This window comes from Pecten maximus, chromosome 18, assembly GCF_902652985.1.
Source record: "Pecten maximus chromosome 18, xPecMax1.1, whole genome shotgun sequence".
NCBI lineage: Eukaryota > Metazoa > Mollusca > Bivalvia > Pectinida > Pectinidae > Pecten > Pecten maximus.
The window spans coordinates 3,974,440-4,262,797 of NC_047032.1; the positions used below are offsets into that span (position 1 = coordinate 3,974,440).

General features: G+C 37.4%; 5 protein-coding genes and 8 long non-coding RNA genes across 19 annotated transcripts in view; 8 read left to right on the forward strand and 5 right to left on the reverse strand.

Annotated features, from left to right (window-relative positions):
• Nucleotides 1-33,146: 33,146 nt before the first annotated feature.
• LOC117316959 lies at nucleotides 33,147-45,655 on the forward strand. The gene is made up of 6 exons (XM_033871737.1): nucleotides 33,147-33,161; nucleotides 35,172-35,496; nucleotides 39,035-39,085; nucleotides 41,635-41,655; nucleotides 43,392-45,145; nucleotides 45,485-45,655. The coding sequence occupies exons 1-6, from the start codon at nucleotides 33,147-33,149 to the stop codon at nucleotides 45,653-45,655; spliced, it is 2,337 nt and encodes a 778-aa protein (XP_033727628.1).
• A 1,773-nt stretch (nucleotides 45,656-47,428) lies between these two features.
• On the reverse strand, nucleotides 47,429-48,511 carry LOC117316766. The gene is made up of 2 exons (XR_004529998.1): nucleotides 47,849-48,511; nucleotides 47,429-47,611 (listed from the first exon to the last, which is right to left on the reverse strand). It is a non-coding gene; the product is annotated as an uncharacterized LOC117316766 (long non-coding RNA).
• Nucleotides 48,512-50,775: 2,264 nt separating this feature from the next.
• Nucleotides 50,776-170,552, reverse strand: LOC117316171 (vacuolar protein sorting-associated protein 13B-like). Of its 2 annotated transcripts, XM_033870680.1 has the most exons (51): nucleotides 170,436-170,552; nucleotides 166,047-167,053; nucleotides 165,418-165,605; nucleotides 164,850-165,056; nucleotides 164,123-164,354; nucleotides 161,630-161,815; nucleotides 158,752-158,933; nucleotides 158,407-158,589; nucleotides 156,474-156,598; nucleotides 152,576-152,751; nucleotides 151,537-151,665; nucleotides 148,855-149,013; nucleotides 147,554-147,736; nucleotides 146,426-146,613; nucleotides 143,331-143,553; nucleotides 142,444-142,661; nucleotides 141,392-141,758; nucleotides 138,320-138,443; nucleotides 136,323-137,101; nucleotides 136,037-136,145; nucleotides 134,958-135,066; nucleotides 128,555-129,194; nucleotides 127,827-127,964; nucleotides 126,477-126,659; nucleotides 123,935-124,081; nucleotides 122,721-122,983; nucleotides 120,583-120,730; nucleotides 117,176-117,351; nucleotides 116,278-116,465; nucleotides 114,621-114,799; nucleotides 111,262-111,398; nucleotides 110,901-111,011; nucleotides 107,401-107,502; nucleotides 106,810-106,899; nucleotides 91,009-91,086; nucleotides 90,601-90,753; nucleotides 88,020-88,265; nucleotides 82,319-82,399; nucleotides 80,948-80,980; nucleotides 74,921-75,096; nucleotides 72,651-72,812; nucleotides 70,547-70,814; nucleotides 69,407-69,580; nucleotides 69,146-69,283; nucleotides 67,452-67,884; nucleotides 65,721-67,196; nucleotides 64,138-64,308; nucleotides 56,680-56,865; nucleotides 55,280-55,385; nucleotides 52,429-52,672; nucleotides 50,776-52,164 (listed from the first exon to the last, which is right to left on the reverse strand). In XM_033870680.1, exons 2-51 carry the CDS (start codon nucleotides 166,966-166,968, stop codon nucleotides 51,925-51,927), a joined length of 11,856 nt encoding a protein of 3,951 aa, XP_033726571.1. In that variant the 5' UTR covers nucleotides 166,969-167,053; nucleotides 170,436-170,552; the 3' UTR covers nucleotides 50,776-51,924. The 2 variants fall into 2 exon arrangements, with proteins under 2 accessions (XP_033726571.1, XP_033726572.1); XM_033870681.1 differs by lacking the exon at nucleotides 80,948-80,980.
• Nucleotides 170,553-179,179: 8,627 nt separating this feature from the next.
• Nucleotides 179,180-185,356, reverse strand: LOC117316843. Its single transcript, XR_004530015.1, has 3 exons — nucleotides 185,013-185,356; nucleotides 181,434-181,504; nucleotides 179,180-179,623 (listed from the first exon to the last, which is right to left on the reverse strand). It is a non-coding gene; the product is annotated as an uncharacterized LOC117316843 (long non-coding RNA).
• Nucleotides 185,357-195,240: 9,884 nt separating this feature from the next.
• Nucleotides 195,241-199,801, reverse strand: LOC117316897. 4 transcript variants are annotated; one of them, XR_004530031.1, is made up of 5 exons: nucleotides 199,673-199,687; nucleotides 197,181-197,213; nucleotides 196,397-196,774; nucleotides 195,637-195,698; nucleotides 195,241-195,395 (listed from the first exon to the last, which is right to left on the reverse strand). It is a non-coding gene; the product is annotated as an uncharacterized LOC117316897 (long non-coding RNA). The 4 variants fall into 4 exon arrangements; XR_004530030.1 differs by having other exon boundaries at nucleotides 196,397-197,213; nucleotides 199,673-199,801; XR_004530032.1 differs by lacking the exon at nucleotides 197,181-197,213.
• A 6,997-nt stretch (nucleotides 199,802-206,798) lies between these two features.
• On the forward strand, nucleotides 206,799-207,957 carry LOC117316796. The gene is made up of 2 exons (XR_004530002.1): nucleotides 206,799-207,604; nucleotides 207,875-207,957. It is a non-coding gene; the product is annotated as an uncharacterized LOC117316796 (long non-coding RNA).
• Nucleotides 207,958-216,163: 8,206 nt separating this feature from the next.
• On the reverse strand, nucleotides 216,164-223,684 carry LOC117316797 (neuropeptide-like protein 28). Of its 2 annotated transcripts, none has more exons than XM_033871570.1 (3): nucleotides 223,373-223,684; nucleotides 217,837-217,941; nucleotides 216,164-216,251 (listed from the first exon to the last, which is right to left on the reverse strand). In XM_033871570.1, exons 1-2 carry the CDS (start codon nucleotides 223,590-223,592, stop codon nucleotides 217,883-217,885), a joined length of 279 nt encoding a protein of 92 aa, XP_033727461.1. In that variant the 5' UTR covers nucleotides 223,593-223,684; the 3' UTR covers nucleotides 216,164-216,251; nucleotides 217,837-217,882. The 2 variants fall into 2 exon arrangements, with proteins under 2 accessions (XP_033727461.1, XP_033727460.1); XM_033871569.1 differs by lacking the exons at nucleotides 216,164-216,251; nucleotides 217,837-217,941 and adding exons at nucleotides 220,198-220,285; nucleotides 221,893-221,997 and having other exon boundaries at nucleotides 223,373-223,683.
• A 1,998-nt stretch (nucleotides 223,685-225,682) lies between these two features.
• On the forward strand, nucleotides 225,683-227,067 carry LOC117317164. Its single transcript, XR_004530122.1, has 3 exons — nucleotides 225,683-225,995; nucleotides 226,617-226,714; nucleotides 226,985-227,067. It is a non-coding gene; the product is annotated as an uncharacterized LOC117317164 (long non-coding RNA).
• Nucleotides 227,068-238,630: 11,563 nt separating this feature from the next.
• LOC117317103 lies at nucleotides 238,631-241,236 on the forward strand. The gene is made up of 3 exons (XR_004530097.1): nucleotides 238,631-238,897; nucleotides 240,927-241,006; nucleotides 241,130-241,236. It is a non-coding gene; the product is annotated as an uncharacterized LOC117317103 (long non-coding RNA).
• An 8,476-nt stretch (nucleotides 241,237-249,712) lies between these two features.
• LOC117317162 (neuropeptide-like protein 31) lies at nucleotides 249,713-250,868 on the forward strand. Its single transcript, XM_033871961.1, has 3 exons — nucleotides 249,713-250,081; nucleotides 250,392-250,505; nucleotides 250,776-250,868. Exons 1-2 carry the CDS (start codon nucleotides 249,793-249,795, stop codon nucleotides 250,448-250,450), a joined length of 348 nt encoding a protein of 115 aa, XP_033727852.1. The 5' UTR covers nucleotides 249,713-249,792; the 3' UTR covers nucleotides 250,451-250,505; nucleotides 250,776-250,868.
• Nucleotides 250,869-260,171: 9,303 nt separating this feature from the next.
• On the forward strand, nucleotides 260,172-261,525 carry LOC117317145. Its single transcript, XR_004530110.1, has 3 exons — nucleotides 260,172-260,545; nucleotides 260,861-260,941; nucleotides 261,449-261,525. It is a non-coding gene; the product is annotated as an uncharacterized LOC117317145 (long non-coding RNA).
• A 4,507-nt stretch (nucleotides 261,526-266,032) lies between these two features.
• On the forward strand, nucleotides 266,033-271,485 carry LOC117317135 (neuropeptide-like protein 30). 2 transcript variants are annotated; one of them, XR_004530105.1, is made up of 4 exons: nucleotides 266,033-266,565; nucleotides 268,141-268,204; nucleotides 269,239-270,490; nucleotides 271,143-271,485. XR_004530105.1 is itself a non-coding variant. In XM_033871932.1 (2 exons), the coding sequence occupies exons 1-2, from the start codon at nucleotides 266,376-266,378 to the stop codon at nucleotides 268,194-268,196; spliced, it is 246 nt and encodes an 81-aa protein (XP_033727823.1). In that variant the 5' UTR covers nucleotides 266,060-266,375; the 3' UTR covers nucleotides 268,197-268,205. The 2 variants fall into 2 exon arrangements, 1 of the variants encoding a protein (XP_033727823.1); XM_033871932.1 differs by lacking the exons at nucleotides 269,239-270,490; nucleotides 271,143-271,485 and having other exon boundaries at nucleotides 266,060-266,565; nucleotides 268,141-268,205.
• Nucleotides 271,486-287,222: 15,737 nt separating this feature from the next.
• LOC117316917 overlaps nucleotides 287,223-288,358 on the forward strand; it is a 3,410-nt gene continuing 2,274 nt past the window's right edge. Inside the window, exon 1 of the long non-coding RNA XR_004530047.1 lies at nucleotides 287,223-287,526. This is a non-coding gene — a long non-coding RNA (uncharacterized LOC117316917). The remainder of the gene's footprint in view (nucleotides 287,527-288,358) is intronic.

The following is a 288,358-nucleotide window of genomic DNA, read 5'->3' on the forward strand; positions in this document are numbered from 1 at the left end:
CCCGGCCTTGACTGTCTGTACAAGTTGGTATATTTAGAAGAGTGTGAAATACGTAAACAAGTCATTTACAGAGCACCACATGCGGTACCGAGGACCACCCGTCTAAACTGTTCTCTATTGATACCTATTGTGAGATGGGATATTCAGTGAAACATATAGAACACAAGAGGTTCGGGAGGGGTGGGGCATTGGTGTCGGTAGCTATATACCTTGTACATACAGACCTATCGTCGGGGGTGGGGGAGTATGATTTGAATTGTTGTCGGTAGCTGTATAGGTTGTACATACAGACCTATCGGTGGGGGTCGGGGGTGGGGGGAGTATGATTTGAATTGTTGTCGGTAGCTGTATAAATTGTGTACATACAGATCTATAGGTGGAGATGGGGGTGGGGGAGTATGCTTTGAATTGTTGTCGGTAGCTGTATAAATTGTACATAAAGACCTATAGGTGGGGGTCGGGGGTGGGGGAGTATGCTTTGAATGTCATGTAATTGTTCCTATTGTCGTCGTTAAAAACCTGAGTACGTATGGCCATAGATATAGACATCAGCAATCTACATTTACAGAAATACATTTATGTTGACAGTCTTACTACTGACATATTTTCCACAAACAGCACAATACATTTTCTCAATCTCGTTTGCTGTATAGAATCCCCAGATTCCACTTCCATCAGATAAAATTATATTAACATACGTATCTAAGCCTGATACAAATTTCAACGTTGATTTATCACTGAAAATAAAGCTCTCTTCTGCAATTTTCTTTCGGGTTTTAAAGCATACATGCTAATTTAACACAAGTCCTAAATTGTTCAAATTGTACACTACCTCTGTTTTGCCGTTATTATAAAACCACATTTCAACTTATCATATTCGCCTCCAATTTCTAGATACATTTTTTGTTTTATCAACATCAGCGGTTAAGCTCCATATATTACTGTAGGGAGATGTGCCAACTGCGCCCACTTAATTGAAAGTGTCACCAAAACGTTTACGAATTCCAGTGTATTTTGTTGTTGTTTTTTTTTCAAATAAGCACACGGCCATTTTCCATACCAAGTAGAAAAAACGTATTCGCCTGATATAGTTTTTTCAAGAAAGGCATGCTGCCCAAAATATTTCAAGAAAAAAAATAACAAAAATACCGATAATCTATAGTGCCTGTCTTAACGAGTACAGATGTACCGAGATACATGTATGAATTAATTATCCCCGAATGGCTTAAAGGAAGCACTGTAACAAAATCGAAACAATGCTACGGCATTCCTTCTTTATTCAACCTATTTATTCAATTTTTATTCAATTGAGTTTTGAGACCATTTATTTATCTTAATTGTTTTTCTTGTTTACATTCCACCATGATTGTGGATGTGAGGCCGGCGTTCCCCTGAAACATGTACGAAGTATACCACACAAGTATACAGTGTTAAAACCTAATGATACTTGTCTAGACAGGGCTGGTTATATCAGTGTCCTGGGGGAGAAATCGAATACAGTTATTTAGCCGTGAAATGACAAAGGCGGTGGGAAATATATATCCGGCCACATCCGGCCACATCCGGAAACATGCCGTCGTATTATAATCCTAGATTCTTATTTTGAAGACCTGAAATTGAACCGAGAATGTAAAAAACTCGGTGGAGAAACAGATAATGTGGTATAATTGGGAATTTATTTGACTCGGTGGTAAAACGGAGAATCTGATATAATCGGGATAATACTTCTAACTAAAGCATACGGCGTGATATTATCGGGAATGATCGTAACTTAGCGATGACGCAGAAAACGTGATATTATCGGGAATTGTACCTAACTCGGGGACGAGGCAGAGAACGTGATATTATCGGGAATGTATCTAACCCGGGAATGAGGCAGAGAACGTGATATTATCCGGAATGTACCTAACTCGGGGACGAGACAGAGAACGTGATATAATCGGGAATGTACCTAACTCGGGGACGAGACAGAGAACGTCATATTTTCAGGAATGTTGCTGAATGTAATGATCAGGAAAAAAAGTTATCATCAGGAAAAAAGTCAGGGTCATAACGACGCCTCGAGTCCAGGATCATAACGACGCCTCGAGTCAGGATCATAACGACGCCTCCAGTTTGGGATCATAACGACGCCTCGAGTTTAAGATCATAAGGATGGCCCGAATAAAAAAGCCAAACAAAACAAAGAAACTAACGTCAAAAGTATTAAGTATCTTCCATATCTTTTACTCCTCTGTCAATTCCTCCCTTCCATATCTTTTACCTTTTTGTCAACTCCTTCCTTCCGTATCTTTTACCCTTCTGTCAACTCTTCCCTTCCATATCTTTTACCCTTCTGTCAACTCCTCCCTTCCATATCTTTTACCCTTCTGTCAACTCTTCCCTTCCATATCTTTTACCCTTCTGTCAACTCCTCCCTTCCATATCTTTTACCCCTCTGTCAACTCTTCCCTTCCATATCTTTTACCCCTCTGTCAACTCTTCCCTTCCATATCTTTTACCCTCTGTCAACTCTTCCCTTCCATATCTTTTACCCTTCTGTCAACTCTTCCCTTCCATATCTTTTACCCCTCTGTCAACTCTTCCCTTCCATATCTTTTATCCTCTGTCAACTCTTCCCTTCCATATCTTTTACCCTTCTGTCAACTCTTCCCTTCCGTATCTTTTACCCCTCTTTCAACTCTTCCCTTCCATATCTTTTACCCCTCTGTCAACTCTTCCCTTCCATATCTTTTACCCTCTATCAACTCTTCCTTCCATATCTTTTATCCCTCTGTCAACTCTTCCCTTCCATATATTTTACCCCTCTGTCAACTCTTCCCTTCCATATATTTTACCCTCTGTCAACTCTTCACTTTCATATCTTTTACACCTCTGCCATATATTCCCCTTCCATATCCTTTGCCTCTCTTTCAACTCTCAACCTTCATATCCTTTACAATTCTCTCAATCACCCCTCCATATCCTGTTTCGCTTTGCCATATTTCCCCTACATTTCTTTTGTCAACTCTCCCCCGCCAAACATTTTAACCCTCTGTTAACTCTCCCCTTACATATCCTTTATCTCCGTCAACTCTCCCCCTCCATATCTTTTACACTTCTGTCAACTATCCGCCTACACATCCTTTACTCTTCTGTCAATTCTCCCTCTACATATTCTTTACCCTCTGTCAACTCTGCTCCATATCCGTTACCTGTCTGTTGCAATCACTTCCATAGAATCTACCTCTGTCATCTCCTTCCCTTGATCCTTTATCACACGCACCCCTCCATAGCCCCTACCCTTTGTCACAGACACCCCCCCCCCCCCCCCCCATAGTCCCTACCGATATGTCTCACACATCAATCCATAGCCCCTACCCTAGTTTAATCACTCTCTTTCATAGCACCTATGCCTATATCACCCTGTTAATCATTCACCTTCAATAGACCCTTCCCCTGTGTTACACACTCTTCTCCATAGCCTCTACCTCTTTGTCACACAGTCCTTTCCAGAACCTCTGCCTAATGTCACACATTCCCCACCATAGCCCCTACCCGTATATCGTACACACTCCCCTGCATAGCCTCAACCTCTATGTCACACACTTCATATCCATAGTTTGGTTTGTTTTTGTTTAACGTCCTATTACCAGCCAGGGTCATTTAAGGACGAAGAGGAATGCCGAAGCACCCGGAGAAAAACCACCTGCCAACGGTCAGTACCTTGCAACTGCCCCCCGTAAGTTTCGAACTAGCAACCCACCGGTGGAGGGCTAGTGTTAAAGTGTCGGTACACCTTAACCACCCGGCCACCGCAGTCCCTCCCATCCATAGCCCATCTCCTATGTCACATATTCCTCTTCATAGCCCCTTTCCCTATGTCACACACCCTTTCATAGCCCGTATCCCTATGTCACACACCCTTTCATAGCCCGTATCCCTTTGTCACACACCCTTTTAAAGCCCCTTTCCCTATGTCACACACCCTTTTAAAGCCCCTTTCCCTATGTCACACACCCTTTTATAGCCCGTATCTCTGTCACACACCCTTTTATAGCCCGTATCTCTATGTCACACACCCTTTCATAGCCCCTTTCCCTATGTCACACACCCTTTCATAGCCCGTATCCCTATGTCACACACCCTTTCATAGCCCCTTTCCCTATGTCACACACCCTTTCATAGCCCGTATCCCTATGTCACACACCCTTTCATAGCCCGTATCCCTATGTCACACACCCTTTCATAGCCCGTATCCCTATGTCACACACCCTTTCATAGCCCGTATCCCTATGTCACACACCCTTTCATAGCCCGTATCCCTATGTCACACACCCTTTCATAGCCCGTATCCCTATGTCACACACCCTTTTATAGCCCGTATCCCTATGTCACACACCCTTTCATAGCCCGTATCCCTATGTCACACACCCTTTCATAGCCCGTATCCCTATGTCACACACCCTTTCATAGCCCGTATCCCTATGTCACACACCCTTTCATAGCCCGTATCCCTATGTCACACACCCTTTCATAGCCCGTATCCCTATGTCACACACCCTTTATAGCCCGTATCCCTATGTCACACACCCTTTCATAGCCCGTATCCCTATGTCACACACCCTTTCATAGCCCGTATCCCTATGTCACACACCCTTTCATAGCCCGTATCCCTATGTCACACACCCTTTCATAGCCCGTATCCCTATGTCACACACCCTTTCATAGCCCGTATCCCTATGTCACACACCCTTTCATAGCCCGTATCCCTATGTCACACACCCTTTCATAGCCCGTATCCCTATGTCACACACCCTTTCATAGCCCGTATCCCTATGTCACACACCCTTTCATAGCCCGTATCCCTATGTCACACACCCTTTCATAGCCCGTATCCCTATGTCACACACCCTTTCATAGCCCGTATCCCTATGTCACACACCCTTTCATAGCCCGTATCCCTATGTCACACACCCTTTCATAGCCCGTATCCCTATGTCACACACCCTTTCATAGCCCGTATCCCTATGTCACACACCCTTTCATAGCCCGTATCCCTATGTCACACACCCTTTCATAGCCCGTATCCCTATGTCACACACCCTTTATAGCCCGTATCTCTATGTCACACACCTTTTTATAGCCCGTATCTCTATGTCACACACCCTTTCATAGCCTGTATCCCTATGTCACACACCCTTTCATAACCCGTATCCCTATGTCACACACCCTTTTATAGCCCGTATCCCTATGTCACACACCCTTTCATAGCCCGTATCCCTATGTCACACACCCTTTCATAGCCCCTTTCCCTATGTCACACACCCTTTTATAGCCCGTGTCCCTATGTCACACACCCTTTTATAGCCCGTATCCCTATGTCACACACCCTTTTATAGCCCGTATCCCTATGTCACACACCCTTTCATAGCCCCTTTCCCTATGTCACACACCCTTTCATAGCCCGTATCCCTATGTCACACACCCTTTCATAGCATGTGTCCCTATATCATACACCCTTTCATAGCCCCTTTCCCTATGTCACACACCCTTTCATAGCCCGAATCCCTTTGTCACACACCCTTTCATAGCCCCTTTCCCTATGTCACACACCCTTTCATAGCCCGTGTCCCTATGTCACACACCCTTTCATAGCATGTGTCCCTATATCATACACCCTTTCATAGCCCCTTTCCCTATGTCACACACCCTTTCATAGCCCGTATCCCTATGTCACACACCCTTTTATAGCCCGTATCCCTATGTCACACACCCTTTTATAGCCCGCATCCCTATGTCACACACCCTTTTATAGCCCGTATCCCTATGTCACACACCCTTTCATAGCCCGTGTCCCTATGTCACACACCCTTTCATAGCCTGTATCCCTATGTCACACACCCTTTCATAGCCTGTATCCCTATGTCACACACCCTTTCATAGCCCGTGTCCCTATGTCACACACCCTTTAATAGCCCGTATCCCTATGTCACAAACCCTTTCATAGCCCGTATCCCTATGTCACACACCCTTTCATAGCCCCTTTCCCTATGTCACACACCCTTTTATAGCCTGTATCCCTATGTCACACACCCTTTCATAGCCCGTGTCCCTATGTCACACACCCTTTCATAGCCCCTTTCCCTATGTCACACACCCTTTTCATAGCCCCTTTCCCTATGTCACACACCCTTTCATAGCCCCTTTCCCTATGTCACACACCCTTTCATAGCCCGTGTCCCTATGTCACACACCCTTTCATAGCCCGTATCCCTATGTCACACACCCTTTCATAGCCCCTTTCCCTATGTCACACACCCTTTCATAGCCCGTGTCCCTATGTCACACACCCTTTCATAGCCCGTGTCCCTATGTCACACACCCTTTCATAGCCCGTGTCCCTATGTCACACACCCTTTCATAGCCCGTATCCCTATGTCACACACCCTTTCATAGCCCGAATCCCTATGTCACACACCCTTTCATAGCCCCGAATCCCTATGTCACACACCCTTTCATAGCCCGTATCCCTATGTCACACACCCTTTCATAGCCCCTTTCCCTATGTCACACACCCTTTCATAGCCCCTTTCCCTATGTCACACACCCTTTCATAGCCCGTATCCCTATGTCACACACCCTTTCATAGCCCGTATCCCTATGTCACACACCCTTTCATAGCCGTATCCCTATGTCACACACCCTTTCATAGCCCGTATCCCTATGTCACACACCCTTTCATAGCCCTTATCCCTATGTCACACACCCTTTATAGCCCGTATCCCTATGTCACACACCCTTTCATAGCCCGTATCCCTATGTCACACACCCTTTCATAGCCCGTATCCCTATGTCACACACCCTTTCATAGCCCGTATCCCTATGTCACACACCCTTTTATAGCCCGTATCCCTATGTCACACACCCTTTCATAGCCCGTATCCCTATGTCACACACCCTTTCATAGCCCGTTCCCTATGTCACACACCCTTTCATAGCCCGTATCCCTATGTCACACACCCTTTCATAGCCCGTATCCCTATGTCACACACCCTTTATAGCCCGTATCCCTATGTCACACACCCTTTCATAGCCCGTATCCCTATGTCACACACCCTTTTATAGCCCGTATATCTGTCACACACCCTTTCATAGCCCGTATCCCTATGTCACACACCCTTTCATAGCCCGTATCCCTATGTCACACACCCTTTTCATAGCCCGTATCCCTATGTCACACACCCTTTTCATAGCCCCTTTCCCTACGTAACACACCCTTTCATAGCCCCTTTCTCTATGTAACACACCCTTTCAAAGCCCGAATCCCGAAGTTGCGCTCTCCCCCATAGCCCCTACCCCCATGTCAAATGTTTCCCTTCTATAACCGCTTTCCATACAGTACAGCCTTGCGCAAAATGTGGTGTGTAATCAGTGGATTTTATCAAAAGACCAAATTAAATGCTTGATCGATTGAATTACTCACAGTTGGTCGATACTACTGCTATCTAATTGTGTAACTTTGAATGACAACACAACTTGTACAAAGAAAACATGTCTCCATGATATCAGTGTCTACAGCACTAACACAATGACGTGTTGGATGAGATACCTATGCCTAACTGTGTATAAAGAGATCGCTATTGGTCTTCTAACAAAAAAGAACTGTTGACTAGATCTAACTATTTGTATGTGCATAATGACATTTTGAAGTTCTCCTGTGTCAAAAGATTGATCAGCTACGAAATTAATATGTTTTAGGAAGGAAATGCACAGTTTATCAGTATTATGATTAGAATTATAACATGCTTTTGAAAAGAATATTCATAACTCACATTTTTTCAGTATTGTGATTGGAATCAAAGGCAAGCTTTTGTCTAGAATATTTATAACTAAACCCCCACGGGTATCACTTATGAAGTATGTATCACCACTGCACTCAACTTCATTGAGGGGTACATGCTAACATCTGTGTGAGTCTATTGGTAAAGGGGTTGGATGTATATATCTGTGTAAGCCCATTGGCAAAGGGGTTGGTGATATATATCTGTGTGAGTCCATTGGTAAAGAGGTTGGTGGTATATATCTGTTTAAGTCCATTGGTAAAGGGGTTGGTGGTATATATCTGTGTGACTCCATTGGTAAAGGCGTTGATGGTATATATCTGTGTAAGCCCATTGGTAAAAGTGTTAATGGTATATATCTGTGTGACTCCATTGGTAAAGGGGGTTGTTGGTATATATCTTTGTAAGTCCATTGGTAAAGGGGTTGGTGGTATATATCTCTGTAAGTCCATTGGTAAAGGGGTTGGTGGTTTATATCCGTGTAAGTCCATTGGTAAAGGGGTTGATGATATATATCTCTGTTAGTCCATTGGTAAAGGGGTTGGTGGTATATATCTGGGTGAGCCCCCGCTCAGTTTGCTATCATTTGTCATCACCTCCATAGCTTCCTTACCATCTATTACCACTTCGTTACTCTGAACCTCTTTTAACTCTTCCCTTCCATGTCCTCTGTCATCCTCCCATTCATATCAGTTGCCCCTCTTTCAACTACCCCCCTCAATACCCTTTGCAATTCTCTATACCACCCCCCCCCCCCCCTCGATATCATTTATCCCTCTTTCATCTATCCCCCTCGAAACCCTTTGCCATTCTCTCAACCCTCTCCTCCATATCCTTTGCCCTCTTTCAGCTACCCCCTCCATATCCTGTTTCCCTTTGTCATCCCTACCCCTATATATCCTTTGCCCCTGTTTCAACTCTCCCCCTCAATATCCTTTGCACTTCCCTCAACTTCCCCTCCATATCCTTTGCCCTCCTTCAAATAACCTTCTCCATATCCTTTGCAATTCTCTTAACCCCCTCCATATCCTGTTTCCCTTTGCCATCTCTCCCCTTACCACTCAGTCAACTACCCCCCGCCAAATCCTTTTCCCCTTTGTCAACTCTCCACCTACATATCCTTTACCCCTCTTTCAACTCTCCCTCTACATACCCTTTACTCCTCTGTCAACTCTTCATCTCCATATCCCGTACCCCTCTTTCAACTCTCTCCCTACATAACCTTTACCCCTCTGTCAACTTTACCTTCATATCCTTTATCAATTGGCCAATTCTCCCCTCTATATCCCTTTCCACTCATTCCTCTCTACCCTCTGTCGTCCCCTCCCTCTCCGAAAAACTTTCTCACCATCCCTGCCATAGAGCCTACTTCTGTCACTCCCTCCTCTCTAAAGCCCCTATCCCTATGCAATACATTCCCTTTCATACCCTCTACTATTATGTCATATACCCACTCTCTTCAATTATTCCTACCCCAATGTCACGACACACTCCTCCATATCCCCTACCCTTATGCCACGACACACCCCTCCATATCCCCTACCCTTATGTCACGACTCCCCTCTATTCTTCATACCCCAATGCCATACACTCCCCTCTATCATTCCTACCCCAATGTCATACACTCCCCTCTATTACTCCTTCCCCTATGTCACACTGTCCTCCATAGCCCCTATCCCTATGTCATGACACTCCTCTCCATAGCCCCTACCCTTATGTCACACTCCCCTCCATACCCCTACCCCTATGTCACGACACTCCCCTCAATACCCCTCTACCCCTTCTCACGACACTCCCCTCCAAAGCCCATACCCTTATGTCACACTCCCCTCAAAATAGCCCCTACCCCTATGTCACACTCCCCTCCATAGCCCCTACCCTTATGTCACATTCCCCTCCATAGCCCCTACCCCTATGTCACACTCCCCTCTATTATCCCTACCGCAATGCCATACACTCCCCTCCATACCCCCTACCCCAATGCCAGCCATACACTCCCATTCATACCCCTACCCTAATGTTACACAGTCCCCTCCATATCCCCTACCAATGATACGACACTCCTCTCTATACCCCTACCACAATGTCACACACTCCCCTCCATACCCCCTACCCCAATGTCACACAATCCCCTCCATACCCCCTACCCCAATGTTTCACACTCCCATTTATAGCCCCTACCCCAATGTCACACTTCCCCCTCCATAGCCCCTAACCCTATGTAACACACTTCACCCTCCATAGCCCCTAACCCTATGTTATACACTCTCCTCCCTATCCCTTACGCCTATGTCACACTTCCCCATCCATAGCCCTACCCCAATGTAACACAATCCCCTCCATACCCCCTACCCCAATGTTTCACACTCCCATTTATAGCCCCTACCCCAATGTCACACTTCCCCCTCAATAGCCCCTACCCCTATGTTACACACTCCCATTTATAGTCCCTACCCCTATGTCACACACTCCCCTCCCTACCCCTTACGCCTATGTCACACTTCCCCCTCCATAGCCCCTAACCCTATGTTACACACTCCCATTTATAGTCCCTACCCCTATGTCACACACTCCCCTCCCTACCCCTTACGCCTATGTCACACTTCCCCCTCCATAGCCCCTACCCCTATGTTACACACTCCCATTTATAGTCCCTACGCCTATGTCACACACACCCCTCCATAGTCCCTATCCCTATGTCACACACCCCCTCCATACCCCTTACCCCTTTGTCACGACACTCCCCTCCATAGTCCCTACCCCTATGTCACACACTCCCCTCCATACCCCCTACCTATATTTCACATACACCCCTTCTATAACCCCTTCATATCCTTGGCTGCCTTCCTCAATATGTGGCGTGTAATCAGTGGATTTCAACAAAAGACCAATTTAAATGCTTTGTCAGTTAAATTACCCACAGTTGGTTGATTCTGCTGCTATTTAATTGTGTACCTTTGAATGGCTATATAACTTGTGTAAAGAAAACCCTATCATATTACTAGTTTGCTGTCAGTCGAGCTTGTTTGATTGCAGTATTTTGTTACATGTCATGGCAGTTTGGCTTCTAAAATACAGATATACAGATAGACATTATTCATTACTTGAGATTCCCCAGTGGGTGTTTAAATGACGTGCCAGAAAGGTTTGTTACATGACTAAATAACGATAAGTTTATTTAGGAATGTAGTAGAACAAGGACACCTTGGATCACAACTATTTCTGTATAGAGAGATCGCCATTGGAACTATTTCTAAATTGAATTGTTGATTGAATTCAAATACTGCTGTGTATAATGAAATCAGAGTTTTAAAAATAGTATTGTCTACATCTTAACTTCCCCTCCATTACCCTAGCTATTCCTATTTCAACCCTTCCTCCCTGTAAAGCCTTAAATATTTCTATCTCAACCGCTCCCCCTCCTTAGCGCCTAGCTATTCCTGTCTCAAGCTCTCCTTCTCCCTAACCCTTAACCCTCTCTCCACTACTCTCCCTCCGTAACCCTAGCTATTCCTATTTCAATCCTTTCCCTCTATAGCCCCTACCTATTCCTATCTCAACCCACCGAACCCCACCCCTCTATAGCCTTTAGCTTTTCTCCCTCGATAGCACTTACTCCTCTATGTTTTCCTCTCTCGATAGCCCTTAGTCCTCCAGGGTTGACTCCCTCGATAGCCCTTAGTCCACCAGGGTTGACTCCCTCGATAGCCCTTAGTCCTCCAGGGTTTGACTCCCTCGATAGCCCTTAGTCCTCCAGGGTTAACTCCCTCGACAGCCCTTAGTCATCCAGGGTTCACTCCCTCAATAGCCCTTACTCCACCAGGGTTGACTTCCTCGATAGCCCTTACTCCGCCAGGGTTAACTCCCTCGATAGCCCTTACTCCACCAGGGTTGACTCCCTCGATAGCCCTTAATCCTCTGTGGTTTACTCCCTCGATAGCCCTTACTCATCCAGGGTCGACTTCCTCGATAGCCCTTACTCCCCCAGGGTTGACTCCCTCGATAGCCCTTACTCCTCCAGGGTTGACTTCCTCGATAGCTCATACTCCCCCAGGGTTGACTCCCTCGATAGCCCTTACTCCTCCAGGGTTGACTCCCTCGATAGCCCTTACTCCTCCAGGGTTGACTTCCTCGATAGCCCTTACTCCTCCAGGGTTGACTTCCTCGATAGCCCTAGTCCTCCAGGGTTGACTCCCTCGATAGCCCTTACTCCTCCAGGGTTGACTCCCTCGATAGCCCTTAGTCCTCCAGGGTTGACTCCCTGGATAGCCCTTAGTCCTCCAGGGTTTACTTCCATGATAGCCCTTAGTCCTCCAGGGTTGACTCCCTCGATAACCCTTACTCCTCCAGGGTTTTCTCCCTCGATAGTCCATACTCCCCCAAGGAGTAACACAGATATACCAACAGATATATTACCAATGGACTCACACAGAGATATACCACCAACCCCTTTACCAATGGACTCACACAGATATATACCACCAACCCATTTACCAATGGACTCGCACAGATATACAACCAACCCCTTTACCAATGGATGCACACAGATTTATACCACCAACCCCTTTACCAATGGACTCACACAGATCATGTACTCCTTATTGAAGTTGGATGCAGTGGTGATACATACTTCATAAGTGATACCCGTGGGAGTTTACAGTTGGGAGCAAACTAAACTTGGTACCAAGTGCACTTCGTAGTGCACACGTAGTGAACAACGTAATGCACTAGACTAAACATCGTAGTGCACTTGAGTTCACTACGATGTTAACTCCAGTGCACTACAATCTTAACGCCAGTGCAATACGATGTTAACTCCAGTGCACTACAATGTTAACCCAAGTGCACTATGATGTGCACTTCAGTTCTTGGGGAAATGTTGTTATGAGCTATATGATTTGATGTGTTGTATATTTTGTGTGCAAGTCAAGTTTTGAAGGTATAGCTACCCATATTATATGTATGCTACACATACACGTGTATGTAGCACAATTAAACCTTCTGACTCAGTACTAATTTTAGACTTGCTGACAGAGAGATTTCTTATTTAGACTCAAATATAATATATTCTGTCAAAATGTCAGTCTTAAGGTTTAAAGGCCAGAGGAATTCAATCCATGCCAGATGCAGGGAATGTGTATTTTTAATACTATGCTAAAACAATATGAAATATTTAAGTTCCATCTTCAGACATTCTAGTGGTTTGATTTATATTTATTTCATATATGTATATATGTGCGAGTCCATTGGTTAAGGGGTTGGTGGTATATCTGTGCGAGTCCATTGGTAAAGTGGTTGGTAATACTGTATACCTGGTATTTTTCGCCCCAGCTTATTTTCGCCCTTGAGCAACACAAAAGATATTCGCCCCGTTTTAATTTCGCCCTAAACTACTTTTAAGAAATGTATTTTCCTAGTTCACAATAGGAAAATTCCGTTCGGAATTCTTTATACAATTGCAATCGGAACACTCAGGATTTATCCAGTTCCCTAATTTTCTTTTCTTTGCATATCCCGGAGAGGTGTGAAACGTATTCAGGTGTGAAATATACCAGGTTTACCTGTGTTCAGATTTACTTTTAGCCTATATTGATTCAAATAGTATTAGGTATGCATGGTCGATTTTAAGCAAACACGATGAGTGGTAAGTTCACCGTGCCGTGACTAATTAGAAGTCTACTGACCAGTGTTTTCTTTTGTTCATTTGTCATCGATTGAAGCCACAAGCGACGGTGAACTCATAAAATCAGTCTTCACAATGGCAAGAAATTATTATTATTATTATTGGATTTTTAAAGTTACTTAGTATTTATAGCTTTAAAAAAAAAAAAATCAAATATACTCAACCTAGAACGCTGTCTTAGCCCATATTCTCGATTAACTCCACATGTATCGCAAATTTATTAGGCCTTAATTAATATCTAGATTTTATTTCACATGCATAGATGGGAATAAAATAATAGCTTATTAAATAAACTTAGTGTAAATATATAACACATGTTGCTTGTAAGTGTATAGGATAAAACACCCTCGAAAAGTACGAGGCTATGTTTTGGATCCGACTACAAGTAGCCTATGTACGATAACTTGTAAATCCTGCAATTGAGCTTGAAATTTTCGCCATCATCTTAAATTCGCCCTATCATCAAAGGGCGAAAATGGCGAAAATTAAACGGGGGCGAAAATTACCAGGTATACAGTATAACAGCCCATTTGTGGGGCTTCCATAACTTCGTATCTCTCTATAATCACCTCACTACTCATACACTCTGTCAACCCATTCCTTCCATAGCTTCGTAACCCTCTATAATCACCACACTACTAATCCACTCTGTCAACCCATTTCTTACATAGCCCTTTGCCCACTGTCAATTCTCCTTTCCATATCTCTTTCCCTTCTTTAAACTCTCTCCTTCTTTATCCTTTTCCCCTCTTTCATCTCTCCATATCCCTAACCTCTCTGTTATCTCTCCCCTCAATATCTCTAACCTCTCTGTCAACTCTCCTCCTCCATATCCCTAACCTCTCTGTCAACTCTCCCCCTCCACATCTGTTACCCCTCTGTCAAATCTCCCTCTCCATATTTTATACCATCTGTTAATCACACTTCATGTCGCTAACCTCTCTGTCAACTCACCTCCATATACCGAATCCCTCTGTCAACTTTCCTCCTCCACATCCGTTACCCCTCTGTCAACTCTTCTCAATACTCCATTCGTCAATACCCTCTCCATATCCTTTACCCCTCTGTCAATTCCCTTAATATCCTTTTTCCATCTGTCAATCTCCTCTCCATATCCTTTTCCCCATCTGTCTATCCCCTCCATAACCTTTTCCCATCTGTCTATCCCCCTCTATATCCTTTTCCCATCTGTCTATCCCCCTCCATATCCTTTTCCCATCTATCAATCCACCTCCATATCCTTTTTGCTATCTGACAATCCCCCTCCATATCCTTGATACCTTGGTCAATAACCCCCTTCCATATCCTTTAAATCTGTGTCAACTTTCCGCCTCATTATACTTTACAACTCTGTAAATCTTCCTCCTCATAATTTCCTTTACCCTTTACCAACTCCCCCCTCCAGAGCTCTACCCCTATGTCACACATATCCCTCAATGGACCCTACCCAACCTCAACAAAGCCCCTTCATATCTCCTAACCCTATATCACAAACACTCCACTGTTGCACCTACCACTAGGTTAATCACACACTCCCCACCGAAGCCACTACCTTTATGTCACACACTCCCCTAAATACCCCTACCCTATATCACACACTCCAAACCATAGCCATCACCCATATCACACACATATCCCTCCAAAGCCCCTATCCGTATGTCACACACTTCCCCCGAAACCACTACCCCTATCCTACACCAAACCCTCTATAGCTCCTACCCCTATGTCAAATTCCACTTTATAGCCCCTGACTAAATTTCACATACACCACTTCTATAACCCCTTTCTATACAGTACTGCCTTGTACAATATGTGGTGTGTAATCAGTGGATTTTATCAACAGACCAATTCAAATGCTTTGTCAGTTGAATCACGTGTATCCTGCTATCCAATTGTGTTACTCTGAATGACAATACGACTTGTACAAAGAAACCCCTATCATATTACTTATTAGCTGTCAGTCGACCTTATGTGATTGTAGTATTGTATTAATGTTATGTTGGTTTGGGTTTTAAAATATATCACCTCAATCTTGAAGTGGCTTGTTAGAGAGATATATCACGTGAGCTATTTAGCAATAACTATTGGTTGTTTTAGGATCTTACGTCACAGGAAAGTCCACTATATCTCCATAACACCAGTGTTTATATCACTAAAACAACGACGTATCGGACGAGATACCTATGTCTACTTGTGTATAAAGAGATCTCCTTAGGACCTGTGTCTTAAAAAGAACTGTTGACTAAATCTAACCATCTGTATGTGCGTATTGACATTTTGAAGTTCTCCCGTGTCCAAAGAATTCTGATCTTCGAAGTTTCCATATTTTAGGTAGGTATTAAACAGTTCAGTATTATGATCGGAATTAAGAGCATGCTTGTGACCGGAATATATAAAACTACCCCCCAAAGGGGTATTACTAATGTAGTATGTATCATCACTGCACCCGACTTCATTAAGGGGTACATGATAATCACTTAAATAACTGTGTCCGTCCCTTCATCTGTAAGAACAATGAAGGGGTCAATGTTATATCTGTGTAAGCCCATTGACGTCATTTGTTTTCACCCCTTTACCTCCATAGCTGACTTTCCCTCTATTACCACATCATTACTCATACCCTCTGTCAACTCATCCATTCCATATCTTTTACCCCTATGTCATATCCCCTCTCCATATTTTTTGCCCCTCTTTTAACTCTCTCCCTCCATATCTTTTACGCTACGTCAACTCTCCTCCTCCTCCAAATCCTTTACCCGTCTCTCAACTCTCCGTCTCCAAATCTTTTACCCTTCTTTTAACTCTCCCACTCCAAATCCTTTACCCCTCTCTTAACTCTCCATCTCCAAATCCTTCACCCCTTTAAACTCTCCCCCTCCATGTCCTTTACCCCTCTGTCAACTTCTCCCCCTATATCCCTTTCCCGCCTCTTAACTCCCGCCTACATGTACTTCATAATTCTGTCTATGTCCATACCCTTTACCATTCAGTCATGCCCTCTCTGTCCATAATCTCTACTCCTCTGTCACCATCAATTCCATAAAACCTGCCATTGCCAGCCCCTCCCCTCCATAGCCCCTACCTCTATGTCATACACTCCTCTCAAGAGCCACTAATCCTATGGAACACACCCCTCTTCATAGCCCCTACCCCTATGTCACACACTCCCTTCCATAGCCCCTACCCCTATGTCACACACTCCCTTCCATAGCCCCTACCCCTATGTTATACACGTCCCTTCATAGCTCTAACCCCTAAGTAACGCACTTCCTTCCATAGACCCTTCCCATATGCCACATACTCATTTCTATAGCCCCTACCCCTATGTCAAATGCTTCCCTTCTATAACCCCTTTCATTACAGTACTGCCTTGCGCAATATGTAGTGTGTAATCAGTGGATTTCATCAAAAGACAAATTTAAATGCTTTACCAATTAAATTACTCACAGTTGGTTGATTCTACTGCTATCTAATTCTGCATCTCTGAATGCCAACATGACTTGTATAAAGAAACCCCTATCATAGTACTTATATCAGCTGTCAGTCGAGCTTGTGTGATTGTAGCATTGTGTTCTATGTCATGGTGGTTTAGGTTTAAAAATATATTACCTTAATTTTGAAGTGGCTTGTCAAAGAGATTTGCCACGTGAGCAATTTGGAAATAACTATTGGTTATTTCAGGATCGTACGTCACTAAAAAGTCAGCATGTCTCCATAATATCATAGTATACAGCACTAACACAATGACGTGTTGGATGAGATACCTTAGCCTACATGTGTATAAAGAGATCCCAATTGATCTGATATCTCAAAAAAAAAAACTAAAAAAAAGTGGACTAGACCTAACTATCTATATGTGCATATCGACATTTTGAAGTTTAACTCTGTCAAAATATTTTTTATCTGCAAAGTTAACATGTTTTAGAAATAAATTAACATTTTATCAGTATTGTGATTGGAATTAAAGGCATGCTTTTGTCTAGAATATTTATAACTAAACTCCCACGGGTATCACTTATGAAGTATGTATCACCACTGCACTTCATTGAGGAGTACATGCTAATATCTGTGTGAGTCCATTGGTAAAGGGATTGGAGGTATATATCTGGGTACGTCCATTGGTAAATGGGTTGGTGGTATATATATCTGTGTGAGTCCATTGGTAAAGGGATTGGAGGTATATATCTGGGTACGTCCATTGGTAAATGGGTTGGTGGTATATATATCTGTGTGAGTCCATTGGTAAAGGGATTGGAGGTATATATCTGGGTACGTCCATTGGTAAAGAGGTTGGTGGTATATTTATCTGTTAGCCCCCGCTCAGTTTGCTATCATTTGTCAACACCTCCATAGCTTCCTTACCCTCTATTACCACTTCATTACTCATACTCCCTTTCAACTCTTCCCCTTCATTTCATTTACCATCAGTCAAGTATCCCTCCATATCCTTAGCACGTATCTCAACTCCCCCTCAATATCCTGTTTCCCTTTGTCATATCTCCCTCTACATATCCTGTACCCCTCTTTCAACTCTTCATCTACATATCCCTTTCCCCTCTATCAACTCTCCCTCTACATATCCTGTATCCCTCTGTCAACTCTCCGCCTTCATATCCCTTACCCCTCTTTCAACTCTTCCCCTTCATATCCGTAACCCCTCTGTCAACTCTCCCTCTACATATCCCTTACCCCTCTGTCAACTTTCCCTTTATATCCTTTATACATCTGCCTATTCTCCCCTCCTTATTCCTTTCCCCTCTTTCCTCTCTACCCTCTGTCGTCCCCTCCCTCTCCGAAAAACTTACCCCTTTCTCACAATCCCTGCCATAGAGCCTACTTGTCACTCCCTCCTCTCTAAAGCCTCTATCCCTATGCCATATACTCCCTTTCATATCCCCATCCCTATGTCACACACCCACTCCCCTCAATTATTCCTACCCCAATGTCACGACACACCCCTCTATACCCCCTACCTCAATGTCACGACACACCCCTCTATACCCCTATCCCTATGTCACACACCCTCTTCCCTGTAATATTCCTACCTGATGTCACACACTCTCCTCCACACCCCTAACCGCAATGTCACACTCTCTTCCATACCCCCACCCTTATGTCATGAACTCCCCTCTATTCTTCCTACCTCTATGTCACACACTCCCCTACATACCCCTACCCCAATGTCACGACACACCCCTCTATACCTCCTACCCCAATGTCACGACACACCCCTCAATATTCCTATCCCTATGTCACACACTCACTCCCCTGTATTATCCCTACCTGATGTCACGACACTCCCCTCTATTCTTCCTACCTCTATGTCACACACTCCCCTACATACCCCTACCCCAATGTCACGGCACTCCTCTCCGTAGCCCTTACACTTATTTCACACACTCTCCTTCATTCCCCCTACCCCAATGTCACACTCTCCTCCAGACCCCCTACCCTTATGTCACGAACTTCCGTCTATTCTTCCTACCCCTATGTCACGACACTCCCCTCCCTAGTCCCTACCCTTATGTCACCAACTCTCCTCTATTATCCCTATTCTATGTCACACTCCCCTCCATATCCCTACCCCAATGTCATACACTCCCCTCCATTACCCCTACCTCTATGGCACACTCCCCTCTATGGCACACTCCCCTCTATGGCACACTCCCCTCCATAGCCCCTACCCCTATGTTGCCACTCCCCTCCATACCCTACCCCTGTCACATTCCCCTCCATACCCCCTACCCCTATGTCACATTCCTATCCATAACCCTACCCAATATCACACTCCCCTCCATATCCCCTACCCCTTTTGTTGCACACTCCCCTCCATACCTCCTACCCCTTTGTCATATTCCCCTCCATACCCCTACCCCTGTCATATTCCTATTCATAGACCTACCGCAATGTCATACATTCCCCTCCATAACCCTACCCCTATGTCACGACACTCCCCTTCAAATCCCCTACTCCGATGTCGCACACACCTCTCTATACCTCCTACCCCAATGCCATACACACCCCTCTATACCCCATATCCTTATGTCACACACCCATTCCCCTGTATCATTCCTACCTAAAGTTACACACTCTCATCCGTACCCCCGACTTCAATATCACACACCCTCCTCCATACCCCTACTCCACTGCCCTGCATGTACTTGCTGCCCCTATTGCATGATCATAAGAGGCGACTAAATTTGGGATCTTATCTTTTCTCTTTCTTAATACCTTTCTTCTTCCTAATGTCTCAATTGAACCTGTCTCACTTTTGACCTTTAGTTGAGCGAGCGCCCCTGTGAGGAAGGCTTTAGGTTCTGTCCCCTGGCCGAGACATACCAGAGTCTTTAAAAATGGTAGTTGCTGCTCCTGCTTAGCGATCAGCATACAAGGAGTAGGACGACTGGTTCGCCCGTTGTCAGTATAATGTGACCGGATAGGGTGTGCTGCTGAATGTCTTCGGCAGTATGCTTCAGTGAGGTAGCACTATAAATCGGCAAAAGTTCCGGCCTAACACAAGGAGACTTAACACGAACATACTACAGCCTCCCTAAACACACATACGCACTCACCACACGCATGCATGTCGCACGCACGGAAGGCCGTCCTTAAATGACCTGAGCTATTAAAAGGACGTTAAAAAAAATAAACCAAGCCAAACCATACCCGAACGTCACACTCTTCCATACCCCCTTCCCCAATGTCACCCACTCTCCTCTGTTATTCCTACCCCAATTTCACGACACTCCCCTCCATACCAACTACCCCTTCATCACGCTCCCCTCCATAGCCCCTATCCCAATGTCCCAACACTCCCCTCCATAGCCCCTACCAATATCACTCTCCCTTCCATAGCCCCTACCCCCATGTCACGACACTCCCCTCCATAGCCCCTACCCCTATGTCACGACACTCCCCTCCATAGCCCCTACCAATATCACTCTCCCTTCCATAGCCCCTACCCCAATGTCACGACACTCTCCTCCATAGCCCCTACCCCATGTCACGACACTCCCCTCCATAGCCCCTATCCCAATGTCCCAACACTCCCCTCCATAGCCCCTACCAATATCAATCTCCCTTCCATAGCCCCTACCCCCATGTCACGACACTCCCCTCCATAGCCCCTACCCCTATGTCACGACACTCCCCTCCATAGCCCCTATCCCAATGTCCCAACACTCCCCTCCATAGCCCCTACCAATATCACTCTCCCTTCCATAGCCCCTACCCCCATGTCACGACACTCCCCTCCATAGCCCATACCCCAATGTAATACACTCCCTTCCACATCCCATACCCCAATGTAATACACTCCCCTCCATATCCCATACCCCAATGTAATACATTCCCCTCCACACCCCTACCATTATTTCACATACACCCCTTCTATAACCCCTACATATCCTTGGTTGGCCTCCCCAATATGTAGCGTATTATCAGTGGATTTAATCAATAGACCAATTTAAATGCTTTGTCAATTGAAAACTCACAGTTGGTTGATTATGCTGCTATTTCATTGTGTACCGATGAATGACAATATAACTTGTATAAAGAAAACCCTATCATATTACTAATTAGCTGTCTGTCGGGCTTGTGTGATTGCAGTATTTTGGTACATGTCATGGCAGTTTGGCTTCTAAAATACAGAGACATTATTCATAACTTGAGAATCCCCAGTGGGTATTTAAATGACGTGCCAGAAAGGTTTGTTATATGACTAATTAACAATAAGTTTATTTGGGAATGTAATAGAACAAGGACACCTTGGATCACAACTATTTGTGTATAGAGAGATCGTCATTGGACCTATCCCTAAATGGAATTGTTGATTGATTTCAAATACCTGCTGTGTATAATGACTTCAGAGTTCTAAAAATAGTAATTGTCTACATCTTAACTGCATGTGCATGATGTCATTTTGGAGTTCTGTTTTATTGAACGTATACGATTAGTCCTCAAATACCCGAGTAGAAAGAATTTGTATTCAAGGGGATCACACATATACTTTTAACTATTATGTAATTCCTGATTTATTAGTACATTGACTTGAATGAAGACTATGGTTGTGACAGAAATATCTTAAACTATTGAGGAATCTTATAACCCGGATAGCAATACTGTATAGGCATAATCACTCCATGTCCTCCTTGGTAAATACCTCACTCCCTACCCATAGCCCCTACCCTTATCTCAACCCTCTCCCTCTGTAACACTTAGCTATTCATCTCTCAATCCCTCTCTTTCTCAACCCCTACCCTCACAACCATACTCCCTCCATAGTCGCTAGTTATTCTTATCTCAACACCGCTCCATTGCCTCTAGCTATTTCTATCTCAGCTCCTCCCCTCAATTTGCCCCAAGCTATTCCTATCTCAACCCCTCCCCCTCCATAGCGCTTAGCCTCTCCCATCTCAACGCCCTCTCTATAGTCTCTAGCTGTTACCTATTCCTGTACCAACCCTTCCCCTCATTAGTCCCAGCTATTCCAAAAATAAGTGTCCGTAAAGAAAACTCAGTCTGACATGAAAAAAATTGATTATTCTTGTGGAGTTATCATTGTTATTTCAACCTGTTATCTGTGATTTATTACTTAGAATACAATAAATAGAATTAAACATGACTTTTTCGATACCGGACCCAATATTGGCCCCTCGACCCCAATATTGACCCTGAGATCGGGGGGAAAGGTATACATGTATTATTCTCTATATTCATTGTTTAACCAGAGATGTAAATAACAGTTATTAACGTCTCTGATGCCATTCTTTTCCCTCCATTCAGATCCTAGTATGGCACATTAAATCTAGTCATAATATCTGAAAGAAACCAGTGATATTATTATTAAATAACATGTTAAAACAGTCATATATCTCCTATTGCATTTATTAAAAAATAAACATTAAAAGAAGTTGTATTAACAAGGCGGAATTGTACTGTGCATTTACATGTGACACGTCGTTTTCGTAACACCACAGACTTAGCTATAAAGTATGTAGTAGCATCGGACCATTTAGTTCACTCACAGACATGTATGGAACTGGGCAACGTTCACAGTTCTATAACTGCTGGGTTTTATGACATAAATATTTATAATCAAATCAAAAGGGGCCTATACAGGTTTACATGAAGGAATGCTCAGTTATAATTTTAACATAATATAAGTATCTATCACATGTACATATACATGTGATACTGGTTGGATATGAGATATTGATTCTTTCTTTGATATATTATTCATTAGCATGTATCTAGAAGGGCATTAAAGGTTTCATAAGGAATGTACATGTTTATACATTTATAGAAGATATTTCCGTATGTGAACATGTACATGGACATGATTTTCATGTGCTAGATTAGGGGAAAAAATCTAAAGGTGCCTTTGTTGGTATATATGAAGAAAAGCCCAGTTTTAACATAACTGTGTGTTAATTCTAGGATAAGTGGAGTAATTTTAGATCTACCAATATGAAACTAGAATAAATAAAGGTGTGTTTTTCAGCTGCGGTATAATTTTCATCATACATGTATATATAGGTTTCATAAGGAAAACAGACTCCTTCATAGAAATATGTTTCCATGTGTATATATATAGGCATGTACATGAATTTCATGTACTAGACTGGAGAAAAAAACAAGATTCAAAATGGGCCTATGCAAGTCTATGAAAAAATGCTCAGTTTTAACACAAAATCACTGTGTTGAATTTATCATTATTAAACTGGATTAAAGATGATTTTTAATTTCTATGAGGCTGTATAATTTTCATCATCATATACATTGTATACATATAAGTGTTTAAATTAGTTCATAAGGAAAACAGATTCCTGTATAGAAATATTATTTTCCATGTGTGTATATACCCCGGTATATACATAATTCCCATGCACTAGATCGAAAAAAAATTCAAAAGGGACCTTGGCAAGTCTATGAAAGAATGCTTACTTTTAATATAAGATCAGTATATTATTTCATTGTATATAAATATATGATTTTCATGTACTAGATTGGAGAAAAAAAAAAAAAAAAAAAAACTCAAAAGGGACCTATGCAAGTCTATGAAAGAATGCTCAGTTTTAATATAAAATCAGTATGTTGACTGATTATTAAACTGGTCTATCTAATGAAATTGCTGTTTTAAATGCACAAAAGGTAAATTATGAAAGGCTTTAAGTTAAATATAAGTATACAAATGGTTTCGAAATGATATTAAAATTCAACATATTCATAATATTATTTCTTGTATAATATTTTTGTTGGCAAATCAAAGATTAATTACAAAGTCAATATTACCAAGGTAAATATGTATGGAAATAGCATGTAAAATCATATATACACTATATGTAAATATTAAGGATAAGTATGATTTTGCGTTGACATATGAAGTTACACAAAGAACTGTACATGTTTTGGTGAATTATTCCGGACTTGTATGTCCGATAACTTTATTGTATTAGGTAGTTGTAAGAACTTCCGGTTTCCGGTAAAGCATGAGGACCGAGACCACAATTAGCTTCGCTATATGTTTCATTGTAACATTAAAATTCATAGTAAATTCCCAATATCTCATATGCAACTTTCCATCTCACCTGGCCAAGACCAACATGTGAGAAGCAAAATATAAAAGTTTCAACATAGCATGTTGGGCATTTTCTGGAGATAGCTGTCAAAATGTGTCACCAACGTGGATTATATACATCCGGGTCAGGGGTAGAGGTCAAATCAGGACTTTTCACACAGGACCCTGGCGCACAAAATACATGATCAATATTAATATTTTACATCACAAAACATAGATTGACATCTCTACTATAGATTTACATTAAATTCATAGACAAAAATCAAGTTCAAACAGGCATTTGATTTATTTCCATGAAATACATACATTTCTGAGGGGACTTTATTCGTGGGGCCTGAACCCGGAAGTACTTAATTGTGGTCTTAGTCCATGAGGATGTGTGAAAGCGTGCGTAAGTTTCAACTGTACTGACTTTTTGTTTTTCTAGATTATCAAATGTTATCTTCTTTTCTTTTCTTTCTTGTCTTCTCTTTCTCTCGGACTATTTTCCTCCTCACCCTTTCTATCACCCTTCTTGATAAATTCTCGTGTCAACATTATTGTCAAACTTAAAGTCGTGTTGGAAGTTAAAGGGGTTGGTATACTTTACATATAATATCCAATTATGGATTCTATTAGAATAGTATCGGCAAACTGCCAGGGTTTAAATGACAAAGGTAAGCGGAAAGACGTTTTTTCATATTTAAAGCGCCATAAGGGAAATATTTACTGTGTTCAGGACACCCTTTTTACCGTAGAAATGGAAAATATTATTAGGGCAGAATGGGGATATAGCTGTTACTTTAGTTCATATAGATCTAACGCTAGGGGGGTAGCGATTTTATTAAGTAACACTTTTGAAGGTAAAGTTCTGAATGAAAAAAAGGATGAAGAAGGGAATTTCATAGCGTTAGACATGTTGATAAGTGATAAAAAAGTGACTTTGATAAAATTGTATGGTCTTAACTCGGACACCCCTAGTTTTTACCAGCTAGTAATAGATGTGATAAATGAATATAGTAATGACTTTTGTATTATTTGTGGAGATTTTAATTTAGTGCTGAACCCTGACCTTGATTATGATAGAAGTTATAAACAGATAAATAATCCTAAGGCACGAGATAAAGTAATTGATATAATAGAAGAATTCAGTTTAGTAGATATTTTTAGAGAACAACATCCAGATTGTTTGAGATATACATGGAGAAGAAATAATCCCATTAAGCAGGCACGTTTAAATTTTTTTCTTGTATCAGAAAATATGTTAAGTAATATAAAAAAAATCTAGTATTGAAACTGGATACAGATCTGATCATTCCGTACCTAAAATTACATTAAAATTTACTGACTTTAAGAGAGGAAGAGGTCTTTGGAAATTTAATAATTCTTTATTACATGATGAGGACTATCTCAAAACTATAAATAAGCTTCTTTTGGAAATTAAAAAGCAGTATGCCCTATTGATATATAACCCACACTTCCTTAATGATATATCAGATGATGATATTCAGTTTCAAATCAATGATCAACTTTTTTTAGAAACTATACTTTTTGAAATAAGAGGTAAAACTATTTCATATGCATCATATAAGAAAAAATTACAAAACATGCAAGAAAATACTCTTATAGAATCTATTAACAGTTTAGAAAATATGGATAAGGTTAATTTGGCTCATGTAGATGAAAAAAAGGGAATTCGAAAAAATAAGACAAGTTAAAATGAGAGGTAGTATTATAAGGTCAAAGGCTAAATGGGTTGTAGAGGGAGAGAAGCAGACAAAATATTTTTTAAATCTGAAAAATAGACATTTTACTTCAAAAATTATCCCGATGATAGAAAAAGAAAATGGTGATGTCATAAGAAAACAGGAAGATATTTTAAATGAAGTTGAATTATTTTATAAACAATTGTACGCTAGTAATAGTAACATTGAAGATGTAGATTTAAATCAATTTTTATCGAACTGTGATGTTCCAAAATTAAGTGATGTGGAATCTTTATCGTTAGAAGGAAATATAACTTATACTGAAGACTCACACACTTTAAAGAATATGAAAAACGATAAAAGTCCAGGGTCGGACGGATTTACAGTGGAATTTTTTAAGTGTTTTTGGAAGCAATTAGGTAAATTTGTTTTAAGATCTATTAATTATGCTTTTTTAAATGGAAACTTATCTATAACACAAAAGCAGGGAATTATTACATGTATACCTAAAGGTGATAAACCAAGGCATTTTCTTAAAAATTGGAGACCAGTTTGTCTTTTAAATATTGTATACAAAATTGCATCAGGCTCAATTGCATCTAGATTAAAAACTATTTTAGATAAATTAATTAACTCTGACCAGACAGGTTTTATTTCAGGCAGATTTTTAGGGGGAAATATTCGATTAATTTACGATATTATGCAATATACAGAGGATAACGATATTGATGGGATGCTTCTAATTGTGGATTTTGAAAAGGCGTTTGATTCTGTGAGCTGGGAGTTTATTGATAAGGTATTTAAATATTTTAACTTTGGTAAAGATATTAGAAGCTGGATAAAAACATTACATAATAACTCTATGTCTGCAATTAATCAAGGTGGTAATCTATCGTCTTTTTTTGAAATTAAGAGAGGTTGTCGGCAAGGTGATCCGATAGCTCCTTATATTTTTATTTTGTGTTCAGAAATACTAGCAATTAGACTTAGAAATAATAATCTTATTAGGGGTATAAATATAGATAAGTGTCCACTACTTCTCTCACAATATGCAGATGACACTTCTCTTATATTAGATGGAAGAAAAGAATCATTAAAAGAATCAATAAAAGAATTAAATTTATTTGCAAAAATTTCTGGTCTCAAAATAAATAAAAGCAAAACACAAGTAATATGGATAGGCAATAAAAAGTACAGTGATGATGTTTTTTTACCCAGAATGGAACCTACAATGGGGAAGTCGAAAATTTACGATACTAGGTATAGAATTCCATGTAGATTTACATCAAATCCCTAAATTAAATTATGATAAAAGGCTAGTGAAACTTAAGTCTATAATTAAAAATTGGAGTAGAAGAGTATTAACACCTTTAGGAAGAATTCAAATAATTAAATCTTTATTAATTTCCCAATTTAATCATCTGTTTATCTCCTTACCAAATCCGGATAACAATTTTATTAAAATATTAAACTCAGAAATCTTTAATTTTCTATGGAAAAGTAAAGTTGATAAAACAAAAAGGGAGATAATCATTAAAAAATACCAAGAAGGGGGTCTTAAAAGGATTCATGTTAAGGCTTTCATCGAAGCCTTGAAACTTACCTGGATACGTAGGTTGTTCACATCAGAGGGTAAATGGCAAGTGTTATTCGAAAAATATGCTAATAAAAAAATGTTATTTAATTGTGGTTCAGAATATTTATCAATTATTCATGACAAATGTAAAAACCTTTTTTGGAAAGATGTTTTCCAGTCATGGAGAAAATTAACAGATAAAGAAGTTTCTATAGGAGAGAAAAAAAATATACTGAAAATGCCTATCTGGTATAATAAATGTTTTAAAATAGGTAACAAGTGTGTTTTCTATAAGAATTGGTATGAAAATGGTGTTATTATTATAAATGACTTATTAAAAGATAACTCTAATACTTTTTGTAATTTTGTAGAATTTTCACAAAAATTTGATGTAAACACTAACTTTCTCACATATCAAGGTATTGTTAACACTATCAAAAACTATATGTCCAATGATGACACTTTAAATACTTTGATCAGTTATCCATATATAACCCTAAATTTAGAAGTATTCATGAAGCATAGGAGAGGAACTCAAGATTTTTACAATTTGTTGTGCCATAATAGTACCAAATCCACAGGGAAAACCAAATGGAATGAATTGTTTGATTTTGATGAGGACACATGGAAAATGATATATATGATACCTTTTACTGTCACTAAAAATTCTAAATTACAATGGTTACAATACCGAATAAACCAACACATTCTAACAACAAACTCTTATCTATTTAAAGTTGCTCTTACAGATAGTGCTATTTGTGTTCAATGTAAGTCTGAGACAAAGACAATTATTCATACACTTTGGGAATGTGAGAAAGTTCAAGAATTTTTACAAGATTTTGAGTTCCTTCTTGATGCATTGTTTATCCCATTTGGTTATATAAGGAAACCTTCATTTCTGGTTTATTTAGTCAAAATAGTATCTATAGTATCTATAGATAATACCATAATTTTAATTATAAAACATTATATTTACCAAGTGAGATGTTTACAGACATCATTGTCAATAACAGCACTCAAGAATGTTATCAAAGATACATATAATACTCAGAAATATATTGCGGTTAGTAAAGGTGAATTATTTTTATGAAAATTTGATATTGAATGGAAAAAATGGGATAATTTAATTAATAATTCTTAAGCCCTATTGTCAGTTTTTGACAGAATAAAACAACATAGCTTTAGGTATTTTTGAAAACTTTACTTTTAAATGCATATATTGTTTACTCCCTTAAACTTGTTGGCACAACTTTAGAATTCCTATTTCCCATTCCCAATCTCAACCCCCCCCCCACCTCTCCCCCCCCCCCCACATAATCTCTCTCTCTCTCTCTCTCTCTCTCTCTCTCTCTCTCTCTCATCTCAAACTTCTAGGACCCTCTCTCTATCCCTTCCAAGCAATGCTCATATATGTGCTTTAATTTAATTAAAACTAGGTCAATTCGACAATCAATTCTGAAATTAGTTATGAATAAAGACTCAAAATATTTATAATTATGAAGATACATAAAAAAATGAAGGTAAAAGTTTATATGAAAATACCTTTAACCGTGATCACTCCCTATAAGGCACAGGGACCTATGGCCCAGAATAGCTGATTCCAGGCCTAGGGTTATAGGCCCAAGTTTATCTATAGTTATTTAAGTGTAATCTGTGGATCTGTTCATAAGTTTATATTTCTTGGTAAAGCCTGTGGATTAAGGTTAATCCTATTGCGATCAAACATACATGTACTCATGTACATTTTCCATTTTCTTGTACGAAATGAAATAGATACAACTAAAACTTTGTTTGTTGATTACAATGTTTTTTTCAAAACTACCTTGTCTCCTTTTGTGCTTGGCCTCCTTTACATTCATTTATAAGTAATTCCCCGAAATAGCATGTTTACTGTAGTTCTGTGTGCTGTAACTCTTTAGCCATTTAAACCAATGTAATTACAAATGTGGTAATAAAGTTAACATATAAAATACACATGTATTAAACTTACTCAATCATGAAATTTCTAAACACGTATGACAACAAACACAAGTCTACCAAAATTTATACAAATTCACCCATTTTTAAGGGTATTGCACGGACTCGGATATAAAATTCCGTTGTATGAATTGGACACGTCTGGGTATGGGTTGACAGGCACGTGTTTAGATAGGGTTTGAAATAATGTAATCTACTTATAAACAACAAAAACAAAAATCCAACTAGATTTGATCAAGATCAAAACACGGGATTTCCAACTAGAAAATGATCGCAGACGTGCTCTCATTCTGACGAACGCTTTTGTACGTTTCTCTTTGCTTTCCTTTTTTAACCAATCTTAAAAATAGCGTTTTCTTTCACATACGAAGAAAATAAACCGTTTAAAAGAATTTGAATTTTTCGATTTTGTATCATTTGACCTCCGTGAATCGTGTATCTCATACCTTGTATCGTGTTTACTGTACTGTGAATCGTGCATCTCGTACCTTGTATCATGTTTACTGTACTGTGAATCGTGTATCCCGTACCTTATATCTTGTTTACTGTACTGTGAATCGTGTATCTCGTACCTTGTTTCGTGTTTACTGTATTGTGAATCCCGTTCCATGTATCATGTTTCCCGTATTGTATAATGTATCCAGTAACATGTATCGTGTATCCCATACCGTGTATCATGTAGTGTGTATACCGTACATTGTACCTTGTATCGTGTTTACTGCACCGTAAATCGTGTATCTCGTACCTTGTATCGTGATCATGTTTGTCATACCGTGTATCGTGTTTACTGAACCGTATATCGTGTATCCCTTATAACGTATCGTGTATCCCGTAACGTGTATTGTGTATACTGTACCATGTATCTCGTACCAAGTACCGTGTATCTCGTATCAAGTATCGTGTATCTCGTACCAAGTACCGTGTATCTCGTATCAAGTATCGTGTATCTCGTACCAAGTACCGTGTATCTCGTATCAAGTATCGTGTATCTCGTACCAAGTATCGTGTATACCGTTCCGTGTTTCGTGTGTACTGTACCGTATATAGTGTAGCCCACTCCGTGTATCGTGTTTACTGTATCGTATGTCGTGTATCGAGCATTTTCTTCTATAGAAGATCAAAATAAACAGATTTTAAAAGAATTTGAAATTTTCGATTTTTGGTCATTTGACCTCAGTGACCTTGAAGTGAAGAAAGATCAAGGTCAATGAAAAGCAATCAAGTTTGTAGCCCTTTGTACAAGCTATTACTGTGCCAAATATCAAATCTGTATGTGTAAAGATATAGGAGTAAACAGAAATTAAGTGCATTTTTGGGACAAATTTGAATTTTGGCGGGAAAACCAACATTTTTCAAAGTGCCATTTCTACGTCATTTTTTTTCGCACGACCATAAAACTTGCACCGTTCGTCTTGATTAATCATGCCCTTAACTTAACTTCTTTTGAATTTTAAATTTTTGACCTTGATTTGACCTCGTGTTTAGACCCTGACTTTGACATATTTTCTGATAATATGTAACAGAGAAAAGTAAGTCCCGACCATGACCTACAAGATGCACTGATCGTTCAAGGAAATAAACGATCGGACAAAGATCCTGATTCAAAAGATTTTTTTAAATTTTATTTTTTGGATAATTTGACCTTGAATGAAGTTTAATGTCAATGAAAAGTAACTTCTTTTGCAGCCACTGTTACATGCTATAATTGTGCCAAATATAAAGTCTGTACGTGTATAAATAAAGGAGCTGACTTAATTAATGGCATTTTTGCCCGATTTTTGAATTTTGGTGGGAATAATTTCGAAATTTTCAAAGTGCCATATCTCCATCATCTTTCATCCGATGTTCAAAAGATTTTCACATTCCGTCTCAGTGCTTCAAACTCTTTTGTTTTAGGTGAAAAAAACACTTAGATGGAGATTTCTTCCCAACATTTTCTTTATCCAATTACGAGGTCATGACCTTGACATATTTTCTGATAAGATGGCATGGCGAAAAGTTAGCTCTGTCCCTGATCTATCTGGCACACTGAACCTGAAGTTCAGTGAACGCAGTAGAACGATCCGTTATGAAGTTATGGTCGTTCAAAAAATGTCCAAAAAGTTATATTTATAGATCTGTGACCTTGACCGTTGAACGTATGAACATACAATTGTACCATGAGCATCAGCTTGATATTGTCTATCATGTACTAAGATATTAACGTTCCATCTGCATTCGTTTTTGAGAGATTTTGGTCACAAAAAAAAAGTGTTAAGAATAATAATAATAATAAAAAGAAAAAAACATAACAAAAACAATAGGGATTTCCATCCGAAATTTTTTTGCTATGGGGTATCGTCCGGCGTCTGTCGTCCGCCGTCTGTCGTCCGCCGTCCGTCGTCTGTTAGCTTTTTTTAACCGAGAGTGTTGAAATTCACATTGAATGGTTAGATAGAAGGTCCTGACTGGATATTTGTATAAATTTGTTAAGTGAAAATAAAATTCAAGATGGCTGCCATGATCGCCATCTTCGAAATTATGTTTTTCCTTATAACTCCAATATTATTTCTTGGTAGTAAGAAGACTTTCCAGGAATGTTTTAGTGACATTTCTGAACAAGAAGTGGTGTTTCAAAAATTCATTGAATTTACAAGATGGCCACCACATCAATTATCACCTGATGAGCTATGGAAAAGTACCTTTTTTGTGAACAAGATATCTAATGACTGGTACATCGTTTAGAGTTGATTTTCAATAACAAGGTCAAGAAAGTGATGATAAAGAGACGATGAGTGGTTGATTTTTGATTAATTTAATTGTAAGGCTTGTACCTGTCTGTATACACTGTATATATCTTCAGTGTGAACATTGCTGCTAGGAGTCCCAAATGGGTGAACTGGCAGCTGACTAGCTTGGCTGCTAGCAGCACCCACTGTATATATCTTCAGTGTGAACGTTGCTGCTAGGGGTCCCAAATGGGGGAACTGGCAGCTTACTAGTTGGCTGCTAGCAGCATTATAGGGGGAGTTGCCTCACTGCTGTATATATTACTCAGTTCTGTAGAACATTTCTTTGTTTAAGATAACTAGGCTTTTGGATTGTCTATTATCTGATACCAGTTAGTTTTGATGAGAAAACCTGTTAGCTCAATATCTGCATGAAAGGATAGTATTGCTGGTTTAGGGTCACACAGGAAAACAATAAAAATAATTAGATAAAGGGCAGCAGAGGTCTGGGAATGGAGCCCTCTCTCCGGAGCTTCCCAGTTACCCAGTGTCTAGCTTTAAATCACTGATAACTAGCTGTTTTCTATGATTAATTTAGGGCAACAAAAATAGACATCAAGGATGAGAAAGGCATGCCGATAACAAATATTGCAAAATTAGGTCACTGTGACCTACTTTTTCAATAATTACATTAGGGCAATAGAAATGGATATCTAGGATATGAAAGGCATGCCGATAGCAAACATTGCAAAATTAGGTAACTGTGACCTACTGTTTCAGTAAATATGATAGGGCAGTAGAAATGGACATCTAAGATGAGAAAGTAATGCCGATAGCAAATATTGCGAAATTAGGTCGCTGTGACCTAATTTTTTCAGTAATTATATTTGGGCAATAGAAATGGACACTTAGGATGAGAGAGGCAAGTTGATAACAAATATTGCAAAATTAGCCAAGAGACTGCAAGACCTAATACTGTATATGCCAATAGTATGTTGGAATAAAGGAAAACAAAATTTGATAACATGAATAAACTTAGCCTACTCTAGCTGATGTTTGAATAAATTGGTGTTCAGCTTAGTATCTGCAGAAATGACCTAGATCAACTATCAATGCCGAAGATTCAGGTGAGCGATGCAGACCCATTGTGCCTCTTGTATATGTAACACTTTTAAGGTGCTGAATAAACATATTACAGTTATGTTCTAGGATCTTTTTAAGTAAAATGACCATTAAGGCCCATCGACTCTTCTTACTTATATTTTGCTTTGACATGATGAAGCAAAAATGAAGCTGTTAAGCTGACTTGTTCACAATCAAACAAGGAGTCCGCTGCCTTAAGGTCAAGGTCACTGGGTCAGAGGCCAAGGTCACATTTTGAATCTTTATACTGTTGGACATTTTGTTATGGGTTTCCTTTGGTCCTTTGTTGTGATCATTTTATATTGAGTCTGATCCAGAAAAAAAAATGCTCGCCAGGCAGCCATCTTTATTTTCACTGGCTGAAGTTTGTTATCGCTTGATATGTTGCAAGGATTTTTTAAAACCTTTTTTGCTAGGTTCCCTTTTGTGTTCAGTTTAAACAAGGAGTCAGCTGAATTAAGGTCAATGTCATGGTGTCAAAGGTTAAGGTCATATTTTGTATAATTTTCCTAATGAACACTTTGTTAAGGTATTAATGAAGTAAAGTTGTTCATAATGAAACAAGAAGCCAACTGACGAAATGTTAAGGTCATGGTGTAGAGGTCAAGGTCACTGGATCAGAGGCCACGGTCACTATGTTATCACCGATGAACATGTTGTTATGAGATTATGAATCAAAGTGGGTTTGAATCTAAACAAGGAGTCCTCTTACCAAATGTCAGGTGACTGGATCGTAAGACAAGGTCCACTTTTGTATTTTTTCATTACTGAACATTTTGTTAAGACCTTATGAAGCAAATATGGTGGGAATTAAATAAGTAATCAACTATTGAAAGATCAAGGTCACTGGGTCAGAAGTAAAGGGCATTTGGTTAAAAAGGTCAAGGACTAAGTAGATCTCTGATTCTTAGAGGGAGATATATATAGGATTAATATAAAATCAAATTGAATTAAACATATGTGGTTCCCCTTGTCTCAACCTTCATATGTAGGTTTCCCTTGTCTCAAACTCCATATGTAGGTCCTCCTTGTCTCAACCTTCCTATGTAGGTCCCCCTTGTCTCAAACTTCCTATATGTAGGTTCCCCTTGTCTCAAACAACATATGCAGGTTCCCTTAGTCTCAAACTTCATACAGGGGTATGTAGGTTCCCCTTGTCTCAAACTTCCTATGTAGGTTCCCCTTTTCTCAACCTTCATATGTAGGTTGCCCTTGTCTCAAACTTCCTTTGCAGGTTCCCCTTGTCTCAAACTTTAAATGTAGGTCCTCCTTGTCTCAAACTTTGTTGTCGCTATTTCTAAGAAATTACTGAAGGGATCCTTCTCAAATATCATATGTAGATTCCCCTTGGTCCTTTGTTATGTATTTTGCATTTTGGGACCAATCGGATAACAACATTGCCGACAGGAAGCCATCTTGGATTTTGACAATTGAGGTTTATTATCGATATTTCTCAGAAAGAACTGAAGGGATCTTTTTCAATTTTCATATGTAGGTTCTCCTTGGTCCGTCATATTGCATTTTTTGGACCAGTCTGAAAACATTGTCAACAGACAACCATTATAACCAAATCTCAAATTTCATATATATGGAAGTTTCCCTTGTTTAAAAAGCACTGGAAGGATATTTCTCAATTTATACAGATTAGTAAGAGGAAGGAAAAAAGAGAAAAGATTAATCTGACATGAAACCTATGAAGATCATTCAATGGTCACACTTGGTGGGCGCCAAGATCCCTCTGGGATCTCTTGTTGATTCATCTTGAATGTTTCTCTCAGATTTAATTTCTCCTTGTTATCAGATCAATCACCCGGAAAGGAGAGAAAAAGCATGCATACAACAAATAAAGATCCCTCTTGGATCTTTTGTTGTTAAACAAATATTCTAAAAAATTTGGTAAGAAAATGTTTTTTAAAGCTGTTAAAAGTTTATTTTGCATGAACCATTAATGAGAGTTTTTTTATTACATTGATTATGTTCATGCTATTTTTCAGGTTTGTAAGAAAATGGCTGCATCCTCATCAGACAATAGGGAAAAGGCCACAGAGATCCATAATGAACTGGTTGATCATTTGGATCAATATCTTGAGCCACAAAATTTCATACGACTGAAAAGGCGTTTTAGGAATTGTCCTCTTACTCCTGCAGACTTAAATGGCATTCAGGATGTTAATGACCTATTTGAACGTCTTACCAACTATACGAAAATAGATTTGGGAAGCTACGAAACAATTATATCAAAATTGAAGGTTATTAATCGTGAACAGGCTAGATATGTGGAGACACAACAAAGACGAATTCAAGAAATCCTGAATGAAGGTAAGAATGTTGTACCTTTGTATCATACATACTGATCTTATTCGGATTGAAGAAATTTTCAAAAATACCTCAAAATCGTAAACAAATTTAATCATGGCATACATAAAACACGAGAAATTACTGAGGATTAAAGTAATTTAATATCGCAGATTTAAACATTTTCAAACCACACCTAGTCAAAGGTCACATGCAATGACAACCACAGTTCCTCATGCACCAGGTCAACCATACTTTCCTGTCCTCAAATGTCCTTGCTCATGTTCGGGTCACCATGCCACACCTGTCAATTTACAAACACCGTCTTCAACTCAATTTCAATTTCTCCTTAGGAATACAGGAGTATTAAATGTTTTGTATCTTTTCACTGATGAACATTTTGTTATGAATCATTGTTCAGGAATTTCAGTCAAAATTAAACAAGGTCAAGAAAAATTCTGTATCGTTTCACTATGAAAAATTGTGACATTATGAAGCAATGCTGGTTGGATTTTAACAAGAAGTCCACTTATCACAGGTCAAGGTCACTAGGTCAATGCCAAATTTTTTATGTTTCACTAATTAACATTTCGTCAAGAAAGGTTGAAGCAATTTTAGTTAAAATTAAACACAGAGTCAACTGACCAAAGGTCAAGGTCACATGGTTAAAGGTCAAGGAATATTTTTGTATGTCTAAGTTATATTTTGCATATCATCATATCAAACACTTTGCTGTGACATTATGAAGAAAAGTTAGTGAGATCGTAATAAGAAGTTCACTGTCTACTGAAGTCGAAAGTCTACTATATACACCAATTACACCCTGACACCACTAGGGATCAATGACCAAGGGTAAATGTTGTATCCTACTGGATACACCAACTATACACCCTGACACCACTAGGGATCAATGACCAAGGGTAAATGTTGTATCCTACTGGATACACCAACTATATACCCTGACACCACTAGGGATTAATGACCAAGGGTAAATGTTGTATCCTACTGGATACACCAACTATATACCCTGAAACCACTAGGGATCAATGACCAAGGGTAAATGTTGTATCCTACTGGATACACCAACTATACACCCTGACACCACTAGGGATCAATGACCAAGGGTAAATGTTGTATCCTACTGGATACACCAACTATATACCCTGACACCACTAGGGATCAATGACCAAGGGTCAATGTTGTATCCTACTGGATACACCAACTATACACCCTGACACCACTAGAGATCAATGACCGAGGGTCAATGTTGTATCCTACTGGATACACCAACTATATTATACCCTGACACCACTAGAGATAAATGACCAAGGGTCAATGTTGTATCCTACTGGATACACCAACTATATACCCTGACACAACTAAGGATTAATGACCAAGAGTCAATGTTGTATCCTACCAACATAGTGTTCATTCAATTTTGAAACTGATCAGGAAAACAAACGGGCAGTCATCTTGAATTTTAACAATTGAAGTTTGTTATCAATATTTCTTAAAAAGTTCTTTTTCGATGCCATGGTGCTTGGTCTGTCATCTGTAGGTCAAGTCAGCTGTCTGGCATCAACATTTCCTTTAAACAACGTCTTTTCAAAAACTGTAAAGAACAAATAATGTTAGGCCTGTAGCATGCTTGTGTGATAGCCTACAATGTTTGTTCAAATGAATGACCTTGACCTACATTCAAGGTTACAGGAGTTAAATGGGTAAGAATCTTTAAACAATGATTTCTTGATATCCAAGAGACTCCCCAGACCTGATATTGGGCCAAAATGCCGAAATGAAGGCTTATAAAATTAACTAAAATGATTATTAAACTTTCTCAGACAATTTGATGAAGTGATAATCAGTATTAAGGGAAAGAAGAAAAACTAGAGAAAATTTAAACATCAATATTTCATAGAACAAATAACGATCATTCATTGGCGGGAACCAAGCTTCTTCTGATATAAGAAAATACTTATTATTTCATGTCTGTTTGTAATAGTTTGGTATCTAATGGTATCACAGCTGATCCATGTCTGGTTGTAACAGTTTGGTACCCAATGGTATCACAGCTGATTGATGTCTGGTTGTAATAGTTTGGTATCTAATGGTATCACAGCTGATTAGTGTCTGGTTGTATTAGTTTGGTACCTAATGGCCATGGTATCACAGCTGATTGATGTCTGGTTGTAACAATTTGGTACCCATATTGGTATCACAGCTGATTGATGTCTGGTTGTAACAGTTTGGAACCCATTGGTATCACAGCTGATTGATGTCTGGTTGTAACAGTTTGGTACCCAATGGTATCACAGCTGATTGATGTCTGGTTGTAACAATTTGGTACCCATATTGGTATCACAGCTGATTGATGTCTGGTTGTAACAGTTTGGAACCCATTGGTATCACAGCTGATTGATGTCTGGTTGTAACAGTTTGGTACCCAATGGTATCACAGCTGATTGATGTCTGGTTGTAACAGTTTGGTACCCAATGGTACCACAGCTGATTGATGTCTGGTTGTAACAGTTTGGTACCCAATGGTATCACAGCTGATTGATGTCTGGTTGTAACAGTTTGGTACCCAATGGTATCACAGCTGATTGATGCCTGGTTGTAACAGTTTGGTACCCATTGGTATCACAGCTGATTGATGTCTGGTTGTATTAGTTTGGTACCTAATGGCCATGGTATCACAGCTGATTGATGTCTGGTTGTAACAATTTGGTACCCATATTGGTATCACAGCTGATTGATGTCTGGTTGTAACAGTTTGGAACCCATTGGTATCACAGCTGATTGATGTCTGGGTGTATTAGTTTGGTACCCAATGGTATCACAGCTGATCTATGTCTGGTTGTAACAGTTTGGTACCCAATGGTATCACAGCTGATCTATGTCTGGGTGTATTAGTTTGGTACCTAATGGTATTACAGATGATTGATGTCTGGTTGTAACAGTTTGGTACCCAATGGTATCACAGCTGATTGATATCTGGTTGTAACAGTTTGGTACCCAATGGTATCACAGCTGATCCATGTCTGGTTGTAACAGCTTGGTACCCAATGGTATCACAGCTGATTGATGTCTGGTTGTAACAGTTTGGTACCTAATGGTATCACAGCTGATTGATGTCTGGTTGTAACAGCTTGGTACCCAATGGTATCACAGCTGATTGATGTCTGGTTGTAACAGTTTGGTACCTAATGGTATCACAGCTGATTGATGTTTGGTTGTAACAGTTTGGTACCTAATGGTATCACAGCTGATTGATATCTGGTTGTAACAGTTTGGTACCTAATGGTATCACAGCTGATTGATGTCTGGTTGTAACAGTTTGGTACCCAATGGTATCACAGCTGATTGATGTCTAGTTGTACCAGTTTGGTACCCAATGGTATCACAGCTGATTGATGTCTGGTTGTAACAGTTTGGTACCCAATGGTATCACAGCAGATTGATGTCTGGTTGTAATAGTTTGGTACCCAATGGTATCACAGCTGATCCATGTCTGATTGTTTGAGTATTTCTCTAGTATATAACACCATCTAATTACTTACAGGACCACCGGCAGCAAAAAGACAGAGAACGGAAAGAGAGGGAGACCTGAATGGTAGGTAGTCAGGAGGATAAACCTGTAGCCTGATGTTTTTGTATTTTGATATGAAGTTGTAAAAAAAGTGTGGGAATTATAAACAGAATGAATTGATGTAAGATTGTGTGTATGACATCTATATAGATATACACAAGACAGTAAGACCTGTATCAGGTTGTGTATGACATCTATATAGATATACACAAGGCAGTCAGACCTGTGTCAGATTGTGTATCACATCTATATAAATATACACAAAACAGTAAAACCTGTATAAGGTTATGTATTAGACATCTAAATCCATATAAACAAGACAGTGAGACCTGGGTCAGATTGTGTATGACATCTATATAGATATACACAAGACAGTAAGACCTGTGTCAGATTGTGTACATAAGACATCTATATAGATATACACAAGACAGTGAGACATATGTCAGATTGTGTGTACGGCATCTATATAAATATACACAAGACAGTGAGACCTGTGTCAGATTGTGTATAAGACATCTATATAGATATACACAAGACAGTGAGACATATGTCAGATTGTGTATAAGACATCAATATAGATACATGTATACACAAGACAGTGAGATCTGTGTCAGATTGTGTATAAGACATCTATATAGATATACACAAGACAGTGAGACCTGTGTCAGATTGTGTATAAGATATCTATAGAGATATACACAAGACAGTGAGACATATGTCAGATTGTGTATAAGACATCAATATATATATACACAAGACAGCGAGACCTGTGTCAGATTGTGTATAAGACATCTATATAGGTATACACAAGACAGTGAGACATATGTCAGATTGTGTATAAGACATCAATATAGATATACACAAGACAGTGAGATCTGTTTCAGATTGTGTGTATGACATCTATATAGATATACACAAGACAGTCAGATCTTTGTCATATAGAATATGACATCTATATAGATATAAACAAGACAGTTAGACATATGTTTCCGACTGTGTATGATGTCTATATATATAACACAAAACAGCGAGACCTGTGCAATATTGTGTATATATCAAAGACATCTATATAGTTATACAGTGGACTTTGTCTTAACCTGACTCTCTCCTGTCTGATCTCTGTCTAAACCAGTCAGATGATTTAGTCCTGAAAAATTCCTTATCTATCAGTAGTAGTTTAACTCGGTCCAATCCAGACCCTGTCTATTCTGTAATCCAGACATATTTCGAAGATGCTGTTCTTTCACTACACTTAGTAAATCTACTCTGTGTAAACCTGTGTCAGCTTTGTTCTGGTCCACTGTGCATCGGTGGCTTTTAGGGCGCCTGGCGGTGTTAATACAGTGTCAATATAGATAAATTATCATTTATAATTAACCCTGCATTGTCACTGTGAAGGTAGACACGATCAGCCAAACACTTTAACTCTTTTCACGTATAATACAGAATGCTGCCTTGTTAATCAAACCATATATCAATGTATGTAATTGTGTCTAATATGATTACAATCTGTTTAAATATCCAAGCGAGACATCCCCTCTAGGGCATCACAATTGCGGAATACCTGGATGAGGTATCTAAATATTAGCCACACGAGTGAAATATATTTGGTATTACTGAAAACACTGTTAGATATTCTGTTTATTACATTTTTTATCAACGAAAAACCTACCCCGTATGCTAACTAGGCCTACAGCGATAATTTGTAAACAAAAAATGTAGTTCCCCCTGTCCAGGTGCTGAGATATATGTCGGGCTTTCTGATTGATCAATTATTTTGGTATTTTCTAATCATTAATTTGATTGGTCAAATCAGCAAAAGTGACATTTTTCACTAGCGATAAATATGATATTTTTCAATAGTGAAAAATATCATTATAGCCATCAGTATCATTATTTTATAGAATGAATAATTTTTGATATTTCACTGGTAAAAATGTAATAAATACAACTCTTCTTGACAGTGCCCAACCAGTTTATCGTGGTACAGACACAGATTAGGATGTCAAAATGAAAAATGAAAATGACATGAACTGGACTACAGAGACACACACGTGTGACAATTATTGATATATAAAAACAATATTTTAAATCACTGTTATCTACCTCATTTGGATGAATTAAAAAAAGGATGACAGAGGATTCGAAAGACAAAGACCTTTTCAAGCAAATGCCATAGATAAAAACTGTTAATTGTCAATGTTGTCTCAGTTGACAATATAATTATGTGTGACAAATTAATTTTATAGTCGTGTTAAATTCAAAATCTTAAACAATATTGTACAGATACTATCGGATAAAACCACCATAAAATGTGATTTGTGTGCATACGTTAAATATATACCTGTATATGACACAATTAAATATTATAATTTTATTGTTCATGAAATGAAATAAAAGCAGACTCTCTACAATGCCCAACTGTACAAACCGGCAAATTATAGAATCTCAATGGAGTCTAGTTTAGACAAAGTGTGCTGTACATAAGAAAGTGAGATCTGTGTACATGTCATATTATGTAAACTATTGTTTAGTTTGACATATCTAATTGTATGAATCTTTATATTTTACAGAAAAGTTTGCAGCTATGATAGGTGAGTTTGCAGGACTAGGTCAAACATAAAGGTATTTGCTTGATGGAAGTAAAATGCAGCAAACCGTCCATACTGACAAGAATTCATCAGGAACAGCACGAGAAGCTATTGAAAATTGAAATATTAATGTTTGTGTGTTAAAGAGCACACAAAAATTGATTCTGAATAATCGTTCATTTAATCATCCATCAAAGGTCAAGGCCACATGTTATCTGATACGTCACATAGTCATTGTGGCTGGCTGATGGAAACAGGTTGTCTTATTGTCATGGCCAGCATCTGTTGTCTGTCAACTTTTCAGTTCACCTGAGATAAAATCTGAAGTGACCTATTCTAATCGCCTTTTGTCCATCATTGTCCATCCATAAACGAACATTTTCAACTTCTGTCAGAACCTCCGTACCAACTTAAATAAAAATTTTCAGAAATTTCCATTGCCAAAATCAACCAACATGGTAATTATATGGCCTGAGGGACAGGGCAAAAAAGAAAAAGGCATCCAGTGGACTGAAATTTCAAAAATATTCTTCTCAAGACAGAAATAAGGAAGAATCAAAACTACTCTATATGGATGGAAGGGTCTAAGATAGTTTACCAGAATTGTTTATTTCATGACCCTTCCTTGGGAGGAAGTAAATAAACAAAATAATTTATGAAAAAAATGTTTGAATTCTTACCTGTAGGTAAAGTATCTTAACTAAAATAGGATTCTCCCTTTAAGCACTAAATATTTACAGAGAACTGTGACATTTTTCATTCTTATTTTAAAATCATCACTTTTTTTTTCAAAATTGACATTTTTTTCTCCGAAAAGTCTAGATATTGAGAAAATTAGCATGATATTAGATATATGATATAGATTAGCAGATATTAATATTTTGTATCGAAGTGAAAGGTGACACAAAGATCATTCATGTCAATTTTCATGACAATCCTGGCTGTGTCCACTTTAAATTTGGTAGAATTATCATTAAGGGATGGCAGGTTGATGGTATGCACTTATTGGCCCTGACTGATTCCCAAGGTCTTATGAGTACGGACAATATGAGTCATATTTACTTAAATGTACTAGAACTCGGGTGTCCACTCAGGCCATTGGGCCTCTTATTCTTTAAATGACTATTTCAGACCCTAACCCCCACCATTACCACTCCACCTCTCTACAGGTATATCAGATGGTGAACAATTCAAACAGACATTTACTTGTGGTTCATTATCTGTCCATTAAATCCTTGTTGTCGCTATTTCCTGAGAAATAGGGGACGGATCTTTTGTAAACTTTTCATGGAGGTTCTTGAACGTGTTCAACCAAACAACAAACAGGCAGCCATATTTAATTCTTAGATTTTGACAGTTTGAAGTTAAACACTATTTGTTGAGAAATATTGGAAGGCTACTAAAACAGTAATTCCCAACTTTATGTAGGTCCCATATAGATCCTATTTGTTTCCCATTTAATATTGAAACCTTTTGGGGAAACAAAATGACTGACAGCATATATTTTGACATTTAAAATTTGTTCTTGCTAAGAGAAATACCGAACTTAAAATGAGGAAAGAAGAAAAAGTAAAGAAATGATCAGTCTTACACAGAACCAACAAAATCATTATTTGGTTGGCACAGAAAAACCTGGAGTGATGTAAAAAAAAAATTTCCTGTGCTCCCAGGTACTCATGAATTAATGGCTTTGTCATGCTGATGTTTGTTCTTATAAGTTTAATCTTCTTTCCTTGCAGATACAACAAAGTCTACAATTCAGACAGAAAAAGAAAACAACCAGTTTTTTCCTACCAAAAGTCTCCAAGATGCCCGTCAAAAACTTCTGGAGAACAAGATCGTTATAATCCAGGGAAACTCGGGGGACGGGAAATCATCTACTGCACTAGAACTTCTCCGTTTGCTGTGCTGTAATGAAGAGGAGGGGCAACATAAACGATGTCGACAACCAATACAACTACACGAGATAAAATACTTAGATTCAGTTGCACCAAAGTCACAATTAGTTATGTATTTTGATAACATCTTTGGAAACAAGGTTGTGTGTCAGGAAGATGTGAAAGAATGGGAGAAACGAGAAAAAGAAATTATTGCAAAACTTTGTGGAAATGAATCTGAGGCCAATTATCTGGTCATTACAATTCGTAGTGGAATTATTAATTCTTTAAGTGGCCTGGGAAAATTATTTACCAAAGAAAACATTGTTGACCTTAGCCAGTACAAAGAAGAAAAAGAAAAACTTGCATTGTTAAGGTTGTATCAACCAAAAACTGAATTTGGTAAATGGACAGATGATGAGGAGAAACAGATTGTGGCCTCGGCCCCAGACATTGGGTTTCCACAGTGTTGTAGATTATTTAGGGACACACCTGGTTTACAAACAGAAAGAGTCAAATTCTTTGAAAGACCTTTGCATTATTTTAAATCCTCTTTATCTAAATTAGAAGACGGGAAATTTTATGGTCTACTGTATCTGTTCCTCAATGGTGGCTCAGTTCCAGAACATGATTTAGACCCTTCCATTGAAAATATTGAGGAAAATGAGAAAATGAAAGCAGCATTTGCTTTTGATGTAGTAAAAGTTAACCAAACACCTGAGCTTATTCACAAAATAGAGAAAAAGAAAGCTGAGTTTGTAAAGGAGTCATTAGAATGCCTTTTGGGTTGGCTGGTGAGAAAAGAATCTACACCGTGGGAAAAATGTCCCTCTTACGAATTCAACCATGACTCCATTGAGGAAACAGTGGCACTTCTGTATGGAGAGAAAACTCCCATTGGCTACATACAGAATTGTCCCAAAAAGTTCCTCAGTTATGTAACTACAACAAAAAACACCCCAAACAGAATAGTTATATCATCTGATAATCAAACCAATGCCATGTATAAACGTATAGTGAAAGAGATAGAATCTGTTGATCCTAAAAGTTACCGGTATTTGAGGGAGTATGAATATTTAGTTACATTAGATGTATGGACAGATACCCTGTTTTTACATGGATTTATCAGATGGCTAAGTGGTCAGAATGACGACAAAAGCTTACACCAACTGATAAAATCAGCCTTGTTAAATGGAGCTTGCTCTGCTGGTTTAGAATATCGTGTCTCGTGTCTCCTTTCTGTGGGTGTCACACCTGACAATGATACACCGTTTATTGTAGTGAAGGGTGGGAGTGTACGACTACTGACGGAAATACTAAAGTATGACGTCATTCCTACAGCGAGGGCAGGCGAGTCACGATCATCATATTATGGTAAAGATAGCAATGTCCTACACGAGGCGTGTGTGTTAGAGAGAGAAGAGATGGTGACAATGTTGTGTGACACCTATCCACACTTGGTACATGAGACTGCTGACTGTAGACAAAGCACGCTCCATCTTGTGGCACTGACAGGAAACGTTAGTATATTTCAGACAGTGGAGAGAACGATACTTAAATCACTGTGTAGAGTTGAGGATGTACAACATAAGTGTGAGACAGAAGATGGTCGTGTGGTACATAGGAGTTGTGTGTGTGGACAGTACATGTCACAGTTAGTGGACAGGGACGGTTTTACAGTATTACATGATAGTTGTATGAGGGGACACAGGGAGCTTAGTTTATACCTGTGTCAGTGTTACCCAACACTAACTACAGCTGTAACTAACGACGGGTATACAGCATTACATTGTAGTTGTATGAGGGGAGACAGGGAGCTTAGTTTAGAGCTGTGTCAGTGTTACCCAGCACTGACTAAAGCTGTAGATAACGACGGGTATAATTGTCTACATCACATAGCCATGGTGACAACAGATGTAGACATGTTCACCGCTTGTGAACGTCGCGTAAAACAGAACGTAGAGAAAACAGGAGGTAAGTATGACATCACGACCCTACTTACTAATGACGGGAAATCTGTTTTAGACCTGGCAAAGAAACGGACAGAGTGGGAGAGAAAGTTGAGGAAGTATGAGTTAGATAACAACCCATTGTATGCTCATCTTGTCGAAGAGTTTACTAAGTAAATGTATTAAATATTCACACTTCTATACACTAACTTGTGTAACATAATGACAAAATAAACAGCAACGAACAGAGCACTGTGGAAACCTTTTGTGGGATCATCTTGTCAAGTTTATTTGTAAATAAAAGTACTTAGAAATATGCACACATACTTCTTTACCTTCTGTACATTAACTTGTATAAGATGATGTATGATTAAACAAAGATTAAGTTGAAGAAACAATTTATTTTCATCATTGTTCACAAAAACGAACAAAAGTCGCCAGTTTTAGAAATTTTCTTCAGCGATAGGGGGTGTCCTAGGTAGGTCCGAGTGAAAGGAAGGTGGTGATACTAATAACCGCCTGGTAGAGCCAGACTGGAGGGTAGGGTAGGGCCCAACACAGACTGGAGGGTAGGGTAGGGCCCAACACAGACTGGAGGGTAGGGTAGGGCCCAACACAGACTGGAGGGTAGGGTAGGGCCCAACACAGACTGGAGGGTATTCCAGGTCATATTATAATGTAAATATTAACTCGTATGAATAATGTTGAATATTTACTATTTAGAAATTGAAACTGTTTTAGTAACAAATATTTTTGTGACCAACCACATCATTAGAATTACAAGACTGTAAATAGTTTAATAGTTCACACAACTAAAGACATTATTAAATTAACCATAATCACGTCATTTTCAGGTATTTTATAGACTGCTATGTCTTGTTCTTTTATGTAGAGTTTTAAATTTTTTTATTTCATTCATTTATTTTTAATTGTTATTATTATTTTTATTTTTAAAGACATCATTAAATTACATGTAATCATAATCACGTCATTTTCAGGTGTTTTATGTAGAGGTGTTTTTTTTTAAATATTAAAAATGTTTTATGTAAAAAAAAAATTCTTTTTTAAATATTATGTATTTTATTTATTTATTTAATTATTATTATTTTTTTTTTTTGCCAATTAATATATATAGATGAAATGTTGATTTCAGTTATGAGAGAGATTTCAGTTGAAATGTATTTTTCCTAATCTTAAAATTGTTTTATCAACTATTTGTATTGATATTTCAAATTAATACATATTAAGGAAGATGTTTGGTTTTCTTAACAAAAAAATATTCGAATGAAATCTCAAAACTTTTATAAACTAAGAAAAGAAAAAATCCTGAAGTTTGTTTCTTGTACATTCCTAGTATTTTAGTTATTTTTGTTTGTTTTGGTTTCTATATTTAACATACATTCTATGTTTAGAAAACCTGTTCCAACAAAAATTGTTTTACAATATCAATATTGGTACCTTTTACTGGCTTATCTGTATTTTTGTCCTTCCATTGAAATGTTTTAAATTAATGTAAAATGAGTTTGAGTTTTAAAGATAAGTTTCTAAGAAATACCTTAGAATTATTTGGTGAGGAATTTTTATTGGCATTTCAAAGTGATACAAAATTGATTTTTGTTCGATTTTTAGAAAGAAAAAAAAAATGTACAAATGCGATCTCAAAATTAACATATTTGATTTAGAATATTCAACAGGAAGCGAACACAAGTTGTACCAACTTAGGTATGTCTCTATCTGTCAACAATTATACACTGGTATCATTTGTACAGTTTGCAACGTATATGATAGAATATTTATAAATAAAACAACATTAATATGGTCTGGTGGGGAAACATTAATTATCCGTCCCAGCCGTCAGATGTTAACATTTTTCATGTGCAATAGTACATACGTTGTGTAAATTACATTTTGTAAGTCAGATTGCAAATGCATGTATATTTTAATTTTATATTTTATTCTATCTGGTGAAATCTCATGTAATACAATATGAAGTGTATTGTTGTTGTTATAATTGCTGATACAATTGTTTTAAACTCCTGGTAATTTGTTTATTTTTGTTTGTGTGGTATCAATATTTAAGATATTTGTTAAAAAATAACAACCATAATTATTTTATAACATCAATATTGGTACCTGGTACTGGTTTTACTAGAAATCACTGTGACACCAGGATCAGACCAATGAGACCGAGTTATAACATCAATATTGGTACCTGGTACCGGTGTTACTAGAAATCACTGTGATACCAGGAACAGAGCAATGAGACTGAGTTATAACATCAATATTGGTACCTGGTACTGGTTTTACTAGAAATCACTGTGACACCAGGATCAGACCAATGAGACTGAGTTATAACATCAATATTGGTACCTGGTACCGGTGTTACTAGAAATCACTGTGATACCAGGAACAATGAAAGCAATGAGACTGATTTCGTATTTACAGGAGTGTGTTGATTGACAGAAAACTTTGATACATATTTATATGCAAGTCTAGTTTGTTGTATATTATGTAATAATATATGTTTGTTGCCTTTTGTTTGTATGAATAGATTCTAGACCTGACTGAAGAGAAAGTGATTGTATAGAATGAAGTTTTGTGTTACTATTGTTTGTATAAATAGTTGTTAGACTAGATATAACTGAAGGGAATGAAAGTGATTGTATGTGTTTCAAAATTCATGTGATCAGCTCACAACGTAAAAGAAATGACACCGCCTTTAGTAACGTCGCTTTTGATTGGCTGTTATAGTGGCGTATTAATTTTTAGAGAAAAGAGGCTATCAATAAAAGTGGATTTCAAAGGGATTGTTTGAGACGAAGTTGACCTATTGTGATAGCCTTTTGTCCATTGTCGTGCGTCGTGTGGTGGGCGTCATAAACAATTTACATTTTCAACTTCTTCTCAATTACCCACAGGCCCAGACACCTGATATTTAATCTGTTGTCACAGGGGTAAAATATACTAAAATCATTGAACGACTTCTTCTTGATAACCAAAGGGCCCAGTGAATTGATATTGGTCCTGTAGCATGCTGGGGTGAAGGGCTACCAAGTGTGTTCAGATGGATGACCTTGACCTTCATTCAAGGTCACAGGGGTGAAATAGGCTATAATCTTCAACTGACTTCTTCTCAATAACCAAGGGGCCAGGGACTTGATATTGGGGCCTGTAGCATGCTGGGCTGAAGGGCTACCAAGGTTGTTCCAATAACATTGATCTTCATTCAAGGTCACATGGGTCAAATAGGCTATAATCTTCAAATGACTTCTTCTCAATGACCAAGTTGCCTGTGGACTTTTTATTAGGCTTGTAGCATGTCGGGGTGAAGGGCTCCCAGTTTTGTTCAAATGAATGACCTTGACCTACAGTCATGGTCACAGGGGTGAAATTTTGGAATACCCAAGAGTCTCTGAGACCTGATATTAGGCCAATAGTATGCTGGAAAGAAGGACTAGAAAAATTATTGATATGAATAAACCTAGCCTTCTCTGATATTTGAATAAAGAGGTAATCAGCATAGTATCCGTAGAAATGACCTCAATCTAATTCAAAGTTGCTGTAGAGCTAGGTGAGCGATACAGGTCCATTGAGCCTCTTGTTTTTAAGGTGAAAGGGGTCAAATGTAAAAAAAATCTTCCGATAATTCAGTGTCACTCGTGTTCATGATATTGGACCTGGAGCATGTTAGAGTGGAGGGCTACAAATGTTGTTAAAATGTTAACCTTGACTTTCTTTGAAGGTCACATAGGTTAAAGGTTGAGAAAAATGATACATTTATAGTCACATTCTTTTATATGTAGTAAGTAAAACTTCAAACTGAAGTTGGGGGTCTCCAGGGGTCAAGTTGATGAAAGTGTGGACTTAGAATACTTCTTCATATTGTATTTCAACATGCAATGTGTTGTGATATTCAGAGATCTCTGTATGTAAATAAAACTGTGATATTAATGTCCAGTTATATAAGTTACTGGCGTGTTTACTTCCTCCTGTATAATATTTGTTGACTGTGTATATGAGAGAACAAATAAATTGTATTTGAGAGTAAAAATAAAGAATTCAAACTGAAATACTGTTCTCCTTGTCAATAAAATTCTTTAACAACTTCTTCAGAACCAATTGGACGGAGTATAATGTCACCCTGTTGATGTTTAGGTCACCTGGGACAAAGTCTCAAGTGACCTATTCTAATCCCCTTTTGTCCGTCGTCGTGCGTCCGTAAACAATTTACATTTTCGATTTCTTCTCCAAAAGTCCTTAACCAAATTCCATGAAATTTGGCAGGAAGCTTCCATGGGCAAAGGTCAACCAAAATTGTAAATTATATGGTCCCCAACCCCCAGGGGCAGGGCTAAAAAGGGTAAAATAGTTGGAAGAGTCTTTAGGTGCTTTACTAAAATTGTGAATTCCATGACCCTGGGGTCTCAAGTTTGCCCCTGGAAATGGGGTAAACTTTACTATAGTTTATATAGGGCAATCACATTTTTGACTATAATATGTTTGATTTCTATTGGAATTAATTCTAATTTGGTTAACATTATCAGCTTGGGATGGCAGTTTGAGATATCCACATGTTGGCTCTGACTGACCCCTAGGGGCTGATGGGCGGGGCTAAAAAGGGCCAAATTGACTGAAATTTCAAAAATCTTCTTTCCCAACTGAAATAAGATAGAATCAAATACTGTTTATAGATGGAAGGGTCTTAAGGTGCTTTACTAAAATTATGAATTTCATAACCCTGGGGTCATACATTTACCCCTGAGGAGGGGGTAAAATTTACTATAGTTCATATATAAGGAAATCACATTTTTGACAGATTTGTTTGATTTCGTTTGGAATTAATTCTAACTTGGTTCACATCTGCAGCATGGGATGAAAGCTTGATAATTGCCCATGTTTGCCTTTACTGACCCCTAGGGGCTTATGGGCGGGGCCAAAAATGGTCATTTAAATTAACTGAAATATTTCAAATCTCAGGTGACCGTTAAGGCCCCTGGGCCTGTTGTATTAATTATCAGGGCGACTGGAAAAGTGATTGCTACGAGCCCTAATTAGACCCTCTATTGCCTGTCATTATATATGTTGTACAAACATTAATCTATCTTGTATGTAGGTCACCTAGTGGAGTGAGCTTATGTCGTGATGTGAAGTCTGTCATCATAGCTTTTCCCTTTAAGCGACTTCTCAATGACCAAAAGGCACTGTTAATATTGTGCTGGTGGTATGGTGGGCTACCATAGTTGCTCAAATGAATGTATTAGTGTAAGAGTTTTATGTTCGATAAGACAAACACTGTATTATATTGTAATAATTTAAGTTTAATCACCATTCGGTATAATGTTACCTCCCAGATAATTAATGGTAACACAATTACTCTGATATTACTGTTATACATGTATATCCAACATAAAGTATACAAATTTATAACAAAAATTCCCCATTAAAATAAACGTTAATACCTATTTCAAACATCATCATCTATAAAAAAAAAATGATAAAAAATAAAGTACTTCAGGAAGGAAAAGCTGGATTTAAATGTCCTTACTCAGCAAATCCAAAATGGCTTCATTTCCTATTTCAAGGTGACATCCCTATGAGGTGATTAAGTATCACACCACAGAAACAACAGTCCAATTCTCTGACATGATCACAGTGATGGTCTGCCCGATACCCTGACATGATCAAAGTGATGGTCGGCCTGATACCCTGACATGGTCAAAGTGATGGTCGGCCCGATACCTTGACATGGTCATCGCAATGGTCCGCCCGATACCCTGACATGATCACGGTGATAGCTGGTCCAATATCCTCACATGGTCATCGCAATGGTCCGCCCGATACCCTGACATGATCACAGTGATGGTCGGCCCAATACCCTGACATGATCACAGTGAAGTATGTAGCAGTATCAAATCCAAGGCCCTTCTTCAGCAGGCCAGGTTAATAAAATACAGTAATGACCTCAAGGGAAGTCTATAACAGTATTATACAGTCATCGAATCCCATGCCCTTCTTCATAAGGCCAGGTTAATAAAATACAGTAATGACCTCAAGGGAAGTCTATAACAGTATCATACAGTCATCAAATCCCAGGCCCATCTTCAGCTGTCCAGGTTAATAAATTACAGTAATGACCTCAAGAGAAGTCTATAACAGTATCATACAGTCATCAAATCCCTGGCCCTTCTTTAGCAGGCCAGGTTAATAAATTACAGTAATGACCTCAAGAGAAGTCTATTACAGTATCATACAGTCATCAAATCCCAGGCCCATCTTCAGCTGTCCAGTTTAATAAAATACAGTAATGACCTCAAGAGAAGTCTATAACAGTATCATACAGTCATCATATTCTTGGCCCTTCTTCACCAGGCAGGTAAATCACAGGCCCTGATTTCTCCTCTTCACCAGACCAACAGTAAATGACCTCAGGAAATGTTTATACTTGACTATATATCGAATCCCACGCCCTTATTTCTCTTCTTGGCTAGGTTGAATGTGCTGATGAAAGCCTCTCTTTGACATTCCTCCAGAAGGAAGTTGAATTGTGGGACAACTTGATCTGCTGGAGACACAGACATATCTGACTGACTCTCGACTCCTGACGGTGATCGAGGGGGTGATATTTGTACATAGTCTGCAGCGCCATCTATAAAATCTTCCACTCGATCCTTGTTTTCATTCTCAAACTGAAACAGACAAACGGAAACAAATATCTTAATTTGCTGCTAGTGACATCGCAGAAATTATCACTCTTGTTCATTTAATATCTGACTCAATCTGAAATGTCAAAATGTATCAAATATTAGATCTACAGTATCTCAAATTTACCATTGTATCCTTCATAGTGTATCTTAGCAATTCCGATATTGGCTTAGATTAGTAAGACACGTGTATAAACAGTTATCATACACTTGAGTAGAATTATAATTCAACTTGTGATTTCTTATTACCTCCCCTGTTCTCTGATGTGAGTGATCTTTCCAGAGCAGAGTCAAGAGGTTTGGATTTCCAGACTTAACCTCCAATTCAGCCAATGAAAATGCTTGTTGTTGACAATCCTCTTCACAGTTCATGACAAATAGCAGCTCATTGGTTATCAGAAGTTCAACTCTAACCTCTGACCCAGAGACATCAAGAAAGGTAGCAGACATAGAGGTCAAAAGGTCATTACTGGGCACAGTTTGCAGCAATTTTCTGTTGAAATTGGAAAGATCAATTTTTAAAACAAAAAACTTTGAAAACGGTTTTTACAGAAATGACGAATTATCAAAACAGATAAGTTCAAATGTTATGAATATATAGAATAGACAACCAGCCAGGTCTAAAAATATGAACATATTGTGTCCAGTCACTCACAGTCAGTCATTGGGAGTGAGGCTGTACCCAACCAGTCACCCACAGTCAGTCATTGGGAGTGGGGCTGTACCCAACCAGTCACCCACAGTCAGTCATTGGGAGTGGGGCTGTACCCAACCAGTCACCCACAGTCGGCCATTGGGAGTGAGGCTGTACCCAACCAGTCACCCACAGTCAGCCATTGGGAGTGAGGATGTACCCAACCAGTCACCCACAGTCAGTCATTGGGAGTGAGGCTGTACCCAACCAATCACTTACAGTCAGTCATTGGGAGTGAGGCTGTACCCAACCAGTCACCCACAGTCAGCCATTTGGAGTGAGGATGTACCCAACCAGTCACCCACAGTCAGTCATTGGGAATGAGGCTATACCCAACCAGTCACCCACGGTCCGCCATTGGGAGTGAGGCTGTACCCAACCAGTCACCCACAGTCAGTCATTGGGAGTGAGGCTGTACCCAACCAGTCACCCAGTCAGCCAGTCATTGGGAGTGAGGCTGTACCCAACCAGTCACCCACAGTCAGTCATTGGGAATGGGGCTGTACCCAACCAGTCACCCACAGTCAGTCATTGGGAGTGAGGCTGTACCCAACCAGTCGCCCACAGTCAGCCATTGGGAGTGGGGCTGTACCCAACCCATCACCCACAGTCAGTCATTGGGAGTGAGGCTGTACCCAACCAGTCGCCCACAGTCAGCCATTGGGAGTGGGGCTGTACCCAACCCATCACCCACAGTCAGTCATTGGGAGTGAGGCTGTACCCAGCCAGTCACCCACAGTCAGCCATTGGGAGTGGGGCTGTACCCAAGCAGTCACCCACAGTCAGTCATTGGGAGTGGGGCTGTACCCAACCAGTCACCCACAGTCAGTCAATGGGAGTTGGGCTGTACCCAGCCAGTCACCCACAGTCAGCCATTGGGAGTGGGGCTGTACCCAACCAGTCACCCACAGTCAGCCATTGGGAGTGGGGCTGTACCCAACCAGTCAGTGAGTCACCCACAGTCAGTCATTGGGAGTGGAGCTGTACCCAACCAGTCACCCACAGTCAGTCATTGGGAGTGAGATTGTACCCAACCAGTCACCAACAGTCAGCCATTGGGAGTGGGGCTGTACCCAACCATTCACCCACAGTCAGTGATTGGGAGTGAGGCTGTATCCAACCAGTCACCCACAGTCAGTGATTGGGAGTGAGGCTGTACCCAACTAGTCACCAACAGTCTGTCATTGGGAGTGGGGCTGTACCCAACCAGTCACCCACAGTCAGTGATTGGGAGTGAGGCTGTACCCAACCAGTCACCCACAGTCAGTGATTGGGAGTGAGGCTGTACCCAACTAGTCACCAACAGTCTGTCATTGGGAGTGAGGCTGTACCGAACCAGTCACCCACAGCCAGTCATTGGGAGTGAGGCAGACCAAACTAGTCACCGACAGTCAGTCATTGGGAGTGGGGCTGTACCCAACCAGTCACCCACAGTCAGTCATTGGGAGTGAGTCTGTACCCAACTAGTCACCAACAGTCTGTCATTGGGAGTGAGGCTGTACCCAACCAGTCACCCACAGTCCGCCATTGGGAGTGAGGCAGACCAAACTAGTCACCGACAGTCAGTCATTGGGATTGGGGCTGTACCCAACCAGTCACCCACAGTCAGTCATTGGGAGTGAGGCTGTACCCAACCAGTCACCCACAGTCAGTCATTGGGAGTGAGGCTGTACCCATCCAGTCACTCACAGTCAGCCATTGGGAGTGAGGCTGTACCCAACCAGTCATTTCAATCATCCTCTTTTAAATTTGAATATTGTCAAATTTCACTTATGACACAAAAAGTAAAAAAAAAACAACTACTGTTTGACCATTTTTAATGGAAGAATCGCCAGAAATATCTTTTTTTGATTCTGAAAATAAAATCACTCATTCCGGAACTGAAAAAAGAATAAGACTCTTTAACTATACCGAAACTCAAGAACAACATAAAATTTTACAACATTTGAACATCACGTAAATTGTTATGAGATTAATCAAAGTTGAATATCAGGTAAATTGTTTTGAGATGAAGTTGAACAATATGTAAATTGCTTGAGATTAAGTTGAACATTATGTAAATTGTTTGAGGTTAAGTTGAACAATATGTAAATTGCTTGAGATTAAGTTGAACATTATGTAAATTGTTTGCGGTTAAGTTGAACAACTTGTAAATTGCTTGAGATTAAGTTGAACATTATGTAAATTGTTTGAGGTTAAGTTGAACAATATGTAAATTGCTTGAGATTAAGTTGAATATTATGTAAATTGTTTGAGGTTAAGTTGAACATTATGTAAATTGCTTGAGATTAAGTTGAACATTATGTAAATTGTTTGAGGTTAAGTTGAACATTATGTAAATTGCTTGAGATTAAATTGAACATCAGGTAAATATGTTTGAGATTAAGATGAACATTTGATACATACCCCAGATATTTATGTCGACAGCTACAGAAGGATGACACAGTCTGAACCTCTGCTGCGTAGCGTACTTTAGGTAAATCTCCGGCAAGTCCCGTCCCAAGGAGAATTCCTGGTCAACAAACAGCACAGTATACAGATCTCAAGTAAATGGAACTTTTTCAGCACGGGGCTGGATCCATGTCACAAATAATTTAGTTAAATTGAATGATTACAAATCATAAGAGGCCCAGATGGCCTGTATCGCTCACCTGGTTTCATGAGATATGAAACAAGAACTAAGCTGAAGTATATGTGTCACAGGTATTGCTATGTATATATATTATAAGCATTTTATATGGGTACATGAACATTGGTTTTATTGTAATTCTAAAAATGTCAATTTAGCCAAATTGATCCCTTTTGGCCCCGCCCCTCAGCCCCCCGGGGGGTCAGCCGCACCATTTGTACAATTTTGAATCTCTACCCCAAGGGGATGCTACCAGGCAAATATGAGCCATATCCATTGCTTAGTTTCAGAGAAGTTGGATGCTACCAGGCGAATATGAACGATATTCATTGCTTAGTTTAAGAGAAGAAGTTGTTGATATCAATTAAGGCAAATTGACCCCTTCTAGCCCGCCCCTCAGCCCCACCATTTGTACAATTTTGAATCCCTAACCCAAGGGGATGCTACCAGTCAAATATGAGATATATCCATTGCTTAGTTTCAGAGGACAAGTTGTTTATAACAAATTAGCCAAACTGGCCCCTTTTGGTCCCGCCCCTCAGCCCTAAGGGGGTCAGCCCAATCATTTGTACAATTGTATTTGTATACTTAGTAAGTTTTAAGTAAACTCCAATATTCACTAAAACATAATTTGTTTCCCCCCAATACATTGTACAATACATTATAGACATACGTAAAATCTAACATTGATGTATTTTGTTTATCAACTGGTCACAGAGAACCAATAATTGATAAAAGATTTCTCAAAATCCAAGGTTTTGAACTAAAATATACAGCAAAACAATAAAATTGATGTAATCTGTAGGGTGTGTTAATTGTGGTGACCATACTACAATACAACTATATTCCAAGTTTGGTTGAAATAACATTCATCAGCATCAGAGTGACTGTACCATAAATTCTGGATGAAGGGATGATGTCCAGTAGGAGATCTAACTACACACCAATATCAACAGATCAAAACACAAAATTTTAAAGTGAAATATTGATGACGACAACAACGATGTGTCTATCTCCGCGGGAAAAGTAACATCATAGCGACTTTGTTACAGGTGAGACAAAAAATTATCAATTAAGATCATAGCGACTTTGTTACAGGTGAGACAAAAAATTATCAAATAAGATTATAGCGACTTTGTTACAGGTGAGACAAACAATTATCAAATAAGATTCTCACCTTGTCCTGTTTGTGATAAGAGTTCAGCAGCCCCTCCTATAGGTTTAGTGAAGGCCCCTACGAGGCCCTTACCAACCCCGGTCACAACTCCCGTGGCGGCTGCTGAGGTGGATTTAGGCCGTTCGTCTGTGTCTTGATTGGAGATGATATTCTGGATGGGTTGGTCTGCTAGGCCAGCCACAGCCCCTAGGTACAGACAACATCTTTCTTTTGTTATCATGTAAGCTTCTAAGTCTGTTGGCTACTGTTAGACTCTATGTGGTAATTAGCTTCTAAGTCTGTTAGCCTCTATGTGGTAATTAGCTTCTAAGTCTGTTTGACTCTTTGTGGCAATTAGCTTCTAAGTCTGTTGGCTACTGTTAGCCTCTATGTGGTAATTAACTTCTAAGTCTGTTGACTACTTTTAGACTCTATGTGGTAATTAGCTTCTAAGTCTGTTGAATACTGTTAGACTCTTTGTGGTAATTAGCTTCTAAGTCTGTTGACTACTGGTAGACTCTATGTGATAATTAGCTTCTAAGTCTGTTGGCTACTGTTAGACTCTTTGTGGTAATTAGCTTCTAAGTCTGTTGGCTACTGTTAGACTCTATGTGGTAATTAGCTTCTAAGTCTGTTGGCTACTGTTAGACTCTATGAGGTAATTAGCTTCTAAGTCTGTTAGACTCTATGTGGTAATTAGCTTCTAAGTCTGTTAGACTCTTTGTGGTAATTAACTTCTAAGTCTGTTGACTACTGGTAGACTCTTTGTGGTAATTAGCTTCTAAGTCTGTTAGACTCTATGTGGTAATTAGCTTCTAAGTCTGTTGGCTACTGTTAGACTCTATGTGGTAATTAGCTTCTAAGTCTGTTGGCTACTGTTAGACTCTTTGTGGTAATTAGCTTCTAAGTCTGTTGAATACTGTTAGACTCTATGTAGTAATTAGCTTTTAAGTCTGTAAGACTCTATGTGGTAATTAGCTTCTAAGTCTGTTGACTACTTTTAGACTCTATGTGGTAATTAGCTTCTAAGTCTGTTGGCTACTGTTAGCCTCTATGTGGTAATTAACTTCTAAGTCTGTTGACTACTGGTAGACTCTATGTGATAATTAGCTTCTAAGTCTGTTGGCTACTGTTAGACTCTTTGTGGTAATTAGCTTCTAAGTCTGTTGGCTACTGTTAGACTCTATGTGGTAATTAGCTTCTAAGTCTGTTGGCTACTGTTAGACTCTATGAGGTAATTAGCTTCTAAGTCTGTTAGACTCTATGTGGTAATTAGCTTCTAAGTCTGTTAGACTCTTTGTGGTAATTAACTTCTAAGTCTGTTGACTACTGGTAGACTCTATGTGGTAATTAGCTTCTAAGTCTGTTGGCTACTGTTAGACTCTTTGTGGTAATTAGCTTCTAAGTCTGTTGAATACTGTTAGACTCTATGTAGTAATTAGCTTTTAAGTCTGTAAGACTCTATGTGGTAATTAGCTTCTAAGTCTGTTGGCTACTGTTAGACTCTTTGTGGTAATTAGCTTCCAAGTCTGTAAGACTCTATGTGGTAATTAGATTTTAAGTCTGTTGGCTACTGTTAGACTGTATGTGGTAATTAGCTTCTAAGTCTGTTGGCTACTGTTAGACTCTATGTGGTAATTAGCGTCTAAGTCTGTTAGACTCTATGTGGTAATTAGCTTCTAAGTCTGTTGGCTACTGTTAGACTCTATGTGGTAATTAGCTTCTAAGTCTGTTGGCTACTGTTAGACTCTTTGTGGTAATTAGCTTCTAAGTCTGTTGAATACTGTTAGACTCTATGTGGTAATTAGATTTTAAGTCTGTTAGACTCTATGTGGTAATTAGATTTTAAGTCTGTTAGACTCTATGTGGTAATTAGATTTTAAGTCTGTTGGCTACTGTAAGACTGTATGTGGTAATTAGCTTCTAAGTCTGTTGGCTACTGTTAGACTCTATGTGGTAATTAGATTTTAAGTCTGTTGGCTACTGTAAGACTGTATGTGGTAATTAGCTTCTAAGTCTGTTGGCTACTGTTAGACTCTTTGTGGTAATTAGCTTCTAAGTCTGTTGAATACTGTTAGACTCTATGTGGTAATTAGATTTTAAGTCTGTTAGACTCTATGTGGTAATTAGATTTTAAGTCTGTTGGCTACTGTAAGACTGTATGTGGTAATTAGCTTCTAAGTCTGTTGACTACTGTTAGACTCTACGTGGTAATTAGCTTCTAAGTCTGTTAGACTCTTTGTGGTAATTAGCGTCTAAGTCTGGTAGACTGTATGTGGAAATTAGCTTCTAAGTCTGTTGGCTACTGTAAGACTCTATGTGGTAATTAGCTTCTAAGTCTGGTAGACTGTATGTGGAAATTAGCTTCTAAGTCTGTTGGCTACTGTAAGACTCTATGTGGTAATTAGCTTCTAAGTCTGGTAGACTGTATGTGGAAATTAGCTTCTAAGTCTGTTGGCTACTGTAAGACTCTATGTGGTAATTAGCTTCTAAGTCTGGTAGACTGTATGTGGAAATTAGCTTCTAAGTCTGTTGGCTACTGTAAGACTCTATGTGGTAATTAGCTTCTAAGTCTGGTAGACTCTATGTGGTAATTAGCTTCTAAGTCTGTTGGCTACTGTTAGACTCTATGTGGTAATTAGCTTCTAAGTCTGTTGGCTACTGTTAGACTCTTTGTGGTAATTAGCGTCTAAGTCTGTTGACTACTGTTAGACTCTATGTGGTAATTAGCTTCTAAGTCTGTTAGACTCTATGTGGTAATTAGCTTCCAAGTCTGTTGGCTACTGTTAGACTCTATGTGGTAATTAGCTTCTAAGTTTGTTAGACTCTATGTGGTAATTAGCTTCTAAGTCTGTTGACTACTGTTAGACTCTATGTGGTAATTAGCTTCTAAGTCTGTTGACTACTGTTAGACTCTATGTGGTAATTAACTTCTAAGTCTGTTGGCTACTGTTAGACTCTATGTGGTAATTAGCTTCTAAGTCTGTTGGCTACTGTTAGACTCTTTGTGGTAATTAGCTTCTAAGTCTGGTAGACTGTATGTGGAAATTAGCTTCTAAGTCTGTTGGCTACTGTAAGACTCTATGTGGTAATTAGCTTCTAAGTCTGGTAGACTGTATGTGGAAATTAGCTTCTAAGTCTGTTGGCTACTGTAAGACTCTATGTGGTAATTAGCTTCTAAGTCTGGTAGACTGTATGTGGAAATTAGCTTCTAAGTCTGTTGGCTACTGTAAGACTCTATGTGGTAATTAGCTTCTAAGTCTGGTAGACTCTATGTGGTAATTAGCTTCTAAGTCTGTTGGCTACTGTTAGACTCTTTGTGGTAATTAGCGTCTAAGTCTGTTGACTACTGTTAGACTCTATGTGGTAATTAGCTTCTAAGTCTGTTAGACTCTATGTGGTAATTAGCTTCCAAGTCTGTTGGCTACTGTTAGACTCTATGTGGTAATTAGCTTCTAAGTTTGTTAGACTCTATGTGGTAATTAGCTTCTAAGTCTGTTGACTACTGTTAGACTCTATGTGGTAATTAGCTTCTAAGTCTGTTGACTACTGTTAGACTCTATGTGGTAATTAACTTCTAAGTCTGTTGGCTACTGTTAGACTCTATGTGGTAATTAGCTTCTAAGTCTGTTGGCTACTGTTAGACTCTTTGTGGTAATTAGCTTCTAAGTCTGGTAGACTGTATGTGGTAATTAGCTTCCAAGTCTGTTGGCTACTGTTAGACTCTATGTGGTAATTAGCTTCTAAGTTTGTTAGACTCTATGTGGTAATTAGCTTCTAAGTCTGTTGCCTACTGTAAGACTCTATGTGGTAATTAGCGTCTAAGTCTGTTGGCTACTGTTAGACTCTATGTGGTAATTAGCTTCTAAGTCTGTTGGCTACTGTTAGACTCTATGTGGTAATTAGCTTCTAAGTCTGTTGGCTACTGTTAGACTCTATGTGGTAATTAGCTTCTAAGTCTGTTGGCTACTGTTAGATTCTATGTGGTAATTAGCTTCTAAGTCTGTTGGCTACTGTTAGACTCTATGTGGTAATTAGCTTCCAAGTCTGTTGAATACTGTTAGACTCTATGTAGTAATTAGCTTTTAAGTCTGTAAGACTCTATGTGGTAATTAGCTTCTAAGTCTGATCGCTACTGTTAGACTCTTTGTGGTAATTAGCTTCCAAGTCTGTAAGACTCTATGTGGTAATTAGATTTTAAGTCTGTTGGCTACTGTAAGACTGTATGTGGTAATTAGCTTCTAAGACTGTTGGCTACTGTTAGACTCTATGTGGTAATTAGATTTTAAGTCTGTTGGCTACTGTTAGACTCTATGTGGTAATTAGATTTTAAGTCTGTTGACTACTGTTAGACTCTATGTGGTAATTAGCTTCTAAGTCTGTTGACTACTGTTAGACTCTATGTGGTAATTAACTTCTAAGTCTGTTGGCTACTGTTAGACTCTATGTGGTAATTAGCTTCTAAGTCTGTTGGCTACTGTTAGACTCTTTGTGGTAATTAGCTTCTAAGTCTGGTAGACTGTATGTGGTAATTAGCTTCCAAGTCTGTTGGCTACTGTTAGACTCTATGTGGTAATTAGCTTCTAAGTTTGTTAGACTCTATGTGGTAATTAGCTTCTAAGTCTGTTGCCTACTGTAAGACTCTATGTGGTAATTAGCGTCTAAGTCTGTTGGCTACTGTTAGACTCTATGTGGTAATTAGCTTCTAAGTCTGTTGGCTACTGTTAGACTCTATGTGGTAATTAGCTTCTAAGTCTGTTGGCTACTGTTAGACTCTATGTGGTAATTAGCTTCTAAGTCTGTTGGCTACTGTTAGACTCTATGTGGTAATTAGCTTCTAAGTCTGTTGGCTACTGTTAGACTCTATGTGGTAATTAGCTTCCAAGTCTGTTGAATACTGTTAGACTCTATGTAGTAATTAGCTTTTAAGTCTGTAAGACTCTATGTGGTAATTAGCTTCTAAGTCTGATCGCTACTGTTAGACTCTTTGTGGTAATTAGCTTCCAAGTCTGTAAGACTCTATGTGGTAATTAGATTTTAAGTCTGTTGGCTACTGTAAGACTGTATGTGGTAATTAGCTTCTAAGACTGTTGGCTACTGTTAGACTCTATGTGGTAATTAGATTTTAAGTCTGTTGGCTACTGTTAGACTCTATGTGGTAATTAGATTTTAAGTCTGTTGGCTACTGTTAGACTCTTTGTGGTAATTAGCTTCTAAGTCTGTTGACTACTGTTAGACTCTATGTGGTAATAAGCTTCTAAGTCTGTTGGCTACTGTTAGACTCTATGTGGTAATTAGCTTCTAAGTCTGTTGGCTACTGTTAGACTCTTTGTGGTAATTAGCTTCCAAGTCTGTAAGACTCTATGTGGTAATTAGATTTTAAGTCTGTTGGCTACTGTAAGACTGTATGTGGTAATTAGCTTCTAAGTCTGTTGGCTACTGTTAGACTCTTTGTGGTAATTAGCTTCTAAGTCTGGTAGACTGTATGTGGAAATTAGCTTCTAAGTCTGTTGGCTACTGTAAGACTCTATGTGGTAATTAGCTTCTAAGTCTGGTAGACTGTATGTGGAAATTAGCTTCTAAGTCTGTTGGCTACTGTAAGACTCTATGTGGTAATTAGCTTCTAAGTCTGGTAGACTGTATGTGGAAATTAGCTTCTAAGTCTGTTGGCTACTGTTAGACTCTATGTGGTAATTAGCTTCTAAGTCTGTAAGACTGTATGTGGTAATTAGCTTCTAAGTCTGTTGGCTACTGTAAGACTGTATGTGGTAATTAGCTTCTAAGTCTGTTGGCTACTGTTAGACTCTTTGTGGTAATTAGCTTCTAAGTCTGTTGGCTACTGTTAGACTCTATGTGGTAATTAGCTTCCAAGTCTGTTGAATACTGTTAGACTCTATGTGGTAATTAGATTTTAAGTCTGTTAGACTCTATGTGGTAATTAGATTTTAAGTCTGTTGGCTACTGTAAGACTGTATGTGGTAATTAGCTTCTAAGTCTGTTGAATACTGTTAGACTCTATGTGGTAATTAGCTTCTAAGTCTGTTGGCTACTGTTAGACTCTATGTGGTAATTAGCTTCTAAGTCTGTTGGCTACTGTTAGACTCTTTGTGGTAATTAGCTTCTAAGTCTGGTAGACTGTATGTGGTAATTAGCTTCCAAGTCTGTTGGCTACTGTTAGACTCTATGTGGTAATTAGCTTCTAAGTTTGTTAGACTCTATGTGGTAATTAGCGTCTAAGTCTGTTGGCTACTGTTAGACTCTATGTGGTAATTAGCTTCCAAGTCTGTTGGCTACTGTTAGACTCTATGTGGTAATTAGCTTCTAAGTCTGTTGGCTACTGTTAGACTCTATGTGGTAATTAGCTTCTAAGTCTGTTGGCTACTGTTAGACTCTATGTGGTAATTAGCGTCTAAGTCTGTTGGCTACTGTTAGACTCTATGTGGTAATTAGCGTCTAAGTCTGTTGGCTACTGTTAGACTCTATGTGGTAATTAGCTTCCAAGTCTGTTGGCTACTGTTAGACTCTATGTGGTAATTAGCTTCTAAGTCTGTTGGCTACTGTTAGACTCTATGTGGTAATTAGCTTCTAAGTCTGTTGGCTACTGTTAGACTCTATGTGGTAATTAGCGTCTAAGTCTGTTGGCTACTGTTAGACTCTATGTGGTAATTAGCTTCCAAGTCTGTTGGCTACTGTTAGACTCTATGTGGTAATTAGCTTCTAAGTCTGTTGGCTACTGTTAGACTCTATGTGGTAATTAGCTTCTAAGTCTGTTGGCTACTGTTAGACTCTATGTGGTAATTAGCGTCTAAGTCTGTTGGCTACTGTTAGACTCTATGTGGTAATTAGCTTCCAAGTCTGTTGGCTACTGTTAGACTCTATGTGGTAATTAGCTTCTAAGTCTGTTGAATACTGTTAGACTCTATGTGGTAATTAGCTTCTAAGTCTGTTGGCTACTGTTAGACTGTATGTGGTTATTAACTTCTAAGTCTGTTAGACTCTATGTGGTAATTAGCTTCTAAGTCTGTTGGCTACTGTTAGACTTGATGTGGTAATTATCTTCTAAGTCTGTTAACTACTTTATACTCTATGTCAAGTAAAAAAATTCAGATCTCCTGCAAAACAGAAACTTTTTCAGAGGCAGGAGATTTTATAATTGATTTAGTTTAACGTCTTTTTACAATTTCCAAGTTATAAATTCATGAGAAAGTTTTGGTTATACATCAAGTACAATACCTAATGATACTATATATTTATCACAGTACGACTAGAATAGGAAATTCAAATCTCTTACCTTCCGATCAACAAAACATAATGCATTTGATAGATCATGTTAATAATTAATAACAGTTAATTGATAATTTACTGGAACTAACCATCTAGCTAGAAATACCTGCAGCTTACACCACTACACCATATCCACATTCTACAAAATGTTACAATGTGTAACAAAAGAAAATGACGGATTGTTTAAGTTTTTACCAAGTAAACTCATTCCAAAACCAGTGAGTCCCTGTTTGAGTCCACTGGAAATTCCGTGGGGCTGTTGTCGACGTCTCTCCTCTTGTCGTTCCTGGTGGTATTGGTCAAGAGAAAGACGGTCCATGTTCCGCGATACACTTGAGGCAAAACTGGTCACTGACATCAGCATGCCTACAAATTAATTATTGACAAGTAAGGAATCTCAATAATGTAGAGTAATAAAAATTCAAAGTAAATAATTATTGTCTACATATCAATACATCCCTGATCAGGGTAGACATCTATTTACTACACTGCATATCAATACATCCCTGATCAGGGTAGACATCTATAATTTACTACACTACATATCAATACATCCCTGATCAGGGTAGACATCTATTTACTACACTGTATATCAATACATCCCTGATCAGGGTAGATATCTATTTACTACACTCTCTGTATATCAATACATCCCTGATCAGAGTAGACATCTATTTACTACACTACACTAATGAACAGGTTGATACAATACTATGGTGTCACTATGAACAAGATCCTACACGATTGTACATGACTAATGAACAGGTTGATACAATACTATGGTGTCACTATGAACAAGATCCTACATGACTGTACATGACTAATGAACAGGTTGATACAATACTATGGTGTCACTATGAACAAGATCATACACGACTGTACATGACTAATGAACAGGTTGATACAATACTATGGTGTCACTATGAACAAGATCCTACACGACTGTACATCTGTTGAAAGCTCATACTATGAGATATCTTTATCTGTAACTCAACAGTTTTAAGGTCAAATGTGACATTTATCCCCGAAGTGACAGGTGACCACCAAGTCTAGCTAATACAAACAAGAGGCCCCTGGGGCCTGTATCGCTCACCTGGTTGGATTAGACCAAATGTCAAAATAATGTTCATATTCAATTTGTTTTATTTGTAAATCTCTTAACAATGCTATATATGGTTATAGTGTGGGAATCCGTACTGCTTTAAAGATTAATGAAGTCCAGACTCTCTAAGGTCTGAAAGACCTCAAGAATTGTAGTAGCGATTTAAAGGAATTACCTCTATTTCCATTATTGGGCCCCGCCCATTTGGCCCCTCGGGGGGTCAGAACCACCATTTATGCAAAATCTGTTTCCCTTCTGCCAAGGATATTTCTGACCAAATTGGGTTCAAATCCATTCATAACTTTGTGACTAGTAGCGATTTAAAGGAATTACCTGGATTTCCCCTATTGGGCCCCACCCTTTTGGCCCCTCGGGGGTCAGAACCACCATTTATGCAAAATCTGTTCCCCTTCTGCCCAGGATGTTTCTGACCAAATTGGGTTCAAATCCATTCATAACTTAATAACAAGTAGCGATTTAAAGGAATTACCTCTATTTCCCCTATTGGGCCCCGCCCCTTTGGCTCCTCGGGGGTCAGAGTCACCATTTATGCAAAATCTGTTTCCCTTCCCCCAAGGATGTCTCTGACCAAATAAGGTTCAAATCCATTAATAACTTTATGACTAGTAGCGATTTAAAGGAATTTGGTCCAGGTGAGCTAATAACTGAGCCTTACCCGAGGAGATGTTTTTAACAAATGAAGTCATGCCGTGGGTCACTCCAGACACAAACGCTCCTGGTCCATGAGTTAATCCAGTGTAGGGCATTTTAACTAGGTCAGCTACACCAGTACCGATACTCCGAATCAGTCCTGTGGGGTTCCCAAGGATCTCCAAGGACCCGACAACAATTCCCGCCCGGAACAGTGCCCCAGTAGCATAGTGCATCGCTAACACTCGAATCACTTGATGAGAGGTTCCACAAACATCCTTCCGTTCAAACTTTCCAAAAGATAATGGTGTCCGGTCAGATGCTATAAAAAGCTTCAAGGAGGCATGAAGGCTAAAGAGTAAGGCAATAGGCTGGATGCACAGATGTTCAATTTTTACTGGTGAACTTAACGCCATGGACAACTTTCCGAAAGACTTGGGAAGTTTCTTCACAAACATACTCTTGTTGTCCATACTGGAGTTTGTAAGTTTCGTTGGAATCAAACTTTCAACTTCTTTTAAAAGTCTCAAAACAAATCCATCATCTATATTAGCTGTGGCTGGTTGTAGGCCAAATTCAATCCTCTTTGTAACAGAGTTTTGGAGTAGGTCTGTTCCCATGACTACCTGGATATGTAGGAAACTAACCGACTTAAGGACAGCAAATTTCTCTGATATACTGAGATTCTGTAGACTGGGGAGTGTAAGCTGTGAGGGGTCGGGGATGTTCTGTGGTAAAAACAGTACCGGGAAGTCATACAGGCCTTTAGTGTAGAACAGCTGATTGTCCAGTTGAATGACCCCAACACATGCAGATATGCATGAGTGACTTTCAGATTCGTCTTCAGAAACCTGCCCAGAAGGATAATAAGCCATGAACAGTTCATCCATGGAAATTCTAAGTACTTCAGCGACTTCTTCAGATCTTGATGATTCGTCCTTCAACGCGATGGTGAGATGGCGGAGTCTCACACCAATTGTCAAATCAATTCTGGTCGCTGAAGATTTGACATCCTGTAAGTTGTGAAGTTGATTGTCGTTGTGTACAGGATAACATCTTTCACTTTTGTCCGGAGGGAGTTCCTCCGCTACTGTGGTAACTGTCCTTTCCTGTCCAGTGAGGCGACTTCGGATTTCTTTTGCCGACACTTCAGCCTTGCTGATTGGTTCGATGGTAATGGATGTCACCATGGCAACCTTTCTGACCTTGACCTTGATATCTATACATCCAGGAATTGGCACAAACATTTCCATGTTAGAGTTGACATCTATTGCACGGCTCCAAACTAGGCACTTGTCACTTTGACCTTGACCTTGTCCATCCTCTGACCTCTGTTGAATGTCGTTACGATTTACAGCGAAATGTAGACTAGGGATGAGAGTGTTGGAGATATCCTCCCCAAATATACCATTGATGAGGTTTGGTGTGTAGAAGACATTTTGTCCGACCGGGATGAAAGGTGGGTCACCCACTAGTTCTGTCTCCTCCTGTACTGTAATACCTACAAGACAATAGTTAATGATTACTATGAGTTAATCAAGGTATAATAAGTTTTCCCTACAGAAGTTTGCACCTGGCAAACAATCAAGTAAAACATGGATTGAAGATTGATGACATAACGAGAAACTATGTATGCTATGTGCAGTAGTGGTATTTGGGACTTTCTCTCAAATACTAAGGAAACGAGAAATATCACCAAGGGGAGAATTTAACAGTTATAAACTGGGGATGTGATGTTGACCTGATATAAACTTACCTGGGTATGTGATGTTGACATTATGATGACCGTAGTACACAGGCAGATTGGTGGAATTGTGCAGGAGACAAGATGGTGAATTATCTTTCCGCATCACAAAATAGGCCACACCATTCCTCTCTTGCCCAGTAATACAGATGGGCTCAGTCCACTGTCCTGGCCGGGGTACAGCCACTGTAGCACGAACTGCATTCTTATTGGCCAGGAGACGAACAGGATGTGACCAATCAGGATCAATATCACAATTTTCTGTTTTGATTGGTTGAAGAGATAAGTAATGGACCAATGAATCCTCTTCCTGAAGTAGAACACTGTCTTGGGAATGGTCAAGTGACCACTGAAGGAGTGGACAAAGGTCAGTGTCCTGTCTGTCCACCTTGGAATGGTCAGGTATACAAATCTCTGACGAAGTACTACTGGTCATTCTCTGAATCTGGAAAATCAATATTTTGATGACAAAAAGATAAAAGTGAAGTGAATGCTTTAATCAAGCTATTGCAAGTAGTTTGTTTGGAAAGAATAAAACACTACATTCATAATACAGACAAGATTTTTGAAAAGTTCTGTTTGTAAAAATATAACAGGAGACCAAAGGTATTATTGGTTACTGGAGTTCTAAAGTATCTGTTATAGATGAAGTTTTGCTTTAAACTGAGATTGAACACATCTCTGTGACCTAGAATGTAAATCAAGGTTTGTTCCTTTAATTAAACTTTTTTTAGACATTTATGCCAGCATGCTATTGGTCCATTATCATGGCCCTAGACATCTTGGTTATCATGAAGAACACATTACTGTTAGATACAACTGATCCATAGTAAGAAAATATGCGATGTAGCGGTGATGAAATTAAACAATTTGGAAAACAGTAACATGGCCTGGTATACGTACCAGTCCTTACCTGTCCTACCCTAGGACAGACACTGTTACATTACCTGGTATCAGTCCTTACCTGTCCTACCCTAGGACAGACACACTGTAACATTACCTGGTATCAGTCCTTACCTGTCCTATCCTAGGACACACGCTGTAACATTACCTGGTATCAGTCCTTACCTGTCCTACCCTAGGACAGACACACAGTAACATTACCTGGTATAAGTCCTTACCTGTCCTACCCTAGGACACACACACTATAACATTACCTGGTATAAGTCCTAACCTGTCCTACCCTAGGACACACACTGTATCATTACCTGGTATCAGTCCTTACCTGTCCTACCCTAGGACACACACACTGTAACATGGCCTGGTATCAGTCCTTACCTGTCCTACCCTAGGACACACACACAGTAACATTACCTGGTATCAGTCCTTGCCTGTCCTACCCTATAAGCTAGGACACACACACTGTAACATTACCTGGTATCAGTCCTTACTGTCCTACCCTAGGACAGACACAATGTAACATTACCTGGTATCAGTTCTTGCCTGTCCTACCCTAGGACAGACACACTTTAACATTACCTGGTATCAGTCCTTACCTGTCCTACCCTGGGACAGACACACTGTAACATTGCCTGGTATCAGTCCTTACCTGTCCTACCCTAGGACAGACACACTGTAACATGGTCTGGTATCAGTCCTTACCTGTCCTACCCTAGGACACACACTGTAACATTACCTGGTATCAGTCCTTACCTGTCCTACCTTAGGACAGACACAATGTAACATTACCTGGTATCAGTCCTTACCTGTCCTACCCTAGGACACACACAATGTAACATAGCCTGGTATGGCTGTCCAGTTAGATTTGTGACACACATTGACTCTAGAATGGTAATCAGTCGCATTCTGTGTCGTACCGAGGACTGCACAGTCAGGAAATACACCTGAGAATCAGAAAGGTAAAGGTGAAACGTGACAGGTATCTTCAGCATAAAAATAATATGATAATTCAATATCTACAAGGCTTTGATAGACAACAATATTCAGCCTGTGTCCTTAGTACCAACCTTAATCCTGTTGGCCTGTGTGATGGAGATACGAGTGTGGACATATCCGTCTAAATACAACACCTGGCCTATATCAGGTCTGTATCTCTGTAGATCAACTTCCTCATCAGACAAAGGAATACTTCCGCTACATACAACACCACTGCCAATCCTCAAACCAAGAATGATCTCACCCTGAATAAAAATGTATGTATTGTCAGTAGTTATCTCCCCTTATATATACAGACTGTCAGTAGTTCTCTCCCCTTATACATACAGAGTGTCAACAGTTCTCTCCCCTTATACATATAGACTGTCAATAGTTATCTCCCCTTATACATATAGACTGTCAATAGTTCTCTCCCCTTATACATACAGACTGTCAACAGTTCTCTCCCCTTATACATACAGACTGTCAGTAGTTATCTCCCCTTATACATAGAACTGTCAGTAGTTCTCTCCCCTTATACATATAGACTGTCAGTAGTTCTCTCTCCTTTTACATATAGACTGTCATTAGTTTTCTCCCCTTATACATATAGACTGTCTGTAGTTCTCTCCCCTTATACATACAGACTGTCTGTAGTTCTCTCCCCTTATACATACAGACTGTCAGTAGTTATCTCCCCTTATACATATAGACTGTCAGTAGTTCTCTCCCCTTATACACACAGACTGTCAGTAGTTCTCTCCCCTTATACATACAGACTGTCAGTGGTTATCTCCCCTTATACATATAGACTGTCAACAGTTCTCTCCCCTTATACATATAGACTGTCAGTGGTTATCTCCCCTTATACATATAGACTGTCTGTAGTTCTCTCCCCTTATACATATAGACTGTCAGTAGTTCTCTCCCCTTATACATATAGACTGTCAATAGTTCTCTCCCCTTATACATACATACTGTCAGTAGTTCTCTCCCCTTATACATACAGACTGTCAGTAGTTCTCTCCCCTTATACATTTAGACTGTCAGTAGTTCTCTCCCCTTATACATATAGACTGTCAATAGTTCTCTCCCCTTATACATACAGACTGTCTGTATTTCTCTCCCGTTATACATACAGACTGTCAGTAGTTATCTCCCCTTATACATACAGACTGTCAGTAGTTCTCTCTCTATCCTTGAAAACTTTAATAAAACGAAGGAGAACCTACCTCAAACTTTGGAGGACTAAATGTCTTGCCAGAGGGCAATGTCCATTGAGATCCAGTAGCATCCATGACAATAAGGTCAAGGTCACTTTGGTTGGTCATAAGGCACCATGGTGTCAGGTTGACGAGGAGTGTGTCAGCTCCAGGCCAATACTCTGACAGATTGATGTTTAGGGTCATTGTAAGGTCAGCTGAATCCACATCAGAGACATCCAACGATTCTGTACAACTCCCACCGCTTGGCACAGAATATACAGCCTCATCACCAGAGCTACAACACAAAGTGGTACAGATAATACAGCCTCATCACCATAGTAACAATACAATGTGGTACAGATAATACAGCCTCATCACCATAGTAACAACACAATGTGGTACAGATAATACAGCCTCATCACCATAGCTACAACACAATGTGGTACAGATAATACAGCCTCATCACCGTAATTACAACACAATGTGGGACATGATAATACAGCCTCATCACCATAGTTACAACACAATGTGGTACAGATAATACAGCCTCATCACCATAGTTACAACACAATGAGGTACAGATAATACAGCCTCATCACCATAGTTACAACACAATGTGGTACAGATAATACAGCCTCATCACCATAGTTACAACACAATGTGGTACAGATAATACAGCCTCATCACCATAGTTACAACACAATGAGGTACAGATAATACAGCCTCATCACCATAGTTACAACACAATGTGGTACAGATAATACAGCCTCATCACCGTAGTTACAACACAATGTGGTACAGATAATACAGCCTCATCACCATAGTAACAACACAATGTGGTACAGATAATACAGCCTCATCACCATAGTTACAACACAATGTGGTACAGATAATACAGCCTCATCACCGTAGTTACAACACAATGTGGTACAGATAATACAGCCTCATCACCGTAGTTACAACACAATGTGGTACAGATAATACAGCCTCATCACCATAGTAACAACACAATGTGGTACAGATAATACAGCCTCATCACCATAGTAACAACACAATGTGGTAGTGATAAAACAGCCTCATCACCATAGTTACAACACAATGTGGTACAGATAATACAGCCTCATCACCATAGTAACAACACAATGTGGTACAGATAATACAGCCTCATCAACATAGCAACAACACAATGTGGTACAGATAATACAGCCACATCACCATAGTTACAACATAATGTGGTAGTGATAAAACAGCCTCATCACCAGAGCTACAACACAATGTGGTACAGATAATACAGCCTCATCACCGTAGTTACAACACAATGTGGTACAGATAATACAGCCTCATCACCATAGTTATAACACAATGTGGTACAGATAATACAGCCTCATCACCATAGTTACAACACAATGTGGTACAGATAATACAGCCTCATCACCATAGTTACAACATAATGTGGTAGTGATAAAACAGCCTCATCACCATAGTTACAACACAATGTGGTACATATAATACAGCCTCATCACCATAGTTATAACACAATGTGATACAGATAATACAGCCTCATCACCATAGTAACAACACAATGTGGTACAGATAATACAGCCTCATCACCATAGTTACAACATAATGTGGTAGTGATAAAACAGCCTCATCACCAGAGCTACAACACAATGTGGTACAGATAATACAGCCTCATCACCGTAGTTACAACACAATGTGGTACAGATAATACAGCCTCATCACCATAGTTACAACACAATGTGGTACAGATAATACAGCCTCATCACCGTAGTTGAAACAGAATGTGGTACAGATAATACAGCCTCATCACCGTAGTAACAACACAATGTGGTACAGATAATACAGCCTCATCACCATAGTTACAACACAATGTGGTACAGATAATACAGCCTCATCACCGTAGTTACAACACAATGTGGTACAGATAATACAGCCTCATCACCATAGTTACAACACAATGTGGTACAGATAATACAGCCTCATCACCGTAGTTACAACACAATGTGGTACAGATAATACAGCTACCGTTTGAGTTGTCAAGACAAAATCCTGATATAGACAGACGGCCCAATATACCCCCTAACTTTGTTACAAGTACCAAACTAGATACCTGTCATCACTTTCGAAGCAGTATGGCCAGTCCTGAGGGGCTTTCACCTTCCACTGCTGCGCAAGTTTATCCACGTCCATCTTACTGACCATAGTCCGAGCTACCTGGTTGATAAGACCGGTGGTCAGTGTAATAGCCTGGCTCGATGTTTCGTTCTTGTTCCTGTGGGACAGACAAACAAGCCCTCATTAGAAATTTGTGGTAGAAGTGTGTCTCTAAACCTCAGATTGTCCTAGGAAGGGCCCCACTAGGTGTGTGTCTCCAAACCTCAGGTTGTCCTAGGAAGGGCCCCACTAGGTGTGTCTCTAAACCTCAGATTGTCCTAGGAAGGGCCCCACTAGGTGTGTGTCTCTAAACCTCAGGTTGTCCTAGGAAGGGCCCCACTAGGTGTGTGTCTCTAAACCTCAGATTGTCCTAGGAAGGGCCCCACTAGGTGTGTGTCTCCAAACCTCAGATTGTCCTAGGAAGGGCCCCACTAGGTGTGTGTCTCTAAACCTCAGATTGTTCTAGGAAGGGCCCCACTAGGTGTGTGTCTCTAAACCTCAGATTGTCCTAGGAAGGGCCCCACTAGGTGTGTCTCTAAACCTCAGATTGTCCTAGGAAGGGCCCCACTAGGTGTGTGTCTCCAAACCTCAGGTTGTCCTAGGAAGGGCCCCACTAGGTGTGTGTCTCCAAACCTCAGGTTGTCCTAGGAAGGGCCCCACTAGGTGTGTGTCTCTAAACCTCAGATTGTCCTTGGAAGGGCCCCACTAGGTGTGTCTCTAAACCTCAGATTGTCCTAGGAAGGGCCCCACTAGGTGTGTGTCTCTAAACCTCAGATTGTCCTAGGAAGGGCCCCACTAGGTGTGCGTCTCTAAACCTCAGATTGTCCTAGGAAGGGCCCCACTAGGTGTGTGTCTCCAAACCTCAGGTTGTCCTAGGAAGGACCCCACTAGATGTGTGTCTCTAAACCTCAGATTGTCCTAGGAAGGGCCCCACTAGGTGTGTGTCTCTAAACCTCAGGTTGTCCTAGGAAGGGTCCCACTAGGTGTGTGTCTCTAAACCTAATATTGTCCTAGGAAGGACCCACTAGGTGTGTGTCTCTAAACCTCAGATTGTCCTAGGAAGGGCCCCACTAGGTGTGTGTCTCTAAACCTCAGATTGTCCTAGGAAGGGCCCCACTAGGTGTGTCTCTAAACCTCAGATTGTCCTAGGAAGGGCCCCACTAGGTGTGTGTCTCTAAACCTCAGATTGTCCTAGGAAGGGCCCCACTAGGTGTGTGTCTCTAAACCTCAGATTGTCCTAGGAAGGGTCCCACTAGGTGTGTGTCTCTAAACCTAATATTGTCCAAGGAAGGACCCACTAGGTGTGTCTCTAAACCTCAGATTGTCCTAGGAAGGGCCCCACTAGGTGTGCGTCTCTAAACCTCAGATTGTCCTAGGAAGGGCCCCACTAGGTGTGTCTCTAAACCTCAGATTGTCCTAGGAAGGGCCCCACTAGGTGTGTGGCTCTAAACCTCAGATTGTCCTAGGAAGGGCCCCGCTAGGTGTGTGTCTCTAAACCTCAGATTGTCCTAGGAAGGGCCCCACTAGGTGTGTCTCTAAACCTCAGATTGTCCTAGGAAGGACCCCACTAGGTGTGTGTCTCCAAACCTCAGATTGTCCTAGGAAGGGTCCCACTAGGTGTGTGTCTCTAAACCTCAGGTTGTCCTAGGAAGGGCCCCACTAGGTGTGCGTCTCTAAACCTCAGGTTGTCCTAGGAAGGACCCCACTAGATGTGTGTCTCTAAACCTCAGATTGTCCTAGGAAGGGCCCCACTAGGTGTGTGGCTCTAAACCTCAGATTGTCCTAGGAAGGGTCCCACTAGGTGTGTGTCTCTAAACCTCAGGTTGTCCTAGGAAGGGCCCCACTAGGTGTGCGTCTCTAAACCTCAGATTGTCCTAGGAAGGGCCCCACTAGGTGTGTGTCTCTAAACCTCAGGTTGTCCTAGGAAGGACCCCACTAGGTGTGTCTCTAAACCTCAGATTGTCCTAGGAAGGACCCCACTAGGTGTGTCTCTAAACCTCAGATTGTCCTAGGAAGGGTCCAACTAGGTGTGCGTCTCTTTATTAATGCAAGCACTTACTTAAAGAAGCATTGGATAAAGTCCAAGTGAACTAAGATGGTTGAACAGACACATGGACAGACACACCGACGGACATCTGGACAGATGGAAATCCCTTACTTATAGATATAGTGGGATTTTACATGTGGGGACTAATTAAAGTCAAATTCACAATGAAATATACAAACTTGAGTTTGAAGGTCAGGGAGTGCGATACATCTGATCCAGAACAGTATAATTGGAGTTCTCTCCCTTGGCCTGGGATCTCAAGCTGCTGTTGTGCTTTCAGTTTAGGGGTGTCTAATTGTACAAACACGGGCCGCGGGAGATGTGATCGTACAACGAAGAGAGGACTGAACAGGACCTGAAAGAATGTAAAACACAGTTTATTGGTGTCAACAGCATGAACGGTCCCTTACATCTTATCGGTTCTACTCGCTTTCTCAAACATTGAGGGTATCTCCAACAAGTAGTACTAAGAAGTAAATATTAAGGGCCGTATCTCAAATTTATCAATTTTTAGATTTTAATAAATTACAACTGCGATTGAGCTTTTCTTACAGAATTTGTACTATATCAATTGAAATGGTCTAATTCTGTTAAAATACTATGTGATTTAAAAGAATTAGACAATTTCCATTGATATAAAGTACATATTCTATAAACAAGAGATCCCAGAGGGATCTTGGCACCCACCATTGAATGATCTTCATAGGTTCCATGTCAGATTGATCTTTTCTCTACTTTTCCCTTCATTTTACTAATCTGTGCAAATTGAGACATCCCTCCAGTACTTTTCAAACAAGGGAATCCTAGCTATATAAGAAATTTGAGATTTAACGATAATGGCTGTTTGTTTGCCAGGTTGTTTTCAGGACAGACTGGTCCAAAAATGCAATACAAGGGACCAAGGGGAACCTACTTATGAAATTTGAGAAAGATCCATTCAGTACTTTGAGAAATAGAGATAACAAACTTCAATTGTCAAAATCCAAGATGGCGGTCTGTCGGCCATATTGTTTTCCAATTGATCTCAAAATGCAATTAGCATAATGAGGCACCAAGGGGAACCTCCATATGAAATTTGAGAAAGATCCATTCAGTACTTTCTCAGAAATAGCGATAACAAACTTCAATTGTCAAAATCCAAGATGGCTGCCTGTCGGCCATGTTGTTTTCTGATTGGTCTCAAAACGCAATATGCATAACTAGGCACCAAGGGAAACCTACATATGAAATTTCAGAAAGATCCATTCAGTACTTTCTCAGAAATAGTGATAACAAACTTAAATTGTCAAAATCCAAGATGGCTGCCTGTCGGCCATGTTGTTTTCAGATTGGTCTCAAAACACAATATGCATAACTAGGCACCAAGGGAAACCTACATATGAAATTTCAGAAAGATCCATTCAGTACTTTCTCAGAAATAGTGATAACAAACTTAAATTGTCAAAATCCAAGATGGCTGCCTGTCGGCCATGTTGTTTTCAGATTGGTCTCAAAACACAACATGCATAACTAGGCACCAAGGGGAAACTTACATATGCAATTTGAGAAAGATCCATTCTGTACATTCTCAGAAATAGCGATAACAAACTTCAATTGTCAAAATCCAAGATGGCTGCCTGTCGGCCATGTTGTTTTCGGATTGGTCTCAAAACGCAACATGCATAACTAGGCACCAAGGGAAACCTATATATGAAATTTCAGAAAGATCCATTCAGTACTTTCTCAGAAATAGTGATAACAAACTTCAATTGTCAAAATCCAAGATGGCTGCCTGTCGGCCATGTTGTTTTCCGATTGGTCTCAAATCGCAATATGCATAACTAGGCACCAAGGGGAACCTACATATGAAATTTGAGAAAGATCCCTTCAGTACTTTCTCAGAAATAGCGATAACAAACTTCAATTGTCAAAATCCAAGATGGCTGCCTGTCGGCCATGTTGTTATCCGATTGGTCTCAAAACGCAATATGCATAACTAGGCACCAAGGGGAACCTTCATATGCAATTTGAGAAAGATCCCTTCAGTACTTTCTCAGAAATAGCGATAACAAACTTCAATTGTCAAAATCCAAGATGGCTGCCTGTCGGCCATGTTGTTATCCAATTGGTCTCAAAACGCAATATGCATAACTAGGCACCAAGGGAAACCTACATATGAAATTTCAGAAAGATACCTTCAGTACTTTCTCAGAAATAGCGATAACAAACTTCAATTGTCAAAATCCAAGATGGCTGCCTGTCGGCCATTTTGTTTTCCAATTGGTCTCAAAACGCAATATGCATAACTAGGCACCAAGGGGAACCTACATATGAAATTTGAGAAAGATCCCTTCAGTACTTTCTCAGAAATAGCGATAACAAAAATTGTTTACGGACGGAGGGACGGAGGGACGGACGGACGGACGGACCACGGACCACGGACGCAGGGCGATTTGAACAGCCCACCATCTGATGATGGTGGGCTAAAAATGCACAGTCGGAATTGTCATTTATCAAAATCAAAATATTGATAAATTTAAGATACGACCCTTTTCTTCTAAGCACTTTATGTTGGAGAGTAATCTCCCTGTTCCTCTAAACAATCAACATCTTCCTTTTTTCCGATTTAAACACAAATTAAATTTCTCAGAATGGATTATTGTGCTGATAATTATGAAGAAGAGATATGTCAGAAGATCTAAGATTTTCTCATACGACAATTAACAGTCAGTCTAACTAAATACTTTGTATTACTTTGTAAACAAAAGTTTTCATTGTTTCATTGTTTAAAGTTAAAAGTTGTTATCAGACAAATGAGCCACCAAGATGTTAGCTTGAGCCCTAACAGCTAGAAAAACTAAAATTAAATCACACCATCTTTTCTTCAAAATCCACAAAAATTACAAAGAAGTGATCAAAAATGTCCATTGTAATGTTATCTATAAAACAAGAGGCCCAGAGGGCCTGTATCGCTCACCTGGTTTCATGAGACATGAAACAAGAATGATGCTTGTCCCATCAAAAAAAAATCATTTGTACAATTTTAAATCCCCACCCCATAATGATGCTACCAGGCAAATATGAGCGACAGCCATTGCTTGGTTTCAGAGAAGAAGTCATTTATATAAAATATAGCCCAATTGACCACATTTGGCCCTGCCCCTCAGGCCCCTGGGGGGGTCAGCCCCATCATTTGTACAATTTTGAATCCCAACCCCATAATGATGCTACCAGGCAAATATGAGCGACAGCCATTACTCGGTTTCAGAGAAGAAGTCGTTTATATCAATATAGCCCAATTGACCACATTTGGCCCCGCCCCTCAGGCCCCTGGTGGGTCAGCCCCATCATTTGTACAATTTTGAATCCCCACCCCATAGTGATGCTACCAGGCAAATATGAGCGATAGCCATTGCTCGGTTTCAGAGAAGAAGTCGTATATATCAATATAGCCGGATTGACCACATTCGGCCCCGCCCCTCAGGCCCCTGGGGGTTCAGCCCCATCATTTGTACAATTTTGAATCCCCACCCCATAATGATGCTACCAGGCAAATATGAGCGACAGCCATTGCTCGGTTTCAGAGAAGAAGTCGTTTATATCAATATAGCCCAATTGACCACATTTGACCCCGCCCCTCAGGCCCCTGGGGGGTCAGCCCCATCATTTGTACAATTTCAAATCCCAACCCCATAATGATGCTACCTGGCAAATATGAAGGACAGCCATTGCTCGGTTTCAGAGAAGAAGTTGTTTATATCAATATAGCCCAATTGACCACATTTGGCCCTGCCCCTCAGGCCCCTGGGGGGTCAGCCCCATCATTTGTACAATTTTGAATCCCCACCCCATAGTGATACTACCAAGCAAATATGAAAGATAGCCATTGCTCGGTTTCAGAGAAGAAGTCGTTTATATCAATATAGCCCAATTGACCACATTTGACCCCGCCCCTCAGGCCCCTGGGGGGTCAGCCCCATCATTTGTACAATTTTAAATCCCAACCCCATAATGATGCTACCTGGCAAATATGAAGGACAGCCATTGCTCGGTTTCAGAGAAGAAGTTGTTTATATCAATATAGCCCAATTGACCACATTTGGCCCTGCCCCTCAGGCCCCTGGGGGGTCAGCCCCATCATTTGTACAATTTTGAATCCCCACCCCATAGTGATACTACCAAGCAAATATGAAAGACAGCCATTGCTCGGTTTCAGAGAAGAAGTCGTTTATATCAATATAGCCCAATTGACCACATTTGGCCCCGCCCCTCAGGCCCCTGGGGGGTCAGCCCCATCATTTGTACAATTTTGAATCCCCACCCCATAGTGATGCTACCAGGCAATTATGAGCGATAGCCATTGCTTGGTTTCAGAGAAGAAGTCGTTTATATCAATAGCGCCAAATTGACCCCTTTTGGCCCTGCCCCAGAGGCCCCCAGGGGGTCAGCCCCATCATTTGTACAATTTTGAGTCCCCTACCCATAGGGATGCTTCTGACCAAATTTGTTCAAATTCCGATCAGCGGTTATGAAGAAGAAGTCAAATAAGTCAATTGTTGACGGACGGACGGACGACAGACCGACGGACGGACGACGGACGCCACGGTATGGCATAAGCTCACCTTGGTCCTTCGGACCAGGTGAGCTAACAATAAGTACCGCTTTAAGATTTCCTCACCCGAGGGTTGAGACAAGGATTCCTCGGGCCTTTCTCTTACCCAAGACAGGTATAATACATGATAATAAGTATCGCTTTAAGATTTCCTCACCCGAGGGTTGAGACAAGGATTCCTCGGGCCTTTCTCTTACCCTAGACAGGTATAATACATGATAATAAGTATCGCTTTAAGATTTCCACCTCCGAGGGTTGAGACAAAGGTTCCTTGGGCCTTTTTCTTACCCTAGACAGGTATAATACATGATAATAAGTACCGCTTTAAGATTTCCTCACCCGAGGGTTGAGACAAGGGTTCCTTGGGCCTTTCTCTTACCCTAGACAGGTATAATACATGATAATAAGTACCGCTTTAAGATTTCCTCACCAGAGGGTTGAGACAAGGATTCCTTGGGCCTTTCTCTTACCCAAGACAGGTATAATACATGATAATAAGTATCGCTTTAAGATTTCCTCTTCCGAGGGTTGAGACAAAGGTTCCTTGGACCTTTCCCTTACCCTAGACAGGTATAATACATGATAATAAGTATCACTTTAAGATTTCCTTACCTGCGCGTTGAGATGGGGATTCCCCTTTCACTACTGTATGAAGTCACAGCAGTAGTTCAATGATATTGACACTCCAATCATCTTACATGTAACACTGCTTTTAGTTACGTAACATTGATATGCCATAAGGTATACAGGATAAGAGAAAAAGATAATCTTTCACTTCCTTGGAAATGAGAAAACGGGATCTCAACCCTTTACAGCCAATCACTTATGTTACCAAACACACGTCAAGTTTTGAGTTTATCAAGAATGTTCACGATTTAATGTATTGTGACGAAACTGCATCTGAGGTATACTTCATGTATTGATAAGCGAATTTTTATTAAGCATATGAAAAAATGTAATTGCTGCAATTAAATATACACCAATATTATGTATTGCTTATGTATGGAAGAAAACAAAAAATTTCCAAAAAAAAAAAAAAAAAAAAGGATTTTCCCTGTTGAAGTGAGGTACCCCTGTTTCACCCTCAAGGGAGTTTAAGATTCTATTTATCCCACAGGATATATTTTCACAGTGCCAAGTCTTTCAAGTTAACAATGTAGACATATTGGCCTACATGTACACATAGTTTTAATTAATTAAACAGTTTTACTAACAATGTTCACCATAAGTCATTTTGATTTCCATGCTGGCAACAAAACTGAGAATATCAATTTTGACTAAAACAATTTTGATATCAACATTGCATGTAGCAAATATCTTCAGCAATTTTCGTACTTTTTCATTAAAATTTTGCCAATTAAGTCTGCATTTGATTATTTCTTCATTTCTTTTTTGGGATTTGTCTTCTAGAAAATTGACTTTGAAATGATAAACGTAAACATTACTGGTCAGTGCTTAAGTATTAAATTTTATAACCAATGAATTTTTTGAAAAAGCAAATGCACTTGTCAGTTCATCACAAATCAATATTGTGATTGAAGAAATACTTGACGTTGTAAAAATGTATCCAAGAATTCCAAATTAAACAATGTTATCCAAATTCACTCTCACTTACCATTCGCTGGGTAGCAGTTACAAATTTTTTCTTCTGGAAACATTGTAACATGTTCTATGTTATTAGTATATTAATTCTGATATGAGACTTAAAATACATCCACTACTAGTTTGATAGTTTGACTAATAGTACCGTATTTGACCTAATATTATAAGGGCGCAGGGCGCGGGTAATTGACAGTGGGGGCGCCCTTATTAAGATTAGTCATTCTGAAGTTTTATGAAACAGACTATACCTTATAGCAGAATACCCAAGGTTATGGAAAAGGTAAAATATTCATTCATAAAAATATTCCAGATGAAGATATCTATTCATTATCATATATTAAGCTTAAACATCTCTTGAATACTCCTGTAAACTTGTAAACCATGCCAGCTGATCTTTAGACCAGAAAACGTGTGTTCCACCATTTATGTTCAAATGGAAACAGGTGATTTCCCAGATCATATCAGACATCGTTTTCTTTGACCTAATAATTGATTTACAATGTCTTTTACTAGCTTTCTGTTCTGAACAAAAGTTATTTATCAACAAGAATGAACAAAAGTTATTTATCAACAAGAATATATGAAGTCTTTACTTTATCTTCAAATAAAGATGGTAAGTTATTATTTGTATGTGTGTTTAGTTTTGGGTGCTCTTTGCACCGACATGTCATCTGTAGCCTGTAGGAATACACAAAATGTGGCGAAAACATGTGTTCCAGTGCTGAAGAAAATTGAACACATAAAGTAGCAAAATATTTCACATGAATTATTACTTTTGAACACCATTTTGACACTCAAGGATTTCCTTGAAAAAAGGTAGGGGCGCCCTTATTAGGTCAAATACGGTATATTAATTATAAGATTCACAATACTTTAACTAGTAGTTTGACTTTTCAGTTAATGTATCAACTTTCCCACCAAGACATGTACGCGAGCAAAGGTCGTGAAAGCTGCGAGTTTATATACTTATTACTTTAATCATTAAATAATTCTGGAATAAGTCTCTAAAATGCTTATTCATCCCCTGACAGTATCACTGGAACAATTAAGTCTTAAACAAATGTTTATTCATCCCGTGACAGTATCACTTGAATAAGCCACTAACAAATGTTTATTCATCCCCTGACGATATCACTGGAATAAGTCTCTAACAAATGTTTATTCATCCCCTGACGATATCACTGGAATAAGTCTCTAACAAATGTTTATTCATCCCCTGACGATATCACTGGAATAAGTCTCTAACAAATGTTTATTCATCCCCTGACGATATCACAGGAATAAGCCACTAACGAATATCTACTAAACCCCTTGTGATATTGGTGTGAGATCTGCTGAGCTGTTCGGACCAGAAATAATGTACAACAGTGAGTTTTATCCTTACCTTGGTGTTAACAGTGCTATTGAAATGTGAACACAGGACTCGACACCAGATGTGGAAATGAGAGGAGTCGGCCTGATGGATCTGTAAAATAACCCCACACATCAGACACATAGTAACTAATTAATGTTGTTTTTCAATTTAAAATTTATCTAATTTCCAATTTCTTACATCTTACAAGTAACATCAAGTTTAAAACTTGTAAAAATATTTTTTGGATAAAAACTGGGAGAACTAACTTGTCAAAAATAGCTCATAGATCTGATGATGGTATACAGGGTAGTCCACCATCTGATGATGGTATACAGGGTAGTCCACCATCTGATGATGGTATACAGGGTAGTCCACCATCCTGATGATGGTATACAGGGTAGTCCACCATCTGATGATGGTATACAGGGTAGTCCACCATCTGATGATGGTATACAGGGTAGTCCACCATCTGATGATGGTATACAGGGTAGTCCACCATCTGATGATGGTATACAGGGTAGCCCACCACCTGATGATGGTATACAGGGTAGTCCACCATCTGATGATGGTATACAGGGTAGTCCACCATCTGATGATGGTATACAGGGTAGTCCACCATCTGATGATGGTATACAGGGTAGTCCACCATAATGATGGTATACAGGGTAGTCCACCATCTGATGATGGTATACAGGGTAGTCCACCATCTGATGATGGTATACAGGGTAGTCCACCACCTGATGATGGTATACAGGGTAGTCCACCATCTGATGATGGTATACAGGGTAGTCCACCACCTGATGATGGTATACAGGGTAGTCCACCATCTAATGATGGTATACAGGGTAGTCCACCACCTGATGATAGTATACAGGGTAGTCCACCATCTGATGATGGTATACAGGGTAGTCCACCATCTGATGATGGTATACAGGGTAGTCCACCACCTGATGATGGTATACAGGGTAGCCCACCACCTGATGATAGTATACAGGGTAGTCCACCACCTGATGATGGTATACAGGGTAGTCCACCATCTGATGATGGTATACAGGGTAGTCCACCATCTGATGATGGTATACAGGGTAGTCCACCATCTGATGATGGTATACAGGGTAGTCCACCATCTGATGATGGTATACAGGGTAGTCCACCATCTGATGATGGTATACAGGGTAGTCCACCACCTGATGATGGTATACAGGGTAGTCCACCATCTGATGATGGTATACAGGGTAGTCCACCATCTGATGATGGTATACAGGGTAGTCCACCACCTGATGATGGTATACAGGGTAGTCCACCATCTGATGATGGTATACAGGGTAGTCCACCATCTGATGATGGTATACAGGGTAGTCCACCATCTGATGATGGTATACAGGGTAGTCCACCATCTGATGATGGTATACAGGGTAGTCCACCACCTGATGATGGTATACAGGGTAGTCCACCATCTGATGATGGTATACAGGGTAGTCCACCATCTGATGATGGTATACAGGGTAGTCCACCATCTGATGATGGTATACAGGGTAGTCCACCATCTGATGATGGTATACAGGGTAGTCCACCATCTGATGATGGTATACAGGGTAGTCACCATCTGATGATGGTATACAGGGTAGTCCACCATCCGATGATGGTATACAGGGTAGTCCACCATCTGATGATGGTATACAGGGTAGTCCACCACCTGATGATGGTATACAGGGTAGTCCACCATCTGATGATGGTATACAGGGTAGTCCACCACCTGATGATGGTATACAGGGTAGTCCACCACCTGATGATGGTATACAGGGTAGCCCACCATCTGATGATGGTATACAGGGTAGTCCACCACCTGATGATGGTATACAGGGTAGTCCACCATCTGATGATGGTATACAGGGTAGTCCACCACCTGATGATGGTATACAGGGTAGTCCACCACCTGATGATGGTATACAGGGTAGTCCACCACCTGATGATGGTATACAGGGTAGTCCACCACCTGATGATGGTATACAGAGGTAGTCCACCATCTGATGATGGTATACAGGGTAGTCCACCATCTGATGATGGTATACAGGGTAGTCCACCATCTGATGATGGTATACAGGGTAGTCCACCACCTGATGATGGTATACAGGGTAGTCCACCATCTGATGATGGTATACAGGGTAGTCCACCATCTGATGATGGTATACAGGGTAGTCCACCACCTGATGATGGTATACAGGGTAGTCCACCATCTGATGATGGTATACAGGGTAGTCCACCACCTGATGATGGTATACAGGGTAGTCCACCATCTGATGATGGTATACAGGGTAGTCCACCACCTGATGATGGTATACAGGGTAGTCCACCACCTGATGATGGTATACAGGGTAGTCCACCATCTGATGATGGTATACAGGGTAGTCCACCACCTGATGATGGTATACAGGGTAGTCCACCATCTGATGATGGTATACAGGGTAGTCCACCATCTGATGATGGTATACAGGGTAGTCCACCACCTGATGATGGTATACAGGGTAGTCCACCATCTGATGATGGTATACAGGGTAGTCCACCACCTGATGATGGTATACAGGGTAGTCCACCACCTGATGATGGTATACAGGGTAGTCCACCATCTGATGATGGTATACAGGGTAGTCCACCATCTGATGATGGTATACAGGGTAGTCCACCACCTGATGATGGTATACAGGGTAGTCCACCATCTGATGATGGTATACAGGGTAGTCCACCATCTGATGATGGTATACAGGGTAGTCCACCACCTGATGATGGTATACAGGGTAGTCCACCATCTGATGATGGTATACAGGGTAGTCCACCACCTGATGATGGTATACAGGGTAGTCCACCATCTGATGATGGTATACAGGGTAGTCCACCATCTGATGATGGTATACAGGGTAGTCCACCATCTGATGATGGTATACAGGGTAGCCCACCACCTGATGATGGTATACAGGGTAGTCCACCATCTGATGATGGTATACAGGGTAGTCCACCATCTGATGATGGTATACAGGGTAGTCCACCATCTGATGATGGTATACAGGGTAGTCCACCACCTGATGATGGTATACAGGGTAGTCCACCATCTGATGATGGTATACAGGGTAGTCCACCATCTGATGATGGTATACAGGGTAGTCCACCACCTGATGATGGTATACAGGGTAGTCCACCATCTGATGATGGTATACAGGGTAGTCCACCATCTGATGATGGTATACAGGGTAGTCCACCACCTGATGATGGTATACAGGGTAGTCCACCACCTGATGATGGTATACAGGGTAGTCCACCATCTGATGATGGTATACAGGGTAGTCCACCACCTGATGATGGTATACAGGGTAGTCCACCATCTGATGATGGTATACAGGGTAGTCCACCATCTGATGATGGTATACAGGGTAGTCCACCATCTGATGATGGTATACAGGGTAGTCCACCACCTGATGATGGTATACAGGGTAGTCCACCATCTGATGATGGTATACAGGGTAGTCCACCATCTGATGATGGTATACAGGGTAGTCCACCATCTGATGATGGTATACAGGGTAGTCCACCACCTGATGATGGTATACAGGGTAGTCCACCATCTGATGATGGTATACAGGGTAGTCCACCATCTGATGATGGTATACAGGGTAGTCCACCACCTGATGATGGTATACAGGGTAGTCCACCATCTGATGATGGTATACAGGGTAGTCCACCATCTGATGATGGTATACAGGGTAGTCCACCATCTGATGATGGTATACAGGGTAGTCCACCACCTGATGATGGTATACAGGGTAGTCCACCACCTGATGATGGTATACAGGGTAGTCCACCACCTGATGATGGTATACAGGGTAGTCCACCACCTGATGATGGTATACAGGGTAGTCCACCACCTGATGATGGTATACAGGGTAGTCCACCACCTGATGATGGTATACAGGGTAGTCCACCATCTGATGATGGTATACAGGGTAGTCCACCATCTGATGATGGTATACAGGGTAGTCCACCATCTGATGATGGTATACAGGGTAGTCCACCATCTGATGATGGTATACAGGGTAGTCCACCATCTGATGATGGTATACAGGGTAGTCCACCATAAATTGATGGTATACAGGGTAGTCCACCATCTGATGATGGTATACAGGGTAGTCCACCACCTGATGATGGTATACAGGGTAGTCCACCATCTGATGATGGTATACAGGGTAGTCCACCACCTGATGATGGTATACAGGGTAGTCCACCATCTGATGATGGTATACAGGGTAGTCCACCACCTGATGATGGTATACAGGGTAGTCCACCATCTGATGATGGTATACAGGGTAGTCCACCACCTGATGATGGTATACAGGGTAGTCCACCACCTGATGATGGTATACAGGGTAGTCCACCATCTGATGATGGTATACAGGGTAGTCCACCATCTGATGATGGTATACAGGGTAGTCCACCACCTGATGATGGTATACAGGGTAGTCCACCACCTGATGATGGTATACAGGGTAGTCCACCATCTGATGATGGTATACAGGGTAGTCCACCATCTGATGATGGTATACAGGGTAGTCCACCATCTGATGATGGTATACAGGGTAGTCCACCACCTGATGATGGTATACAGGGTAGTCCACCATCTGATGATGGTATACAGGGTAGTCCACCATCTGATGATGGTATACAGGGTAGTCCACCATCTGATGATGGTATACAGGGTAGTCCACCATCTGATGATGGTATACAGGGTAGTCCACCACCTGATGATGGTATACAGGGTAGTCCACCATCTGATGATGGTATACAGGGTAGTCCACCATCTGATGATGGTATACAGGGTAGTCCACCATCTGATGATGGTATACAGGGTAGTCCACCACCTGATGATGGTATACAGGGTAGCCCACCACCTGATGATGGTATACAAGGGTAGTCCACCATCTGATGATGGTATACAGGGTAGTCCACCACCTGATGATGGTATACAGGGTAGTCCACCACCTGATGATGGTATACAGGGTAGTCCACCATCTGATGATGGTATACAGGGTAGTCCACCACCTGATGATGGTATACAGGGTAGTCCACTACCTGATGATGGTATACAGGGTAGTCCATCACCTGATGATGGTATACAGGGTAGTCCACCATCTGATGATGGTATACAGGGTAGTCCATCACCTGATGATGGTATACAGGGTAGCCCACCATCTGATGATGGCATACAGGGTAGTCCACCATCTGATGATGGTATACAGGGTAGTCCACCATCTGATGATGGTATACAGGGTAGTCCACCACCTGATGATGGTATACAGGGTAGTCCACCACCTGATGATGGTATACAGGGTAGTCCACCACCTGATGATGGTATACAGGGTAGTCCACCATCTGATGATGGTATACAGGGTAGTCCACCACCTGATGATGGTATACAGGGTAGTCCACTACCTGATGATGGTATACAGGGTAGTCCATCACCTGATGATGGTATACAGGGTAGTCCACCATCTGATGATGGTATACAGGGTAGTCCATCACCTGATGATGGTATACAGGGTAGTCCACCATCTGATGATGGCATACAGGGTAGTCCACCATCTGATGATGGTATACAGGGTAGTCCACCATCTGATGATGGTATACAGGGTAGTCCACCACCTGATGATGGTATAACAATGACATTCTTTAGTTTTTAACTCACCTTCACTGTTCTGTTCTCCTTCATCCTGTCACCAGTGATATAGACATCATGTGACCAGTTACCATGGGAACCCAATGGGCGGAGCTTTATGCTTTGTACCTCTTCAGGCTCCAAGACAAACGATGGCAGTTGTTGATTGTGATTGAGTTCAAGGTCATTTCCACCATTGTTTGTTGTTGTTTTGACCTTGACTTCCAAAGGTAAGGTCAGACAGCTGAACAGCATCAGCTGACCTCTAATTGTCACCTATCATAAAACACAAAACATACCATGTACTCTAAGAGGTGTAAATAATGAGATACCCATTCTAGATTGATGGCCTAGATCAAGTTATGATAATTATGCGAGTTTGATGGCCTGGATCAACATGATGATAATTATGTGAATTTGACCAGATTTGATTAGTTACAGAAAGGGCTGACAATTTGTGTCTCTAAACCTAGAGTACTGACACATCAGAAAGGGCTGACAATGTTTGTATCTCTAAATCTAGAGTACCGACACATCAGAAAGGGCCAACAATGTGTGTTTCTCTAAATCTAGAGTACTGACGATGTGTGTGTCTCTAAACCTAGAGTACCAACACATCAGAAAGGGCAAACAATGTGGGTGTCTCTAAATCTAGAGTACTGACACATCAGAAAGGGCCGACAATGTGTGTGTCTCTAAACCTAGAGTACCAACACATCAGAAAGGGCCAACAATGTGTGTGTCTCTAAATCTAGAGTACTGACACATCAGAAAGGGCTGACAATGTGTGTGTCTCTAAATCTAGAGTACCGACACATCAGAAAGGGCCAACAATGTGTGTGTCTCTAAATCTAGAGTACTGACACATCAGAAAGGGCCAACAATGTGTGTGTCTCTAAATCTAGAGTACTGACACATCAGAAAGGGCTGACAATGTGTGTGTCTCTAAATCTAGAGTACCGACACATCAGAAAGGGCCAACAATGTGTGTGTCTCTAAATCTAGAGTACCAACACATCAGAAAGGGCCAACAATGTGTGTGTCTCTAAATCTAGAGTACCGACACATCAGAAAGGGCCAACAATGTGTGTTTCTCTAAATCTAGAGTACTGACGATGTGTGTATCTCTAAACCTAGAGTACCAACACATCAGAAAGGGCAAACAATGTGGGTGTCTCTAAATCTAGAGTACTGACACATCAGAAAGGGCCGACAATGTGTGTGTCTCTAAACCTAGAGTACCAACACATCAGAAAGGGCCAACAATGTGTGTGTCTCTAAACCTAGAGTACTGACACATCAGAAAGGGCTGACAATGTGTGTGTCTCTAAACCTAGAGTACTGACACATCAGAAAGGGCTGACAATGTGTGTGTCTCTAAACCTAGAGTACTGACACATCAGAAAGGGCTGACAATGTGTGTCTCTAAACCTAGAGTACTGACACATCAGAAATGGCCGACAATGTGTGTGTCTCTAAATCTAGAGTATGGACACGTCAGAAAGGCCCGACAATGTGTGCGTCTCTAAACCTAGAGTACTGACACATCAGAAAGGGCCAACACTGTGTGTGTCTCTAAACCTAGAGTACTGACACATCAGAAAGGGCCGACAATGTGTGTATCTCTAAACCTAGAGTACTGACACAACAGAAAGGGCCAACACTGTGTGTATCTCTAAATCTAGAGTACTGACATGTAAGAAAGGGCCGACAATGTGTGTCTCTAAACCTAGAGTACTGACACATCAGAAAGGGCCGATAATGTGTGAATCTCTAAATCTAAAGTACTGACATGTAAGAAAGGGCCGACAATGTGCGAATCTCTAAATCTAGAGTACTGACACATCAGAAAGGGTTGATAATGTGTGTATCTCTAAACTTAGAGTACTGACATGTAAGAAAGGGCCGATAATGTGTGTCTCTAAATCTAGAGTACTGACACATCAGAAAGGGCTGACAATGTGTGTGTCTCTAAACCTAGAGTACTGACACATCAGAAAGGGCCGACAATGTGTGTATCTCTAAACCTATAGTACTGACATGTAAGAAAGGGCTGACAATGTGTGTATCTCTAAACCTAGAGTACTGACACATCAGAAAGGGCTGACAATGTGTGTATCTCTAAACCTAGAGTACTGATACGTCAGAAAGGGCCGATAATGTGTGTCTCTAAATCTAGAGTACTGATACATCAGAAAGGGCCGACAATGTGTGTCTCTAAACCTAGAGTACTGACACATCAGAAAGGGCCGACAATGTGTGTATCTCTAAATCTAGAGTACTGACACATCAGAAAGGGCCGATAATAATATGTGTGTCTCTAAATCTAGAGTAAATGACACGTCAGAAAAGGCCCCAAAAGGTTTTTGCCTCTGACTGGAGTTGAACCTGAGTGTTTTACCACAACACAGATGCACTTGAGATATTTTGTACAACGACATTGACCTTTGACATCCAAGGTTGAAAAGTTATCCCCAGCAACAACTTTCTATGAGCAAGGACTGGCTAAAGTGTGAGTGAAATTGACCCCACGGTGCTAAAGATGGACAGATGGAGGGATGGACAGACAACCTGATCATTGTAGAGCACAGTTCAGTGCGGCTATACCCACTTGTTTCTGGACATTGGTCAATTGTGTGATGTAGATGATCAGGCTGTAGATCTGATCATTTGTCCGTACTGACCGCACTACTTGACCAACGCTCTCAACATCAAACGGCTCACACCATTTCCACACTTTGCCGTCAAGACACATGTGTAGTTGCTGTAAAAATAATTGATCATTTATCATTGTATACATGTAATAATCAGTTGTATTTTAATACGTTTTTTTTAAAACATATGAATTTCATAAATGCTTTGGCTTGAAGATGTTGACAAAGGTTACAAGTTACTTATTAATTTAAAAAAAAAATCTTATTTCAAGAATCAGTTGATTTGCAAAACACTATTTTTCCACTGCAAATGTCAGTAATGTAGATAGTAAAGATTTGACACAGACACCAGATTGTATACTAACCTGCTTAGATTTGTGTGTTCGCCAGCTGTAACAGTGCATCCTCCTCGACATCAGTACAAGATTCTCATCCGTCCCAACCTAGCAACACATGTAAATTAGGTTAAAATTGACTCAAATTCACTCAAGTTTAAACAAAATACTTGATCATGCTCAAAAATGTGAGTTCCCAATGTTAACTATGAAAATATCAAGTTTACTCCCCCCCCCCCCCCCCCCCCAGGGGTAAACATGAGACTGCAGGGTCATCAAATCCACAATTTTGGTGAAGCACTTTCTGACCTTTTAATCTACGAAGAATATTTGATTCTATCTTAGTTTGATCTTGAGAATACTTTTGAAATTCAACTTGACTCCTTTTTCACCCATCCCTCAGTCCCCTCAGGGGTGGGGACCTGTCGTGAATATAAATCTACAATCTTGTGTGACCATTGACCAAGAAGGTTTCTAGAAAATTTCACTGAAATTGGTTTACTGGTAAATAAGATAAAATTTCTGAGAAGTCGGAAATGTAAATTGTTTATGGATGAAAGAGAGACAAGACTTTGTCTCAGTTAGTGACCACACCCCATTTCCCCCTTTTCACATCTGATGGGGACATCAAGCCTATGTTACCTGGTGAAAGGCAGGTTTTTATATATAAGTTACCTGAACAATGTGATGTTGAATGTGAGTGTAGGTATATACTGTAAAGTTTGTACCTGGTCAAACCTGATGGAGTGTAGGTATAAAGTTTGTACCTGTCCAAACCTGATGGAGTGTAGGTATATACAGTAAAGTTTGTACCTGGTCAAACCTGATGGAGTGTAGGTATAAAGTTTGTACCTGTCCAAACCTGATGGAGTGTAGGTATATACTGTGAAGTTTGTACCTGTCCAAACCTGATGGAGTGTAGGTATAAAGTTTGTACTTGTCCAAACCTGATGAAGTGTAGGTATAAAGTTTGTACCTGTCCATACCTGATGGAGTGTAGGTATAAAGTTTGTACCTGTCCACACCTGATGGAGTGTAGGTATATACTGTAAAGTTTGTACCTGTCCAAACCTGATGGAGTGTAGGTATATACAGTAAAGTTTGTACCTGTCCAAACCTGATGGAGTGTAGGTATAAAGTTTGTACCTGTCCAAACCTGATGGAGTGTAGGTATATACAGTAAAGTTTGTACCTGTCCAAACCTGATGGAGTGTAGGTATATACAGTAAAGTTTGTACCTGTCCAAACCTGATGGAGTGTAGGTATATACAGTAAAGTTTGTACCTGTCCAAACCTGATGGAGTGTAGGTATAAAGTTTGTACCTGTCCAAACCTGATGGAGTGTAGGTATATACTGTAAAGTTTGTACCTGTCCAAACCTGATGGAGTGTAGGTATAAAGTTTGTACCTGTCCAAACCTGATGGAGTGTAGGTATAAAGTTTGTACCTGTCCAAACCTGATGGAGTGTAGGTATAAAGTTTGTACTTGTCCAAACCTGATGAAGTGTAGGTATAAAGTTTGTACCTGTCCAAACCTGATGGAGTGTAGGTATATACAGTAAAGTTTGTACCTGTCCAAACCTGATGGAGTGTAGGTATATACTGTAAAGTTTGTACCTGTCCAAACCTGATGGAGTGTAGGTATATACAGTAAAGTTTGTACCTGTCCAAACCTGATGGAGTGTAGGTATATACTGTAAAGTTTGTACCTGTCCAAACCTGATGAAGTGTAGGTATATACAGTAAAGTTTGTACCTGTCCAAACCTGATGGAGTGTAGGTATAAAGTTTGTACCTGTCCAAACCTGATGGAGTGTAGGTATAAAGTTTGTACCTGTCCAAACCTGATGGAGTGTAGGTATATACAGTAAAGTTTGTACCTGTCCAAACCTGATGGAGTGTAGGTATATACTGTAAAGTTTGTACCTGTCCAAACCTGATGGAGTGTAGGTATATACAGTAAAGTTTGTACCTGTCCAAACCTGATGGAGTGTAGGTATATACTGTAAAGTTTGTACCTGTCCAAACCTGATGAAGTGTAGGTATATACTGTAAAGTTTGTACCTGTCCAAACCTGATGGAGTGTAGGTATAAAGTTTGTACCTGTCCAAACCTGATGGAGTGTAGGTATAAAGTTTGTACCTGTCCAAACCTGATGGAGTGTAGGTATATACAGTAAAGTTTGTACCTGTCCAAACCTGATGAAGTGTAGTTATATACAGTAAAGTTTGTACCTGTCCAAACCTGATGGAGTGTAGGTATAAAGTTTGTACCTGTCCAAACCTGATGGAGTGTAGGTATATACAGTAAAGTTTGTACCTGTCCAAACCTGATGGAGTGTAGGTATATACTGTAAAGTTTGTACCTGTCCAAACCTGATGGAGTGTAGGTATAAAGTTTGTACCTGTCCAAACCTGATGGAGTGTAGGTATAAAGTTTGTACCTGTCCACACCTGATGGAGTGTAGGTATATACTGTAAAGTTTGTACCTGTCCAAACCTGATGGAGTGTAGGTATAAAGTTTGTACCTGTCCACACCTGATGGAGTGTAGGTATATACTGTAAAGTTTGTACCTGTCCAAACCTGATGGAGTGTAGGTATATTCTGTAAAGTTTGTACCTGTCCAAACCTGATGGAGTGTAGGTATATACTGTAAAGTTTGTACCTGTCCAAACCTGATGGAGTGTAGGTATAAAGTTTGTACCTGTCCAAACCTGATGGAGTGTAGGTATATACAGTAAAGTTTGTATCTGTCCAAACCTGATGGAGTGTAGGTATAAAGTTTGTACCTGTCCAAACCTGATGGAGTGTAGGTATATACTGTAAAGTTTGTACCTGTCCAAACCTGATGGAGTGTATGTATAAAGTTTGTACCTGTCCAAACCTGATGGAGTGTAGGTATATACTGTAAAGTGTGTACCTGTCCAAACCTGATGGAGTGTAGGTATATACAGTAAAGTTTGTACCTGTCCAAACCTGATGGAGTGTAGGTATATACTGTAAAGTTTGTACCTGTCCAAACCTGATGGAGTGTAGGTATAAAGTTTGTACCTGTCCAAACCTGATGAGGTATATACTGTAAAGTGTGTACCTGTCCAAACCTGATGGAGTGTAGGTATATACAGTAAAGTGTGTACCAGTCCAAACCTGATGGAGTGTAGGTATAAAGTTTGTACCTGTCCAAACCTGATGGAGTGTAGGTATAAAGTTTGTACCTGTCCAAACCTGATGGAGTGTAGGTATATACTGTAAAGTTTGTACCTGTCCAAACCTGATGGAGTGTAGGTATAAAGTTTGTACCTGTCCAAACCTGATGGCGTGTAGGTATAAAGTTTGTACCTGTCCAAACCTGATGGAGTGTAGGTATAAAGTTTGTACCTGTCCAAACCTGATGGAGTGTAGGTATATACAGTAAAGTTTGTACCTGTCCAAACCTGATGGAGTGTAGGTATATACAGTAAAGTTTGTACCTGTCCAAACCTGATGGAGTGTAGGTATATACTGTTAAGTTTGTACCTGTCCAAACCTGATGGAGTGTAGGTATATACAGTAAAGTTTGTACCTGTCCAAACCTGATGGAGTGTAGGTATATACTATAAAGTTTGTACCTGTCCAAACCTGATGGAGTGTAGGTATAAAGTTTGTACCTGTCCAAACCTGATGGAGTGTAGGTATAAAGTTTGTACCTGTCCAAACCTGATGGAGTGTAGGTATATACAGTAAAGTTTGTACCTGTCCAAACCTGATGGAGTGTAGGTATAAAGTTTGTACCTGTCCAAACCTGATGGAGTGTAGGTATATACTGTAAAGTTTGTACCTGTCCAAACCTGATGGAGTGTAGGTATAAAGTTTGTACCTGTCCAAACCTGATGGAGTGTAGGTATAAAGTTTGTACCTGTCCAAACCTGATGGAGTGTAGGTATAAAGTTTGTACCTGTCCAAACCTGATGAAGTGTAGGTATAAAGTTTGTACCTGTCCAAACCTGATGGAGTGTAGGTATATACAGTAAAGTTTGTACCTGTCCAAACCTGATGGAGTGTAGGTATATACTGTAAAGTTTGTACCTGTCCAAACCTGATGGAGTGTAGGTATATACAGTAAAGTTTGTACCTGTCCAAACCTGATGGAGTGTAGGTATATACTGTAAAGTTTGTACCTGTCCAAACCTGATGAAGTGTAGGTATAAAGTTTGTACCTGTCCAAACCTGATGGAGTGTAGGTATATACAGTAAAGTTTGTACCTGTCCAAACCTGATGGAGTGTAGGTATAAAGTTTGTACCTGTCCAAACCTGATGGAGTGTAGGTATATACAGTAAAGTTTGTACCTGTCCAAACCTGATGGAGTGTAGGTATAAAGTTTGTACCTGTCCAAACCTGATGGAGTGTAGGTATAAAGTTTGTACCTGTCCAAACCTGATGGAGTGTAGGTATATACAGTAAAGTTTGTACCTGTCCAAACCTGATGGAGTGTAGGTATATACAGTAAAGTTTGTACCTGTCCAAACCTGATGGAGTGTAGGTATATACAGTAAAGTTTGTACCTGTCCAAACCTGATGGAGTGTAGGTATATACAGTAAAGTTTGTACGTGTCCAAACCTGATGGAGTGTAGGTATATACAGTAAAGTTTGTACCTGTCCAAACCTGATGGAGTGTAGGTATATACTGTAAAGTTTGTACCTGTCCAAACCTGATGGAGTGTAGGTATAAAGTTTGTACCTGTCCAAACCTGATGGAGTGTAGGTATATACTGTAAAGTTTGTACCTGTCCAAACCTGATGGAGTGTAGGTATAAAGTTTGTACCTGTCCAAACCTGATGGAGTGTAGGTATAAAGTTTGTACCTGTCCAAACCTGATGGAGTGTAGGTATAAAGTTTGTACCTGTCCAAACCTGATGGAGTGTAGGTATAACGTTTGTACCTGTCCAAACCTGATGGAGTGTAGGTATAAAGTTTGTACCTGTCCAAACCTGATGGAGTGTAGGTATAACGTTTGTACCTGTCCAAACCTGATGAAGTGTAGGTATAAAGTTTGTACCTGTCCAAACCTGATGGAGTGTAGGTATATACAGTAAAGTTTGTACCTGTCCAAACCTGATGGAGTGTAGGTATAAAGTTTGTACCTGTCCAAACCTGATGGAGTGTAGGTATATACTGTAAAGTTTGTACCTGTCCAAACCTGATGGAGTGTAGGTATATACTATAAAGTTTGTACCTGTCCAAACCTGATGGAGTGTAGGTATATACTGTAAAGTTTGTACCTGTCCAAACCTGATGGAGTGTAGGTATAAAGTTTGTACCTGTCCAAACCTGATGGAGTGTAGGTATAAAGTTTGTACCTGTTCAAACCTGATGGAGTGTAGGTATATACAGTAAAGTTTGTACCTGTCCAAACCTGATGGAGTGTAGGTATAAAGTTTGTACCTGTCCAAACCTGATGGAGTGTAGGTATATACTGTAAAGTTTGTACCTGTCCAAACCTGATGGAGTGTAGGTATAAAGTTTGTACCTGTCCAAACCTGATGGAGTGTAGGTATAAAGTTTGTACCTGTCCAAACCTGATGGAGTGTAGGTATAAAGTTTGTACCTGTCCAAACCTGATGGAGTGTAGGTATATACTATAAAGTTTGTACCTGTCCAAACCTGATGGAGTGTAGGTATAAAGTTTGTACCTGTCCAAACCTGATGGAGTGTAGGTATAAAGTTTGTACCTGTCCAAACCTGATGGAGTGTAGGTATATACAGTAAAGTTTGTACCTGTCCAAACCTGATGGAGTGTAGGTATAAAGTTTGTACCTGTCCAAACCTGATGGAGTGTAGGTATATACTGTAAAGTTTGTACCTGTCCAAACCTGATGGAGTGTAGGTATAAAGTTTGTACCTGTCCAAACCTGATGGAGTGTAGGTATAAAGTTTGTACCTGTCCAAACCTGATGGAGTGTAGGTATAAAGTTTGTACCTGTCCAAACCTGATGGAGTGTAGGTATATACAGTAAAGTTTGTACCTGTCCAAACCTGATGGAGTGTAGGTATATACAGTAAAGTTTGTACCTGTCCAAACCTGATGGAGTGTAGGTATATACTGTAAAGTTTGTACCTGTCCAAACCTGATGGAGTGTAGGTATAAAGTTTGTACCTGTCCAAACCTGATGAGGTATATACTGTAAAGTGTGTACCTGTCCAAACCTGATGGAGTGTAGGTATATACTGTAAAGTGTGTACCTGTCCAAAGCTGATGGAGTGTAGGTATAAAGTTTGTACCTGTCCAAACCTGATGGAGTGTAGGTATAAAGTTTGTACCTGTCCAAACCTGATGGAGTGTAGGTATCAAGTTTGTACCTGTCCAAACCTGATGGAGTGTAGGTATATACAGTAAAGTTTGTACCTGTCCAAACCTGATGGAGTGTAGGTATAAAGTTTGTACCTGTCCAAACCTGATGGAGTGTAGGTATATACTGTAAAGTTTGTACCTGTCCAAACCTGATGGAGTGTAGGTATAAAGTTTGTACCTGTCCAAACCTGATGGAGTGTAGGTATAAAGTTTGTACCTGTCCAAACCTGATGGAGTGTAGGTATAAAGTTTGTACCTGTCCAAACCTGATGGAGTGTAGGTATATACTATAAAGTTTGTACCTGTCCAAACCTGATGGAGTGTAGGTATATACTGTAAAGTTTGTACCTGTCCAAACCTGATGGAGTGTAGGTATAAAGTTTGTACCTGTCCAAACCTGATGGAGTGTAGGTATAAAGTTTGTACCTGTTCAAACCTGATGGAGTGTAGGTATATACAGTAAAGTTTGTACCTGTCCAAACCTGATGGAGTGTAGGTATAAAGTTTGTACCTGTCCAAACCTGATGGAGTGTAGGTATATACTGTAAAGTTTGTACCTGTCCAAACCTGATGGAGTGTAGGTATAAAGTTTGTACCTGTCCAAACCTGATGGAGTGTAGGTATAAAGTTTGTACCTGTCCAAACCTGATGGAGTGTAGGTATAAAGTTTGTACCTGTCCAAACCTGATGGAGTGTAGGTATATACTATAAAGTTTGTACCTGTCCAAACCTGATGGAGTGTAGGTATAAAGTTTGTACCTGTCCAAACCTGATGGAGTGTAGGTATAAAGTTTGTACCTGTCCAAACCTGATGGAGTGTAGGTATATACTGTAAAGTTTGTACCTGTCCAAACCTGATGGAGTGTAGGTATAAAGTTTGTACCTGTCCAAACCTGATGGAGTGTAGGTATATACTGTAAAGTTTGTACCTGTCCAAACCTGATGGAGTGTAGGTATAAAGTTTGTACCTGTCCAAACCTGATGGAGTGTAGGTATAAAGTTTGTACCTGTCCAAACCTGATGGAGTGTAGGTATAAAGTTTGTACCTGTCCAAACCTGATGGAGTGTAGGTATATACAGTAAAGTTTGTACCTGTCCAAACCTGATGGAGTGTAGGTATATACAGTAAAGTTTGTACCTGTCCAAACCTGATGGAGTGTAGGTATATACTGTAAAGTTTGTACCTGTCCAAACCTGATGGAGTGTAGGTATAAAGTTTGTACCTGTCCAAACCTGATGAGGTATATACTGTAAAGTGTGTACCTGTCCAAACCTGATGGAGTGTAGGTATATACTGTAAAGTGTGTACCTGTCCAAAGCTGATGGAGTGTAGGTATAAAGTTTGTACCTGTCCAAACCTGATGGAGTGTAGGTATAAAGTTTGTACCTGTCCAAACCTGATGGAGTGTAGGTATCAAGTTTGTACCTGTCCAAACCTGATGGAGTGTAGGTATATACAGTAAAGTTTGTACCTGTCCAAACCTGATGGAGTGTAGGTATAAAGTTTGTACCTGTCCAAACCTGATGGAGTGTAGGTATATACTGTAAAGTTTGTACCTGTCCAAACCTGATGGAGTGTAGGTATAAAGTTTGTACCTGTCCAAACCTGATGGAGTGTAGGTATAAAGTTTGTACCTGTCCAAACCTGATGGAGTGTAGGTATATACTATAAAGTTTGTACCTGTCCAAACCTGATGGAGTGTAGGTATAAAGTTTGTACCTGTCCAAACCTGATGGAGTGTAGGTATAAAGTTTGTACCTGTCCAAACCTGATGGAGTGTAGGTATAAAGTTTGTACCTGTCCAAACCTGATGGAGTGTAGGTATATACAGTAAAGTTTGTACCTGTCCAAACCTGATGGAGTGTAGGTATAAAGTTTGTACCTGTCCAAACCTGATGGAGTGTAGGTATATACTGTAAAGTTTGTACCTGTCCAAACCTGATGGAGTGTAGGTATAAAGTTTGTACCTGTCCAAACCTGATGGAGTGTAGGTATAAAGTTTGTACCTGTCCAAACCTGATGGAGTGTAGGTATATACAGTAAAGTTTGTACCTGTCCAAACCTGATGGAGTGTAGGTATATACTGTAAAGTTTGTACCTGTCCAAACCTGATGGGGTGTAGGTATAAAGTTTGTACCTGTCCAAACCTGATGAGGTATATACTGTAAAGTGTGTACCTGTCCAAACCTGATGGAGTGTAGGTATATACTGTAAAGTGTGTACCTGTCCAAACCTGATGGAGTGTAGGTATAAAGTTTGTACCTGTCCAAACCTGATGGAGTGTAGGTATATACTGTTAAGTTTGTACCTGTCCAAACCTGATGGAGTGTAGGTATATACTGTTAAGTTTGTACCTGTCCAAACCTGATGAAGTGTAGGTATAAAGTTTGTACCTGTCCAAACCTGATGGAGTGTAGGTATATACTGTAAAGTGTGTACCTGTCCAAACCTGATGGAGTGTAGGTATAAAGTTTCTACCTGTCCAAACCTGATGGAGTGTAGGTATATACTGTAAAGATTGTACGTGTCCAAACCTGATGGAGTGTAGGTATAAAGTTTGTACGTGTCCAAACCTGATGGAGTGTAGGTATAAAGTTTGTACCTGTCCAAACCTGATGGAGTGTAGGTATAAAGTTTGTACCTGTCCAAACCTGATGAAGTGTAGGTATAAAGTTTGTACCTGTCCAAACCTGATGGAGTGTAGGTATATACAGTAAAGTTTGTACCTGTCCAAACCTGATGGAGTGTAGGTATAAAGTTTGTACCTGTCCAAACCTGATGGAGTGTAGGTATATACAGTAAAGTTTGTACCTGTCCAAACCTGATGGAGTGTAGGTATATACAGTAAAGTTTGTACCTGTCCAAACCTGATGGAGTGTAGGTATAAAGTTTGTACCTGTCCAAACCTGATGGAGTGTAGGTATATACAGTAAAGTTTGTACCTGTTCAAACCTGATGGAGTGTAGGTATATACAGTAAAGTTTGTACCTGTCCAAACCTGATGGAGTGTAGGTATATACAGTAAAGTTTGTACCTGTTCAAACCTGATGGAGTGTAGGTATATACAGTAAAGTTTATACCTGTCCAAACCTGATGGAGTGTAGGTATATACAGTAAAGTTTGTACCTGTTCAAACCTGATGGAGTGTAGGTATATACAGTAAAGTTTGTACCTGTCCAAACCTGATGGAGTGTAGGTATATACAGTAAAGTTTGTACCTGTCCAAACCTGATGGAGTGTAGGTATATACAGTAAAGTTTGTACCTGTCCAAACCTGATGGAGTGTAGGTATAAAGTTTGTACCTGTCCAAACCTGATGGAGTGTAGGTATATACTGTTAAGTTTGTACCTGTCCAAACCTGATGGAGTGTAGGTATATACAGTAAAGTTTGTACCTGTCCAAACCTGATGGAGTGTAGGTATATACAGTAAAGTTTGTACCTGTCCAAACCTGATGGAGTGTAGGTATAAAGTTTGTACCTGTCCAAACCTGATGAAGTGTAGGTATAAAGTTTGTACCTGTCCAAACCTGATGGAGTGTAGGTATAAAGTTTGTACCTGTCCAAACCTGATGGAGTGTAGGTATATACAGTAAAGTTTGTACCTGTCCAAACCTGATGGAGTGTAGGTATAAAGTTTGTACCTGTCCAAACCTGATGGAGTGTAGGTATATACAGTAAAGTTTGTACCTGTCCAAACCTGATGAAGTGTAGGTATAAAGTTTGTACCTGTCCAAACCTGATGGAGTGTAGGTATATACAGTAAAGTTTGTACCTGTCCAAACCTGATGGAGTGTAGGTATAAAGTTTGTACCTGTCCAAACCTGATGGAGTGTAGGTATAAAGTTTGTACCTGTCCAAACCTGATGGAGTGTAGGTATATACAGTAAAGTTTGTACCTGTCCAAACCTGATGGAGTGTAGGTATAAAGTTTGTACCTGTCCAAACCTGATGGAGTGTAGGTATAACGTTTGTACCTGTCCAAACCTGATGAAGTGTAGGTATAAAGTTTGTACCTGTCCAAACCTGATGGAGTGTAGGTATAACGTTTGTACCTGTCCAAACCTGATGAAGTGTAGGTATAAAGTTTGTACCTGTCCAAACCTGATGGAGTGTAGGTATATACAGTAAAGTTTGTACCTGTCCAAACCTGATGGAGTGTAGGTATATACAGTAAAGTTTGTACCTGTCCAAACCTGATGGAGTGTAGGTATAAAGTTTGTACCTGTCCAAACCTGATGGAGTGTAGGTATAAAGTTTGTACCTGTCCAAACCTGATGGAGTGTAGGTATATACAGTAAAGTTTGTACCTGTCCAAACCTGATGGAGTGTAGGTATAAAGTTTGTACCTGTCCAAACCTGATGGAGTGTAGGTATAAAGTTTGTACCTGTCCAAACCTGATGGAGTGTAGGTATATACTGTAAAGTTTGTACCTGTCCAAACCTGATGGAGTGTAGGTATATACAGTAAAGTTTGTACTTGTCCAAACCTGATGGAGTGTAGGTATATACAGTAAAGTTTGTACCTGTCCAAACCTGATGGAGTGTAGGTATATACAGTAAAGTTTGTACCTGTTCAAACCTGATGGAGTGTAGGTATATACAGTAAAGTTTGTACCTGTCCAAACCTGATGGAGTGTAGGTATATACAGTAAAGTTTGTACCTGTCCAAACCTGATGGAGTGTAGGTATATACAGTAAAGTTTGTACCTGTCCAAACCTGATGGAGTGTAGGTATATACAGTAAAGTTTGTACCTGTTCAAACCTGATGGAGTGTAGGTATATACAGTAAAGTTTATACCTGTCCAAACCTGATGGAGTGTAGGTATATACAGTAAAGTTTGTACCTGTTCAAACCTGATGGAGTGTAGGTATATACAGTAAAGTTTGTACCTGTCCAAACCTGATGGAGTGTAGGTATATACAGTAAAGTTTGTACCTGTCCAAACCTGATGGAGTGTAGGTATATACAGTAAAGTTTGTACCTGTCCAAACCTGATGGAGTGTAGGTATAAAGTTTGTACCTGTCCAAACCTGATGGAGTGTAGGTATATACTGTTAAGTTTGTACCTGTCCAAACCTGATGGAGTGTAGGTATATACAGTAAAGTTTGTACCTGTCCAAACCTGATGGAGTGTAGGTATATACAGTAAAGTTTGTACCTGTCCAAACCTGATGGAGTGTAGGTATAAAGTTTGTACCTGTCCAAACCTGATGAAGTGTAGGTATAAAGTTTGTACCTGTCCAAACCTGATGGAGTGTAGGTATAAAGTTTGTACCTGTCCAAACCTGATGGAGTGTAGGTATATACAGTAAAGTTTGTACCTGTCCAAACCTGATGGAGTGTAGGTATAAAGTTTGTACCTGTCCAAACCTGATGGAGTGTAGGTATATACAGTAAAGTTTGTACCTGTCCAAACCTGATGAAGTGTAGGTATAAAGTTTGTACCTGTCCAAACCTGATGGAGTGTAGGTATATACAGTAAAGTTTGTACCTGTCCAAACCTGATGGAGTGTAGGTATAAAGTTTGTACCTGTCCAAACCTGATGGAGTGTAGGTATAAAGTTTGTACCTGTCCAAACCTGATGGAGTGTAGGTATATACAGTAAAGTTTGTACCTGTCCAAACCTGATGGAGTGTAGGTATAAAGTTTGTACCTGTCCAAACCTGATGGAGTGTAGGTATAACGTTTGTACCTGTCCAAACCTGATGAAGTGTAGGTATAAAGTTTGTACCTGTCCAAACCTGATGGAGTGTAGGTATAACGTTTGTACCTGTCCAAACCTGATGAAGTGTAGGTATAAAGTTTGTACCTGTCCAAACCTGATGGAGTGTAGGTATATACAGTAAAGTTTGTACCTGTCCAAACCTGATGGAGTGTAGGTATATACAGTAAAGTTTGTACCTGTCCAAACCTGATGGAGTGTAGGTATAAAGTTTGTACCTGTCCAAACCTGATGGAGTGTAGGTATAAAGTTTGTACCTGTCCAAACCTGATGGAGTGTAGGTATATACAGTAAAGTTTGTACCTGTCCAAACCTGATGGAGTGTAGGTATAAAGTTTGTACCTGTCCAAACCTGATGGAGTGTAGGTATAAAGTTTGTACCTGTCCAAACCTGATGGAGTGTAGGTATATACTGTAAAGTTTGTACCTGTCCAAACCTGATGGAGTGTAGGTATATACAGTAAAGTTTGTACTTGTCCAAACCTGATGGAGTGTAGGTATATACAGTAAAGTTTGTACCTGTCCAAACCTGATGGAGTGTAGGTATATACAGTAAAGTTTGTACCTGTTCAAACCTGATGGAGTGTAGGTATATACAGTAAAGTTTGTACCTGTCCAAACCTGATGGAGTGTAGGTATATACAGTAAAGTTTGTACCTGTCCAAACCTGATGGAGTGTAGGTATATACAGTAAAGTTTGTACCTGTCCAAACCTGATGGAGTGTAGGTATATACAGTAAAGTTTGTACCTGTCCAAACCTGATGGAGTGTAGGTATATACAGTAAAGTTTGTACGTGTCCAAACCTGATGGAGTGTAGGTATAAAGTTTGTACCTGTCCAAACCTGATGGAGTGTAGGTATAAAGTTTGTACCTGTCCAAACCTGATGGAGTGTAGGTATAAAGTTTGTACCTGTCCAAACCTGATGGAGTGTAGGTATATACTGTAAAGTTTGTACCTGTCCAAACCTGATGGAGTGTAGGTATATACTGTAAAGATTGTACGTGTCCAAACATGATGGAGTGTAGGTATAAAGTTTGTACCTGTCCAAACCTGATGGAGTGTAGGTATAAAGTTTGTACCTGTCCAAACCTGATGGAGTGTAGGTATAAAGTTTGTACCTGTCCAAACCTGATGAAGTGTAGGTATAAAGTTTGTACCTGTCCAAACCTGATGGAGTGTAGGTATATACAGTAAAGTTTGTACCTGTCCAAACCTGATGGAGTGTAGGTATAAAGTTTGTACCTGTCCAAACCTGATGGAGTGTAGGTATATACAGTAAAGTTTGTACCTGTCCAAACCTGATGGAGTGTAGGTATATACAGTAAAGTTTGTACCTGTCCAAACCTGATGGAGTGTAGGTATCAAGTTTGTACCTGTCCAAACCTGATGGAGTGTAGGTATATACAGTAAAGTTTGTACCTGTCCAAACCTGATGGAGTGTAGGTATATACAGTAAAGTTTGTACCTGTTCAAACCTGATGGAGTGTAGGTATATACAGTAAAGTTTGTACCTGTCCAAACCTGATGGAGTGTAGGTATATACAGTAAAGTTTGTACCTGTTCAAACCTGATGGAGTGTAGGTATATACAGTAAAGTTTGTACCTGTCCAAACCTGATGGAGTGTAGGTATATACAGTAAAGTTTGTACCTGTCCAAACCTGATGGAGTGTAGGTATATACAGTAAAGTTTGTACCTGTCCAAACCTGATGGAGTGTAGGTATATACTGTAAAGTTTGTACCTGTCCAAACCTGATGGAGTGTAGGTATATACTGTAAAGTTTGTACCTGTCCAAACCTGATGGAGTGTAGGTATATACAGTAAAGTTTGTACCTGTCCAAACCTGATGGAGTGTAGGTATAAAGTTTGTACCTGTCCAAACCTGATGGAGTGTAGGTATATACTGTAAAGTTTGTACCTGTCCAAACCTGATGGAGTGTAGGTATATACTGTAAAGATTGTACGTGTCCAAACCTGATGGAGTGTAGGTATAAAGTTTGTACATGTCCAAACCTGATGGAGTGTAGGTATAAAGTTTGTACCTGTCCAAACCTGATGGAGTGTAGGTATATACTGTAAAGTTTGTACCTGTCCAAACCTGATGAAGTGTAGGTATAAAGTTTGTACCTGTCCAAACCTGATGGAGTGTAGGTATATACAGTAAAGTTTGTACCTGTCCAAACCTGATGGAGTGTAGGTATATACAGTAAAGTTTGTACCTGTCCAAACCTGATGGAGTGTAGGTATAAAGTTTGTACCTGTCCAAACCTGATGGAGTGTAGGTATATACAGTAAAGTTTGTACCTGTCCAAACCTGATGGAGTGTAGGTATAAAGTTTGTACCTGTCCAAACCTGATGGAGTGTAGGTATATACTGTAATGTTTGTACCTGTCCAAACCTGATGGAGTGTAGGTATAAAGTTTGTACCTGTCCAAACCTGATGGAGTGTAGGTATATACAGTAAAGTTTGTACCTGTCCAAACCTGATGGAGTGTAGGTATAAAGTTTGTACCTGTCCAAACCTGATGGAGTGTAGGTATAAAGTTTGTACCTGTCCAAACCTGATGGAGTGTAGGTATAAAGTTTGTACCTGTCCAAACCTGATGGAGTGTAGGTATATACTGTAAAGTTTGTACCTGTCCAAACCTGATGGAGTGTAGGTATATACAGTAAAGTTTGTACCTGTCCAAACCTGATGGAGTGTAGGTATATACAGTAAAGTTTGTACCTGTCCAAACCTGATGGAGTGTAGGTATAAAGTTTGTACCTGTCCAAACCTGATGGAGTGTAGGTATAAAGTTTGTACCTGTCCAAACCTGATGGAGTGTAGGTATATACAGTAAAGTTTGTACCTGTCCAAACCTGATGGAGTGTAGGTATATACAGTAAAGTTTGTACCTGTCCAAACCTGATGGAGTGTAGGTATAAAGTTTGTACCTGTCCAAACCTGATGGAGTGTAGGTATAAAGTTTGTACCTGTCCAAACCTGATGGAGTGTAGGTATATACTGTAAAGTTTGTACCTGTCCAAACCTGATGGAGTGTAGGTATATACAGTAAAGTTTGTACCTGTCCAAACCTGATGGAGTGTAGGTATAAAGTTTGTACCTGTCCAAACCTGATGGAGTGTAGGTATAAAGTTTGTACCTGTCCAAACCTGATGGAGTGTAGGTATAAAGTTTGTACCTGTCCAAACCTGATGGAGTGTAGGTATATACTGTAAAGATTGTACCTGTCCAAACCTGATGGAGTGTAGGTATAAAGTGTGTACCTGTCCAAACCTGATGGAGTGTAGGTATATACAGTAAAGTTTGTACCTGTCCAAACCTGATGGAGTGTAGGTATATACTGTAAAGTGTGTACCTGTCCAAACCTGATGGAGTGTAGGTATATACTGTAAAGTTTGTACCTGTCCAAACCTGATGGAGTGTAGGTATAAAGTTTGTACCTGTCCAAACCTGATAAGGTATATACTGTAAAGTTTGTACCTGTCCAAACCTGATGGAGTGTAGGTATAAAGTTTGTACCTGTCCAAACCTGATGGAGTGTAGGTATAAAGTTTGTACCTGTCCAAACCTGATGGAGTGTAGGTATAAAGTTTGTACCTGTCCAAACCTGATGGAGTGTAGGTATATACTGTAAAGTTTGTACCTGTCCAAACCTGATGGAGTGTAGGTATAAAGTTTGTACCTGTCCAAACCTGATGGAGTGTAGGTATAAAGTTTGTACCTGTCCAAACCTGATGGAGTGTAGGTATAAAGTTTGTACCTGTCCAAACCTGATGGAGTGGTGGGTGTCATTACTGATGACATAGTAACTGTTCACAACTTGAGATTGTTCCTCATTGCCCAACATCATCTACAAAAAGATCGATATTTAAAGTTTCAATATATACACAGATATTTACTGATTAAAGTTACTGACTAAAAGATAAAAAAAAACACACATGAAACTCTGAATGTCAAAAAAGATTATCTAAGATCCAAAACAGCTGACATTCAAATATCATAAGTCTGGGATGTTTTCTCACAATGTGATCCAAAAGGTTGATCAAAGTTATCAATTTTATCAATTAAATAACGTAGTAGCCCTTCATTTCAGCATTCTAAAGCAAAATAGCATGACCCATTTGGAGATATATATATATATTCTGACAAAAAGATTTTTATTCATTTTACTTTTTCAACGACAACGTTTTCACATTGGAGGTAGTTCAAGGTCATTTTATTGCAAAAAATGACATTCTTTTATCCCAGCATATACAGGTCAAATAAAACGATTCTACGATTCATGGTTATATTCAGAAAAAACCTCTTTTGATTACATTTGACTTTTGTGACAATTACACAGTAATTATACCTGACTCCAGGCTTGGGAGGTACTACTGAGGGTATGGACTGTCCCACGTCCAACAGACAGCATCACAGGGTTAACAGTTATGTTACTCTCCACCAGGGGGCGCTGTACAACACAAAAAATAACATTACTAAGAGTATGGACTGTCCCACGTCCAACATACAGCATCACAGGCTAGGGTTAACAGTTATGTTACTCTCCACCAGGGGGCGCTGTACAACACAAAAGATAACATTACTAAGAGTATGGACTGTCCCATGTCCAACAGACAGCATCACAGGCCACCAGGGGGCGCTGTACAACACAAAAAATAACATTACTAAGAGTATGGACTGTCCCACGTCCAACAGACAGCATCACAGGGTTAACAGTTATGTTACTGTCCACCAGGGGGCGCTGTACAACACAAAAAATAACATTACTAAGAGTATGGACTGTCCCACTTCCAACAGACAGCATCACAAGGTTAACAGTTATGTTACTCTCCACCAGGGGGCGCTGTACAACACAAAAAATAACATTACTAAGAGTATGGACTGTCCCACGTCCAACAGACAGCATCACAGGCCACCAGGGGGCGCTGTACAACACAAAAACTAACAATACGGCTTCTACAAGGCAGATACATGTAACACAAACATTTCAGGAATTTCCTAACATAACAATCCAATTTTCCCAAGAAATCTCTCTTCTACATCAATATGAGATGTTATATTTTTTTTATAGCTGTTTCAGGACCAATATCAGGTCTCTAGACCTCTTGGTTATTAGGAAGAAGACATTTAAATATTAACCTATCTGACCCTTGTAACTTTGAAAGTAGGTCAAGGTCATTCATGTGAACAATCTTGATAGTTCTTCACCTAAGCATGCTAAAAATCCATAACCTTCGGGCAAGTGAGCTAAAACCATTCTCAGACATGTACTCCTAGACCAGAAATTTGGCATTTTCACATAGGAAGGAATTCAGACCATCGTTCACCTCTAGCAATATTTTAAAGTGGATAGAGTCAGAATAATTCTGACTAGGGCAGGCCTTGTACAATAATTCATCAACGTTGTAACAATCTGTAAAGAAAACCTGATAAGTGACACAGTTTTGTGTGGTTTGTAGGTGACTTACAGGTTTGTGTGGTTTGTAGGTGACTGAGGGGTTTGTGTGGTGTGTAGGTGACTGACAGGTTTGTGTGGTGTGTAGGTGACTGAGGGGTTTGTGTGGTGTGTAGGTGGCTGACAGGTTTGTGTGGTGTGTAGGTGACTGAGGGATTTGTGTGGTGTGTAGGTGACTGAGGGGTTTCTGTGGTGTGTAGGTGACTGAGGGGTTTCTGTGGTGTGTAGGTGACTGACAGGTTTGTGTGGTTTGTAGGTGACTGACAGGTTTGTGTGGTGTGTAGGTGACTGACAGGTTTGTGTGGTGTGTAGGTGACTGACAGGTTTGTGTGGTGTGTAGGTGACTGACAGGTTTGTGTGGTGTGTAGGTGACTGACAGGTTTGTGTGGTGTGTAGGTGACTGAGGGGTTTCTGTGATGTGTAGGTGAGTGAGGGGTTTGTGTGGTGTGTAGGTGACTGAGGGGTTTCTGTGGTGTGTAGGTGACTGACAGGTTTGTGTGGTGTGTAGGTGACTGACAGGTTTGTGTGGTGTGTAGGTGACTGACAGGTTTGTGTGGTGTGTAGGTGACTGAGGGGTTTGTGTGGTGTGTAGGTAACTGAGGGGTTTGTGTGGTGTGTAGGTGACTTACAGGTTTGTGTGGTGTGTAGGTGACTGAGGGGTTTATGTGGTGTGTAGGTGACTGAGGGGTTTATGGGGTGTGTAGGTGACTGACAGGTTTGTGTGGTGTGTAGGTGACTGAGGGGTTTCTGTGGTGTGTAGGTGACTGAGGGGTTTGTGTGGTGTGTAGGTGACTGACAGGTTTGTGTGGTGTGTAGGTGACTGAGGGGTTTGTGTGGTGTGTAGGTGACTGAAAGGTTTGTGTGGTGTGTAGGTGACTGAGGGGTTTATGGGGTGTGTAGGTGACTGAGGGGTTTATGGGGTGTGTAGGTGACTGACAGGTTTGTGTGGTGTGTAGGTGACTGAGGGGTTTGTGTGGTGTGTAGGTGACTGAGGGATTTGTGTGGTGTGTAGGTGACTGAGGGGTTTGTGTGGTGTGTAGGTGACTGAGGGGTTTGTGTGGTGTGTAGGTGACTGAGGGGTTTGTGTGGTGTGTAGGTGACTGAGGGGTTTGTGTGATGTGTAGGTGACTGACAGGTTTGTGTGGTGTGTAGGTGACTGACAGGTTTGTGTGGTGTGTAGGTGACTGACAAGTTTGTGTGGTGTGTAGGTGACTGACAGGTTTGTGTGGTGTGTAGGTGACTGAGGGGTTTGTGTGGTGTGTAGGTGACTGACAGGTTTGTGTGGTGTGTAGGTGACTGAGGGGTTTGTGCAGTGTGTAGGTGACTGACAGGTTTGTGTGGTGTGTAGGTGACTGACAGGTTTGTGTAGTGTGTAGGTGACTGAGGGGTTTGTGTGGTGTGTAGGTGACCGACAGGTTTGTGTGGTGTGTAGGTGACTGACAGGTTTGTGTGGTGTGTAGGTGACTGAGGGGTTTATGGGGTGTGTAGGTGACTGAGGGGTTTGTGTGGTGTGTAGGTGACTGAGGGATTTGTGTGGTGTGTAGGTGACTGAGGGGTTTATGTGGTGTGTAGGTGACTGAGGGGTTTATGTGGTGTGTAGGTGACTGAGGGGTTTGTGTGGTGTGTAGGTGACTGAGGGGTTTGTGTGGTGTGTAGGTGACTGAGGGATTTGTGTGGTGTGTAGGTGACTGAGGGGTTTGTGTGGTGTGTAGGTGACTGAGGGGTTTGTGTGGTGTGTAGGTGACTGAGGGGTTTGTGTGGTGTGTAGGTGACTGAGGGGTTTGTGTGGTGTGTAGGTGACTGACAGGTTTGTGTGATGTGTAGGTGACTGAGGGGTTTGTGTGGTGTGTAGGTGACCGACAGGTTTGTGTGGTGTGTAGGTGACTGAGGGGTTTGTGTGGTGTGTAGGTGACTGAGGGGTTTGTGTGGTGTGTAGGTGACTGACAGGTTTGTGTGGTGTGTAGGTGACTGAGGGGTTTGTGTGGTGTGTAGGTGACTGAGGGGTTTGTGTGGTGTGTAGGTGACTGAGGGGTTTGTGTGTTGTGTAGGTGACTGAGGGGTTTGTGTGGTGTGTAGGTGACTGACAGGTTTGTGTGTTGTGTAGGTGACTGACAGGTTTGTGTGGTGTGTAGGTGACTGACAGGTTTGTGTGGTGTGTAGGTGACTGAGGGGTTTGTGTGGTGTGTAGGTGACTGAGGGATTTGTGTGGTGTGTAGGTGACTGAGGGATTTGTGTGGTGTGTAGGTGACTGAGGGGTTTGTGTGGTGTGTAGGTGACTGAGGGGTTTCTGTGGTGTGTAGGTGACTGACTGGTTTGTGTGGTGTGTAGGTGACTGAGGGGTTTGTGTGGTGTGTAGGTGACTGACAGGTTTATGTGGTGTGTAGGTGACTTACAGGTTTGTCTGGTGTGAAAGTTATATCACCAAACATCTCAAACGGCTTGATAACATTCTGTCGTGTCAGGGTCTTGTACTCAATAACATCCATTTCAGGAATGCCATTCATCTGAAACAAGAAATTTCTCAATCAGAATAAACTCAGTATACAGAAAAACGTGTGTACCACACATTAACATTAATACATTAAACAAAGTTCAATCAAGAAGTCATTCCGATCCTCTGGCTAATAAATAAGTTCAACACCATGGTTTTTTATGTTTGTAAATTCTCATAATAAGAATGTAAAAACAAAACAAATCAGTTCAAGTTTGCTACAAAGTTGTAACTGAGGAAAATTGTTGGGAAACCATGGTTACCTGTATACAGGTATTGGCATGAGGTCCGTTCAGTACAGATGCAGTAAGGGTGAGCTGTCGTGTAGATAGGACAGCGAACTCTTGATCCTCCAGGGAACTCTCATCAAATGTGAACGGCTTCAACTTTTCTGGTACATCTGAGTAATAACAACAAGAGGCCCAGGGGCCTTAACGGTCATCTGACTCTAAATTAAAACCCTTATATTATTGTAGTATGCATTCTCTGTAGCAAGTATATAGTGGCACTGTTGGCCATGGTGGCCATCTTGGATATCTGACCGACCCAATAAATAATAACACTTGGTCTGGACCATCTAAGGATCATTTCTGGTAAGTTAGAGCTGAATCCCACCATTGGAATTTGAGAAGAAGTTTGAAATAGGTGTTGTTCAGGAAAACCATGATTGCGCAATCATGTTACAAAATGGCCGCCATTGCTGCCATGCCAAAGTTTTTACAAGGCCGAAAAAATAGCAACACTTTGTTGGCACTCCTTCCTTAACATCCTCACCAATTTCAAGCTCAATGGCACCAGTGGAACTGGAGAAGAAGTTTAAAATGTGTTTTTTAAGATGGCGGATATGGCGGCCATCTTGCATTTCAGACCAATCTAAAAAATAACAACACTTGGTCGTGATCATCTCAGGAACATTTCAGGCAAGTTTCAGCCCAACAGCACTGGTGGAACTTGAGAAGAAGTTTAAAATGTGTTTTCAAAATGGCGGCTATGGGGGCCATCTGTGATTTCGGACCGACCCGAAAAATAACAACACTTGGTCGGGATCATATCAGGATCATTTCTGGCAAGTTTCAGCTCAATAGCACTGCTGGAACTTGGGAAGAAGTTTAAAATGTGTTTTTCAAGATGGCGCCTATGGCGGCCATCTTGGATTTCGGACCGACCCAAAAAATAACAACACTTGGTCATGATCATATCAGGATCATTTCAGGCAAGTTTCAGCTCAATAGCACTGGTGGAACCTGAGAAGAAGTTTAAAATGTGTTTTCAAAATGGCAGCTATGGCGGCCATCTTGGATTTCGGACCGACCCGAAAAATAACAACACTTGGTCGGGATCATATCAGGATCATTTCCGGCAAGTTTCAGCTCAATAGCACTTGTGGAACTTGAGAAGAAGTTTAAAATGTGTTTTTCAAGATGGCGGCTATGGCGGCCATCTTGGATTTTGGACCGACCCGAAAAATAACAACACTTGGTCGGGATCATCTCAGGATCATTTCTGGCAAGTTTCAGCCCAACAGCACTGGTGGAACTTGAGAAGAAGTTTAAAATGTGTTTTTCAAGATGGCGGCTATGGCGGCCATCTTGGATTTCGGACGGACCCGAAAAATAACAACACTTGGTCGGGATCATATCAGGATCATTTCAGGCCAGTTTCAGCTCAATAGCACTGGTGGAACTTGAGAAGAAGTTTAAAATAAGTTTTTCAAGATGGCGGCTATGGCGGCCATCTTGGATTTTGGACCGACCCGAAAAATAACAACACTTGGTCGGGATCATCTCAGGATCATTTCAGGCAAGTTTCAGCTCAAAAGCACTGGTGGAACTTGAGAAGAAGTTTAAAATGTGTTGTTCAAGATGGCGGCTATGGTGGCCATCTTGGATTTTGGACCAACCCGAAAAATAACAACACTTGGTCGGGATCATATCAGGATCATTTCAGGCAAGTTTTATCTCAATAGCACTGGTGGAACTTGAGAAGAAGTTTAAAATGTGTTTTTCAAGATGGCGGCTATGGCGGCCATCTTGGATTTCGGACCGACCAAAAAAATAACAACACTTGGTCGGGATCATCTCAGGATCATTTCAGGCAAGTTTCAGCTCAATAGCACTGGTGGAACTTGAGAAGAAGTTTAAAATGTGTTTTCAAAATGGCGGCTATGGCGGCCATCTTGGATTTCAGACTGACCCGAAAAATAACAACACTTGGTCAGGACCATCTCAGGATCATTTCAGGCAAGTTTTAGCTTAATCCCACTGGTGGAACTTGAGAAGAAGATTGAAATGTGAAAAGTTTACGGACGGCGCACGGCGCACGGCGGACGGCGGACGACGACGGACGAAGCATGATGGCTATAGGTCATCCTTACCCTTCGGGTCAGATGACCTAATAACTAATGTTACCATGGATATATCAGAGGTCAAGGACAGATTTGTATAACAAACGTCTACCATTAATGTTACCATGGATATAACAGAGGTCAAGGACAGATTTGTATAACAAACGTCTACCATTAATGTTACCATGGATATAACAGAGGTCAAGGACAGATTTGTATAACAAACTCCTACCATTAATGTTACCATGGATATATCAGAGGTCAAGGACAGATTTGTATAACAAACACCTACCATTAATGTTACCATGGATATAACAGAGTTCAAGGACAGATTTGTATAACAAACACCTACCATTAATGTTACCATGGATATAACAGAGGTCAAGGACAGATTTGTATAACAAACGTCTACCATTAATAAGTTTGTTTATAGAGGTCAAAGACACACATTTAACAAATGTCTACCAATAATTTGTAATAGAAACCTGAAACCTGATACCAAACTATCTTTCTTATCATTGATTGATTCAAGGTTGTCAATAAGCCATATTTAAGATCTCAACGAGCTCTGTCCAGGTTGTTAATGAGCCTTGTATAGGTTCTCAATGAGCCGTGTCTAGGTCCTCAATGAGACATGTCTAGGTCCTCAATGAGCCATGTCTAGGTCCTCAATGAGCCATGTCTAGGTCCTCAATGAGCCATGTCTAGGTCCTCAATAAGTCCTGTCTAGTTTCTCAATGAGCCATGTCTAGTTTCTCAATGAGCCATGTCTAGTGTCTCAATGAGCCATGTCTAGTTTCTCAATGAGCCATGTCTAGGTCCTCAATGAGCTATGTCTAGTTTCTCAATGAGCCGTGTGTAGGTTGTTAATGAGCCATGTCTCCCTTAGGTTGTCAATGAGTCATGTCTAGTTTCTCAATGAGCCATATGTCTAGATGGTCAATGAGCCATGTCTAGGTTGTCAATGAGCCATGTCTAGGTTGTCAATGAGCCATGTCTAGTTTCTCAATGAGCCTTGTATAGGTTGTCAATGAGCCGTGTCTAGGTCCTTAATGAGCTGTGTCTAGGTTATCAATGAGCCGTGTCTAGGTTGTCAATGAGCCGTGTCTAGGTTATCAATGAGCCGTGTCTAGGTTGTCAATGAGCCATGTCTAGTTTCTCAATAAGCCATGTCTAGGTCCTCAATGAGCCGTGTCTCCCTTAGGTTGTCAATGAGCCATGTCTAGTTTCTCAATAAGCCATGTCTAGGTTGTCAATAAGCTCTGACTAGGTTCTCACCTTTTCCTAAGTAGGCCATCTGGTTCTGGAGGTGGACCTCGACAGCAGGGACAGACAGATAGGCCTGGATGGAGGGGATCAGGCTTGGAACGTAGCAGGAATCCACACACATTGAGGCAGCTAGGGATTCTGGGAAAATTGCCAAGTCAGTCACTTCAGCAGTTTCTTCATCATTTGATCTGTAAAGTTACAGAAATTATGTTTGATCTTGCTTATATAATAACTTACAATACATTTAATTTTTTAACCATATTGTTCTACTGAAACAACATTTTACTTCCATACTTTAATTGAAACGAAACAGTATATTTCATGAGTAAAATGCAGAAACCTTAAGCACACACTTAAATTTTTAGATCTGATACATGTGATTTAATTGTTTATATTTAACAGTTACTGTAGTAAAAAAAATAAGGCAAATTTCTGATTTTTTCTTTGTGAAAATTAAAGACCATTGAATTGGATCTTAAGGTAACACATATGTAGGTCAAACTCTAATTATAACTGACAGAGCTTTCACAGCCTCGACGGCTTACTGATCTTCACTGGAGTTTTCTGTTTCATTTACCTCTGACAGTAATTTATATACAGCGTGTCATAAAAACAAATCTACAAATAAAGTAACTTTGTAGTTTGTGGCAGTTACAATGAATAGTAAATTTGTGGTTTTTATCAGTTACAATAAACAGTAAATTTGTAGTTTGTGTCAGTTACAATAAACAGTAAATTTGTAGTTTGTCAGTTACAATAAAAAGTAAATTTGTAGTTTGTGTCAGTTACAATAAAAAGTAAATTAATTTTGTAGTTTGTATCAGTTACAATAAATAGTAAATTTGTAGTTTGTATCAGTTACAATAAATAGTAAATTTGTAGTTTTTATCAGTTACAATAAATAGTAAATTTGTAGTTTGTGTCAGTTACAATAAATAGTAAATTTGTAGTTTGTATCAGTTACAATAAATAGTAAATTTGTAGTTTGTGTCAGTTACAATAAATAGCAAATTTGTAGTTTGTATCAGTTACAATAAATAGTAAATTGTAGTTTGTATCAGTTACAATAAATAGTAAATTTGTAGTTTGTATCAGTTACAATAAATAGTAAATTTGTAGTTTGTGTCAGTTACAATAAAAAGTAAATTAATTTTGTAGTTTGTATCAGTTACAATAAATAGTAAATTTGTAGTTTGTGTCAGTTACAATAATAGTAAATTTGTAGTTTGTGTCAGTTACAATAAACAGTAAATTTGTAGTTTGTATCAGTTACAATGAATAGTAAATTTGTAGTTTGTATCAGTTACAATAAATAGTAATTTTGTAGTTTGTATCAGTTACAATAAATATAGTAAATTTGTAGTTTGTCAATAAATAGTAAATTTGTAGTTTGTATCAGTTACAATAAATAGTAAATTTGTAGTTTGTGTCAGTTACAATAAATAGTAAATTTGTAGTTTGTATCAGTTACAATAAATAGTAAATTTGTAGTTTGTGTCAGTTACAATAAATATAGTAAATTTGTAGTTTGTATCAGTTACAGTAAATAGTAAATGTGTAGTTTGTATCAGTTACAATAAATAGTAAATTTGTAGTTTGTGTCGGTTACAATAAATAGTAAATGTGTAGTTTGTATCAGTTACAATAATAATATTGTTAGTATTACCTATTTCCTTTGAATATGCTGTTATGGATGACGACCCGCCACACTTGGGCCACCACCAGGTCACCCACATTGATGACCTTGACCTCTGGCAGTTGTAGAATAGTCTGTGTATCCTCTGACAACTCAAAGTCAACGTAGGGAAGATACTGCTGGGTGGATGTTTCTTGGTACTGGAGGGTACAGGGAATCTACAACATTGCAGTGTCACTATCATTGAACTTTTTATATTATTAAACCTGACCTTGACCTCTACATGTTAACTATTACTGAACATTTTAAATTAACCTGACCTTTACCTCTACATGTTATACTATTACTGAACATTCTAAATTACCCTGACCTTGACCTCCACATGTTAATCATTACTGAACCTTTATATCTATTTGACCTTGACCTGACCATGACCTAGCTTGTGCTTTTCACTCCTCTGTCCCTCTAGTTTATACCTTGACCTGACCTTGACCTGACTTACAAGTGTTTCTGACTCCCCCGTCCTCTAGTTTATACCTTGACCTGACCTTGACCTGACTTACAAGTGTTTCTGACTCCCCCATCCTCTGGTTTATACCTTGACCTGACCTTGACCTGACTTACAAGTGTTTCTGACTCCCCCATCCTTTGGTTTATACCTTGACCTGACCTTGACCTGACTTACAAGTGTTTCTGACTCCCTCATCCTCTGGTTTATACCTTGACCTGACCTTGACCTGACTTACAAGTGTTTCTGATTCCCCCATCCTCTGGTTTCTACCTTGACCTGTCCTTGACCTGACCTTGACCTGACTTACAAGTGTTTCTGACTCCCACATCCTCTGGTTTATACCTTGACCTGACCTTGACCTTACATTTTTGGACATGACTTTGACCTTGACATTGACCTGACCTTGACCTAACTTACCAGTGTTTCTGATTCCTCCATCACTCTGGTTTCTTGGGGTATGTTGAAAGGAATGGGAGTAAAGCGGACATGGGAGATAACTCTAGGCTCATCATAACACCATGTCATACAGCTGTCTTCAGAACTGTTACGACTACAGAAGGTTATCTCCCCTGATCTGGCTTCAGCCTCAGCATCTGGAACAAATGATAAATTAGATAATGACAATTTTATTACCTCATCTTGTCCAAAATTAAGGTTACCATTAATAACTGAAGGAGGTGTAATTGAGAGCAGTCTACCCATTACGCAGTTGGAACTTATATATAAGTAGGCATTTATATATATTTCGCTCAACACTGACTTGTAAACATTTAACAGTAAACATTAATTTCCGTACATTTAATTTGTATGCATAATAAATTTTCACTTAATATTAATTTTTGCGCTACCTCAAAATATAGCAAAATTAGATTCCTTCGCAAATACTTCCAACATTACAGTGTTACGGATAGCCACATAATTTAATGTTAGACCACTTGGACAGAATTAAAATTCCAAGCCCTTCTGTTGAATTTACCAGCAATTAGTAATACACAGTATATAACTATATCTCATTCTACCTCAATAAGCCGTGTTATTCCACTCTCAAGCCATTGTATAAATGTGCCAATTATTGGATAAATATATTTCTACCACAATACCCCGTGTTATTCAACTCTCAGACCATCAGTTAATCATTACAGCTGTTGATTAACAATCTGTTTATACCACACGTGGTATAAACTATGTACGCATTTTGATTGGCTAACACGGTGAACTTTGACCCAAGCTGCAATTGTTATTGACGTCATCAATAATCTAATGACGTCACATCACCGGGTCCCGGACGTCACCGGTACACTTTATTTGCATACGCGAAATTATACTTGGCCACGTTTCCCTTTGATTCAAGCCGATATTATTGTGGTAGAAACAGGTCACACGACTCGAAATTGTTGGATATGGAATTTATTTCACACTCGTAAGTTATTTTTTAAAAGTTGCAAAAAAACTCGCTAAAGCTCGTGTCTTTTGTAACTTTTAAAAAATAACTTACTCGTGTGAAATAAATTCCATATCCAACAACCACTCGTTGTGTAACCTCTATATCATATACAACTAGTAGTTTATGACCTTCCAGTCTTTTGATTGGTCAATAATTCGAACTTTGACCCAAGCTGCAATTTTTAATGACGTCATCAATAATCGAATGAGGTCACATCACCTGGTCCCAGCATCACCGGTACACTTTATTTGTATATGTGAAATTATATTTGGCAATGTTTCCCTTTGATTCAAGCTGATATTATTGTGGTAGAAACAGGTCACACGGCTCGTGATTGTTGGATATGGAATTTATTTAACACTTTAAGTTTTTTTTTAAAGTTGCAAAAGACACTCGTTAAAGCTCCTCGGGTCTTTTGTAACTTTTAAAAAATAACTTACTTGTATGAAACAAATTCCATATCCAACAATTACTCGTTGTGTAACCTCTAATCCTCCATCTTTGTGTGATACTAACAATGCCACAGCAGGAACATTTACAGGTGACTTCATTGTGTTGACCCTAAATAGCCGACCCGAAAAGCAATTCGAAGGCAACCTATCTTTTTTGGCCAATCAGAGTGACTGATACAACAGAACTCATGGTAGATTATTTGTAAATGTTATCAAGTTAACAGACTTTAGAGAGCGCTGGGCACTAGCTCTAGTCAGGGGGTGGTGGGGTAGATATCGTAACAGATAAACGGCTCTAGTCAGGGGGTGGTGGGGTAGATATCGTAACAGATAAACAGAATAGCTCTAGTCAGGGGGTGGTGGGGCAGATATCGTAACAGATAAACGGCTCTAGTCAGGGGGTGGTGGGGTAGATATCGTAACAGATAAACGGCTCTAGTCAGGGGGTGGTGGGGTAGATATCGTAACAGATAAACGGCTCTAGTCACGATGTGTTGGGGCAGATATCGTAACAGATAAACGGCTCTAGTCACGATGTGTTGGGGCAGATATCGTAACAGATAAACGGCTCTAGTCAGGGGGTGTTGGGGCAGATATCGTAACATATAAACAGAATAGCTCTAGTCAGGGGGTGTTGGGGCAGATATCGTAACAGATAAACGGCTCTAGTCAGGGGGTGTTGGGGTAGATATCGTAACAGATAAACGGCTCTAGTCACAGGGTGTTGGGGTAGATATCGTAACAGATAAACGGCTCTAGTCAGGGGGTGGTGGGGCAGATATCGTAACAGATAAACTGCTCTAGTCAGGGGGTGTTGGGGCAGATATCGTAACAGATAAACGGCTCTAGTCAGGGGGTGTTGGGGCAGATATCGTAACAGATAAACGGCTCTAGTCAGGGGGTGGTGGGGCAGATATCGTAACAGATAAACGGCTCTAGTCAGGGGGTGGTGGGGCAGATATCGTAACAGATAAACTGCTCTAGTCAGGGGGTGTTGGGGTAGATATCGTAACAGATAAACAGAATAGCTCTAGTCAGGGGGTGGTGGGGCAGATATCGTAACAGATAAACGGCTCTAGTCAGGGGGTGGTGGGGTAGATATCGTAACAGATAAACGGCTCTAGTCAGGGGGTGGTGGGGTAGATATCGTAACAGATAAACGGCTCTAGTCAGGGGGTGGTGGGGTAGATATCGTAACAGATAAACGGCTCTAGTCAGGGGGTGGTGGGGTAGATATCGTAACAGATAAACGGCTCTAGTCAGGGGGTGGTGGGGTAGATATCGTAACAGATGAACAGTATAGCTCTAGTCACGGTGTGTTGGGGTAGATATCGTAACAGATGAATGGAATAGCTCTAGTCACGGTGTGTTGGGGCAGATATCGTAACAGATAAAAGGAATAGCTCTAGTCACGGTGTGTTGGGGCAGATATCGTAACAGATAAATGGAATAGCTACAGTCACGGTGTGTTGGGGCAGATATCGTAACAGATGAACGGAATGGCTACAGTCGCGGTGTGTTGGGGCAGATATCGTAACAGATGAACGGAATAGCTCTAGTCACGATGTGTTGGGGCAGACATCGTAACAGATGAACGCAATAGCTCTAGTCACGGGGTGTTGGGGTAGATATCGTAACAGATGAATGGAATAGCTACAGTCACGGTGTGTTGGGGCAGATATCGTAACAGATGAACGGAATAGCTCTAGTCAGGGGGTGGTGGGGTAGATATCGTAACAGATGAACGGAATAGTTCTAGTCACAGTGTGTTGGGGCAGACATCGTAACAGATAAATGGAATAGCTCTAGTCACGGTGTGGTGGGGCAGATAACGTATCAAATGAACGGAATGTAGAGCCTGGGCATTAGCTAGAGTCACGGGGGGCAGGGCCAAATATTGTAACAGGTATGTGAACGGACATACAAACCTAGATTTTGGACATACTGAAACTGTCCCGACCTCAGATCATCTGTTGTTTGCTCTAAAATCAGTTCCTCTTCCTTTTCTGTCATTTCATCCTTCTGTCTCGTTGACCCAGTTTTTGACGGAATCTTTCCTTTAGGTTTTCTTTTTTTCTGGACAAATAGTAGAATGCACACCATTAAAGCCATATACTATTTACAAGAATAGACTTTTATGTTTACAGGAACAGACTATAATGTTTACAGGAACAGACTATTATGTTTACAGGAACAGACTATTATGTTTACAGAAACAGACTATAATGTTTACAGGAACAGACTATAATGTTTACAGGAACAGACTATTATGTTTACAGAAACAGACTATTATGTTTACAGAAACAGACTATAATGTTTACAGGAACAGACTATCATGTTTACAGGAACAGACTATTATGTTTACAGAAACAGACTATTATGTTTACAGAAACAGACTATAATGTTTACAGGAACAGACTATTATGTTTACAGAAACAGACTATAATGTTTACAGGAACAGACTATAATATTTACAGGAACAGACTATCATGTTTACAGTAATAGACTATAATGTTTACAGGAACGGACTATAATATTTACAGGAACAGACTACCATGTTTACAGGAACAGACCATTATGTTTACAGGAACAGACTATAATGTTTACAGGAACAGACTATAATGTTTACAGGAACAGACTATAATATTTACAGGAACAGACTATCATGTTTACAGGAACAGACTATAATGTTTACAGGAACGGACTATAATATTTACAGGAACAGACTACCATGTTTACAGGAACAGACCATTATGTTTACAGGAACAGACTATAATGTTTACAGGAACAGACTATAATGTTTACAGGAACAGACCATTATGTTTACAGGAACAGACTATAATGTTTACAGGATCAGACCATTATGTTTACAGGAACAGACTATAATATTTACAGGAACAGACTATAATGTTTACAGGAACAGACTATAATGTTTACAGGAACAGACTTTAATATTTACAGGAACAGACTATAATGTTTACAGGAACGGACCATTATGTTTACAGGAACAGACTATAATGTTTACAGGAACAGACTATCATGTTTACAGGAACAGACTATCATGTTTACAGGAACAGACTATCATGTTTACAGGAACAGACTATCATGTTTACAGGAACAGACTATCATGTTTACAGGAACGGACCATTATGTTTACAGGAACAGACTATAATGTTTACAGGAACAGACTTTAATGTTTACAGGAACAGACTATCATGTTTACAGGAACAGACTATCATGTTTACAGGAACAGACTATCATGTTTACAGGAACAGACTATCATGTTTACAGGAATACATTTACTCCAACGTTTAACTGATGGTATAAACAATGATGGTCCGCCTAGCTTTACTTTTATGATTATAATAATACTGTCTATTTATTCCACCTAGGTTAGTTTTCATATCAAGTCAGATTAATTACATCACCTCAGTTATCTCGGTTAATTTTCATATCAAGTCAGATTAATTACATCACCTAGGATGAATGTTATATCTAGTCAGATTTATTACATCACCTTGATTAATTTTCATATCCAGTCAGATTTATTACATCACCTCGGTTAACTTTTACATGTATATCCAGTCAGATTAATTACATCACCTTGGTTAATTTTCATATCCAGTCAGATTTATTACATCACCTCGGTTAATTTTCATATCCAGTCAGATTTATTACATCACCTTGGTTAATTTTCATATCCAGTCAGATTTATTACATCACCTCGTCTCATCCTTCTGACATTATATCCAGTCAGATTAATTACATTAACTCGGCTAACTTTATAATATCTAGTCAGATTTATTACATTAACTTGATTGGCTAACTATTACATACAGTCAGATTAATTACATCACCTCGGTTACATCGATTAACTTTTATATCAAGTCAGATTAATTACATCACCTAGGATGAATGTTTAATCCAGTCAGATTAATTACATTAACTCGGCTAACTATTATATACAGTCAGATTAATTACACTAATTTCATTTAATTGTGTTTGATTACTTTTGTTGTCATAAATTAATTAATTTTGATATAAACACAATAAACATCCATCCTACCTCTAACATCCTCTCCAACTGTTTCTGAAGACTTGTAAAACACAGGAAATGTTCCTGTCCAATGACAGCGGACACGAGACCTGTCGTTATGGTGGCAGAAAGTGCGGGGATCCGTGATAACCCATTAGAGTTTTTGTACCATTCTAGGACCATGTCAACCGTGACACTACACGGGTGGAGGAGTGTGCGTGAGTGTTTCTTATAAACAGTCTTCACTTTTAAATCCTTCAGCTGTAAATACGCTTCCACACTCTCCAGACATCCTGAAACCAAACATTTATTTCAAATTATATTCAGATGGATATTTTTGAAAATTATAATTTCTTTTTATGCATGACACAGGATCAGATAGAGGAACAATATTATGTGTTTAGTAGATTACCTGTGATATTTACCTACAATATTATGTGTTTATATAGCAGATTACCTGTGATATTTACCTACAATATTATGTTAGATATTTACCTACAATATTATGTGTTTAGTAGATTACCTTTGATATTTACCTACAATATCATGTGTTTAGTAGATTACCTGTGATATTTACCTACAATATTATGTGTTTAGTTGATTACCTGTGATATTTACCTACAAAATCATGTGTTTAGTAGATTACCTTTGATATTTACCTACAATATCATGTGTTTAGTAGATTACCTGTGATATTTACCTACAATATCATGTGTTTATATAGTAGATTACCTGTGATATTTACCTACAATATCATGTGTTTAGTAGATTACCTGTGATATTTACCTACAATATTATGTGTTTATATAGTAGATTACCTGTGATATTTATCTACAACATTATGTGTTTATATAATAGATTACCTGTGATATTTACCTACAATATCATGTGTTTAGTAGATTACCTGTAATATTTACCTACAATATTATGTGTTTAGTAGATTACCTGTGATATTTACCTACAATATTATGGGTGTATATCGTAGATTACCTGTGATATTTACCTACAATATCATGTGTTTAGTAGATTACCTGTGATATCTACCTACAATATCATGTGTTTAGTAGATTACCTGTGATATTTACCTACAATATTATGTGTTTATATAATAGATTACCTGTGATATTTACCTACAATATTATGTGTTTAGTAGATTACCTGTGATATTTACCTACAATATTATGTGTTTATATAGAAGATTACCTGTGATATTTACCTATATTTACATGTAGTTAGCTAGTTACCTGTATTGAGCTGGTCCAGACCTATCTCCAGCCTCACTCCATCTACAAAGCCTGTTATTCCAGAATTACAGAAATCTGATCCAGTTTCCATGGTGATTACTATCTGGTCTGTCTGTAGTTGTAACCTTTCCAGCTTAGACAGCCCCACTGAAACACATGAAGGGAAACAAAATATCAAGCTGGACAAAACCACTTTAAACAAGATGAAATTATTAAAAAGTAGTTATTATACGAAAACTGTTCACAACTTGATTTATATCCAACAATTACGAAACAATATCAACTTAAAGCATGTTATCATGATCTGGGAATCAAACTCTTAGCACTGCACAACCTAACCATCCCCAGCACTGATCAGATTATACAACACAGAGACACAACACGGAGACACAACACAGAGACACAACAAGGGGACACAACATGGAGACACAACACGGAGACACAACACGGAGACACAACACAGAAACACAAGGAGACACAACACAAAGACACAACACGGAGACACAACACACAGAGACAACACACAGAGACACAACACAGAGACACAAGGAGACACAACACAGAGACACAACACAGAGACACAACACAGAGACAACATAGAGACACAACACAGAGACACAAGGAGACACAACACAGAGACACAACACAGACAACACAGAGACACAACATGGAGACACAACACAGAGACACAACACGGAGACACAACACAGACACAACACGGAGACACAACATGGAGACACAACACGGAGACACAACATGGAGACACAACACAGAGATAACACAGAGACAACACAGAGACACAACAAGGAGACACAACACAGAGACACAACACAGAGACACAACACGGGGACACAACACGGAGACACAACACAGAGACACAACACAGAGACAACATGGAGACACAACACAGAGACACAAGGAGACACAACACAGAGACACAACACAGACAACACAGAGACACAACATGGAGACACAACACAGAGACACAACACGGAGACACAACACAGACACAACACGGAGACACAACATGGAGACACAACACGGAGACACAACATGGAGACACAACACAGAGATAACACAGAGACAACACAGAGACACAACAAGGAGACACAACACAGAGACACAACACAGAGACACAACACGGGGACACAACACGGAGACACAACACAGAGACACAACAAGGAGACACAACACGGAGACACAACATGGAGACACAACACGGAGACACAACATGGAGACAACACAGATAGACAACACAGAGAGACAACACAGAGACACAACATGGAGACAACACAGACTCAAAATAGAGATACATGTGTCACAGAAGCAACCCAGACAACACAGAGACAACACAGAGACACGAAACAGACACAACACACAGACACAACAGGGAGACAACACAGAGACAACACAAAGACACAACACAGAGACAACACTGAGACACAATGAACCAGCCATTCCTGCCCCCAGGGACACCTACTAACCTAGACCAAGAGACTTTGATAAATATACCTACTAACCTAGACCAAGAGACTTTGATAAATATACCTACTAACCTAGACCAAGAGACTTTGATAAATATACCTACTAACCTAGACCAAGAGACTTTGATAAACATACCTACTAACCTAGACCAAGAGACTTTGATAAACATACCTACTAACCTAGACCAAGAGACTTTGATAAATATACCTACTAACCTAGACCAAGAGACTTTGATAAATATACCTACTAACCTAGACCAAGAGACTTTGATAAATATACCTACTAACCTAGACAAAGAGACTTTGGTAAATATACCTACTAACCTAGACCAAGAGACTGATAAATATACCTACCAACCTAGACCAAGAGACTTTGATAAATATACCTACTAACCTAGACCAAGAGACTTTGATAAATATACCTACTAACCTAGACCAAGAGACTGATAAATATACCTACCAACCTAGACCAAGAGACTTTGATAAACATACCTTTATTCACACGGAAGAAAGACTACACAAGACCCTCTCGGTCTCACCTATAATATAACTTGATACAGGGAGTAGACTTTGAAGGAAGACTTATCCCATTTGCCTTTTAAAGTTGAATTATTATATATAAACACTGATACCCCCCCTTTTTTTTTTGTTATACAGATATTTTATTCCCCTAGCATTATCAATATATATATATATACCTATAGCTTTGCCATTGATATATAATATATATATATACCTATAGCTTTGCCATTGATATATAATATATACCTATAGCTTTGCCATTGATATATGATATATATATATAACTACCATAGTGATTGCCAGGGTTGATCAACCCCTGAACAATATTGTGTCCTCACGCAGGAAGGCTTGCTCACTGCACACAATTTAATAACACTTACTTCAGATTGATAAAACAACACAGTACATCTATAAGTAATATGCCTAGTTTATAATTGTCATCGGTTAAAGTTATGTAAATTGTGGCTCCAAGGCATGATATTTAAAATACTGAGATACAATTAATTATTGAAACCACTAAAATTGATTTATCTTACCCTGAATGAGGTCTAGTTGTCGACCTTGGAGTTTGGACTTAGGTGTTTTGTCCTGAGCCTCTGTCTCCTGATCTTGTGTTTTGTTTGTTGGAATCAAGTCAGTGATGAACTGTTCTAGCTGTCCAAGTTTTTCCTCACTCAGATTCACCTTCAAAGGTCGCTCCACCTTCAAGTTGACGCATGCTGACAACGACAGTAAGAAACATGGATTGTGAGGCAAAGGTCACGACCTTGTACGTCGGATTGATGTCAGAATGTGAGGCACTGACAAGGTCGCGACCTTGTACGTCAGACTGATGTCAGAATGTGAGGCACTGACAAGGTCGCGACCTTGAACGTCAGACTGCTGTCAGAATGTGAGGCAGACTGACAAAGGTCACGACCTTGTATGTAGGACTGATGTCAGAATGTGAGGCAGACTGACAAAGGTCACGACCTTGTACGTAGGACTGATGTCAGAATGTAAGGCAGACTGACAAAGGTCACGACCTTGTACGTAGGACTGATGTCAGAATGTGAGGCAGACTGACAAAGGTCACGACTTTGTACATCAGACTGATGTCAGAATGTGAGACACTGAAAAAGGTCACGACCTTGTACGTAGAACTGATGTCAGAAAGTGACACAGACTGACAAAGGTCACAACCCTGTACGTCAGACTGATGTCAGAATGTGAGGCACTGACAAAGGTCGCGACCTTGTACGTAGGACTGATGTCAGAAAGTGAGACAGACTGACAAAGGTCGCGACCTGGTACGTCGGACTGATGTCAGAAAGTGAGACAGACTGACAAAGGTCACGACCCTGTAGGTCGGACTGATGTCAGAATGTGAGGCACTGACAAAGGTTGCGACCTGGTACGTCGGACTGATGTCAGAAAGTGAGACAGACTGAAAAATATCACGACCTTGTACGTCGGACTGATGTCATTATAATTACAAACGTTCATGGATTATCATTTTAGATAATAACTTACTTACCTTAGGATATAGTCAATCATTGTAATGATGGAATCATTCAGAGTTATCTCACGAAAACCAAGTAGGACAACAGATGACATAGGATAAAATGTGTCCTTGAGTAGACTTACACATGCCCTTGAGTACACTAACCTGTGTCCTTGAGTACACTAACCTGTGTCCTTGAGTACACTAACCTGTGTCCTTGAGTACACTAACCTGTGTCCTTGAGTACACTAACCTGTGTCCTTGAGTACACTAACCTGTGTCCTTGAGTACACTAACCTGTGTCCTTGAGTACACTAACCCGTGTGAGTACACTAACCTGTGTCCTTGAGTATACTAACCTGTGTCCTTGAGTACACTAACACATGTCCTTGAGTACACTAACCTGTGTCCTTGAGGAAGTTATTAACTCTGAGGGTGTACAGGCTGGGGGGAATCCCAGTTTTAGGGTGGGGCTTCCCCGACCGAGTCTCTATCCAGTACAGTTGGTAGTCTGAACAGTCGGGAATAATCTTCTTATCATCTGGAACAAGCAAATAGAACCCAGCTACAGTGAGTGTTCAATTGTTAGACATTGTATCAATACATGTATTAGTGTTACTCCCACCAAGAATGATCATTTAACAATTCATAATGATGATTAATCAGGACATAACCTAACAATTATTATGAACAATATGTCATACAGTGAGAATTCTGACTTCACATTAACCATTATTGTATTTCTGTGGCTGTATCAGTATAATTGTGATCTGATTGACCTTATCTTAAGTGCCCTAGCTAGGGGCACATTAATGCAAACACTGTTAGTATTTAAATTCATGACAAACTGGATCTTTTCAGAGGAGATACTGAACAGTTTTTGTTGGAAGATATGAAACCATTTGTATGGATATAAAACTCAATTCTGCAACAAGCGTGCTGGGTACTACATGTCCCCTACGTATATACCAGCCCTCGCCAAAAATAGTAACAGCGACCTTGACCTTGACCCAAAACCCTGAAACTCGAACTTGATCTGTAGCTACTCATACTGAAGTTATATATATACATACCAACTTTCACTAATTAACATACCTTGAAGCATGACTGGCGCTATCTGATGATACATACCTACTTCAATGAAAGTTGTCCCCGGCCCCTTGATGAGGACATCATAGCAGGACATTTCAAACGTCTGTTCCTCAGGCTGACACTTCAGTACAGTATGGGGCTGGGAAAAGTACAGGTACAAAAATGGCTGAATCACACAGCTGCCGGACTTAATCACCTTCTCGGTCTCCGACTTCATGTCATGAATATTCAAAAATGAGTACGAAGGTCTGTTTCTCTCAGATTGCTGGCATTTCTCTGAATCCCCTTTGTCTTTACTGCCATGGAAATCCTCCTCCAGAATCTTGTGTGTGTACATGGTGCAAGAAATACGACCTGCAGTTAACAGGAGGTCAAACGGGGTCATGAACTTTGGACTCTGAACTAAGGTTGTCATATGATGAGTGGGAACGGGAGGAACAGCTTTCTTAAAGGTCAAGGCTGAACACTCACTCCCAATGCCACTGTCAGAAGTCATGTGATCTAATTTGGTCTCTTCCACCTGGTCTATTTCTTCATCTGACCTTTGAACCTTTGTTGGCAGTAACAATGCTTTTGATTGGCTGATCCAGCGTTCCATAAGATGGATTTGATTGGTGCTGATAAAGACATCTATGTCACTAGAGGCATTGAGTTCAATGGTGTGTCCACATACTAAAATCTGAAATAGCAAAAAAAATTTACAATATTGCTGATGGCAACCCTGTCCAGTTAGGTGATAAAGAGAAAATAAGAGTATCTAAGTGGAACCGATGGATGCACCCCGATAACAACTTTATTGGAGGGTTTTCTGTCTGTAAATTTGGTATTTGGTCATTTTACTGACACATATAACTGTAATCGGAATGCCATGGCCATTCATATAGGTATATTTACATTTGCTCTGCATTTCCCCATTGACACAATAATAAGAGGCAGTTGCCACCATACGCCTATAACACCCAGTGCCTCAGGCTATAACACCCAGTGGGTCATTTGACATTAAAAAAAGGCGGGATTTTTTTTTGTTGGTTTAGTTTTTAACAAAGTTGACGAAAATGGTAAGACAATGTAAATATATATATTGAACAGTGGTTTTAATGTTGTTATAGTCGATATGGCAGCAAGATGTATGTCGGGAAAATGTAGCATGGAAACTCTAACGGGTTCCCATGCCATTTGCCTACCATACATCTTGCTGCCATATCGACTATAACAACATTTAAACCACTGTTCATTGCTTAAAGTGGTGTAATGAGGGAATGAAATAAAGGAAAGCAGGTAGTATGTAATGGCAGGAAAGAGGAATTCAGTAATTTTGCATTCCTGGATGATAACTGAAGATGATGATGTTATTTTTAGGAATGTCAGGTGGGATTAACAGGATTAACTGATTGGACTTCCATCAAGGACAGGTGAAGTGTGTCATATTTATGAAAACTGTTTTTAGAGTTGATTTTTTAGATCAATTGTGTTCAAAATCTTGGCCATGTTTCTTGATCAACCACATCATGATAATTTCCCTGCAACTTTCAACAAGAGGCCCAGAAGGCCTGCATCACTCACCTGGATATTTCAGTAATCATAACAAAAATATTGTAAGTTACATTACAATAATTTTTCTGCCTTTTTCGCTGTATCGTCCAACTATGGTTTAAATCAAATACGGACCAAATTCGGTCATTCTTCCAGAAGAAGGAATTTAGAGAATTTTTTTTTTGAAGCATTTCCCCCATTAGGTCCCCTGTCTCCGGCCCGAAAGGGACCCACACCCTCCATTGATACAACATTAGATCTCCTTTGCCCTATAATGCTCCTGATTCATCAAAATCCATTCAATCATTCAGGACGAGTCCCCAAAGGGGCTTTCTGACCCAAATTTGGTTAAAATCTATTCAGGACATTTTGACTTGTAGCGATTTGAAGCAAATGTTGACGGACAACGGACGCCCAACAATGGCATAAGCTCATCGGCACTTCGACTTACTGGTGTCTGTCATGTATTGTACTGATGGAGTATGAGTTAGACTTACTGGTGTCTGTCATGTATTGTACTGATGGAGTATGAGTTAGACTTACTGGTGACTGTCATGTATTGTACTGATGTGGTATGAGTTAGACTTACTGGTGACTGTCATGTATTGTACTGATGGAGTATGAGTTAGACTTACTGGTGACTGTCATGTATTGTACTGATGTGGTATGAGTTAGACTTACTGGTGTCTGTCATGTATTGTACTGATGTGGTATGAGTCAGACTTACTGGTGACTGTCATGTATTGTACTGATGTGGTATGAGTTAGACTTACTGGTGTCTGTCATGTATTGTACTGATGGAGTATGAGTTAGACTTACTGGTGACTGTCATGTATTGTACTGATGTGGTATGAGTTAGACTTACTGGTGTCTGTGATGGAGTATGAGTTAGACTTACTGATGTCTATCATGTATTGTACTGATGGAGTATGAGTTAGACTTACTGGTGACTGTCATGTATTGTACTGATGGGGTATGAGTTAGACTTACTGATGTCTATCATGTATTGTACTGATGGAGTATGAGTTAGACTTACTGGTGACTGTCATGTATTGTACTGATGGAGTATGAGTTAGACTTACTGGTGACTGTCATGTATTGTACTGATGGAGTATGAGTTAGACTTACTGGTGACTGTCATGTATTGTACTGATGGAGTATGAGTTAGACTTACTGGTGACTGTCATGTATTGTACTGATGTGGTATGAGTTAGACTTACTGGTGACTGTCATGTATTGTACTGATGGAGTATGAGTTAGACTTACTGGTGTCTGTGATGGAGTATGAGTTAGACTTACTGGTGACTGTCATGTATTGTACTGATGTGGTATGAGTTAGACTTACTGGTGACTGTCATGTATTGTACTGATGGAGTATGAGTTAGACTTACTGGTGACTGTGATGGAGTATGAGTTAGACTTACTGGTGACTGTCATGTATTGTACTGATGGAGTATGAGTTAGACTTACTGGTGTCTGTGATGTATTGTACTGATGTGGTATGAGTTAGACTTACTGGTGTCTGTCATGTATTGTACTGATGGAGTATGAGTTAGACTTACTGGTGACTGTCATGTATTGTACTGATGGAGTATGAGTTAGACTTACTGGTGACTGTCATGTATTGTACTAATGGAGTATGAGTTAGACTTACTGGTGACTGTCATGTATTGTACTGATGGAGTATGAGTTAGACTTACTGGTGTCTGTCATGTATTGTACTGATGTGGTATGAGTTAGACTTACTGGTGTCTGTCATGTATTGTACTGATGGAGTATGAGTTAGACTTACTGGTGTCTGTCATGTATTGTACTGATGGGGTATGAGTTAGACTTACTGGTGTCTGTGATGGAGTATGAGTTAGACTTACTGGTGTCTGTCATGTATTGTACTGATGTGGTATGAGTTAGACTTACTGGTGTCTGTCATGTATTGTACTGATGGAGTATGAGTTAGACTTACTGGTGACTGTCATGTATTGTACTGATGGAGTATAAGTTAGACTTACTGGTGTCTGTCATGTATTGTACTGATGGAGTATGAGTTAGACTTACTGGTGTCTGTCATGTATTGTACTGATGTGGTATGAGTTAGACTTACTGGTGACGGTCATGTATTGTACTGATGTGGTATGAGTTAGACTTACTGGTGACTGTCATGTATTGTACTGATGTGGTATGAGTTAGACTTACTGGTGACTGTCATGTATTGTACTGATGTGGTATGAGTTAGACTTACTGGTGACTGTCATGTATTGTACTGATGGAGTATGAGTTAGACTTACTGGTGTCTGTGATGGAGTATGAGTTGGACTTACTGGTAACTGTCATGTATTGTACTGATGTGGTATGAGTTAGACTTACTGGTGTCTGTCATGTATTGTACTGATGGAGTATGAGTTAGACTTACTGGTGACGGTCATGTATTGTACTGATGGAGTATGAGTTAGACTTACTGGTGTCTGTCATGTATTGTACTGATGTGGTATGAGTTAGACTTACTGGTGACTGTCATGTATTGTACTGATGGAGTATGAGTTAGACTTACTGGTGTCTGTCATGTATTGTACTGATGGAGTATGAGTTAGACTTACTGGTGTCTGTCATGTATTGTACTGATGTGGTATGAGTTAGACTTACTGGTGACTGTCATGTATTGTACTGATGGAGTATGAGTTAGACTTACTGGTGACTGTCATGTATTGTACTGATGGAGTATGAGTTAGACTTACTGGTGTCTGTGATGGAGTATGAGTTAGACTTACTGGTGTCTGTGATGGAGTATGAGTTAGACTTACTGGTGTCTGCATACATGCCATATTTTTGGGAGACCAATAAGGGAGATTGATGATTATTTTAAGGGAATTTTGCCTAAAATAAGGGAGATTTGTGCGCGACATAAATATCGACATTTTTACTCAATTTTTTAGCAATTAACTAATTTTGAAAGTGATAAAGAATATTTGTATTTATTTTAGATATTAATCATATTGTATATGCAAACAACAAAAAGTTGTATAAGGTAAAAAATGCAATAAGTATACATTCAGATTCTTATGATATGAATTTTTTTCCGATTTTTTTTATGCAACACAAAAAGTTTCACAGCTTTATGCATATTGCATAACAGCATTTGAAAAGAGTATATTATAATTACATGTAGCTAAAGATTAAGACAAGCAAGTTATTCATTTATCAGTTTGGATTTTCTTAAAATTAGAAAGCTTGATCCACTCCGAGGGAACACATCAGTTGTAAAAATCACCATGAAATGTCCTGTGGGATACCTTATGTTGGACCATTTAGATATAAAAATATTCCAAGTGTGCAAGTGTATACATGAAATTATGAGAACGGAAGATGTTAATGTTAGGAGACTGCAGTAAATCTTATCACGATCATTCTAGATTTTGTATATTGTCCCTGTCATGGAGTGTACAGTCATTGTAAACACCATGATTGACCACTTTGTAACGACCAACAGATGTGCTAATTTTGATAGTTTTCTAACAGAAATTATCGGATTTCATCTTGCTATCACTGATCAACGATACACATGGTAAATGAAAAACACGTGTGATTTTGCATCTGACCAGACTCTGTATCAATTACCATCATCAAAGTATGGTCCTAAAAGAAAGCAAACCATAATTCAAGTCTGTTAGCTAAGGGGGTTAAAATTGTTTGTAAGCGACTTGCCTTTATTTCATGGTGATAGATATTCTAGCGCAAACATTACACTAGCCAGAGCTTCGTGTGAAAGCCGTGTCCAACAGGCGCCATTTTGATTGAGTGATCACGTGAACAGATGGATCACGTGATCGCTAAATTAAGCCAAATCTCGCGAGAAAAACACTGAATTGTAAACAAAAATGGCGTCGGCAAAAATACTGGAGGTAATTACAAAATACGGGAATTTTGGCTCTCCTGCCGGGAGGAAATAAATGACTTGAAAATAAGGGAGATTTTGTCTCACGCCGGGAGGTATGGCATGTATGTGTCTGTGATGGAGTATGAGTTAGACTTACTGGTGACTGTCATGTATTGTACTTATGGAGTATGAGTTAGACTTACTGGTGTCTGTCATGTATTGTACTGATGGAGTATGAGTTAGACTTACTGGTGTCTGTCATGTATTGTACTGATGGAGTATGAGTTAGACTTACTGGTGACTGTCATGTATTGTACTGATGGAGTATGAGTTAAACTTACTGGTGACTGTCATGTATTGTACTGATGGAATATGAGTTTGACTTACTGGTGACTGTCATGTATTGTACTGATGTGGTATGAGTTAGACTTACTGGTGTCTGTGATGGAGTATGAGTTAGACTTACTGGTGACTGTCATGTATTGTACTAATGGAGTATGAGATGGACTTACTGGTGTCTGTCATGTATTGTACTGATGGAGTATGAGTTAGACTTACTGGTGTCTGTCATGTATTGTACTGATGGAGTATGAGTTAGACTTACTGGTGACTGTCATGTATTGTACTGATGGAGTATGAGTTAGACTTACTGGTGACTGTCATGTATTGTACTGATGGAGTATGAGTTAGACTTACTTGTGACTGTCATGTATTGTACTGATGTGGTATGAGTTAGACTTACTGGTGTCTGTCATGTATTGTACTGATGGAGTATGAGTTAGACTTACTGGTGACTGTCATGTATTGTACTGATGGAGTATGAGTTAGACTTACTGGTGACTGTGATGGAGTATGAGTTAGACTTACTGGTGACTGTCATGTATTGTACTGATGTGGTATGAGTTAGACTTACTGGTGACTGTCATGTATTGTACTGATGGGGTATGAGTTAGACTTACTGGTGACTGTCATGTATTGTACTGATGGGGTATGAGTTAGACTTACTGGTGTCTGTGATGGAGTATGAGTTAGACTTACTGGTGACTGGCTGTCATCTTTAGAAGTGTACATGATGGCTGGTGCAGCAACTATTTTCATATCCAGACTTGCCACCAGGGGGAGTAGCTGTATGTCTGTCTTCTCATTCCTACACCAGGCATGGGTTTAAATAATATAATGTTAGTAGTTATCTGATACATTGTCGTAGACTTATACAATATAATTAACTAATACAATGTAATTAACTAATACATTGTAATTAACTAATACAATGTTGTTATCTAACACATTATAAATAGCTAATACATTGTAACAAACAAATACATTGTAATTAACTAATACATTGTAATTAACTAATACTGTGTACATTGTAATTAACAAACTTTTAAGTTACTCAAAGTTCAAAATTACATGATACCATTGAAAATATTTGCATTGTAAACAATCAAATTTATATATCTCTTTTTACAATGTAATGATTTAATTTAAAACGGAATTACCAGCTCTTTCCAAATAAAAATCTGATTGACTGTGTAATATATAAAATGCCCTGCAGTACAACTATATGGTAATATAATTCTTCCAACAATAAGGATCATTAAGTCATACATATAATTCCTTGTAAACATTATCAAGTTACACAGCACAAAAACAGCATTCTGTCTCCATCGTAATCGTAAATTACAGTGTATAGCCAGTTATTTTTGCACGTCAAAAATTCATGATTTTTCAGTTGAAAAGTCAACAAAATCTGGCTATAGGATTGAGGATCGAAATCAGATATTTTTTCAAAAATCGGTAGAATGTTTTCCTGTTTGATCAACAGCATGGTTCAACGAGGTTTGAAGATTTATGTTGATTCATTTATAAAAAATTATTGTGTATATATCCATGTGATAAAGCATGTCATAACGTTACAAATAATTATAATTGTCAAAGTAACTTTGGAGAGGACACAAAGTCAGCAAATGTAGGTACAGTTAACAACAGTCTATTTTGTGGATAATATTTTCCCGTTCCTTAATATTTCATGGACCATATTTTTACAACCACACAATGGTCTGCAAAATCGCGAAAATATCCTCCCCACAAAAAAGACCGGCTATACAGTAACTCACTGAGGTTTTAACAGTGTGTTCCACTCTAGGGCTGGTATCTGTACGGTAGGTGAAGTCATCTCCGACTGTTCCAAGTTCATCCTCTGGTCCAAAAAATCGGACCAGCAACCTACGAAAAATAACTTAAATCAATAGGTTTTTATATATAATACTCAAAATCATTACTAATTATTAATATTAATCATAAAATATTGAAATAACAATCTCATCTAAATTTGAAGGGAGATAACTCTTACAAAATTCATCACACATATCCCAGTTATATATAATATGAAGAATTTCAAACCTGTGCATAACGACAGTCCTCTGAATTCCATCTGATATTGTCGGTTCTCAACGGACGATCCTGGCACTCTGTCTATCCCATGATGCATTGCTCGGCTATACAGTTCTTTCTCATAGGTATAACGAGGTAGAGGGTTGTCTGCTTGCGGTGTAACATTGATGGAATGTATGAACCCCACGATCAAATCATGGTCCGCTGTACTCTTCAATCTAATGTCTTTTTTACTCTGAGCTGTGGCATCCTGATCACCAGAATGCTTGACAGGCATGAACACTCTTATACTGGCCATATCAACATAAAGAAGTGGAAGAAGACTTGAGGTTACCATGGGAACAAAATCTGCCTCTGGAACAACAGGCTTAGGGGTTAAACTCTTTGGCGAGGAGCCAGACTTTTTGACACACGTGAAGCAATCTAGCACTGTCAGGAGAGCGGGAATGTTGAAGAGAAAATCACAAGGTTCGACGCTAAGACAAACTTCAGAGATGTGTTTATGGAAATAAAGCTCACTCCCAACTTCCTGTACACCGGCTAAGTCGGAGTTTAGTTTCCGTAGCTTCTGTTTCACATTTTTGCATAAGGCCCGTGTGAATGTGAGAGTTATGAAGCGGCGGTTTATTTCCCTTTTATTAGACTCGCCCGTCATGTGACCTGGTAAGTTCTGGGTGTCACAAGACCAAACCTTGTGTGTTACGACATGAATGTCACTGGCCAGCTCCTTTTGGGAACTCATCAGGATTCCCAAATTTGTCCCTTTTGTCCAGCTACCTGTCTTTGGACTGAAATAAAAGGACATTACTGGTAATATTAGGCACTTCCCACGAGGTGGAAATCATCAAAGGATTCTACAAAACATGTTAGGATATTACTGCCTGCATGGAGAGCTTCATCACAGTAGAGCCAAAAATTGTTAAACTGCATCACAGCTGGTTTGTCGTTAAAGATTAATCAATGATGCCGTGGGCCAGAGGCGCTGATACATTTGAAACGACAGAGGAAATTTAACTTAAATAAAGTCAGATGTCAAATTCTAGATGTGGAGAAACAATAGCCTATTATAATCTAGATAGATTGTATTGGGTGTACATATTACGTACAAAATTAAGGAAGCTGTGTACATATTACGTACAAAATTAAGGAAGCCGTGTACATATTACGTACAAAATTAAGGAAGCCGTGTACATATTACATACAAAATTAAGGACGCTGTGTACATATTACGTACAAAATTGAGGAAGCCGTGTACATATTACGTACAAAATTGAGGAAGCCGTGTACATATTACGTACAAAATTAAGGAAGCCGTGTACATATTACGTACAAAATTAAGGAAGCCGTGTACATATTACGTACAAAATTGAGGAAGCCGTGTACATATTACATACAAAATTAAGGAGGCCGTGTACATATTACGTACAAAATTAAGGAAGCCGTGTACATATTACGTACAAAATTAAGGAAGCCGTGTACATGTTACATACAAAAGGAAGCCGTGTACATATTACGTACAAAAGGAAGCCGTGTACATATTACGTACAAAATTAAGGAAGCCGTGTACATATTACGTACAAAATTAAGGAAGCCGTGTACATATTACGTACAAAATTGAGGAAGCCGTGTACATATTACATACAAAATTAAGGAGGCCGTGTACATATTACGTACAAAATTAAGGAAGCCGTGTACATATTACGTACAAAATTAAGGAAGCCGTGTACATATTACGTACAAAATTAAGGAAGCCGTGTACATGTTTTGTGCAAAAGAACATCATGTACATATTATGTACAAAAACTCAGAAACACAGTTTGGTGAGGATTGCAGTTCTACAGATTAACTAGCTACATTTCATCGGGACGGGACAGGACAGGGTAACACGTATACCCCCCTTCCCCATTTGAGGTCAGGGGCATAAAAAACATGTTGCAAGAAATATCAGGAAATGTTAAACTGTCAGTTTTAAACAACAACTTCATCGCCTGTAGTCTACTACATACCTCTCACAGTTTCTACTGTAGTGGTGCATACAGCACCCTCCACATGTGACCTTGACCTTTGCATAGATGACCTCCACATCAACAGAGGTCATTAGGTCCTCCATCAGCAGACTCACTTTGGTATCTGTAAAATCATGGTAAAGTTAACGTCTCAGAACTACAGGACAAGGGAACTCCCAATAAAATCTTTGGAGTTTCACTTCAAACAGTTTCTGAAGTAATACAAAAATGGATATTAAGTACATGTAAATCCCAGCAATTCCTACTAATTAAAAATGAATGTGACTTATAAGTTTTGTGAAGGTAAGCCCATATCATACATTTTAACAAGCTTGATAGGAATGAATACCAGCATGTTATGACTTAATATCCAGAAGAATAATTATGTTTAAAAATTGAGTTTACCCTGTGACTAACACACAGACGGATAGACAATCTGATGAATACATGGCATTACATATCCTAAATACTCTCTACTCTGTCCCCTCAATACACAGACAACTCTCTACTCTGTCCCCTCGATACACAGACAACTCTCTACTCTGTCCCCTCGATACACAGACAACTCTCTAATCTGTCCCCTCGATACACAGACAACTCTCTACTCTGTCCCCTCGATACACAGACAACTCTCTACTCTGTCCCCTCGATACACAGACAACTCTCTAATCTGTCCCCTGGATACACAGACAACTCTCTACTCTGTCCCCTCGATACACAGACAACTCTCTACTCTGTCCCCTGGATACACAGACAACTCTCTACTCTGTCCCCTGGATACGCAGACAATTCTCTACTCTGTCCCCTCGATACACAGACAACTCTCTACTCTGTCCCCTCAATACACAGACAACTCTCTACTCTGTCCCCTGGATACGCAGACAATTCTCTACTCTGTCCCCTCGATACACAGACAACTCTCTACTCTGTCCCCTCTATACACAGACAACTCTCTACTCTGTCCCCTGGATACACAGACAATTCTCTACTCTGTCCCCTAAATACACAGACAACTCTCTACTCTGTCCCCTCGATACACAGACAACTCTCTACTCTGTCCCCTCGATACACAGACAACTCTCTACTCTGTCCCCTAAATACACAGACAACTCTCTACTCTGTCCCCTGGATACACAGACAACTCTCTACTCTGTCCCCTAAATACACAGACAACTCTCTACTATGTCCCCTCGATACACAGACAACTCTCTACTCTGTCCCCTCGATACACAGACAACTCTCTACTCTGTCCCCTGGATACACAGACAACTCTCTACTCTGTCCCCTCGATACACAGACAACTCTCTACTCTGTCCCCTAAATACACAGACAACTCTCTACTCTGTCCCCTAGATACACAGACAACTCTCTACTCTGTCCCCTCGATACACAGACAACTCTCTACTCTGTCCCCTCGATACACAGACAACTCTCTACTCTGTCCCCTAGATACACAGATAACTCTCTACCTCTGTCCCCTGATAACACGACAACTCTCTACTCTGTCCCCTGGATACACAGACAACTCTCTACTCTGTTCCCTCGATACACAGACAACTCTCTACTCTGTCTCCTGGATACACAGACAACTCTCTACTCTGTCCCTCGATACACAGACAACTCTCTACTCTGTCCCTCGATACACAGACAACTCTCTACTCTGTCCCCTGGATACACATACAACTCTCTACTCTGTTCCCTCGATACACAGACAACTCTCTACTCTGTCCCTCTGATACACAGAAACCTCTCTACTCTGTCCCTGGATACACAGACAACTCTCTACTCTGTCCCTCGATACACAGACAACTCTACTCTGTCCCCTAAATACACAGACAACTCTCTACTCTGTCTCCTGGATACACAGACAACTCTCTACTCTGTCTCCTGGATACACAGACAACTCTCTACTCTGTCCCCTGGATACACAGACAACTCTCTACTCTGTCTCCTCGATACACAGACAACTCTCTACTCTGTCCCCTGGATACACAGACAACTCTCTACTCTGTCCCCTGGATACACAGACAACTCTCTACTCTGTCCCTGGATACACAGACAACTCTCTACTCTGTCCCCTCGATACACAGACAACTCTCTACTCTGTCCCTCGATACACAGACAACTCTCTACTCTGTCCCCTGGATACACAGACAACTCTCTACTCTGTCCCCTCGATACACAGACAACTCTCTACTCTGTCCCCTGATACACAGACAACTCTCTACTCTGTCCCCTGGATACACAGACAACTCTCTACTCTGTCCCCTGGATACACAGACAAACTCTCTACTCTGTCCCCTGGATACACAGACAACTCTCTACTCTGTCCCCTGGATACACAGACAACTCTCTACTCTGTCCCCTGGATACACAGACAACTCTCTACTCTGTCCCCTGGATACACAGACAACTCTCTACTCTGTCCCCTGGATACACAGACAACTCTCTACTCTGTCCCCTCGATACACAGACAACTCTCTACTCTGTCCCCTCGATACACAGACAACTCTCTACTCTGTCCCCTCGATACACAGACAACTCTCTACTCTGTCCCCTCGATACACAGACAACTCTCTACTCTGTCCCCTGGATACACAGACAACTCTCTACTCTGTCCCCTGGATACACAGACAACTCTCTACTCTGTCCCCTCGATACACAGACAACTCTCTACTCTGTCTCCTGGATACACAGACAACTCTCTACTCTGTCCCCTCGATACACAGACAACTCTCTACTCTGTCCCCTGGATACACAGACAACTCTCTACTCTGTCTCCTGGATACACAGACAACTCTCTACTCTGTCCCCTGGATACACAGACAACTCTCTACTCTGTCCCCTCGATACACAGACAACTCTCTACTCTGTCCCTCGATACACAGACAATTCTCTACTCTGTCCCCTGGATACACAGACAACTCTCTACTCTGTCTCCTCGATACACAGACAACTCTCTACTCTGTCCCCTGGATACACAGACAACTCTCTACTCTGTCCCCTGGATACACAGACAACTCTCTACTCTGTCTCCTGGATACACAGACAACTCTCTACTCTGTCCCTTACCAGGTTCTGACCCTCCACCCTGTTTATAAAAGCACATTTCTAGTTTAGGCAGTGTCCACTGCAGCCATAGGGACAGTTTCACCCCTTCTGCGGTCATATCCTCCACGAGCATGTCTCGGATTGGAGTTGCCTCCCTTGATGTGAGCTCTCCTGATGTTCCGGTCTCTGTCAGTTCCACATCTTCTGTAATAGATGCCATGTTTGGCTGCTCTCTATGGAGGCTTGTTGGGTTACTTGGCTCCTTCGCACCTGACCTTGGGGTCAAATTAACCTTGACCTTTTCAGGCTGTGACATACTTTTGAAGAATGCCAATACTTGTTTGAGGAGAGTGTTCAGCCAAATTCCGACAGAAAGACATAGCTGTACCTGAGGAACACAATAACAGAAAATTGTAATTTAAAATTGATTCTTTTTTATTAAGTATCATGTTCATTCATTCTCTAATTGTTTTTAAATGGAGGATATTGAATAGTCTTCATTTCATAAGTTCTGTATCAAGTTTGTGAGTGTTCAGCCATAAATAGCCACATAAGAAAATTCATTAACTATCAATTATTCTGTTCATTATAATTTTTCCTTTTTAATATTTTGGAAAAAAAACAAAACAATATTGATGAGTTGCATAAATACAATTTTGTATCAAGCTTTCTGATTGATTTATGAAGAGATATTTATGTTCTATGTTTGTATTGGTTTCTGTCTGTAAAATTATTATCATTATTATGAATATATTTAATGTGAAAAATAGCATGATTTCTGCTTTTAAATTAAAAATTTTCAATATTTTTCTGATAACAATTTTAGGCCTTTAATTAAATCAAAAGAAGTTGTTTGAATGTTTTAAAAAAATTGACCCCTGTGAACTTACAAATACAGGTCAAGGTCTATATGTTGTTGCAAATTAAACTGTGGTGGTCTTCACCCCTGAGGCCAATCGGACAAATGATTGTAAGAAATATATTTTTGCTGTTATTCAGAAGAAGTTATGTGAGTGTTTTAACTTAATTAACCTATTGATAATAGTTTGATGTTGACAGATTTAAAGTCTTACCTGAGGTTTGGAGCAGGCCAATGTGACACACCTCATGTCGGTATGGAGACAAAGTCCGAGAGCTGAGATGATATCCGAGGTAGGTGGCGAGTACTTGGTACTGACAGCCACTGTACAGTTGACAGATACTGGCTTGAGAATGGAGAAGATGGCCGTTGTGGACAACAGAGTATATATGCTGAAGTTGTTCAAGGTCATCATCCACGGCAGTTTCTCACCTGAGTAGCACACAGTCAATAGTTATAGAGATTGTTTGTAGGTAAAATTAACGTTCTGGTCAAGGTTTGTTTTTGTTTAATGTCTTATTAACAGCAAGGGTCATTTAAGGACATGCCAGGTTTTGGAGGTGGAGGAAAGCCAGAATACCCGGAGAAAAACCACCGGTCTACAGTCAGTACCTGGCAGCTGCCCCACATAGGTTTCGAACCAGCAACCCAGAGGTGGAGGGCTAGTGATAAAGTGCCGGGACACCTTAACCACTCGGCCACTGCGACCACTCTTGTCAAGGAGTGGTCATCTATGACTTGACCCCTGTGACCTTGACAGAAGGTTAAAAGTCGTTAACCCCATTATACTACTTGACCAATATCAATACCCTCTTGTTTATTGCAAAGAAGTTGTTAAAAAATTTGAACCCATTTGACATTTGTGACCTTGAAAGTCAGTTAAAGTAATTTATTTGAACAAATAGTAGCACTTGATTTCAGTATACTACTGATAAAATATCATGACCCTCAGCTTTTTGGTTATAAAGAAGAAGTTTTTTTAATAATTTGAAAATTCTATGTTCATCAACTGATTCTGCACCATGACATAATTGTGTAATTCACTTGCCCTCCAGGCAGGTGAGTTATAAATAGACTTAACAATGCCTGTCTGTTACTCACCGACTAGGGATCCATCCATAGAGGTAATAGGGAGTTCCTGTAAGGCGTGCACCTGTTTGACCCCTGAACTGACTAGATGTAGATTGGGGAGACAAATGACTACCGTCCCTGGGGCCTGGCCATGCTCAAGCGCAGACAAGAAGTTCTTCGGAATGTAAACACTTGGATCCGGAACCGACATCGGGCCCTTGTTTACAAACACACAGCAGCTCTTGATGTCAACCTGTCACAAGGTCAAAGGTCAATTACAGGGAGAGTGAAAATATTTCCATTTTCAATTTTCTGCTGGACTTTATTTTCAGGATAATTATATTTTGTTTGAAATCGAACTCCAGAAATTTCAGTTTGGAAGTATTTAATCAATTTTCAAAGAAAACAATGGAACTAACAGTAATCAATTAACAATCAAATAAATGAGTTTCGCAGAAAAGAAAGTTAGTTCAAAATCATTATTGGTGAATCAGTCTACACTATAGATAAACAAATCCTGATCAATCTGCCAATTTGGTTGTAAAATATTTTGGACAAATATGATGACAAGCAATGTTCAGTACATTCAAAATGTGAAAAAGGATGGAAATTCATATGGAATATCCACTTAAAAATGGTTCTGTTTTTTAATGGTAATCCTGTTCATTGGTTGTTATATTTCAAATGTAAATACAGGCCTTTGTTTTTGTCAAGGCTTGTCTGAAAAAACAACATAAAATCACCTGGTCTGTCCCACAGATAAACAAACACAGCCAAGGTCTGCTAACTAACGAATCAGAGTAATCTCCCTTAGATGTGTGTTAATGCACTGCAATATTATATACAAAGCATGATACAATTTTTATTTGATTTGTACCACATCTGGGACAATATTCCATCAATAACATGTCCCAATGGACGTTTATCCTTCTACAGATCAGGGACATGTACCCATGTATAGATCAGGGACATGCACCCTTGTATAGATCAGGGACGTGCAACCTTGTACAGATCAGGGACGTGTATCCTTGTACAGTTCAGGGACATGTATCCTTGTATAGATCAGGGACGTGTATCCTTGTATAGATCAGGGACGTGTATCCTTGTATAGATCAGGGACGTGTATCCTTGTATAGATCAGGGACGTGTATCCTTGTATAGATCAGGGACGTGTATCCTTGTACAGATCAGGGACGTGTATCCTTGTATAGATCAGGGACGTGTATCCTTGTATAGATCAGGGACGTGTATCCTTGTATAGATCAGGGACGTGTATCCTTGTACAGATCAGGGACGTGTATCCTTGTACAGATCAGGGACGTGTACCCTTGTACAGATCAGGGACGTGTATCCTTGTACAGATCAGGGACGTGTATCCTTGTATAGATCAGGGACGTGTATCCTTGTACAGATCAGGGACATGTATCCTTGTATAGATCAGGGACGTGTATCCTTGTACAGATCAGGGACGTGTATCCTTGTATAGATCAGGGACGTGTATCCTTGTACAGATCAGGGACCTGTATCCTTGTACAGATCAGGGACGTGTATCCTTGTACACATCAGGGACATGTATCCTTGTATAGATCAGGGACGTGTATCCTTTTATAGATCAGGGACATGTACCCTTGTACAGATCAGGGACGTGTATCTTGTATAGATCAGGGACGTGTATCCTTGTATAGATCAGGGACGTGTATCCTTGTATAGATCAGGGACGTGTATCCTTGTATAGATCAGGGACGTGTATCCTTGTACAGATCAGGGACGTGTATCCTTGTATAGATCAGGGACGTGTATCCTTGTATAGATCAGGAACGTGTATCCTTGTATAGATCAGGGACGTGTATCCTTGTATAGATCAGGGACGTGTATCCTTGTACAGATCAGGGACGTGTATCCTTGTATAGATCAGGGACGTGTATCCTTGTATAGATCAGGGACGTGTATCCTTGTATAGATCAGGGACGTGTATCCTTGTGCAGATCAGGGACGTGTAACCTTGTATAGATCAAGGACGTGTATCCTTGTATAGATCAGGGACATGTACCTTGTATAGATCAGGGACGTGTATCCTTGTACAGATCAGGGACGTGTACCCTTGTACAGATCAGGGACGTGTATCCTTGTATAGATCAGGGACGTGTATCCTTGTACAGATCAGGGACGTGTATCCTTGTATAGATCAGGGACATGTACCTTGCATAGATCAGGGACGTGTATCCTTGTACAGGTCAAGGACGTGTATCCTTGTACATATCAGGGACGTGTATCCTTGTATAGATCAGGGACGTGTACCCTTGTACAGATCAAGGACGTGTATCCTTGTATAGATCAGGGGCATGTACCTTGTATAGATCAGGGACGTGTATCCTTGTACAGATCAGGGACGTGTATCCTTGTACAGATCAGGGACATGTATCCTTGTATAGATCAGGGACGTGTTCCCTTGTATACATGTAGATCAGGGACGTGTATCCTTGTATAGATCAGGGACGTGTATCCTTGTATAGATCAGGTACATGTATCCTTGTATAGATCAGGGACGTGTATCCTTGTATAGATCAGGGACATGTACCTTGTATAGATCAGGGACGTGTATCCTTGTATAGATCAGGGACGTGTATCCTTGTATAGATCAGGGACATGTACCCTTGTATAGATCAGGGAAGTGTATCCTTGTACAGATCAGGGACGTGTATCCTTGTATAGATCAGGGACGTGTATCCTTGTACAGATCAGGGACGTGTATCCTTGTATAGATCAGGGACGTGTAACCTTGTATAGATCAGGGACGTGTATCCTTGTACAGATCAGGGACGTGTATCCTTGTATAGATCAGGGACGTGTATCCTTGTATAGATCAGGGACGTGTATCCTTGTACAGATCAGGGACGTGTATCCTTGTACAGATCAGGGATGTGTATACTTGTACAGATCAGGGACCTGTATCCTTGTATAGATCAGGGACAATACCACATTAACTACTATCAAAAAATAAATTATGCTGATAATGTGAATGGATGATGGATGGATAGAGAGACAACTGGACACATACAGAGAATAGTGATTACTGTATACAGATCTCTACCTACGGCTGAAAGATGTGGAGGAGGCTTACATACCTGGACTTGCAGCATTCTGATGAATGGAAATAAGGCAGCTAGTTTGTTAGAAAGGTCATGACCCCTGTCTGTTTCCTCTCTGACTTTCTGACCTTCATCTCCCTGTGTGGTAGGCACATGCGCAGTCGAGTGAGTGACAGTTGGTGTGTCAGTATTAGGGGTCACCGAGTCTGACGAGGCAAGGGAAACTGAAACAGGAAACATACAGTTGGTGTGTCTGTATCAGGTGTCACTATCAATCCTCCATCATGGTGCCACTTTCCTCAATGCCACTATCCTGATACCACTATCCTCTATTCTACTACCTTTTATTCCTAATACCACTATATCCTCTCTGCGACAATCCTCAATACCACTCTCATCAATGCCACTATCCCAAATGCCACTATCCCCAATGCCACTATCATCAATGCCACTATCCTCAATGCCACTATCCCCAATGCCACTATCCTCAATGCTACTAACCTGATACCACTCTCCTTAATGCTACAGTATCCTCTATGCCACTATCATCAATGCCACTATCCAAATGCCACTATCCTCTATACCACTATCCTCAATGCCACTATCCCCATGCCACTATTCCCAAAACCACTTTCCCTAAAGCCACTATCTTCAATGTCACTATCTTCAATGCCACTATCCTATAGGTCACTATCCCCGATGCCACTATCATTAATGACACAGTGACACCAATTCAGAATATATACATGCATCTCACATTCTTTTAAATCATCCAATATCACACTTCTGATGAAATCATCAGCCATTTTCCTGAAATTGTAGGTCCATTTTATCAGTCGAGGTGTCAGAATTCTACATATACCAGTCTAGGTGTCAGAATTCTACATATACCAGTCTAGGTGTCAGAATTCTACATATACCAGTCTAGGTGTCAGAATTCTACATATACCAGTCTAGGTGTCTGAATTCTACATATACCAGTCTAGGTGTCTGAATTCTACATATTGGTACAATGTTAAGTCGTCATCCTCTGTGATACTTCCTGCAAAATTTGATTGAATCTGCCCAGAGTAGCGATATTTTAGCTGATTAAAAATGCTGACAGACAGATGATGAAGGATGGATGTACAAAGTGAGACAATTATTATACATTAACCAACTTACCCTGTGATGTCTTTGTCTTAAGGGGAAGTGCAGCATGAGCAAGAGACTGGTCCACCGTCACTTTTTCCCTCCCCTGACTGGAGAGCTTCATTTTGTCCCGAGGGTTGTAGGACAGCCAGTTGATCAGGGCTGGGTCCAATTGACAGACAATCCCCTCCATACTCAGTAGTAGAACACTAGGAACTGAAACAAACTGTCACTGATTACCTCCCTTTAACATGGTACCAAACTGTCACTGATTACCTCCCTTTAACATGGTACCAAACTGTCACTGATTACCTCCCTTTAACATTGTACGAAACTGTCTCTGATTACCTCCCTTTAACATTGTACCAAACTGTCACTGATTACCTCCCTTTAACATTGTACCAAACTGTCACTGATTACCTCCCTTTAACATTGTACCAAACTGTCTCTGATTACCTCCCTTTAACATTGTACCAAACTGTCACTGATTACCTCCCTTTAACATTGTACCAAACTGTCACTGATTACCTCCCTTTAACATTGTACCAAACTGTCACTGATTACCTCCCTTTAACATTGTACCAAACTGTCACTGATTACCTCCCTTTAACATTGTACCAAACTGTCACTGATTACCTCCCTTTTACATTGTACCAAACTGTCACTGATTACCTCCCTTTAACACTGTATCAAACTGTCTCTGATTACCTCCCCTTAATGTTACTGATATTATTTTTAAAGAGATTGGTCAAACCATAGAGGGAATCTATAGACAGGATTAAAATATTGAGAAATAAATAAAAGTTGTAAAGAAAGGAGATATTTATTTAACAAGAGACCCATGAGCCTCAATGACAACCTTAGTTTTAAAATATTTCAGTTAATTTGACCATTTGTGGCCCCACCCTTCAGCCTTGGGTTTCAGTCATTGCCAATATCTTTATTTACCATAATACTTCAGTCAAATTTTCAATTTAAAAAAAAAATCATCTTAACAAAAGCCCAGGGGTGTTCACAGTCACCTGAGTTCTGATTTGTACACTCAGGCTGATAAATGATGTCTTGTTTTTTCCAAAAACCAACATTAAACACATCTCAACTCTATGACCTTGAAAGTCGGTCAAGGTCATTAATTTCAACAAAGTTGGTAGCCCTTCATGCTATGGCGCAATATCATGACCCTGTGCCTCACGGTTGTTGAGAAGAAGTTGAAAATGAAATTGTTTATGGAAGGATGATGCACAATGCATGATGACGACATAAGGCTATTGCGCTAGGCCATTTGAGAATTGTCTCAGGGGACTTTATGTTAAGGAAATACAATGCACAGTTACCATCCATAGTTTTCTGTTTGTTTGGTAGTTGGAAGGTAAACATCAGAAAATCTTCGCTTGTCTCGTCCTCGGTTGGAGTTCGGAAGAATTCCGTCATGTGGAGTCGACTGGTATTGGCCGGAGCATACAGGAGAGGAGTGGGCTTGGTCTGGTTTATATCTGTCAACAGAGATATAACCTACAGCTAAACCACAACACAGACATCTATATACAACAGAGACAGATCTCTACAGCTAAACCACAACACAGACATCTATATACAACACAGGCAGATCTCTACAGCTAAACCACAACACAGACATCTATATACAACAGAGACATATCTCTACAGCTAAACCACAACACAGACATCTATATACAACACAGACAGATCGCTACAGCTAAACCACAACACAGAGATCTATATACAACACAGACAGATATCTACAGCTAAACCACAACACAGACATCTATATACAACAGAGATCTCTACAGCTAAACAACAACACAGACATCTATATACAACACAGACAGATCTCTACAGCTAAACCACAACACAGACATCTATATACAACACAGACAGATCTCTACAGCTAAACCACAACACAGAGATCTATATACAACAGAGGCAGATCTCTACAGCTAAACCACAACACAGACATCTATATACAACAGAGATATATCTCTACAGCTAAACCACAACACAGAGATCTATATACAACACAGACAGATATCTACAGCTAAACCACAACACAGACATCTATATACAACAGAGATCTCTACAGCTAAACCACAACACAGACATCTATATACAACACAGACAGATCTCTACAGCTAAACCACAACACAGAGATCTATATACAACAGAGGCAGATCGCTACAGCTAAACAACAACACAGACATCTATATACAACAGAGATCTCTACAGCTAAACCACAACACAGACATCTATATACAACACAGACAGATCTCTACAGCTAAACCACAACACAGAGATCTATATACAACAGAGGCAGATCTCTACAGCTAAACCACAACACAGACATCTATATACAACAGAGATATATCTCTACAGCTAAACCACAACACAGACATCTATATACAACAGAGATATATCTCTACAGCTAAACCACAACACAGACATCTATATACAACAGAGATATATCTCTACAGCTAAACCACAACACAGAGATCTATATACAACACAGGCAGATCTCTACAGCTAAACCACAACACAGACATCTATATACAACACAGACAGATCTCTACAGCTAAACAACAACACAGACATCTATATACAACAGAGACAGATCTCTACAGCTAAACCACAACACAGACATCTATATACAACACAGACAGATCTCTACAGCTAAACCACAACACAGACATCTATATACAACACAGACAGATCTCTACAGCTAAACCACAACACAGACATCTATATACAACACAGACAGATCGCTACAGCTAAACAACAACACAGATATCTATATACAACAGAGACAGATCTCTACTGCTAAACCACAACACAGACATCTATATACAACAGAGATCTCTACAGCTAAACCACAACACAGACATCTATATACAACACAGACAGATCGCTACAGCTAAACCACAACACAGATATCTATATACAACAGAGGCAGATCTCTACAGCTTAACCACAACACAGACATCTATATACAACACAGGCAGATCGCTACAGCTAAACCACAACACAGACATCTATATACAACAGAGATCTCTACAGCTAAACCACAACACAGACATCTATATACAACACAGACAGATCTCTACAGCTAAACCACAACACAGACATCTATATACAACACAGACAGATCGCTACAGCTAAACCACAACACAGACATCTATATACAACACAGACAGATCTCTACAGCTAAACAACAACACAGATATCTATATACAACAGAGATCTCTACAGCTAAACCACAACACAGACATCTATATACAACACAGGCATCTATATACAACACAGGCAGATCTCTACAGCTAAACCACAACACAGACATCTATATACAACAGAGACAGATCTCTACAGCTAAACCACATCTCAGATAGTTTAACTTAATTCCGCCAGATTAACTTCATACAACTTAGAAACAAAGATCTCCATATCATAAGCATTATGTGTGCAGTCATTATGTCAAGGTATATACATCCACAACAATCTGTTCACAGTTATTATCATGATACACTTACCATACATGATAACCTGTACGGATGACACTTACCGTACATGATAACCTGTACGGATGACACTTACCGTACATGATCACCTGTACGGATGACACTTACCATACATGATCACCTGTACGGATGACACTTACCGTACATGATAACCTGTACGGATGACACTTACCGTACATGATAACCTGTACGGATGACACTTACCGTACATGATCACCTGTACGGATGACACTTACCGTACATGATAACCTGTACGGATGACACTTACCGTACATGATCACCTGTACGGATGACACTTACCATACATGATAACCTGTACGGATGACACTTACCATACATGATCACCTGTACGGATGACACTTACCATACATGATCACCTGTACGGATGACACTTACCGTACATGATAACCTGTACGGATGACACTTACCGTACATGATAACCTGTACGGATGACACTTACCTGACATGATAACCTGTACGGATGACACTTACCATACATGATCACCTGTACGGATGACACTGTTCCACTGTAAGCAGTGACACTTGTCGTCCAGCATTTCTTCAGCTCCAGCCCAGACAAAGACATCTCCAGCAGAGGGATACATTTATTACTCGCCTTGTCTAAAGTAGACAGATAGAAATACAGAAAATACATATATATCATAAGTTAAATATTCATAGCATGGGAAATTGGCTAATAGTGAAGGAAAAGTTGGTCACTAGATTAGTGGTGACTTGACAGTGGGGTGATTGGGTTAGTGGTGACTTGATAGTGGGTCACTAGATTAGTGGTGACTTGATAGTGGGTCACTAGATTAGTGGTGACTTGATAGTGGGTCACTAGATTAGTGGTGACTTGATAGTGGGGCCACTGGATTAGTGGTGACTTGATAGTGGGTCACTAGATTAGTGGTGACTTGATAGTGGGTCACTAGATTAGTGGTGACTTGATAGTGGGTCACTAGATTAGTGGTGACTTGATAGTGGGTCACTAGATTAGTGGTGACTTGATAGTGGGTCACTAGATTAGTGGTGACTTGATAGTGAGTCACTAGATTAGTGGTGACTTGATAGTGGGTCACTAGATTAGTGGTGACTAGATAGTGGGTCACTAGATTAGTGGTGACTTGATAGTGAGTCACTAGATTAGTGGTGACTTGATAGTGGGTGACTAGATTAGTGGTGACTTGATAGTGGGTCACTAGATTACGTGTAGTGATGACTAGATGGTGGAGTGATTGGATTAGTGGTGACTTGATTATAGGTCACCAGATTAGTGGTGACTGGATCAGTGAGTCACTGGATTTGTGATGACTTGATGGTGGACTGACTGGATTAGAAGTGACTGGATTAGAAGTGACTGGATGGTGGGGTGACTGGATTAGTGGTGACTGGATTAGTGATGACTGGATGGTGGGAACCATTGGATTAGTGGTGACGTGGGGTGACTGGATTAGAAGTGACTGTATAGAGGATTAATTACTGAGATTCAGATATTTAGAATCCTTTATTAAACCTACATCCAGCTCACCTGTGTTAAAGATATCTTCCATAAGACTATTCTCTGTTAGTGAAGACAGTTTGGGAGATTTCTGTTGCCATGACGTCCATATCTGTTTCCCCAACAACAAGTTAGCCTTGTTGAGGTTGACGGACAGCTGTCCTAACTGATAAAGATGTTCTCCTTTCAGAAGATGAGCATTGTTCCTACAGTGAAAAATTAACATATTGAATAAAATGTGACACAGACAAGAAAAAGTCACATGTGTCATCATTTGTCCTAACTGTACACATGAAACTATCTCCAATATCAACATAAATAACCAACGACAGTTTGAAGGTAAAATATCTACATCAACAACCAACAACAGTTTGAAGGTAATATATATTAATTCTAATTACCAAAAACTTATTTCAAAGATTCGTTTGTCTGCACATGATCTAGCTATTGAACGTGGAAGATATATCAATATTCCAAGGCATGACAGAAAATGCATTTTATGTGATGATAACGATATACAATGTAGAAGACGAATACCATTTTATTTTTAAATGCAAGTGTTACGCAGACATTCGTCTCTATTTGATTAAACCATATTATTTCAAAAACCCTAGTATGTTTAAACTTATTCAATTACTCAAAGTAGAAAATACAAAAGAACTAAAACAATTTAGGAAAATACCTATCACTAGCAAATAAACGCAGGAAAGATTTGTTAGCAAATCTTAATTAAAATATGTTCATTTTCAACTTATTTGATTAATGATATATTTTTGTTTTGTTCTTTAAAATTGTTTTAAGATTTATTGTTGTTGACTGTAGATGTATGTGAAGAGAGTAAGAAGAATTTTGTAGAATGAATGATGAATTTGGTGGGTGCCTTTGTCCTTAAATGTATGTACAAATTATATTATGTTATCCAATAAGTTGTAAAACTTAAGGAATAAATTTGAATTGAATTGAAAATATCTAAATCAACAACCAACAACAGTTTGAAGGTAAATTATTTTCCTTATCTTATTTCCTGACTGGCCTAAAACCACTATTGTTGATTTAAACCTGCATCCAGCAAGCTCAATGTAAACATACCAGTGGAATAAGGTTTTGTCAGAATTACAGGATGAACCTACAGAATGGTGTTGGACTACATCTCTGTAAAGACAATGTTAGAAGATAGTTTGTTTGTTGGGTTTGCCGCCCTGAGAACGCTACAGCTAGGGTCATAAAGAAGCAGAGTCTCCTTGTAGTAGTTGGTGACTACCTTATACAGTAGGCCCACTCGATGCCATCAAAAGCACCATCAAAAGCAATCAAAACCACACACTGACATGGGTAGGGAGTGTTGAACCACACACTGACATGGGTAGGGAGTGTTGTACTACACACACTGACATGGGTACAGAGTGTTGAACCACACACTGACATGGGTAGGGAGTGTTGAACCACACACTGACATGGGTAGGGAGTGTTGAACCACACACTGACATGGGTAGGGAGTGTTGAACCACACACTGACATGGGTAGGGAGTGTGGAACCACACACTGACATGGGTAGGGAGTGTTGAACCACACACTAACATGGGTAGGGAGTGCGGAACCACACACTGACATGGGTAGGGAGTGTTGAACCACACACTGACATGGGTAGGGAGTGTTGACACACACACTGACATGGGTAGGGAGTGTTGAACCACACACTGACATGGGTAGGGAGTGTTGGACCACACACTGACATTGGTGGGGAGTGTTGAACCACACACTGACATGCATGGGTAGGGAGTGTTGAATTACACACTGACATGGGTAGGGAGTGTGGAACCACACACTGACATGGGTGGGGAGTGTTGAACCACACACTGACATGGGTGGGGAGTGTTGAATTACATACTGACATGGGTAGGGAGTGTTGAACCACACACTGACATGGGTAGAGAGTGTTGAACCACACACTGACATGGGTGGGGAGTGTTGAACCACACACTGACATGGGTAGAGAGTGTTGAACCACACACTGACATGGGTAGGGAGTGTTGAACCACACACTGACATGGGTAGGGAGTGTTGAATTACATACTGACATGGGTAGGGAGTGTTGAACAACACACTGACATGGGTAGGGAGTGTTGTACTACACACTGACATGGGTAGGGAGTGTTGAACCACACACTGACATGGGTAGGGTGTCTTGAATTACACACTGACATGGGTAGGGAGTGTTGAACCACACACTGACATGGGTAGGGAGTGTTGAACAACACACTGACATGGGTAGGGAGTGTTGAACCACACACTGACATGGGTAGGGAGTGTTGAATTACATACTGACATGGGTAGGGAGTGTTGAACAACACACTGACATGGGTAGGGAGTGTTGGACCACACACTGACATTGGTGGGGAGTGTTGAACCACACACTGACATGGGTAGGGAGTGTTGAATTACACACTGACATGGGTAGGGAGTGTGGAACCACACACTGACATGGGTGGGGAGTGTTGAACCACACACTGACATGGGTGGGGAGTGTTGAATTACATACTGACATGGGTAGGGAGTGTTGAACCACACACTGACATGGGTAGAGAGTGTTGAACCACACACTGACATTGGTGGGGAGTGTTGAACCACACACTGACATGGGTAGAGAGTGTTGAACCACACACTGACATGGGTAGGGAGTGTTGAACCACACACTGACATGGGTAGGGAGTGTTGAATTACATACTGACATGGGTAGGGAGTGTTGAACAACACACTGACATGGGTAGGGAGTGTTGTACTACACACTGACATGGGTAGGGAGTGTTGAACCACACACTGACATGGGTAGGGTGTCTTGAATTACACACTGACATGGGTAGGGAGTGTTGAACCACACACTGACATGGGTAGGGAGTGTTGAACAACACACTGACATGGGTAGGGAGTGTTGAACCACACACTGACATGGGTAGGGAGTGTTGAATTACATACTGACATGGGTAGGGAGTGTTGAACAACACACTGATATGGGTAGGGAGTGTTGAACCACACACTGACATGGGTGGGGAGTGTTGAACCACACACTGACATGGATAGGGAGTGTTGAACCAAACACTGACATTGGTGGGGAGTGTTGAACCACACACTGACATTGGTGGGGAGTGTTGAACCACACACTGACATTGGTGGGGAGTGTTGAACCACACACTGACATGGGTAGAGAGTGTTGAACCACACACTGACATGAGTAGGCAACTGTTGAACCACACACTAACATGGGTAGGGAGTGTTGAACCACACACTAACATGGGTAGGGAGTGTTGAACCACACACTGACATGGGTAGGGAGTGTTGAACCACACACTGACATGGGTAGGGAGTGTTGTACTACACACTGACATGGGTAGGGAGTGTTGAACCACACACTGACATGGGTAGGGAGTGTTGAACCACACACTGACATGGGTAGGGAGTGTTGAACCACACACTGACATGGGTAGGGAGTGTTGAACCACACACTGACATGGGTAGGGAGTGTTGAACCACACACTGACATGGGTAGGGAGTGTTGAACCACACACTAACATGGGTAGGGAGTGTTGAACCACACACTGACATGGGTAGGGTGTCTTGAATTACACACTGACATGGGTAGGGAGTGTTGAACCACACACTGACATGGGTAAGGAGTGTTGAACCACACACTGACATGGGTAGGGAGTGTTGAACCACACACTGACATGGGTAGGGAGTGTTGAACCACACACTGACATGGGTAGGGAGTGTTGTACCACACACTGACATGGGTGGGGAGTGTTGAATTACATACTGACATGGGTAGGCAACTGTTGAACCACACACTAACATGAGTCATTGTCATCGGTAGATGGGATATGTACTTAGAGCATGATGTCAAACTGACACCTTCATTAACACTGTATCTTACCAGTACACAGACAGGAGTAACTTCTTCATGTAGAGAGCTCCACTACAAGGGGGAATAACTGTAACCAAATGAGACTGGACTCCAGCTTTGTCTACTTCCACGATCCCAGCACTTAATCCAAACAGCTGTGTAGAAAGAAAGACAAGCTAAATGACAAATATGACATCTTAGTAACTAGCACACATGTGTCTGTCATAACTAACAGGTACACACATGTGTCTGTGATATCTAACAGGTACACACATGTGTCTGTCATACCTAACAGGTACACACATGTGTCTGTCATATCTAACAGGTATATACACATATGTCTGTCATACATTACAGGTACACACATATGTCTGTCATACCTAACAGGTACACACATGTGTCTGTCATACCTAACAGGTACACACATGTGTCTGTCATATCTAACAGGTATATACACATATGTTTGTCATACATTACAGGTACACACATATGTCTGTCATACCTAACAGGTATACACATGTGTCTGTCATACCTAACAGGTACACACATGTGTCTGTCATACATTACAGGTATATACACATATGTCTGTCATACCTAACAGGTACACACATGTGTCTGTCATACCTAACATGTATACACATGTGTTTGTCATATCTAACAGCTATACACATGTGTCTGTCATACCTAATAGGTACACACATGTGTCTCTCATATCTAACAGGTACACACATATGTCTGTCATACCTAACAGTTATACACATGTGTCTGTCATATCTAACAGGTACACACATGTGTCTGTCATAACTAACAGGTACACACATGTGTTTGTCATATCTAACAGGTATACACGTGTCTGTCATACCTAACAGGTACACACATGTGTCTGTCATACCTAACAGGTACACACATGTGTCTCTCATACCTAACAGGTATACACATGTGTCTGTCATACCTAACAGTTATACACATGTGTCTGTCATACCTAACAGGTACACACATGTGTCTGTCATACCTAACATGTATACACATGTGTTTGTCATATCTAACAGGTACACACATGTGTCTGTCATACCTAACAGGTACACACATGGGTCTGTCATATCTAACAGATACAAACATGTGTCTGTCATATCTAACAGGTATATACACATATGTCTGTCATACATTACAGGTACACACATATGTCTGTCATACCTAACAGGTATACACATGTGTCTGTCATACCTAACATGTATACACATGTGTTTGTCATATCTAACAGGTATACACATATGTCTGTCATACCTAACAGGTACACCCACGTGTCTGTCATACCTAACAGGTACACACATGTGTCTGTCATATCTAACAGGTATACACATGTGTCTGTCATACCTAATAGGTACACACATGTGTCTCTCATATCTAACAGGTATATACACATGTGTCTGTCATATCTAACAGCTATACACATGTGTCTGTCATACCTAACAGGTACACACATGTGTATGTCATACCTAACAGGTACACACATGTGTCTGTCATACCTAACAGGTACACACATGTGTCTGTCATATCTAACAGGTATGCACATGTGTTTGTCATATCTAACAGGTATACACATATGTCTGTCATACCTAACAGGTATACACATGTGTCTGTCATACCTAACAGGTACACACATGTGTCTGTCATACATGTATCTAACAGGTATACACATGTGTCTGTCATACCTAACAGGTATACACATGTGTCTGTCATACCTAACAGGTACACACATGTGTCTGTCATATCTAACAGGTACAAACATGTGTCTGTCATATCTAACAGGTATACACATGTGTCTGTCATACCTTTCATTCCTACAATACCTAGTTATGACCTTTAACCCCTACAATACCTAGTTATGACCTTTAACCCCTTCAATACCTATTTATAACCTTTAACCCCTACTGTTATACCTAGTTATGATCTTTAACCCTACCTTTAGCTGTGTGTGAGAGTAGCAGTGATGAAGAAGATTCGTTGATGGTCCGACCGTCTTGCTGACAAGTTTCACTAGTTTCCGTGGATACATAGCAGAACTAATTTGGTAGTCGAACCTATTTGCTGCTACGGCAATACTGGGCAAACATGTCAGTGATTGTTTTTGTGGATCTTCTTTGGTCTGGAAAAGAAATATTATTTATGTTACAAATTGTAATTTAAAAAAAGTCTCAGCAGAAAAAAACACAGCCCGACAAGTTATAACTGACAGGATTACCTCCCCTTCCTTACTCCCAGCTACTAGTAGGACTGCTTTAAACGGGAAGATAATTATAAAGCTAACCTTGTGTATCCGCTGTGTGGTATGGTAGTTCCTCTTCTTGACATCACAGTTTTGGTGTTCAGCGTAGAAAATGTTAGCCGTTGGGTTGAGTAGCGTGACATGATGTGTACTGGTAGGAATAAATGATTCTAGTGATCTCACTTGCTCTTCGGTTGGCGGTGGAGAATTCTCGTCAACGACTTCTGTTAATATATTGAGAAGTTTTCTTAAATGTCACAACAAAATGTTTACCTTAATTTTTTGTGTATTGCCTGCAGGCTGTACCATTCAAAACAATATAATTACAATACAACTTATACCGGCTACCTGACAAAACAATACAGAATTACAATAATTACACAAAATCATATGGCCAACATGTCTTTGCCTCTGTATATCATTAAAGATCAAGTCAACATGCATGTGGAATTTATTGTATTTGTTACAGTAATAACCTAAACAAAATTCATACAATTTTCTTGCAACATATCATTCGATGTATTCCTCCAAATAAAAGAGTGAAAAATTTAGCTCAACCACCAGCGAAAGGGAAAAAAAAGCCATTGTATAATATTAATCAACAAAGTCCAATAAATGATAAACTTTAGGTGAAATTCAAAATCTGAAATGAGCATAGGGATGTTGATGTATAGATAAAGGTATAATACAGGTTTGGTTATGACAGCATGTATACTGTGTGAGAAATCAACACCCCAGCTAAAGCGGAGACTTTAACAATTAAATATTTAATAACAAAGTCCAATTGACAGTAGACTTAAGCTGAAATTCTGAATCTGAAATGTGTGTTGGGATGTTATGCACAGATACAAGTATACTCCTTGTGTCAATTTGATATGTATACTTCATTATCATGTTCTCTAGCACCTGAAGAAGTTTGAATTTTAAGAAGACAAATACTGTGGCTAGGCCAAAAAAATCAGAAAACATTGTTGGCTTCCTTTAAAACCCACACCAGTTTTCAGTTTAATTGCACCAGTTTAACTGGAGAAGAAGTTTAAAAACGTTTCAGAGATGGCCGAGATATTGGCTCTCTGACCACTAAGAACACTTTGACAAGTTTCAGATCAATCCCACAGGTGGAACTCAAGAACAAGTTTAAAATGTGAACACATGTAGTTTATGTTAATGGTGGACGGATGGCAGACAATGATGGCGGATGGCTATAGGTCAACCTAACCCTTTACTTGATAATACACGTAATAGCTCTTGAAATTCAGCACATAACAGATGACCTGCAGTAGGCTATCTGTACATTAATATTCATCAAACAATTATTTTGGTTTGTGTGGACAATATCAAAAAGTTGGTAATACACAAAAAATTATGGTACAAGTTCAGAAATATAATATGACATTAACAATTGACCAGATGACCCTAAATCAACCTGAATATTAATGTACAGGTAACAATGGATACGTGTTAACTACTCACAGACAGTAAATAGGGGAAATAAGTACAGGTAACAATGGATACGTGTTAACTAGTCACAGACAGTAAATAGGGGAAATAAGTACAGGTAACAATGGATACGTGTTAACTAGTCACAAGACAGTAAATAGGGGAAATAAGTACAGGTAACAATGGATACGTGTTAACTAGTCACAAGACAGTAAATAGGGGAAATAAGTACAGGTAACAATGGATACGTGTTAACTACTCACAGACAGTAAATAGGGGAAATAAGGTCAGGTAACAATGGATACGTGTTAACTAGTCAGACAGTAAATAGGGGAAATAAGTACAGGTAACAATGGATTCGTGTTAACTAGTCACAGACAGTAAATAGGGGAAAATAAGTACAGGTAACAATGGATACGTGTTAACTAGTCACAGACAGTAAATAGGGGAAATAAGTACAGGTAACAATGGATACGTGTTAACTAGTCAGACAGTAAATAGGGGAAATAAGTACAGGTAATAATGGGTACGTGTTAACTATTCACAGACAGTAAATAGGGGAAATAAGTACAGGTAACAATGGATACGTGTTAACTACTCACAGACAGTAAATAGGGGGAATTAGTACAGGTAACAATGGATACGTGTTAACTAGTCACAGACAGTAAATAGGGGAAATAAGTACAGGTAACAATGGGTACGTGTTAACTACTCACAGACAGTAAATAGGGGAAATAAGTACAGGTAACAATGGATACGTGTTAACTAGTCACAGACAGTACATAGGGGAAATAAGTACAGGTAACAATGGATACGTGTTAACTAGTCACAGACAGTAAATAGGGGAAATAAGTACAGGTAACAATGGATACGTGTTAACTACTCACAGACAGTAAATAGGGGAAATAAGTACAGGTAACAATGGATACGTGTTAACTAGTCACAGACAGTAAATAGGGGAAATAAGTACAGGTAACAATGGATACGTGTTAACTAGTCACCGACAGTAAATAGGGGAAATAAGTACAGGTAACAATGGATACGTGTTAACTAGTCACAGACAGTAAATAGGGGAAATAAGTACAGGTAACAATGGATACGTGTTAACTAGTCACAGACAGTAAATAGGGGAAATAAGTACAGGTAACAATGGATACGTGTTAACTACTTACAGACAGTAAATAGGGGAAATAAGTACAGGTAACAATGGGTACGTGTTAACTACTCACAGACAGTAAATAGGGGAAATAAGTACAGGTAACAATGGATACGTGTTAACTAGTCACAGACAGTAAATAGGGGAAATAAGTACAGGTAACAATGGATACGTGTTAACTACTCACAGACAGTAAATAGGGGAAATAAGTACAGGTAATAATGGGTACGTGTTAACTAGTCACAGACAGTAAATAGGGGAAATAAGTACATGAATTGTGAAGAAAGAATTTAATTTAATTTAAGTTGAAGATGAATGATTTACCTGGCTTTACTTTAGCATAAGGTTCATAGGTATGGTCTTTAGCACAGCTGATGAATTTCTGAATTCTATGTACAACTGAGGATGATACATTAAGATGGACTGGTCCAACGATGTACCGGATCAAGGAGTTTTCATTTACAAAAACAACATCTTCCAAGTCAGAGGCTACAGAAGACTTACTGGTCTCTATAAACAAAATATTAATAAAAAATCAACATCTGATTCACTACCATTATATAAAATCAACATCTCATTCACTACCATATAAAATCAACATCTCATTCACTACCATATAAAATCAACATCTCATTCACTACCATATAAAATCAACATCTGATTTAGTACCATATAAAATCAACATCTCATCCACTACCATATAGAATCAACATCTCATTCACTACCATATAAAATTGACATCTCATTCACTACCATATAAAATCAACATCTCATTCACTACCATATAAAATCGACATCTCATTCACTACCATATAAAATCAACATCTCATTCACTACCATATAAAATCGACATCTCATTCACTACCATATAAAATCAACATCTCATTCACTACCATATAAAATCGACATCTCATTCACTACCATATAAAATCAACATCTCATTCACTATCATTATATAAAATCAACATCTCATTCACTACCATATCAAATCAACATCTCATTCACTACCATATAAAATCAACATCTCATTCACTATCATTATATAAAATCAACATCTCATTCACTACCATATCAAATCAACATCTCATTCACTACCATATAAAATCAACATCTCACTCACTACCATATAAAATCAACATCTCATTCACTACCATATAAAATCAACATCTCATTCACTACTATATAAAATCAACATCTCATTCACTACCATATAAAATCAACATCTCATTCACTACCATATAAAATCAACATCTCATTCACTATCATTATATAAAATCAACATCTCATTCACTACCATATAAAATCAACATCTCATTCACTACCATATAAAATCAACATCTCATTCACTACCATATAAAATCGACATCTCATTCACTACCATATAAAATCAACATCTCATTCACTATCATTATATAAAATCAACATCTGATTCACTACATATAAAATCAACATCTCATTCACTATCATTATATAAAATCAACATCTCATTCACTACCATATAAAATCAACATCTCTTTCACTACCATATAAAATCAACATTTCATTCACTACCATATAGAATCAACATCTCATTCACTACCATATAAAATTATTTAAAACATTAACTTTTTCCAAAACCAACTCTCACAAAAAAAACTAATTCTAATCATCAACTAAAAAATCAACGAAATCTTACTATGATCAACTGACAATCATAAATGGGCCTAAATAGAGACTCATTCTAAATCATTAGTATATCATTTAATGTTTTATAAATCAGTAGTAAATCATCTAATGTTTTATAAATCAGCAGTAAATCATCTAATGTTTTATAAATCAGTAGTAAATCATCTAATGTTTTATAAATCAGCAGTAAATCATCTAATGTTTTATAAATCAGTAGTAAATCATCTAATGTTTTATAAATCAGCAGTAAATCATCTAATGTTTTATAAATCAGCAGTAAATCATCTAATGTTTTATAAATCAGCAGTAAATCATCTAATGTTTTATAAATCAGCAGTAAATCATCTAATGTTTTATAAATCACAGTAAATCATCTAATGTTTTATAAATCAGTAGTAAATCATCTAATGTTTTATAAATCACAGTAAATCATCTAATGTTTTATAAATCACAGTAAATCATCTAATGTTTTATAAATCAGTAGGAAATCATCTAATGTTTTATAAATCAGTAGTAAATCATCTAATGTTTTATAAATCAGTAGTAAATCATCCAATGTTTTATAAATCAGCAGTAAATCATCTAATGTTTTATAAATCAGTAGTAAATCATCTAATGTTTTATAAATCAGTAGTAAATCATCCAATGTTTTATAAATCAGCAGTAAATCATCTAATGTTTTATAAATCTGTAGTAAATCATCTAATGTTTTATAAATCAGCAGTAAATCATCTAATGTTTTATAAATCAGTAGTAAATCATTTGTTTTATAAATCAGTAGTAAATCATCTAATGTTTTATAAATCAGTAGTAAATCATCTAATGTTTTATAAATCAGTAGTAAATCATCTAATGTTTTATAAATCAGTCGTAAATCATCTAATGTTTTATAAATCAGCAGTAAATCATCTAATGTTTTATAAATCAGTAGTAAATCATCTAATGTTTTATAAATCAGTAGTAAATCATCTAATGTTTTATAAATCAGTAGTAAATCATCTAATGTTTTATAAATCAGCAGTAAATCATCTAATGTTTTACAAATCAGTCGTAAATCATCTAATGTTTTATAAATCAGTAGTAAATCATCCTATATTTTACAGATATCATTAATGGGGTAACTGATGGGCCTAACGAAGTATATAACAGTACCTTGCTTGGTGTTGGCGTCGGGCATGGTGTACAGATAGTCCAGATAAAAGGCGCCAAACCTCTCTGTAACATACTGCTCTGAATGGGACTGCAGGTGCTCATCAAAATCAAACAGGAACTGGAGCTCTGCGTCCTGATTGGCTGGACACCCAAGGTCAAACAGCGATTGGCTGTAGTAGTTTAGGATGGACTTAGACTGTAGAGGGCTTCCTCCTCGAAGTAAAACTTGGCTCTGTATAGAGGATATTTAACTCAGATATGACTGGAGGCATGACAAATCAGTGATAGTTATGTCAGAACTCAATACCAGACATCAGGCAACCATTTCCTCCATAGCAACCATGAAAACAATGATTTCTACACAACCAACTTTTCAAGCTACAATACACCTTATGGACTGGAATGTCTGCCTACTGCTTTATCTCAAAGGATTGTACAAAAGATATTTACACCTTCCAACATAAATTGAGTTCTGCAATTTCTCAGATACAACCTCTGGTGTCTCCCCTGCTCTGACCCCCATAAATACAATTTCACAAAATGTTTATTAAAACCGTGGGGTCTCCCCCGCCCTGACCTCCGTAAATACAATTTCACAAATATTTATTTGAACCAAGGTTGCTACCCCGAACTGACCTCTGTATAATTTCACAAATGTTTATAAAAGACTTGTGTTTCCCCTGTCCTGACCTCCGTTAATACAATTTCTCAGGTGTAAGCTACAAACCCTTGTGTCTCCCTCGTCCTCAGCCCCACATATACAGTTTCCTTGGCTCAATAATTGACAGTTACTGAAGCCAACTTTCAAATCAAAGAAGGCAAGTCCTCTCAGTAGGATTTCCATGGTGATTCCCTCCCCTTCCAGGAGCATGAAAGGTCGGAATGCAATCTTCTTCGGCCCAAACTGGTGCTTGTCCTTCAACACCTCTGTCAACTATTAAGAATCAAAGTACTGAAAGTACTGAGGGAGGCGTTAATCAGATGAAAAGATGATATTTGAAATAAAGCAAGAAGGATGATTAAACTGATATCAACATGATTGTTGATAGATACATTCAAGAGTGAACTTTTGAGTAGTTAAATGTTTCTGTCAACTATTAAGAAACATATAGAAAATATGTCTGAAATGTATTTTAAAATGCATTGTACCTTAAGAGAATATTATCTTAATCTTATAGTCTTATTACATAAAAAAAACTTTCTGAAGCAGTGATTGCATATCATTGCCAGATGGATCAAATATGATGTACACTGGATTAAAGGTTTTGATATGACAATTGTTTAGAACATTTTACCTTGAATGTGACGGATGCCTTGTGAGCATACATTCCTATGGACAGAATGGGAGGAGACTTTCTTTTTGGAGCAGTCCCACTATCTGTGAACTCTTCTTCTTCTGAAGGTAAAATCTGTGGTACATAGGACCACGCCCACGCTGCCCATCCCTGGTCATCTCCAACAGACTGGTTAGAAACTGATGGCTCTGTAAAATACAATTGTTAAATATAACTCTCTCTGTTTAATATTTTATCCCTAGCAAAATATGTAAGGGAAGGTAACCCATGTAGATATAAGGGGAGATAACCCATGTAGAGATAAGGGGAGATAGCCCAGGTAGATATAAGGGGAGATAACCCATGTAGAGATAAGGGGAGATAATCCATGTAGACAGGGGAGTTAACTCAAGTAGATACATTTCTTATCTTTTTAGTGCAGAGATTTTAACAACAATATGGCAAAAATACAAACAAATCTTAAATGGTTGCATCATAATTTTCCAACACATAAGTGATCAATTTATCATTTTTAACCTTGGAAATGCAAGGAAATGTATTAATGTTTTGCTACCAGTAAATAGCCTTCTATTTTGCTCCAAATCCTAGAAACCCTGTAAGTAATGCATTAGTTCACACATAATACCCACCTTCTTCGGATGGTTCCTCTTCTTCCTCCTGTACATCAGAATCACTGCGTACGGCCTCCTTGTCACCAGGGTACTCTCTGGTCCCATAGTATAGAGCGATACACAGCTCTATCAGCCGAAAGAACATCGGAAGTTGGGTGTCAGTCAATGATACATCAAGTTTGTCACAAAAAACATCAAACTTGGTGACACTGGGCAGCTTGGAGGTGAGGCTGTTGTACTTGGTGTAAACTCGTCCCGTCACAGAGCAGCGGTAAATCAAGGGATCCTGGTACGTCTCTATCCTCCCACTGGCATCACACTTGTCTAAACAAACTGTCAGGTCACAAAAGTTCACCGACTTACGGAGAATAAAATCAGGGGCAGACAAATCTGTAAATGCTCTGTTCCATATTTTGTCTACACTGTAACATTCTGCTGATTTCACATTCAGAGATAAAACAATATCATCTTCAACAAACTTTACAATGAGGTTGTTCACTATGATACTGACATTGTTTATGATTTTATTCATCAGACTCTGTAGATAACCGGGTGGCAAATCTTCATCACCAGTACTTTTAGCTTTTATCTGGTTAGATGACCTTGACCTCAGAGGATGCTTTGACCTTGACCCTCTGGTATCCTCATATGCTTTATCCCGAAGTTTGAGAATGCACTCTATAGTGTTAATTGTAATAACAACTGGCTCTGACCCCAGTTTTGTCCACGGTACATGGATCCTGAGCTCATGGACATATCCACTTTTAAACGTAATTGGTAGCTGAATAGCCCTCTCTATCATATCAAGTCGAAGGTCAAGGTTATTCAGGACTGCATCCCCTCCCCATAGCGATAACTGGAAATCTTCAGGGCGCAACTTTACATATTTGTCCACATACCCCATTAATAGGGGAGTGATGTAAGACTCGATCTTAAACATGGCGCCAGTCTTACAATCAAAACGATGATCCTGAATCTGTCATCGGCCCGTTCAGCAAATCACAACAGTGATGAGTGACAAACATCTAAAACAAAAACAGAAAAGTGTTAATCTGAGGAGAGATTTTGTGATTTGTATATTTGAGGTAGCTGATATTTGATGTCTAACAAGTTACTGCTAACCTGATCAGTGTCACTAGACAACAGATGTCAATATTTCCTAAACCTAAAACAAAGATCCTCAAACATGACTGACACTCCAACAGTGTTATGGAATGATCATCATGGAATGTTTATTTATAGATTTATATGATAATACTTAATTTAATGCACTGCAAAATGTGACTTAAGGGATTTTCATATGTATAACCTATTTGATACTCTAAACATGTATAGATCCCTATATAGAGTGACATATAAGAACAGATTCATTTTTAATGCTTTTCTGTACAAATATTATATAATGAACTGTGAAAGGCGTGGGTTTTATGTATAATATTAAACAACGTTATAATGTTTTTTAGTGTCTCGTAAGTCTGATAAGGCTCGACAGTTTAACGTATCATATGTATGTGAATTATGTACTTTTATGTATTTCAAATGTGTGATACTTAAATACAATATATCTTATCATCACCTCCTTCATTACAAATTACCTCTGTGTAGACTTAGGTCTGTATTAGTTTACAAACTAAATCACAGTACAACCCCATTCCAGATAGACACTTTAACATCCAGACTTTTTTTCCAGAGATTTGACAGAAAAAAAAAGTTAAGGAACCTGAAAGGGCAACACTTCTATGACAATTAGATTGTGTATCCAGCTTCTTTAAAAGTAATACAAACTGCAATACCACATTTTAGCAATATTTGGTGTGCATGTTAAATGCTATATATTTTGGTATGTGCAAAATGCCTGAATTGTCTCCAATCAGAATCCAACATGAAATTCTAGGTACTTCCTGTATATATGTGGGCCATCGTGTCATGCTTTTGTGAAATTTACAGATACAAGTAAATTCGACACAACAATTTAATCTACAGGTACTTGTAAAATCGACACAACCATTTAATTTACAGATTCAAGTAAAATCGACACAACAATTTAATTTACAGGTACATGTAAAATCGACACAACCATTTAATTTACAGATACAAGTAAAATCAACACAACAAATTAATTTACAGATACAAGTAAGGATTTAGTAAAATCGACAAACAATTTAATTTACAAATACAAGAAAAATCAACACAACAATTTAATTTACAGATACAAGTAAAATCAACACAGCAATTTAATTTACAGATACAAGTAAAATCAACACAGCAATTTAATTTACAGATACAAGTAAAATCGACACAACAATTTAATTTACAGATACAAGTAAAATCGACACAACAATTTAATTTACAGATACATTAAACACAGTAATTTAATTTACAAAAGTTTAACAGGAACACAGTTAGATGAAGTTCATTTACACAAAGATAATTCCCTTTAAACATGTTCACAAACTTGTACAGATTTTTCTAGACACAAATGTCAGCTTATTTATTATCAAAATGAGTGAAATATGTTGTAAAAGAAATATTCCTTCTCAGAAAATGATTAAATGTTTACATATTAAAAATCCTTTTTGGCATTGGGAAAACTGGGAATAAAATGATAGACAAAAAATGTTGGGGACAAAACGCTTAAATTTTTTTGAAGTAAAGATGAAGATTGTGGAAGATTGCAGTCGACCGCGAAGACATGCATACGAGACCCTTTTCCACCTTCTGTGGGATTTTTTTGGGTATCAAATGGAAGGGGAGAGGAAAAATGAAAAGACCAGAATAAAGTCTAGACAAATGCTCTAAATAGTTTGTTCAGCCCAGTCCAATTCTGCTACACTCGGGGCCGCGGTGGCCGAGTGGTTAAGGTGTCCCGACACTTTAACGCTAGCCTTCCACCTCTGGGTTGCGAGTTCGAAACCTACGTGGAGCATGCAGCTGCCTGGTACTGACCGTAGGCCGGCGGTTTTTCTCCGGGTACTCCGGCTTAATTTCCTCCACCTCCAAACCTGGGTCGTCCTTAAATGACCCTGCATGGCTGTTAATAGGACGTTAGACAAAAACAAACAAACAAACTGCTACACTCACAATAAATCAGTAACCGTCTTCTGACATGTTCATATGAATTACCACAGCTATAATAACCGGTCCAGTACAAAATTAATATAGATTTTCTGACTCCTGTCCCTTATGTAAATGTGAATGAAAGTTATCATTACTTGTATGATTGGTATACTATTTTCTACCACAACCGCTGTGTGTTAATCAATTTCCCAAGGCATGAAATAATCATTACAAACAGTTTATACCACATATGGAATAAACTCTAAACACATTTTGATTGGTTGACTTCTTTCAATTTATTGCTTTCAAAATAATAAAATTGCTTATTATTTGTTATGATTTATAATAAATTGTAATATTTCTGCACATTTCCAAAATTGTCAGTTTTGCATATTCATTACCTTTAGGCTTATCTTCTAACTGATATTGTGGAAAGAAAACACATTGGCACAAAACAAGTCAATTTATCCTCAAAATAGCTTTTCTATTGTGGTAGAAACAGGTCTCACAAAACTCGTGGTTGTTGTATGTTGTATTTCTTTCACTCTCGATTGTTAGTTATTTTTCTAAAAATACAAAAACTCTCGCTAAAGCTCATGTTTTTTGTAACTTTTGAAAAATAACTAACTCAAGTGAAAGGAATACCATATACAACGGCCACGCGTTGTGTAACCTCTATTTATGCCTTTGTTATATATTCTGTTGTCAAAGGTGTGTGTGTTTTTGCTGACTTCACTTGCCTGATGCCTACCTTACCAGTGGTGATGGCTCAAGAGGAAACTCATGTTGTCTCAGCCTGTTTCATATCAATATAGGTATATGTTGATCGCCAAAATGTGACTCGAGAATTAATTCGAAACAACCATTTATCTTGATGCTACAGAGAGTGTGTACCTACCTCTAGGGCTATTTAGCTACATAGCGTAGATCTGAATGACAGACAATTTCATTGTCAGACATTAACTGTATACTCTGCCAGGGTAGGATGGATATGAATAGTCATTCTATGGGCTATGTATTAGCTGTACATGTACAGTCTTTTCTAAATTCATCATTTCACTTATTTGGCTTTATAATTTCCAAATCATACTCGATCAGTTTTCAGTTTTTTTATCAATTTATAAGCGCACTATGATCTGATATAATATTGCATTGGAAAAATATGATTCCATGTTATATGTATCTTTTACCTGAATAAATATTGTGAAATTGGAGTAGCTGGTATACGTGTTATGAGCCGATGATCGGGAGACAGGGAAATGATACTGTCGAGTGACAGTATCCGGATATACCACAGCGAATATGAACTACAGATATCTCGTAAAGTAAAATACAAGAATATAGTATTACCACGTTAACTGGGATTATGTCTTCCATATTGTAGACAGACAGCGTTCTTCAGACACATTAATTACTATTTGCCAACTCACAACATTCGCCATTTTCAGCCGTCCTTCGGATATTTTTGCTTATGCTAGAATGTCACAGACAGTCTAGATATATTCCGAAAGAAATTTATTTAACGCGAGCTTCGTAGTAGAATTACACGAGATAGCCGGGAGCGTTCGATTGCAAAAGAGCAAAAGATCCAAGTACGTACTGAAAGTACTACATTCGTATAATTGTAGTCAGATGTTCGGTGATATGGATATATTAAGATTTGATTTAGTTAATCATTTGATAATTGATTATGTCAAAATAGGGATTGTCACCTAAGTTACAAACTTTGAACAGTTGTTTAGTAAAATCGGCTTGTGTTCCAAGCAGCATAGTCTTTAATTTAACTGGAATATCACAACCACTTTTTATCAGTAGTTTTTAGCTAAAACCATAGGTTTTAGCGGCTATTGTCAGCGCTTTTGAGAGATGGGCACGCAACGCGCTTTTTCAATACACTGGCCGGTTAGAGATACACAGATATGTCAACTTATAAATCTTCCCAGGTGTGAGAAATTAATCTTCATATATGATAGAAATTACTTCCATAACTGTGAATGTATAAGGTGACTTAAAGAGTAGGATGGAGTAATTTGTATAGCTGAAATATGTTGAAAGTCGTATTGCCCAGTAAATCTATATAACACACGCTATAATAGCAACAAAAATTAAATAAATATTTCATACAGAAATTGAATCTGAGTAGTCAATCATATATAGTTCATAATCTTACTTATCAAGATAAAGTAATAATTCAAAAAGGTAATTGCGTTGCCTTTGTATAATTTATATAAAATACCACACAAAACTGCAAATCACCATTCTACTGTTCCACGCACTCACTATTTCTTGCATATTATGTAATATGTATAACCATGGATAATATATTAAATCATTATCTTTTATTCTTATTTTGTATTATACAAGTTCATGTGGAATTTGCATAATGAGGATGTTGGAATTATAAAACGTGTAAAAAAGTTATGGTGTAACATATGTATATCAAAATAAGATGTTCTTAAAATTAAAATGATTTTTTTTTTTTTTTTTTTTTAATTTATTAGTTCCAGACAAACATATACATCAATACTCTCTTAATTATGTACACGTAATCAATTTTTATGATTACTCATACATTTTTGGTGTATTTTAAATCTACTATAATCTACTATTACATTCTTAATTATTGGGCAGTATAGTGTATGTGGAATTGAAAACAATCAACCAATGAATATATTGCCTGGAGCTAATTGAAAAATGGGATTGGGGGATAGTTTGGATAAAAAGTAGAAGCTGATTTAGAAAAGGAAATACAAAGATAAGAGGGAAAGGAGGCATAAAAGGAAGAAGAGAAGAGGGAACGAGATTTCCGACGAAAGCAAAGGCAATTTCTGAAAGGGTGACAAAAAAATAACTGACTATTGCTAATAAAAACATTTAATGGAAAAGAATCGAGTCCAACAAAAACACAAGCAAATTGAAAAAAATATAAAAATTAATTACGTTGGTAAATTGAAATCTATTTCATAATGAAAGACACTACCTTATTGTAATGGTTATATTCATTTTCTAAAAACTGAATGGTATGCACTGAAATCCTCAATAAAAGTAGCTTCCTTGTCACATTGTTTTGCTAAGTATCTCTCGATGTTATATGAAGTTTTAAGGTTACTAATTAGAGTGGGTAAGTACAGAGCTTTACCTAAACACTTTTGACAATAAACATAGTGCTTCATATTTAGTATTATAATATTTTCTGCTCTGTTATTTGGGTGTGGGTTTTGTGCTATTTTACCAAAAATGAAATCTTTTTTACATACATTAAATGTCTCATTACAAGTAGCTTGCAACCAAATTTGGAAAGCCATAATTAAATTTTGGACTTTATTACATTCCCAAAGTACATGCTGTATTGTTTCTTTTTCTATGAAGCAGAAATTACACAAATCAGACTGAACAAAATGAATCTTTTTCAAATAAGTGTTTGTAGCTAAGACATGATGATTAATTCTAAATTGCATCCATTGTAGTTTTGAATTTTAAATTTAAATGATTTCAGTGCAGCAACCTTTGTGTTGATTATTGAATAATATACAGTTTATTCAAGTGTCTTTAATATTTCAATTTATGTCTTAATAATTATGCTATTTCAACAGCATATAGAACTATTGAATTAATATTCAACTCAGACGGGAATCGGGCTGTGAATCACGAATGATTAAAAAATAAACCCCTAAAATTTTACATAAGATACAGTTGTGCAATGGAAAACATATATTTGAGTCCATTCTCTGAAATTAATACCAATTATGACCCCATTTTTAGGCCACCATCTGATTTTTAGCCCACCATCTCATATGTAGGTTGCCCTTGGTCCCTAGTTACAATGTATGCATATTTCATTTTGGGACCAGTCAGAAAACAACATGGCCGACAGGCAGCCATCTTGGATATTGACAATTGAAGTTTGCTATCGCTATTTCTCAGAGAGTACTGAAGGGATCTTTCTGAAGTTTCATATGTAGGTTGTCCTTGGTCCCTAGTTATGCATAATTAATGTTGGGGCCAATCGGAAAACAACATGACCGACAAGCAGCCATCTTAGATTTTGACAATTGAAGTTTGTTATCGCTATTTCTCAGAGAGTACAGAAGGGATTCTCCTGAAATTTCATATATAGGTTCCTCTTAGTCCCTCGTATTGCATTTTGGGACCAATCTGAAAACAACATGGCCGACAGACAGCTATTATCGCTGAATCTCAAATTTCATATATAGGTTCCCTTTGTACTGACCGTAGGCCGGTGGGTTTTTTCTCCGGGTACTCCGGCTTTCCTCCACCTCCAAAACCTGGCACACCCTTGCTGTTCATAGGACGTTAAACAAACTAAACCAAACCAATTTGTTTGAAAAGTACTGGTGGATGTTTCTCAATTTACACAGATAATTAAGAGGAAGAGAAAATAGAGAGAAGATCAATCTGACATGGAATCTATAAAGATCAGTCAATGGTGGACGCCAAGATCCCTCTGGGATCTCTTGTTTATCTCCGTTTCGGCAAATACCTCAAATCCACCAAACACCGCTGCCAGCTCCCGGTACTCTTCCTCATAACTCCGTCCCCCATTTTTTTCGCAATTTCGTGGCATTGACATAGAAAACAGATATAAATATTATACATGTGTGCAAGTAGAAATTTAGTTTGTTTGGGAGTATGTGTAGTCCGAGAGATTTCCATCAGACTTAGTAACAGGTTGACATGCCTTAACAGTTCGGCCATGTTCGATTGCCACTTTTACAATCGGTGAATTTGTGGCCCGTTTATTGATAAGATATACAAATGTACCACCTACCCTTTTCACTAAATCTTCTCCATACAATGACCAGGGTAAAACGCTTCAAAATGTTGCAGTGTCCGTCTGACATTCATTTTTACCTTGACACTTCTTCACATATTTGACTTGTGCGTTCATGTAATAGAAGTCAACAACATGTGTTGGAATAAGTTAACATCAACCATATTCAATGACACTTTCAAACGACTTTTGGCTAACTAAAATGAATACAAGGGACACGTGAGTTTGGTCAGGTCCAAACGTGTTATCTGTCAAATTACGATAATGAACCAATCGAAGAACTGAATATCGACTTGCTCAAAAATAAGGAAAATCCTGTTTGTGATACAATTCCAACGGAAACAAACGTGTACAATATTGTCAACTGATAAAATTGCACAAGAGTTTTAGCGCTACAATACTTACAGTACTCTGATTGTTGATAGGACATCGATGGATTTTCAGTTTTGATTTATGTATATGACAAAACACTGGTTCCATCCATCTGATCTATTGGTATATAAACGTAATCCCCCTACATAGATGTAACGTACATCGCTTCTCATCGCCAACACATTATACACCGCTTCTCATCGCCAACACATTATACACCGCTTCTCATCGCCAACACATTATACACCGCTTCTCATCGCCAACACATTATACACCGCTTCTCATCGCCAACACATTATACACCGCTTCTCATCGCCAACACATTATACACTACTTCTCATCGCCAACACATTATACACTCCTCTCATCGCCAACACATTTATGACACCGCTTTCTCGCCAAAACAGTGTACTTACACCGCTTCTCATCGCCAAACACATTATTACACCGCTCTCAGCGCCCAACACATTATACACCGCTTCTCATCGCCAACACATTATACACTACTTCTCATCGCCAACACATTATACACTCCTCTCATCGCCAACACATTATACACCGCTTCTCATCGCCAACACATTGTACACCGCTTCTCATCGCCAACACATAGAAAAACATTCTCCTAGCCCAAAACCCCGATGCCCATAAACAGTTATCATATAGGCACCAACCAAACATGCAGCCCCCCGCGCCGACCAAGACCTACTTCTCATCGCCAACACATTATACACTCCTCTCATCGCCATACACATAACACGCTGTCAATCCCGCCAACACATTTATACACCGTATGCTCATCGCAAAAACCATTTATACACCGCTCTCATCCGCCAACACAATTAGTCACACCGCTTCTCATCGCCAACACATTATACACCGCTTCTCATCGCCAACACATTATACACCGCTTCTCATCGCCAACACATTATACACCGCTTCTCATGAAATGCTCAAACAGCCGTATGGTAAACTTCGTTCCAGAGTAGCGACAATAACAGAAAATACCACGACATTGTCCTAAACACTGCTCCCTCTCTGATACCACGACATTGTCCTAAACACTGCTCCCTCTCTGATACCACGACATTGTCCTAAACACTGCTCCCTCTCTGATACCACGACATTGTCCTAAACACTGCTCCGCTCTGGTACCACGACATTGTCCTAAACACTGCTCCCGCTCTGATACCACGACATTGTCCTAAACACTGCTCCCGCTCTGATACCACGACATTGTCCTAAACACTGCTCCCTCTCTGATACCACGACATTGTCCTAAACACTGCTCCCTCTCTGATACCACGACATTGTCCTAAACACTGCTCCCTCTCTGATACCACGACATTGTCCTAAACACTGCTCCCTCTGATACCACGACATTGTCCTAAACACTGCTCCCTCTCTGATACCACGACATTGTCCTAAACACTGCTCCGCTCTGATACCACGACATTGTCCTAAACACTGCTCCGCTCTGATACAACGACATTGTCCTAAACACTGCTCCCTCTCCGATACTACGACATTGTCCTAATCACTGCTCCCGCTCTGATACCACGACATTGTCCTAAACACTGTTCCGCTCTGATACCACGACATTGTCCTAAACACTGCTCCGCTCTGGTACCACGACATTGTCCTAAACACTGCTCCCTATCTGATACCACGACATTGTCATAAACACTGTTCCGCTCTGATACGACGACATTGTCCTAAACACTGCTCCGCTCTCACGACATTGTCCTAAATACTGCTCCCTCTCTGATACCACGACATTGTCCTAAACACTGCTCCGCTCTGATACGACGACATTGTCCTAAACACTGCTCCGCTCTGGTGTCACGACATTGTCCTAAACACTGCTCCCTCTCTGATACCACGACATTGTCCTAAACACTGCTCCCGCTCTGATACCACGACATTGTCCTAAACACTGCTCCCTCTCTGATACCACGACATTGTCCTAAACACTGCTCCCTCTCTGGTACCACGACATTGTCCTAAACACTGCTCCCTCTCTGATACCACGACATTGTCCTAAACACTGCTCCCGCTCTGATACCACGACATTGTCCTAAACACTGCTCCGCTCTGATACCACGACATTGTCCTAAACACTGCTCCCTCTCTGATACCACGACATTGTCCTAAACACTGCTCCCTCTCTGATACCACGACATTGTCCTAAACACTGCTCCCGCTCTGATACCACGACATTGTCCTAAACACTGCTCCGCTCTGATACCACGACATTGTCCTAAACACTGCTCCCTCTCTGATACCACGACATTGTCCTAAACACTGCTCCCGCTCTGATACCACGACATTGTCCTAAACACTGCTCCCTCTCCGATACCACGACATTGTCCTAAACACTGCTTCCGCTCTGATACCACGACATTGTCCTAAACACTGCTCCCTCTCTGATACCACGACATTGTCCTAAACACTGCTCCGCTCTGATACCACGACATTGTCTTAAACACTGCTCCCTCTCTGATACCACGACATTGTCCTAAACACTGCTCCCGCTCTGATACCACGACATTGTCCTAAACACTGCTCCCGCTCTGATACCACGACATTGTCCTAAACACTGCTCCGCTCTGATACCACGACATTGTCCTAAACACTGCTCCGCTCTGATACCACGACATTGTCCTAAACACTGCTCCGCTCTGGTACCACGACATTGTCCTAAACACTGCTCCGCTCTGATACCACGACATTGTCCTAAACACTGCTCCCTCTCTGATACCACGACATTGTCCTAAACACTGCTCCGCTCTGATACCACGACATTGTCCTAAACACTGCTCCCGCTCTGATACCACGACATTGTCCTAAACACTGCTCCGCTCTGATATTACGACATTGTCCTAAACACTGCTCCCTCTCTGATACCTCGACATTGTCCTAAACACTGCTCCCGCTCTGATACCACGACATTGTCCTAAACACTGCTCCCGCTCTGATACAACCCTCATCATCATGACCCCGAATGGATGGACCAGGCAACCTTCGCCATGATCACTCCAGATCTCGGGACAGATGATTGTCTATTGGAGGATGGTCTAGAGTCTATAGGACCGAGAACGGGACCGAGGATGGTTTACAAGACCGATAACGGGACCGAGGATGGTCTACAGGACCGAGAACGGGAACGAGGATGGTCTGCAGGACCAATAACGGGACCGAGGATGGTCTAGAGTCTATAGGACCGAGGATGGGAACGAGGATGGTCTGCAGGACCGAGAACGGAAACGAGGATGGTCAACAGGACCGAAAACGGGACCGAGGATGGTCTGCAGGACCGATAACGGGACCGAGTATGGTCTACAGGACCGAGGACGGGAACGAGGATGGTTTACAGGACCGAGAACGGTAACGAGGATGGTCTACAGGACCGAGGACGGGAACGAGGATGGTTTACAGGACCGAGAACGGGAACGAGGATGGTCTACAGGACCGAGGACGGGAACGAGGATGGTCTAGAGTCTACAGGACCGAGGACGGGAACGAGGATGGACTACAGGACCGAGGACGGGCACGAGGATGGTCTGGAGTCTACAGGACCTAGGACGGGGACGAGGATGGACTACATGACCGAGGACGGGGACGAGGATGGTTTACAGGACCGAGAACGGGAACGAGGATGGTATACAGGACCGAGGACGGGAACGAGGATTGTCTACATGACCGAGGACGGGGACGAGGATGGTCTACAGGACCGAGGACTGGAACGAGGTTGGTCTAGAGGACCGAGGACGGGAACGAGGATGGTCTGTTGGTATTGTTGGTATATCCTTGGCGTTCTTCTTTTGTTGTCACATTGACATTCATCTGTTGGTGTGTCCTTGAAATTCATCTGTTGGTGTCCTTAACATTCATCTGTTGGTGTGTCCTTGACATTCATCTGTTTGTGTGTCCTTGACATTCTTCTGTTGGTGTGTCCTTGACATTCATTTGTTGGTGTGTTCTTGACATTCATCTGTTGGTGTGTCCTTGACATCCATCCGTTGGTGTCCTTGACATTCATCTGTTGATGTCCTTGACATACATCTGTTGGTGTGTCCTTGACATTCATCTGTTGGTGTCCTTGACATTCATTTGTTGGTGTGTCCTTGACATTCATCTGTCGGTGTGTCCTGATGTTGTCCTCGTTGTCGTAAGGACGTTAAATCTCGTAGAAACAAATGCTGAGGAATATTGTGATTCCAGAATAAGAGTTAATTTCGTCAATATTTACTCTTAAATGATGTATAGACCAACTTGTATGTACGTAATTAGACGATGATTTGTTAGCCATTTACGTGACAACATAAATCAATATACGCATAGATATCACCAAATCTCGTGGTTCACGAGATACCTTGTACACCAGCTTTTTAAAAATGGCGCAGTGTAACCTTTGACCTTCAACCTTAACCGACGACCAATAAAATTTTGATATCTGGTGTGATAATGAATTAAATCTGTCCATGGATTCGTCATATCGTTTGTGGTTCACAAAGAGTTTCTTTTCTTTTCTTGTTTTAAGCCCAGAAATCTTCTGAGCCAGCCCTTATTCTTGTAACCGTTTGTCTGCGCATGTTTCCTTTTTCTTAATTGAAGACTTAATTTCTTATAGAACTGAATGCACATCATAGAGTTGTTTCTGAAGAGTTGAACATATAGATTTGCTCGTTTTTATTAGTTTAAATTTAAAGTTGGAGTTTGATTAAATTCTGAGGGTTCAGTCATATTTTTTAAACCCCTGGTAAAATGCTCGCCCGTTGAGTGTCAGAAGATTACTTTTATTTTTAAGGTACGGATTTATATGCTGTTGTGTCCAATTGAACCACGTGCACCATAGTGAACTGCGTGAAATTCATGTAAAATATGAATTGTATTTTATATAAAAAAAATAATTGACAAGATAACACACATACTGTGAGACACATTTTATTAGGAAACCTTGTCATCTCTGTAAATAGTTACTTCAGAAACTTAACGACTGTTATGATTATGGGTTATTTACTGGTCAGGAGTGGAGTGGTATGGGTATATAATATTCCGGATAATCGTTACCGGCAATTGATTTTTTTTTTTTTATATTTTACTAAATATCCGGAATCTGGATGTTTCCGGATCTGGCTTATGTTTTAGTTGTTAATAATGGATTGAGTTTATATGTAACCCATTAGTGACATTATATTAGCAGTGGCACTTCCCCAGCGCTGCTACACGACAATTCAGTAAGTTAGAGAAGATACACAGGTTTGTAGTTAGGGACGTCGGTAGTGTTAGGTTCGGTCAGGGACTGGTCAGCTTATGGTCATCGTACTGGTATGGAGTGTAGCTATATAGGCATATACCATCCCATCGGTAATGTCTGAAAGTAAAATGATTAATTAATCATAGCAAGTTTTATCTTTGATTTGTACAGAGTGTGATACTCTAATCATGGTCCTAACAATCAACATGGCCGCGATGTATTAAATCAATTAATAGCACAAAGACTTTATTGTATTTTTTGAAGTAAATTGGTCACATGACCACGTATACATTGAGTCACGTGTTGCGTTAAGGACTATAAATTGGTCACATGACCACGTATACATTGAGTCACGTGTTGCATTATGGACTATAAATTGGTCACATGACCACGTATACATTGAGGCACGTGTTGCGTTATGGACTATAAATTGGTCACATGCCCACGTATACATTGAGTCACGTGTTGCGTTAAGGACTATAAATTGGTCACATGACCACGTATATATTGAGTCACGTGTTGCATTATGGACTATAAATTGGTCACATGACCACGTATACATTGAGTCACGTGTTGCGTTATGGACTATAAATTGGTCATATGACCACGTATATATTGAGTCAGGTGTTGCATTATGGAATATAAATTGGTCACATGACCACGTATACATTGAGTCACGTACGTGTTGCGTTATGGATTACAAGTACAGTGACGTCATCGATAAATTTCGTAATGTCTCGTTCGGTACCACGTCAAATAGAGAAAGCTAATGATAAGTATTGTTTGTGTAGGAGAGTAGTGGGACAGTTTTTAGAAAGCCAACAAAAGCAATCCATACTTTTACGAAAATGTAGTCGTTAATAAGTCAAGAGAAGCAAAATCAATTTTTACTGTCTTGACTGAATGTTTATTTCGAGGTAAGTTCGAAATAACTATACATACTTTACATATTTATGTCAAACAACCGTTACTGTACTGTACAATACTGTACCTAATACAGAAATCAATAACTGTTATTTATACAGGAGCAATTTCGTTTGTAACAAACGTTTTGATTGGTTTATTTATTCTGTCAATTAAGAGATAAGGAAACATGCTTGTTAGTCCCCCACCGGTAACCAGGGAAACCAAAATGTTGCGTTCCGTCCGTCCGTCCGTCCGCACATTAGCTTGTCCGGGCTATATCTCCTACATTACCGTTGAAACATCATACTAAATGCATGGGTTCACCCATAGGTGAGGCGGTGTACCATGAATCAAAAGTAGGTCACTCTCACCTTCATTGTGACCTTTGACCTACAAAAAAGAAAATGGTTGTCCGGGCTCTTTTACCTAAATTACTTTTCAATAGAATTTCATGCTTGCGGTATTCATTCACATTATTTACCAACAAGAAATATCTTTAAAAAAGATAAACGGAATATATTTAATGCTGGTGGTTATAATGTTAAACTGCTGAGGACAAAAAACCGAACTAATTAATAAATGCGTTTCAGCAAGGATAACAAAATGATATCAGTTTGCATCATTTTTGGTGATAATAAGACTGCATTTGAATCAGGAATATGATTTTATTAATGTGTCATTTAAATAGATACACTTGTACATCCACCTATTCAGCTTGCATCAATCTTAATTTTGTTTCGTCTTTAACTGCAAATCTGCATTTAGGATTTACCGCTACATTGACCAATCACATACTTCATCTTGACCAGTAACGCCACCTGTCGCGTTATATCCGGGGCCAAAAGAAAATTATACGGCTATACCGAAAAAATTATCATCTGTGCATTCTTGGCATTTCATTTCACATTCGTCGGGGGACTGTAATTCGCCGTTGAGGGTTGAAGAGGGTGACGAAATCAAAGTTTGGACACAAAAGTAATCGCCATAGTCACACACGACCACACAATAAATATCTGTTTACCTATCCGGTGGTCGATATCATATTTCCGGTTCCGTTCAGGAAGAAGTACCAATACAGTGTCAGACCGGAAACTGAAAAAACAAAACAGTAGAAGATATTGAGAACAGGAAAGAATCAAAGTACTGAGAGTACCGGAGCGCTAAAACTCTTGTGCAATTTTATCAGTTGGATAATGTTTTACAGGTTTTTTTCTGTTGGAATTGTATCACAAACAAGATTTCCCTTATTTTTGAGCAAGTCAATATTCAGTTTTTCAACTGGATCATAATCGTACTTTTACAGATAACATGCTTGGACCTGACCAACCTCACATGGCCATTGTATTCATTTTAGTTAGTCAAAAGTCATTTGAATGTGTTCACACTTTTGTGACATTTAATATGGATGATGTTAACTTGTTCCAGCAAACTTTGTTGACTTCCATTACATGAATGCACCAGTCAAATGTAACTAATTTAGGGCCTTTTGATTTTGTGAAGTAGTTTTACGATAAACAACGAATACCAGACGGACACTACGCATGCATTTTGAAGCGTTTTATCCGGGTCATTGTATTGAGAAGGTTTAGTGATAAGACTATTCCGACTCTCAACTCTATAAGATTAATTGAATCTGAAAGAATGGAGACTTTGGTCGAGCTCTACTAAGTTTAAGGAAACTCGCCATATTTTGATTTAGTTATTGCATGGAAAGGGTAGATGGTACAGTGTATCTCTTGTCAATATGGCTGAACTGTTAAGGCATTTCAAACTGTTACTAGGTTTGATGGAAATCTCTTGGAATAGTTAAAACCACATACTCCCAAAAAAGCTAAAATTCTAGTTGCACACATATATTAATGGCAATCCAAGATGCTCATTCACGCTCTCCTAACATTAAAATGACCACTGGCCTGGATGCTTGACCGCGGGAGTCCTTGAGACATCAGTGTATAAAAATAACTCGCCGCATTTATATTTATCGCGAGATTTGTTACGGAGCCGAGAACGAGACTATAACAACGTGCACTGCACTTGGCCGTTGTTTAAATATCGAGTATACGTGAACTTTGCCTAATAATGTTTTTATTTAAACATATTAACATAATATTCGCGTAATAACAGAACAAAATAAACAAACATACATTTAAATTCTTAATTTTAAAATGTACCCACATGCATGCATCAAAACATCAATAAGATTTAGATAGTTGAAGTTGACAATGTTCAAAAGCTAACCAGCAATCCAATAAACGTCCGGCAAAATCGGACTTCGAGTCTATTCCCTTTTCTACTCTCGCGAAGTTCCAACGAATCATTTCCTTTCCTAAGGAAATACTCAGGTTTTGTCGATTCCAGTCCCTTTCACGTTTCTTTTTGGCATAATCTGTCTGTGTTTTGGCAGGCTCACGCATTCGGCGTTCCGCCATTTTGTATAGACTGATAACCCGCCCGTTGCATTATGGGATTATTTCGCATAGAAACTTGGTCTGTCGGACCCAGTTATTATTTTTGGGAATTCCCCGTATACTTTCATAAATACACGTTTTCCTCCAGTTTTTGATTCGCGATAATTTGTGGTGTAGGTATATGTATATATTTAGTCTGAAAACTTGAAAAGAGCTCGAAATGTAAACATTTCATTTCGAGTATGTGGCTTTAATTTTGAGACAACTGACAATCAAATTTTGAAGTCCTTATGACATTAACCAGATCACCAGAAAAAAAGTGAAGTGAAGTGTGAAAGATGGACGAACCCAAGCCAATACAACCCCCGGGTTTTGATAACGCACAGGATATAGGAAACTATAATACCCTTCATGAGTAATCTGTGTATTGTGGATTTAAAAATCGATGCATTGAGAAGTATGTTTTGTGATATTTATAACCATGATTACAATTTTCCAATACCATGATTACCTGAAAAGCAATATTTCAGACTTTGTGATATGTCTGAAATTTTACTTTATGAATACATCAGTGTGATTAATAATTGTATGCATGTAATGACAGATTTTTAGGAACATGGATTTTGTCCAAAATTGCATGAAGAGGAATACGAAAAACGAAATGACGAAGAATAAGTTAAAGCTGTTAAAGATTTATTGATCATATCATCGTAACTGACATAGTACACGTTACTTTGGTACACATTACTTCGGTACATCCACAACTAATAAAACTGGGACTTTAGTACAGCTTTCATCTTTACGTCAAGAGCTAATTTAACCGACAAAGTACATGCATGTTACTTTGTTTCATCAACAACTAATACAACTGGTATTATAATACAGGTTTCATCGTTACATCAACAGCTGATGTCACTGACAAAGTACATGTTACTTTGTTTTTGTTTCATCACCAGAAAGGCCCCAGTGGTTTTCAGATTGTATGTAAAGAAAGTACGTATGTACAGTCTTGCCAGGTTTAATAATTTAACAGGTCATACAGTAGGATTAAAATCTCAAGAGTCAGTGACTCTCTGCTGTGAAATCCTGAGAGTCAAATAAAAACCTGAGGGTCAAAATATAAATTGCAAAAAAGCTTGACGGACAAAGATTACTCGTTTTCAAACGGATACTGATGTCAAATATGATATATCGATTTTTTTTCAAATTCATTAGTTCAACTGAATTTACCTTCCAATGTTTCAATATATTTAATTGATAATTAGAAAACCCAATTATGATTTTATTTATCCTTTTTTATTTATACTGAAACAGTATAATAATTATGATAAATCCAAACTGTAGTATTTTTTATCGAAATGAAAAGAGATAAAATGAAAGAAATTCCTTGTTTTGAGCAAATACAAATCTTAAATTTATGTGTTAGATTATTTAAGCATGATTTTAAAAACCATAGCGCTAAAAATAGTACAGCTTAAACACAAAACAGCACATTGTCTAACCAGACTAAATTAAATAATAAATAAATAAATAAATAAATAAATAAAACAGATCATATTGGGAACAGCTGCAACTTAAAATCGAAGCAAAACTTCATTTAACCTTAGAGAAATAAATGAATAAATAAATAAATAAATAAATAAATAAATCTTAACATGAAAACCCCAGATTGCGGTGATAAAACGTACTATAACGTTTATGTCACTAATGTGTACGATACCATGACAACCACACAATATTTGTGTAAACACGTACATGTTGTCTCCCAAATACAAATTATACTTTTGATATTTTGTCCTATTTTACTCGTGGGTGCATCCCATTATCAATCAGAAAGTTAAAAGTTTGCGTACGTTTCTACCCATTCAGTTCCTGAAAATAACACGCCCAGAGAGATTTATAGGCAAAAACAAAATTTAAGTAAAATTCAGTTCCAATGTAAAAGAGAGGTACTTTTTACGGAATGAATCGTGAATTTACCCCAAAAGAAGATATTGGACGAGCTTGGATAATTTCATACAGATATACGGTAAACCGCCAACACTTGGTGAGACAATAATCCGATAGCCTGTTAACAAGATAATTTTTATTAAATGTCGAAAACATATTACAGTTAAATTTCAGGAGCTTGAATTTCGACAAGGTTTGCGTGAGTACTGTTTATGTAAAGAATACTACAACGACGGACTTACGTAAGAGAAGGACATTGTTAAGCTTGTCAAATGGATCTCCGCCATCGTCCAACTCGTACGGGTTGACGTCATTCTGAACGAACCGTCCGCCATAGACGGTGTTTACCGGACTGACCCCGGGCGACAAATCGAAGGGGTCCCGCTGGGCGAGGACAAAGACGAGTAGTGCGGGAATCGCCAAAACAACTATCAGTTTACGCATAGTGATCGTCTAAGGACCGAAACTTTGGTTTAAAAAGTAATAAGTAAAAAGTTTTCGTGGCTTCCTCGGTATAGACAGTAGGTCGCCTTATTGAACTGGTCAATCGGTCAAATCGTCGAGAATTTTGACAGGGAAGATGGCCTTGACCAGGATTTGGCCTGTTTGGAGGTTTCTACGGGTAGGAGAACCGTAATTTCGTGATCTGTACACCTTATGTAAGAAATCAGGAAGTGAAATGTCAGACATCCAGGTGTCTACAACATACCCCCGGGACGTACCCCCGGGCGTGTTCCGGTCTGTTTGATACATCCGGTCAGGATCACAGGGAATGACCACGGTCTTAAATGTGGTAGCATCACTGCTTATTTACATTTCAATTCACTAATTTTGACGAAGAGAGGTAGCGCTTGAAATTTTCATTAAAAGATATGTTGAAAACGTGATTGTAATTGATGAGATATCTTTTGTACTTGATCATTTGATCTCAACGAACTTATAATCCTATTTTTTAATCGATAACATTTTACAATGTAAGTGAACAACCTGTACCTGATCAAAGGCCTATTTCTGTACGTTAACAAGATCTAACCGACAAATATACACCGAACTGTATTTTCAACCTATCCCGCTTCGTCAGTATAAGCAAACTCCTAAATTCATCATTTTTATTGTTTTCTAAAAGTGATAACAGAACCTCCAGTTAACAGTATGGTAGCACGTTCCATACGTTATAGAAACCTAATAATCTTTATATTAATACAATATCACTAATTTTCCCAATTCATCTTAATATGTCATATGTATCCCTAAAATAACCCTATCTTAAAAAGTTAATGAGGTACGGACAAAAGCCCCCCCCCCCCCCCCCCCCCCCCCCCCCCCGGACATTAGCCCCTAGGACAAAAGCCCCTCCGGACAAAAGCCCCTTCACACTAATCAAAAAGTGGACAAAAGCCCCTTCATAAAAACAAATGATATATTTTTTTTAATGATTTTTAATTGCTACATATACATATGTCATCAGTGGCTTCGGCAATGTAAACAACCGGTTCCAACAACAACTACTTGAACTGTTACATAAACAATAAGCTGTTACACAGGTGTTTGGTAGGTTTTCATTGATGTTGTGTTCTCCTGGAAAGAAATATATCATTAATGGCTTCATTGTTTCTTTGATTTTAATCATTCCTAAAATTAAACTTTTCTTATTACAACGCAGAGCAACATGTTTGGTTAGGTACTTATTATATTATAATTTGAGACACTGCAAATAGGGATCAAATGTTTATTGCTTTTGTAGGCATTTCTTTGATTATCAATATTTGCAGTATATTAGGAAGTCAAAAATTATGTGTAATCAGTAAAAATATGTTCATCATGGAGAGTTTTCCTGAAATTTTTAGCTTACTTAATAATATAAAATAATAAATATCATTTTTTTTTATGAAGGGGCTTTTGTCCACTTTTTGATTAGTGTGAAGGGGCTTTTGTCCGGAGGGGCATTTTTATATGTTATTTAATGAAAGTCTAACAATTTAGCCCCTTTCAGTTGTCGTTGGTGACGTAAACATAGCGTTCACGTGTTCAAACGATGTCATACATTCTAAAAAACACTGATTGGAGCATCTTTAAAAGATTTTGTAAAATTCGTATTTATATATAGCATTTCATTATGCTTTCGCATGGCAAACCTCTCTAATCGGTAGGTAAGAGTTATCTCTCTTAGAACAAACACGTTATGCATAGTGTAGCGCCATCATCTAGTCGACTAAAGGAACAAAACTTATCGTTTTGTATAAAAACAAATCAAATAATCTTAATTTCAATACCCTTTGAGAGTAAAACGATAAATAACCCTTTTTCATTGTCACTGTCTTTTAGAACAAACACGTGAACCAGATTCAGATTCAGATTTTTTTCAGATTCAGATTTTTTGTTTGCTTAAGTTTTACAACTTATCACAATAACACAAGACATGATACATTATATACAAAGGCAAACATAACAGCACAAGTATCTACCTGGCACACAACTTTCACCATACGCCTCTCGCCCATTCAATCTATTTGAAATTAGATGTAATTAGTGTTTGTGTGTTTGATGGAAACTTAATTACACACAACTTCAATCAGATTATGCCCATACTCACCATTCATACAATCTCACCTGTATCCCCCTATTTCCTCCCCAGCCACATACAAACCCAATATACACATATGAGATAGAGTGAGAGTACAAAAAATACATCCGGTCTTAACTCAAATTTGACTTTCTTCTTTCAAGGGCTAGACCGATATATTTCCCTAACTTACACAATTCTTTTACATTTTCTGTAGTTAATAACTGAAAAAACTTGAACATACTCGGGTTCCTTCTGTAATATGATTTCAAATATTTGTATCTAATATCACTATAAAAATTACATTTAATTATGAAATGAAATTCATCTTCTATGTCGTTATTATTACATAATGTGCATATTCGTTCATTTCTCTGTAAATTTCTATATCTCCCTCTTTCAATAAGCAAATCATGGGCCGATAATCGTATTTTGGCAATATTTCTCAAACATCTAGTATTAATGAGTTTATGTAAATATGGTTGCAAACAGAAACACATAGTTAAATATTTATACAAATTTCCTTTAGAAGAATTATTTACTATTGTTAAACATTCTTGCTGGAACATATCTTTTAACCTTAACTTAAAAATCTCTCAATCAACCTTCTGAACTGTGGGTAAATTGAATATGTATCCGATTCCAATTTTGTCTAACTCCTGTCTTAAATTTACTATCCAGTTATCATTATCCGATTTCATATCGGGGATAATCTGTTGTTAGTGCAGCAACTATCTGGTCGATTAAAAAAACAAAGCTTATTGTTTTGCATCAACACAAATAAAATAATCATAATGAAAAGATAAATTGAGAGACATAAAAGATGCTCTGAAATTGAAACAATGACTTTTTTTGGTCATTGTCATGAGGTAGGCTTGTGTCAAACATTCGCCTACATCAGATAACAGTATAACGAACGCGCCCCGGGGACCTTTTTAAACCCTCTACATGGATAAGACATCCTCTATCATTGTCAGGTGTCTGCATTCCATGAACTCTCTATAACTTTAAATCTGTTAAAGATCGACGCTTCATATTTGGTATACGCAGAGATAAAGTCCTTCGACATTACTCCAAAATGCATGGCCATGTGACCTTGAGCTTGACATAATTCCAAAGTGCATGGCCATGTGACCTTGAGCTTGACATAATTCCAAAGTGCATGGCTTTGTGACCTTGAACTTGACATAATTCCAAAGTGCATGGCTTTGTGACCTTGAGCTTGACATTACTCCAAAGCGTATGACTTTGTGACCTTGAACTTGACATAGTTCCAAAGTGCATAGCTTTGTGACCTTGAGCTTGACATAATTCCAAAGTGCAAGGCTTTGTGACCTTGAACTTGACATACTTCCAAAGTGCATGGCTTTATGACCTTTAGTTTGACATAATTCCAAAGTGTAAGACTTTGTGACCTTTAGCTTGACATAATTCCAAAGTGCATGGCTTTGTGACCTTGAACCTGACATAATTCCAAAGTGCATTGTTTTGTGGCTTGTGACCTTGAGCTTGACATAATTCCAAAGTGCATGGCTTTGTGACCTTGAGCTTGACATAACGCCAAAGTACATTGCTCTGTGACCTTTCTAATAACTCAAAGTGCATGGCTTTGTGACCTTGAAATAACTCCAAAGTGCATGGTTTTGTGACCTTGAAATAACTCCAAAGTGCATGGCTTTGTGACCTTGAAATAACTCCAAAGTGCATGGTTTTGTGACATGAACTTGATATAATTCAAGAAGCAGCTACTGATGGAGATTGAGTGTACTAACAGTAAAATTTTTTTATTAAACATTAAAAGAAATAAAAGCAATTGATCAGAGTAAATTGTGAGGAACACAGTCGTTTGTTCTGTTTATCACAAGTTTAACTCCGGCTGAACACATGAAAACGAACGACATTTTTATTCGTTCAAAGTAAGATTTTGAATAATCGTAACACGGCAGTTACCAAACACGTGTTGGACCTACTGACGTTTATTGTATTGGTGACAACATTTGTCATTGGCGAAACATCAAAATCCTCCCGTTGATTCCTTGTAAGACATGATGAACTAATGCATCCGAGTTAGACACAGGTAAGGCGATCTGGCGAGTAAGTGAGGGTTTATGGGGCGGAACCGGTACTTAGTACAACTCCCATTGACTCTTCAGGAGTATGGAATGCCGACAGGGTCAAAATTGGAGCTCGGGCTCGGCCTGGGATACACATTTTCACCCCCACCTGTTTGCTGTACAGCGACGCCTGTTGTCATAATACGGAACTTATTATTGTGACTTTCGTTCGGCTTTGTTCTTTGTCTCATTCATGTTGTCTTGACACCAACAATTTCTTGTCGACTGCAGTTGAAACGAAAACAGTAATCAAATAGTTAACATCGTGTTAAACGCTAATTATACATTAAAAGAACAACGATTAAATTACTTTTGGAAGTTAGAATATTCAGATTGCAACAAAGAAAGAAACGTTATATCATTAGCAAGTATGGACTAGGGCAAAGCGTAAAGGCAGATACAAATTGGACGGATTTGTACACCGCTACAGCCACAAACTGGTCAACAATGAACTTGTTTTTGACAACACTGTTTCTCCTGTTGCTCGGATAGAACGGTTGGTATTTTTCGGTATAGCCGTATAATTTTCTTTTGGCCCCGGATATGACGCGAAAGGTGGCGTTACTGGTCAAGATGAAATATATGATTGGTCAATGTAGCGGTAAATGCAAAATGCAGATTTGCAGTTAAAGACGAAACAAAATTAAGATTCAGTGCAAGCTGAATGGATGGATGTATCTATTCAAATGACATATTAATGGAATCATATTCCTGATTCAAATGCAGTCTTACTATCACCAAAAACGATTCAAACCGATATAATTTTGTTATCCGGGCTAAAAAGCACTTATTAATTAGTTCGTTAATTTATTTCACCAGCAGATTTACAGTATAACCACCAGCATTAAAACTATGCCGTTTATCTTTTTTAAAGATATTTCTTGTTATTTCTAAGGTTACCTTCCGCACCAGGATCGGCCATTGATAATTTCTTCTCGCCACCAGGAGAATCGCAAAACCAGGTCGCAGTTTGATCACCGTTCCTTTACTTAGGGAAACTCCTTTACCTACAGAAACAGTTTCTAAGCTAAGAAATGTTTTCCTTCAACCTTAAAATGCTTTCCTTTGGTTAATTTCATGTTAAGGAATTTCCATAAATTAAGGTAGATTGAATGAAACCGGGTCAGATCTTGTCTTCCTCCCCGGGGGGAAGTCTTTAGCTCGATGCCATAAATGAAAATAAAAGGTATTAGACCGCTTTGTCTCTTCAATTTTTTGGTATGTAAAAAATATTTTCAATTTCAGGATTATTTATAATAGAAACCTGCACATGATGCTGGTCATCATAGCGTACAAACATGATGGATATAAAGATTGACCTTTGAACTATCATGTGAAGATTTGTCAGTTAGGGAACAGCTTCTATAGGTATTTTGTGAAGGAGGATTTTTATCGTGACATACGGTACAGGTACAGGCACCTGTTCCATGATATATAACACGACGTTGTACAGACTTTTATTAAAATGTTTGTCAGTAGTATATTACATAATACAAACAAAACGTTTATTTTTTAAATGTTTTAATTTTTTAATCATTGTTTATATTTGGCTTTTACGTCACATTCAACAATCCGCCAGTTTTCTGACGTTAGTCTCGTTGTACATTCTTTGTTCCACTGTGAGTTATGGTGAATTCATCCTCGACTTTAGCGACCAATCGAATTTGATATTAAAAAAATGTCGGCGTTTGCCATCGATCGTTGTTAGATTCAAAAACGATACTTCGAGTTATTCGATGATTTCAAGTAGAATTTTTGTTGAGACAAAATTTTCATTTCGTATTATCCGCGTTTTTCGAGATTTTTTTAACTAGGATAAAGAGAGAATTCGGTCGGTACTGACGAAGTACTTCGAGTTAAGCGGGGTATTCGAGTTTTTCAAGTTCGAGTTAACGAAGTTCTTCTGTATATTGTACTGTTAATATTTTACACATTACTATATACACTTACATAGGATAGTGTATTGTTTCAAGGGGTAGTCATTCAGTACAACATTCTAGGTCTGAAGGATGCTTGATATACATACATGCGGTCACACGAGATAGTAAAAACGTTCTTTTATTTTCAAGGTCAATTCTAGGATGAAATCAAGGTTGACCGAGTCAAGCGGAGCTAGTCACAGACATGGATATTAAGATTATCGCTAACTTCCCTAGTAACTAAAACTGACATCGCCCGTGCCAGATATACTCCAAAAATTTTAATATCTAAATCTGACTAGGGAATATTGATATCGTCCGTACCAGATATACTCCAAACATTTTAATATTTAAATCTGACTAGGGAATATTGATATCGTCCGTGCCAGATATACTCCAAAAATTTTAATATCTAAATCTGACTATAGAATATTGATATCGCCCGTGCCAGATATACTTAAAAAATGTTAAAATCTAAATTCTTTGTCACATTTAATGAAAATTTACTTTCACTTTTCTCTCTTTGTTTACATGTCATCCTCTCGCGGTGATCTTTTCGCTAATATGCTTATATTCTCATCAGAATTGTTAAAGTTAACGTAGTATTAAAATTTTGTACTTGAACATATTCTAAAGACGTATAATCAGTCCTTGTTAAATTCCATGTAAATTATTTTTGTTCCATTTAAACTAATTCCGACATACTAGTAGAACTCTTATCATTACCAAGACTAGATCAGGGACAACTGGCAACAATGGCGACTGTCTTTTCCAAATTGACAAGACATATTTGAAAAATGCATTACACAGGAAAACGAGCAGTCGTGTTTACCTTTAGAGGGGGACTAGGTCATCATTCTGTTGATTTCTATGCTAAAACTTCCTCTTATTTACTGGGAACAGTTAACGTTGTACAAATCCTATATTCCGAGACACTGTCTCTAAATTATTCTCTATATAAACACAACAAAAGGATCAAGGTCAACATGCTCTCTCAACGTGTGATGGTCTCACTTAAACAGATCAGAGATCAAGATCAACATGTGATGTTCAACACTTTGACCTAGAATAACATGGTGTGTCATGATTTGACCTAGATTTACATGGTGTGTCAGGATTTGACCTAGGTTAACGCGGTGTGTCATTGTTTGAACTAGATTTACATGGTGTGTCAGGGTTTGAACTAGATTTACATGGTTTGTCGGATTTGACCTAGATTTACATGGTGTGTCAGGGTTTGACCTAGATTTACATGGTGTGTCAGGATTTGACCTAGATTTACATGGTGTGTCAGGGTTTGAACTAGATTTACATGGTGTGTCAGGGTTTGAACTAGATTTACATGGTGTGTCAGGGTTTGACCTAGATTTACATGGTGTGTCAGGGTTTGACCTAGATTTACATGGTGTGTCAGGGTTTGACCTAGATTTACATGGTGTGTCAGGGTTTGACCTAGATTTACATGGTGTGTCAGGGTTTGACCTAGATTTACATAAGTGTCAGGGTTTGACCTAGATTTACATGGTGTGTCAGGGTTTGACCTAGATTGGCATGGTGTGTCAGGGTTTGACCTATATTTAAATGGTGTGTCAGGGTTTGACCTAGATTTGCACGGTGTGTCAGGATTTGACCTAGATTTACATGGTGTGTCAGGGTTTGAACTAGATTTACATGGTGTGTCAGGGTTTGACCTAGATTTACATGGTTTGTCAGGGTTTGAACTAGATTTACATGGTGTGTCAGGGCTTGACCTAGATTTACATAGTTGTCAGGGTTTGACCTAGTTTTACATGGTGTGTCAGGGTTTGACCTAGATTGGCATGGTGTGTCAGGGTTTGAACTAGATCTACATCGTGTGTCAGGGTTTGAACTAGATTTACATGGTGTGTCAGGGTTTGACCTAGACTGGCATGGTGTGTCAGGGTTTGAACTAGATCTACATGGTGTGTCAGGGTTTGAACTAGATTTACATGGTGTGTCAGGGTTTGACCTAGATTGGCATGGTGTGTCAGGGTTTGAACTAGATCTACATGGTGTGTCAGGATTTGACCTAGATTTACATGGTTTGTCAGGGTTTGACCTAGATTTACATGGTATGTCACGGTTTGACCTATATTTACATGGTGTGTCAGGATTTTACCTAGATTTACATGGTGTGTCAGGGTTTGACCTAGATTGACATGGTTTGTCAGGGTTTGACCTAGATTTACATGGTATGTTAGGGTTTGACCTAGATTTAAATGGTGTGTCAGAATTTTACCTAGATTTACATGGTGTGTCAGGATTTGACCTAGATTTACATGGTGTGTCATGATTTGACCTAGATTTACATGGTGTGTCATGATTTGACCTAGACTTACATGGTGTGTCAGGATTTTACCTAGATTTACATGGTGTGTCAGGGTTTGACCTAGATTTACATGGTTTGTCAGGGTTTGACCTAGATTTACATGGTGTGTCGGGATTTGACCTAGATTTACATAGGTGTAAGAGTTTGACCTAGATTTACATGGTGTGTCAGGGTTTGACCTAGATTGGCATGGTGTGTCAGGGTTTGACCTAGATTGGCATGGTGTGTCAGGGTTTGAACAAGATTTACATGGTGTGTCAGGGTTTGACCTAGATTTACATCGTGTGTCAGGGTTTGACCTAGATTTGCATGGTTTGTCAGGGTTTGACCTAGATTTACATGGTGTGTCAGGATTTGACCTAGATTTACATGGTGTGTCAGGGTTTGACCTATATTTACATGGTGTGTCAGGATTCGACCTAGATTTACATAGGTGTCAGAGTTTGACCTAGATTTACATGGTGTGTCAGGGTTTGACCTAGATTGGCATGGTGTGTCAGGGTTTGACCTATGTTTACATGGTGTGTCAGGGTTTGAACAAGATTTACATGGTGTGTCAGGGTTTGACCTAGATTTACATGGTGTGTCAGGATTTGACCTAGATTTACATGGTGTGTCAAGGTTTGACCTATATTTACACGGTGTGTTAGGATTTGACCTAGATTTACATGGTGTGTCAGGATTTGACCTAGATTTACATGGTGTGCCATTATTTGACCTAGATTTACATGGTGTGTTAGAGTTTGACCTAGATTCACATGGTGTGTCAGCATTTGACCTAGATTTACATGGTGTGTCATGATTTGACCTAGATTTACATGGTGTGCCATGATTTGACCTAGATTTACATGGTGTGTCAGGGTTTGACCTAAATTTACATGGTGTGTCAGGGTTTGACCTAGATTGACATGGTGTGAGCCTCAGTTCTGTTGTTTATATCTGTAGTGGGTTAATGTGAGGAGAGTTAAATGTTAGAGAGCGTCAGTTCTGTTGTTTATATCTGTAGTGGGTTAATGTGAGGAGAGTTAAATGTTAGCGAGCGTCAGTTCTGTTGTTTATATCTGTAGTGGGTTAAATGTTAGCGAGCGTCAGTTCTGTTGTTTATATCTGTAGTGGGTTAATGTGAGGAGAGTTAAATTTTAGAAAGCGTCATTTCTATTGTTTATATCTGTAGTGGGTTAAATGTTAGCGATCGTCAGTTGAGATGACGTTGTCAGTACAATGTGACCGGTTGGTGTGTCCTGTCGGGTTGTCTTCGGCAATGTGCTACAGTTTGACAGTATTATCAAGTCAACATCAGGCCCGCAGCATCACAAGGAGACACACACAAACATACACCATGTGTATACATCTCGAGTTCAGAGAAGGTCGTCCTTACATGACCTTAGCTGTAGATAGGGCGTCAAACAATGCAAATCAACCCGTTATCAGCAGCGGGAATTTTTATATGCAATAGACACTTTGACATGTCGCCATTTCCTTGACTACAGTTATGACGTCAAGAAGAAATAAAGACTTTTAAAATAACATTTGATATTTTTATTGTAATAGATATGTCATTGAAATTTACAAACACAGGATAATAACGTTTTAATTACAACGGTAATAACACAATGTATTTGATGAAAACACAAGGTTTGATTTTACATCGCGCAAGAGGTCTTTATTTATCATCGCATCTGGAAAAAAAATACACTGAACATTAATCGTGCAAAACTGATAAACAATGGAATAAATAAATAGATGAATGAATAAAAACGCTTCATACTTTTATTAGGAAAACATGAACTAAGTATGTTTATGGTAAAAATATAAACATACAATAAGTAAATAAATAAAGTTATCATTAATAAATATGGTATATATCTGATTGATAGCATCGTCAAGCACAAATAAATAAAATTTTGTTTTCATACCTACCAGTTAACCCGTAGTTTTGCCAGTTCCATTTGTCATATACCAGAGACCGAAGCAAGTTAAAACTGTAAAAAGAAACAACATTGTTTTCTAAATAGAACCACTGGCTTACTCGGTTACAGACTTTAAAAGATAAATTTTCGTATCTCCGAAACATTCACTTCATCTGCAGTGACTTCCGTGAATTCGTTTTTGCGGGTAATATTCTCCAATAAGAACTACACGAAATATTAATGAGACACTCAATTTAAGGTTAGGCATTGGGATAGAGATTACAGGTAAAGATATCCGTACCGTTTGTAATTTTACTTAAAACAATGAATTTGCAACGATTTATTTTGCCTTATAATTTGAAAATAAGTTTATCTTTGTGAAAACTTAGTTGGTGTCTTTACAAAAACGAATTTTCTTTGTCAAGCAAAGAGTGCAAATGACGGAGTCTTGATGACAGTTCACTATTTGAAGATGGGACAAAACCTTAAAATCAGTTGTCAATTTGTCTTGTTGCAAGTTTGTCCCATTAACAATCTATTTGTCATTTCAACAAATTTTATTGCTATAAAACAAATGGATTAGACAACAGGCAAGCCTATATAAGTCATCTCCAAGGAATAATAATAATCTATCACTGCAGGTGATGGAAAGTAATGTGTTTTAAAGCTCGCAATCACAGTTTTCGATTGTTGTTGTGTCAAAATATCAAAACCAAACTGATGAATCTCACACCAAACATTCTATTGCACATATATTCAAATCTACTCACATGCTGCCAGTAATTGTCCACCTGTCAGACCCAAAAAGCCTCTCTGTTGCGTTTGCAGGTACCTGGCTGCTAACGCCTGATTGTAATAATCTCCTTGGCCCCCAAACCCTGGCTGAGCTTGGACGAATATGAATCCCAACAAGCAGGGAACAACCAGGAACAGCAGAACCTTGTTCATATTGACGGCTGAATGGTGCTGTGATCCTACAGGCCTGGTGAGGGACTACTACACCAATGAATCCCCTAGTACTTCTAACCCGGAGATTGACACAACTCGTCAATGTATAACTTTATAAGGCCACGTGATGAACTTTGAACCAGGCGCGTCGGAACTCATGCTCATCAGTCACGTTTTCCCGCCGCCCCCTAGCGGTCAAACTGTACACAGCATGCAAACAACCATAGCGATATTGTTGCACATTGCATTTTGCCACCCACAAAAATTATTTTTGTTCAAAGTAGGTGTATTCTATGCTTATAATATTGATAAGTAATGAGTTAACCACCTGATAAATTCAATTTGTCAACCACTGACGTCTATATCAGCTGTGGTAGAAAGTTAAGAGTTTATAAAGACACACAATGAAATGTTTTATCATGCTATCAGACTTAAAATACACGTAGATGAATGATTAAAAAGTACAATATCTGCAAAGGCATGAACATGTGTTACTTTAACCATTTATTGATTAAGTGTGAAATATTTACATCTAATATATTGATATGATGTACAATAAAGTAAATGAAAAGTATAAGTAATTTTTACAGACAGGTTTCAACTTACCTATGTAGAGATTGGGTGGTGTTATGTTCACCGCTGAGGTGCATGTTTATATTTTTAATGTATTATCAAATATAACCAGTGACCCGGAGGAGAAAACGGTTATGCTTGAGAGTAATCCCTGAAAGTTTTTTTTTTCATTTCATTTGTGGTGAATTTATATCTTTGAGGATTCAAAGAAACCAGACAAAATTTCATTTAAAGCGTTTGAGTTTTTTTTTTTTTTTTTTTATTAAAATCGTTTTTATCCTACTTACGGTAGCAATTTGCATTTTTCTAATGGATTTCCAGTAAGCGCTTTATATGTGCAATGCGCTAACCTTTTATGATTTCTCGTCTCAGTCAGTGATGCTATAATATAAAGCTTCCTGGACAGTCTTTATTTTTAATCATATTCATGCGACTGTGGTTTGCCTCAATGTTAAATCCAAGGATTCGAGTATATAATTTGTAGAATTGTCAATGTAATATACGAGTGTTGCGAAAATCAATTTAGCTAGGCCTAACTCATCTTCCTACAGTATATGTGATGTAAATACTAGTTTTTATTATTCTATCTACATGAGAATATCATTAGATCTTAAACGTTTGAATTAGTAAAACAAGATTCATTCCGACCTGGAGTTAAAAAGACTTGCAAATATGACAAGAGCGAAAAATACAGACAATAAATATTTTAAGATTTAGCTTATAAAAAAATACACAAAAAATTATAATAGAAAATGATGACGTCAACAAAAACAATAAACCCTTACTAAATACTTAAAAATTAGATAAATTAAACTGAATTAAATCTACAGAAAGACACGTAAAAATAAAATGAAATGAATTTAAATGAAGTCTATAGAAAGATAAACAGGAAGAAATAAAATGAAATGAATTAAAATGGAGTTTGCAAAAAGATAAACACGAAAAAATATAATAAAATGAATTAAAATGAAGTTTACAGAAAGATAAACAGGCAAAAATAAAAGAAAATAAATTAAAACGAAGTCTATATAAAGATAAACACGAAAAAATAATATAAAATGAATTAAAATGAAGTCTAAAGAAAAATAGACACGAACAAATGAAAAAATAAAATAAAAGTTATTAAAATGAAATCTACAGAAATATAAACACGCATAAATAAAATGAATTGAATTAAAATGAAGTCTTTATAAAGATAAACAGGAAAAATAATATAAAATGAATTAAAACGAAGTCTATAGAAAGATAAACAGGAAAAAATAAAATGAAACGAAATAAACTGAAGTCTATAAAAAGATAAAAACGAAAAAATGAAATAAAATAAATTGAAATCAAGTTTACAGAAAGATAAACAGGACAAAAAATAAAATGAAATGAATTAAACTGAAGTCTATATAAAGATAAACACGAAAAAATAATATAAAATGAATTAAAATGAAGTCTATAGAAAGATAAACAGGAAAAATAATATAAAATGAATTAAAATGAAGTCTATAGAAAGATAAACAGGAAAAATAATATAAAATGAAATAAAGATAAAGAGGAAAAATAATATAAAATGAATTTAAATGAAGTCTATAGAAAAATAGACACGAAAAAATGAAAAAACTAAAAAATAAAATGAATTAAAATGAAATCTATAGAAAGATAAACAGGAAAAATAATATAAAATGAATTAAAACGAAGTCTATAGAAAGATAAACAGGAAAAATAATATAAAATGAATTAAAATGAAGTCTATAGAAAGATAAACAGGAAAAATAATATAAAATGAATTTAAATGAAGTCTATAGAAAAATAGACACGAACAAATGAAAAAATAAAATAAAATGAATTAAAACGAAATCTATAGAAAGATAAACAGGAAAAATAATATAAAATGAATTAAAACGAAGTCTATAGAAAGATAAACAGGAAAAATAATATAAAATGAATTAAAATGAAGTCTATAGAAAAATAGACACAAACAAATGAAAAAATAAAATAAAATGAATTAAAACGAAGTCTATAGAAAGATAAACAGAATAAAATAATATAAAATGAATTAAACTGAAGTCTATAAAAAGATAAACACGAAAAAATAATATAAAATAAATTAAAATGAAGTCTACAGAAAGATAGACACGCATGAATAAAATAAATGAATTTAAATGAGGTCTATAGAAAGATAAATACGAAAAAATAAAATAAATTAAAATGAAATATACAGAAACATAAACACGCAAAAATAAAATAAAATGAATTTAAATGAAGTCTACAGAAAGATGAAGAAATAATCATCGTCAACGACAATTAAACATGTTAAATTAACATAAATAAATATGACGAGTAAAAATTCACATTTGTAAACATGGTTAACATTTGCATGCAGTAAAACATACTGATAAACATCCGTAAACACGGTTAACATGCAAATAGTAAAAAAGAATATCTAACACTTGAACAGTTTGGACTTATTTCTGTATTTCTCTAATAATTAAATAAAATTCAGTGCTCTCACAGTAACAAACTTAATACTCTCTTACCGCTGTCGACCACTTTTATCACAAAATTCAAGTATTTATAATCCTTTTTAGAAAAGTCACAATTTTTGGCCCAGACAGGCTGTAGAAATAAAATAACCATGGTATACAAAATGTCAACATTAGTGTAAACGGTGGTATCTTCTCAACAGAAGTGTATTAAACCTACGGTCTTATATACTCGGGTGATTTTAATATGATGATATAATATATAATATTATCTAATATGTTGGTAGAGGTGTGATCTCTATAAGATCGTGTAATATTGTAGTATAGATGTAAGTATGTACATACAGTATTTACCTGTAGAGTATACAGCCTACTTCAATATAAGCATTAGGTATATTCACCATTGTCCTCTTGACATATTCCAGGTAAATATTTTTAAAATTTAATAAAAACTAATAGCAAACCTAAATATTACAATTGTTATTTGTCAACGTGTCATAACGCAGCTGTAATTTATCAAAAGTGTAATGAGTTATTGAAGTATAAAAAAACTCTATTGTACAAACAATACAAATGTGTATAATACATTAATTAAATTAATATATTAACAAAAAAAACTAAAAAAACAAAAAAGGAAAATAGAGAGATGTGTGTCGAATGAATCTTCTCCTGCGTGAGTCACAAATGTATACTTTATTCCATGCCTGCTTTTGATAAATGAAATTATTTTGAACCTGAAAAAAAAACCAATATATATATATATATATTAACAGAAAGAGGATATACAAAATAAGGAAAATCAAACTGTACACTTGTCTCAAATAGTGCTCATCAGTGGTAGACGAGGGAAACGAGTGGCAATCTGGAGAAAAGACATCCGGAAAAAAAATAAAAAAAGTTCAATAGGCATGGTAAATATTGACCCAATTTCTTAATAATTTCATAATCAATTTTGTTTTCATTAATTTTCTGAAAGAACGCGAAATATAAAACAGTTTAACTAATCATAATATTCATTAAAATATTTAAGATAAAATATGGGAACTCCTTTAATATTATTCATGGTGCATGTGTATATTAACATATAATCTGGTTTTTAAAGATTTAAAACATTTTGAAAAAAAATTATTGCGAGGATGAATGCATTTATTCATACACGAAATAATAATCCATCCTATCCCCTATTAGTTAATTAATTCATACATCATTGGTGTCATTTTCAATTGGTTTTGAATAAACCATAGAATCCATTATTATCACAAGCAATACAAGTACATTTTCCCATATAAACATATATCAACACAACAAAATATCAAATTTTCAGATGTATATAATTTAATTAGTATTTTTGTGTTGATTTAACAACTTATAAAACGTGTAACAATATTTGACATGTTTTGATTAAATCTTGTTTGGACAGTAAGTTGTGTGAACTGACACAACGTACCCTTCAATACTCGGGAATAGTAGCAGATACTATACACGTACGCTATATTTATCATGGAACACCCAGAAATAATAACTAAATCATGGGCGTTATGATCCTCGATTTACTGAAGTTTTTTGAGACACATTTTGATGTTCACTGTATCCCCTATAGAGTTCCTCACATTCTTTGCTGCGGTCTTCGGGTTTTGTTCGTAAAAATATTTAAACAACATATACAACATTCCAAATGCTTGCTATTTTTAGATACTTTTTGTTATCGTCCAATCAACAAACCTCATATCCCACCAGAGACAAAGAAATAAAGATTTTTAATGCGGGCTTTAATGACGGAACGAGCTAACTAGGGTAACACGTTTACTTAAAAATATAAAGTTAATCTTAAGCAAGTTATCTGTAATAGATATTAAATATTAAACATAACCAACACTTGATGATTTTAATTGGAAACCGCAAACCGGAAATGACACATTTATGTTGATGTAATCAAATATTTTAATGAAAGATAAGGAAATCATTAGGAAAAATATTTTTAAATGTTGTTACTGAACGGGGATTACTTATCGGAATCTTAATGAAGACAAAAATGGAACTATTTTTGTTGATTATTTTGATGATACAAGACCGCTGTCATTATCGCCAATATTTGTGTTGATGGACAACCTATGTATCCGTGTATAATCAATCAGCTGTCACATGACAACGTGGATGAGTAAAGATGAACAGATGCTGATCACGTTTAACCTATTTCAATGTTAACTTCCGTATACCCCTAGGGACACATGCGTCTCTGGGAGGTCAGGGGAAAATTGATAGCAAGCCTTTCGAAGATGCGGATTTATCCGTCTTACAAAACCAACACTAGATGGCGCTGTGGTAGTGTGGTCAGTGGATGTTTATAAACGTTTCCGTGACACTGATCAAATTAATCTCCGTTGTACAACTGGTTGGGGATTCATATCGTTGTGCCACTCCTTTGGTGCAATCGGTCCAGGACAGTCGTTCGAAAGGAGGCAACATGAACAAAGTTCTAGGCCTCATTGTTTTGGCGTGTGCCACACTGTATGTGGTCGTTCAATGTCACTACTATGACAGCGGTAACTATGGTTACTATAACTACCCCCAGCAGCAGTACAATCAGGGCGGCCAACAATTCGGAACCAATCGACTGACGAACTACGCGTTAGCAAGAGCCTACTATGACAATAAGGTCGAGAACAAAGGGTTGTTCAGAGGTGGATCAATCGTTGCAACAGGTAATTTTAGAGTTTTTATATTCAACTTGAATTCATACCCAGGTGTAATACAAATCCACGATAATTGATAGTTAATGGTTATTTTGTCATATTGATTTATATAAGATTCAACATTTGTAATTACAAAATCATATTTTGGCATCAGTCACTTTTTCTTTTCTGTCAATGTTATAATTGATTTTTAATGGTATTTAATGGTTAATCTCAGTTAATTAGAATATATTTTAATGGTTACATAGAAGTGGGAATTAACGATAGGATGTAAACGATTACACAGAGTTATCTCCCGTTGATATCTAATTTACACGTGACTAAAGCGTCTTGACTTAACAGAATATTGACATTTGTTAAATTGATCAGTCTCTTGTTTGATTAACTATTTCAAAAGAAGAAAAAGAAACATAGGATAAAACATGATAAATTTACTCATAATGTAAAAATATCTTTAAATATACTTCAGTTGTTTAGTCCTTCACGTATCGGATAGTTATCTAGTGAAGCCGATTTGCAGTTTATGCTCCTAACCTAATATTCTGTATCTTTCCCCACAGTTGCCTCCTTACTCTTCCTTTGGTATGCTTTTAACGGCACCGGAGGAGTTACTGGATAAAATTTTCGAAGAAGCTAACAACAATTTTGGTAGCAATGTAGTGCCGGGGTAAGTCTATCAACATTTCTACATATCGACTACTTTTTCCTGATGTCATGTTCCGCATTCCAAATCTTTGTGATCGTTGATATATCAAATATATGTTATGACATAGACAATGTCGGTGTTATCAATCAGTGATTAACATAATACAGCGTTACTACTATTTATGACAGATTTCTAATTCATAAATGTCATTGACATTGTTTTATATAATCGTGAAGATATTTATAAATGTCATTGACACTGTTTTATATAATCGTGAAGATATTTATAAATGTCATTGACACTGTTTTATATAATCGTAAGGAGATTTATAAATGCCATTGGCACTTTGTTTTATATAATCCAAAGGAGATTTATAAATGTCATTGTTTATTTTTTCAGGCATCTACTGACGGTGGAAGACCTCTTGCGTGATGTAAAACTATTCCTATGTATTTTGTTTGTGTGATCATTAAAATATTGTTAAAATGTTTTGTATTGTGTTAATCATTGCAAATTTAAAGATATAAAAATACAGAGATACACAGAGTCAATTGAAAACTACCAAGGAATCAAACCAGGAAAATTGATTTTTGTCCATTTTTGAAAAAAACTCAAGAAGAACTATTACTGTAATTTAAACATATTTTTGCGGATATACCATTTTAGCGATTTTCCGTTGAAGCATTCCTCTCCTCGGTTTCTATACAAAGTTTTCTATGACAAGAAATGTTGATACTACATCAATCTATTTTAAATTCGGATTTTAAAATATAATGACCAGAAAAAGAACGTTTGAAGCATTCTGACGTACGATGGACATATATATGATCTTTTGTATACATTTGTACAGTATTGTTAAATATTTTAACTGTCAAAATGTTATTTATATCTCAAGTGACCTTAAAGACAAAAAAGTTATCAGCTAAGGGACTTATGTCTTATTGTAATGACGTCACACATTCCTGAGTGACATTTGTCCAGATACCCAGTGTGTTATAAACCTTTATCTGGACAGAATTTCCCTCCACCAGTAATTATTGGTAGTTTACTTGATATCCTAGCGACTTGTAAAAAACACCTACATTTGTTTCCCCCTTCTTTTTATTGGAATTGGAATGCACCTTATTGGTCAAACATTGGAATGAAACAGAGAATATTATTTTCAATTTAATTGGTAAATGGAAACATTTCACTGTCAACTTATCTGACATATTATGATCAATGTGATTATGTGTAGGAAACAATCAATGGATATGAGTGGAATAAACAAAATAGTGGTAAAATCAAGTCGCGAGTAATTTATACTCTTAATGACAACAAAGATAAAATCAAGTCGGGAGTAATTTATAATCTTAATGACAACAAAGATAAAATCAAGTCGCGAGTAATTTATACTCTTAATGACAACAAAGATAAAATCAAGTCGCGAGTAATTTATACTCTTAATGACAACAAAGATAAAATCAAGTCGCGAGTAATTTATACTCTTAATGACAACAAAGATAAAATCAAGTCGGGAGTAATTTATACTCTTAATGACAACACAGATAATATCAAGTCGGGAGTAATTTATACTCTTAATGACAACACAGACAAAATCAAGTCACGAGAAATTGATAATCTTAATGACAACACAGATAAAAAGGTTTTCGATAGTGACCATCAGTTTAAAATCCACGATTGTTTTTTTTTTAATTTTAATTCTAACAGACCCGAGTATACAATTACATGATTGATAACAAATTAATAAAATATTACATAACAGTAAATTATATACATAGTTAAAGCACATACCGTATATATAATGCATACACATGTAAAATGGAATTGGTGTCCTTAGTAAAGATCATCTAGACAATCATGTAAGTCATGTTATGAACAGTACAAAACCTTATTCTAAAAACAAATCTGCAAGTCCGACTTAAATCTTTCAAGTGATACGTTAAAAAACTGCTAGGAGCATGACCAAGGTAGTTAAAATTAATTTGGACTCCGACAAGAACAATTTATTTTCTTACAGTAATACGACATTTACAGGGTAAAACGGAGTTGTGGTCCTCGCCCATAGAAACGATATGGAACTAAAAAATCAATTTCTCCTTTTGAATAAATACAATCAAGCAGCTATGTACACTTTTGAATAATAATATAAAATCAATGTATTTCCTTCTACATTCTAAACAAGGTAAGTTTAATTGTGTAAAGATATTTGCAAGTAAGATAGACTATTGTAGTCTAATTTTGAGTTAAAACACAGATACTTAAAAAATGCTTTCTCTGTACTACTTCGGTATGTTGACCATATTTCAGAGCAGTATTCAAACTGACTGAGTACCATACAAATGTACAGAGAGCGAAATACACACACTTTTGTAAATGACCTGAACGTACGTTTGAAAAATCCAAACATTTGCATGGTGTTACAAAAACCTTTTTAACATGTAATGAAAAGTCATGATTCGGAATGGGCCATACACCCAAGTGACGTGTTTCTTACTTAAGAGATTCACAACCCAAGCTAAAAGGTACTGAATTGTAATATTTACCTGGTAAACATTATCTAAAGACATTTCTTTTTATTAACGGACCTTTATATTAACGGACCTTTATATTGACGGACCTTTATATTGACGGACCTTTATATTAACGGACCTTTATATTGACGGACCTTTATATTAACGGACCTTTATATTGACGGACCTTTATATTAACGGACCTTTATATTAACCGACCTTTTCCAAGTTTTACACCAGTCGTAGAGGCTATCAATATCGGACTGGAGTTCATCACACCTCGAATATTACATACTGCTTACAAAATTTTCCATTATCGGCAAAAAGGTAAGATTTGGGAAAATGTACAACTGAAGGTAAATAGTTTAAAATGTAGGCTTTTCTCATAGTAAAATCCCTGATCTAACAGAGATTTTGTTATTTGTTAAGTTTAAATAACACAATATTCAGGAGTCAGAGTAACTCAATGATCAATCATCCGAAGTACTTTATTTATTGTTCAGCGATTACAAATTAAAGGTATCCCGATAAAAACTATATGACGTCACTATTTCAAAACGAGGTATGAAATATGTCACCACTAGTTAAGATAAGCTAGTATTTACGAACCCCTCCTCCAAATATACTGTGTTCTTACAATACAAACATCACCTGAAACCAGCTGGTATCCTGTAGGGAATCGCTTGTCTGACAAAGCAATAAACACAACAATAAGGATTGACATCTTACAGTTGACAGCAGAGTTTTCTTTTGGGTCGCCATACTCTCAAACCAGCGTTTAATGCGTTTAAACTATTATAGTTTATATGTTTTCTTTTTATTGTTGTGGATATTGAATATCGATTTGTTCGATGCTTATTGATATGTTGTCACCAGTTTTTGAGAATTTTGAGAATGTGACTTAACCTAGATTTGACTTGGATATGTATGCTGAATGTCGTCTTTGAATCAGACGACTATTTGTACGTGCCCCCCGAGTATTTTGGCTGGGGTGCATTTTGGACTGTATTGCTGAAATTACGTTTGATGTACAGAAAGGGGTATTTACATTTAAACCACAAAATTTTTTCAATTTACATATGTTTTTTAATTTTAAATATATATGTTTAAATAAAAAATTATAAATTTATAAAATATAAATAAATATAATAATTATATATATATATATATATATAATTATTATATATGAATAACTATAATAATTTTATTATAATTAGATATAATAATTATATATAAATTAATACAATAATCATATACAAATAAATATAAATAATTATATATAAATTAATGTAATAATTATATAGAAATGAATATACTTAATATATATAAATAAATATAATAATTATGTATAAACAGCACAAACCTGTACTACCATTACTTCTCACTGACTATGTAATACCCAGATAGCTTCAGATTTTAATTATCTTTATTTCCTTCCTGGAATTCCACACTTTTCGTCCTTAGTATAACGGACCGATCCTAGAATGACAAACAAACTGTATGACAACGTTTGATCCCCTTACTATATTTATCTACTCTATTAATAAATATTTAGATGTGTTATCTAGCTGTGTCTTTCTTTGAAACATTCCAATAACATATTACCGGATTTCTTCCTTCTTTGAGACATTTCAATAAAATATTACCGGATTTCTTCTTTCTTTGAGACATTTCAATAAAATATTACCGGATTTCTTCTTTCTTTGAGACATTTCAATAAAATATGACCCGATTTCTTCCTTCTTTGAGACATTTCAATAAAATATTACCGGATTTCTTCCTTCTTTGAGACATTTCAATAAAATATTACCGGATTTCTTCTTTCTTTGAGACATTTCAATAAAATATTACCGGATTTCTTCTTTCTTTGAGACATTTCAATAAAATATTACCGGATTTCTTCCTTCTTTGAGACATTTCAATAAAATATTACCGGATTTCTTCATTCTTTGAGACATTTCAATAAAATATTACCGGATTTCTTCTTTATTTGAGACATTTCAATGAAATATTACCGGATTTCTTCTTTCTTTGCAGTTTTCGGAATTCTCCTTTTGTACTTCCTGTTCAACGGAACTGGACAGGTTGCCGGATAAACGGAAATGACGTCATATCGTTACACAAACATACAGGGGTAACTAATTGTCTGTTTATCTATAGATACAGTAATGTATAAATATGTCATTCTGGTGAGGAATTTGGATGGTTTGTCTCACTAAAGTATATGTAGAACTTTTCTGACATAAAAAAAACAAACTATGGCTGATGTTCCGATTATTTTCCAATAAGAATGTGAATTCGACTGATTGTCCACGCTGCTTAGATCCTGGGTTAATAGCACACCCCATGTATTCTTATATTCTCCAATTTTCCTCGTTTTAAATCACACATTTTTTATTTCCAGGTCGGTCCAGCAGCCAAAGATATCTTGCTCACTAGAACATGTAATATATTTTGTTGATGTAAATAAAATGATGACTTTTATTATATATGTGTTTATTATTGTGTATCAGTTTATCTGTTTCCATTGTTCAATATGCAAGGACAAGCTCCAAACTAAATCCCAAACCCGTTTACCTACGCTACTCATTCTGATATTGATTGACCTAATTAAACACACGTGCGCCTTTCCTAGTGCAATGTTTCAGAGGAGTAGGCGGTAAGCTGGAGGACATGTCCCCGCTCTGAGTCTTGACCTTGTGTTTCTATAATACTATATATTGTATGCAGCCAGAAATTAAGGACACAACAGACTCTTCTACATGATCTGTTTGTCAGGATCTTAACGGACAAAGTATCCTTAAAGAAAATCTTGCCAGTATAGGATAACGCTTCATAATTTATAACTTCCCGTAAACTTGATTTTTCATTCGATAAGCTTTAGTCCCAACATGTTCTGACTTATATCCTATGCTTAGGATGAATCCAGGTGAATGAAGGTTACTAGGAAGTCTTTTGTGACATCGTTTTCCCTCTGAATCTCGTTCCGTTCGACATGTTTCATGATTGTTTGGCATGGCCGTAGTGCACCTGTTACCCGTCTGGTTCTACGTATGTGATATGACGTCAGACGTGATTGATGTTTGTTGATATGACGTCAGACGTGTATGATGTTTGTTGATATGACGTCAGACGTGATTGATGTTTGTTGATATGACGTCAGACGTGTTTGATGTTTGTCGATATGACGTCAGACGTGTTTGACTCAGGACCCGTTCACTAATGTTTATCATCAACACTAAAGGCAGTTTACAAAATTTTGTCAAAATATCGAAACAATTTAAAATTCATAAGAGATGCATAATAATGACAAATGTATTATCCCCCTGTAAAGCTACATCGAGTCTCAGAAGAGATTTATTTCAACCGTTTGCTAAGTAAACTGTTTTCGTTACAATCTGACCTAAACGTGATATATGGATACTTATACCCTCTGTATAAATCTGATCGAATGTAAACGTCCCATTAATGATGGTGTGCTATTCGGATCTCCTTTTGATTCGTCCACCATTTGTCTGTAAATAATCCTTGTCATCGCTATTTATTAAAGGACCCCGAAGGTTATATTAGTCTGTATGTTATAATTGTTGTCAGACTCGATAAACGTTATATTAGTCAGTATGTTATAATTGTTGTCGGACTCGATAAACGTTATATTAGTCTGTATGTTATAATTGTTGTCAGACTCGATAAACGTTATATTAGTCGGTATGTTATAATTGTTGTCAGACTCGATAAACGTTATATTAGTCAGTATGTTATAATTGTTATCAGACTCGATAAACGTTATATTAGTCGGTATGTTATAATTGTTGTCAGACTCGATAAACGTTATATTAGTCAGTATGTTATAATTGTTGTCAGACTCGATAACGTTATATTAGTCAGTATGTTATAATTGTTGTCAGACTCGATAAACGTTATATTAGTCGGTATGTTATAATTGTTGTCAGACTCGATAAACGTTATATTAGTCGGTATGTTATAATTGTTATCAGACTCGATAAACGTTATATTAGTCAGTATGCTATAATTGTTGTCATACTCGATAAACGTTATATTAGTCGATATGTTATAATTGTTGTCATACTCGATAAACGTTATATTAGTCAGTATGTTATAATTGTTGTCAGACTCGATAAACGTTATATTAGTCAGTATGTTATAATTGTTGTCAGACTCGATAACGTTATATTAGTCAGTATGTTATAATTGTTGTCAGACTCGATAACGTTATATTAGTCGGTATGTTATAATTGTTGCGGATATACCATTTTAGCGATTTTCCGTTGAAGCATTCCGCTAACTTATAATTGCACTGATGACAGTTTCTATACAAAGTTTTCTATGACAAGAAATGTTGATACTACATCAAGCTATTTTAAATTCGGATTTTAAAATATAATGACCAGAATAGGAACGTTTGAAGCACTCTGACGTACGATGGACATATATATGATCTTTTGTATACAATTGCACAGTATTGTTAAATATTTTAACTGTCAAAATGTTATTTATATCTTAAGTGACCTCAAAGACAAAAATATTACTAGCTAAGGGACTTATGTCTTATTGTAATGACGTCACACATTCCTGAGTGACATTTGTCCAGATACCCAGTGTGTTATAAACCTTTATCCCCCCCCCCCCGCCCCCCCTTTTTTATTGGAATTGGAATGCACCTTATTGGTCAAACATTGGAATGAAACAGAGAATATTATTTTCAATTTAATTGGTAAATATTTCACTGTCAACTAATCTGACATATTATGATCAATTTGATTATGTGTAGGAAACAATCAATGGATATGAGTGGAATAAACAAAATAGTGGTAAAATCAAGTCGGGAGTAATTTATACTCTTAATGACAACACAGACAAAATCAAGTCGGGAGTAATTTATACTCTTAATGACAACACAGACAAAATCAAGTCGGGAGTAATTTATACTCTTAATGACAACACAGACAAAATCAAGTCGCGAGTAATTTATACTCTTAATGACAACACAGACAAAATCAAGTCGGGAGTAATTTATACTCTTAATGACAACACAGATAAACTCTTAATGACAACACAGATAAAATCAAGTCACGAGAAATTTATACTCTTAATGACAACACAGACAAAATCAAGTCGGGAGTAATTTATAATCTTAATGACAACACGGATAAAATCAAGTCACGAGTAATTTATACTCTTTTTGACAACACAGACAAAATCAAGTCGCGAGTAATTTGTAACTTTAATGACAACACAGTTAAAATCAAGTCACGAGAAATTTATACTCTTAATGACGACACAGACAAATCAAGTCACGAGAAATTTATACTCCTAATGACAACACAGACAAAATCAAGTCGGGAGTAATTTATACTCTTAATGACAACACAGACAAAATCAAGTCGGGAGTAATTTATAATCTTAATGACGACACAGACAAAATCAAGTCACGAGAAATTTATACTCCTAATGACAACACAGACAAAATCAAGTCGGGAGTAATTTATACTCTTAATGACAACACAGATAAAATCAAGTCACGAGAAATTTATACTCTTAATGACAACACAGATAAAAAGGTTTTAGATAGTGACCATCAGTTTAAAATCCACGATTGTTTTTTTTTAATTTTAATTCTAACAGACCCGAGTATACAATGACATGATTGATAACAAATTAATAAAATATTACATAACAGTAAATCATATACATAGTTAAAGCACATACCGTATATATAATGCATACACAGGTAAAATGGAATTGGTGTCCTTAGTAAAGATCATCTAGACAATCATGTAAGTCATGTTATGAACAGTACAAAACCTTATTATAAAAACAAATCTGCAAGTCCGACTTAAATCTTTCAAGTGATACGTTAAAAAACTGCTAGGAGCATGACCAAGGTAGTTAAAATTAATTTGGACTCCGACAAGGACAATTTATTTTCTTACAGTAATACGACATTTACAGGATAAAACGGAGTTGTGGTCCTCGCCCATAGAAACGATGTGGAACTAAAAAATCAATTTCTCCTTTTGAATAAATACAATCAAGCAGCTATGTACACTTTTGAATAATAATATAAAATCAATGTATTTCCTTCTACATTCTAAACAAGGTAAGTTTAATTGTGTAAAGATATTTGCAAGTAAGATAGACTATTGTAGTCTAATTTTGAGTTAAAACACAGATACTTAGAAAATACTTTCTCTGTACTACTTCGATATGTTGACCATATTTCAGAGCAGTATTCAAACTGACTGTGTACCATACAAATGTACAGAGAGCGAAATACACACACTTTTGTAAATGACCTGCACGTACGTTTGAAAAATCCAAACATTTGCATGGTGTTACAAAAAACTTTTTAACATGTAATGGAAAGTCATGATTCGGAATGGGCCATACACCCAAGTGACGTGTTTCTTACTTAAGAGATTCACAACCCAAGCTAAAGGGTACTGAATTGTAATATTTACCTGGTAAACATTATCTAAAGACATTTCTTTTTATTAACGGACCTTTATATTAACGGACCTTTATATTAACCGACCTTTATATTAACGGACCTTTTCCAAGTTTTACACCAGTCGTAGAGGCTATCAATATCGGACTGGAGTTCATCACACCTCGAATATTACATACTGCTTACAAAATTTTCCATTATCGGCAAAAAGGTAAAATTTGGGAAAATGTACAACTGAAGGTAAATAGTTTAAAATGTAGGCTTTTCTCATAGTAAAATCCCTGATCTAACAGAGATTTTGTTATTTGTTAAGTTTAAATAACACAATATTCAGGAGTCAGAGTAACTCAATGATCAATCATCCGAAGTACTTTATTTATTGTTCAGCGATTACAAATTAAAGGTATCCCGATAAAAACTATATGACGTCACTATTTCAAAACGAGGTATGAAATATGTCACCCCTAGTTAAGATAAGCTAGTATTTACGAACCCCTCCTCCAAATATACTGTGTTCTTACAATACAAACATCACCTGAAACCAGCTGGTATCCTGTAGGGAATCGCTTGTCTGACAAAGCAATAAACACAACAATAAGGATTGACATCTTACAGTTGACAGCAGAGTTTTCGTTTTGGTCGCCATACTCTCAAACCAGCGTTTAATGCGTTTAAACTATTATAGTTTATATGTTTTTTTTATTGTGTGGATATTGAATATCGATTTGTTCGATGCTTATTGATATGTTGTCACCAGTTTTTGAGAATTTTGAGAATGTGACTTGACCCAGATTTGACTTAGGTATTTATGCTGAATGTCGTCTTTGAATCAGACGACGTACAGTTGAGTGTAGACTAAAGGTTACACAAAGTGCACTCCGAGTGCACTCCGTTTGGACTCGGAGTGCACTCCGTTTGGACTCCAGGTAAACTTGGAGTGCACTCGGAGTGCACTCCAAGTTTACCTGGAGTCCTATCAGGCCCCAATCCTACCTGGGTCCACATATGTGTCACATGTACCTGTAACCAAGTACATATATACATGTACATAATGTTTATAGATAGATGTATACTCTTATACATTTAGACTCCTTAAACATGTAACAATAAAATATGTATTACTGTTTTATCTTTGTATATATATCATCTTATTATTTTGTTGGTTCATTTTTCGTTGGTTAACTAACAGCATCTTATATAATTGATTTTTTCTATTAGTTAACCCTATATAAAATGAATAGATCTGGCACTTCGTTGAAAAATGTATGATAGCATTCCTTTGATTTGAAGAGTTTTAACAATTAAGCCACGTCAATAAGTAGAAAATTGGCAGTTTGTGGTCTCTCAAAATGTAGAGTTTGATTGTGTACTGGACATAACTTGTACTCCAAGTACTAAGTACTGTTTTATATATATTTCAAATACTTTTCTTCCATATTTATCTTAACATACAATAAAAAAGGTAAATATTTACCTGTATATCAAGCATGATTACAGGGGTGTGGAGAAAAGACAGACTTACACTGACCCCAATAATGACCCCTTCCTACAAGTTTACCTCATACTGTGTGAAGATCTGGACAGGTGTACACACGGTCATCTAACTAGATAAAGACCCCCTTAATTGTTAGATGGAAACTGGTCATCACACCTTACCTTTACCTAGCCCAAGTTTCCTCTGGCCCTGACACCATGTCTGGTATGGTGTCAGGGCTAGCGGAAACTCAGGCTGACCTATACCAAGGTCATATAGAATATAGGTACGGACTTGTGGCGGTCGATATCTGACACTTTTGAAATAATATGATTGTCCATTCCTATTACAGTATTATTAAAACAGTTATAAGTCATTATTATAAAAAAAAAATTAAAAAAAAAAATTCAAACTGGTACTATTACTTTATGTCTTTGATATTATAATGGAAGCATGTATAGAGTATTAGAGGTCAATATGTAAATCAACATAGATTAATATAATTTTCATGTTTGAGTTAAGTAAATACTTATCAAACATTCCATACACCAACTGCAGCTGGCCTTATGTCCTTTTTTTTTTAAAGTTTGAACATTTTTAACTTTATGATTTTATAATTGGCTTGAACAACCATTGTACATTCATGAACTGTATCTGTTACATATAATGATAGTGACACATATCATGATAGATATTGACTGAATGGGAATAGAAAACGATGTAGTTCCAACAGGTCAGTTTTACAGGTAAATGGTACATAGGTTGCCGTGTGACGGTGTCCAACTGCCCTTAGGCAAATTTTACCTCAGGCTCTATAATCTTATTTCCTGGACGAGAACAATGTGTACTAATTACGGGTATAAGGCTATAGGTTGGTTTGGGAAAAGGTGAATTTACATTCATTATACCATTTGGAATTACACTGAAATTATTTTTTTTTAACTTTAATCTCTTTCTTTACAATTATTTTTTTTAAAGCAATGTCTTTATATTTTTGAATATAACAAGATAAGAACTGCATCATTTCTTTATTTGATTTGCATTAATTTTTTTTGAACTTATATCATTCAACATTGTACCTCTACATACCGGACACCTGCATAAACCAGCCAATACGTTTGGTCTCAATGACTTATGGTTAAGACAGATTACAATGTAATAAATATAAGAAACAGCTTATTTTTACTTTCTAATTTCAGTAAAAAATGACTTCATTTCAATAGAATTGGTCTTCTTAAACCTGTTAACCAATTTGTTAATGGTTTTACTACTTATCTTGACATTTTCACCTTAATTACACTGGTATTTCGTTTATACATGTAATTTTGGTCTGATTTTTTAAGGCCTCTCAAATGGAGAGCTACAATCTTTTCCTTCAAGTCAGGAGATAATCTTACTGTTCTGTTAATTGGCCTGTGGTTATAACACTGTGACCCTGCTTTGCACAGCTTCATCATTTGAAGCCATACAGTGACAAAATTGACACAGGTATTTCTGTGAACCAAGGGCAGTACCTGTAGCTGGCTCCTAAAACTCACCTGGCACAGTTATCAGGGGTGTCAGGCCAGAGTCAGTCATGCATGATCAATAATAATAGCAATTAAACAGATACTGTCATTCATTATGGGTAGTCCAGAACTACATACTTGTGTGTACGTTATGTCAGAACATTAATTTAACTAGATAATGCTCGTAAATATGTACAGTTGTAAATGTATATTTTTCTAATGATACATTTAAATATATAACCTATATAAACTAAAATGATTGTTTATTTTATAATTACTTGCCTGAATTGAGTACATGTATGTAGAGAATGTCTTATTAAAAAAAACACATAATTCATTAAATACTGTAAACTTTCAATAACACAATATAGATATATTATCTAATCTTCCTTTACCGTCATGATATATGTACAGTAATAAATATTCTAATTGAAATAATTTTCAATTCCTTAATAAAATGAAATACAATTTACTTACATCTTAATGAAATATGAAATAATAAGCAATTAACTTTCATAGAAACCTGATTATAGCATAAATTGTATAGCTGTCTTTTATGGATCTTAATAAATACAAATTTAACATGAAGGCATTATTACCATGTATTAACAATAAAAGAAATATTCCTAGTAGACTAAACAAATGTTAATAGTAATATTAACAGAACAAAAGTAATTTGTAAAAATCTATTTATTTATATGTAAATTATATTAAAAGCATCAAAGTATTAATATATATATATATATATATATATATATATATATAGTCTGATTATAGAACTGGGGTAGGCATGGTGTCTTATAGGACTCCAGGTAGACTCGGAGTCCACTTGGAGTGCACTCCAAGTTTACCTGGAGTCCAAACGGAGTGCACTCCAAGTCCAAATGGAGTGCACTCGGAGTGCACTTGGGTGTAACCTTTAGTCTACACTCAACTGTATGTGACTTGACCCAGATTTGACTTAGGCATTTATGCTGAATGTCGTCTTTGAATCAGACGACGTATATGACTTGACCTAGATTTGAATCAGCGGGAAACTACGGAATTCAAACGAGAAGTTAGACTACATTGATCTTAGTTTGTCATACCTCTGCTAATGTGTAATAAATGTCCTTATTATAAGTCATCCTCATACATGTATGAACATCAAAAGAAAACTTAAGATTGTCAATCCAACTTCATTAAACGGATGTAAAGAACATGGATCTGGGAAGTAGAATATCAACAACACTCACGCATAAATGTTTTCTAAACCGCTTTATTGATAACAGAAAATGGGTAAAATTCAAAAACCATAATACGCAAAAATCTTTGGCTGCATGCTGTAGACCTGAAAGTAAACAAAAACAAAATTTCAAACAATATTTTGATAATTTCTATTGTTATTTTATCGTTATTTATGATAATTTCAATTGTTATTTATTCGTTGTTTATAATAATTTCATTGTTATTTTATCTTTATTTATGATTTTTTTTGTTATTTATGATCAATTTTATTGTTTTTGTATCGGTATTTATGATAATTTCCATTGTTAATTCATCGCTTTTTATGTTCATTGCTATTGTTATTTTATCGTTATTTATGATTATTTCTATTGATTCGTTTATCGATATATATGATCATATATATTGTTATTCTATCGTAATTTATGATGATTTTTTATTTTTTTTTCCGTTATTAATGCTAATTTCATTGTTATTTTATCGTAATTTATAATAATTTCAATTATTATTTTATCTTTATTTATGATAATTTCAAATGATATTTATTCGTTGTTTATAATAATTTCATTGTTATTTTATCTTAATTTATGAAATTTTTTATTGTTATTTTATAGGTATTTATGATCAATTCTATTGTTTTTTTTATCGTTATTTATGATAATTTTTATTATTATTTTATATTTGATTATGATAGTTTCAATTGTTATTCTATTGTTTTTTCTCTCTTTATTTATGATAATTTTAATTGTTATTTATTCGTTATTTTTATAATTTCAATCTATCGTAATTTATGACATTCCTATTGCTATTTTATTTCTATTGTTATTTTATTTCTATTGTTATTTTTATTTTTATTGTTATTTTATTTCTATTGTTATTGTATCTTTTTTATGATAATTTCTATTGATTCGTTTATCGGTATATATGATCATTTATTTTATCTCTATTGTTATTTCATCGTTATTTCTGATCATTTCTATTGCTTTTTCGGAATAATGAACACAATCATAAGTTTGTACGTATTAGAATAGTTCATTCCAGTTACTGATAGATGGAAATTTGAAAACATGCCTTTTATTACGTTCTGCTGATAAATCCCAGTATCGACGATACTAGTAGGTCTGGGAAATGTTCATTGTGATGTCATCGTCTATGTTATGTTTGGCCTGACGTGAATGAGTCATTATCTAATGCTAGAGCTTACGTAAATAAAGTGTTAGGTCATCAAACTTTAACGTTATTTGAGTGTAAGTAACCTATTTAATGCGAAGAAATACGGCATTATTAGCAACACAATAAATACTGGAAACTTTATACAAGTACATTTAAGCATTGAACTGCTTTCATTTGGAAGTTATGGGCATTCATCAGCCCATAACTTCCAAATGAAAGTAGTTCAATGCTTATATTGACATTTGGCAACGATTTTTAAAGACTATACCCAGGAATTTTTCTCCTTAGATGAATGAACAAATTATTATCGTCAAAGACGGAACAGCCTTTTCAATAGCCATCTTTCGTTATCGCCGACGTGACAATTATGACGTCACTATAATAATGACGTCATAAAAAAGATTTGGAAGTTATGGACTCATAACCTTCAAGTGAGCTTGGTAAAGTTATATAGTGGGCTGCAGTGTAAATGTAAATATTATATTTTATATTTGCCAACTTCCGCCTACGTTACGTACCCCTGTGTGTGTGATTAACGTTACATGGTGTTGTTACTTGTCCCGTCTATCCAAGGATCTGTCCTGTACGGTTAAACAGGAACAAGACAACAAAGAATCCGATCACTGTAAAAGAAACAACGGGTTTGTGTATTAATTGTGGGCATAGTGCAAACTCGACCACCAAACTTAATATTTATACCTTGAATGTATCATAAGGTGATGAGACAACTCGACCACCAAACTTAATATTGATACCGTGAATGTTTCATAAGGTGAAGAGAAAAAAACTCGACCACCAAACTTAATATTTATACCGTGAATGTACAAAAGTATTAAGACAACTCGACCATCAAATTAATATTTATACCGTGAATGTACCAAAGTACAGGTAAATGGTACATAGGTTGCCGTGTGACGGTGTCCAACTGCCCTTAGGCAAATTTTACCTCAGGCTCTATAATCTTATTTCCTGGACGAGAACAATGTGTACTAATTACGGGTATAAGGCTATAGGTTGGTTTGGGAAAAGGTGAATTTACATTCATTATACCATTTGGAATTACACTGAAATTATTTTTTTTTAACTTTAATCTCTTTCTTTACAATTATTTTTTTTAAAGCAATGTCTTTATATTTTTGAATATAACAAGATAAGAACTGCATCATTTCTTTATTTGATTTGCATTAATTTTTTTTGAACTTATATCATTCAACATTGTACCTCTACATACCGGACACCTGCATAAACCAGCCAATACGTTTGGTCTCAATGACTTATGGTTAAGACAGATTACAATGTAATAAATATAAGAAACAGCTTATTTTTACTTTCTAATTTCAGTAAAAAATGACTTCATTTCAATAGAATTGGTCTTCTTAAACCTGTTAACCAATTTGTTAATGGTTTTACTACTTATCTTGACATTTTCACCTTAATTACACTGGTATTTCGTTTATACATGTAATTTTGGTCTGATTTTTTAAGGCCTCTCAAATGGAGAGCTACAATCTTTTCCTTCAAGTCAGGAGATAATCTTACTGTTCTGTTAATTGGCCTGTGGTTATAACACTGTGACCCTGCTTTGCACAGCTTCATCATTTGAAGCCATACAGTGACAAAATTGACACAGGTATTTCTGTGAACCAAGGGCAGTACCTGTAGCTGGCTCCTAAAACTCACCTGGCACAGTTATCAGGGGTGTCAGGCCAGAGTCAGTCATGCATGATCAATAATAATAGCAATTAAACAGATACTGTCATTCATTATGGGTAGTCCAGAACTACATACTTGTGTGTACGTTATGTCAGAACATTAATTTAACTAGATAATGCTCGTAAATATGTACAGTTGTAAATGTATATTTTTCTAATGATACATTTAAATATATAACCTTTATAAACTAAAATGATTGTTTATTTTATAATTACTTGCCTGAATTGAGTACATGTATGTAGAGAATGTCTTATTAAAAAAAACACATAATTCATTAAATACTGTAAACTTTCAATAACACAATATAGATATATTATCTAATCTTCCTTTACCGTCATGATATATGTACAGTAATAAATATTCTAATTGAAATAATTTTCAATTCCTTAATAAAATGAAATACAATTTACTTACATCTTAATGAAATATGAAATAATAAGCAATTAACTTTCATAGAAACCTGATTATAGCATAAATTGTATAGCTGTCTTTTATGGATCTTAATAAATACAAATTTAACATGAAGGCATTATTACCATGTATTAACAATAAAAGAAATATTCCTAGTAGACTAAACAAATGTTAATAGTAATATTAACAGAACAAAAGTAATTTGTAAAAATCTATTTATTTATATGTAAATTATATTAAAAGCATCAAAGTATTAATATATATATATATATATATATATATATATATATAGTCTGATTATAGAACTGGGGTAGGCATGGTGTCTTATAGGACTCCAGGTAGACTCGGAGTCCACTTGGAGTGCACTCCAAGTTTACCTGGAGTCCAAACGGAGTGCACTCCAAGTCCAAATGGAGTGCACTCGGAGTGCACTTGGGTGTAACCTTTAGTCTACACTCAACTGTATGTGACTTGACCCAGATTTGACTTAGGTATTGATGCTGAATGTCGTCTTTGAATCAGACGACGTATGTGACTTGACCCAGATTTGAATCCGGGGGAAACTACAGAATTCAAACGAGAAGTTAGACAACAATGATACCTCTGCTAATGTGTAATAAATGTCCTTGTTTCTATGTCATCTCATACATGTATTAACATCAAAAGAATACTTAAGCTTGTCAATCCAACTTCATTAAACGAATGTAAAGAACATGGATCTGGGAAGTAGAATATCAACAACACTCACGCATAAATGTTTTCTAAACCACTTTATTGATAACAGAAAATGCGTAAAATTCAAAAACCATAATACGCAAAAATCTTTGGCTGCATGCTGTAGACCTGAAAGTAAACAAAAACAAAATTTCAAAAAATATTTTGATAATTTCTATTGTTATTTTATCGTTATTTATGATAATTTCAATTGTTATTTATTCGTTGTTTATAATAATTCCATTGTTATTTTATCTTCATTTATGATTTTTTTTTTGTTATTTATGATTAATTTTATTGTTTTTGTATCGGTATTTATGATAATTTCCATTGTTAATTCATCGCTATTTATGTTCATTGTTATTGTTATTTTTTCGTTATTAATGCTAATTTCATTGTTATTTTATCGTAATTTATAATAATTTCAATTATTATTTTATCTTTATTTATGATAATTTCAAATAATATTTATTTGTTGTTTATAATAATTTCATTGTTATTTTATCTTAATTTATGAAATTTGTTATTGTTATTTTATAGGTATTTATGATCAATTCTATTGGGTTTTTTATCGTTATTTATGATAATTTTTATTATTATTTTATCTTTGTTTATGATAGTTTCAATTTTTATTCTATTGTTTTTTTTCCTCTTTATTTATGATAATTTTAATTGTTATTTATTCGTTATTTTTATAATTTCAATTATTTTATCTTTATTTATGACAATTTTAATAGTTATTTATTCGTTATTTTTATAATTTCAATTGTTACTTTATCTTTATTTGTGATTATTTCTATTGTTATTGTATCTTGTTTATGATAAATTCTATTGTTATTCTATCGTAATTTATGACATTCCTATTGCTATTTTATTTCTATTGTTATTTTATTTCTATTGTTATTGTATCTTTTTTATGATAATTTCTATTGATTCGTTTATCGGTATATATGATCATTTATTTTATCTCTATTGTTATTTTATTTATATTGTTATTTCATCGTTATTTCTGATCATTTCTATTGCTTTTTCGGAATGATGAACACAATCATAAGTTTGTACGTATTAGAATAGTTCATTCCAGTTACTGACAGATGGAAAATTTGAAAACATGCCTTTTATTACGTTCTGCTAATAAATCCCAGTATCGACGATACTAGTAGGTCTGGGAAATGTTGATTGTGATGTCATCTTCTATGTTATGTTTGGCCTGACGTGAATGAGTCATTATCTAATGCTAGAGCTTACGTAAATAAAGTGTTAGGTCATCAAACTTTAACGTTATTTGAGTGTAAGTAACCTATTTAATGCGAAGAAATACGGCATTATTAGCAACACAATAAATACTGGAAAGCTTTATACATGTACATTTGAGCATTGAACTGCTTTCATTTGGAAGTTATGGGCATTCATCAGCACATAACTTCCAAATGAAAGCAGTTCAATGCTTATATTGACATTTGGCAACGATTTTTAAAGACTATACCCAGGAATTTTTCTCCTAAGATAAATGAACAAATTATTATCGTCAAAGACGGAACAGCCTTTTCAATAGCCATCTTTCGTTATCGCCGACGTGACAATTATGACGTCACTATAATAATGACGTCATAAAAAAGATTTGGAAGTTATGGACTCATAACCTTCAAGTGAGCTTGGTAAAGTTATATAGTAGGCTGCAGTGTAAATGTAAATATTATATTTTATATTTGCCAACTTCCGCCTACGTTACGTACCCCTGTGTGTGTGATTAACGTTACATGGTGTTGTTACTTGTCCCGTCTATCCAAGAATCTGTCCTGTACGGTTAAACAGGAACAAGACAACAAAGAATCCGATCACTGTAAAAGAAACAACGGGTTTGTGTATTAATTGTGGGCATAGTGCAAACTCGACCACCAAACTTAATATGTATACCTTGAATGTATCATAAGGTAAAGAGACAACTCGACCACCAAACTTAATATTGATACCGTGAATGTACAAAAGTATTAAGACAACTCGACCATCAAATTAATATTTATACCGTGAATGTACCAAAGTATTAAGACAACTCGACCACCAAAATTAATATTTATACCGTGAATGTATCATAAGGTAATGCTATACTATACTGACTATCAGGTGATGATACAACTTGACCGTCAAATGTTAATATACATGAATACGGTGTATTTTCATAAATATATCAATGAACATGCAAAAATCTAAACAAACACAAGTCAACCACTAGAATTGGATTTGAGAGTAGTTTTGTTGTGGTCATTTGATTTGAGTAAAATGATAATCTAAACAATATGATGCTGTCATAGAGTAAAATGTCCGGAGAGTTGTACATGGCACCTCTATGAATCTCTTATAATTATCTAATGAATTATCTTAACAAGATTATAACAGCTGATGTGACGTAGTATATCATGTGTACTGTAAATGTTGACGTAGTATATTATGTGCACTGTAAATGTTGACGTAGTATATTATGTGTACTGTAAATGTTGACGTAGTATATTATGTGTACTGTAAATGTTGACGTAGTATAGTATGTGTACTGTAAATGGTGACGTAGTATATTATGTGTACTTTAAATGTTGACGTAGTATATTATGTGACGTAATATATTTTGTGTACTGTAAATGTTGACGTAGTATATTATGTGTACTGTAAATGTTGACACAGTATAGTATGTGTACTGTAAATGTTGACCTAGTATATTATGTGTACTTTAAATGTTGACGTAGTATATTATGTGTACTGTAAATGTTGACGTAGTATATTATGTGTACTGTAAATGTTGACGTAGTATATTATGTGTACTGTAAATGTTGACGTAGTATATTATGTGTACTGTAAATGTTGATGTAGTATATTATGTGTACTGTAAATGTTGACGCAGTATAATATGTGTACTTTAAATGTTGACGTAGTATATTATGTGTACTGTAAATGTTGACGCAGTATATTATGTGTACTTTAAATGTTGACGTAGTATATTATGTGTACTTTAAATGTTGACGTAGTATATTATGTGTACTGTAAATGTGACGTAGTATATTATGCGTACTGTACATGTTCATATTTTGGCAGTAACCTAATATGATGAGTATTCCATTGAATTACGAGTTTAATGATCTATTCAAATTTGATTAAGTGCTAAAATTTGAGTACGCCAAAGTTATGTAGCTTACAGTATACAGACACTAAAATACTTTTACTTACAACTACTAAAGATGGCGGCGGTCTTCATATTCTCGCGGGCGTTGCCGTAGTAACTTCCGGCCCGGAAGCCTGCGTATGGGTACCCAGCATATCCCCCGTAACCGCCATATCCTCCGTACCCTCCGTTCATTCCATATCCGCCGTACATACCCTGAATGGTCTGGATCAGTATAAAGCTGATGAGACACGGGAAGAGGATGAGTAAAACTCCTTTGTTCATCTTGACGAAATGTTATTTTTAGAATGATTACTAAGATAGACGAAAGTTGAATCTCTACAGTGACTAAACGAGAGACTGATTTCATTAAATCTATGCTCCTATTTATAGGGTCTGATAATAATTTGGCTGAATTTTCTCTGACGTAATGCAGTGTAGCATCTACCCTTGTGTAACACCAGGAAATGTAAACACACCGTAGGCTAGTTATAAAGTCTCAATACACTTCTCATCTACCACAAACCTAGGATAAGATTATAAACATGAAAAACAGTTAATGTATATTATCGAGTCTTTATTTCCTTGTCGGTTAAAAATAATATCATACAGTTATATCAGGTATCGAGGCTATCCAAGTTTTTAGGAATTAAAATAACAACACACGTGACCTAATTGAACGGTTAATTGGAAACAGAAACAATTTCATATCATTCAAACAGTCCAAGCTTATATGAATCAATAAAATATCTCAGGTCAAGCATTGTTTGGATTTATTTTTCAATGTTTCATTTTTTTTGTACCGACAAGAAGTTTATCAGATTATTTTTGAATTTCGAAAATATTTTAACAGACGGAAACAAAGCTGTTTGACCGAGTCGTGTTAAAATAGTGTAGGGGTTCGTTTTTAATTGCTTCTCAAAAGATTCTCATTGGAATACGACTGACTAAAACTTGCTAGCACTAAATGCGACTTTAACTGTTGATTTCATACTTATTAAAGTGACTATAACTGTAGTTCTATATTTAAGCAACTATAACTGTTGATTTCATGCCCATAAAGCGACTATAACTGTACATGTAGATTTCATACTCATTAAAGCGACTTTAAATGTAGATTTCATACTCATTAAAGCGACTTTAAATGTTGATTTCATACTCATTAAAGCGACTTTAAATGTTGATTTCATACTCATTAAAGCGACTTTAAATGTAGATTTCATACTCATTAAAGCGACTTTAAATGTTAATTTCATACTCATTAAAGCGACTTTAAATGTTGATTTCATACTCATTAAAGCGACTTTAAATGTTGATTTCATACTCATTAAAGCGACTTTAAATGTTGATTTCATACTCATTAAAGCGACTTTAAATGTTGATTTCATACTCATTAAAGCGACTTTAAATGTTGATTTCATACTCATTAACGCGACTATAACATTAGATTCCATACTTATTGAACAATAATTTCGTCTTTAATACAGTGAAATGTAGTTAAGATATATCGATACATGAGCCTTAACCATACGATATTATATTTAAGCATTGATGTCATTTTTTAAAGTTTTATTGGGGTATGAAAAAAAATGTTAGTAAACTGTATGAATCCGTGTAGCGGATTCTTACAAAACTTTGCACAATTTTTTTCATCGACTATGAAACTAAAAAATAATTGACATCAACGCTTATTATTAATATTGAAATTTCAAAATTAAAACATATTTTATGTACAATGGAACTGATCTTTTAAGGGATGCTGTTTCACAAATCAATACGCAATGTCAATGGCCGTATTGTGATGTCACATATTTCGCGCCATTTTCGGATTTTTTTCGGAGGTATGAAAACAAATTTCAACCAATCAGAAATCCGCATTCTGCGTACAATCACTGGACAATTAATTATAAATAAATGTTTATGGGTGTGATGTTTGTAAACAATTCCACACGGAGAAAATCGAATGGAGTCATGTGACGTGGGCGAGAGACGAGCGGTAACATATATCCCTGTAGGTTTTAAATATTTACAAAACACGGTTGCGGACATTTTCAGTTTTAGTTATGAAGGGAAAGCCTCAATTCTATGATATATTTAAAAAAAAAAAAAAATATTACGCCTAATATTTCCCCACAGTGATTTATTACAAAATGGTGGTTATTGACTGTCAAAGTTGGTCGGTCGATGTTAAAGGTAAACAAATAGAGATGTAAACAAACATGGCGTAACAAAGTTCAGATCAGGTGAACGAATGGTTACACATAGCATTACGTCATTAACCCAGGGGTAAATTACATCCATACATACAAGATTTAGTGTGGAAAGTCCGGGAATAAATACACGGCTAATTCATGTAATCCGTGATAATAGAAACTATATAAGTTCATTGCTTAAATTAATTTCGTCAGTCTCTAAGTTTGACAGTGCTTAGAGATTCAGTCACTTGCAGTCTTGATTTACTGTTACTGACAAAAACCGTGAAAATGAACAATAGACTAATATTGATCCTGGTCCCCTGTGTGGTTTTGTTTGTAATCATTCAATCCAGTATGGGGCAGTACGGTAATATGTACCCCGGGTATGGCGGTGGATACGGCGGTGGATACGGCGGTGGATACGGAGGGAGTGGGTACGGCTCCACTGGGATACTGGGTGACGTGAGGAAAGGATTGGGCGTATTTGGAGGCAGTAAGTACATAAACCACTAAACATTAATAATTATCTGAAATTTCAATATTGTTGATTTATGTTAATTCCGTAAATAAAACGGATTATTCATGTTATCGAAAGTATTTTTTGACATGGAAAGACATCAGTTTAACCTTCAAAATTGTGAGTTCACATAATATATAAATAACTGTAATGGTTATATATAAATAAATATAATAATTATATATAAATAGATATAATAATTATATATAAATTAATATAATAATCATATATAAACAAATATAATCATTATATAAAAATTAATTTAATAATTACATAAAAATTAATATACTTAATATATATAAATAAATATAATAATTATGTATATACAGTACAAACCTGTACTACCATTACTTCTCACTGACTATGTAATACCCAGATAGTTTCAGATTTTAATGATCTTTATTTCCTTCCTGGAATTCCACACTTTTCGTCCTTAGTATAACGGACCGATCCTAGAATGACAACAAAACTGTATGACAACGTTTGATCCCCTTACTATATTTATCTACTCTAGGTATTAATAGATATTTCAATGTGTTATCTAGCCGTGTCGTTCTTTTTCAATAAAATATTACCGGATGCCTTTTTTCTTTGCAGTTTCCGGAATTCTCCTTTTGTACTTCCTGTTCAACGGAACTGGACAGGTTGCCGGATAAAACGGAAATGACGTCATATCGTTACACAAGCATACAGGGGTAACTAATTGTTTGTTTATCTATAGATACAGTAATGTATAAATATGTCATTCTGGTGAGGAATTTGGATGGTTTGTCTCACTAAAGTATATGTAGAACTTTTCTGACATACAAAAAACAAACTATGGCTGATGTTCCGATTATTTTCCAATAAGAATGTGAATTCGACTGATTGTCCACGCTGCTTAGATCCTGGGTTAATAGCACAACCCATGCATTCTTATATTCCTCCATTTTCCTCGTTTTAAATCACACATTTTTTATTTCCAGGTCGGTCCAGCAGCCAAAGATTTCTTGCTCACTAGAACATGTAATACATTTTGTTGATGTAAATAAAATGATGACTTTTATTATATATGTGTTTATCATTGTGTATCAGTTTATCTGTTTCCATTGTTCAATATGCAAGGACAAGCTCCAAACTAAAACCCAAACCCGTTTACCTAAGCTACTCATTCTGATATTGATTGACCTAATTAAACACACGTGCGCCTTTCCTAGTGCAATGTTTCAGAGGAGTAGGCGGTAAGCTGGAGGACAAGTCCCCGCTCTGAGTCTCGACCTTGTGTTTCTATAATACTATATATTGTATGCAGCCAGAAATTATGGACACAATAGACTCTTCTACATGATCCGTTTGTCAGGATCTTAACGGACAAAGTATCCTTAAAGAAAATCTTGCCAGTATAGGATAACGCTTCATAGTTTATAACATCCCGTAAACTTGATTTTTCATTCGATCAGCTTTAGTCCCAACATGTTGTGACTTATATCCAATGCTTAGGAGGAATCCAGGTTAATGAATATTACTAGGATGTCTTTTGTGACATCGTTTCCCCTCTGAATCTCGTTCCGTTCGACATGTTTCATGATTGTTTGGCATGGCCGTAGTGCACCTGTTACCCGTCCGGTTCTACGTATGTGACATGACGTCAGACGTGATTGATGTTTGTTGATATGACGTCAGACGTGTATGATGTTTGTTGATATGACGTCAGACGTGATTGATGTTTGTTGATATGACGTCAGACGTGATTGATGTTTGTTGATATGACGTCAGACAGACGTGTTTGATGTTTATTGATATGACGTCAGACGTGTATGATGTTTGTTGATATGACGTCAGACGTGTTTGATGTTTGGTCGATATGACGTCAGACGTGTTTGACTCAGGACTCGTTCACTAATGTTTATCATCAACACTAATGGTAGTTTACAAAATTTGGTCAAAATATCGAAACAATTTAAAATTCATAAGAGATGCATAATAATGACAAATGTATTATCCCCCCTGTAAAGCTACATCGAGTCTCAGACGAGATTTATTTCAACCGTTTGCTAAGTAAACTGTTTTCGTTACAATCTGACCTAAACGTGATATATGGATACTTATACCCTCTGTATAAATCTGATCGAATGTAAACGTCCCATTAATGATGGTGTGCTATTCGGATCTCCTTTTGATTCGTCCACCATCTGTCTGTAAATAATCCTTGTCATCGCTATTTTTTAAAGGGCCCCGAAGGTTATATTAGTCGGTATGTTATAATTGTTATCAGACTCGATAAACGTTATATTAGTCAGTATGTTATAATTGTTATCAGACTCGATAAACGTTATATTAGTCTGTATGTTGTAATTTTTATCAGACTCGATAAACGTTATATTAGTCGGTATGTTATAATTGTTGTCAGACTCGATAAACGTTATATTAGACAACATTTCCCTGTATATCTATATTGAGTTTTCTTTGTATTGAATTAAACTGTTGTTTAAAACCACAGCCAAATTTGTGAAACTTTCCCCCTGATAACTCGAAGAACATGTTAACTCGAGGAATATTCAGTTCTGACAGCAGCAATATACTTAAAGTAATCTTGGTTACCACTTTCTGTTGTCGATTCGTGCCCGTCTCTACAATGCAGTTTAAAGTTAACCTGTGTGTAACAATTTTACTTTCAAGACATTATAGGTAAAACTGGCAATATCGTGCCGATAGCTTTTCCCAGTTGCACTACCTTTATGAAATAAATAAATAAATAAATAGATAAATAAATAAATGAATGAATGAATGAATGAATGAATGAATGAATAAATAAATGAGGTAGAACTGACGCGATGAACAAATAAATGTACCAGTGTCGTGTAATGGGTGAAGATAAATAAATAAATAAATAAATAAATGATTAAATAAATAAATAGATAAATGAGGTAGAACTGACGTGATGGGATGGACAGATAAATGAACACCAATTGAGTAATGGATTTTGTAGCTGTGTCGTGTAATGGACGAAGATTACACCTGAAGCTATTTCGTGTATCGAGGTTTCAGTGATATGAGGGGTCATATGTTTATGTTATGTAAACAAAACGACTAAATACGTATATTGTGAACAGGTACCATTATTGAACAGAAGTAAACTTATCACAATAACGTCACTGTAGACAGCTATAAATATAAACCTAGAAAAAATCCCCCTCATTGCGAGATAAAAATTGACTGCGTTAATCTTGGGACAAGCAATGCATATGCCTTTAAAAATGATAAATAAAGTGACACGAGTTGTTTGTTTAAAGTCAACAAATCAGTTTGTATTACTTCAAAATAAAATGACATGAGTCGTAAAAGAGTAAAGGAGAACAATCCATTTCGTATTACGTCCTGCATATACCAATAGGACTTTGAGAAATAGAGAAACAATACCGTTCTCACTGTATTTCACGTCATGTATATTTTGACGTCATGTATATTTGACGTCATGTATATTTGGACGTCATGTGTATTTGACGTCATGTATATTTGGACGTCATGTGTATTTTGACGTCATGTATATTTGGACGTCATGTGTATTTTGACGTCATGTGTATTTTGACGTCGTGTGTATTTTTTCGTCCTGTGTATTTGACGTCATGTGTTTTTTGACGTCATGTGTATTTGACGTCATGTATATTTGGACGTCATGTGTATTTTTACGTCATGTGTATTTTTACGTGGTGTGTATGTTTACGTCGTGTGTATTTAACGTCATGCGTATTTTTACGTCGTTTGTATTTTGACGTCATGTATATTTGACGTCATGTGTATTTTGACGTCATGTGTATTTGACGTCATATATATTTGGACGTCATGTGTATTTTGACGTCGTGTGTATTTTGACGTCGTGTGAATTTGACGTGATGTGTATTTTGACGTCATGTGTATTTTTACGTGGTGTGTATTTTTATGTCGTGTGTATTTGACGTCCGTCGTGTGTATTTTGACGTCGTATATATTTGACGTCAGGTGTATTTGACGTCGTGTGTATTTGACGTCATGGGTATTTTGACGTCATGTGTATTTTGACGTCCTGTGTATTTTGACGTCGTGTGTATTTGACGTCATGTGTATTTTGACGTCGTGTGTATTTGACGTCATGTGTATTTTGACGTCGTGTGTATTTGACGTCATGTGTATTTTGACGTCGTGTTTATTTGACGTCATGTGTATTTTGACGTCATGCCCAATGTTTGTTTAGTTAATGTAACGGCATCTGATGACATATTAATTATGTTACTTTTATTAACTCAGAAAATTTAAGACTGGGATAAAAGTAATGAATCGTTATCAAGACAACAACCAGTTAAACTAACAAAATAACAGTTATACCAGAAAAGGCCATATACCGAAAGTCCTAGTAAATTATAAAACTTTATTTCATAAACACGTCTAGCACAAAAGTTTTACTCAAAGTCCTAATGTATATTATCCAGCATTATTTCATAAACACGTCTAGCACAAATGTTATACCGAAAGTCTTTTAGTATATTATAAAGCATTATTTCATAAACATGTCTAGCACAAAAAAATTATTTCGAAAGTAATATAGTAATTATAAAACATTCAATAAATGTGTCTAGCACAAAAGGTTTTTTATAAGTCCTATAGTAAATTAAAAAAACATTATTCAATAAATGTGTCTAGCACAAAAGTTTACCGAAACTGCTACAGTAAATTATAAAGTATTATTTCATAAATATGTCTAGCACAAAAGTTTTTCCTAAAGTCCTATAGCAAATTATAAAACATTATTTCATCAACTTGTTTAGTATAAAAGTTACATCGAAAGTCCAATAGTAAATTATAAAACATTATTCAATAAATGTGTCTAGCATAAACTTTTTTATACGAAAGTCCTATAGTAAATTATAAAACATTATTTCATAAACATGTCTAGCACAAAAGTAACATTGAAGTCCTACAGCAAATTATAAAACATAATTTCATAAACATGTCTAGCACAAAAGTTACATCGAAAGTCATAAAGTAAATTATAAAACATTTTTTAATAAAAATATCTAACACAAAAGTTATACATTGTATCGAAATTCATAAAGTAAATTATAAAACATTATTCAATAAACGTGTCTAGCAGAAAAGTTTTTTTCCCGAAAGTCCTATACTAAATTATAAAACATTATTCAATAAACATGTCTGGCGCAAAAGTTTTTCCGAAAGTCCTATAGTAAATTATAAAACATTTAAGGATTGAATAAAGTTATGTTGAGGTGTATGGGGGTATAAACCTCAATAGGTCTTGAGACAAATTTTATGAACTGCGAAAGTTGTCTCAAGACCTATTGAGGTTTATACCCACATACACCTCAACATAACCTTATTCAATTCTTATATTTATATTTGTTTGATATTTTTGTATAATATTTTGTCCTTGACAAATATGGACTTGTGCAAATCTACCACGGAACTTATCGAAATGTATGTCATCACTCTTCGTTAACAGATGGTTATTACTTTCAGGATTCAGGATTTTTTCGTGAACAAACTTAATAACGAATTAAAACAAATATTATTCTTAATGGAATTTATTTCATATAAATATGATCATTTTTGAAAGGGAATTAAAATTATAGACCAAGCTCGACAAATGTATTCCTACGCCGGACTTGATATAGTTCATTGAAAAATGACTTGAGTTAACTGTGGTAGGTTCATTGAGACTGAATTAAGTGGAAATATAAATATTATTCAATAAACATGTCTAGCACAAATGTTATATCGAATGTCCTACAGTAAATTATAAAACATTATTTAATAAAAAAATATCTAGCACAAAAGTTGTACATTGTATCGAACATCCTATAGTAAATTATAAAACATTATTCAATAAATGTGTCTAGCACAAAAGTTTTTTTCCCGAAAGTCCTATAGTAAATTATAAAACATTATTTCATCAACATGTCTAGCACACAAGTTTACCGAAGGTCCTATAGTAAACTATAAAACATTATTTCATGAACATATCTTGCACTAAAGCTGCCCAATATTTTATTGATATATCTTCATTCATTTCCTTTTCCACTTGAATATTTTATTAACATTTATCGTGTTATTTTCGTCCTTTACTCTGTAATTCACACAATCGCCCTGTTATATATGTAATATGTTCCTATTTATCGTGTTAATTTCGTCCTTTACTCTGTAATTCACACTATCGCCTTGTTATATATGTAATATGTTCCTATTTATCGTGTTAATTTCGTCCTTTACTCTGTAATTCACACTATCGCCCTGTTATATATGTAATATGTTCCTATTTATCGTGTTAATTTCGTCCTTTACTCTGTAATTCACACAATCGCCCTGTTATATATGTAATATGTTCCTATTTAACGTGTTAATTTCGTCCTTTACTCTGTAATTCACACAATCGCCCTGTTATATATGTAATATGTTCCTATTTATCGTGTTAATTTCGTCCTTTACTCTGTAATTCACACAATCGCCCTGATATATATGTAATATGTTCCTATTTATCGTGTTAATTTCGTCCTTTACTCTGTAATTCACACAATCGCCCTGTTATATATGTAATATGTTCCTATTTAACGTGTTAATTTCGTCCTTTACTCTGTAATTCACACAATCGCCCTGTTATATTTAGTTTAAACATATTTTATTGACATATAATAATGACAAAGGGATTAGTCAGTAAGTTTTTCCAACTTATAGACGACTTCTCCCATAATAATAACAAAATAATTAACAATAACATAGTGACATGATGGCATATACAAATATTCAGAAATTCGATAAAGAAACGAAAATATAATGAGAGAGAGAGAGAGAGAGAGAGAGAGAGAGAGAGAGAGAGAGAGAGAGAGAGAGGGGGGGGGGGGGGGGGGGGGGGGGGGAAGGAGGAGGAGATAGGTACATATAAAGTTAAATGACTGCATCGGGAAAGATCACGACATATAAATGTTTGGAATGAATTCAAATATACTTAATCGATTAGAAGAAAAAACATTTTTATATTATATGGATAAATGGAGCATTTTGGATTAAGTTTTTTTTATTAAAGGAAAATAGTATGAAAAGAAGGGGGGGGGGGGGGGGTAGGAAGTGATGATTAGTCGAATCTTCCCGACCTACTCAAGAAGTTTTGCACAACTTTGGCGATTTTTATATTGTCAGTTGAGGAGATATTCGTGTCACCATTGCAAAGTATATTTACATTAACAGGACCGTACCAGGTTAAATCAGCAATAAGAGTTCCTCTTAAGTTATTGTACAGGGGACAGTTAAGGAAAAAATGATAGGAATCTTCACAGGGATGTCCACATTGACAAGCAGGTGAATCAACGAGATTGGCTCTAAAAAGATCATAGCTTAGTGCACTTGCTCGATTTCTTATTCTGTTGTGTAGAATATTTAGTTTTCGAGGACCATAACTGATAAAATGCTTGTCATATATATTGTTTACTGTCATAGATTTTTTTAGATTAGATTTGAAGGAACTTAAGGTAGGCGAGTTTCTGATAGTGTTATGTAAGTAATTCCAAAGTTTTGAAGTAGAAGGAAAGAAGGAGTTATTTGATAGTTGTAGACGAAAGTGTTGTTCCCTAAATCAATCTGCATTTCGTAAATTATAAGGAGCTATGTTGCCAATATACATTGGTAGTAGGTCGATAAGAAAAGTAGGTGCCAGATTATTTACTATAGAATAGAATAAGGAAAGTTTCCGAGCATCTCTTCTCTTCGAAAGGGGTAACCAACCGGTTTCCAGATATAAGAACTCTTTTTTTGTGAATATGGGCAGCCCTGTGACTATTCTTGCGGCCTCTAGATTTATCTTTTCTAATAACAATGAGTTTGTTGAACCCTGTTATATATGTAGTATGTTCCTATCTATCGTGTTAATTTCGTCCTTTTCTCTGTAATTCACACAATAGCCCTGTTATATATGTAATATGTTCCTATCTATCGTGTTAATTTCGTCCTTTACTCTGTAATTCACACTATCGCCCTGTTATATATGTAATATGTTCCTATTTATCATGTTAATTTCGTCCTTTACTCTGTAATTCACACAATCGCCCTGTTATATATGTAATATGTTCCTATTTAACGTGTTAATTTCGTCCTTTACTCTGTAATTCACACAATAGCCCTGTTATATATGTAATATGTTCCTATTTATCGTGTTAATTTCGTCCTTTTCTCTGTAATTCACACAATCGCCCTGTTATATATGTAATATGTTCCTATTTATCGTGTTAATTTCGTCCTTTACTCTGTAATTCACACTATCGCCCTGTTATATATGTAATATGTTCCTATTTATCGTGTTAATTTCGTCCTTTACTCTGTAATTCACACAATAGCCCTGTTATATATGTAATATGTTCCTATTTAACGTGTTAATTTCGTCCTTTACTCTGTAATTCACACAATAGCCCTGTTATATATGTAATATGTTCCTATTTATCGTGTTAATTTCGTCCTTTACTCTGTAATTCACACTATAGCCCTGTTATATATGTAATATGTTCCTATTTAACGTGTTAATTTCGTCCTTTACTCTGTAATTCACACTATCGCCCTGTTATATATGTAATATGTTCCTATTTATCGTGTTAATTTCGTCCTTTACTCTGTAATTCACACAATAGCCCTGTTATATATGTAATATGTTCCGTATGTCACTCGTGTTATATATCTTACAGAGAGGATTTCTTTTGTTGCACGAATCAGAAGTAGGTTGTGACGTTATATAATGTCTTTATTCGCATTAGACAATACTGCCTTTGAGCATATATACAAAACAATTACAATCTATATGTGAACTATGGTGGAAATTTGATGTACAATTGAGTAGCAACATTTTAATAAGTACAATAAGGAACAGTAATAATTCAGTTGGCTTAGGTAGATTACAATCCGACAAAACCAGGGTACTCAAACATTTAAAAAAAAAAAAAAAAAAAATCAGTTAAATAATCTTTCATTTCTTTTTTCATTAGCTTTGTAAATGTATATTGCCAACTTTTGAACAATTGTTTTGTCCTCTGACGACATCAGAACAATAAACTTAAATACATTTGGTCTAACATAGTATATGCCTAATAACGTTACGTTATGACTTGAACATGGTGCAAGAAAATGACTGCATTCGTTTGATTTTGCCCTCCACATTTTGACTTCGGACTTCACCTGTAGTATGTAGTTATGTGACAAAAATGTATCTGGATTATATTTTCATGTCAGATAAGATTATGAAATTCATCTCGAAGTTCTAATTTTTGCTTACTTTTAAGACTGATTTCACAAAATCTTCTATGGAATGAAAACTCATTTCCGATCCTATTAAACTATGAATTTCAATTGCATGTTAAACATCATATCACGAAAATAGAATAAAGTCCCGGTGGACAAAAGACTGCAAATTGGTGACTATTTTGAACTAAAGCTGAACCGGACATTGAGATTTACCATAATTCTATTACACTGCTAGTGATGAATCGGTTTGGTTTTAGGGAAGACTGGTTGGACCGTGACTGACACATGTGGGGTGGTTAGGAGTGACTGATTGGGCCATGATTGACATATGTGGGGTGGTTAGGGGTGACTGATGTCCTACAGGTATCACGTGACTGATACCCTACAGGTATCACACATGTATAACTGGTGACGTACAGGACCAACACTTACCTCAGGCGTTCTATCGATCATATTACAGTTACCAATGACTCCTAATTCAATAACAATAAGTTAGACGAATAGATAAATTAATTTAATCGTTTACTGAAATTGTGGACTTACAGAAACAACATATTCATTTTAGTCAACATTGAAAAAACTTCCATGGAAATGAAATAAATATTCCGAGATTAGATAAGATAAGTTAGGTAAAATTAAATGATAAGTCACCACACTGACACCGACAGTAATTCTTAGATTTAATATTTGATACTTAAGTATCAGAACATCTTGAGTATCAAATGCGTATTGATTTTCTCATAAAATGGTTTAATGTGTGATATCGATTATATTTGATATACATGTATTTTTTTTTGAAAAAGAAACCCAATGTTTTGTACAATATTGGATAAACAACAGTTGATTTACGTTGATGAATCATTTTCCTACCATATTTGATATCCATATGTACATGTTTCTTAATCAAAAATATTTTTTTTGATACAATATTGAATTATCATTGATATACATTATTCATAACAATAATTGACATACATTATTTGATATTTTATATATATCATATATCTGTGACTTATTTGATATGGAATTTTATCTGCAAAATTTGGTATACGCCATTTGAAACACAATAATTTGATATGTAATAAATTGAAAATACTATTTTACAGAAACCTTTATGATATGCTCACTCTGTTTGGCCTCCTTTTTAATTTGCTGTATCATTTATTTGTAAAGTAGTCTCTTTTTATTTTACATAAACTGCATGATATGCTCATTTTTGCTCCTTTTTTACTTAGCTGTATCATTCGTTATAAAGCTGCCGGGCCTTATTTAACATAAATGTATAATATGCTCATCTTTGCTTCCTTAATTACTTGTTCACCCTTTATTTATAAAGCAGTCGGGTCGTATCTTACATAAACCGTATGATTTAGATTCCTTTTGTAATAACTTAATAAGCTGTACTATTTTTTACCAAAAAAGTCGAGTCTCGTTTTCATATCTTGTCGTTTAACGTCGGAAATTGAGTGTTTAACAGTCAGTCTCCAGAGTTTATCTGGTTTATAAATATAGATTGTAAATCTCTGTAACCTGTTAATTGTTAAACAAACAAATCTGTAACCTGTTAATTGTTAAACAGACAAATCTGTAACCTTTTTATTGTTAAACAGACAAATTTGTAACCTGTTAATTGTTAAACAGACAAATCTGTAACCTTTATATTGTTAAACAGACAAATTTGTAACCTTTTTATTGTTAAACAGACAAATCTGTAACCTGTTAATTGTTAAACAGACAAATCTGTAACCTTTTTATTGTTTAACAGACAAATCTGTAACCTTTTTATTGTTTAACAGGCAAATCTGTAACCTGTTAATTGTTAAACAGACAAAGTTGTAACCTTTTTATTGTTTAACAGACAAATATGTAACCTTTTTATTGTTTAACAGGCAAATCTGTAACCTTTTTATTGTTAAACAGACAAATCTGTAACCTTTTAAGTGTTAAACAGACAAATCTGTAACCTTTTAAGTGTTAAACAGACAAAGTTGTAACCTTTTTATTGTTAAACAGACAAATCTGTAACATTTTTATTGTTTAACAGACAAATCTGTAACCTTGATATTGTTAAAGAGACAAAGTTGTAACCTTTTTATTGTTAAACAGACAAATCTGTAACATTTTTATTGTTTAACAGACAAATCTGTAACCTTTTTATTGTTAAACAGACAAAGTTGTAACCTTTTTATTGTTTAACAGACAAATCTGTAACCTTTTAATTGTTTTACAGACAAATCTGTAACCTTTTAATTGTTTTACAAGCACACTTGTAACCTTTTAATTGTTTTACAAGCACACTTGTAACCTGTTAATTGTTTTACAAGCACACTTGTAACTTGTTAATTGTTTTACAAGCACATTTGTAACCTTTTAATTGTTTTACAAGCACACTTGTAACCTGTTAATTGTTTTACAAGCACACTTGTAACTTGTTAATTGTTTTACAAGCACACTTGTAACCTGTTAATTGTTTTACAAGCACACTTGTAACCTTGTTTTTGACAATCCTGTTGCCTAATTTGCTTTTTGATGACATTATGGGTTGTTTTAGTGACGTTAGACATATTTTTGACAAACCTGGTGATGTTTTAGGTGTAAAAATTTGGTGATGTTTTAGGTGTAAAAATTTGGTGATGTTTTTAGGTGTAAAAATTTGGTGATGTTTTAGGTGTAAAAATTTGGTGATGTTTTAGGTGTAGAAATTTGGGGAACATTTAGGTGTAGAAATTTGGTGATGTTTTAGGTGTAAAAATTTGGTGATGCTTTAGGTGTAGAAATTTGGTGATGTTTTGGTGTAGAAATTTGGTGATGGTTTTGGTGTAGAAATTTGGTGATGGTTTGGTGTAGAAATTTGGTAATGTTTTGGTGTAGAAATGGTGATGTTTTTGTTTTGCGGAAATTTGGTAATGGTTTTGGTGTATACATTTTTTGGTGACATTGGTAAAAGTTTTCAACAGTTTTGACAGTTTAAAATTTTGATGTACGTTTTTACTTTTTACATCATTCATTGATTTTTACGAAGTTCGTAGTTTTTTTAATACAAATAGTAATGAAGCCAACAGTTAAAACGCCTCCTCTGTGATTTTATTTCGACGTTGTGTTTGGTATGAGTTTACACAGGAGTTATAAAGGTAAATATCTTGCTTTACTGATATTAATTATCGTGATAATAATCGTGTTGATAGTTAAGGTGTATAGATATTTCCATGCTCGCATGGTCTGTACTTCAACTCGTAAACATGTTGTGTAACTTTATTCATTACTCTAGGGTAGTGGCCGGGTGATCATTACATAACTGTCATCGTTAACTCTAACGCAACATTTCACAACATACTAGTATATATACAAGCAGTTCTACACACAAAATCAATTTCTCGTGTCTCAAACTACACACTAGTTGATCGGGAAATTCATTTTGGTAAGTTTTGCCGAAGTCTCTGAGAAGTTCAGCAAGATGAACAAGACTCTGTGTCTCCTCCTCATTCCCTGTATCATTGGGTTCATCACTGCCCAGAATTATGGCGGCTACCCAGGGTATGGACTCGGATCACAGCTTCCGTATGGCGGATACTACGCGGGATACGCTTATCAATCCCGCCAAAACAACAATAACCTACTGATTGGAGGATGTGAGTAGTTATTTATTGATCTGTCTGGCATTATGTATGATTTTATATAAACACCACACTGAGTAGTACAAGCGGTTTCAAGTAAATAAGATAATGTTGATCCTACAGTAACTACATCTGAGGTAGAATACATCAATATTTTATATATTATTGTGGACATCTGAGGTAGAGTACATCAATATTTTATATATTATTGTGGACATCTGAGGTAGAGTACATCAATATTTATAAATCATTCTAGTGTTGCTGTGGTAGAATACATCAATATTTTATATATTTTATGGATATCTGAGATAGAGTACATCAATATTTTATATATTATTGTGGACATCTGAGGTAGAGTACATCAATATTTATAAATCATTCTAGTGTTGCTGTGGTAGAATACATCAATATTTTATATATTTTTATGGATATCTGAGATAGAGTACATCAATATTTTATATATTATTGTGGACATCTGAGGTAGAGTACATCAATATTTATAAATCATTCTAGTGTTGCTGTGGTAGAATACATCAATATTTTATATATTTTATGGATATCTGAGATAGAGTACATCAATATTTTATATATTATTGTGGACATCTGAGGAAGAGTACATCAATATTTATAAATCATTCTAGTGTTGCTGTGGTAGAATACATCAATATTTTATATATTTTTATGGATATCTGAGATAGAGTACATCAATATTTTATATATTATTGTGGACATCTGAGGTAGAGTACATCAATATTTATAAATCATTCTAGTGTTGCTGTGGTAGAATACATCAATATTTTATGTATCATTCTAGTGTTGCTGTGGTAGAATACATCAATATTTTATATATCATTCTAGTGTTGCTATGGTATAACACATCAATATTTTATATATCATTCTAGTGTTGCTGTGGTAGAATACATCAATATTTTATGTATCATTCTAGTGTTGCTATGGTATAACACATCAATATTTTATATACCATTCTAGTGTTGCTGTGGTATAATACATCAATATTTTATCTATCATTCTAGTGTTGCTGTGGTATAATACATCAATATTTTATATATCACTCTAGTGTTGCTGTGGTATAAAACATCAATATTTTATATATCATTCTAGTGTTCCTATGGTAAAACACATCAATATTTTATATATCATTCTAGTGTTGCTGTGGTATAAAACATCAATATTTTATATATCATTCTAGTGTTCCTATGGTAAAACACATCAATATTTTATATATCATTCTAGTGTTGCTGTGGTATAAAACATCAATATTTTATATATCATTCTAGTGTTGCTGTGGTATAAAACATCAATATTCTATATATCATTCTAGTGTTGCTGTGGTATAACACATCAATATTTTATATATCATTCTAGTGTTCCTGTGGTATAATACATCAATATTTTATGTATCATTCTAGTGTTGCTGTGGTATAAAACATCAATATTTATATATAATTCTATTGTTCCTGTGGTATAATACATCAATATTTTATGTATCATTCTAGTGTTGCTGTGGTATAACACATCAATATTTTATATATCATTCTATTGTTCCTGTGGTATAATACATCAATATTTTATATATAATTCTAGTGTTCCTGTGGTATAATACATCAATATTTTATGTATCATTCTAGTGTTGCTGTGGTATAAAACATCAATATTTTATATATCATTCTAGTGTTCCTATGGTAAAACACATCAATATTTTATATATCATTCTATTGTTCCTGTGGTATAATACATCAATATTTTATATATCATTCTAGTGTTCCTGTGGTATAATACATCAATATTTTATATATCATTCTAGTGTTCCTGTGGTATAATACATCAATATTTTATATATCATTCTAGTGTTGCTGTGGTATAACACATCAATATTTTATGTATCATTCTAGTGTTGCTGTGGTATAACACATCAATATTTATATATCATTCTAGTGTTGCTGTGGTATAACACATCAATATTTTATATATCATTCCAGTGTTGCTGTGTTATAATACATCAATATTTTATGTATCATTCTAGTGTTCTTTTTGGCGTTCCTCCTCCTCTCAAACCTGACTGGATCCATCTCAGGATAAACACCAACAGTTGTCACATTTCAGGTAAATGTCCGATATATATGTCTTTGTGGTGTTATGAAAAAAGAGTTTTTAATAGTCTCTAGTATATGTCTGATTCTACATTATATGCCAGGAGAACTGATTATTTTCCTTTATATATTTCAGGGGTCATTCAGCCAAAGATTTCTTGCGCACACGTTTGTCTATTTATTTTGTTTTTGATTGTTATCGCAATTTAATAAATGAATTAAAAAAAAACATAAAAAAAATTACAACACGTTTTCGAATTTTATTTCTATCTTGAATTTTACACCATTGTTTTCTTAAAGATAATGAACAAATATAAGCATTTAAAAGTTATCTATGGATCTGACAAACAAAAGGTATTAATTGGTATCTTGTGTCTATAAAAGTTCCTCGGTGTAACAACACAGAAGTTACACGGTGTTACTAATAATCAACGTCACATTGTTATATAACATCACAGAGGTTACATGGTGTTACTAATAATCAACGTCACATTGTTATATAACACAGAAGTTACATGGTGTTACTAATAATCAACGTCACATTGTTATATAACATCACAGAAGTTACATGGTGTTACTAATAATCAACGTCACATTGTTATATAACATCACAGAAGTTACACGGTGTTACTAATAATCAACGTCACATTGTTATATAACACTGAAGTTACATGGTGTTACTAATAATCAACGTCACATTGTTATATAACACAGAGGTTACATGGTGTTACTAACAATCAACGTCACATTGTTATATAACATCACAGAAGTTACATGGTGTTACTAATAATCAACGTCACATTGTTATATAACATCACAGAAGTTACATGGTGTTACTAACAATCAACGTCACATTGTTATATAACACAGAAGTTACATGGTGTTACTAATAATCAACGTCACATTGTTATATAACATCACAGAAGTTACATGGTGTTACTAATAATCAACGTCACATTGTTATATAACACAGAAGTTACATGGTGTTACTAATAATCAACGTCACATTGTTATATAACACAGAAGTTACATGGTGTTACTAATAATCAACGTCACATTGTTATATAACACTGAAGTTACATGGTGTTACTAATAATCAACGTCACATTGTTATATAACACAGAAGTTACATGGTGTTACTAACAATCAACGTCACATTGTTATATAACACAGAAGTTACATGGTGTTACTAACAATCAACGTCACATTGTTATATAACATCACAGAAGTTACATGGTGTTACTAACAATCAACGTCACATTGTTATATAACATCAGAAGTTACATGGTGTTACTAAAATCAACGTCACATTGTTATATAACACAGAAGTTACATGGTGTTACTAATAATCAACGTCACATTGTTATATAACATCACAGAAGTTACATGGTGTTACTAATAATCAACGTCACATTGTTATATAACACAGAAGTTACATGGTGTTACTAACAATCAACGTCACATTGTTATATAACACAGAAGTTACATGGTGTTACTAATAATCAACGTCACATTGTTATATAACACAGAAGTTACATGGTGTTACTAATAATCAACCACATGTTATATAACACAGAAGTTACATGTGTTACTAATAATCAACGTCACATTGTTATATAACACACAGAATAACATGGTGTTACTAACAATCAACGTCACATTGTTATATAACACAGAAGTTACATGGTGTTACTAACAATCAACGTCACATTGTTATATAACACAGAAGTTACATGGTGTTACTAATAATCAACGTCACATTGTTATATAACACAGAAGTTACATGGTGTTACTAACAATCAACGTCACATTGCTATATAACATCACAGAAGTTACATGGTGTTACTAACAATCAACGTCACATTGTTATATAACACTGAAGTTACATGGTGTTACTAACAATCAACGTCACATTGTTATATAACACAGAAGTTACATGGTGTTACTAATAATCAACGTCACATTGTTATATAACACAGAAGTTACATGGTGTTACTAACAATCATTGTGACATTGTTATATAACACTGAAGTTACATGGTGTTACTAACAATCAACGTCACATTGTTATATAACACAGAAGTTACATGGTGTTACTAACAATCAACGTCACATTGTTATATAACACAGAAGTTACATGGTGTTACTAATAATCAACGTCACATTGTTATATAACACCACAGAAGTTACATGGTGTTACTAACAATCAACGTCACATTGTTATATAACACAGAAGTTACATGGTGTTACTAATAATCAACGTCACATTGTTATATAACACAGAAGTTACATGGTGTTACTAATAATCAACGTCACATTGTTATATAACACAGAAGTTACATGGTGTTACTAATAATCAACGTCACATTGTTATATAACACAGAAGTTACATGGTGTTACTAATAATCAACGTCACATTGTTATATAACAACACAGAAGTAACATGGTGTTACTAACAATCAACGTCACATTGTTATATAACACAGAAGTTACATGGTGTTACTAACAATCAACGTCACATTGTTATATAACACAGAAGTTACATGGTGTTACTAATAATCAACGTCACATTGTTATATAACACAGAAGTTACATGGTGTTACTAACAATCAACGTCACATTGCTATATAACATCACAGAAGTTACATGGTGTTACTAACAATCAACGTCACATTGTTATATAACACTGAAGTTACATGGTGTTACTAACAATCAACGTCACATTGTTATATAACACAGAAGTTACATGGTGTTGCTAATAATCAACGTCACATTGTTATATAACACAGAAGTTACATGGTGTTACTAACAATCATTGTGACATTGTTATATAACACTGAAGTTACATGGTGTTACTAACAATCAACGTCACATTGTTATATAACACAGAAGTTACATGGTGTTACTAACAATCAACGTCACATTGTTATATAACACAGAAGTTACATGGTGTTACTAACAATCAACGTCACATTGTTATATAACACAGAAGTTACATGGTGTTACTAACAATCAACGTCACATTGTTATATAACACTGAAGTTACATGGTGTTACTAACAATCAACGTCACATTGTTATATAACATCACAGAAGTTACATGGTGTTACTAATAATCAACGTCACATTGTTATATAACACAGAAGTTACATGGTGTTACTAACAATCAACGTCACATTGTTATATAACACAGAAGTTACATGGTGTTACTGATAATCAACGTCACATTGTTATATAACACAGAAGTTACATGGTGTTACTAATAATCAACGTCACATTGTTATATAACATCACAGAAGTTACATGGTGTTACTAACAATCAACGTCACATTGTTATATAACACAGAAGTTACATGGTGTTACTAATAATCAACGTCACATTGTTATATAACACAGAGGTTACATGGTGTTACTAACAATCAACGTCACATTGTTATATAACACAAGTTACATGGTGTTACTAATAATCAACGTCACATTGTTATATAACACAGAAGTTACATGGTGTTACTAATAATCAACGTCACATTGTTATATAACACAGAAGTTACATGGTGTTACTAACAATCAACGTCACATTGTTATATAACACAGAAGTTACATGGTGTTACTAATAATCAACGTCACATTGTTATATAACATCACAGAAGTTACATGGTGTTACTAACAATCAACGTCACATTGTTATATAACATCACAGAAGTTACATGGTGTTACTAACAATCAACGTCACATTGTTATATAACAACACAGAGGTTACATTGTGTTACTAATAATCAACGTCACATTGTTATATAACACAGAAGTTACATGGTGTTACTAATAATCAACGTCACATTGTTATATAACACAGAAGTTACATGGTGTTACTAATAATCAACGTCACATTGTTATATAACATCACAGAAGTTACATGGTGTTACTAACAATCAACGTCACATTGTTATATAACACAGAAGTTACATGGTGTTACTAACAATCAACGTCACATTGTTATATAACACAGAAGTTACAAGCTGTTACTAACAATCAACGTCACATTGTTATATAACATCACAGAAGTTACATGGTGTTACTAACAATCAACGTCACATTGTTATATAACACAGAAGTTACATGGTGTTACTAACAATCAACGTCACATTGTTATATAATATCACAGAAGTTACATGGTGTTACTAACAATCAACGTCACATTGTTATATAACACAGAAGTTACATGGTGTTACTAATAATCAACGTCACATTGTTATATAACACAGAAGTTACATGGTGTTACTAACAATCAACGTCACATTGTTATATAACACAGAAGTTACATGGTGTTACTAATAATCAACGTCACATTGTTATATAACACAGAAGTTACATGGTGTTACTAACAATCAACGTCACATTGTTATATAACACAGAAGTTACATGGTGTTACTAATAATCAACGTCACATTGTTATATAACATCACAGAAGTTACATGGTGTTACTAATAATCAACGTCACATTGTTATATAACACAGAAGTTACATGGTGTTACTAACAATCAACGTCACATTGTTATATAACACAGAAGTTACATGGTGTTACTAACAATCAACGTCACATTGTTATATAACACAGAAGTTACATGGTGTTACTAACAATCAACGTCACATTGTTATATAACACAGAAGTTACATGGTGTTACTAATAATCAACGTCACATTGTTATATAACATCACAGAAGTTACATGGTGTTACTAATAATCAACGTCACATTGTTATATAACACAGAAGTTACATGGTGTTACTAATAATCAACGTCACATTGTTATATAACACAGAAGTTACATGGTGTTACTAACAATCATTGTAACATTGTAACCGGGATACTGTGATAACTTCGGCAACCATTTAAATGTGTTATCTCAGATTTAAATATCTTCATATATTTTGTTACATCAAAATTTAAGTTGAAATTAAACTCTTGTGTGTAGCTACGATACATTTAAGAATATTCCTTTATGCCTTAAAATCAGTTCAATGGGCTGAACAATATAGTTTTTGATCAGAATGGTATTTTAAGTTAGCTAAACATTTCTTTGATCTGTGGTAGCATTTTCGGGGTTTAAGAGGTTTTATAGTAGGACGCGGAATGTAGGGAAATTCCAGTTTGAAACACTAGCCGGGAACACGGTTATAACCTGAGTGAGTTTTGATGATAGATACATGATCTATTATGTCGAAAAGGGTTTTAGGTATCTCTGATATTGATATAAGTTTGTATGAAGTCAGAAATATGGGAAGGCGACATTTTAATGTTAAATTCTGCTGAAAGAGTCTAATATAAATTAACGTTAATATCCCAATTTACCTGTAAATGATTATGTGACTAAATCATCGTATTTAACATAATATATGCCTGCCTCTTTAAGTTAGAAAATTAAGATAATGCATTTTTTCTGTTGGTATCCCCAGCGAATTGTCTGACTGCAGGCCTGATTAGATACTGTGTGATGAGCTTTTGTAAACATGCTGTTAGCACCCATAGAAAATACATCGAAGATGTTCGTAAGAATGATTCCACCTTTAGATATACTCACGATTTATTGTCTTTAAATAACATAAAACTTTACTATGTGATATTTACTTACAACATCACCAACAGGGTTAGATTATAATCAAGCTGTATGATAAGAGTAATGGTTTCAATTTCCCAGCAGTTAATTTTCCATTTCTAGATAGGTCAAGTTCTTTATTAACTTTGAGTATTCCAACTCATCAGTATCATACCTATACAAAATAAACAATATACTCGGACAGTGTAACTAATTATGTTAATTAAGAAAGAAACAATATACTCGGAGAGTATAACTAATTATGTTAATTAAGAAAGAAACAATACACCCGGAGAGTATAACTTATTATGTTAATTAAGAAAGAAACAATACACTCGGAGAGTATAACTAATTATGTTAATTAAGAAAGACACGATATACCCGGAGAGTGTAACTAATTATGTTAATTAAGAAAGAAACAATATACTCGGACAGTGTAACTAATTATGTTAATTAAGAAAGAAATCATACACTCGGAGAATATAACTAATTATATTAATTAAGAAAGACACGATATACTCGGAGAGTATAACTAATTATGTTAATTAAGAAAGAAACAATATACTCGGAGAGTATAACTAATTATGTTAATTAAGAAAGAAACAATACAATCGTAGAGTTTAACTAATTATGTTAATTAAGAAAGACACGATATACTCGGACAGTGTAACTAATTATGTTAATTAAGAAAGAAACAATATACTCGGAAAGTGTAACTAATTATGTTAATTAAGAAAGAAACAGTATACTCGGAGAGTATAACTAATTATGTTAATTAAGAAAGAAACAATATACTCGGAGAGTATAACTAATTATGTTAATTAAGAAAGAAACAATGTACTCGGAGAGTATAACTAATTATGTTAATTAAGAAAGAAACAATATACCCGGAGAGTATAACTAATTATGTTAATTAAGAAAGAAACAATGTACTCGGAGAGTATAACTAATTATGTTAATTAAGAAAGAAACAATATATAGTCGGAGAGTATAACTAATTATGTTAATTAAGAAAGAAATAATACACTCGGAGAGTATAACTAATTATGTTAATTAAGAAAGACACGATATACTCGGTGAGTATAAATAATTATGTTAATTAAGAAAGAAACAATACACTCGGACAGTGTAACTAATTATGTTAATTAAGAAAGAAATAGTACACTCGAAGAGTTTAACTAATTATGTTAATTAAGAAGGAAACAATACACATGGAGAGTATAACTTGATGTATAAGCCGTTTGATACATTCAGCCATTATTTTTTCTATTTCTTTTGTATTTTGATCATCAGATATAATCCTGTAATTATTAAAAAAATCAATTCATGAAAATATAACGTTTTAAACAATACAAACAAGTTTTAATTATCTTGGCTATATACAGGTTTTTTAAACAATTAACTTGGCCATATCAAATCGGAAATGAAATGATCTGTTTCATTTTTACCCGGTACATGTTACGTCCAGCAAATTGTATTACATTGTACTTGTGTTTTATTGTGTTGTTTGTCACCATTTCACTTGTGTACACGTTTTATCGCCCTGTAAAATATTGCGTCTCCTATTTTCCAAAATTGTTAGTCAGTCATTTATTCGTATTGTTTGTAAACACTCTAAAGAATGCCTTGTAAGCCCTGTTGTGTTTTAGAATAAATCAACATGTCATCTGTATACATCAGCAGAAACATATTCAAAATTAACATTTCTATCGATGACTGGTTGTTAAATAAACATTTTAATTTATTACAATTATTGATGCGTAATGAGAACAATAACGGTGATAAAATAAAATAAACGTTTAACAATTCAAAATGTTAGACAATGGACAATTATGCTTAACTCAACATTTTATATTGTTATACAAAGTCATAATTATTCACTTTACTTCTCAAATTAATTTGAACCAAAGATTTTGTCGATTGATAGAATCAAATGCCTTTGTGTAATCTGATTATAATTTGGCATACTCTGATTCATTAGGGTCCGCAATGTATATATATCTTCAGACCATGCTTTTGGAAAGTGCCCGGATGTAGGTGTATTGTTGAATAAAATAACGAAACACGGCATCAAAACCATCTTAAATTTAATCATATTTTCATTCAGAATCTCATAAGGACCACATGCTTTATTTGTTTTTTAATTTCTACATTGTTTTACAGGATAGTTATGTCCCTGCTATGTTAACCTCTAAATCTAAATGATTCGATAATCCAGGACTTGTTCCCATGGTCACAGACTACCGACGGACAGATTAATAACAGTAGAACTCGAAACAAACAGGCTGACGAAGCTTTATGATCGACATGACGATCCGTTTGGAAAATATTCTATTTTCTTGTGCGATATGTAGTCATATCTACCCAAGATTTTACTTTGAGAATGTGACTTAACCTGGATTTGACTGGATTTGTATGGCGGGTGTCGTCGTGACCTAGATTTGACTGGATTTGTATGGCGGGTGTCGTCGTGACCTAGATTTGATTGGATTTGTATGGCGGGTGTTGTCGTGACCTAAATTTGATTGGATTTGTATGTGGGGTGTCGTCGTGACCTAGATTTGACTGGATTTGTATGGCGAGTGTCGTCGTGACCTAGATTTGACTGGATTTGTATGGCGAGTGCTGTCGTGACCTAGATTTGATTGGATTTGTATGTGGGGTGTCGTCGTGACCTAGATTTGATTGGATTTGTGTTGGGTGTCGTCGATGAAGCAGAAGAGACTTATCGTTACTCTTCGGATTTTATGGATTTTTTTTCATTAATTTTACTATTTTTTATTCAATGGATTTTGAGTAAAATTATGGTTGCGATGTTATGTCGGTATTCTCTGTTGTCGCTATGTTAAGCCTTGAGTTGCTTTTGAGACACCCCCCCCCCCCCCCCCCCCCCCCCTCCCCCTCCCCCCAACTGTATCCTGGTGATCTGAGTTTTGTCAATCGTAGCACGACCTAATGAAGTAACCTAAGACAGATCACACTTTACAAACGTGACAACTCAACGGAAGTACCCGAAATATTCACATGACTGATCAAGATATCGGGTCAAAGTTCAATAACAATCGACCTGTTTCATCTCTTGGCACATTGCCAATAACATTCTTCCAGGCCAGATTTCTACTGCATATACTCCATGCATGGAGTGATAGTCGTCACTTTGGCGGCAGTTCCTCGCTGACATAGTCGGGTTTTATTCACACTTCGTCAAAATGAATAAGATCCTTTTCGCCGTGCTATGTGCCTTTGTATTGGCCTTTATAGGGGCCCATAGCATGAGTTCCTATAGTAACGGAGGATACGGCCAGAGTTTTGCTCCGTACTACGGTGGGGAATATGGCGGTGGATATGGTGGATATAGCGCCGGATATGGCGGTGGATATGGCGGTGGATACGGGGGTGGATACGGCGGTGGATACGGTGGATATGGCAGTGGATTTGGTCTTGGCTATATCTATGGAAACGGTCAGAACAATGACAACAGGATATTGATAACCGGATGTAAGTCTAAAACGGAATATATTAGTTATTCTTGTAAACAAAAGATAAATATGTTTTTGAGAAAAAAAGTAAACATTTAATTGATGTTTATATCTAAAGTTTGACTGATTTATGTTTTTTGGTAAACACGTTTTGACAACGTAACAAAACCGCTTGTCGCCGATGTCTGAGGTTGTGACGTCATCTAAAGACGACCTCACGTGCAACATTTTATATCATATCATTCAGACAAATAATTGTAGGCAGGTTGACTTTTTTTTCACAAATATCGGTTTCATTGAATGATGTTTTGTATAATTTCTGTTTTCAGTGGCTCTCCTAGCCGCACTATGGGCCCTCAACATATCCGGTATCCGAGGATCCGGTTAATAGGCATCCGAGAATCCGGTTAATAGGGACGCAGATGAATTCCAGTGTCGTTCAGGTACTGCCGTGATACATACACATTTACTAAATATCTAATCATGATAATATTCACCTGGTACATTCATTACCTGTACTGAACATGTATGTGCATATATTTGTTTTCTCGGAACAGGAAGCATTTTATAATTATGCTTACGATTTCAAAAAATAATCGTTTGTTTCACTACATGATATTTTTTATGACGATTTGGCGTTTTGAACATTAGCGTTCTTACATAAAAGCAGTTTAAAATACTGTATCTATATTTTCAATATGTGCATTTTTCAGACACAGTGGAGGAAACTGCCGTTGGAGACTACAGTCTGTTTTGGTTTAATTCAAACAACTATTTTGGATTAATAAATGATTATTTCTTACATAGCTCGGATTTCATGTTTTCATTGATAGCAAAATATCAAAATAATTAAACTTTTAAAAGTGTCACTCATTTGAAATCTGTAATGTGTTTCCATTGGTAAACGTAGGACGGGTACAATCATCTATCCTGTGTCGAATATGTACACAATAGGTTGGTATCTTCTATTGGTTAGTAATAGACAACAAGGAGATCAACAAAATAAATTAGCTGACATTGTTACGGGGGCATGTTTGGGCCACTGCAATGACAATGACAATGACAACGATAATGCCAATGACAACAACAATGACAATGACAATGACAACAACAATAACAATGACAATGACAATGACAACAACAATGCAATGACAATGACAATGACAACAACAATAACAATGACAATGACAACAACACTGGCAATGACAATAACAATAACAATGACAATGACAATGACAATGACAATGGCAAAGACAATAACAATGACGATGACAATTTGTTTATTCTCGTAAACAGTACAGCGTAGAGAATAAGAATACAGACAAATGGATAGCAATGATACATGGTAAAACAGGATGGACATCAGTATTGTGAATTAATTATTACAATTATATCAATAATAAATTTAGCCAATGAAATAAGTTCATTTTTCAAACATATTCATCTTGAACGTGTAACAGATCACATGGAGCGGTATATTGCGGTTAGGGGTAACAGTGATGGTTGTAGAACTCCCAAGGTCCCTACATGGACGCCAGTGTAACAGCGCTAAGTTGTACGTACAAAATATGAAGTTGTACTTACAAGATACTAAGCTGTACGTACAAAATACTAAAATGTACGTACAAGATACTAAGTTGTACGTACAAGATACTAAGTTGTACGTACAAGATATTAAGTTGTACGTACAAGATACTAATTATAAGTTGTACGTACAAGATCCTAAGTTGTACGTACAAGATATTAAGTTGTACTTACAATATACTTTTATAATGGCCCTAATGCGCCGCCGTACAATGTATTGTCTGGTATTTACAGAGATTTTATCAAATACTTAGTAAACACTTTTATGTCAGGATTATCGAGACGAATGAAAGGAGTCCCTACCTTCAACCCTCCCAGTATCTAACTGACGTCGAGGATGAATATCATTTCAATATTAAATTAACTGCTGATAAAATCATTGTTCTGTCTGCTGTTCTCTGGTTAGAGGAGGAAGTGCCCGTATCTTAATTGGTAATATCAAATTAAAGTATTGGGCTGACCGTTGTGTAAGCTACACTAGTTCTGGCCATGCGATCATGTGCTATAGGAACGAATGATAAAGTTGTATTCCTTCGTCATGTGTGTTACTATGTTATATATCTAATTATCAGCGTGATGTATCATATGTACTATTTATATGTGTTGATGATTCGAGGGTTACAGATTTGAATTCCTTGTCTTAACTGTACTGGGTTGAATATGTAATATGTATACATTGCGACCAGGTTCCCCTAAACACACGTCCTGACATGTCCCTGGCTGTTACTGTCCCCCTAAACACACGTCCTGACATGTCCCCGACTGTTACTGTCCCCCTAAACACACATCCTGACATGTCCCTCACTGTTCGTGTCCCCCTAAACACACGTCCTGACATGTCTCTGGCTGTTACTGTCCCCCTAAACACTCGTCCTGACATGTCTCTCACTGTTCGTGTCCCCCTAAACACTCGTCCTGACATGACCCTGGCTGTTCGTGTCCCCCTAAACACACGTCCTGACATGTCCCTGGCTGTTACTGTCCCCCTAAACACTCGTCCTGACATGTCCCTGGCTGTTGGTGTCCCCCTAAACACACGTCCTGACATGTCCCTAGCTGTTCGTGTCCCCCTAAACACACGTCCTGACATGTCCCTGGCTGTTACTGTCCCCCTAAACACACGTCCTGACATGTCTCTCACTGTTCGTGTCCCCCTAAACACACGTCCTGACATGTCCCTGGCTGTTACTGTCCCCCTAAACACACGTCCTGACATGAACCTGACTGTTGGTGTCCCCCTAAACACACGTCCTGACATGTCCCTGGCTGTTACTGTCCCCCTAAACACACGTCCTGACATGTCCCTAGCTGTTCGTGTCCCCCTAAACACACGTCCTGACATGTCCCTGGCTGTTTGTGTCCACCTAAACACACGTCCTGACATGTCCCTGGCTGTTTGTGTCCACCTAAACACTCGTCCTGACATAAACCTGACTGTTGGTGTCCCCCTAAACACACGTCCTGACATGTCCCTGGCTGTTACTGTCCCCCTAAACACACGTCCTGACATGTCCCTAGCTGTTCGTGTCCCCCTAAACACTCGTCCTGACATGACCCTGGCTGTTCGTGTCCCCCTAAACACACGTCCTGATATTACCCTGGCTGTTCGTGTCTCCTAAACACACATCCTGACATGTCCCTCACTGTTCGTGTCCCCTAAACATTCGTCCTGATATGACCCTGGCTGTTCGTGTCCCCCTAAACACACGTCCTGATATTACCCTGGCTGTTCGTGTCCCCTAAACACACGTCCTGACATGTCCCTCACTGTTCGTGTCCCCTAGACACTCGTCCTGACATGACCCTGGCTGTTACTGTCCCCCTAAACACACGTCCTGACATGTCCCTAGCTGTTGGTGTCCCCTAAACACTCGTCCTGACATCACTCTGGCTGTTGGTGTCCCCTTAACACACGTCCTGACATGACTCTGGCTGTTGGTGTCCCCCTAAACACACGTCCTGACATGTCCCTGGCTTTTGGTGTCCCCTAAACACACGTCCTGACATGTCCCTGACTGTTGGTGTCCCCTAAACACACGTCCTGACATGTCCCTGGCTGTTGGTGTCCCCCTAAACACTCGTCCTGACATGTCTCTCACTGTTCGTGGCCCCCTAAACACTCGTCCTGAAATGTCCCTGACTGTTGGTGTCCCCCTAAACACTCGTCCTGACATGTCGCTGGCTGTTGATGTCTCCCTTAACACACGTCCTGATATGTCCCTGGCTTTTTGTGTCCCCCTAAACACTCGTCCTGACATGAACCTGACTGTTGGTGTCTCCTAAACACACGTCATCACATGTCCCTGACTGTTGGTGTCCCCTAAACACTCGTCCTGACATGTCCCTGACTGTTGGTGTCCCCCTAAACACACGTCCTGACATGTCTCTCACTGTTCCTGGCCCCCTAAACACTCGTCCTGACATGACCCTGACTGTTACTGTCCCCCTAAACACACGTCCTGACATGTCCCTAGCTGTTCGTGGCCCCCTAAACACTCGTCCTGACATGACCCTGACTGTTACTGTCCCCCTAAACACACGTCCTGACATGTCTCTCACTGTTGGTGTCCCCCTAAACACTCGTCCTGACATGTCCCTGGCTGTTAGTGTACCCCTATACACACGTCCTGACATGTCCCTTGCTGTTGGTGTCCCCCTAAACACACGTCCTGACATGTCTCTCACTGTTCGTGGCCCCCTAAACACTCGTCCTGACATGTCCCTGGCTGTTGGTGTCCCCCTAAACACTCGTCCTGAAATTGACATGTCCCTGGTTGTTGATGTCTCCCTAAACACACGTCCTGACATGTCCCTGGCTGTTTGTGTCCCCCTAAACACTCGTCCTGACATGAACCTGACTGTTGGTGTCCCCCTTAACACACGTCCTCACATGTCCCTGACTGTTGGTGTCCCCTAAACACTCGTCCTGACATGACCATGGCTGTTGGTGTCCCCTAACAATCCGTCCATACACGTCCCTGACTGTTGGTGTCCGCCTAGAAATCCGTCCATACACGTCCCTGGCTGTTGGTGTCCCCTAGTAATCCGTCCATACACGTCCCTGGCTGTTGGTGTCCCCTAGAAATCCGTCCATACACGTCCCTGGCTGTTGGTGTCCCCTAGAAATCCGTCCATACACGTCCCTGGCTGTTGGTGTCCGCCTAGTAATCCGTCCATACACGTCCCTGGCTGTTGGTGTCCCCTAGAAATCCGTCCATACACGTCCCTGGCTGTTCATGTCCCCTAGAAATCCGTCCATACACGTCTCTGGCTGTTGGTGTCCGCCTTGAAATCCATCCATACACGTCCCTGACTGTTGGTGTCCACTAGTAATCCGTCCATACACGTCCCTGACTGTTGGTGTCCCCTAGTAATCGGTACATAATCGTCCCTGGCTGTTGGTGTCCCCTAGTAATCCGTCCATACACGTCCCTGACTGTTGGTGTCCGCCTAGTAATCCGTACATACATGTCCCTGACTGTTGGTGTCCACTAGAAATCCGTCCATACACGTCCCTGACTGTTGGTGTCCCCTAGAAACCCGTCCATATACGTCCCTGACTGTTGGTGTCCCCTAGTAATCCGTCCATACACGTCCCTGATTGTTGGTGTCCGCCTAGTAATCCGTCCATACACGTCCCTGGCTGTTGGTGTCCACCTAGAAATCCGTCCATACATGTCCCTGACTGTTGGTGTCCCCTAGAAACCCGTCCATACACGTCCCTGACTGTTGGAGTCCCCTAGAAACCCATCCATACACGTCCCTGGCTGTTGGTGTTCCCTAGTAATCCGTACATACATGTCCCTGGCTGTTGGTGTCCCCTAGTAATCGGTACATACACGTCCCTGACTGTTGGTGTCCCCTAGGAATCCGTCCATACACGTCCCTGACTGTTGGTGTCCCCTAGGAATCCGTCCATACACGTCCCTGACTGTTGGTGTCCCCTAGTAATCCGTCCATACACGTCCCTGACTGTTGGTGTCCCCTAGTAATCCGTCCATACACGTCCCTGGCTGTTGGTGTCCCCTAGTAATCCGTACATACATGTCCCTGGCTGTTGGTGTCCCCTAGTAATCCGTCCATACACGTCCCTGACTGTTGGTGTCCCCTAGTAATCGGTATATACACGTCCCTGGCTGTTGGTGTCCCCTAGTAATCGGTATATACACGTCCCTGACTGTTGGTGTCCCATAGTAATCCGTCCATACACGTCCCTGGCTGTTGGTGTCCCCTAGTAATCCGTCCATACACGTCCCTGACTGTTGGTGTCCCCTAGTAATCCGTCCATACACGTCCCTGACTGTTAGTGTCCCCTAGGAATCCGTCCATACACGTCCCTGACTGTTGGTGTCCCCTAGAAACCCGTCCATACACGTCCCTGACTGTTGGAGTCCCCTAGAAACCCGTCCATACACGTCCCTGGTTGTTGGTGTTCCCTAGTAATCCGTCCATACACGTCCCTGACTGTTGGTGTCCGGCTAGAAATCCGTACATACATGTCCCTGGCTGTTGGTGTCCCCTAGTAATCCGTACATACATGTCCCTGGCTGTTGGTGTCCCCTAGTAATCCGTCCATACACGTCCCTGACTGTTGGTGTCCCCTAGTAATCCGTCCATACACGTCCCTGACTGTTGGTGTCCCCTAGTAATCGGTACATACACGTCCCTGACTGTTGGTGTCCGCCTAGTAATCCGTCCATACACGTCCCTGACTGTTGGTGTCCCCTAGTAATCCGTCCATACACGTCCCTGGCTGTTGGTGTCGCCTAGAAATCCGTCCATACACGTCACTGGCTGTTGGTGTCCCCTAGTAATCCTTCCATACACGTCCCTGGCTGTTGGTGTCCCCTAGTAATCCGTCCATACACGTCCCTGACTGTTGGTGTCCCCTAGAAATCCGTCCATACACGTCCCTGGCTGTTGGTGTCCCCTAGTAATCCGTCCATACACGTCCCTGGCTGTTGGTGTCCACCTAGAAATCCGTCCATACACGTCCCTGACTGTTGGTGTCCCCTAGAAACCCGTCCATACACGTCCCTGGCTGTTGGTGTCCACCTAGAAATCCGTCCATACACGTCCCTGACTGTCGGTGTCCCCTAGAAACCCGTCCATACACGTCCCTGACTGTTGGTGTCCCCTAGAAATCCGTCCATACACGTCCCTGACTGTTGGTGTCCCCTAGTAATCCGTCCATACACGTCCCTGGCTGTTGGTGTCCCCTAGTAATCCGTCCATACACGTCCCTGGCTGTTGGTGTCCACTTAGAAATCCGTCCATACACGTCCCTGACTGTTGGTGTCCCCTAGAAATCCGTCCATACACGTCCCTGACTGTTGGTGTCCCCTAGTAATCCGTCCATACACGTCCCTGACTGTTGGTGTCCCCTAGAAATCCGTCCATACACGTCCCTGACTGTTGGTGTCCCCTAGAAATCCGTCCATACACGTCCCTGGCTGTTGGTGTCCCCTAGTAATCCGTCCATACACGTCCCTGGCTGTTGGTGTCCACTTAGAAATCCGTCCATACACGTCCCTGACTGTTGGTGTCCCCTAGAAATCCGTCCATACACGTCCCTGGCTGTTGGTGTCCCCTAGTAATCCGTCCATACACGTCCCTGGCTGTTGGTGTCCACCTAGAAATCCGTCCATACACGTCCCTGACTGTTGGTGTCCCCTAGAAACCCGTCCATACACGTCTCTGGCTGTTGGTGTCCGCCTAGTAATCCGTCAATACACGTCCCTGACTGTTCGTGTCCCTTAGAAATCCGTCCATACACGTCCCTGACTGTTGGTGTCCCCTAGTAATCCGTCCATACACGTCCCTTGCTGTTAGTGTCCACCTTACAATCCGTCCATACACGTCCCTGGCTGTTGGTGTCCACTTAGAAATCCGTCCATATACGTCCCTGACTGTTGGTGTCCCCTAGTAATCCGTCCATACATGTCCCTGGCTGTTGGTGTCCCCTAGTAATCCGTCCATACATGTCACTGGCTGTTGGTGTCCCCTAGTAATCGGTACATACACGTCCCTGACTGTTGGTGTCCACCTAGAAATCCGTCCATACACGTCCCTGGCTGTTCGTGTCCCCTAGTAATCCGTCCATACACGTCCCTGGCTGTTCGTGTCCCCTAGTAATCCGTCCATACACGTCCCTGGCTGTTGGTGTCCACTTAGAAATCCGTCCATATACGTCCCTGACTGTTGGTGTCCCCTAGTAATCCGTCCATACACGTCCCTAGCTGTTGGTGTCCCCTAGAAATCCGTCCATACACGTCCCTGGCTGTTGGTGTCCCCTAGAAACCCGTCCATACACGTCCCTGGCTGTTGGTGTCCCCTAGTAATCCGTCCATACACGTCCCTGGCTATTGGTGTCCCCTAGTAATCCGTCCATACACGTCCCTGGCTGTTCATGTCCCCTAGTAATCCGTCCATACACGTCCCTGACTGTTGGTGTCCCCTAGTAATCCGTCCATACACGTCCCTGGCTGTTCATGTCCCCTAGAAATCCGTCCATACACGTCCCTGACTGTTGGTGTCCCCTAGTAATCCGTCCATACACGTCCCTGACTGTTGGTGTCCCCTAGTTATCCGTCCATACACGTCCCTGGCTGTTCATGTCCCCTAGAAATCCGTCCATACACGTCCCTGGCTGTTGGTGTCCCCTAGTAATCCGTCCATACACGTCCCTGACTGCTGGTGTCCGGCTAGAAACCCGTCCATACACGTCCCTGGCTGTTGGTGTCCACCTAGTAATCCGTCCATACACGTCCCTGACTGTTGGTGTCCCCTAGTAATCGGTACATACACGTTCCTGACTGTTGGAGTCCCCTAGAAACCCGTCCATACACGTCCCTGGCTGTTGGTGTCCCCTAGTAATCCGTCCATACACGTCCCTGACTGTTGGTATCCCCTAGTAATCGGTACATACACGTCCCTGACTGTTGGTGTCCCCTAGGAATCCGTCCATACACGTCCCTGACTGTTGGTGTCCCCTAGACACCCGTCCATACACGTCCCTGACTGTTGGTGTCCCCTAGAAATCGCTACGTACACGTCCTTGGCTGTTGGTGTCCCTTAGAAATCCGTCCATACACGTCCCTGGCTGTTGATGTCGCCTAGAAATTCGTCCATACACGTCCCTGGCTGTTGGTGTCGCCTAAAAATTCGTCCATACACGTCCCTGACTGTTGGTGTCCCCTAGAAACCCGTCCATACACGTCCCTGACTGTTGGTGTCCGCTAGTAATCCGTCCATACACGTCCCTGACTGTTGGTGTCCGCTAGTAATCCGTCCATACACGTCTCTGGCTGTTGGTGTCCGCCTAGAATTCCATCGTTACACGTCCCTGATTGTTTAAAAGATGTGAAGAAAAGCTTTATTGGTTTGGTTATTGGAATGTTTTGTGTTGAAGGAAGATACCAATATACTATTGGTTCTGCTATTTTACCGATATATACGTATACATGGTCTGCTATTTTACCCACAGAAATGTGTTCTGCTATTTTACCAATAAATATGTGTTCTGCTAGTTTACCGATAAATATGTATTCTGCTTTTTACCAATAGATGTGTGTTCTGCTATTTTACCAATATATGTGTTCTGCTATTTAACCAATATACATGCTCTGCTATTTTACCAACAGAAATGTTGTATTCTGCTATTTTACCAACATAATTGTATTCTTCTATTTTACCAATAGATATGTGTTCTGCTATTGAACCAATAAATATGTGTTCTGCTATTTTACCGATAAATATGTGTTCTGCTTTTTTACCAATATATGTGTTCTGCTATTTAACCAATAGATATGTGTTCTGCTTTTTTACCAATATATGTGTTCTGCTATTTAACCAATAGATATGTGTTCTGCTATTTTACCGATAAATATGTGTTCTGCTTTTTTACCAATATATGAGTTCTGCTATTTAACCAATAGATATGTGTTCTGCTATTTAACCAATAGATATGAGTTCTGCTATTTAACCAATAGATATGTGTTCTGCTATTTTACCGATAAATATGTGTTCTGCTTTTTTACCTGTAGATATGTTTTCTATTTTCGAATATAGATGTGTACTGCTATTTAACCGATAAATACGTGTTCTGCTATTTAACCGATAAATATGTGTCCTGTTGTTTATTTAAAAAAAGTATGTTCACTGCTAATGTACCAACATATATTGTATGTGCTATTCTACCAATTCACCGACTGCACGTGAAAAGGTATTGTGACACAGTGGGTACTCTGATTTTCTATATGGCGATGAAACATTATAAAATAATAAATAGATAAATAAATAAATAGAGTTTGTAAACATGATAATAATATTGCATTTGTTATGTAAATTTCTTTGATAATTGCGGTACTCTAGCGTTAGAATGGAAACTAATCACCATAATCATAAGATATCTACTTGTCAATTACAGGGGTGTATCGTGATAAATGTGTATCAAGTTTGTCATTTATAACATGACAGTGATAGTAGTTGACCGGAAGTACCCGGACATCACCGATCAGATGACTGATCACCTCATCCGGTCACGGTGTGTTAACTATCACACTGGCCACATATCAAGTCCAGTTTTCTGGAGCACTGCCAACATTTCTTGACCCAAATTCTTGACCTTCGAGGATTTTAATTTTCGCTTTGATAAAAGCAAAATTCCGATTTTAATCAGATCAAGAAATCTTCAAAATGAATCAGATTCTTTTTCTCGTTTTATGCTCCAGTTTGCTGGTGTTTATCGGTGTCCAAAGCTATGGTGGTTACCAGGGATACGGACAGAGCTATCCCCCGTATGACTATTACAGTGGAGGATACGGTTCGGGTTACGGGTATGGCCTTGGTTACGGATATGGATACAGTCAAAATAATATCAATCCTTTGGCATACGGCCGTAAGTATACATTATCCATCATTAAAGACAATTAACAAACATATTTTTGAAACAAAAGCTGTTAATGAGAAACGTGTTTAAAACTTAAGTTTAACTTATAGATGCCAAACGGTATATGATTCGAGGAGTTTAATGTATGGCGTCTTTTAATCGCTGGTGAAAACGTCACGAATTCTATACACGTATATATAACACGACATTTAATGACGTAATACACATTTTAGAAAGGACAGTGTAGGCAATCAACTTCATTCCTGATAAATTTGGTAACCAAAGTGACATTGTTCTCAAGGTGTTTATCATCTCCATTTACAGTTGTATTCCTGCTGGCCCTGTGGGCCCTGAACGCTTCCGGGTTGAGATCAGGTTGATAAGACATAGCATTTCTTTATGCAGGTAATCCACACAGACAAGTTTATGTTTTGAAACTTGGTCCACACTCATCAATTATTCCTTAACATATGAATACTCCTTAACTTGAAATTCTCCATATAAAGCCTTACAGAATTTAAGAAAAGTTTCTTAGCTAAGAATTTCTTCTTCAATCAAATATTTCTTTCGTTTGAACAATTTTAGGTTAAAAAATTTCCTTAAGTACAGGAACAGAGGCCTCGATTAATGATGAGACAATTCCCCTTGTAGCTTAATCACTTTTTAATACGTATAAATGTTAATTAAATAAAATAATTATGTAGTCAAATTTTGTGAATTTTTTTGTTAATATTTATCATTTTTTGAGAAGAAATATCCACTGATTGATTTATATACACCATGTTATTGTTTACTTTTTATATACATAATGTTATTGTTTACAATAAGAATGCGTTATGAGATATAGTACTTTGGGGACTACTTGATGAGATTAATAATCGGTTATGATTTAAGGATTATGTATATTTTCAGGAGCTGAAGAGAAAATCTGTCGAAGAATGGTGGATTGTACTGTGTCCGTTTTAATTATTAATAAATCAATGTCCATACACGTACCTCCTGTTTTCATTGATATCACATATAACAACGACCAACAACAGTTCACTTAGGATATCACATATTACAACGACCAACAACAGTCCATACAAAACATTCGAGTGTCATACACTTAGGGTATCACATATAACAACGACAAACAACAGTTCACTTAGGATATCACATATAACAATGACAAACAACAGTTCATACAAAACATTCGAGTGTCATACACTTAGGATATCACATATTACAACGACCAACAACAGTTCATACGAAACATTCGAGTGTCATACACTTAGGGTATCGGAGAGCTTCCCGGCAGGAAGAAGAATTGTTTTTCGTGTCAAAAATTAAAACAATGTGTCCTCACGTTCATAGCACGTCATACATGTATAATGCTGTAATGACATCACTTATCCCGTCATAAATACAAAATGTTGTGATGACATCACTTATCACGTCATAAATACAAAATGTTGTGATGACATCACTTATCACGTCATAAATACAAAATGTTGTGATGACATCACTTATCCCGTCATAAATACAAAATGTTGTTATGACATCACTTATCACGTCATAAATACAAAATGTTGTGATGACATCACTTATCACGTCATAAATACAAAATGTTGTGATGACATCACTTATCACGTCATAAATACAAAATGTTGTGATGACATCACTTATCACGTCATAAATACAAAATGTTGTGATGACGTCACTTGTCACGTCATAAATGCAAAATGTTGTTATGACATCACTTATCACGTCATCAATACAAAATATTGTGATGACATCACTTGTCACGTCATAAATACAAAATGTTGTGATGACATCACTTACACGTCATAAATACAAAATGTTGTGATGACATCACTTATCACGTCATAAATACAAAATGTTGTGATGACGTCACTTGTCACGTCATAAATGCAAAATGTTGTTATGACATCACTTATCACGTCATCAATACAAAATATTGTGATGACATCACTTGTCACGTCATCAATACATAATTAAAGATAGTGCCTCACTAACTTTTTCTATGGTTAGCGCGTAAGCGCTCCAAAGGTTATATAATTATGTTCATTGCCAACTGCGGACATAATTCTGTATACGCAGACAAAATGAGGTACAATTCTTATATTTATATCAAACAAATCGTTTAAGTACAGGACGAAGATTAAAATTCCGGGTGTTTTACGACGTTGGTAATTACGGCAGCTGTGGTTGCTAAGATAATATACCTCCAGTGATTCTACGTTAAGACACCCGTATTGTTAACAAAATTAAAAGAAACAACTCAATTTTTTTGTTAAATACATTTTACTTTTTTAATTCATTGATATAGTCACAATCCACAATTTCCGTCTCAGATTAACTATGATTGTCAAGCGTGCATTGACATTGATTTAGTAGTGACATGGTCAAATGTTTTCTAAGAACTGTACACTTCAGCCATTTGTTGTTAGCTTACTTCGCGGAGAAGTTAAATATGCACCCATTTCCGCAGTATTCAGTTTAGGTTTTGGCAAAGTACTCACTTGACGTTAGCTTTTTTAGGCAGAGATCATCGGGTAACAGAAGAACACACTAAAATTGCGTTGAACAGTCCTTTCAAAATGGCACCGTCAAGTTGACGTTCCGTTAAGTTCACAAATAGACGATGTCATAATTATATTACCGATTCCCGCGCCTATTAATCCGCTGAGCATTTTTTTTCACACTACCTATGCTAATTTATTCGCAGTCAGAGTTTACTAAGCTGATAAAGGGAGAGATGCAAGTATTGTTGTGATGACGTCACTTGTCACGTCATAAATGCATAATGTTTGATGATGTTACTTGACCTTTTGTTATGGGAAACTTACCATTTGGGTTAAAATAAGACATTTTTACATGGGACCAAATTAGAGGGTTCCATATTTTCTCACACTATGTTAAGTAACATATCTACGAACAGCAACAATGGATACCAACATCAAAACCGAAACGTAATTCGAACTCAAATCCGACAAAACGAGGGCAACATGTGTATAAGACCAGGCGTTCCTCAGGAGTGAACGTCTTCTGCTTCATCGACGCCACTTGCCATGCAAATGCTGATTTTATCGCGGTCGATCACAATCTAAAATGGGAACTAGAGTGATGACAACAGAACCACCAGGAGTATCAATAAGCGTCCAACACGTCTGACTTCATATCGAATAAGGAAATACATTGTAAAATATTCCCAAATAATTAAACTACATATTATCTCAATCAACCTTCAGTTCTCGAAACATTGTGTTGTTAATTGTTGCTATCGCCAGTCGGCATCTGTCACGAATATCGTGATAATGAGTCCTTGAATATTGAATCAACTGAAATGTCTAAATATTGAAGGCAGGGGAAGCAGAAATGTTGCTATCCAGAAATGGGAAAATAAGCCATTAGGAATAATTGAAACCGTAAAGTTTATCACACAGCGTAATTGTTAGCTGTCTCTGCTGGTTACGTTAATGATCAACCAATATCATTATGTTAATTAAACTATGAAAATATAGAGTTCTTTATTGGTATGGTTAAATTCATTGATATGCAGTAGGATTTTTCTAAATCGGTCATGCACGTAACATGGCTATTTGATATTTATATTGGTACTATAACAGTATAAGAGCATGCGACATGGATAATTGATCAATGTACATTTTGAAAAAGTAAGAAATTAAAAACAAGCTTGACCACCAGATCACAATTATTGCAAATTCCTATTTCGAGTGGCTAATACACAAGTTCAATTTGGTAAAATAAATGTTGGAAATGTGTCATTCATTGACCGGTTTGACTGCACATCCAGTCACAATGAAAAAGTGTTTCGATGAATCAGATGATAAACTGTCAATATCAGGCGGGTGATTAATGTAGATACTGGGGTTGAACTGGGGTTTAACGGTATGAATATCTTAATATGTTGATTTTGTTTTTAATTTTCTTTACTTTTTGCAAATTCTCAAATTAACGATACAAGCTCTTTATTTGCTATACAGGGTTTTATTTACATATTTGTTTGCTATACATGGTTTTATTTTACATTTTTGTTTGCTATACATGGTTTTATTTTACATCTTTGTTTGCTATACAGGGTTTTATTTTACATTTTTGTTTGCTATACAGGGTTTTATTTTACATCTTTGTTTGCTATACACGGTTTTATTTACATATTTGTTTGCTATACATGGTTTTATTTTACATATTTGTTTGCTATACATGGTTTTAATTTTACAATCTTGTTTTCTCATACATGTTTTTTATTTTACATATTTTGTTTGGGCTATACAGTGGGTTTGATTTTACATATTTTGTTTGCTATCAATGGTTTTATTTACATTTTTGTTTGCTATAAATGGTTTTATTTACATTTTTGTTTGCTATACAGTTGGTTTTGTATTTTACATTTTTTGTTTGCTATAACATGGTTTTTATTTTACAATATTTTTTTTGCTATACAACGGTTTTATTTACATATCTGGGTGCTATCAGGTGTTTTATTTTAACATTTTTGTTTGCTATACTGGTTTATTTTACATTTTTTGTTCTGCTAAACATGGTTTTATTTTACATTTTTGTTGGCTATACATGGTTTTATTTACGTATTTATTTGCTATAAACGGGGTTTTGATTTTACATTTTGTTTGCTATACGTTTTTTTTTTTTTTAATTTTTGTTTGCTATACATGTGTTATTTTACATATTTGTTGCTATACAGGGTTTTATTTACATATGATTTTGCTGATACATGGTTTTATTTTTAAATTTTTAGTTTGCTATACAGTGTTTTATTTTACATTTTTGTTTTCTATACATGGTTTTAGTTTACATCTTTGTTTGCTATACAGGGTTTTATTTACATATTTATTTGCTATACAGTGTTTCATTTTACATTTTTGTTTGCTATACAGGGTTTTATTTACATATTTATTTGCTATACGGGGTTTTATTTTACATTTTTGTTTGCTATACAGGGTTTTATTTTACATTTTTGTTTGCTATACATGGTTTTATTTTACATATTTGTTTGCTATACAGGGTTTTATTTACATATTTATTTGCTATCATGGTTTTATTTTACATTTTTGTTTGCTATACACTGTTTTATTTTACATTTTTGTTTTCTATACATGGTTTTAGTTTACATCTTTGTTTGCTATACAGGGTTTTATTTACATATTTATTTGCTATACAGTGTTTCATTTTACATTTTTGTTTGCTATACATGGTTTTATTTACATTTTTGTTTGCTATACATGGTTTTATTTACATATCTGTTTGCTATACATGGTTTTATTTTGCATATTTGTTTGCTATACATGGTTTTATTTACATATCTGTTTGCTATACATGGTTTTATTTACATATCTGTTTGCTATACATGGTTTTATTTTACATTTTTGTTTGCTATACATGGTTTTATTTACATTTTTGTTTGCTATACATGGTTTTATTTACATTTTTGTTTGCTATACATGGTTTTATTTTGCATATTTGTTTGCTATACATGGTTTTATTTACATTTTTGTTTGCTATACATGGTTTAATTTTACATCTTTGTTTGCTATACATGCACTTTTTTCATATCGGTTTATTTCGTACATTGATGGTGTATTGCCAGATGACAATATGTGATCTACTCAACCGGAAGACGCGTGGCAGATCACCGAAAAAGGTCAGAGTTCAAATACCGTCACGCTGAACATACATCACGCGTGATCGCCTGGAACACTGCCAATTATTCTTGACCTTAATTAGTGACCTTCTTGGAACTTTAATCGCCGATTTCGTAAAATTCCGGTTTAATTCAGATCAAGAAATCTTCAAAATGAATCAGCTTCTTTTTCTCGTTTTATGCTCCAGTTGTCTGGTGTTTATCGGCGTCCAAAGCTATGGTGGTTACCAGGGATACGGACAGAGCTATCCCCCGTATGACTCTTACGGTGGAGGATACGGTTCGGGATACGGGTATGGCCTTGGTTACAGAAACAGCGACAGTAGGATTTTAGCTTATGGACGTAAGTAGAACAATCCACTGGATATATCAATATAAATTATTGACATCTTTTTTAGAAACAAATCAGGGTATGTCTTACAAAAAATGTCAGTTTTGAATTTAACATTGATATAGAATGACGGTATAAACATGTATTTGTATCAAAAATCGAAAAACTGATGTTTTGGTGTATATTTGTATCAGAGATCGGGGTAGTGATGTTTTGGTGTATATTTGTATCAGAGATCGGAGTCCTGATGTTTTGGTGTATATTTGTATCAGAGATCGGGGTCCCGATGTTTTGGTGTAGATCGGGGTCCTGATGTTTTGGTGTAGATCGGGGTAGTGATGTTTTGGTGTATATTTGTATCAGAGATCGGGGTCCTGATGTTTTGGTGTAGATCGGGGTAGTGATGTTTTGGTGTATATTTGTATCAGAGATCGGGGTAGTGATGTTTTGGTGTATATTTGTACCAGAGATCGGGGTCCTGATGTTTTGGTGTAGATCGGGGTAGTGATGTTTTGGTGTATATTTGTACCGGAGATCGGGGTAGTGATGTTTTGTTGTATATTTGTACCAGAGATCGGGGTACTGATGTTTTGGTGTAGATCGGGGTAGTGATGTTTTGGTGTAGATCGGGGTCCTGATGTTTTGGTGTATATTTGTACCAGAGATCGGGGTCCTGATGTTTTGGTGTATATTTGTACCAGAGATCGGGGTCCTGATGTTTTGGTGTAGATCGGGGTAGTGATGTTTTGGTGTATATTTGTATCAGAGATCGGGGTAGTGATGTTTTGGTGTATATTTGTACCAGAGATCGGGGTCCTGATGTTTTGGTGTATATTTGTACCAGAGATCGGGTTCCTGATGTTTTGGTGTATATTTGTATCAGAGATCGGAGTCCTGATGTTTTGGTGTATATTTGTACCAGAGATCGGGGTCCTGATGTTTTGGTGTATATTTGTACCAGAGACCGGGGTAGTGATGTTTTGGTGTATATTTGTACCAGAGACCGGGGTAGTGATGTTTTGGTGTATATTTGTACCAGAGACCGGGGTAGTGATGTTTTGGTGTATATTTGTACCAGAGACCGGGGTAGTGATGTTGTGGTGTATATTTGTACCAGAGATCGGGGTCCTGATGTTTTGGTGTATATTTGTACCAGAGATCGGGGTAGTGATGTTGTGGTGTATATTTGTATCAGAGATCGGGGTCCTGATGTTTTGGTGTATATTTGTATCAGAGATCGGGGTCCCGATGTTTTGGTGTAGATCGGGGTCCTGATGTTTTGGTGTATATTTGTATCAGAGATCGGGGTACTGATGTTTTGGTGTAGATCGGGGTCCTGATGTTTTGGTGTATATTTGTATCAGAGATCGGGGTCCTGATGTTTTGGTGTATATTTGTATCAGAGATCGGGGTCCTGATGTTTTGGTGTAGATCGGGGTCCTGATGTTTTGGTGTAGATCGGGGTCCTGATGTTTTGGTGTATATTTGTATCAGAGATCGGGGTAGTGATAATGATGTGATCATTGTAACAGATGTAGAGATTCGGTTGTATGTAGAGTAACAACATGTTTTGTTTCCTTTTTACAGTGGCATTCCTTGTAGCAATATTTGCCCTCAACCTTTCTACTCTAATAACTGGATAGACTTTCAGGTAATGACGGCATGTTTACGTAACTTAAACTACACAGAAACAAGATATCTTGTAAATATATGTATGTATAACATACAAATGTATATAATTATGGTAATTTAACTCACTGTGTATGTATAACATATATCAAATAGCATTGTCAATAGCTGCTCTCAGGAAGGTTATCAAAGTTACATAATATACTCAGAAATATATTGCGGTTAATAAAGGTGAATTATTTTTATCAAAATTTAATATTGAATGGAAAAAATGGGAAAATATATTTAATAATTCTTAAACCCTATCATCAGTTTTTGCCAAAATAAAACAACATAACTTTAAAATATTTTGAAAAATTACATTTATAAATACATACATGGTTAACTCCCTTGAACTTTTTGGCACAACGTTAGAATCCTTATTTCCTAATCTCATCCCCCCCCCCCCCCCCCCCCCCCCCCCCACCATCACTAATCTTTGTCTCTCTTTCCCGTTTCACTTTCTAATCTAAAACCTCAAGGACCTTCTTTTCTGTTTCTATCACTTCTAAACAATGCTCATATAGGTAATTGAGACTTAATTAACAGTAGGTCAATCTGACACAATCACAATCAATTCTGAAATTAATTATGAATGAATGAAAATGTGTGAGAGTTATATTGTTAATGTATGACATATTTGCATTGTTATAAACTTTAAAAATAATACAAAATTACAAAACAAAAATGTATAACATATATAATTATGGTAAAGTAAATCATTGTTCCTAGTGTGTAGTTACCAAGATATATATTTTTTATGAAGGTGTGTGATGAAGATATAAGAATCCATCACATGGTCAGATATTAGAGAAAGCATTGACGAATTGGATAAAAAATGGTCTCAACCGTCAATTTTAAATCATACTTTACAAACAACGTTAATGCTTATACGTTTCAATAAGATCTAATTGGTGGTCATTTTCCCTTGGTGTATATCTAAATTCTGGTTTGTACATAACATGTACTTTTAATGCTTTCATGAAATTTTAATGATTAATTCCCTTCTTTTTGTAGGAACGACAGAAGAACCATGTAGGTGGATAGGACCATGAATTTGTTTTGAATTTCAATGTTATTAAAAAACTGTTATATCTAAGTTTGCTTCATGTTCTTTATCAAACCGTCAACATCATCGCCAGCAACTTTCCTATAAATCTGAAAAATTCGACAGGTAGACAGATAAAGACGAATCCTCTTATCCGAAAATCTCTTCAGGAGGGCGGAGAAGGTCATCGAGAAATATATACACAGAGCTTCACACAGGAAAATTGATGCAACCTCAAAATGCGGTCAAGTAGACTGATAGCCGGAATTCCTGTAATCCGGAAATGTAGAAAGGTAGATGGATGGACAAAATTCCTGTCATCCGGAAATGTAGAAAGGTAGATGGATGGACAAAATTCCTGTCATCCGGAAATGTAGAAAGGTAGATGGATGGACAAAATTCCTGTCATCCGGAAATATCGACAGATAGATGGATAGTGCAATACCTGTACACAAGAAACGTTGACATCTCAATTTCAATTTCTTTATTGACTGTAGGCCATACGGCCCGTAAGTACATATTATAAACAAAACAATACATGATAATGGCATAGAACAGCAATGCTACAGTACAAATACAAAGTGGAGTACGGATTAAAGATATAAAGATCGGATTTTGTTTGCTTCAAATATAAATTTGCCTAAGCGACTTAATTCTTTGATATTTTGTACACTTAATAACTGTATTAATTTGAACATTGAAGGCTTTTGCCAATAGTATTTCTTAATGAGGCGTCTTCTTTAATTGGTATACTTATTACATATTAATACAAAATGGTATTCATCTTCTATCTCAGTCGTTGATTTACAAATTAAACAGTGTCTCCAATTTCGATCAATATTGTTAAAGCGGCCAGTTTCGATTGCTAAGGAATGCGCAGACATGCGTAGTTTTGATAAACATATTCTGAATTTCATAGGTATATACTTACTTAAATAAAACTGAATAGAAAAAATTATCCACAATATGTTTATATAAAACACATTTCGAGGACTTTTCTAATGCATCTCTCAAATACTGTTGGGCTTGGTCAAAAATTCTTTGTCGTATACAAGGTAAAATAGTTTCAGAGTTATTTGGTGATTGACAGAACCATATTTCGCCGAAACCTAAAAAGCATAATAACTCCTTTACACCGTGTACCCAATTAAAACATAAACCAGTGTTTTTACTTAATAAAAAATCATATGCAGTATTCAAAATACAGTTTTTTGTGTCGAGGTAGCACACTACAGTAGGACAGCCTGGCCATGGGCAATTTTTTTGTTAAGCAAATAACTCCTGTATTATGATATGTATAAAAAATGAAAAAAAATAAATGTACACTATAATTGGTATATTCAGTATGAAGTAGTACATACAGGCTTAACATTTGTTAAAACAAAAATTAATTAATTGGTTCCGGATTTTAAATTTCCGGATTTTCCGCAAGTGTGTTTACACAGGAAATTTAGTTTTGCCTTCAGCGAAAAATGGATGCCCACAGTAAAGGTGAGATAGCGGAAAAACTTAATTTACAACATATGTCAAAACAAGATTAATTCTGTCTTTGGGATAGAGATATTTAATTTTAAATAGGTTTCAGAAAAAAAATTGAGTAGAGAATTGTGTCATTTTGGGTCAAATATCATAATATTTTGCAATTTTTGAGCATTTTTTAAGCTGTTACCATGGTATTCACAGCTCTAAAAATCACAGAAAATATCAGTTAACTTATCCTTCAGAGCTGTATTAAAATTGCAAATGTTGTACATATTACAAATATATATACTTTATTAGAGTTTACATGTAGGGTTAACTGGCAATGTTTACATATCTAAGACGTGTCATATTTTTCAAAATTGGGCATTTTTACTGTACACTGCTACCCGAGTAGTTTGAACCAATATTTAATAATTCTATATCTACGTGTATATTCTAAGGGAAAACGACCAAGTTCCCAGTAAACTGTTACATTATTTGCTGATTTTTTAACCTTAAGTAATTTCTTACAAAAAAGAACATGTACATTTTCAATATCTGGTCCTTTGGTCGAGCCCCACACTTCACATGCATAAAACAGAATACTACTTACATAAGTATCAAACAAACTTAACATGGTTTTACAATTTAAACTCATATTTGAACATTTAGAAAATAAAGCAAACGTGGCTTTACGTCCTTGGTCCGCCATTTTTTTTTTGTAAATTCGTGAATTTTTTGTTGTATCTAAGGTTTACACGAAGGTAAGAAAATTCGTCAACACTATCAAGTTTTTTTCCCGTGGGAAGTCCACGATTCATTATTTCGAATTTTACCGCCTTTACGGAAAACCACAACTTTAGTTTTTTCACTATTCACAGTTAATTTCCATTGTGAGCAATAATCGTCCAGGCTATCTAGTAGGTTCTGTAGACATTCGACAGATTCCGAAAACAGGACTAAATCATCAGCATATAACATAAGAAATAAACTTAACTCTTCAAAATCATATTTGCTGTTGCATTTAGAGATGAAAAAAGACTCACAACTAACGTATACATATAATATTTACCTGTAGATAAGTCAATCCTCTAATACAGTAAACATATAATATTTACCTGTTGAAAATTCAATCCTCCAACACAGTAAACATTTAACATTTACCTGTAGATAATTCAATCCTCTAATACAATAAACATATAATATCTACCTGTTGATAATTCAATCCTCCAATACAGTAAACTTATAATATATAGATAATATTGATAATCCAATCCTCATATACTGTAAAACATAGGGTCATCACGTTTATATTATATCTCATTATTATTTTTTACTTAATTCTGCCTGATTAAGATTTAGAATTAGATACTTACAAGTACCCATCTTGATATGAATGTCTCAATTTTTAAGTTGTAATTATGAATCTACCTTACTTATCTTTAATTTACAGTGATAATTATAATACAAATATTGTCAAATAAAACTACATATTGTTTATATTTAAAAGTAACTTAACACATATTGACAAAATACTTGTAGCATTAAACGCTTAACTTAAATATAAAAAAAAAATTATATTTACATTCCTACAACTAACTATGAAAACATATATCTGACTTAAAATGTAAATAATATAATAACGAAACAGCAAATAGAAAAAATATTCGCTCGTAAAACTGTATGCTAAGAACTGGAACGGAATTAATTTACGGATTGCATGAGGTATGTGCTTCTATACCAAATCTAGTGTGACAATCACATTGACATTGACGATGATTTTGTTCTCATAAACTTATAATTATATACAAGATATACAAATATATACAATTATCCTGTTTATAAATTGTGTAGTTTGTTTCTTTTGGAGGATTGAAAACATCGCTATTCCCGCTATATATGAACATAAAATGTATGGAAAACAGTGCTTTTCAATCATCGTATACTAGAAAATGGTGTGTGTTGACCAAATTACAAAAGAAAGCGAAATTTCCAACATTAATTAAAGTGAATGCACATCTAGATATGGTTATATCTTAACTAATGGTGTTTTCTAATTATGAGTGATTCACAATAGAAGTTACTTCCTAAGTCGGTATAAGATAAAGGCGTACTATTGGCTTACATGACAACTAAATTCACAATTTCGACCCATCCGTAGTCTCTGTTATTTTTTTCCACCGTAACGGTTATATTAAATGGAAACACCTGATGTATCAAATTATTTGCATTGATAAGTTTCGAGAAAAAATCCCCCAATAAACCAGAAAAACATTGAAAAAACAACTTGCATGCATTGTAAGATAAATATGATATTGACCAGTATTGGCCAGTATGTTGACCAGTATGTTGACCAGTATGTTCACCAATATGTTGACCAATATGTTGACCAGTATTTATCAGTATGTTGACGACTATGTTTATCAGTATTGACCAGTATGTTGACCAGTATTGACCAGTATTGACCATTATGTTGACCAGTATGTTGACCAGTATGTTGACTAGTATGTTGACCAGTATTGACCAGTTTGTTGACCAGTATTGACCAGTATGTTGACCAGTATTGACCAGTATGTTGACCAGTTTTGACCAGTATTGACCCGTATATTGACCGTTATTGACTAGTATGTTGACCAATATTTTGACCAGTATGTTGACCAGTGTTGACCAGTATTGACCAGTATTCCCGTATGTTGACCAGTATTGACCAGTATGTTGACAAGAATTGACCAGTATTGACCAGTATTGGCCAGTATGTTGACCAGTATTGACCAGTATGTTGACAGAATTGATCAGTATGTTGACCAGTATCCCTTTCCGTAGATTTTCTAGTGTTCCTAGTACCCCGAGTGTAAACTAATCCATCGATAAGTAAATTGACGTTTCCGGTTCGTTCAGTTTCCGGTTTATCATTGATTACTGTCATCCGTTCTTGGATCACGCGGTTCCCTGACCAGCGGCCAAACTCGGTGTGACTGGACAGAGGTCAGCAAGATCTCACCTGAGAGAGTCGTTAGGCAGTAAATAACATAAACCATCTTTCATTCCATTCTATACACACGTAAATAAAGTGAGAGACAAGAGAAACTAATGAAACATAGAAAGTGAGAACTTCCCAGGTTCCAATCATCTAATACGTTTTTGTCTCTGCTTCTTTTTTTCGTAAGATATATTGCAACGACTTCATTTACAGTATTTTTTTCGATAGGAAATAGCTGAATATTGTGCAAAAGAAGTTAATTCATATTAATAACAATCTGATATTTATGAATGAACACTTAGATCTACTCAGCTTTTTGATGAAGTTATTTTTACTGATAATTCTGAATTCAAAGAAGCGCGTCATATTATTTATCTAAGATATTAATACACACATTGTTTACTTAAGATATCAATACACATATTGTTTACTTGAGATATTAATACACATATTGTTTACCTAAGATATTAATACACACATTGTTTACTTAAGATATCAATACACATATTGTTTACTTGAGATATTAATACACATATTGTTTACCTAAGATATTAATACACACATTGTTTACTTAAGATATTAATACACACATTGTTTACTTAAGATATCAATACACATATTGTTTACTTGAGATATTAATACACATATTGTTTACTTGAGATATTAATACACATATTGTTTACCTAAGATATTAATACACACATTGTTTACTTAAGATATCAATACACATATTGTTTACTTGAGATATTAATACACATATTGTTTACTTAAGATATCAATACACATATTGTTTACTTGAGATATTAATACACATATTGTTTACCTAAGATATTAATACACATATTGTTTACTTGAGATATTAATACACATATTGTTTACTTAAGATATTAATACACATATTGTTTACCTAAGATATTAATACACACATTGTTTACTTAAGATATTAATACACACATTGTTTACTTAAGATATTAATACACACATTGTTTACTTAAGATATTAATACACATATTGTTTACTTGAGATATTAATACACACATTGTTTACCTAGGATATTAATACACACATTGTTTACCTAGGATATTAATACACATATTGTTTACTTGAGATTAATACACATATTGTTTACTTAAGATATTAATACACACATTGTTTACTTGAGATATTAATACACATATTGTTTACTTGAGATATTAATACACATATTGTTTACTTAAGATATTAATACACATATTGTTTACTTAAGATATTAATACACACATTGTTTACTTGAGATATTAATACACATATTGTTTACTTGAGATATTAATACACATATTGTTTACTTAAGATATTAATACACATATTGTTTACTTGAGATATTAATACACACATTGTTTACTTGAGATATTAATACACACATTGTTTACTTGAGATATTAATACACACATTGTTTACTTGAGATATTAATACACACATTGTTTACTTGAGATATTGATACACACATTGTTTACTTGAGATATTAATACACACATTGTTTACTTGAGATATTGATACACGCATTGTTTACTTGAGATATTAATACACATATTGTTTACTTAAGATATTAATACACATATTGTTTACTTAAGATATTAATACACACATTGTTTACTTGAGATATTAATACACATATTGTTTACTTGAGATATTAATACACATATTGTTTACTTAAGATATTAATACACATATTGTTTACTTGAGATATTAATACACATATTGTTTACTTAAGATATTAATACACATATTGTTTACTTGAGATATTAATACACACATTGTTTACTTGAGATATTAATACACACATTGTTTACTTGAGATATTAATACACACATTGTTTACTTGAGATATTAATACACACATTGTTTACTTGAGATATTGATACACACATTGTTTACTTGAGATATTAATACACACATTGTTTACTTGAGATATTGATACACGCATTGTTTACTTGAGATATTAATACACACATTGTTTACTTGAGATATTAATACACATATTGTTTACTTGAGATATCAATACACATATGTTCAAGGGGCCGCGGTGGCCGAGTGGTTAAGTTGTTGCGAGTTCGAAACTTACGTGGGGAAGTTGGAAGGTACTGACTGTAGGCCGGTGGTTTTTTCTCCGGGTACTCCGGCTTTCCTCCACCTCCAAAACCTGGCACGTCCTTAAATGACCCTGGCTGTTAATAGGACGTTAAACAAAACAAACACATATTCTAGATTGACCTGATGAACTAATTAACTGATTGACGTAAAGTCACTCAGAGACCGTGTCGAAGACGGTAATTTTGAGGCTAGGGTGTCCATGACTTTTTCTGAATTTGTATATCAGCCTAACACACACTTTATGACGTCATGTTTGGTGTTGTATCATCGAGATAGATATGTTAATGATATCATAGATTGGAGAAATTCTTTTATTAAGATTTAAAGAATCAAAAGAGCTTCTATTTAGGAGTATTTACAAAAGTTGTAGGACACGGATGACACGCCCACCCTTCAGGATACCCAGGAGCTAAGGAAAGCCGAGTACAAGCTTCAGTCGTTTAAAGTAACATTCTTATACACACATCATTGAAAAATATCAATTCATTTCTACATTTATCCATGTATTACGCTGGCACAGTTCAATTATATATCAACATTTGTATATTTTGAAGAGGAAAAATGACAGGTAAAAAAAAACCAGTCTGATAAAAAATAAAGACAATATAGTCTGGTAATAAATAAAAACGGGTGGTCAGACAATATAGTCTGGTAATAAAATATAACATAGTGGTCAGACAATATAGACTGGTAATAAATATAAACGGGTGGTCAGACAATATAGTCTGGTAATAAAATATAACATAGTGGTCAGACAATATAGTCTGGTAATAAAATATAACCTTGTGGTCAGACAATATAGACTACTAATAGAATATAACCGGGTGGTCAGACAATATAGTCTGGTAATAAATATAAATGGGTGGTCAGACAATATAGTCTGGTAATAAAATATAACATAGTGGTCAGACAATATAGTCTGGTAATAAATATAAACGGGTGGTCAGACAATATAGTCTGGTAATAAAATATAACCTTGTGGTCAGACAATATAGTCTGGTAATATAATAAAATATAACATAGTGGTCAGACAATATAGTCTGGTAATAAAATATAACCGGGTGGTCAGACAATATAGACTAGTAATAAAATATAACCGGGTGGTCAGACAATAAAGTCTGGTAATAAAATATAACCGGGTGATCAGACAATAAAGACTGGTAATAAATATAACATAGTGGTCAGACAATATAGTCCGGTAATGAAATATAACCTTGTGGTCAGACAATATAGATTGGTAATGAAATATAACATAGTGGTCAGACAATATAGTCTGGTAATAAAATATAACCGGGTGGTCAGACAATATAGACTGGTAATGAAATATAACCGGGTGGTCAGACAATATAGATTGGTAATAAAATATAACCGGATGGTCAGACAATATAGTCTGGTAATAAAATATAACATAGTGGTCAGACAATATAGACTGGTAATAAAATATAACCGGGTGGTCAGATAATATAGTCTGGTAATAAAATATAACCGGGTGGTCAGACAATATAGATTGGTAATAAAATATAACATAGTGGTCAGACAATATAGTCTGGTAATAAAATATAACCGGGTGGTCAGACAATATAGTCTGGTAATAGAATATAACATAGTGGTCAGACAATATAGTCTGGTAATAAAATATAACATAGTGGTCAGACAATATAGATTGGTAATAAAATATAACCGGGTGGTCAGACAATATAGTCTGGTAATAAAATATAACCGGGTGGTCAGACAATATAGTCTGGTAATAAAATATAACATAGTGGTCAGACAATATAGTCTGGTAATAAAATATAACCGGGTGGTCAGACAATATAGACTGGTAATAAAATATAACCGGGTGGTCAGACAATATAGTCTGGTAATAAAATATAACATAGTCGTCAGACAATATAGACTGGTAATAAAATATAACCGGGTGGTCAGACAATAGAGTCTGGTAATAAATATAACATAGTGGTCAGACAATATAGTCTGGTAATAAATATAACATAGTGGTCAGACAATAAAGACTGGTAATAAAATATAACCGGGTGGTCAAACAATATAGACTGGTAATAAAATATAACATAGTGGTCAGACAATATAGTCTGGTAATAAATATAACATAGTGGTCAGACAATATAGTCTGGTAATAAAATATAACAGTGGTCAGACAATATAGTCTGGTAATAAATATAACATAGTGGTCAGACAATATAGTCTGGTAATAAAATATAACCTTGTGGTCAGACAATATAGACTAGTAATAAAATATAACATAGTGGTCAGACAATATAGTCTGGTAATAAAATATAACCTTGTGGTCAGACAATATAGACTAGTAATAGAATATAACCGAATGGTCAGACAATATAGTCTGGTAATAAAATATAACCGGGTGGTCAGACAATATAGTCTAGTAATGAAATGTAACATATTGGTCAGACAATATAGTCTGGTAATAAAATATAACCGGGTGGTCAGACAATATAGATTGGTAATAAAATATAACCGGGTGGTAGATAATATAGTCTGATAATAAAATATAACCTTGTGGTCAGAAAATATAGTCTGGTAATAAAATATAACCGGGTGGTCAGACAATATAGTCTGGTAATAAAATATAACCGGGTGGTCAGACAATATAGTCTGGTAATAAAATATAACCGGGTGGTCAGACAATATAGACTGGTCATTAAATATAAACGGGTGGTCAGGCAATATAGTCTGGTAATAAAATATAACCGGGTGGTCAGACAATATAGACTGGTAATAAAATATAACATAGTGGTCAGACAATATAGTCTGGTAATAAAATATAACCGGGTGGTCAGACAATAGGGATTGGTAATAAAATATAACCGGGTGGTCAGACAATATAGTCTGGTAATGAAATATAACATAGTGGTCAGACAATATAGTCTGGTAATAAAATATAACCGGGTGGTCAGACAATAGGGATTGGTAATAAAATATAACCGGGTGGTCAGACAATATAGATTGGTAATACAATATAACATAGTGGTCATACAATATAGATTGGTAATAAAATATAACATAGTGGTCAGACAATATAGTCTGGTAATAAATATAACCGGGTGGTCAGACAATATAGATTGGTAATAAAATATAACCGAGTGGTCAGACAATATAGTCTGGTAATAAAATATAAACGGGTGGTCAGGCAATATAGTCTGGTAATAAAATATAACCGGGTGGTCAGACAATATAGACTGGTAATAAAATATAACATAGTGGTCAGACAATATAGTCTGGTAATAAAATATAACCGGGTGGTCAGACAATAGGGATTGGTAATAAAATATAACCGGGTGGTCAGACAATATAGTCTGGTAATGAAATATAACATAGTGGTCAGACAATATAGTCTGGTAATAAAATATAACCGGGTGGTCAGACAATAGGGATTGGTAATAAAATATAACCGGGTGGTCAGACAATATAGATTGGTAATACAATATAACATAGTGGTCATACAATATAGATTGGTAATAAAATATAACATAGTGGTCAGACAATATAGTCTGGTAATAAATATAACCGGGTGGTCAGACAATATAGATTGGTAATAAAATATAACCGAGTGGTCAGACAATATAGTCTGGTAATAAAATATAACTGGGTGATCTGACAATATAGATTGGTAATACAATATAACATAGTGGTCATACAATATAGATTGGTAATAAAATATAACATAGTGGTCAGACAATATAGTCTGGTAATAAATATAACCGGGTGGTCAGACAATATAGATTGGTAATAAAATATAACATAGTGGTCAGACAATATAGTCTGGTAATAAATATAACCGGGTGGTCAGACAATATAGATTGGTAATACAATATAACATAGTGGTCATACAATATAGACTGGTAATAAAATATAACCGGGTGGTCAGACAATATAGTCTGGTAATAGAATATAACCGGGTGGTCAGACAATATAGACTGGTAATAAAATATAACCGGGTGGTCAGACAATATAGTCTGGTAATAAATATAAACGGGTGGTCAGACAATATAGACTGGTAATAAAATATAACCGGGTGGTCAGACAATATAGTCTGGTAATAAAATATAACATAGTGGTCAGACAATATAGACTGGTAATAAAATATAACCGGGTGGTCAGACAATATAGTCTGGTAATAGAATATAACCGGGTGGTCAGACAATATAGACTGGTAATAAAATATAACCGGTTGGTCAGACAATATAGTCTGGTAATAAATATAAACGGGTGGTCAGACAATATAGTCTGGTAATAAAATATAACCGGGTGATCTGACAATATAGATTGGTAATACAATATAACATAGTGGTCATACAATATAGTCTGGTAATAAAATATAACATAGTGGTCAGACAATATAGACTGGTAATAAAATATAACCGGGTGGTCAGACAATATAGTCTGGTAATAGAATATAACCGGGTGGTCAGACAATATAGACTGGTAATAAAATATAACCGGTTGGTCAGACAATATAGTCTGGTAATAAATATAAACGGGTGGTCAGACAATATAGTCTGGTAATAAAATATAACCGGGTGATCTGACAATATAGATTGGTAATACAATATAACATAGTGGTCATACAATATAGATTGGTAATAAAATATAACATAGTGGTCAGACAATATAGTCTGGTAATAAATATAACCGGGTGGTCAGACAATATAGATTGGCAATAAAATATAACATAGTGGTCAGACAATATAGTCTGGTAATAAATATAACCGGGTGGTCAGACAATATAGATTGGTAATACAATATAACATAGTGGTCATACAATATAGACTGGTAATAAAATATAACCGGGTGGTCAGACAATATCGTCTGGTAATAGAATATAACCGGGTGGTCAGACAATATAGACTGGTAATAAAATATAACATAGTGGTCATACAATATAGACTGGTAATAAAATATAACCGGGTGGTCAGACAATATAGTCTGGTAATAGAATATAACCGGGTGGTCAGACAATATAGTCTGGTAATACAATATAACATAGTGGTCATACAATATAGACTGGTAATAAAATATAACCGGGTGGTCAGACAATATAGTCTGGTAATAAATATAACCGGGTGGTAGATAATATAGTCTGGTTATACAATATAACCGGATGGTCAGACAATATAGTCTGGTAATAAAATATAACATAGTGGTCAGACAATATAGTCTGGTAATAAATATAACCTTGTGGTCAGACAATATAGACTAGTAATAAAATATAACATAGTGGTCAGACAATATAGTCTAGTAATAAAATATAACATAGTGGTCAGACAATATAGTCTGGTAATAAAATATAACCGGGTGGTCAGACAATATAGACTGGTAATAAAATATAACATAGTGGTCAGACAATATAGACTGGTAATAAAATATAACCTTGTGGTCAGACAATATAGTCTGGTAATTAAATATAACCGGGTAATTAAATATAACCGGGTGGTCAGACAATATAGACTGGTAATAAAATATAACATAGTGGTCAGACAATATAGTCTGGTAATAAAATATAACATAGTGGTCAGACAATATAGACTGGTAATAAAATATAACATAGTGGTCAGACAATATAGTCTGGTAATAGAATATAACCGGGTGGTCAGACAATATAGTCTGGTAATAAAATATAAACGGGTAGTAAGACAATATAGATTGGTAATAAAATATAACATAGTGGTTAGACAATATAGTCTGGTAATAAAATATAACATAGTGGTCAGACAATATAGATTGGTAATAAATATAAACGGGTGGTCAGACAATATAGTCTGGTAATAAAATATAACATAGTGGTCAGACAATATAGACTGGTAATAAAATATAACATAGTGGTCAGACAATATAGTCTGGTAATAAATATAACATAGTGGTCAGACAATATAGATTGGTAATAAAATATAAACGGGTGGTCAGACAATATAGTCTGGTAATAAAATATAACCGGGTGGTCAGACAATATAGTCTAGTAATAAAATATAACCGGGTGGTCAGACAATATAGACTGGTCATAAAATATAACCGGGTGGTGAGACAATATAGTCTGGTAATAAAATATAACCTTGTGGTCAGACAATATAGACTAGTAATAAAATATAACCGGGTGGTCAGACAATATAGACTGGTAATAAAATATAACCGGGTGGTCAGACAATATAGTTTGGTAATAAAATATAACCGGGTGGTCAGACAATATAGTCTGGTAATAAAATATAACCTTGTGGTCAGACAATATAGACTAGTAATAAAATATAACCGGGTGGTCAGACAATATAGATTGGTAATACAATATAACATAGTGGTCATACAATATAGACTGGTAATAAAATATAACCGGGTGGTCAGACAATATAGTCTGGTAATAGAATATAACCGGGTGGTCAGACAATATAGACTGGTAATAAAATATAACCGGGTGGTCAGACAATATAGTCTGGTAATAAATATAAACGGGTGGTCAGACAATATAGACTGGTAATAAAATATAACCGGGTGGTCAGACAATATAGTCTGGTAATAAAATATAACATAGTGGTCAGACAATATAGACTGGTAATAAAATATAACCGGGTGGTCAGACAATATAGTCTGGTAATAGAATATAACCGGGTGGTCAGACAATATAGACTGGTAATAAAATATAACCGGTTGGTCAGACAATATAGTCTGGTAATAAATATAAACGGGTGGTCAGACAATATAGTCTGGTAATAAAATATAACCGGGTGATCTGACAATATAGATTGGTAATACAATATAACATAGTGGTCATACAATATAGTCTGATAATAAAATATAACATAGTGGTCAGACAATATAGACTGGTAATAAAATATAACCGGGTGGTCAGACAATATAGTCTGGTAATAGAATATAACCGGGTGGTCAGACAATATAGACTGGTAATAAAATATAACCGGTTGGTCAGACAATATAGTCTGGTAATAAATATAAACGGGTGGTCAGACAATATAGTCTGGTAATAAAATATAACCGGGTGATCTGACAATATAGATTGGTAATACAATATAACATAGTGGTCATACAATATAGATTGGTAATAAAATATAACATAGTGGTCAGACAATATAGTCTGGTAATAAATATAACCGGGTGGTCAGACAATATAGATTGGCAATAAAATATAACATAGTGGTCAGACAATATAGTCTGGTAATAAATATAACCGGGTGGTCAGACAATATAGATTGGTAATACAATATAACATAGTGGTCATACAATATAGACTGGTAATAAAATATAACCGGGTGGTCAGACAATATCGTCTGGTAATAGAATATAACCGGGTGGTCAGACAATATAGACTGGTAATAAAATATAACCGGGTGGTCAGACAATATAGTCTGGTAATAAATATAAACGGGTGGTCAGACAATATAGTCTGGTAATAAAATATAACCGGGTGATCTGACAATATAGATTGGTAATACAATATAACATAGAGGTCATACAATATAGACTGGTAATAAAATATAACCGGGTGGTCAGACAATATAGTCTGGTAATAAATATAACCGGGTGGTAGATAATATAGTCTGGTTATACAATATAACCGGATGGTCAGACAATATAGTCTGGTAATAAAATATAACATAGTGGTCAGACAATATAGTCTGGTAATAAATATAACCTTGTGGTCAGACAATATAGACTAGTAATAAAATATAACATAGTGGTCAGACAATATAGTCTAGTAATAAAATATAACATAGTGGTCAGACAATATAGTCTGGTAATAAAATATAACCGGGTGGTCAGACAATATTGACTGGTAATAAAATATAACATAGTGGTCAGACAATATAGACTGGTAATAAAATATAACCTTGTGGTCAGACAATATAGTCTGGTAATTAAATATAACCGGGTAATTAAATATAACCGGGTGGTCAGACAATATAGACTGGTAATAAAATATAACATAGAGGTCAGACAATATAGTCTGGTAATAAAATATAACATAGTGGTCAGACAATATAGACTGGTAATAAAATATAACATAGTGGTCAGACAATATAGTCTGGTAATAGAATATAACCGGGTGGTCAGACAATATAGTCTGGTAATAAAATATAAACGGGTAGTAAGACAATATAGATTGGTAATAAAATATAACATAGTGGTTAGACAATATAGTCTGGTAATAAAATATAACATAGTGGTCAGACAATATAGATTGGTAATAAAATATAAACGGGTGGTCAGACAATATAGTCTGGTAATAAAATATAACATAGTGGTCAGACAATATAGACTGGTAATAAAATATAACATAGTGGTCAGACAATATAGTCTGGTAATAAAATATAACATAGTGGTCAGACAATATAGATTGGTAATAAAATATAAACGGGTGGTCAGACAATATAGTCTGGTAATAAAATATAACCGGGTGGTCAGACAATATAGTCTAGTAATAAAATAAAACCGGGTGGTCAGACAATATAGACTGGTCATAAAATATAACCGGGTGGTGAGACAATATAGTCTGGTAATAAAATATAACCTTGTGGTCAGACAATATAGACTAGTAATAAAATATAACCGGGTGGTCAGACAATATAGACTGGTAATAAAATATAACCGGGTGGTCAGACAATATAGTCTGGTAATAAAATATAACCGGGTGGTCAGACAATATAGTCTGGTAATAAAATATAACCTTGTGGTCAGACAATATAGACTAGTAATAAAATATAACCGGGTGGTCAGACAATATAGATTGGTAATAAAATATAACCGGGTGGTCAGACAATATAGTCTGGTAATAAAATATAACCTTGTGGTCAGACAATATAGTCTGGTAATAAATATAACCGGGTGGTCAGACAATATAGACTGGTAATAAAATATAACCGGGTGGTCAGACAATATAGTCTGGTAATAAAATATAACCGGGTGGTCAGACAATATAGACTGGTAATAAAATATAACCGGGTGGTCAGACAATATAGACTGGTAATAAATATAACATAGTGGTCAGACAATATAGACTGGTAATAAAATATAACCGGGTGGTCAGACAATATAGTCTGGTAATAAAATATAACAGGGTGGTCAGACAATATAGTCTGGTAATAAAATATAACCGGGTGGTCAGACAATATAGACTGGTAATAAAATATAACCGGGTGGTCAGACAATATAGTCTGGTAATAAAATATAACCGGGTGGTCAGACAATATAGACTGGTAATAAATATAACATAGTGGTCAGACAATATAGACTGGTAATACAATATAACCGGGTGGTCAGACAATATAGACTTGTAATAAATATAACATAGTGGTCAGACAATATAGTCTGGTAATAAAATATAACCGGGTGGTCAGACAATATAGACTGGTAATAAAATATAACCGGGTGGTCAGACAATATAGTCCGATAATAAATATAACCGAATTGTCAGGCAGAAACTCGTGTAAATAATATTGTGTGGTTTTATTTTATTTTTCCGACAACGCGTTTTACTAAATTGGTATCTTTGGAGTTCCTTGTGAGTTGTTCAAACTCCTTATTGTCCTGAATTTCGCGTGTCCCTGTCCATGGTTATTTGTACCAGGGAGAAGTGTTCATTAGAAACAATTCCGTATAGGTGTCGATCTGATATTCACCAATATATGTTGTCAACAATTGTATAAAGGTGTTGATCTAATACTTACCAAAATATGTTGTCACCATATTATGAAAATTAACATAATCCCATTTAAATCCACCTTAAACTTAATTGGTTCCAAATACAGAATAATACATAGAATAATTAGTACAAATACATTTTTACATATGATCAACATAAAAGGCTCCCCTCTCTGCACTTTCTATAACCGTCATATTGAAACAATTACGCACATGTTGTCGGAATGTAGAATAGTTGAAAACTTCTGGGACGAATTTAAAGGATGGCTTTACACTACGACAACTAGAACTATACAACTACAAAATGTTGATGTAATATTGGGTAGTTAACCAAGGAACAAGAGTTAAAATGTATCAACACTTTACTTCTATTAGCAAAGTTTCATATTTACAAACAAAGACTTAGACACTGTCTTCCTAATATAAATGGATTTAAAAACGAATTAAACATTAACCTGTAAATAGAAGAAGTAATATTTAGAATAAGATGGAGTACAATAAGTTTGAAAATAAATGGTCCATATAAAATAGATTTTTTTTCTCAAACTGAATATATAAATGCATTAAGTAAACGTGTGTATGCGAGGGCAAAAGCTGTATTAAATGTTGTAAACAATAAGGGGAAAAAAATCCTTCATATTTTTTTATTACTCTATTCATTACTTGCCATATACATGTACATACCATAAATTCAATAATTAACAATAGCTACTTCCAATAGCCTTTCTATATTATATGCAGCTCCAGATATAGATATTAATCAAAGGGAGATAAGTCTCAAAAATAATACTCGGGTAGCTCGGATTTCTGTTGTTTCTTGAAAAAACATTATTCTATACTATACAATCATGCAACATCGTCAGTTTATGCAAGTGATAATCAACTATACATATATATGTCATAACTCTTCAATACTATATATGTACACCTATCAACTTCTTGATACTCTCAGCTATATATAATTTAACAATGGTACATCTTTATCTTAATTGTTCAATACTGTATATTTATTAGCCATTAAACATTGTTCAATATATATACATGCACACATTTTCTAAAATGTTATATACCTAATCACTGACACCCTTGATGCTCTTCTCAAAAAAAAAAAAATTAAAAAAAATAACAATAAAAACCCGATGTTGTGTTGCTGTTAAACTGTATCTATAATTGATGTTTTTTTCTATGTATTTTATGTACTCATAATATGCAAAAGGATGAATAAAAAGATTTCAAAACTGAAAAATATATGTTGTCAACAGTTGTATAAAGGTGTCGATCTAATACTAACCAATATGTGTTGTCAACTTTTTTTTTGGTACTGATAATATTGATTTTTTTATTCTCTCTGAAGGAATTAACGGCATGGACAATAACTCGATCACTTGTCTCTGTTGGTATACATGAGTGAAGGTCTTTGACCATTGAACAGTTTCCATTGTGGAAATGTTTCCGGTGCGGACCATCTTAGCTGGTGATTGTTGGTTGGTGACTTACGTCCATACCCGGACTCCATCTATATTACCCCTAGGGCGGTACTCCATCAGTTAGCAGGACAAAATGTGGACGACGTGGATGCTTCATCACGTTTTTCCAGTCAGTCTCGTTCTAGTTTTGAATAACACTTCCATCCCTGTTTCGCCCTAGGGGCGCTGATACTGTATCGGTAGTGGTCAGAATTTCGGTATGACGACCTCATATAAAACCTGGTCAGTAGTACACTCACCAATCTCCTATTCCGATAACAGCCGGGGATTCAGACGCAGGCTGTCGTTCCGCGCGAACCAGTTCAGCCATGGAAAAGATACTCTTGTTTTGCCTGATAGTCGGCGCGATTGCCTTTGTTTTGGGACAGGGTAATCGTCGGTACTATTACCCGAACGGACAGGTTGGGTATGTATCTGGCTACCCTCTAGGAGACTATCTCAGAGCTAGGAATGTCTACCTACGGGCCAGGCTTGCGGATAGAAAGCAGGACAGTTTCTTGGGGGATATTGTAGGCCTGGGTAAGTTATTTTATTCATAAATATGCGCATGCGCTTACTTAAAATATTGGTTTTATTTATATACACATATATTTAGATGATTTTTATGTACCCAGTACACTTACTAAATCGATATGATGTATACACATCTATTTTTAACACAATTAAAGGGAAATGAGTTGATAAAGAGTAAAAAAAAAAAAAAAGAAAAGAAAAGAGAAAACAGTTTAAATACCTAATCATAATTATGAGTTGAGTAGAAAGGACAACAAACTGCCCCCTGAACTGTCAGTATAGTGTTACATCACAAGACTAAACAAGACTACTTTCTAGACAAAGCCTTTAACTTATATAAATTATAATAAATGATTTCTAAATATGTCAAAGTTTAATTGAGCAAACAATATTAACGTAAAAAAAATGTCAGTAAGTAAAATGATTGAATCATGGTTGGTTTATAAATACATGTATAAGTATAGTACTCATACTTATCTCATAGACCGCTCAATTAATATCAGTACAGTACTCATACTTATCTCATAGACCGCTCTATAAATATCAGTACAGTACTCATACTTATCTTATAGACCGCTCAATTAATATCAGTATTGTACTCATACTTATCTCATAGACCGCTCTATAAATATCAGTATTGTACCATACTTATCTCATAGACCGCTCTATAAATATCTGTATAGTACTTATCTCATAGACCGCTCAATAGATATTAGTACAGTACTCATACTTATCTCATAGACCGCTCAATAGATATTAGTATAGTACTCATACTTATCTCATAGACCGCTCTATAAATATCAGTATTGTACCATACTTATCTCATAGACCGCTCTAT

Bases quoted from the DNA above. Each gene is read 5' to 3' on its own strand.
- LOC117316959 (XM_033871737.1), top strand. The intron at 39,086-41,634 runs GTAGGTAGTCAG...TATATTTTACAG, and splicing joins AAGAGAGGGAGACCTGAATG to AAAAGTTTGCAGCTATGATA. The intron at 45,146-45,484 runs GTACATAGGAGT...CGCGTAAAACAG, and splicing joins AGACAGAAGATGGTCGTGTG to AACGTAGAGAAAACAGGAGG.
- LOC117316171 (XM_033870680.1), bottom strand. From the start codon at position 166,968: ATGTTTAAGATCGAGTCTTACATCACTCCCCTATTAATGGGGTATGTG. The intron at 147,737-148,854 runs GTAACTGTGCAT...AGTTTGTTTCAG, and splicing joins CAAACAGAAAACTATGGATG to TTCCTAGTGTTCTACTACTG. The intron at 117,352-120,582 runs GTTTGTATGTCC...CATTTGTTCCAG, and splicing joins TCAGTATGTCCAAAATCTAG to ATGCTGAGGCTGAAGCCAGA.
- LOC117317162 (XM_033871961.1), top strand. From the start codon at position 249,793: ATGAATAAGATCCTTTTCGCCGTGCTATGTGCCTTTGTATTGGCCTTT. The intron at 250,082-250,391 runs GTAAGTCTAAAA...TTCTGTTTTCAG, and splicing joins CAGGATATTGATAACCGGAT to TGGCTCTCCTAGCCGCACTA.
- LOC117316797 (XM_033871570.1), bottom strand. From the start codon at position 223,592: ATGAACAAAGGAGTTTTACTCATCCTCTTCCCGTGTCTCATCAGCTTT. The intron at 217,942-223,372 runs GTAAGTAAAAGT...TTTCTTTTACAG, and splicing joins CGCCGCCATCTTTAGTAGTT to TGATCGGATTCTTTGTTGTC.
- LOC117317135 (XM_033871932.1), top strand. From the start codon at position 266,376: ATGAATCAGCTTCTTTTTCTCGTTTTATGCTCCAGTTGTCTGGTGTTT. The intron at 266,566-268,140 runs GTAAGTAGAACA...TCCTTTTTACAG, and splicing joins TAGGATTTTAGCTTATGGAC to TGGCATTCCTTGTAGCAATA.